At 36.2% G+C, this 288,358-nt stretch overlaps 2 long non-coding RNA genes across 2 annotated transcripts; one reads left to right on the top strand and one right to left on the bottom strand.

The window, feature by feature from the left end:
• Nucleotides 1-74,171: 74,171 nt before the first annotated feature.
• On the bottom strand, nt 74,172-271,030 carry LOC112422982 (uncharacterized). Its single transcript, XR_011612449.1, has 3 exons — nt 269,686-271,030; nt 115,585-115,851; nt 74,172-75,364 (listed from the first exon to the last, which is right to left on the bottom strand). It is a non-coding gene; the product is annotated as an uncharacterized lncRNA (long non-coding RNA).
• Nucleotides 171,423-183,636, top strand: LOC105498681 (uncharacterized). Its single transcript, XR_011613037.1, has 3 exons — nt 171,423-171,641; nt 172,042-172,357; nt 183,516-183,636. It is a non-coding gene; the product is annotated as an uncharacterized lncRNA (long non-coding RNA).
• Nucleotides 271,031-288,358: the final 17,328 nt, after the last annotated feature.

Genomic DNA, 288,358 nt, shown 5'->3' with positions numbered 1-288,358 from the left:
ATCATGAAATAGGTGCCTGAAAGTCGTGCTTCCAAGCATTCAGTGAGTGCGATACATCCAGCATCATGCTGAAAGTCATAGTTATGTGGCATGTCTTCATGTGGTTTCTCTTTTCACCATTAGAATAAGAACATTTTTAGAAGAAAGGATGGTTCCGTATTCATCTTTATATTCCCAGTGCCTGGTATTAGATGCACCGTGTTTTTTTGGTTTTTTTTTTTTTTTTTTTTTTTTTTTGGTGGAATAAATGAATGATTACACAAATGAATGCAAGATTTAGGGCAAACATTGTCAGTTTATAGTTTGGCATTTCTATTGATTGCGGTTAATTCCAAAATGTCACAAGATATGATAGTATTTCAACTATCATATATTTAAAAAAGCAGAGAGTGAAGTAGTAGTTAAATGTTTGGGTTCTATAGTCATATTGCCTGCATTCAGATTTTCATTTCACCCTTTATTGGTTGGGAAATTGATTTTATCTTTTAAGACCTCATTTTCTTTATCTGTAAAATAGGAATTTTTTTATGAGTTAATTAAGTTAATTAATACATAAAAACACATTGAAGAAATAGTGAGCTCTCAATAACTATTAATTATCACCTCATTGTTAGATAGATTGGTAAACATAAAACAGATTTAGTTGATTAAAGCATGATTTGCATTAATGGCCAGGGAAGTTGTTAATTATTTTGCTTAACAAGAGATTCTCATTTATAATAATAAAAAAATTGCCACTACTAATTTCTCCACAAAGGCATATTTAACACCAAAACCAACTTTACACTATCTTATATATTTTCTCTAAGAAAGCTAACAAACACAATTTAAGCTAATCACATATTGAGTTTGTCCTCTTAACTGTCTACCTTTTTTAGGCATAGAAGATCTACGAGGATTGTCATTTCTTTCTCAGCCTTGAGTTATGCCGTACTACCAGTGCCTGAAAGCCATGGTCTATATATCAAAACCAGTCTGGGATGAAAGAAGGGAATGTTTTAATGCAGAAAAATTGGCGACTTCTTATGTCCCACTGTATCTGACCTCTTGATTAAATAATTGGGCTAATAGCCATTGTTTGCAAATATGATCTTTTCTAAAAGCTCTTTATTTCTATAACCGTTTTATTCAGTTCCAAGTAAACTTAAATATATGTCACTCTAACACTTTCAAGTACGTTCCATTCTCTAGTTCTATAATCATTTTCCTTATTTTCACAGATAAAAATTATTTTTAGCCAATTTGGTTTGGTTTCTACATTTTTTTATCAGCTAGAATATAGTTTTGGCTCAGACTTTTTTTCTTTTATTGTTCTGTTTTATTTTCCTGAATGAAATTTTACGTTTTCTTGTGAATCACGGCTCCAAATTACAGCATTTGTACTTTATGTTCACAATGTTTAAGATTGTACACCGTGGACAAAGCTTTCTGTAAACAAATTTTGTGTAATACTTAGTAAAATTGGCTAAACCACGAGGGCTGGTAATTTGTTGATGGCCTTTAAAGATAATTCTGGCAATTGTCATCACAAATTCTATATTACTTTAATCTTTGTGAGGATATGTTTCTATCTGAACAACTGAGATAATTAACCCAACTCTGTACACAAAAGAACGTTTGGTTGATGTAACATAAAGTTTTTACGTTTATAAACATAGCTCAAACATATTTGAGGCTTACCTATTTCTCTAGATCTGCAGTTCTCAAGACCAGGTTTGACGATGATGTATTACAAAATATATCAAAAGTCAGAAACACACACGAGAAATTTAAAAAGCTCTGGGCTTTCACTTAAATATGGCCTTTTTCCTTCGTGGTTCTTCTCATACTCCTTTTATAAAAACATCTAAATAAAACATTAGATTGCTTCCTGCCTAACCTGTAGGCCCCAGGCCGATTAATCCCATTCGTATTCTATTCCTTTTACATTATGTAGTGTCAGCTCCTTTGTTAATGGCCAGCTGAAAAGCAGTGATGAGAAGAAGAACAGGGGAAGATTTGCTTTCATTCATCTCTGGAAAAGGAGAGTTGTTTATGCAGAAAAAAATGGTAAGCTCTGCAATTCTCCAGTTTCTTTGGATTCTACCATCATGTCCGACTAAAGCAAACACTATTTAATAACATTTACCTTTATTGAGACCCATTTTTAAATGGGCAAACTTGTCCAGAGGGACATTTTTAGCACATGGCCCCAAAGAATGCCTCTGTCCTCTCTACTACTCCCTTCACTGCAGCTTTGCACTGGATGTGTGCTGTCACATTAATAGAGGACATCAAATCTAATAGAGACGTGCTGGGGTTCTGCAGAGTGTGAATTATTAACTTGGATATATGGGAGAGTATTAAATGAACCTGGGAGGCAGAAGGCATTGTTTAATGCTCTGTTTGTATCTGATTCTTTTCTGTTTTCATACACGGATGGAAACCAGGTAGGAATGCTAACAAGAAATTTCAAGTAGATAAGAGAGAATTTTAAACTGTTGCCATCAGTCTCGGCTTCTGTCAGCGTGTGAAGTAAACGACTTCAAATGAATTAGACAACAATGAGAGAGACAAAGGACATGGCAGAGAGAGAAGTCAATTTCAATGTTATTCCTCCACAGTCATTACCAAGGCTCAATTAACTAAGTCCTAAATTCAAGTGAGACAGAGGTCCAAAGCTCCCTTTTATTTCTGTACCACTTGATAAGAAATCTGAGGGCATATTAGAGAAACCACCTGAAAAATACTAACCAATTTTTTATCACATCACTTTTCTCCTGAAATACAGACTTCTTTATAAATATCTTATTCTTATGATAAAAATAGAGACTAAACTAGAACAACACGGAAAAGAGCATTCTTACTAAGAAAATTAGGGCCAGTCTGGGTATTTTAATTGAAAATTTGCATAAACCAAGGATTCAGGAAAGCAGTTCACATATATCTTAAGTATCTTAAACATTTTATCTTACAACATAAAAAAATGTGCATGTGTTTGCCAGGCTTTTGATACAGAGCCAAGACTTTTTTTTCTTTTTCTTTTATATTATGGATCTACCCATAATATATCGTCCATGATTTTCAGAATCCTAGATCAGCTTCTTTGAAGTGAATAAAGACTCAAAGGCACTTAGAGAAGGGTAGTTCACAGTCATTGTAATGAGTAAGGCAACTATTCTAATTGGTACTACTCATGTCCTGCTAGTAGTTAAATATTTTTAACAGCACCTTTGTTTCTAAAGCAATGTGAAGAAACAGTTTCTTTAGATTTGTAGAATTTTTTTCTCAAATATTCCATAAATGACTTATCTACCTCTGATTTAACTGAAGTGTTGGCAAATTAGCTTTATTGAGTCTTCAAAATAGTTAACCTGTTTTTATAGAAGCAGCTTTCTCTCTACACTTCCACTTAATCCATTTATGAAATAGTTAATTTAGTAATATGAGTACAATAATAAGTGTAATCATCAGAAAAAGCTTGAGAATAAACCACTGACTCTTAATAAATATGTAATTAAATTTTAGAAGTATATTACCGTCCTAGAAAGTACCTGTAAGATGCAAGCACTCAGTGAGTCATAGACTATAGTCAACAGATGTCATAGAAGGATTGGAAAACATCAATTAGTCCAGTAGACCAGTTATATGGAAGCTAATTAAGACAGCATATACTTTATTGTCATATTCATAATTACAAAGACAAAAGTATATGCATACCATCATATCCTGGCACACAGTAAAAGTATGTGTAATATAAGTCACTTGCAATAGAAAAATTGAAGAATGTGCTTATCTTGCCCCCTTTACTGAATGATTTGCTGCATACATGTGAAGAAACTAAATTACCATTTGATTACTACTTAAGACCAAACAGTAAAGCCCTATAGAAAAACAGAGACCATGTATTTTATACTCATTGGAACAAAGCTGGTGAGACAGGAGAGTTTCCTTGACCGCTTCACAATGTTCACAAAGTGGGTGGCTAGTTTACTCAGCTGCTGTGCTCTATCCCTTATGGCAGCGAGCATATGAGCAGATGGGTGCAGGAACCAGAGCAAACGAACAGTGGAACTGGCCAGTCGCTCCTCCCTGGCAGGAGCTGGCTCTGTGCAGGCCCCATGAAAGTGTCCAAGAGTGTTACGGTGCTCTTTTAGCTCTGACATCTGGGAGGGGGTGTCTGCGACCCCCAGATCAACAGAGGGCATGTCCCCTATCAGTGCTCTTTAAGCATTTGCCATCCATGGACAGCTCAGTGGAGGGTCAGGATGACAGCGTTTTACATCCTGCCCTTTTGGTACCTGAGTTCTGGCCCAGTGCCTGGGAAGAATTAGGTCACATGAACAAATTGAAGAGTGGTGAATGTGGAGGACTTTACTGAGCAGTGAAAGTGACTCTCAGCAGGAAGGGGAGCTGGAAAGGGGCTGGAGTGGGAAAATAATTTTCCCCCAGAGTCCAAGCATCCCCAGCCCAGCTCCTCTCTGACCGTAATCTCTGACATCCAGTTGCTTCTTCTCCTCTTGATGTTCAGATGCTTCTCTCTTCTGTGTGTGTGTGTGTGTCCGCTGAGTCTGGGGTGTGGGATTCTTATGGGCACAGGATAGGTGGCAAGGAGGGCCAAAAGGCAACATTTGGGTGGGCAAATGGCGATAGTTCTCACTTTGGGCTGCAGGCCCAGGGTGTGTGGGAGCCCTCGCCAGGGGCCTTGCCCTCTTATACCCAATATTTCCCTGCCTCCTGTCCGTATAATTAGGGTCGTTCTTATGTTAAATGGGCTAAATATGTTGACATTAGAAACAATATCATCTGTGGTTATAGAGAACTAAAATAAAATGGTTATTTGAGTAATTCCTAGTGATTTCTTTCAGAATCTATCAGAAATTCTAAAAAATCAAGATATACTTGTAGTGGGAAGAATTCGAAAACACCCTCCTCCCAAATTCTCAGCCCCTGAGATACTTATGTTTTCCCCCAGTTATTCACTCAAGTACTAATCTAGCTATTGCTCTTAAGGCATTTTGTATCCATAATTAAGGTCCAAATCAGTTGCCATTAAAACAGAATTTATCCGATTCACCTGGGCCTTACCTTTTGAAGGAAATGAGTCATTCAAAAGCAGAGCTTTCTCTGCTTGAGAGCGAGAGAAAGTCAAAGAGATATGATCTGGCAGGGCTAAAAGAAAGCTAACATCTATGTTGTCAACTGTTTATGAAGACCATATTTCAGGGAACTGTGAGAGGCATCTATGGACTGATAGCAATCCCCAGCCAAGAGTCAGCAAGACCATGGAGACCTCAGTCCCTATGGTTTCAAGGAACTGAACTGTGCCAGCATCCAGTGATTTTGGAAGAGGACTCTGAGCTTTAGATGAGAAGCACAGGTCCACCAACACCTTGATTTTAGCCTGCTGAATTAATTTCCTGGAGCTGCTGTTAAAAAGTACCCAAAACTAGGAAACTTCAAAAATCAGTAATTTATTTTCTCACAATTCCAGAGACTAGGAGGCTAAAACCCAAGTGTCGTGATCCTTCTGAGAGTCTGGGCAGAATCCTGCCTTGCTTCTTTCTAGCTTCTAGTGGTGATTACCAATCCTTGTCACTCTTTGTCTTGCAGCTGAATCACTCCTATCTCTGCCTCTGTCATTACATGGTATTCTTCCTATGTGTTCCCATCTTTACATGGCTTTTTCTTATAAGGATACTAGGCATACGGGATTAGGGTGCATCCTAGTGACCTTTTCTTAACTTGATTACATCTAAAGACTCTATTTCCAAATCAGATCACATTCATAGTTACAAGTGGTTATGATTTCAATAAATATTTTTGGAGAACACAATTCTACCCATAAGACCTGCAGAGATCCTGGGCAGATAATCCAGCCATGTCTTGCCCAGATTTGACCTACAGAATCTGTGAGATAATATAATTGTGCAATGCAGTCAGTTAATGTTTCTGTAATACGTTATGGAGCAATAGAAGTAATACAACACCCTAACTTTTCAAGGTTGTGGATTTTCACTATATACCCAGGTAGATGGTATATGGCTAAAAAAAAAAAATGTAATTTGCAACAGAAATAAAAGTATTTATTTTTAACCCCCACAACTTCTGAGAAGAGCAGATCCTTGCAACTGGAGAGTTCTTTTCAGCAAGAGGTCATGGTTGGAAGAATGCAGAACTTGAAGGCCAGGGGCAGAGAAAAAAATTGCTTCTCATAAAAAAAAAAGAGGAAAATATATATAGAGAGAGGAGAGCTTCTTGAGTGGTGCTGGGTGGAGGACAGTTTTAGAGACCAATAGAAGAAGAGTTAAAAGAAGGGAAATCAATAGCTAGCGGCCAAATGGGAAATGATTGCTGGAGTCAAGATCTATTGCCAAATAGGGATTGTATTAAGTTGTTGCAAGGTGTTAAGCAAGTTAAATCCTTATCTTTCTCTTCCCCATAAAGTATTCAGTAGAACCTACATTCATTACCTCAACACATTGTCTATTATTATCTCTAGGTGTTGGTAATATGCCACATTTTTATTCTTTCCTGCTCATATTTTCTGTAGAAAATTGGTATTATGTTTATAATCAGAAATTATTTTTTAAATATTGTTTTGTGAAAATCTATATTGTTTAATTAGGATGGCCTAGCATGGCTTTACTGGTGGAAAAATGCAGCAGTGAGTGTTGCTTTAGGGTAGCCCAGGAACAAACCACAGGCTGTTCATGAAAAGTTTGGTGCATATGGATTATAGGTATACCCAAATGTAACATTAGCCTCTAAATTCCAGGTTTGGTAACTGAGTTTTTTCAATGATTGGTTTTCCTATATACTCAACTGAAATAGCATAAAATAAAATAGGATGTAATAGCTGCTAATATATCCTACATGCCTTATAGGGAGATGGTTATCGAAGTGTAATTCCTTAGACTGGCAGCATCAGTATCACCTGAGAAATTGTTAGAAATAAAAACAATAAGGCTCTGACTCAGACCTATTGAATCAGAAACTTTGAGGGTGAAACACACCCAGAGATGCAGGTTTTGACAAATCCTCCAGGTGATAGTTTGACAACCACTGCTATAGAGGACCCTATTACTGCTATAATCTCAATGCCTGCTGCTACTCACATCTCACTAGGGTCATGATAAACAGTGTCTACTGCAATCAACATCTTTGTATGTCCATTTTATGTTACAGACATTTCATTCTTTACAATCGTCTGTTTCCCTGCAGGTTTTCTGTCTTCTGGAATGTGGATATGATGTTGTTTATAGAAAGAACCTACTTAAAATACTATGGTTAAAGCAGTATTTTTGCAAACATCAATAATAACAAAATTTAATAATTTGAAGATCCAGAATTTCTGATCACATGAATGTCTTATTCTGTTCTCTTAAGAGAACGCGTGCAAGCAAATGCTTTTCAAAAGAATAATGGAAATACTTTCCATAAGTAAATCCATGCATAAATAGCACAGGATTTCTAAAGTGATTTCACTTGTGCACTGGCACAGATTTGTTGCTATACTTTTACAAAGATGGAGACTATTGCAATAAAATATATTCTACCAGAACCTAAAGCAGCTCATATCACCATAATGTCTTATGGACCCATTAATTATAAGGGAAAAAAAAGGGTAGAAGATAAAATGTGTATGGGACATAAATGTTTAACCACCACATAGAGTCTGAATAATTAATGGAATGATACCCTTTAGTGCAGAGCCTCATATCTTTAAAATATAGAGGAATATAAGTGCACTATTTCAATATTTAAGCCAAAGTAAGTGATGCAGCTTCTGCATATGAAATATATGTCTGGGCAATGGATTGAACAAATGCTTCATAATAATAAAATGACTTTTAAATGTGGATTGGTCTCATAAGGTATGAGGATTTCCCTAACCAACACAATTTATTCAGAGTAAGATTAGTAAAGACAATTTTTGAAGCTGTAATATTCATTACCTCTACATTTTATAATATTGCTAGTTCAGTGCGTCTGAAGTGGTCCAGTGTGTTTAGACTGAACTTTTATCATGTCTAAACAGCTTAACTGATAGTTACTTGATAACTCTTTTATGAAGCAGTTTTTAATAATGCTTTCATATTTCTGGTTTATGATGCCATTAAAGTCATCATTTGTCACATTAGCAATAGAGAGATTCTTAAAATATCCCCAGCAGCAATTCAGGATGGCTTTTAATGTCAGCATAAATTCCTGTATTACTAAACTAGCTATTTGAAATATTAACAGTGTTGTTTGCAATTTCAAAATATATATGACAACCTAAGTTTATAACACAGATCCCTTAAGTTTGCTGGAAACTGATTAGAAAACTAAAAATAATGATACTAAAATAGGTTGGTTTGACCTTGTGATATGACTTAACGGCAAAGAAAAAAAAAATTCCTTTGGTTGTGAAATGGATCAGTGAAGTTTCTGCTATTGAATTCTTTATTGTCCATACACTAAGCAATTTAAAATGGAGAGAGAAGGAGAAAAACGTATCTAAGTTGTTCAGAATGCTATTTAATAATGAATCCATCTGAGTTCAAACTCATGGAAATAGTCCCCGATTCTTTTTTGGAAGTTAAAACACTGCATGGCATGCTTTTTTTCCCCCCACTCACATTGCATCCTGACATGGGGAAACTTTCTAGAGGGCCATGGATGAGGCTCCAGAGCTCTAAAATTAGACCGGACCAGCTGTGCATAGTTGGTTTGCTGCCGCAGGCTTGTGTGCATATATGACACCATCCCATCTCACTGTCAGATGCTCAGTTCTTGGAAACACAAGGAGTAGCAATGTCCATGAACCCCATGCTGGGCTGCTTTGGAAACATGCGTGACACAATGTATGGCTCTGCTCTGTGTCTGCTACATCATTAGATAAGAGGAGAAGGGCTTCTTTTTGTCCTTCATGGGTGTGTGAGGACAGCATATCTCATCTTCTAAAAAGAGTTTCTCTTCACGGAGGGTTAGTTAGCTCTTATATTTCATAGTTAAATAATAAAAGCTACCTCAGAGACCAATTCATGTGCTTATGACTACAAGACAGGATTGTGTTTGTAAAATGGAGACACTAATAGAAAAGTACTTTTGTTAAGAAGATGGATTACAGTGGAACTCCACTCTCCATTCCTGGACTGTGGAGTACCTTTCTACTACTCTTGGAACTTCTCTCATTCAAGTAATATAATAAAAAGAGCACTGCCACAGAAATCAGAAAGCTCTTGTTTCCAAACCCAGTCATGCCCCTTAGTAGTTATATGCCAAACTTGTAATCTTTCAGAAGCTCATTCTCTTCATTTTTTTTTACTATGAAAATATATATTTTGTATTTTACTTTAAATTCTGGGATAAATGTGCAGAACGTGCAGGTTTGTTACATAGGTGTACATGTGCCATGGTGGTTTGCTGCACCCATCAACCCGTCATCTAGGTTTTAAGCCCCACATGCATTAGGTATTTGTCCTAATGCTCTCCCTCCCCTTCCCCCCTACCCTCCGACAGGCCCTGGTGTCTGATGTTCCCCGCCCTGTGTCCATGTGTTCTCATTGTTCAACTCCCACTTACGAGTGAGAACATGCAATGTTTGGTTTTCTGTTCCTCTGTTAGTTTGCTGAAAAAATCTTCATTTTTGTAATTATAGATAACAGATGCATTTGTGCATGAGAACCCCCTTCAGCGCCTTCCCCAGCTCCATTTGACGAGGTTATTAACACAGATGACTGGCTTATGAACACAAGTGACTCCATTTTGATTCTGACAACTTTCATGTGTCCTTCTTTTGATCAAGGTCTTTGTTTACACCTGTTTTATCTACTGAACGCAGTTGTAAAAATTATTGCAGACATAAGATAACTATAAACAGGATTATCAATTAAAATATACTTGACACTTCAAAATGTTGGTTTATTAGTACAGTTATTTTGCTTTGAAATTATCTTTGTCAATTGTAGAAAATTGTTCTATATGGAACCATTATTAAAACTTTTTTAAGTGTCTTTTTGGATATGACATGAAAGACGGAGTGTCACAGTCAAAAATTTGATGCCCAACTATACTGAGTTATTCCTTAGTCTGAACGTGCTGCTTTGTCATAAACTGTTGACTGTGTCACTGACTGTGGCACTGTTGACTGACTCCATTTTGATTTGGCAACTTTCATATTTCCCCCTTCTGATCAAGATCTTTTTTGAAAGCATCACTGATCAATCATCCTGTAGTTAGGCTTTGATTGTCTCTAGGTGCCAGGATAGATGTGTTCTAGGTTGTTCATCTAGTCCCACATTGGAGAAAGTAATTTCAGCCACATTTGAGCAACAAGGGAGGATTGAAGGGAATACATCTCAGACTAAATCTACCTAGAGTACATTTTTAAGTTTAATTTTAAGTGAATGGACTATGACATTTCTATGGAAGAAGTAATTTACCCACTGGAAATTCATCTTAATTCTCAAGGGCATAAGATGTGCCCTAGCTCCAGATGTTGACTAGGTCCACGAGGAGTAGGGCATTCATAGCTAAAAGATCAAGTAGCAACAGAGAGAGTGAGAGAGAGAAGGAGGGAGAGAAAGATTTATTATAAGAAATTGGCTCTCCTTATTACGGAGGCTGACAAATCACACCATCTGCATTTGGCAAGTTGGAGACCCAGGAGAGTTGATACGTAGTTCCAGTCTGAAAGCTAGTAGGCTCAAGATCCAAGAAGAGCTGATGCTTTGGTATTAGTCTTAAGACTGGAAAAGACTAATGTCCTAGCTCAAAACAACCTGGCAGGAGGAATTCCCTCTTATTCACAGTAGAATAAGCCTTTTTGATCTATTCAGGCCTTCAACTGTTTGGATGAGGGCCATCCACATTAGAGAGGCAATCTGTTTTTTTCAGTCTACAGATTCAATGATAATCTCATTTAAAACACCTTCATAAAACACCCAGAATAATGTTTGACAAAAAATATGAGTACTCCATGGCCCAGTCAAGTTGACTCATAAAATTAACTATCACACCATCTGAACTCATAGATGATTGAAAATCCCTTGTCAAATCCAGATACTCCTTGGTCGATCTGTGCCTAATCCTCCAAGCAGAGTGGGGCCTGTCTTAATCAATGAAGGTAATTTAAGACCTAGTGAACTGATCCCAAGGCAATAAGATTAGGAAACAAGTAGATGGATAATTTCACAGGGTTCAGGACAAAAACCTTCTGTTGGAACAACAGTTAGGTTGAAGGATTTTGGGCTGCATCTGTCTCCATTTATCCTGAATCTTGTAAGCTATAGCTTCTCTAACTTTGGAGTCTGTACCAATTCCCTTTCCTTTGCTAAATTCATTGACTAGAGGGTGAGAACATTAGCTGGATTCTGCCCAGTCCTCTTCTCCTGCCATGACTTACATTGCCTCACTTCCCCCTCCCCTTCAGCTTGCAAATTAATTCAACTCTGCTTCCCACTTGCCTACAAACTTCTGCTCAAACTCTACTGATCTAGCTTGGGTATTTTGTCTCTCTTTCATTGCCTGTCCTTTCAGTTTACCTTACATTTTCTGAGGGAATCACACTCAGAATTTTTACTTTATCACATATATCTAGCAAAATATACACTCTATTTTATCTGGAAGGCAGGAATCTGCCTAGTTTATTAGCATGAATTTTCTTTTTGATCCATGATTAAGCTGTCCATATAAGAGTATATTTGGAAGACCTGTTATATAAGTTGAATGATTCTTACTAGATATGACAATGAAAACTTTATCAAATGCCATACTAAAAGCAACAATTCAACTCGTGTCCTTATTTATTAATACATTAAAAGTCTAATTCTGAGATTTGAACAGCATTACTATTTTATGAAACATATAAAGAAAATTGCTATATACATGGTAATAGATAGATAGATAGATAGATGTGTCTGTGTACACATGCATGTGTATATTGTTTTCTACTGAGAAAAAATAACCTGATCAACATTTTCTATCTTTATAAAAAGAAACGATAATATTCTGATTATTCATATTTCAATGTAGAGTGGAAAAATTGAATAAGTAAAAACTAGTAATGTAGTGTGTGTTAGTTTTCCATAGCTGATGTATCATATTACAACAAAATTAGTAACTTAAAGCTGTCAACTTAAATGGAGATGCTATAAGGAAGTTACAATTATTTGAGAGTTGGCATTATGATGGAAATACATATTTCAAACTATGTGCATATTCAGAAACGTAAAAAAAAAAAAAAGTGGTGGGAGTTGTTTGTTTGTTTGTTTTTTGAGACAGAGTCTCGCTCTGTTGCCCAGGCTGGAGTGCAGTGGCGCGATCTCAGCTCACTGTGAGCTCCGCCTCCCGGGTTCAAGCCATTCTCCTGCCTCAGCCTCCCGAGTAGCTGGGACTACAGGCACCCGCCACCACGCCCAGCTAATTTTTCGTATTTTTAAATAGAGACAGGGTTTCACAGTATTAGCCAGGATGGTCTCAATCTCTTGACCTCGTGATCCTCCCGCTTCAACCTCCCAAGGGGCTGGGATTACAGGAGTGAGCCACTGCGCCCAGCCAAAATAAAGGTTTTTAAAGAAAAAGTGAGTAGTCTTACATAATTGTTTTAAGATAATTATCCTTGGCTACAAGCTTCAATAACAAGGTTGGTGCCAGTTCAAGGTTGGGCAGGCAGTTATTGGACAGTTGTCCTCACAAAAGTATTTTTTTGTGTGTTTGTGTAAGGATACAACAGCCTTTGTGCAAGATCATAGTTTTTGCAGTCTTTTGTGATAGTTCTTATTATCAGGCATTTGTGCATGAGATCCCGCTTCATGGCCTTTCCCAGCTCCATTTGTCAAGGTTATTAACACAGATGGCTGGATTATTAACACAAGTGACTCCATTTTGATTCTGACAACTTTCATATGTCCCTCTTTTGATCAAGGTCTTTGTTTGAAAGCATCACTGATCCGTCATCCTGTAGTTAGACTTTGATTATCCCTAGGTGCCAGGATAGACCTGCCCTAGGTTGTTGGTCTGGTCACACATTGGAGAAAGTGATTTTTGCCAAATTTGAGGAACAAGAGAACTTTGAAAAGAGTGACTCTCTGGCTAAGTCTACCTGGAGTCCATTTTTAAGTTTCATTGTATCTGTTCTGTAGGCATTGGCTGTCATCTCAAAGTGCTAGGCCAGCAATACCCTGTTAGGACTTGTACTTATGTAGAAATGTAACAAGTAACAGGTACAAAGTTCAGAAAAGGAAAATACAGAGTAAAAATAATAGTAGTATTATAATATTAGTTTTATAACAGTTTTTGGCCTTGAGACTAGGCTTAAAGGCAACTGATTAAATAAATGAAATGACAATGGGGAATTAAATGACACCTGCTGTAACCACGTGGCCTGTTTTATTTTTATTTTGCATATATTGTTCTCAGCTTTCTCAAAGGAATGTATCCAGATACAACGTGTAGCATTAGCAGTAACATAGACATTTGCAGACTTAACTAATAGCAGTTTTATAATCTAGTATCCCATGACTGAGTTGAATTAAAGCAGAAAATGAGCAACAGTTGTATTAGAGATGTTGCCAAAGTTACCCATTAGGTGTACTAAAGGATCTCCTAGGACAAGTTTTGTCAAGCTACCCACAGAACTACTGATTGTAAAATTTGAATTATGCCAATATTCTGACAAGTTAAAAAGCTAGGCTAGAGTGTAAGAGCCTCATTAGGACACCAAGTCTTGTTTTAAAGTCTTTGGGAAAGCTATCTGCAGCACGAAGCTGTCAATTTCTCATTCCGGTTTGCAGTTTGAATGCTTCTGGTTATAGCACCAGGAAGTTTGGTGGACTTTCTTGTATATCCCATACAATAGGCATGACAATCATCACTTAAAATTCATCCAGGTTCAGCCTATAAAATTCTAGAAACAAAGCAGTTTCTGTTTTTAATACTTCTATGAAAGAAAGTTGTGTTAGAGAAGCCTAGTAATCCAAGATCTAGCCTAGTTTACAGATAGACAATAAAAACTCAAAAACAATGTATAAGGTTACAATCTAATAATAACTATAGTCCAGCTTTACTTCAGAAACCTAACTTTTTTCTCCATAGTCAATCCAATTTTTACCAAAGAAAATCAGAATAATACACATTTGTTAGTGAAATAAGTTTAGTTTTCTTTTATTTTTAACTTTTGTTGGTACATTCTAAGGGTGTATATCTATGCGGTACGTGAAATGTTTTGATACAGGCATGTAATGCATAATAATGACATCAAGGAGAATAGGGTGTCTGTCTCCTCAAGTATTTAGCCATTGTGTTACAAACAATCCAATTATACTCTTTTGGTTTTTTCTTAAATGTAAAATTAAACTATTATTGACCATGGTCACTCTGTTGTGCTGTCAAATAGTAAGTCTTATTAATTCTTTCTAATTTTTGTGCCCATTAACCATCTCCACTCCCCCACCAACACCTCAAGTACTCTTTCCAGCCTCTGGTAACTCTCCTTCTGCTTTTCATGTCAATGAGTTCAATTTTTTTAACTTTTATATTCCACAAATAAGTGAGAACATACAATGTTTGTCTTTCTGTGCCTGGCTCATTTCACTTAATATAATGACCTCTCATTCCACTCAAGTTGTTGAAAATGACCGGATCTCATTCTGTTTTATGGCTGAATAGTACTCCATTGGGTATATGTACCAAATTTTCTTTATCCATTTATCTGTTGATGGACACTTAGGTTGCTACTAAATCTTGCTAATATGAACAGTATTGCAACAAACATGGGAGTGAAGATATCTCTTTGATATGCTGATTTTCTTTATTTGGGTTATACATGCAACAGTGGGAGTGTTGGATCATATGGTAGATGTATTTTTAGCTTTTAAGGAAGCTCTTAACGATTCACCATAGTGGTTGCACTAATTTACATTCCCACCAACAGTGTAGTAGGGCTTCTTTTTCTCCACATCCTTATCAGCATTTGTTATTGCTTGTCTTTGGGATAAAAGCCATTTTAACTGGGGCATGATGATATTTCATTGTAGTTTTGAACTGCATTTCTCTAATGATCAATGATGTTGAACACCTTTTCATATGCCTGTTTGCCATTTGTATGTCTTCCTTTGAAAAATGTCTATTCAATTCTTTTCCCATTTTTAATAGGATTATCAGATGTTTTTCTATGGAGTTATTTGAGCTCCTTATACATTCTGGTTATTAATGCCTTGTCAGATGGGTAATTTGCAAATATTTTCTCCCATTCTGTGGGTTGTTTCTTCATTTTGTTCATTGTTTTTTTTTGTTGTTGTTGAGACAGAGTCTCGCTTTGTCGCCCAGACTGGAGTGCGGTGGCCGGATCTCAGCTCACTGCAAGCTCCACCTCCCGGGTTCACGCCATTCTCCTGCCTCAGCCTCCCGAGTAGCTGGGACTACAGACGCCCGCCACCTCGCCCGGCTAGGTTTTTGTATTTTTTAGTAGAGACGGGGTTTCACCGTGTTAGCCAGGATGGTCTCAATCTCCTGACCTTGTGATCTGCCCGTCTCGGCCTCCCAAAGTGCTGGGATTACAGGCTTGAGCCACCGCGCCCGGCCTCATTTTGTTCATTGTTTCCTTTGCTATGCAGATACTTTTAAACTTCAAGTGATCCATTTGTCTATTTTTTCTTGGATTGCCTGTGCTTGTGGGATATTGCTGAAGACATTTTTGCCCAGACCAATGTCCAGAAGAGTTTTCCCCAATGTTTTCTTGAAGTAGTTTCCTAGTTTGAGGTAGTATAGTTAAGTCTGTAATCCATTTTTTATTTTATTTTTGTATATGGCAAGAGATATGGGTCTAGTTTCATTCTTCTACATATGGATATCCAGTTTCCCCAGCACCATTCATTGAAGGAACTGTCTTTTCCCCAGTGTATGCTCTTGGCACTTTACTCAAAAATGAGTTCATTGTAGATATGTGAGTTTGTTTCTGGGTTCTCTATTCTGTTTGATTGATCTGCATGTCATTTTTTATGCCAGTATCATGCTGTTTTGGTTACTAGAGCTCTATAGGACAATTTGAAGTCAGGTAATATGAATCCCCTAGTTACTGTGGGTTTTTTTTTTTTTCTAAAAATATTTGTGGCTTCTGTGGGTCTTTTGTGGTCCATATAAATTTTAGAATTGTTTTTTCTATGTCTGTGGAGAATGATATTGGTATTATATTTTGATTGGAATTACATTGAATTTGCAGACTGTTTTTGGTAGTATGGACATTTTAACAATATTGATTTTCCAATCCATGAACAAAAAGTATTTTTTTCTTATTTTTTGGTTTCCTTTTTAGTTTGTCTCATCAGTGTTTCATAATTTTCCTTATAGAGATTTTTTACTTATTTTATTAATTCGTAGGTATTTAATTTTATTTGTGGCTATTGTTAACAGGATTACTTTTTAAATTTATTTTTCAGAGTTGTTCATTGACACATAGAAATGCAATTGATTTTCGTATGCTGGTTTTGTATCCTGCAAGTTTTCTGAATTGATCAGTTCTCATAGTTTTTGGTGGAGCCTTTAGGTTTTTCCAAATATAAGGTCATATCATCTACAAACAGGATAATATGACTTCTTCCATTCCAATTTGGAGGTCTTTTATTTCTTTCTTTTGTCTGGTTGCTCTAGCTAGGACTTCCAGTACCATGTTGCATAACAGTGGTGAAAGTGAGCATCCTTGTCATGTTTCAGATCTTAGAGGAAAGGCTTTCAGCTTTTCCCCATTCAGTATGACACTAGCTGTGGGTCTGTCATATGTGACTTTTATTACATTGAATATGTTCCTTCTATACAGTGTTCTGAGGGTTTTTTATCATAAAGCATTGTTAAATTTTTTCAAATGCCTTTTCAGCATCAATTGAAATAATTATGTTTTTTATTCTTCATTCTGCACATATAAATGTATCACATTGACTAATTTGCATATGTTGAAATATCCTTGCATTCAAGGGGTAAATACCACTTGATCATGAAGAATGATCTTTCTAATGCATTGCTGAATTTGATTTGCTAGTACTTAGTTTAGGATTTTTGTGTTAATATTCATCAGAAACATTGACCTATAGTTTTCTTTCTTCCTTTTTTTTTTTTTTTAATGTGTCTTTGGTTTTGGTACCAGGGAAACAGTGACCATATAGAATGAGTTTGAAAGTATTACTTCCTCTTACATAATATTTTTCAGAAAAGTTTGAGTAGGATTGGTTCCTCTTTAAATGTTTAGTAGAATTCAACAGTGAAGCCATCTAGTCCTGACCTTTTCTTTACCAGGAGATTTTTTTATTACAGCTTTGATCTCATTATTATTTGTCTGTTCAGATTTTGGATTTCTTCCTTGATTCAATCTTGGTAAGTTGAATACTGTTTAATTTCCATGTGTTTTTATAATTTCCAAAATTCCTCTTGTTATTAATTTCTAGTTTTATTCCCTTGTGGTCAGAGAAGATGCTTGATATAATTTTAATTTTTTGAATGTTTTAGACTTATTTTGTGACCTAACATATGATCTATCCTTGAAAATTATCCATAAGCTGAGGAAAAGAATGTGTATTCTGCAACTGTTGGATAAAATGTCCTATAAATATCTATTATATTCATTTAGTCTGTAGCACAAATTAAGTCCAATGTTTCTTTCTTGATTTTCTGTCTAGAAGATCTATCCAATGCTGAAAGTTGGGTGTTGAAGTCTCCAGTTATTTTTCTACTGAGGCCTATCTGTTTCTTTAGCTCAAATAATATTTGCATTATATATCTGGATGCTTCATTGCTGGATGCATATTTACAATGATTATATCCTCTTGCTGAATTGATCCCTTTATCATTATATAGTGACCTTTTTTGTCTCTTCTTATATTTTTGTCTTGAAATCTATTTTTCTGATGTAAGTATAGCTATCCCTGTGCTTTTTTGGTTTTCACTGGCATGGAGTATCTTTTTCTGTTCATTTATTTTCAGACTATATATGTCTTTATAGATGAAGTGTGCTTCTTTTAGGCAACAAATCAGTGGGTCTTATTCTTTATTCATTTAACCATTCTATGTCTTTTGATTGATGAGTTTAATCCATTTACATTCACTATTATTATTGATAAGTAAGGACTTAACTCTTGCCATTTTATTATTTGTTTTCTGGTTGTTTTGTGATCTTCTCTTCCTTCTTTCTTTACTCTCGTCCTTTAGTGAAACAAGCACCTCTGTGGCCACCACAACTATGACTGCACTGAATCGGACCTGAAGCAAGCACAGCACTGGGTATCAACCAAGGCCTGCTGTAACCACTGTCTGTCTACTGCCTATGTTTGTTCAGGGTCCTGGGGCTCTATAATCAAATGGCAATGCTAGGCAGGCCTGAGTCCTTCCCTGCAGGGCAACTAGTTCCCCCAGGTGCTTGGTGAGTCCAGAGGTGCTGTCTAGGAGTCAGGGACTAGAGTCAAAAGTCCGAGAAGTCTACCTGGTATTCTTTCTATTGTATTGTGGCTAAGCTGGCACCCAAACCACAAGACACAGTCCTTCTCACTCTTTCTTTCCCTTTCCAGAGGCAGAGGAGCCTCACCCCATGGCCACTGGCACCACAGGCCCAAAGGAGTATTGGCAACACAGGAGTATTGGCAGACTGCTGTCAATGTTCCCCTAAGGCCCAAAGGCTCTTCAGTCAGCTTGTGGTAAATATTACCTGGCCTGGAACTTACCTTTCAGTGCAGTGGGGCTCCCTTCTGGCCCAGGGCAGGTCCAGAAATGCCATCCAATAGTTAAGTTCTGGAACTGGGGACCCCAAGAGCCCATTGGTGTTCTACCCTCCTGTGGCCAAACTGTTACCTGAAGCCAACAACTCTCAGGGTCTCATCCACAGCCCTTGATGTAGTACCTGGGTATTGCTCCTGATTATTCAGGGCCCACAGGCTTTTCAATTAGCAAGTGATGAATGCTGTCAGTACTGGGTCCTTCCCTTCAAGGCAGTAGGTTCCTTTCTGGCTGAGGATGTATCTAGAAATGCCATCCAGGAGCTAGAGCCTGGAACAGGGGCCTCACAACTCCAGCTATTGCCCTATCCTGCTGTGACTGAGCTGGTATTTGATATGCAAGTGCTGAGAAGGGAAGTCTGTGGTCCCCTTAAATGATATGGAAGTGGGGAAGGGAAGTGCTGGGTAAAGAAGGGCATGGTCCCTGGCTAAGGCTCCACCCCCACAGACCTAGGTGAGGCCAGCCACTCTTGTCTTCACGCTCTAATGCCCAAATGTTGCATTTCCCAAGACCATCCTGTCCTGCTATGCCCCCATCCTGTGCCTATAAAAACTCCTGAGACTGGCCGGGTACGGTGGCTCATACCTGTAATCCCAGCACTTTGGGAGGCTGATGTGGGTGGATCATGAGGTCAGGAGATCAAGACCATCCTGGCTATGGTGAAACCCCATCTCTACTAAAAACACAGAAAATTAGCCGGGCATGGTGGTAGGCACCTGTAGTCCCAGCTACTCGGGAGTCTGAGGCAGGAGAATGGTCTGAACCTGGGAGGTGGAGGTTGCGGTGAGTTGAGATCATGCCACTGCGCTCCAGTCTGGGAGACAGAGTGAGACTCCAAAAAAAAATAAAAAAACTCCCGAGACCTTAGCAGGACAGAAGTGGCTGGACATAGAGAAGAGCACATTGGCAGAGGAATGCACAGGCAGCTGGACGTCCAGAGGAACGCACAGGCACCGGTATGCCAGCAGGCCACGGATCGGCAGAACAACACAGAGTTCGGCTAGGGCAGTCATAGGAGAGCCCAGGCCACCAAGCAGCCCAACTGCAGGGAAAAATCATCTCCCTTCTGGCTCCCCTATCTGCTGAGAGCTACTTCCACTCAACAAAACCTTGCACTCATTCTCCAAGCCCACTTGTGATCTGATTCTTCTGGTACCACAAGACAAGAAACCCTGGGATATAGAACACCCTGTGTCCTTACGACAAGGTGGGAGTCTAATTGAGCTGACTAACACAAGCCTCCTACAGAAGGCAAACTAAAAGAGCACCCTGTAATGCACGCCGGCTGGGGCTTCAGGCACTCTAAATATTCACCCCTAGACACTGCCATGAGGTCAGAGTCCCACAGCCTGCCTGTCTGTATGTTCCCCTAGAGGTATGAGCAGCAGGGCGCTGAAGAAGCAAGCCACACACCCGTCGCATGCCCTGTGAGGAGAACAAGGGAGCTTTTCCCGTTTCAGTATCCAAGACACAAGACAAAGTACTTTCCACTCTTCTCTCTCCTCTCCTCAAGCAGAAGAAAGATATGTCTTTTGGAGCTATGAATTGTGCAGCCTGGGCTGAGAGTAGGGGTGATGCCAGCACTCTCTTAGCCGTCCCAGCTGGTATCTCAGTAGGTGGCATACTCCACCAGTCAACTGTCTCTGGAACCAGTTCGCCACTAGGACTCATCTAAGATGAGTTGCAGTTCTTGTGGCCTATGAGACCTTTCACTTTTTCTTGAGACCCGGAGCACTTTAGCCTACAGTGGTGAGGTTTGCGGGGACTCAAATTTTGACCACTGGGATTGGTGATTCCCCTCTGGCTAGGGCTGGTTTAAATGTTCCCTCCACGGGCAGGCTTCAGCTGTGTTTGGTCATTTTTCTTTCTGCTCTAAAAGGACAGCATCGAGTTCAATGCCTCACAGTTGCTGTGCTCTCCTTCCCCCTGTACACACAAACACTCTCTGCACCACACAGCTGTTGCCAGGGGATGGATAAGGGATGGTATTAGTGACTCAAGCCTGTTTTTTTCTATACCGTCGGTGCCTCTTTCAGCAATATGAAGTGAAAAGCAGTTACTGTGAGTCCTCACCTAATTTTTGAAGATGCTTTGCATGTTTAGATAGTTGTTAAATTGGTGTTCTTGCTAGGGATATGATCAGTGGAGCCTTCCATTCTGCCATCTTGCTCCATCTTCCTTTGGTTCTATTAATTTTTGTCTGATTATTATATAAGTGCAGCTAGAAAAGTGGTTTTCAGATTTTAAAACTTTCTGAGTCTGGGAAGCCAAACCAAGGAAGACTTTAGATATTATCTATAGTCTTGATGTTTTGGGGACTGGCAGGAGTGACAATTTTTAGTCACTCACTATAAGGCTGTTAACCCTTGAAACCAGGCATATTATGCACATTCTCTAATATGACATTCTAGTCAAACCACTGGTAATGTAACCAATGCTGTTAATTGCATCCTGTTATGAAAATAGAGCAAAATGTGTATATAACTTATGTAGATAACCGTATTATGATACAAATACTCATGAATAGTTTCCAAATTTTGGAAAAATCCACTATAAACTATACAATGTTTTATCAGCTAGTATTTTATTAAATATGGAAAATAAAATGCTTACGTAAACAACGTTTTAAATAAAAGTCAAAAAGCACTATCTTTATCAGTTATTTAAACTATGTAACTAATTTTGCTTTTGTTTGACCTTGATTGGCAAGTTTATATCTTTATCAGCTTTCATTCGAGTTCTGGAAAATTTTTATTTTGTCCACTGGTTTTAAAGTTATTAGAAATCTGTATTCAATAATACTTTTTAGAGTCTCGTACATGAATCTAATTGTAAATGCTTCTAAAGTAGAATCAAAACCATGGATAACAGAGACTTAGTACAGCCATGGTTAAAAATCTGATGGAGAGGGGAGCTTGGAGGAAGATGGCAGATGAGAGGCAGGTCTGTCTTGCAACTCCCACTCAGATGGATAGAACAGCTTGTGGAGACTCACATCATCAACTTTTGCTCCAAGAACCACCATAGGAACATACCAGGAAAACCAAAACAATCCACAAACCCTTTGAAAGAAGTACTTTGCTGTCGCAAACTCTAAGTAACAGCCAAAAATCTGTGAATGCCCAAAGTGTGAGAGGGGGAAAGTCTGCCTCCGAACACACATCCTCACCAGGGAAGCTGAAGAGCCAGAGAACAGGGAAAAGAAGTTAACTTTGCCAAGAGCTGGGGCAAATTTACAGAGCCGAGTGAAATATAAAAGCAGAAGCAGTGGGAAGTGCCCTGGAGGCACTCCCAGCCCCCAAGGAAGCCCAGGGAACCCATTTCTGATTTTATCTCTCACAGGTCCTTGGGGAGGGCTGCCAGTGGAACTGGGGAAAGACCACGGGGAGAAGAAAACTTCCAGCTAAACTTTGCAGTGATTGTGACCAAGCGCTAATTTTCCAGGGCTGAATCTTGGGGCGTGGTGAATAAAAAGAGCAGATATGAGCACAGGAGCTGACTGGGAAGGGGCAAAGCTTGAAAGCCCTGCTTGCTTTCTCAGCAGAAAGGTTTGCAGGCCAGGGCAAGTTCCCAACCCTGCAGAGCGGCTGCCTGGATGTAGACTCGATGCTCTTGGGAGAGCACAGTAGGAACGAGATTGTCCTTTCTGGCTGCATGGGAGCTGGGTAAAGCCTGTCACTGCCAGCGTTTCCCTACTTCCCTGGTGACTTGTAGGATGCAGCAGAAGCAGCCATAATCCCCCAGGAACATAACTCCATTGACCTGAGAACCACACCCCCACCCTATAGCAGCCACAGCAAGCCTTGCCCAAGGGCAGTCTGAGCTCAGACACACCTAACCCTGCCCCTACTTGATGGTCTTTACTCACCCTTTTAGACAAAGACAAAAGACATAATCTCTTGGAAACTCTATGGCCCTGCCCACCACCAGAGAAGCCCAAAAACATAAACAGGTGACCCTAGGGCAAGCTTGTGTCCTCCCTATACTACACAGCTGGTTCTCTCTTGAAAGTGCCATCTACTGGCTAAAGGCCAACAGACACAAGCCATTACAGCAACTCATAGCTGAACAACCCTGCCCCAAGAAAGAAGAAAACAGCAACTAACTCCACTACCTGTAACATACTGGCTAACCAGAGGCCCGGAATCTATCCACATGACAACTTTAATACCAGCATAACCACATTCGAGCAAATGAGTGCACTAAAAAACTATAACCAAGAACCCTCAAAGAGTCCACTTCACCACCATGCTGCCTCCTCAAAGCAGGTGCTGGTATTCATGGCTGAGAGACTTGAAGATTGATCAAATCACAGGACTCTTCACACACTCCCCAGTACAAACCTGGAGCCCAGTAACTCCACTGGGTGGCTAGACCCAGAAGAGAAATAATAATCACCAGCACAGCTCTCAGGAAGCCCCATTCCTAGGGGAAATGGAAGAGCACCACATCAAGGGAGTATTCCGTGCAACAAAAGAATCTGAACAGCAGCCCTTGAGCCCCAGATCTTTCCTCTGACATAGTCTATCCAAATGAGAAGGAACCAGAAAAAACAATATTGGCAATAGGATAAAATGAGTTTTTTTTTAACACCCCAAACAGAGAACAGCAGGCCACCAGCAATGCATCCAAACCAAGAAGAATTCTCTGAATTACCAGAAAAAAGAATTCAGAAGGTCAATTATTAAGGTACTTAAGGAGACACCAGAGAAAGGTGAATACCAACTTACAGAAAATTTAAAATCTTACAAGATATGGATGAAAACTCTAGAGAAATAGATAACATAAATAAAAAACAATCACAAATTCTGGAGATGAAGGACACACTTAGAGAAATGCATATTACACTGGAAAGTCTCAACAATAGAATCCAACAAGTAGAAAAAAGAAACTTCAGAGCTTTAAGACAAGGCTTTTGGATTAACTCAATCTGACAAAGACAAAGAAAAGATAATTTTAAAAACTGAACAGTTTCCATGTAGTTGTATGGTTTTGAGTCAGTTTCTTAAAGCAACCTGTTCCTGAATGACTATGGGGTAAATAACGAAATGAAGACAGAAATAAAGACGTTCTTGGAAACCAATGAGAACAAAGACATAACGTAACAGAATCTCTGGGACACATTTAAAGCAGTGCATACAGGGAAATTTACAGCACTAAATGCCCACAAGAGAAAGCAGGAAAGATCTAAAATCGACAACCTAACATCACAATTAAAAGAACTAGAGAAGCAAGAGCGAACAAATTCAAAAGCTAGCAGAAGACAAGAAATAACTAAGATCAGAGCAGAACTGAAGGAGATAGAGACACAAAAAAACCTTCAAAAAATCAATGAATCTAGGAGCCGGTTTTTGTAAAAATCAATAAAACAGATAGACTGCTAGCAAGACTAATGAAGAAGAAAAGAGAGAAGAATCAAATAGACACAATAAAATATAAAGGGGTTATCACCGCTAATGCCACAGAAATACAAACTACCATCAGAGAATACTATATAATACTGGCACAAAACAAGGATGCCCTCTTTCACTACTCTTATTCAATATAGTATTGGAAGTTCTGGCCAGGGCAATCAGGCAAGAGAAAGAAATAAAGGGTATTCAATTAGGAAAAGAGGAAGTCAAATGGTCTCTTTTTGCAGATGACATGATCGCATATTTAGAAAACTCCATTTTCTCAGCCCAAAATCTCTTCAAGCTGATAAGTAACTTCAGCAAAGTGTCAAGATACAAAATCAATGTGCAAAAATTACAAACGTTCCTATACACAAAGAATAGACAGAGAGCCAAATTATGAGTGAACTCCCATTCACAATTACTACAAAGAGAATAAAATACCTAGGAATCCAACTTACAAGGGATGTGAAGGACCTCTTCAAGGAGAACTACAAACCCCTGCTCAAGGAAATAAGAGAGGACACAAACAAATGGAAAAACACTCCATGCTCATGGATAGGAAGAATCAATATCATAAAAATGGCCATACTGCCCTAAGTAATTCATAGATTTAATGCTATCTCCATCAAGCTACCACTGACTTTCTTCACAGAATTGGAAAAAACTACTTTAAAGTTCATATGGAATGAGAAAAGAGCCCACATTACCAAAACAATCTTAAGCAAAAAGAAAAAGCTGGAGGCATCACACTACCTGACTTCAAACTATACTACAAGACTACAGTAATCAAAACAGCATGGTACTGGTACCAAAACAGTGATATAGACCAATGGAACAGAACAGAGGCCTCAGAAATAACACCACACACCAACAACCATCTGATCTTTGACAAAGCTGAGAAAAACAAGCAATGGGAAAAGGATCCCCTATTTAATAAATGGTGCTGGGAAAATTGGCTAGCCATATGTAGAAAGCTGAAACTGGATGCCTTTCTTACACCTTATATAAAAATTCACTCAAGATGGATTAAAGACTTAAATATAACACCTAAAACTATAAAAACTCTAGAAGAAAACCTAGGCAATACCATTCAGGACATCAGCATGGGCAAATACTTCATGACTAAAACACCAAAAGCAATGGCAACAGAAGCCAAAATAGACAAATGGGATCTAATTAAACTAAAGGGCTTCTGCACAGCAAAAGAAACTATCATCAGAGTGAACAGGCAACCTACAGAATGGTAGAAAATTTTTGCAATCTATCCATTTGTTAAAGGGCTAATATCCAGAATCTACAAAGAACTTAAACAAATTTACAACGAAAAAACAAACAACCCCATCAAAAAGTGGGCAAAGGATATGAACAGACATTTCTCAAAAGAAGACATTCATACAACCAACAGACACATGAAAAAATGCTCATCATCACTGGCCATCAGAGAAATGCAAATCAAAACCACAATGAGATACCATCTCACACCAGTTAGAATGGCAATCATTAAAAAGTCAGAAACAATAGGTGCTGGAGAGGGTGTGGTGAAATAGGAACACTTTTACACTGTTGGTGGGATTGTAAACTAGTTCAACCATTGTGGAAAACAGTATGATGATTCCTCAAGGATCTAGAACTAGAAGTACCATATGACCCAGCCATCCCATTACTGGGTGTATAGCCAAAGGATTATAAATCATGCTTCTGTAAAGACACATGCACATGTATGTTTATTGCAGCACTACACACAATAGCAAAGACTTGAAACCAACCACATGTCCATCAACAATAGACTGGATAAAGAAAATGTGACACATATATACCATGGAATACTATGCAGCCATAAAAAAGAATGAGTTCATAGGCCGGGCGCGGTGGCTCAAGCCTGTAATCCCAGCACTTTGGGAGGCCGAGACGGGCGGATCACGAGGTCAGGAGATCGAGACCATCCTGGCTAACACGGTGAAACCCCGTCTTTACTAAAAAATACAAAAAAAAAAAAAAAACTAGCCGGGCGAGGTGGCGGGCGCCTGTAGTCCCAGCTACTCGGGAGGCTGAGGCAGGAGAATGGCGGGAACCCGGGAGGCGGAGCTTGCAGTGAGCCGAGATCTGGTCACTGCGCTCCAGCCTGGGTGACAGAGCAAGACTCCGTCTCAAAAAAAAAAAAAAAAAAAAAAAAAGAATGAGTTCATGTCCTTTGTAGGGACATGGATGAAGCTGGAAACCATCATTCTCAGCAGACTATCACAAAGACAGAAAACCAGACACTGCATGTTCTTACTCATAAGTGGGAATTGATCAGTGAGAACACATGGACACAGGAAGGGGAGCATCACACACTGGGGCCTGTTGGGGGGTGGGGGTCTGGGGGAAGGATAGTGTTAAGAGAAATACCTAATGTAAATGACGAGTTGATGGGTGCAGCAAACCAACGTGGCACATGTATTCCTATGTAACAAACCTGCACGTTGTGCATATGTACCCTAGAACTTAAAGTATAATAATAAAAAAAGAAGGCAAAAAAAAAAAATGAACAAAGCCTCCAAGAAGTTTGAAATTATGTTAAACAACCAAAACTAAAAATAATTGGTGTTCCCAAGGAATAAGAGAAAACCAAAATTTTGGAAAACATATTTGAGGAAATAATCAATGAAAACTTTTCTGGCCTTGCTAGAGCTCTAGAGATCCAAGTACAAGAAGTTGAAAGAACACCCAGAAAATTCAGTGCAAGAAGATCATCGCCTAGGCACATAGTTATCAGGTTATCTAAAGTTAAGATGTAGGAAAGAATCTTAGGAGCTGTGAGGCAAAAGCATGAGGTGACCTATAAAGGAAAACCTATCAAATGAACAGAAGATTTCTTAGCCGAAACCCTACAAGCTAGAAGGGATTGGGGTTCCTTTTTTTAGCCTCCTTAAATAGAACAATGGTCATCCATGAATTTTATATCCAGGGAAACTGAGCTTCATAAATCAAGGAAACAAATGCTAAGAGAATTCATATGAACAAATGCTTTATCAGATGAGCAAATGCTGAGAGAATTCGCCATTATCAAGCCAGCTTTACAAGAACTGCTAAAAGTAACTCCAAGTCTTGAAACAAAACCTTGAAATACACCAAAATAGAAACTTCTTAGAGTATAAATCTCAGAGGACCTATAAAACAAAAACACAATGAGAAAAAAAAAAAAAGGTATTCAGGCAACAACTAGTATGATGAATAAAATAGTACATCACATCTCAGTACTAACAATGAATGTAAATGATCTAAATGCTCTGCTTAAAAGCTATAGAAAATCAGAATGGATAAGAATTCACCAACCAACTATCTACTGTCTTCAAGAGACTCACGTAACAGGTGAGGACTCACATAAACTTAAGGTAAAGAGGTGGAACAATTATTCCCAAAGTAAGAGGAAGTAGCTATTCTTATACCAGACAAAACACATGTTAAAGCAACAATGGTTAAAAAAGACAAAGAGGAACATTTAATAATGATAAAAGTTCTAGTCCAACAGAAAAATATTGCAATCCTAAATATATACACACCTAACACTGGAGTTACCAACCTTATAAAACAATCACTACTAGACCTAAAAAATGAGATAGACAGGCCAGGTATGGTGACTCACACCTGTAATCCCAGCACTTTGGGAGGCTGAGATGGGCGGATCACAAGGTCAGGAGTTCAAGACCAGCCTGGCCAATGTGGTGATACCTCATCTCTACTAAAAATACACATGGTGGTGTGTGCCTGTAGTCCCAGCTACTCAGGAGACTAAGGCAAAAGAATCACTACAACCCAGGAGGCAGAGGTTGCAGTGAGCCAAGATCATGCTACCACACTCCAGCCTTGGCGACAGAGCAAGACTGTCTCAAAAAAAAAAAAAAATTAAACAGACGGCAACATGGTAATAGTGGGTGACTTCAGTACTTCACTGACAGCACTAGAGAGGTCATCAAGAAAGAAAGCCAACAAAGAAACAATGGACTTAAACTATACCCTAGAACAAATGAACTTAGCAGATATTTACAAAACATTCTACCCAACAACTGCAGAATATACATTCTATTCATCAGTACATGGAACATTTTTCTAAGATAGACCACATGATAGGCCCCAAAACAAGTCTCACTAAATTTAAGAAAATTAACATTATATCAAGTACTCTCTCAGACCACGGTAGAATAAAATTAGAATTCAACGCCAAAAGGAACCCTCAAAACCCTGCTAATACATGGAAATTAAATAACCTGCTCTCGAATGATCATTGGTTCAACAATGAAATCAAGATGGAAATTTAAAAATTCTTTGAACTGAACGATAATAGTGACACAACCTATAGAAGCCTCTGAGATACAGCGAAAGCGATAATAAGAGGAAAGTTTATAGCATTAAATGCCTACCAAAAAAAGTCTGAAAGAGCTCAGATAGACCATCTGAGTTCACACCTAAAGGAACTAGAGAAACAAGAACAAACCAAACCAAACCCAACAGAAGAAAAAAATCACAAAGATCAGAGAAGAACTAAATGAAATTGAAAGAAACAAAAAAGGAATACAAAAAATAAATGAAACAAAAAACTGATTCTTTGAAAAGATAAACAAAACTGACAGACTGGTAGCAAGATTAACCAAGAACAGAAGAGAGAAGATCCAAATAAGCTCAATTAGAAACAAAACGGGAGATATTAAAACTGATACCACAGAAATACAAAAGATCATTCAAGGATACTATGAAAACCTTTATTCTCAAAAACTGGAAAACCTAAAGGAGATGGATAAATTTTTGGAAATATACAACCCTCCAAGATTAAACCAGGAAGTAGTAGAAACTCTGAACAGTCCCAAAACAAGCCGCAAGATTGAAATGCTAATTTCAATTTTTAAAATTGCCAACAAATAAAAGTCCAGGAACAGATGGATTCATAGCTGAATTCTATGAGACATTCAAAAAAGTATTGGCACCAATCCTGTTGACACTATTCCACAGGATAGAGAAAAAGGGAATCCTCCCTAAATCATTCTGTGAAACCAGTATCACTCTAATACCAAAACCAGGAAAGGACATAACAAAACAAAACAAAAACTACAGACCAATATTCCTAATGAACATAGATGCAAAAATCCTCAACAAAATACTAGCTAACTGAATCCAACAACATATTAAAAAGATAATTCACCATGATCAAGCAGGTTTCATACCAGCGATGCTGGGATGGTTTAACATACCAAGTCAACAAATGTGATACATCACATAAACAGAAATAAAAACAAAAATCACACGATCATCTCAATAGATGAAGAAAAAGCACTTGACAAAATCCAGCAATGTTCTAGTATTAAAGCCCTTGCAAAATTGGCATAGAAAGGATGTACCTTAAGGTAATAAGAGCCATCTATGACAAACCCACAGCCAACATTATACTGAGTAGGGAAGAGTTGAAAGTTTTTCCCCTGAGAACTGGAACAAGACAAGGATGCCTATCTTTACCACTTCGGTTCTACATAGTACCAGAAGTCCTAAACAGAGCAATCAGACAAGAGAAAGAAATAAGGGGCATCCAAACAGGCAAACAAGTAATCAAACTGTGGTTGTTCACCGATGATACAATTGTACACTTAGAAAACCCTAAAGATGGCCAGGCGCGGTGGCTCACACCTGTAATCCCAGCACTCTGGGAGGCCGAGGTGCGTTGATTGCCTGAAGTCAGGAGTTCAAGACCAGGGGGAGGGAAAATCACAAATCATTGTGAAATGATAACCTTATTTTCACCAGAGTAGCAATAAAAATATCTTAAAAGCAATACTAAAAGTTATATAGATGTAAACAAAAATTCTAACCCTTTCAAAGCTCAGTTTTCCTAAGTAATCTAAAAATCTCATTAAGTCAACATGAAACATAGGAAATTATCTTGATAAAACATAAAATCTTTGTTTCTTACACCAGTTACCTAAAGGTAAACACACAGAAACCCACCCACCCCCACAAAACACAAACAACAAAACAGCCTCTCTTAGAGTATGATTGTGTCCCTTTGTGGGAAGCCTGTTTTGACTTCAGGTTTGTATAGAAAGCATAGCAAAAAGTAGGTGTGTCTTTGGTAAAAAATACAAAAGCAAATACTTGTTATTTATTTTTTAAATTGGCTAAATTTACAAGTTATTTACAGTTGCGTAAAATGTGCAAGAGGTTTTGAAGTCAAACCTGGTGGAAAAGTACTTGAATTTAATCAGAAACAAGAAGAGTATGTGTCCAAGATTTTAATTGTACACCATATTATAAAAAACATAAACAAGAGAGCCAGTATCTTGAGCAGGAAAGTACATGGCTATTAGTAAAAACATAGGAAATTGCCTCGCTAGTTACCTGGCACAATTCAGACACATCAGTAAAAGCCAAGAGTACAGAATCAAATTATACTGGGGAGAAACATTGTTCTAAACTGGAAGCTGTTATTCTGATGGTGGTTGAAAATTATTAAAAACAGATTTCAGAATTAAATCAAACCCTCTTGCACATTTTACACAACTTTAAATAACCTCCAAATTTAGCCAGTTTTAAAAACAAAGAACATATCTTTGATATTGTTTTTATAGTTTTTACCAAAGACACATCTACTTTTTCATTATGCTTTGTATACAAAATTATATATAAATGAGAATTTTAAACTCTCAATAACATTGATTTTTAGTGAAAGCCTAGAAAGCAAGAAATTTTGAACTGTCACATATTAGTATTTTATTATGGATCATAACCTTTTAATAATTAAAATATGTTTTCCCATTATTTAATTTTTATATGTATTAACAGACCCAAATATAGTCTTTGTACAAAATTTAAGAAACCATGAATAAACTTATGTTTATTTTTACAAATTTATGTTTTAGTATTTTACCTCTCAATTCTGGGTCATCTGAAAATGACCTATAACTTCAATGGGTTTTTATTATTTAACATAAATAACTTAAAATTTCAAATTACATAAAAGGCTATTTACAAATGTTTATCCTATTTACACACATTGAATTTATTTTAACAATTATACTTTGATTACTTATGAAAACTGATAAATTAGGCAAAGCTAGTCATTATTTCAAGTTATTTCTCTGTTAATCATTTTTATAGCCTAAGAATATCAGGTGTTCACCTAAGTAACAGCCTTAAAATTAAATACATGAGTATTTTGCTAATCATTAAGAAGATACAGTTGTCATCAAAACAACAAGATTTAGTCTTAATTATCAAAGCATTACTTAAACAAAGATTATTCTGTTTTTAATGTGATTTCATAGCTTCATAACTTTAAAACATCTACCAGAAACAATAATCCTGTCTGACCAGAAGACCCAGGCAAAAATATATGTTGACAATTCTGAAGAAATTTTTATTTTTATTTTATCAACAAACTTAAAACTAGCTTATTTATCAAAGATTTACTTGTCATGTAAACTAAAAGGTATTTGAGTTAATTAGCATATATTCTAACAATTTAAATGAGTGCTCACTTATTTAAGCTAATCTGAATAGAACTCCTTAAGGAATTCTAGCCCACTATGCCAAATTTTACTATGTAAACACAACATACAGCATAGTACATGTTTATATGTGTAAACACACACTGAAATACATATATACACACAGAAACAAATAATTCATAATTTTTATTTATGGAATTTTAGTTATGACACAGTAAAACATAGTAAGACAGACTTGCAAGTTGGATTCAAATACATTTCTGACAAAATAAGACCTGTTCGCATAGCTAAATATTTTTTGCCTTGATAGGTAATCTGTTGAAGGCTGTGGACTGAAATTTTGGATAAAGCAGTTTGGTTTTTATAGAATATACTTTATACTCTTTTGCTCTTTTTTCAGTTTTAAATGAGTTTAGGGGTAAATTTTTAAATGTTTGCATTTTAGTTAGAACTAACTGAATTATAAAGAGAAACAAAAATCTACAAGCAGGCTTGAATCTTAGTAACAAATTTTTCTTTTGTTTGCTCTTCCAATTTCCTTGACTAGTTAACGTGGGCAGGGAATCATTTTAGAAACAGTTATTTGTAGTTTTTAGGGTTTTCTTTTTTGTTGTTTTTTGGCTTTTTCTGGCCATGCATGGCAGACAAAGCAATTTTTACACTGGACAAAGATACCATATTATTTCTGTGAGCTCAAGTGTTTGTTTGACCTGTTTGATCTGGAAGCCTAACTTTTTAAAACATTTATTTCATTCTTCTTTTTAGAATATCAATCCTTCAATTAACTGTTTCAACACTCTAAGCAACTGCCAGCCACGCAAACCAAAATTTACATTTTCAAAAAAGACCCAGATGTCTATTGCTGGTTACCATGAAGCTGTTGTAATCTGTAAAGCCATTAATTTGAAAGTCTTAGCTTTGTCTGAAATGTCATCAAGAGTGACTACATCTTAATACCAGCAGAGAAGTCAGCAGATACAAAGTAAGCAGGAAAAAAAAAAATAAAAAGATAGAAACATAGAGAACTTCAAAGGCTCTACATGTAATTCTATAGTTGGTTACAGTTTTTAATTCAGTTCTAGGAAAAACAGGCTTGCAGAATCTGAATGATCCCGTTTAAGGGCAATAAATTAGACTTAGTGTAATCTGTCCATTGATTAAAAATGTGTGCGAGAATGGACCATAAAATTTGAATGTATAGTTGGCTGGAGTCCCAGAGAGTTTTGTAGGCTTTGGAATTTCGAAGATTCCATTTCATGTCAAATAAAATTCTATGAATCCTGTCAGGGAATGTCAGAAATTTGGACCATTGTTTTGGATGGTGGTAACCTCTATAGTGGCTTTAATTGGCAATCTTGCACTCCCCATTTAGAATGTTTAATTTTTGTTTTTAGAAGATGTTTAGGAATAAGCAAGGGGAAAAATGTTTTAAAAAAAGCCAAATTATTTACAGATGTTCATAACCAAATCAAAATGAAACCAAAATAAGAGTGCTTGTGAAAATTTTAAGCCAAGAGCATAAACCAAATACTAAATTAGTTGCATAGAAAGTGAATTCACCAGAAAAGATATGCCTCAGAAACAGAATGTAAACTCTGTAGAAACCAGAGTACTCTCCAAAAGGATACTTACAAGAAAGGGCTTGCCAAAAATATCTTTTATAGTCGCAAGTGGGATGTGAAGTCTGTCAATTAAGGTGGACTTACAACCAAAAAAGATCCTGAATGAAATAAAACATGAGGAGTCTGAAAAGTTGAGAGACGATTAACCAGGGGAGAAGACTAACCACAGAAACAGAGCATAAAAGGCTCTGTGGATATCACACATTCAAGGGTCCACAGTCTGTCCGAAGTAAGCTTACTTCAGTTCCATTTCTGATACCATCAACTCAACCTAAATAACAAAGAGAAGGTTTCTAAAAGAAACAATATTTATTCAGAAATGAAAGTTGCAATGGCAATATGCATGCCATAGTAAACAATGTCCATATTCAGGCAGGTAAAAGAAGACAAAAGTTGCTAAAGAAAAAATGAAGGTTACATAATTATTTTGAAATAATGATTCTGGGTTATAAGGATCAGTAACAAGGGTGGCATCAGTTCGAGTTTAAACAGGTGGTTGGTGGGAAGATATCCTCATAAAAGTATTTCGTATTTTGTCTGTGTATATGTGTAAGGTTATGACGGCCTTTGTGCAAGGTTCTGGTTTTTGTAGTCTGTTGTGATAGCTTTTGTTATCAGGCGTTCATGTATGAGAACCGCCCCACTTCATGTCCTTCCCCAGCTCCCTTTGTCAAGGTTTTTAACCCAAGTGACTCCATTTTGATTCCAACAACTTTAGCAAAACAATACAAACTTACTATACTACAGTTTCTAGATCAGAAGAGTTATATGATTCTCATTGGCCTAAGGTATTGGCAGAATTGCATTCTGGAGGCTATAAAAGTCAATCTGTTTCCTTACCTTTTCTGGATTCCAGAGCCTCATTGCATTCCTTAGTTCATCACCCCTTCATCCATCTTCAAAGCCAGCAGTGTAGCATTTCTCTATTCCTTCTTCTAGCCTCACATTTTCTGTGCCCACAGTTGAGAAAATCCTCCACTTCAGGAACCCATGTGATTAGACTGATCTCACCCACATAATCCAAGATAATCTCCCCATCTCAAGTTCCTTAGCCATATTTACATCTGCAAAGCTTCTTTTGCCATGTAAGATAACATATTCACAAGTTCTTGGAGTGAGATATGAACACTTTTGATGGCCATTATTCTATGTACCAGATTGTGAAAAATAACTCTCGAAATAACTCTGGAAATATAAAAGTTCTTTCATTTTTTCTTTCATGCAGTGTAGTTTTTACAATATTAGTTTCTTCAATCAGAAAAAAATTGAAAAACTCTTTATGCTTTCATAAAAAACTTGGAACCAAGAATATATTTAAATAAAAAAAAGGTTACAGTATTAACTATATATCGTAATTAATTAATATCCCTTCATAATTGCAAATAAAGCCATATGAATTTCAATTGAGATCAATTTGTCTTCATCTTAAAAATAGTTTCTGCACTGTTGTGATAATGAAAACATTTGTGTCCAGGGACTATCTCCTTCTAAATCAGAGTCGTTATTATCTGGTGAAGTCATTAACTTGGATTAATTGGGTAAAAGTGGTATAATAATCTGTAGATGACATACAGCCTTTAGGAGAGCTCTTAGATGCAAAATAGTTTAGAAACTTTTTGTTATCTTTAGAGTAATATATAAATTTAAGCTTCATGAAGCCAGGTGTATCTCCTTTTGTTCACTCCTAGGGTAGTGTCTGTCACAAGGTAGATGTTGAATAAATATTTTTTGAAAGAACACTTTACAATTGGATGAGTCAATATATTGACCAAGAAGTATTAAAGTATAAAGAGCCTAGAGAAAGCCAACAAGAAAGATAAGATATGATTCATTTCACATTATGTTGCCTTTCATATGTCCCATACATAAAAGTATGGTGGCACGTTTAGAACACTCCGTTTGCAATAGATTTGTATCTGCTGTGCATGTAGGACTTCTATTTTAGATCAGTAATCTGCTTCCTATGTCTACTGACTGCAATCAGATACATACTAAGTAAAATATTAGGATGTCTTAAAAGGCTTCAGAAATGATAAAGCTAACAAATATAACCAGGTCAAATCAAAAGCTATTCTGGTGCTCCTGTGGTAGAAGTTGCAAGAAACACAGCTTGCCTTTTTTGAAATGAACAGTCTCCTGTAAGGAAAAGAAAGTTTTCTGAAGTTCGTTAAAGTCAAATGCTTGCTGATTTCGCACTGACTAGTAAAGTAGACTGATTATGCTCTTAAAAACAGGCTTTCCAATTCCCAAATTTGGCCTTACTCTCAACTTAGACCACCACCTATCCCTTCCTCTAAAGCGGATCTTCTGAAGAGCACAGTCTATCAAGTTCTACAAAATAATGTGAGGAAGAAATGCCTTGCGAAGTACTTTGTTTGCTCCCGGCTTATTCTGTAGCAGCAGTTGCAATGATGTGGCCTTTCTCTTACTCAATAAGATGTGTGTTTATTCTTTATTTCTTAATTACCTTCTGACTGAATAACATACTTTAGCATTGCATTGTCTACAGAATTAATATGAATATTTAACATTATATTCCAACACGATTGATTAATTTGTACCCTCATTTAAAGTGAAATCCCATTAAGATAGTAAGCACTGGATGAAATGTAGAAACATTCATTCTCCTGTTTTTTGCCACAGTTAAATGATTATTATGTCAAAAATAAGGGGATAGCTGAAAAGCAGTGAAATAAATTTTGGTCAAGAGGATGCAGAAATCAGGAACAAACTCAAGTTTTAGGCCATTTCCTTTTTAACCAAACTATAAGTGCCCAAAAAAGCGGTTGGAAAAGAAATATTACAGAGAAGGGGAATGATAGTTGTGTAAGATGAGCACAGGAATGATTTGCCCCATGTGCTTAACCCATTTGGAATCTCTAGATTCTTCATCATACTTAATGTCAATAGTAATTCATACAAAAAAGAACTGAACTCCATTCTCCACTGCATGCAGATTTCAGGCAAAGGAGACATTTTTTTTTTAACTTCGCCTTACTGAGACTCTTGTGTTTCCATATTGATTGAACCATAAGAATCCCAGAGTGCAAAGATACAAATACTTTTAAAATATCTTTGTGTGTGTGTGTTTCTACCAGACAGAAAAACTGCTATTGTCAGCCAAGTAAGTCTCTAGTATCACTCTACTCTATAAATGTATGGAGACAGATATCTAATGATGAAGAAAATATGGTGGTAATATTGAAATGGACATAAGGACACATGAAGGCATAAAAATAATTGTCAGTTTGTGACTTTTTTCTGTGTTGTTTTACCCATTTCTCTGTGATTTTCTCTCTGATATGCTACTCCTAGTAACTCACTAACACCAGAGATTAATTAATTAATCCTTTTACAAATGTATCTTCCTTTACTCTTAATGCTCCAACATAACGTATTTGGAAAACTCAAAAGTTAATTTCCATGAGAAATATTTAGAATGTTTCTGTGGCAGAATAACGCCATACTTCCAATTTTAGCATCATTATACATTTTACCTCTGATATATCAAATAGTACTTTACATATGCACTCTAAATAAAAATACATATTGAATAGATACATATTGAAGTTTTGATTTGGGCAATGCCTTGAGTATGTTATTTACACGAGTGTGTATGTAGATAACATTACTCAATAGAAAAGAAGATAAAAATATAATATTTTTAAATGTGGTTCTTTCTCCTGTTACCAACATAGCTAATCATATTTATGTCTAATTTTTTTTAATTAACAAAAATTCCCTCCAGTGTCTAGGATAATGCTTGACACATAGAAGCTGCTAAATATACTTAAGTAACTAAAATGCTATTTCTCCTCATACAGAATTGTCTTTTTGCTGTCCAACAGGTTTAGTATTTTAGAGACATAGTTTTCATCTCAGTCTCTTTGTTTCCCCTCTACCCTTCTGCAGTTAATAGCAAGCTGGATATCTTATCGTTCAAATAAAGGAGAGAACTAGGATAGACTAAAGAGTCTCGGTAATTCTACATGAAGACACTAGTTTTGCAAACAACCCAATTTAAATATGGCAAACAACTTGAACAGACATATCTCCAAAAAAAAGTCTTCTCACTGGTCAATAAGCCCATGAGAAGGTGCACAACATCATTAATCATTAGGAAACTGCAAATCAAAACCACAATGAGATATCTCTTCACACCCATTAGGATGGCTATTTAAAAACAAACAACAACAATAAGCAGAAAATAACTAGTCCCAGAAAAGATGTGGAGAAGACTGGAACCCTTGTACATTGTCAGTGGAAATGTACAATGGTGTATCCACTGTGGAAAACAGTATAGTGATTCCTCAAAAATTTAAAAATGAAATTATCTTGTGATCCAGCAATTTAACTTCCAGTTTATACTCAAAGGATTGAAAGTAAAGACTTGAACAGCTAGGTGTACACCAACATTAACAGAGAGCAGCATTATCCACAATAGCCAAATGGTGAAAATAATCCAAATGTCAATCAACAAATGCAGGAGTTGGTTTTCTGTCCCTGTGTTAATTCACTTATGATTATAGCCTCCAGCTCCATACATGTTGCTGCAAAGGACATTATTTCATTCTTTTTTTTTTTTATGGCTGTGGAGGATTCCATGGTACATATGTATGTACCACATTTTCTTCATCCAATCCACCACTGATGGTCACCAAGGTTGATTCTATAATATGTCTTTGCAAATAAATAGATTTTAAAATCTTGTCTATACATACAATAAAATATTATTTAGCAAAGACTACATGGAATTCCACCGTACTGCCCTTGAAACAGAGATACCTCTGTGAACTCACAGTTTTCAAAACAAACAGAAAAATTCAAAAATAAGTAAAAAGCAGGAGTGTGTGCATGTGTGTGTGGACACCTTTCCTGTCTTTGTCAAATGAGAGGACCTAGAAAGAGTGACATCCCAATACATGAGCAGAACTAGCATCTTGGCTTTTACACGTCACTCTCCACTGAAAGGGACTAGGATTCCTTGGAGAAATGGCTTCTTTCAGGTCTGGGGCAAGAGACTATAACAGGAGCCTTGTATATCTTACTGTGCCAGACAGTAAGGAAGTATTCAGATAACAGCCAAAAAAAAAAAAAAAAAAAGGATTTATCAACACAATGAATAAATAATAAAACCAGAAAGCAGCTTGAAACAGCTCCCAGAATTCAGGCACAACTTTAGCATGAAACTAAACCATAATAATAAGAGTTTATAACATTTTATAAGATAGAAATCCTTGAGTCTCTGCTGATAGAAATAAGTTAATTAAAAGTTTGATAAATTGTATGATATTTATATAGTCTCAAAGTGCCTTGCCACAAAAAATTATTAATTAAAAAGGGAAGAAGTGTAACTATATGGCAGTAGATAGTGTAACTATATGGCAGTAGTGTAGCCTGGCAGAAACCACTTTGAACAAGGCATCAAATTTAATATCACTAGAACAAATCAGAATCACATATAACTTGATAGAATGCAATGAGGAAATATCAGACAAATCCAACTGGAGGGTTGTCCTACAAAATAACTGACCTCTAACCTTCAAAAGTCTCAACATAAGAAAGTTATGGTAGGCTGAATAATGCCCCCAAATATACCTATGTCCTAATCCCTGGAACTTTATATGGCAAAGGGACTTTGCAGATATTACCAAGTTGAGGATATTAAAATGGGAACATTTTCCTGGATTATCCCATGGGTTCAATGCAATCACTACAGTCCTTATAAGAGGGAACCAGGAGGATGCAGAGGCAGAGGTGAAGACAATGTGGTAACAGAAGCAGAGATTGGAGCGATGCACTTGGAAGATGCAGCCAAGGAATACAGGCAGCCACCCGAAGCTGAAAAAGTGAAGGAAACAGATTTTCCCCCCAGAACCCCCAGCCCTGCCAGCACCTTGATTTGTACCCACTGAAACTGATTTCAGGATGCTGAATTCCAGAATTGTAAGAGAATAAGTTCATGTTGTTTAAGTCACACAGTTTGTGGTAGCTTGTTCCAGAAGCAGTAAGAAACTAATATGAAAAAGCAAGAAATGACTGAGCAACTGGATCCTTTTGGACATTATTGAGACAGCTATAAAATTAGAATGGTATCAAAAGAGTACTGTTAATGTGAATTTCTTGATTTTGATGATTATACATTATGGTATATGGGAGAACAGGCTTGTTTATAGGAAATAGACAAAGTTTTTGTGAGTAATGGAGCATCAGATTGGCAACATACATTGAAATGGTTCAGAAAAAGAACATTAGACTTTTAAAATAAGGAAATAGAGTTTGGTGTTTTGCCAGATAAGTTCCCACAAAAAATAACGCAAAACATTTGAGGATATATCCAAGGGAGGGATTAAAATGAATGATTATGCAAGTAAAAGTGGCTAAGAGAGTAAATGAAGATTGAACGGTGAGAGGCGTTGGTAAGAATGACAGAGTGGAAAAACAACGTAGAGAGGGAGCTGAAAAGACACTGTGTGGCAGTCAGAGAGGCATGTTTGAAGCTGAGATGAGGTGGGGGGTATTAGAGTTATCAGTAATGACATGGTCTGGAGTCAGCCATGGGAGTAATTACTAAATGAAATAAGGTAAAGCACAAATTGTAGAACAACAATTAAGAGAACTGAAAGGGAAGAGTGTGAAGAGAGTCCACATGGACGCTGAAATAAGCAAAAATCAAAACCAGAGTGGTATCAGAGATAGTGACTGTAAAACTAGTTAAATATTCAACAGTGAGAGGAAATGACTTGGGAATCAATAGATGACTACAAGACAAAACAGGGTGATATAGTCTAATGATGTAAAATTGTAAAACATGGTGGGTTTGGGGGATGTTTTTTGGAGGAAAGAGAGGTAGAGTGGTCTAAAAGTAGGAATCGAGGTTCTAGGTTCTTTCACTGATATTGATCCAGTCCAACAAAAGGAGATGAAGAGAAAATGGGCTCTACTAAAGATCATTAGAAGAGAACAATATCCTCTGTGAAATGTCAAGTTTCACTTAGAGAAAAGATAAACAAATAAAGCAATATTCAGAGGAGAGTTTGAGTCTATAAAAAGTTTTGATATTAAGAGATACCAGTTCCACAGGCACTGCAGAACAATTTTAAATACTGATAAGGGGTGAGAAGTGCCATCAGAAAAACAATGTCATGAGCCATATATGGGGGAGAGCCTGGAGTATAACAATTGCCTTCAATGACATGGGCTTCTGGTGACTGATGCAAATTGGAATTTGAATCTTGGTTTCAGGAGAAGTTAGCAAGTCAGAGAGTACTGATGGGAAGAAAAAGCTATGAGGATCATACCAGAACCTTACCAGGAGCAGGTGAATATAGGGCATCTTTTGTAACCCTGAGAATGAAGGGGTTCTTTGCAAGGAAGAGAGGCATGCAGACTTCAAGAGTGTGTGTAAGAAAACATTTTCCTTGTAGGAAGTTTGAACTTTGAATTGACTGAATACTTATCTGAAAGTGCCTTATAAAACAGAAGAAACTGAGTTCCTTCATGATTTTTAAATGACTGTATTATTTGGCCAACTAGAAAAACAAGGGCACATGAAAAGTTTATTTCAATTTTAATGTAATATAGAATGTTTCCTTCTTAGTAAACACAGGAAAAGTAATGGATGCATTTTGATCGCTAACATGTGGGAACTGTTTCAAGATTCCTTAAATTTTGTTTGCAGCAAATATTTGCATCTCACGTGGTTATAAACATGGCCAAGAACAGATACACGGGTCCTGTTAGGAGACAGTGGCATTAATCTAGTCAGAAAGATCTGACCAAAAGTTTTACATCAGAAATGACTTGATCAGATTCTGGACATATTTTGATGATAGAACCAATAAAATTTGCTGGTAGATGATAAGAAAAGGCTGGGTGATTAGAGACAGCCTGGATTCTCCAAGGATTTTGCATTAAGGAATAGAGTGGACAGATTTATTGTGTATTGAGATGAGGAAATTGCTGGAAGAGCAGGTTCACAAGGGAGTTGGAGGGTAATCAGGAGCTCAATTTTGAATACGTTAAGTTTGAAATGCTACCTAAATATCCAATCGGAGATGCTCAACCAGTAGTTGGATATACACATTTTGGAGAACGGTTGGGCTGAAGATATAAATTTCAGTGTCATTGTATATATATATAATCATATATATACAAAGTCATAAGAAAGTTGAGATAATGTAAAGGGCAAGAGAGATAGAAAAGATCAGGATCTTGCATACCATGCATCTGGTTATCTGCTCATCTTTCAGGAGTGAAAGGCCTACCCAGTGATCAGATATTCCCTAGTTCTAAGGTAAACTATGGAGTGAAAGTAGAAAGTGGAAGAGGATAATTTTTTCTTTTTTTTTTTTTTTGAGACGGAGTCTCGCTCTGTCGCCCAGGCTGGAGTGCAGTGGCCGGATCTCGGCTCACTGCAAGCTCCGCCTCTCGGGTTCACACCGTTCTCCTGCCTCAGCCTCCCGAGTAGCTGGGACTACAGGCGCCCGCCACAACGCCGGCAAATTTTTTGTACTTTTTAGTAGAGACCGGGTTTCACCGTGTTAGCCAGGATGGTCTCGATTTCCTGACCTTGTGATCTGCCCTCTCGGCCTCCCAAAGTCCTGGGATTACAGGCGTGAGCGACCGCGCCCGCCTGAGGTTAATTTTTATATTAGGTAAAAAAAGAGAAATAACCTAAACAGTACATTTATATATTACACAGATCTCAAACATAATCTTTTGAGAGGAAATCACAAGCATGAGAAAAATATTTTCTTGAGATAGAATAAATGAAAAAGCAGGGTAATGAATTATATGTATGTTATGATCCCAACTGTTTAAATATGTATATGAGTATGAATTTCAGTATGTGTATAGAAATATTATAACAAACATATCCAAATCAGATGTGTAGGAAATTGAATCTTAATTTTGCTATTAGAAATCAATTCCTGGCCGGGCGTGATGGCTCATGCCTGTAATCCCAAAACATCGGAAGACAAGGTGGGCGGATCACTTGAGGTCAGAAGTGTGGCCAACAGTCTACTAAAAATACAGAAATTAGCTGGGCATGGTGGTGCGCGCCTGTAATCCCAGCTACTCAGGAGGCTGAGGCAGGAGAATGGCTTGAACCCAGAATGCGGAGGTTGCAGTAAGCCGAGATCTTGCCTGGGCAACAGAGCAAGACTCCCCTTCAAAAAAAAAAAAAAAAAGAAATCAATTCATTTTTGAACTCTCATTCCTGAATACTAGCAGAAAGTCTTATGTTATTATTACCTGATATTTTATTCACTTCTAATTTAAAATGTCGTCTCTTTCAAAAAAGTCTTTATTATAACTCAGCTATTATTATCTCAGTTATTATTTGGCACTCCTTCTCTAACCTTCCTCCCATTGCCAAAGATATCCTTCCCCAATGTCTCTGAGACTTTTTTCCCAACATAATAACATATAATTTTAATAATCAAAACAAATGTTAAACAGATCAGAATACTTGCCCTAATTATCTTACTAAATTGTTACAGGGAATACAAAAAGTGGTAAGTGTTAAAACTTTGGAAAACTGTAATGCGTGCTATAAATTTATTTTCATATTTTCTGCTTATTGGAGGGCACTAAACAATTGTTTCAAATTTTGATTATATTTTAAAGATTGTGTTGATATAGTACATGATTGGGTCCATGTGTGGAAATCTGCTTCTGCAAAGAAAAGTACATCTCTATATATGACCAGTTGGAAAAATGTGAAATTTGCCTCATGGAATGGCTAAATCAAAAATTCTCTGGAGAAAGGAGACAGGACAGTACATATAGTTTGAAAATGATTACAAGATAATACTGATCTATGTTTCATCTCCCCTATCCACCTAGATTACAAGTCACTTCTCTCTGTTATGTACCTTTTATTATTGTATCAAATTAGGTCACCAGAAAGAAACATGATTGAACTGTATTATCTCATCCCTGTAGAAATGTCTTTACTACTTATGATTTCATCTCATATAACTGTTTGTAATAATATAGAGCCATATAGAGATATTTCTGCATCTGGGGCAAAACCACTAAATACATTGCCCATGACTTTACTCAATGCTCTTTATTATAAAAGTACCAATGGTAGTCTTTTTCACCTAGAATTTAACACCAAACAAGTGTATCTCTGCTAAAGAGCCAGTCCTCTTCCATTTATCAGACATGGTTGGCTAGGTAATCTATCATCTTTCCCTCTTTACTTTGACTTCCGGGGTCAGATTAAATTTCAGGCTCAACTATAGAAATGTCTCATAATTCCTTTTTCTCTCTCTGTGTATGTTTCCCCTTAGATCTTTTACATCGTTTTTAATTTTTAAATTTTTATTTAGCTAACTAGTGTTATGAGCATTTTACAAGAGAATTCTGCAGTACATGGGATATTAATGATAAATGAAAATTAGGAAAGATTGAGGACAAGAAAATCTTGGTCAAATAAGTGAAGTAATAGAGAAGAAAAATAGAGCCTGGGTCCTGGCAATGGTGGATGAGGGGACACTTGAGGAATGAGGTAGGGATGAGGACCGGACCCTTTTATCAATAGAGAGCAAGGAGGACAAGGAGAGAAGGTGAGCAAAGAGGATTGACAAATGAATTTATGGGATAAATTTTGACTCAATAACGTAGACAACTCCTTATTTCCCAATAAACTATAAATGAAAGCAGAGTGCAAGAGGACAGTTAATTCAGAAAAAATGTTTGAAATTTTCCTGGAGATAGAAATTATTTTTTTATCTCTAGGAATTATGGTTGTCCCCTGAAACTCAATATATTGCAGCCAGTGTTCCTTGAAGGATATGGGAGCCTGTCTATTATACAAAGAGATCTGCCCCCAAAGAACCCATATTGCTTACACCCTTAGAATAATAAAGGACACTCACATGCAAGTTACGTTTTAGTTGAGCTATGCAAACCATCGGTCTGGTAGCAAGTAACTGTGGAAGTCCATTTAAAGAATTCAGAAATGCACAGATAAGAAGTAGACTCCTTTCTGTGTAATCAGAGGTCTGTTTGCTCTTTCTTAAATCCAAGAGTAATTGTAAATTTAGGTCATTATCAAACATACTGCAAATGGGGTTTTGTTAAATAAATTTTATATGTATATTTAAGCTATCCAACATGACATCATATGATACACATATAGTTAAATGGCTACTATAGTGGAACAAATTAACCTAGCCATCATCTCACGTAGTTATTCATTCCCACCCCACCACTGTGATAAGAGTAGCTATAATCTACTCATTTAGCAAAAGTCCTGAATAAAATACACTATTATTAACTATAGTCCTCATGTAGTATATTAGATCTACAGATCCCCAGGTCTACAGATCTGACCTGTTTTATTCTCTATCTCCAGGTATTTCACTTTTTAAAATAAATGAGATCATGCAATATTTTTCTTTCTGTGCCTGCTAATTTCACTTAGTGTAATGTCCTCCAGGTCTATCCTTGTTGTGGCAAATATTAATTTTTAATTTAATTTAATTTTATTTTATTTTCAGACAGAGTCTCAGTCTCTCACCCAGGCTGGAGTGCAGTGGTGTGATCTCGGCTCACTGCAACCTCCACCTCCCCAGGTCTAGTGGTAGTGATTCTCCGGCTTTACACTCCCCAGTGGCTGGGACTACAGGCGCCCGCCACCAAGCCCAGCTAATTGTTGTATTTTTAGTAGAGGCAGGGTTTCACCATGTTGGCCAGGCTGGTCTCCAACTCCTGAGCGCGAATTATCCACCCACCTCAGCCTCCCAGAGTGCTGGGATTACAGACGTGCACCCAGCGAAATTTTTTAATTTTTAAAGGCTGAATAATAAGTCCATTGTATATATGCCAAAGCTTCTTTATCCTTTCATCTATTGACAGGCACTAAGGTTGTTTCTATATCTTAGCTATTGTGAATAATGCTGCAATGAACATGGAAGTGCAGATATCTTTACAAGGTGGAGATTTTATTTCCTTTGGGTATATACCCAGAAGAAGAATTTCTAGGTCAGATAGTAGTTCTATTTTGAGTTTCTTTAGAAACCCCCATATTGTCTTCCACAATGGTTGTAACAATCTACATTCCCATTAACAGTGTGTAAGGGTTTTTCTTCCTTCACAGTTTTGCCAACACTTGTTATCTCGTCTGTTTTATATTAGCTATCTTAGCAGATGTGAGGTGATATCTCAGAGTGTTTTTGATTTTTATTTCCATTTTCCTGATGATTAGTGTATTGAGCACCTTTTAATGTACCTGTTGGCCATTTTAATGTCATCTTTGGAGAAATATTTATTCAAGTTATTTGCTCATATTTTAATGAGGGTATATGTTTTCTTGATATTGAGTTGCATGAGTTCTTTATAAATGCTGGATATTAACTTTTACCATATATGGTTTGCAAATATTTCTTCTCAATCTATAGGCTGCCTTTCCATTTTGTGGATTGTTTCCTTTGCTGTGTATAAACTTTTAAGCTTGATGAAGTCCCCTTTATTTCTTTTTGCTTTTGTAGCCTGTGTTTTGGTGTGATAACCAAAAAATATCATTGCCAAAGCCAGTGTCCAGAAGTTTTCCCCTGTGTTTTCTTGTAGGAGTTTTACAGTTTCAGGTGTTATGTTTAGGTGTTTTATTCATTTTGATTTTATTTTCATGTATAGTGTAAGATAAGGGTCCAATTTCATTTTTTTTTTTTTAATGTGGAAATAGTTTTTCCAGCATCATTTATTGAAGAGACTGTACTTTCCCCATTGTGTCTTCTTGGTGCTCTTGTCAAAAATTAGTTAACCATACATGTTTGGATTCATTTCTCAGCTCTGTATTCTGTCCCACTGGTCTAGCTCTCTGCTTTTATGCCAGTACCATACTGTTTTGATTACTATAGCTTTGTAATATAATTTTAAATGAGGAAGTGTAATGCTTCCAGCTTTTATTCCCTCAGAATTGCTTTGGCTATTTGGAGTCCTTTGTGATTCCATATAAATTTAGAATTATTTTTTCTATTTCTGTGAAGAATGCCACTAGAGTTTTGATAGTGATTACATTGAATCTACACATTGCTTTAGGTACTATGGATATTTTAACAATATTGATTATTCTAATCCATGAGCACAAAATACTTTTCCATTTATGTGTGTCCACTTTTTAATTCAACATTCTATAGTTTTCCGTGTACATACCCTTCATCTCCTTGGTTAAATTTATTCCTAAGTATATTTTTATGCTATAGTAAATAAGATTATTTTGTTTCTTTTTCAACTAGGTCATTATTTGTGTATAGAAATCCTATGGATTTTTGTATGTTGATTTTATATTCTGTAACTTTACTAAATTCATTTATTAGATCTAACCACCATCTTTAGGTAGAGTCTTCGGAGTTTTTACAGATAGGATCATGCCATCTGCAAATAGAGAAAACTTTATTTCTTGCTTTCTGAGTTTGATAACCTTTGCTTTTTTTTTTTTTTTTTTTTTTTTTTTTTTTTTTTGTTTGTCTGATTGCTTTAGCTAATATTAGTCCTAAGTAATAAGTTCAGTACTATGTGGAATGCAAGTGGCAAAAGTGGTTATCCTTGTTTTGTATCTTAGAGGAAAAGCTTCCAGATTCTCCCCATTGCTTAAGACATTAGCTGTGGGTTTTTCATAAATGGACTTTATTATGTTGAAGAACATTCCTTCTGTTAAGAGTTTTTATCAAGAAAGAATATTAAAATTTATTGAATGCTTTTTCTTTTTCAATTAATATCATCATTTCTTTTTCCATCTGCTAATGTGACATATCACACTGATTGATTTGCATATATTAAACTAACCTTGCATGACAGGGATAAATCACACTTGATACATAATGTTCTTGATATGTTGTTGAATTGCATTTTCCAATATTTTTAAAAGATTTTTGCATCAATATTCATCAGAAATATTCACCTGTAGATTTCTTTTCTTGGGGTGTCGTTGTCTGGCTTCAGTGTCAAGGTGATATTGGGCTTGTAAAATGTATTAGGAAATATTCTCTCCAGCTCTATTTTTTGGAGGACTTTAAGAAGTGTTGATATTAATTCTTCTTTGAAAGTTTGGTAGAATTCAACTATAAAGGCATCAGGTCCTAGGCTTTTCTCTGTTGGGAGGTTTTTAATTACTACTTTAATTTCTTTGTTATTGGTCTGTTTAGACTTTCTATTTCTTTCTGATTCCACCTTGTAGGTTGTATTTTTCTAAAACTGTATGCATTCTTTAGGTTGTCAGATTTCTTGTCATTAAACTGTTCATAATAGTCCCTTATGATCCTTTTTGTTTCTGAGTCATCTGTTGTCATTTCTCCACTTTCATTTCTAATATTTTGATATAATAGTTGTTTCCTTTGGGTTGGTCTAATAGTCCTCTGAGTTTGGCAGATCTCTCTCAATATCCCTAATGATATATATATATTTTTTGTCTGCAGTACCTGTGGCCTTAATATGCAGATGGTTATTAAACTATTATTAGTTAGTTCTAATTAGCTGTGTTTCTCAAGAGGGATTGAATAACTATTAGGAGATGATAGATATGCAATGCTCACAAGTACTCATATTTTTGTGTTAGAGTTCATGATAGTGAACTCTAAAATACCATAGTAGTTTTATGTGAAACTCTGGAAATAAATACATTTACAATTAACTCTCACCATACTATCAGGTTCATTTTGGACAGAGCTCCTAGTTTCAAAAAATCTCATTGTCATTTCCTACAACTCCAGACCACCAAAAAGTCCTCTGAGCATTATACTGTAAGTTTTATTGATTTTTATTTTCATAATAAATAAAACTTTTGCATATTAATATGCACCTAAAATTATTTATATAGTATGCTTTGCCTTGAGCAAGAGAAAATTTCTTATTTTGTATCCCAGACCATTGGAAAAGAGGAAACCAAGGCAGTGATACACAATGTATATTTAGAAATTGCCTATCTCTTACTGAAAGGAAATGATGACAAGTTTTAAAGGTGGCAGGGACATTGCCTTTCTTAGCAATTTTTTGATATATCTTATTATTAGTAAACAAAAGCAAAAAAAAAAAAAAGAAAAGAAGTAACTGCGCTAGAACACAAGCAAATATTTGCTTTAAAAACACAAAACTAACACAAAAAATAGATTTTATAACCTTAGGTACAAGTGTATCTGGTTTCGTTTTAAAATTTGGTAGGACTATTGTTGCAATTACAGAATGCAGAAATAACTCAATGAAACTGCATAGGAAACCCTTATTCAACACCTTGCTTTTCTCTCCCCTTTCTTTGAGTAAATCTGACATTATAAGCATAACTGGTTCTCTGTGGACCTCTTAAATAATTTAAAGATGCTGAGCTTCATATTCTACAGCCCAAAGATGCTGACATTATTTTAAATCAGGTTTTTACACTTAAAACGTATTGAAGTACATTTGGGGGAGATGAAGATTTGCTACCTGTGCTCTTTTTCTGTAAGAGCAGCGTTCGGTAGACAGAGCTGGAATAAAATAATATCTCCATGGTTTGTTTTTAAATCTTTATCTCCAGTCAAATGACATGAGCTATGATAACACATATATGACAACTTGGTAATTTCAGAAAAAATTCTGAATGCAAAGAGACTTGTTAATATCAAGTGAAAATAGAAATTCTTAAATATTTTCTAAAAAGAGCAACAGACTGCTCTTATGATGTGTCTCCCTGTTCAATAGATTTGGGTATTGCAACAACTCAAGGGATGTTTGTGGTACTCTAAGCTGCATGTAAGAGATTTTTGAAAGACTGAAATGTGGCCATTACTTAACTCTGTGTGACCAATATTAACAGAGTTCAGCTCTACTTGAATAATATGAAAGTTAAGAGATGCACTTTTCTTTCTCGGCACCTTCATCTCTTTCTGCACATTAGGCAGAAAGTCAGTTTTATCCCATTTCCACATATAACTGCCACATGTGGTTTGTAAGTCCCACTGTTGAATGTATCTGGGTCAGAGGCAAAGCTCAAAGTTGAACTAGGGCTTAGTACACTGCTTGGCCTCAATCAGAATTTTCTTTTTGTGATCAGGCATGTTCCCAGTTGCCACGCAATGCGAGCTGGCAAGGGAGAAGGAGAGCCAAAAAAAAAAAAAAAAAAAAAAAAAAAATCAAGAATTGGGCTCCTTGCCAAGTTTTCATAGAGTAAAAAATTGGAGCCCTTGAGGGAAGCAAATGTTTGGAACTGCTAACCCTTCTGCCCTATCACATTCCAAGTCAGTCAGATGGTTCTAGCCATCTCTGCCAGAATGTGCCACGTTATTGAGCACAAAGACAGGTTTCTAGCCTCACAGGATATGGTACCGTGTGCTGGGAATTCATGAGTTTATAAGAAACATTCTTTTTTTTCTTGTACCTGATGCTTAGGTTTCTAAAACTTCCTTCTTCCTTTTTCTTGTCCTGTTTCCTTTCTAGATTTCATTTTCCACTGGAATCCTACATTCTGTACTTTCCTTATTCTAGTAATTAATTTTCCTTGCATGAGTAAAATTCGTGGTCACTTATCAGAGTTTCCCATCCAAAGTGCAAAATTGTTCAAGTGTAGAAAAGAGGGACATTCCTCTCAACAGGAGGGAAAAAAAATACGGAAAAATATCTCAGACATGCTCAATTCCAGTGTTTTCACCTTGGTGGATGCAGCTGGCAATCATTTTGGAAAAAAATCCAAGTCAGCCAGAAGTGGTGGAAGAACACTGAATTAAGATTTTTTTTTTAATTTAAATGAAATTAGCATGCCAAGGAATACACTGTCATGTTTATTAAAGCATTATTCACAATAGCCAAGATATAGACTCAAACTAAGTGTCCATCAATAGATGATTGCATTTTTAAAAGTGGTATATATATACAGTGGAATACTATTCAGCTTTAAAAAAAAGAAATTCTTTTATTTGCAATAACATGGATAAACCTGGAGGAAACTATGTTAAGTGAAATAAAGCAGGCACAAAAAAACAAATGCCACATGGTCTCATGTATATGTAGCATCTAATAAAGTAGAATTCATAAAAGCAGAGAGTAGAATGGTGATTACCAGTGACTAAGGAGAAGGGTGACATTTGAAGAGATGTTGGTCAAAAGAAGCAGAATTTCACTTAGGAGGAATAAGTTGAAGAGATCTATTGTACAATGTATAATTAATGAAAATGTACTGTATTCTTGAAAATTGCTAAAAGGGTAGATTTCGAGTATTAACGGCACCAAAAGCATGTAAGGTAATTCATATGTTAATTAGCCCCATTTAGCCATTTCACAAAGTATACATATCTCAAAAACATTATGTTGTAGAAAAGCTGGTACCTACCTACTGAAACTCTTCCAAAAAATTGAAAAGGAGGGACTCCTCCCTAACTCATTCTATGAAGCCAGCATCATTTTGATACCAAAACCTCGCAGAGATACAACAAAAAATGAAAACTTCAAGTCAATATCCTCAATGAACATTGATTTGAAAAACCCTCAACAAAATACTAGCAAACAGAATTCAGCAGCACATCAAAAAGCTTATCTGTCATTATCAAGTAGCCCTCATCCCCAGCAATTACAACAAAAGCAAAAATTGACAAATAGGATCTAATTAAACTAAAGAGTTTCTGCATAGCAAAAGAAATACCAACAGAGTAAACAGACAACCTACAGAATGGGGCAAAATATTTGCAAACCATTCATCTGATAAAAGTCTAATATCTAGCATTTTTAAGGAATTTAAACCATTTTACAGGAAAAAAGCCAAACCCCATTAAAAAGTGGGCAAAGGACATGAACAGACACTTCTCAAAAGAAGACATACATGCAGCCGACAATCATATGAAAAACAAAAGTGCAACATCACTGATCGTTGCAGAAATGCAAATGAAAACCACAATGGGATATCATCTCACACCAGTCAGAATGGCTTTAATCAAAAGGTCAAAAAAATAACAGATGCTGGCAAAGTTGTGGAGAAAAAGGAACATTCTACACTCTTTATGGGTGTAAATTAGTTGAACCATTGTGGAAGACAGCCTGGTGATTCCTCAAAGACATAAAGACAGAAATATCGTTTGACCCAGCAATCCCATATCTGGGCACATACCCAAGGGAATACAAGTCATTCTACAATTAAAACACATGCATGTGTATGTCCATTCCAGCACTATTCACAACAGCAAAGACATGTAATCAACCTAAATGCTCATTAATGAGAGCATGGATTAAAAAAATATGTGATACATATACACCATGGAATATTATACAGCTACAAAAAAGAATGTGATCATATCCTTTGCAGGAAAATGGATGGCGCTGGAGGCCATTATCCTCAGCATATTAGCACAGGAACGGAAAACATAACACTGCATGTTCTCACTTAAAAGTGGAAGCTGTATGATAAGAACCCATGGACACTTAGAGGGGAACAACACACACTGGGGCCTAGCAGAGGGTGGAAGGTTGGAGGAGGAAGAAGATCAGGAAAAATAACTAACAGGTACTAGGCTTAATACCTGGGTGACAAAATAATCTGTTCAACAAAGCCCCATGACACAAGTTTACCTATGTAACAAACCTGCACATGTACCCCTGAACTTCAAAGTTAAATTAAAAAAAAGTTGTATGCAATAAATATACACAACTTTTGTTTGTCAATTTAAAATGTTAGTTAAAAATAAAGCATGTATCCTAAAGACAGCCAAAAAAAAAATGATTTTTCCATTTGCTAGGGATATGAGTTTGGCAAAACCAGTTAACCTCTTCGAACCTCTGTTTCTTTATCTGCCATTGTGTATTTTAAGGGCCGCTGTGCTTATATTACAAGATCATTAGAAGAATCGACTGAGATGGCCTATATAAGAAAGCATATTTTGGAAATATCAAACGGTGTTTGAAGGTAAAGGACCATCATCCGCTGTTTCCAATGGGCTCTCAAAAGTTGTGGAATTGCCATTCCTTTCAGGGGCAATTATCCACAGACTAGTACATCAAGTGTTTGACTTAAAACCTACAACAGTAAGTAATTGGGGTGTTTTAAAGATTATATTTTAATAATTTTATTGACATATAATTCACATTCCTTTTAAATCACCCACTTAGAATGTATAAGTGAATTTTTTTTTACATATTCATAGAGTTGTGTAGCTATCACCACAATCCAATTTTAGAACATTTTGTCCACTGTAAAGAAAAAAAAATGTAATCACTCTTCATTATCTCCCAACAAAACCCTACCATCTGACCCTAGGCAACCACTAATTTCAATTTTATGTCTTTATTCATTTGTCTCTTCTGGACATTTCATACAGACAGACGCATACAATATATGGCCTTTTAAGACTGGCTGCTTTCACTTAACATAATGCTTTCAAGGTTCCAAGGTATAGCTTATATGAGTTCTTGATTCCTTTTTATGGCTCGATAATATTCCATTGCATGGATATACTACTTGTGCTTATCCATTCATCAGTTGATGGGCATTTGGGTTATTTTAGCATTTTGGTTATTATGAATAATGTTGCTATGAATATTGATGTACAAGTTTTTGTGTGGACATATGCTTTTATATCTCTTAAGTAGATACCTAGGTGCAGAGGTGCTGGGCCATGTAGTAGCTTTATATTTAAGGCTTTGAGGAACTTCCAGACTGTTTTCCCATCAGCTACAACCTTTTAAATTCCCACCAAAAAAGTATGAGCATCCTTATTTTTACACATCCTCTGCAACACTTGTCATTATCTGGCTTTTTTATTAGAGCCAACCTAGTAGTTGTAAAACAGTGTCATCGGGATTTCGATTTGTGTTTTTCTAGTGATGTTTGGCATCTTTTTATTTGTTTGCTGGCAATTTGTATATCTTCTTTGGAGAAATGTCTATTCAGATTCTTTGGTCAATTGTTAACTGGGTTATCTGTCATTTTAAAAAATTTTGTTGTAAGAGTTCTTCATATATTTTGGATAAAGTCCCTTATCAGATATATTGTTTGTAACTATCATCTCCTATTTCATGGATTGCTCTTTTACTTTATAATATTTGTAGCAAAACATTTGCTAATTTTGATGTAGTTCAAGTTATTTTTTCTTTTGTTTCTTGTGCTTTTGGAGTTGAATCCAAGAAACCATTACCTAAGATCAAGAAGATTTACTCTTGGGTTTTCTCCTAAGAATATTATAGTTCTAGCCTTTACATTTAGGTCTGCGATACATTTTGAGTTAATTTGTGTTTAAGATTTGAGATAGGCATCTGGTTTCATAATTTTGAATGTGGATATCCAATTCTTCCTATTTGTGGAAAATTTGTTTTCTATTTTTATTACTATTTCTTCCTTGAATTGTCTTGGCACCCTTGTGAAAAATCAATTGACCATTAACTTATGGATTCATTTCTAGACTTTCAATTTGACTATATAAATCTATATGTACATTCTTATGCCAGTACCACACTGTCTTGATTACTGTAGATTTGTAGTAAGTTTTGAAATTGGAACTGTAAGTCCTCTAAATTTGTTTTCCTTTCTTAAAATTGTTTGAACTATTCTGGCTTATTTGAATTTCTACGTGAATTTTAGGATCGGCTGTCAATTTCTGCAAGAAAACCAGCTGGGATATTTTTAGAATTTGCATTGATCTGTAGATCAATTTGGAGATATTGCCATCTTAACAATACTAAATCTTCCAATTCCTGAATGAATGCCTGTTTGTTTATTTAGATCTTTAATTATTTCAACAATGTTTTACAGTTTTTAGTCTACAACTCTTGCACTTTTTTGTTAAATTTATATCTAAGTATTTTATTATTTTAATGCTATTGTAAGTGGACTTGTTTGCTCAATTTCATTTTTGGAGTTTTCACTGATAGTATACAGAAGTACAATTGATTTTTGTATGTTCATCTTGCATCCTAAACCTGAATGAACTCCTTTATTAGTTCTAATAGTTTTAATAGATTCCTTAGGATTTTCTATACATACGATCATGTCATCTACAAATAGGATAGAATTATTTCTTCCTTTCCGATCTAGACGTTTTCTATTTCTTTGCTTCCATAATTGCCTTGGCTAGAACCTTCAACAACTGGTGTTCAATATATATCAGAGGCTTCGATTGGCTACTTTTGGAAAAGAAAACAGGCTGAAAGAAAGAACAGTAATAACAAATACACAGTAATAAGTATACTAATTTATTTTTGCATCCGTTTTGTTATTATGATTGTTTCAATGGATTACAGATTTCAGTTGTCTCATTGTTAATCTGTATTCATTTAAAATATGAAATCTTCCTGTAATTTATTTGTATGGTTTCTTGTTGTTTTAGTGAGTTAATTGGGTTTTTTTATTTGCACCTGACTTAATTTCCATATAGATTTTGGGGGACCTAATAAGCTAACTGGAGAAGACAGAAGCAATGCTGCAGCCCCTATCTGATTTTCAGCTTGTTTGAGTTGTCAAAACTGTCCAGGGCCACTCTTGTTTCATAGCTGGTTTAATTAAATGTTCCACCAAAATCTGATGCCTGGAAAAAATGAGTGTATTTTTAACACAGAAACTGAATGAAGAAAACTAGATCCCAATAATTTCACAAGTTTATAGAAATACTAATAAGCAGGAAAAATATTTAATCAAGTTTCTTACCTGAGTGATCACAATAAGTACAAATTGAAAATGCCATGTTTTCATCATTAATTAATATTTTGTAACATATTTCATGTTGTGGGTTTTCACTTGGATTTTACTAGTTCAGTTCTGTGGATAAATCACTACATATAATTGCATGTTTTTCTCAAAGAAGCCTACAATTTGTCTTAATTGTGAACTCAGTTTATTTGCAGATAACTGACCAAATACCTCTAGAGTAAGACTCTCCATTCACTTTTATTTTCTTTAATAAATGTATATTTAAAATAGAAATATATGATCATTATAATAAGTTAAATAAAATCTTTCTTTAATAAATGTGTATTTGGAATAGAAACATATGATCATTGTAATAAGTTAGATAAAATCAACATTAAGGAATAAATTTATTCTCACCCACCTCTCCCTTCCAATTACTGACCTCCTTCTCCTGCCCCATGACAAGTAATTTCTGACAGCTGCCCAGTATGTGACCTTCTGCAGTCATATAAACTCTTACCAATATATATGCACATACAGCAGTCTTTGTTTACACATTTGGTTTTTATAAACAAAACTGGAATAATCTAATGCACATTATTCAAATTTCATTTGTCTTTCAATAGTGTAACATGAACATTCTTCCAGTTCAAAACAGCTGGTTTTAACTCATTCTTTTCTTTCCTATTTTTAGAAACAGTTTTATATTTAATAGCATACCATTCCCCAATGATGAATGTTCAAGATGCTTCCAGTGTTTTAGCCACTTCAAATAATACTGCAAAAATCACCTTCAAAGAACACTGAAAAAGCATGTTTATACATACATCTCTTTTGGATTCCTTTTTTCTAAATTGTTTTGTCATATATTTTGTTCATTATTTTTCTTTCCTCTCCAATTATTACTTTGCGGTAATTATTTGTATAATGAAGATATTTACAATGTGTCTGTCACATGCATTTCATTTCTCCTCAGTATATTTACTGGTTAGCTTTTGGCATTTTAAAATTACATCTTCATCCAGACAATCTTTAAAAATTGTTTACATATTTGAATGTGTCTCCTCTTTTATGCTTTCTGTGTTTCTTGCTTAATATGAAAATCTAGATAAATAGACGGATGGATAGAGGTAGATAGATGGATGAATACACATTTAGGCTGCTGAAGCACAGAATCTTTTTGGAAGGTACTATGCATCGAATGTGTGTGTCTCCTTCTAATTCATGTGTTGATCTCCTCATCCCCAACATAATCATATTAGGAGGTAGAACCTTTGGGAACTAATCAGGGTTAGATTAGGTCATGAGGGTGAGGCCCTCATGATGGGATTAATATCCTTTTTTATATTTTTTTTTTAAAGAAGAGATACAAAATCTCTCTTCCTTGGGATAAAACCAAGTAGAAGGCCCTCACCAGACACTGAACCTGCTGACACTGAACCTTGATCTTGGACTTCTCAGCCTCCAACTGTGAGAAATAAAAATCTGTTTTCAACATATCACCTGGTCTGTGATATTTTTTTATAGCAGCCCAAACTGAAAAAGACAAAAAAAACATACTGGAATTTGGAATCAGTGGTTGTTCCAAGGAGAGAAACTAGAAGGAAGCTAATTTTCCCTGTATGCCTCCTTTTGCCATGTGAATTCCTAGCGTACTTAGACTGTGTTATATAATGGCAAAGGGCATAATCTCCGAAGCCAGAGTTCAAATCTCTGGCTCTGGATTCAAATCTCTGTTCTGATACTTACTAGCTATGGGACATTGATCACCACCCGTTTATCTTCCTATCTTTGTAAAATGGATTAAATAATAGCATGAACATTAGAATGTCGTTATTAGTACTGAAATAAATATATGTAAAGCACTTAAAATTTCAACAGCCGTATTAGAAGCACTAGCATATTAGCTATTTTTGTGTTTTCAACTCAATACATTTTTAAATGACTATTAAAATGAGAATAAAGACATAGCTACAGATGTGAAAAAGATGTTTTTAATTGTGTTTTTATATATTAATTATATGGATTATGTGTAGGTGTATGAGAAATTCTAGAGCACATTGAATTCTAACCAAACATAAGCCACCCAAAAAGAGGTGTAACACTTATCAGAAAAGCAACGGAGCTAGCAAGGCTCACAACAAACAACAACACAAATTTTAGAGGCAGGTTCACATCTATGCATTTAAACATAAAAACATCTCCAAGATGTATTGTTTTAATGAAAAGAAAGATGTTGAAAAGTGTGTATAAAGTGCTACAATTTGTATAAAATTTGTATTCTTTTGTTTATTATCTATAAAAATTACAAATATCTCTTTTTTGTCTTGCCTTTATTTCTCTTAATAACAACTGTGGACCAAGAGAGTAGTTAATTTTCATATAGTTCCATTTATTAATATTTTCTTTTATTATTAATCCTTTTTGGTGTCCTGTTTGAGAAATCCTGCTTTAATCTTCAAATAATGGAGATGTTGTCTTGTATCATCTTCTAACAGGTATAGTTTAACTTTTCACATCCACTTGAAATTGATTTTTATGAATGGTGTGAAGCAGATGCCCAGTTAGCATTTTACCCTGAAGATACAAAATTTTCCTGACATCACTTATTAAAACATTTTTCTTGCTCCACTGCTCTGCAATATCAGGTTGTTACAATCAAGTGTCCATAATGTTTTCATGTTTTTGGATTCTCTATTCTGCGGCAAAGATTTATTTATCTATCCATATGCTAATACCACACTCTTAATTTTATATCATTATAATAATTCTTAATATTCAATAAAGGAAACCTCACACCTCATTCTTCTTTTGGAGATCTGCAATATTATTGCTATTTTGTGTTTCCAATAAATCATGAAATTAGTTTGTAAATTTATTTATAAAAATAAAACTGTAAAGATGTTGATTGTGATTATAGTGACTATATACTTTAATTATGGGAACATCTTTATAAAACTGAGGTATTTATTTAGCTGTTATTTCTCTCAATAAAACTTATAAATTTATCCTAAAACATCAGTGCTTATGTTTGCTATATTTGTTATTGGTAATTTTTTAAACTATTGTAAATTGTATCTTTTGAATTGTACTGTCTAGTTTTTAATAATATATGTAATATAATTGACTTTTATGTGTTTTTTAGATATTAATTCGAATAATTTACCAGTACATTTTATGTTTTTTTTTTACTTACACAATTATAGCATTTTGCTCAGTATATTTTCATTTTTTTTCCTTTTCTTTTCCACTCTGTAAATCCTTTATTTCTTTTTTATGTCTTAGTAGACTGGTTATGTTCAATGCTCAACAAAAGTTTTTTTGTGTGTTTTTGTTTTAATAGTGGATATCTTTTTCTCTGAAGAAAAGCTTTAAACACTGCACTATTAAGTTAATCATTATTCTAACTTTACAGAGATAACCTTTATCAGGTTAAGGCTTTCTTTCCCTTTTATGATCAGTTCCCTAAGACTTTTAACAATGAATGTTGAGTTTTATCAAATGCTGTACAGCATAGACTCATGTGGTCATATGATTATGTTTCTCTTGCAATCTGTTAATGGGGCGAACTACAATAACTAAGTTTCTAATGTTAAATTCACTTTGCTGTCTTGGAATATATCCAACTAAGTGATGATAAATAGGGATAAAAATGGAGATAGAGATTGTTAAGCAATACAATTTCAACAAATTTGGTTTAAAGATCTAATTGGCTTCTATTTGAGGAGCGTGAATCTGGGCAGCAACTCATCTAAAGATTTAGACAAGGTACTCTGATGGGCATGACAGAGCAGTCGGTGTTTATAAGGTAGCTTGAGCGGAAATGAGGAAATAGCAGAATACTAAAAGTGAATAGGTTAACATTTAATTACTTAAAGTTTATTTCCTTGTAAGGGTTAAAACAGCGTGAACTTCCTTATCATGCCAGCTAAAACCAGCCAATTTGGAAACATGGCAATCAGCTCTAACCTGATTTCTTAGAAGGTTGGATAAACAACTTAGTTTCAGTTTGGAGACGTGAAACTTTAGCATGAGTCACTCCATTTTGTTTTGGCCTATTGGGGCCTACTGCCTGAGCTCAGTTCAAATTATGGTGTACCATAAATTTTACTTGAAAAAATAGAAAGGTGTATAATCACTGGATTCAATTTGCTAATATTTTATTTCAGATTTTTATATCCATGTCAGTAAATAAAGTTGTCCTGTAATATTTCTTCACAATTTGTCTTATGCTTTGGTATCCCAATTATGCTATACTCCATACTATTAGTAGGATAAGATAGCTTGTTTTTTGTTGTTGTTTGTTGTTTTTAAAATCTTCTTTTAATTTTTTAATGTCTCTAGATTCTGTAGTGATAGCACTTTTTCTTGACACTGATTATTTATGTCTCGTTTCTTTTTTATTAATCTATCTTACCAGATGTTTTTCAACATTTGCATCATTTTCACATTGTGTTTCTTTTACTGTATTTTTCTTTTTTCTTTAAGAAGTGTATCTTCTTGTCTTTATTATATTCTTTTTTCCACTCTTGGGGCTTTATTCTGCTATTTTTCTCTAATTTCCTAAAATAGATATTGAATTATTAATTTTTCTGTCAGTTTTGCCTTTTACTATACACAGTTGAATATGTTTTCCTTAGAACATATTTCAGCTACATTCCACCAATTTTGATATGTAGTATTTTCATCACCTATTACTTAGAAGTATTTTCCAATTCATCTTATATTATCTTTCCTATTTCTGTGATTTTGAACAGATGTAAGTTAGTCCTTCTATCAATTTTGAAAGTTTTGTATCTCTATTATATTTAGTCATTTCTTGGTATCCTGAAGGAATTGGTTCCAGAACCACCACCTCATGAATACGAAAATCTGAGGATGCTCATGTTCTTTAAATAAAATGACACACTATTTGCATATAACCTATGCGTAGCTTCCCATGTATTTTAAATCATGTCTAGAATATTTATAATACCTAATACAGTGTAAATGCTATGTAAATAGTTTTTATAGCATGTTTTTTAGGGAATAATAACAAGAAACGAAAAATCTGTACATGTTCACTACAGACTCAACAAATTTAAAATTTTTCATCCACAGTTGCTGAAACCATGAGTGTGGAACCCACATGTATGAAGTACCAATTATACATATATTTTTAAATTTCTCTGTACTGTATGTCTTATGTTCGAATTTCAATTTTATTTATTCTCTCTTCTGTTGGGCTAGGCAGCAAGGTGCCTATCATATCCATTGAATTTTAAGTTTCAGATATGATCATCTTCATTTCTAGAAGTTTTACTGAAATTTTTATCAAAAAATCTGTGTCCCTTTTTATAGATTCCTGTTCTGTATAGATACTTTCACATTTTTAGATCATTTCTTTAAACATATTAACCAATATTCTTATAATCTAGATTAGATAATTCTAATACCTGAAGTCTGAGACGGCCTATCAGTCTGCTTACTGTTTTTACTGGTTCTTGTTCATGGAATGTGTTTCCCTAACATGTCTGGTTACCTTTATGAGCAGATTTATGCCATTAAAAATTATTTTTAGACTCCTTATTCCCCCACCCTGCCCAAAAAGGAGCACGGACATTTGCTCCTCTCAGGAAACTAAAGCCAGGTTGGTGACTTGAGATCACCTAGACCACCATGGCTTATGTACCAAACCTGCAAATTTGCAAAGAACCTATCTGTAGCCACAGCGTCTCAGTGATTTTTTGTTGTACTTTTTCCTACCCACATCCTTTGTTCTGACCAGGACCAAGGTGATCTTTCCCACAACCCAGAGGTGACAGGAGAAAAAAAAAGACACATAGATTTTGGCATTCTCTTACCCTGACACTGTGTCCTTTTGTAACCACAGTGTAAAATGTAAAGACAGTCTTCAGAAAGACTATCCACTGGACAGGCTCTGGTGCTTGGCTCCTATCCCCTTTAATATGGCTGGAATTTTTTTTTTAAGTTGGACAATTCATTTAGGTAACAGCAACTTTTGTGCTTAGATATTTGCTTACCTCTCCAGCATTCAGGCTTTCAGGGTTCACACTTTCCTCCAGAATGTTTTTCTGGAAATTCATCACTTTCTTGGAATACTTTTAACGTTTTTAAGGTGATGTTTTAAGTATTTAATCTTTAAGTATTTAATCTATAATATTATCATATCAGCTGGAAATTTTATCCAAATAACCAATCTCACCATTATCTAGAATGTCTTGTTCCTGACTTGAATAGGAATGATCCAGTGCTTTGAGAGTGAGCTTCATGCTGGATACACACACACACACACACACACACACACAGAGTCATTAAGCATCTACTCATTTACATTTTGTTAAAGTTTTTATAAAGAATAAATATCAGGCTGGGCTTACACCTATAATCCCAGTACTTTGGGAAGCTGAGGCAGGCAGATCACTTGAGGTCAGGAGTTCGAGACCAGCCTGGCCATAATGGTCTAAAGCTAAAAACACAAAAATTAGCCGGGCATGGTGGCACATGCCTCTAGTCCCAGCTAGTCAGGAGACAGAGGCAGGACAATCACTTGAACCTGGGAAGCGGAGGTTACAGTGAGCCGAGATCACACCACTGCACTCCAGCCTGGGTGACAGTGAGACTCCATCTCAAAATAAATAAATAAATAAATAAATATCAAATTAATTGAAATCTTTTCAGTATTTATGAAAATAGCATAGAATCCAACTTCTTTAATTTATTCTTCTGCTTAATCATAATAATGGATTTCATTTTACAGTCATGCATCACTTAATGATGACCATACATGCTGACAAATTCATCCTCAAGTGACTTTGTCATTGTGCAAACATCAAGAGCGTGTGTACACAAACCGAGATGATATGGTCTACTACACACATAGGCAACAAGGTGTAGCTATTGCTCCTAGTCTACAAAGCTACTGAACTGAATACTGCAGGCAATTGTAACAGGATGGTAAATATTTGTGTTTTTAAACATATCCAAACATGAAAAAGGTATAGTAAAAATATAATAGAAAAGACATAAAATGGTATACCTGCATAGGGCTCTGACCATAAATGGAGCTTATAGAACTGGAAGTTTCTCTGTGTGCCTCAGTAAGGGAGTGGTGAGTGAATGTGAAGGCTTAGGGCATTACCGTAGTACTGTAGACTTTATGAATCACTGTACACCTAGGACACACTAAATTTATTTTAAAATCTTATTTTTCTTCAATAATAAGTTAACCTTAGTTTACTGTAACTTTTTATCTTTAAAAGCTTTTTAATTTTTAAATGTTTTGACTCTTGTAATAATGCTTAGCTTAAAAACATAAAGACATTGTGCGGCTGTATGAAACTATTTTCTTTCTTTATATCCTTATTCTACAAGCTTTTTGTTATTCTTAAATTTGGGGTTTTTTTTAACTTTTTAAACTGTTTTTGAAGAAAATTAAGACAAGAACACACACATTAGCCTAGGCCTACTCAGGATTAGGATCATCAGTGTCACTGTCTTCTACCTCCACACCTTGTCCCACTGAAAGGTCTTCAGGGGCAGTAGCATGCATGAAGCTGTCAGCTCCTATGATAACAATGCCTTCTTCTGAAAAACTTCCTGAAGGATCTGCTTGTGGCCATTTCATAGTTAACTTTTTTTAATAAGTAGAAGTATACTCAAAAATAATAAAAAGTATAGTAAATACTAGGCAATAGGAATTTTTTTTTTTTTTTTTTTTTTTTTTTTGAGACGGAGTCTTGCTCTGTCACCCAGGCTGGAGTGCAGTGGCCGGATCTCAGCTCACTGCAAGCTCCGCCTCCCGGGTTTACGCCATTCTCCTGCCTCAGCCTCCCGAGTAGCTGGGACTACAGGCGCCCGCCACCTCGCCCGGCTAGTTTTTTGTATTTTTTAGTAGAGACGGGGTTTCACCGTGTTAGCCGGGATCGTCTCTCGATCTCCTGACCTCGTGATCCGCCCATCTCGGCCTCCCAAAGTGCTGGGATTACAGGCTTGAGCCACCGCGCCCGGCCACCGGCAATAGGAATTTTTTAGCCCCATTAGAATCTTATGGGATCACCATCATATATGTGGTCCATCACTGACCGAAACATAGTGATTGTATTTATCCATCTTTGAATCACTGCAATGAACCTCATATGTTCATGTGCTAACATTTCATTCCCATTCCTGAATTAACTGTCATAAGTGGGATTGACCTGGAGTTTTATTATCCTGTTGCAGTTTTAAGATTGACCTCATAAAAAGGTGTAAAAAGAAAAAATAAATATTTTCAGTCTTTTACTTATTCTCTACGTACTGGGAAACCTGAAGTAACATTAGAGTTTTCTATTTGTTAACGATCTTCTAGAATTCACCTGTATAACTCTGTGATCCAATGCTTTTTTGGAAGAGGTAGCCCTTTGAAAACTCTATCAATTTGTTCTATGTTAGTGTGATTTGCTTTGATTTTATGTTTCAAGATTAGCTTGGATAAATTAACCTATCATTTTCAGTTTCTTTATTATTAATTTTGTTAAGATTTTTTATAAAACAATTTGCATAGAATTAACCAAAATGTTATCTTATCCTATGTTTATCATTTCTTAAAACTTTTTCTATCTTTATGCCATAAAGTTGGTACTCCTGCGTTGGGTAAGTATTCGTCTGTGATTTTGAGAAGAACTTCTCCCTTGTCAAGGCCACCCATACTTAGAAAATCTGGCTCCTTTTCTGACTGCTCACCAGGTGCAAGAAACTGGTACAAAACAACCTCATCTCATTCCCTAGTGTGTAGGGAGAGGTAAGCAGAGAGCACATCAGTTTCTCAGGTACATCATCCCTTAACCAAATCTAACCTGAGGCCTGCCTGAAATCTACTTTCAAAGTCCTCTTTAATAATTTTAACCTTGAATTCTGCTTTATCTGAATTCTTTCCTTCTTTCTTTTCTTGCTTCCTTTTTACTTTTAAATTTGCCTGTTACAAATGTATCAGTCTTTAAATATTTTGACTTTTCTTTGCCATGTTATTTTACATCTTTCTTAAAAACAATTAAATATTAAATTTCTTTGTTTTCTACACTTCTGTTTATTTGATATAGAAATATATTCAAATTTGTTGAGATAATTAACATGCCAGTTATTATTCAATGTATCTTCTTTACTATTTTATACATTTATTTACTATTTAACACATTTCATTATTTTCTTTTCTTTACCTGTTATTAATTTTGCCAGCTTAGTCAACTTTCTCTTCATTTCCTCTCCATCCTTTTTCTTCCTGTTAATTTATAATACTTCTATGCATTTTAGTTTTACTAACAGCCATAATTAAGCCTGTATTACTCCATTATTTTATCAAAATTAAATAACGACTATAGTCTCTCTAATATCTTTTGCATGCATTTCCTATCTCTCACCATTTTACTGAGCTAAGCCCTTTATAATCTAGATTTCCCATTAGCAAAGCAGTCTGATATAGCAAGAAAGGATACTCCCTCACTTTCCAAGACATGTAAATGCTACAGAATAAAATAACTAATTTTTAAAAATACTTAGAAAATGTTGATGTAAAGAAAGGTACCAGAAATGAAGTGAGAACACAAAATCAGATTCTTTGGTTTGGCAAAACCCAGGAGCTCATGACAATATAGAAACAGCTGGTAGCCCCTGGGGCCAGGGTTTCCACACCTAGCTGGGGAGGCACAGCCAGGACACAGGCTCCTTGTGCATGAGGAGCTGCAATCATAGAGCTAGCCCTGCCTCTGAAACAGGCAATTGAAAACTCTACCTACCTGCTTGAAGAAGGGAGCTGAATGCTTCTTTCTCCTCAGGGACGTGAATAAAAGCAGATTTATCTGTTAGAAATTAGAAACCCAAGAAGATCCCTCTACTGCAGAGCTTCACAAACTGGCCTCAGATGACCTGGGGATCTCCCTAGAACTAAGGCCTTGATTCAGTCTAGCTCAAGACTCTGAATTTCCTCAGGGTTCCCTCACTTGAAGTAGCAAGTGTGGGTCTGAGTGAACACTACTCTTAGGAAATGGGGCCTCCAAGCCAAGGAACTATGATCAAAGCTAACCTGCAACTGGTGACACCTTCAGAAGCCAATGTCAAACCATCCCATAGGGGAACGGTTTTCATCCTCTTTGACACCAGGGAATGGCTTCATGGAAGATAATTTTTCCAGGGACCAGAGGAGGGGGATGGCTTCAGGATGAAACTGTTCCACCTCAGATCAACAGGCATTAGATTCTCCTAAGGAGTGCACAACCTAGATCCCTCACGTGCATAGTTCACAAGGTTCGGAGGTTCCTACAAGAATCTAATGCCGCTGCTGATCTGGCAGGACGTGGAGTTCAGGCAGTAATGCTGACTCACCTGCGCTCACCTCTTGCTATGCGGCCCAGTTCCTAACAGGCCACAGATACAGCCCAGGGGTGGGGAACCCCTGCCGTAGGACACAAAGGATATCCATTGCAAACATCCTCCTCCTCCAAGTTGGATTCAGAGACAAAAATAACAAATCACAATAAGAAACCAGTCAGCCAGCCTAACAAATGAAGAATGGATATTTCAAGAACTTGGATAACAGAACAAACTGAAGGTATTTTATAAAAAGTATTTTAAAATTTAGAGAGCTGAAGGAAGAAATAGAAATTTAAGGCAAGTAAAAAGATATGTCATAAAAAATAACAAGACACACTTTGGGAGGTCAAGGTGGGCTGATCACCTGAGGTTGAGAGTTCGAGACCAGCCTGACAACAGGGAGAAATCCCATCTCTACTAAAAACACAAAATTAGCCAGGCTTGGTGGTGCATGCCTGTAATCCCAGCTACTTGGGAGGCTGAGGCAGGAGAACCTGGGAGGTGGAGGTTGTGATGAGCCGAGATCATGCCATTTCACTCCAGCCTGGGCAACAAGAGCAAAACTCTATCTCAAAAAAATTTAAAAAAAACAAAGTGTTTTGAAAAACACCAAGAACAAGTATCAGTAATGTCCAATGTAATCATTAAGAATATGCAGGCTTCATGTGTGAACTTTACATCCTGATTCAAACAAATCAAATATAAAATTACATTGATGAAACAATCAAGGAATTTTAACAGACTGATTAAGGAATTGTTCATTTTAAGTATGAGAATGGTATTGTGGTGGAATGTCGTTTTTAAAGAGAGGTCTTAGAAAATTCAAAATATGTTTTGAAATATTTACAAACAAAATTCTATGATTCTTGGGTTTGCTTTAAAATACCCCAGTGAGGGGGAAAAGGAAGAATCCCACCTAAGGTCTTGAATCCAAGCTGAGCTATGTTTAGAAATAAACCTGGAACAGAGCTCATGAAAGATAGAGTGGAGGTGGGAAGGATGGATGTTCATTTCTCTGGTTGGCAGGTAGTACTTCACAAAGGTGAACTGGGGGCTGCGTAGATGAGAAAAACATGGAAACCATCAGAAAAGTAAATCCAGCATGGCAAGGAGTAAGTCAATGAATTCAGTAAGAGATATTGTCTGTAACTGATGACCGTGTGGCACAAGGACAGCATGGTGACAAATTAAGTGTTAAGACCAAGGCATGGATAATAAGAAACAAACCCGGAATCTTGCTTCTCAAAGTATTTTTCTCTGTGAAATAGCTTGGGCAAGTAATACGTATAGTGAAGAATGTGTTTTTTCAATGTATGTCACAAGATATAGTTGTCATTATTACGGTGAAAAGGCCTGCTAAGTCTTCAAAGAAGTCAACTAATGGATATGTAAGTCCCCATATGCCACACAGTCTTCTGTTCCACCATTTCGGACAGGCCAACTGGTGAACCAAAGAAAGCTTGTAAGTCAATAAGCATAGTTTTGGCTGGAAGTGACAGAATAGAAAACAAAACAAAACAATGACTAGTAGCTTGAATAATGGGTGCAATGATTATTTTATATAACAAAGTATAAGGTAGGTTGGTGCAGATTAGCTCAGCAGCATGGCACCACTAGGAATCTAGTGGTTTTCATTGTCTATGCTGCCATCCTCAGCAAGTGGATTTTACCCTCCATGTTTTCCTCTCATGGTCATCAAACAACTACTGCCATTCCAAGCAACACATCCTCACTTCACAATATCAAAAAAATGAAAAAGTAGGGGAGGGATCAATTCTTCTCACATGTCTCTCCCTTTTCATTAGAGAGAAAAATGTTTCCCAGAAACCTCTCAAACTACCCAGTAAGTATCTCAGATGGCTCTACAGAACTCCTCATACATCCATCTCTGTACAAGTCCCTGGCAAAAGGGACTAAGATTAATTTGCTTGGCCCAGATCAGTTATGGTTATTCTCCAGGGCTGGAGAGGTATACTGTCTTGGAATACATTTCTCTCTCTCTCTCTCTTTTTTTTTTTTTAACTTTAAGTTCTGGGATACAAGTGCAGAACGTATAGGTTTGTTACGTAGGTGTACATGTGCCATGGTGGTTTGCCGCACCTGTCAACCCATCATCTAGGTTTTAAGCCCTGCATGCATTAGCTACTTGTCCTAATGCTCACCTTCGCCTTGCCCCTCACCCCAAGACTGGCCCCAGTGTGTGTTGTTCTCCTCCTTGTGTCCATGTCTGGGAACAAATTTCTAATTCCAAGATCCCTTGACATAATTGGCATTCTGTTAAACAAGAAGAGGGGACATAGCTATTGGTTAGGAAACCAACATTGTCTGCCCCTATCTCATGCTTGTTCAAACATTTGCAATTTCTCATTTTCTCTGACAAGTCCGTTTACCTGTCTAGGGTGAGGGTGAGATTGTTCTAGGGTGACAATGAGAATAAAACCTTGGATCTCTACGACAGGGACATTTCTATCTGAGCCCCAACGTGCCTTAAGCCACCTCTTAAGTGAGATTTGCATATAATCAACTTATAGCATATAAATGAAAAGAATGTCTCCAGGGGGATAGTGTCAGAAAAAATCTTTTTAAACAATAGAAAAGAATGTGCAAATTTTATAGTGGTGAAGTGACACAGACAAAATAGATTTAAATGTATTATGTTAGAATATTCTGGGGACAGATGCCAAAGTACAAATGTGATATTGCTTAAATTTTGAAGAATTGTATAGTATATCCATATTATACAACTTCTTGTATCCCTCCAATGAGATCAATTTTTTAAAAAATGAATTTAGTAGAAGTATTTCAAGTTTTGACAGCAACCCGATAACCGTCCAAATTATAATGCTTGAGAGTTAATCTAACAAGAAATGAAATTCTGGTGACAAATCATGAGCACAATAAAGATAATCACTTTATTAAAGTAATGTGTCACAGTAGGTTTCCTGTCTTCTGCTCTCCACATGTAATCACAGGAAAGCATAATATTCAGAAACTTTCCAAAGTTGATTTAACAAGTCAAAGTTAGAGAGGTTTCAGTGTTTTTTCTTTTTGCTTTTGTTTGTGTGTGTGTGTGTGTGTGTTTGTTTTTCAGAGAAAACTCATTTGAGAACTAGAATCTACTATTAAGAAAAAACAAAATGCTTTACGCTAACTGCAGTGTCTACCTCCTTAAGAGGTGTGTGTGTGTGTGTGTGTGACAGTGTGTGTGTATGTGTTTTCATTTTGCTGTGGTCTGAATCAGATGTTTCTTCTCAAAGGTCATGGAGCCTCAAAGATAGAACAAGATTAAAATATCCTCAACATTGTCTATCCACTACTTCAATAAGAACGCCAGAGAGTCCCTACTCCTTCTCAATTTGATAATCCTTATCCACAGAGAGATGATTAAGAACAATCATACAGTAAATGATTGAGAACAACCACTTGTTCTATCCCTCATGAACACTGTATGAATAAATAAAGGTAAAAATCCAAATTCCGGGGCCTGACTTTGCTATACTGTCTTTTTTGAGTCTCATCGCAAATTTAGAGTTGGCTAAATTTTCTTGCTTCGTTGAAGTATGTGAAAGTTCAAGAGTACAGCCATCTTAAGGAGATTCCACCATCTTAAAGTATCAAGCTTTTATTTCTCAGAACTGTCCATTGCTACCTGACCAAACCTCAGATGTCAGCCCCACCCATATCTTCAACAGAAAATAATGACTCTAATCTCAACATAGCTTATCCAAGCCTAGCCAGCACTTTCCTAACCCCTCCCCAATAGGAACCCCTCTTAGAACACACTTCCCCCACTGGGCCTTTTTAAAAAGCCTTAGGCTGTAAGAGAAGTTTGCTCCTGACCCTGATGGCCAGAAGCTCTTCTCAGGTTTACTCTCAATAAACCTGTCTCAACTGTTGAGCCCCCTCCTTGTCTCTCCCTTCCTTTCATCTCTCTACCCTAACAGTGTGTAATAAAGAAATAGATTTTCAGATGTAGGGGAAAATGGAACAGGTGGCCAATGTTTCTAAAGCTAGAATACATGTAGGCTGTAGATGGAGTTCAAGCAGAGGATGTCACTTGGAATGTGAGGTACTATTTGGGGAAAACTACAGGGGTACCTATGCATATGGCAGGTAGTCAAGAGCATGTGTGGAAACCCTACAGGGCATCCACAATTCTACTTCGTCAAGGTTTCATGGGTTCAGCTCTATAAAAATATAAGATGAGGAACTATGCTTTTTTTTGTTTCTCTGAAAGATTCAAATTTGGCTGTTTTCAATTATCTCTGTAGTCAAACAGCAATTAATTGTAAATTCATTCTGAATGCGTTCCCATGTGAGCACATCCATCATTTGAAACAGAAAGCTCCCTGACCATGCACAAATATTTGGAGAAATGGAAGAATGCCTTAGATGTAAAGGGTACTTTATAGTTTTGGAAAGAGTTAAAATATAAACAAAAAAATAGGAGTTGCATGTCCATCGTCTTTGATCTTCACAACATTCTTTTGTAAAAGAGGAAAGTGGGGTTGAGAATGATTCATCAGCTTTTTTCCAAGGTCATAACTAAGAAGTTTTCAAGTCAGAGACTAGACCTTCAGGCTACTCTTTAGTTTAAAGGTCTTTCAACCTCAGGTTCAATGCACTTTCTATTTTACATAATTCTGGGAGGTTGATGTTTTAACACACACATTTTGGAAAAGTGCACAGATTAAACATACAGAGCTAGAAAAATGACACCATGTGTTTTCTAAGTTGAATTGCCCAACTCCCAGGTAAGGGGACCAAGTGGGCAAGAGCCCTTCTGTCTCTCTCTTTATCTCTCTGTAATTTAATATCTTATCTCCCTTTTGCTGTTAATTTTTCAAAGAAAAACAGTAACATTTAACTGAATTTCTGCATGTGCATATTAATATTCAGGAAGACAATGACCTGTGTTCACTTTAAAGTGGTGAGTGTTACCATTTGTTTTGTTTGGAATGTCTATACCTTACCTCATCTCATCAGAGTGAGACCCAGACTGAAGTCCTATGTCTTTGGAGACTTTTCTATTTAAAAAAAATAAACATAGAAAACCTGTAATTAAAAGTTTATGTTTTCATTAAAGAAATACTTAAAGAAGTAAACCTCCAAAACTCCAAAAGAGGTGACAATCAGTAATTTTTAAATGATGTTGATGTTAAGACTCTATTTTAGGCATAAACTGGTTGCTAAATGGTAAAACATTTAGAAAAGTTACAATCCCACTTTGGTCTTCTTATTTCACATTTTTTTCGAGGATTAGGTTCATTAATTAAGTGTTTCATACACTGTTACAGATTTTGTGCTCAAACAAAAGAGAGTTTCAATGAAAACTGCTTTACAATCATGCAAATTTCCTTCATTTCATATTCATAAACCTTACACCCAACAGAGCCTATTTCACAGTGTCAGGGACACGTCCCAAGGGTGACTAGTTAAAAAAAAAAAGGAATGACAGATTCGCCAAGCCTTCAAATGGAAATTTTAACATAAAATAAAGACACATCTTGAAATTATTTAGGAAGGCAAATTAGTCCTTCAAAAGGCACAAGCAAATATTGGGATATCTTCTCCGAGAGTAGAGAGCACACCACACCTCACCTTGGTAAAGACAATGATGTAAACTGACCTCAGGACCCAAAAACAAATTGTTAAAAGGTGAGCCTAGACTCTTCTTGAAAGGTTCCTTTACCTTTTATAAGGGGACAACGTGCTCCATCTGTGCAGAGAACAGCAGGGTAACTACATGCTCCTTGATGTGCAGCCAGACAGGTACCTGTGCTTTGTTAAGGATGCTGAAATCTCGGGAAAGCTGGAGGATTGAGGACAAGTTTCAGGAATGCCGAGAAGCAGAGGTGGTTCATTGTGGGTTAGGGCACAACAGACTGTGTTAAGGACTACTGTGAGCTATGCCACAAGTCATTGATAACTAGACAAAAATCATTTACCTGCTTACAATAAATTATATGCATTCAAGGTTATCCCTACAAAAAGTTATCTCACTCTTGTTCATTCAGTTTGCTTTCTAAATAGGCACAGAAATGGGTGGAACAACAGCTAGCTCCCTGGATATTTCTGTATTTGGGAAACTACTATCCCTGCTGCTGGAACTATGTGCATGCACACAAGTACACACACAGGCAAACACGCACAGAACATTCTACAGCCCAGGCCAAGCTCCTTTGAGACAATGAAGTGCAAGGTAGCCACCTGCACAGAATAAAGCCTTAATTAAAGGAGGAGGAAGAGAAAGAAGAGAAAAAGTCTCAATGGTGTAATTTAATAAAGCCAAGGGACCCACTGCCTTCATTGCCCCTCTCAGGTGGAAGTACACAGACTCATTTCTAAACTTCGAATAAGCAGTAAGTAGTCTTAGCGAACCCTAGGACTTGAAGATGGATGGGAAGAGAGTAAAGGTAAAACATTCCAAAGACAACACAGGGCTGAGGGAAGAGAGGAGAGGAGAGAGATAAAGGCTTTTCATAGGGCTGACTCTACAGGAGGAAGAGGCTGGAGGAGCAAGGTATTAGAGCAGGGTGCTAGAGAAACAGAGTGTGACCCAGGGAATAACGGGCACGTTGTGCAGAACTTATAGTAGAATCTTCCATATCCCATTAAGAGAACAAGGAGAGGGGTGGTCATCTTTATTGGAATAAAAATATGCAGACAAGAGGCCCTTCAAATTATAAAAGAAAAATTTGGACAAACAGAATCTTAAGGAGGCCAATAATTGAGAAAAAGGAAAAGGAAATGAGCAATCTAAAACATCAAAAGATGTAGGAAAAGATGAAACAAAAACACTAAGAAACCAGATCCATGCATGCATTTTTAGCTGAAATACAGACAGGATAAAAGGCACGAACCAGCTGCACACCACTTACAAGAAACACTTAAAACAACATGAAAAAAGGCAATGAGCAAAGAGATAGTAGACAAATGTAAGCCAAAAGGAAGTAATCCGTTTAGGATTTTTAAATGAGTTTCTCATTCTTTTGTATAATACAACAATGTTTGTTTTTGTCGTATTTTGTTATAAATATAATTGATTAAAACGAGGACTCTAGGATACTGACACAAAGATATGACAAAGTGTGATTCTCCGATCTGGGAACTTGTGAAAAATGGAATTTCTAAGACCCTACTCCAAACCTTACAATCATAGACTTCAACATGAGGCCAGTAACCTGTTTTTAATAAGCCCTCCTGGCAATTCTGTTCATTTTAGGGTTTACATAAGCCTATCGATGTACTAGTGGCTTTGGTAGCCTAAGCTCAGCCCTCTGCCAAAGCAGGATGCTGTGTTGGCTCCAGTGAGGGAAAACGTGGCAGGGTCTGATGGACAGGAAGGAAATGGTAAAGAAACGTGATGGCATGTGGATAAGCCACATCTGCGATAGCTCCAGAACAAACTTTAAGAGTTTTAGCAAGAGAGAGAAACAGAAGAACACACGACACACACACACACACACACAGAAATTTCACCGGCTTAAGAAAGTTGCATAATACTTTGGTTCAAACAGTCTTGGATTTGAATCCAAGCTCTGTCATTTCTAAGTTGGAATGGCATAAAGTGAGTGAATGAAATTCTTTAAACTTCAGTTCCTTCATCTGTAAAATGGAGAAAATAAGCTTATCTCAGGAAGTTTTTGCGAGAATCAGATGAACTAAAGTAATAAAGTCTTTAGCATATCATTAGTACTTACAGCCTCAACAAGTGGTAGTTGTTATTTTAATAATAAACCTGATGGCAGCTACTCTAAACTTAGCTTCTCTATGTGCTTCGTAGGTTTTGATTTTATAATCTTCAAAATAATCTTACGAGGCGTATACCATTACCATTGCCTTTTTACATGTGAGAGAACTGAGGCATAGAAACACTGACTGAAAGTTAACAGCTGGTAAGTAGCAGAGCCTAGATCTAATTCAAGCAGGCTGGCCCTGAAGCCTGTGCTGTATGCCTCTCTAGGATGATGTTAATGAAAATATATGACTCCTCTTATTATTAGGACCACTCAAGATGTTTAAACTCTACATTTCCACTGTGCTTTCTACCTGTATATCATTGGAGCTCCGTGCAGAAATAGAGGACATGCCCAGCTAGTGGGGAAATAAACCAGTAATATGAGAGTCAGATTTCTTCCAGTAATACGAAAGATTTGGCCCCACGAATTGTCCTTTTACTTATGGTTTATTCTGCCAATGCTGTGGCACACATTTGTCCTTATTTCTGCATAAAATACTCAACAGTGCATGTTGTTCTATACCCTCTACCACCTATATGAGAAGGATGATCCCACCCTTCAAATCTCTCATGCCGAGGTTCTTAATTGCCTCTTAGCATTGCTCTTCCATGGTACTAACCTTGCAAAAACTCATACTTGAGTAAATTCTTCACCCTGCCTATACTAGTGCCATTGAGAATTGGTGGAAAATGACACAACTATTATGGGACTATTCATAAAAAGCACTCAGCACACTTGCAATCACATGGTGAGTGCACAAGAGAAAATTCAAGCTATTATGATTATTAGTCTATTTTCTTTCACTCTTAATAATGACTGTTGTAGATATTCTCTGTTCTCCTCCAGGCAAATGAACCCTGGAACTCCCTCAGCTTCTTGCCACTAAACCAACAGGCTAACTTGCATCCATATCTACAATTGTGATTTCCCTCACTTTGAGGGGCAGATGTTCCTTTTCCTACTATTAACTTTCTATGGGCATTCAGCAATTCTGGACCCCTCCTGCCTTTTCAGGACCTCCTTCATTTAGTCATTCTTTCCTGTTCCTATAGCTTCAATCTTTTTCTCGAAAATATTTTCTACAGTCAGCAGAAAAATGTTCTAGGATGTCACCCCCACTCACCCTTCAACCCATTGAAAACTGGCTTTTAGTCTCTAACACCCTCCTGTAATTGGTCTTACCAAAGTCACCAATTTTTAGACAATGTCATTATGTAGTCCAGGAATTATCTTAAAGAAATTCTCCCCAAAATGGAAAACACAATGAACACGAGACATTCATTGGAAACTCTTTTATGCAAAAAGTTAAAAGTAAACGAGATGTCCACAGTCAAGAGAATGTTAAATTATAGTGCATCTACCCGATTGAAAACTATGCAATTTTAAAATTGATAATTATAGGTCCATATGGCAATACATAAAAATCCTTCTTCAGCTAACTTTAATAAGAAGGAACAAAGTTTTTATAAGTACATTATGATTGCAATAATGCAAGATGGTTTGAATGAAAAACAAAAGGAAGAGAACCCACGAATATCAAAAATACTGCATTTGGTTTAATGTTTGAGTGTTTAAATTATGATTGATATTTTTCCTAGTATTTGCCAAACTTTTTGTAATGTTGTGACATTGTTTTCATAATTTAAAAAAAAAAAACACCTTTTTTCATGAACCAAAGTTATGCCATATCAGTAAACCTGCGAAGTTTTGCAGCCTTTCTCACATTCAATGAATATATTGAGGGACTATGTATCTTTAGCCTGAAGATGGCTGAGGGGTAAATAATTTTTTCATTTTCAGCTGATCTCTTAAGCTTCTTCTGTTTGCAGAACACTCTATTAAACTTGGAACTAGTCAAAAAGTGAATTGAAGTTGACTTTGATTGACATAAATACCAATTTATCTTCTCAGATATGTAATCAGGAGGCAGCTATCTGGCCACACTTGATTACTAACATATCTAAGGCTAATGTAATATCAACTTTATCATCTTGAGTATTAGAGATAAAATCTGAAGCCCTCAGAGAGAGGATGCCTTACTTACCTTTCCCTCATCTTTTACAAAAAGGCTGTAATGCATTTTTTCATTAATTAATATCAGAGCAAATTTGAAGAATAAATGAATTACATTCATCACTTTAATTGAAGAAGTCTTTTTTAAAAAGTATGTGCCTCATGCGGAATTAGCAGTATTCTGATCAATAAGCAGTTAAGAGGGGTCAAAAGGATTGACTACTCTAAATATCACACCAATTGAAAATAAATACACAGAAATAAATAAAGTGGTCCTCTGTAACTCGTAGCCTTGCTTCCCAGAACATAATTTTTATACCGGCTTACTATTGCATTCAGCCTTTCTTTGTCTCCAAGTCTTATTTCATGCATGTTCCCCAGACGGATGAATTATAGGACAAAGTCCCTCTCAGAAGGTCACATTCCTGGGATGTTGTCCTTCCTTTTCCACATAAACCTATAAAAAGGAGAATACAAATATTATTTACTACTATCTAAGGTCTGTCATTATGATCTGACTTTATAAAACAAATACCAAGTCTAGATTAATACTGTCGGGGTGTGGTAGACAGTGTGAGGGGTAAACATTGGTAAATCAGCTTTTGCTCTGCAGTTTTTCAAATTACATTCATCCAGTAAATGTTCTTATTTTTTCCAGCTTCTCCAGTTTGCAGTGTCTCCAGTTCACCTCTACTCCCATAGCACCCCACTGCTACAACAGGTATGATTTCATATTCATCCACTATGTTGACAGCAGATAAAAGTTTGAGAACTTCCAAATTAAAAGACCAGAAGAATATAGCTTCCTTACACAAAGCCTGGAGATTTGCAGGAACCAATGAGATAGCACTATGTGTGTAAGGTGTGGCATCATAAAAGGAGAGTCTAAAATAGTCTGAGGAAGATCCAAATCAGATTAGGCTGTGACTAATATGAGACCATAGATACCTGTTTCTTTCAAAACTTGCCCTGTTAAAATCACCTATTGTATATTTGTTTCATTCTGGGAAGTAGTAGACTGGTGAAGCCGATAAAGAAGTTTGTTGAAAGGATATTAGAGAATTACAGAAGATCTGAGAAGGCTGAGATTCCAAAATAGGTGCCATGCATTCTGCAAAGATACATAAATTGTCCAAAAGTAGTTGTATGGGTTATCTCCTACTTCTGCCACCACGAACTAGGTGCTAAAGTTGGCACAGCCACCAGGGACATGACTCTCCTCCCATCACTATGGTCACCAGCACTAGGACCACTTCTGTGCCAGAGACTTGAAAGTGTCCAAGAACATTTCATGGCTCTACTGAACCCTCACCTGGAGAGTAGATTCACATTCCTCACCTCCCAACCCAAGGCTTGGGTAAATGCATCTGATTTATAGAGCCATAGTGCATCCTACCTGTACACACTACCTTAGGGCACACAAATAAAGCAATACTCCAGTGATAGAAAAGGTGTTTAAAGGCTGCTGGAAAGCAGAGTGCACAACAAAAACAATTTCAACATTTTACTGTCATTTACCTGTGTTAGTCATTTACTTAATGAAACACTTGTTTTGCTTAAAAGAGAAAAGGTAAGCAGAAAACTGATAAAGGTCTTTAAATTCACCCACTTGGGAAGGTGCCAGTTGCCCTGAGAACAACTACTGTTTGTTCTATACTGTATATAAAGACTATACACAACTCTTAATAGTTAAAAAGAACTATGTCCATCAATGATGGACTGGATTAAGAAAATGTGGCACATATACACCACGGAGTACTATGCAGCCATAAAAAAGGATGAGTTTGTGTCCTTTGTAAGGACATGGATGCAGCTAGAAACCATCATTCTCAGCAAACTATTTCAAGAACAGAAAACCAAACACTGCATGTTCTCACTCATAGGTGGGGATTGAACAATGAGATCACTTGGACACAGGAAGGGGAACATCACACACCGGGGCCTATTGTGGGGTGGAGGGAGGGGGGAGGGATAGCATTAGGAGATATACCTAATGTAAATGAAGAGTTAATGGGTGCAGCACACCAACATGGCACATGTATACATATGTAACAAACCTGCACATTGTGCCCATGTACCCTAGAACATAAAGTATAATTAAAAAAAAAAAAGAACTATACTGAGTTGTTATGTTATGCTAAATGGTGCAAAGTAATGTGTAGACATGATTTTACTTAACGCTTATATAACCACATCAGTTGTTTACAGATAGGACTCAAAGAAGTTGGGTGACTTGCCCAAGGTCACACACCAAGGATGAAACAAAGCCAGGATTTCCACCCAGCATGAGGCCTGGCAGGTGTTCAGTATTTCACCCAAACCACCACCCCCATCTAGGGACCTTGTGGGGGTTAGCAATACTGCATCAAGGGAAACCACCAGCTACAAACTCCATGCTGCAGCCACACTGAGTTGTCCAAGCAAAGTGAAGAGGAACAAGAAGAAACACAAATTCAGAAAAGCAGCATCCAAAGAGGCGATTCCAGTCTAGTTGCAAGATGAACCTCCCAATTTCCAAATTACATATGTTGGAGCAGTGCTCTTCAAATTTATTTTGCTCAAGTATCTCCTAAAATAATTTGAATAACAACATATCCCCTTTGACATTTCCTAAATTGATATTTACAATTTTTTATTGTAAGTTTAAATAGCTGAAAAGCATGCAATTTCTCCTACATTGTAAATACTGATATTTCAAAATAGAAATCGCATCAATTTTAAATGTATCCAATGGAAACTACATACATACAATGTGATACATCCCATCATCTATTTTAAAAAGACATTAAGAAGCTACTCTTTCCCAGTTTACCTTTTCCTTTTCTCCTTGAATTTGTATTTTACTTCCCTTATACAATTTAATTGTAATAAAATATATTTAATTCTTCAAAGTCTTTTGTTAATCTCTTATCATGTTTCTCTATGCTAAAAAAGTATTGTGTTTATTAATTGAAACTTGTTTATTTTAATCCCCAAATCTCTAATATTTAACAAAAAAATCTGAATTAAGTTATATTTTAGTAGTAACAAGTGATTAAAACTACATAAATATATAAATAGATTTAAAATATTGATACATCATTACTAAGTACATCTAAGATTTTACTGGAAGTCCATGCATCCTTAATGCAATAAATGGAAATTTTGAAAAAAAGTTCATGCTTCTTGACATCAGGTTGCTAGAATGGAACTTGGCTATCTGAAATTTAATGGTTTAAAGTGGAACATATGGGCTTTTACTTTCAAATTTGCTCCTCTGGTCCTTACATTTTCTATTTCCTTTAGTGGACCTTTCAGTTACCTGCCTTAGAGTTACCCAGAGTGTGTGTTCCTCTCTCATCATTATCCACCAACTTCCAATCAGCTTTCAAGTTCCATCCTTTCCGAGTCTATGCTGTATTTTTTTCTCTTCTGTTACCTTATATCTACCACTACGCTGGATTGCATTGGTAGCTATTAATTGGGCTTCTGCTTTCCTTTCTTCTTCCCCAGCTAATCCATGTGAAATATTGCTACCAAGTCAGTCCTGCTGGCTCAAGCAAGTTTGGGTTTTGTGCCTATCCTGCTTTAAAACCTTCTATCATCCCTCATTTCCTAAAAAATTCCTACTGAGTGCATTAGCTTAGAACTACTCACTCAAGGCTGGGCGTGGTGGCTCATGCCTGTAATCCCAACACTTTGGGAGGCCGAGGCGGGTGGATCACCTGAAGTCAGGAGCTCGAGACCAGCCTGGCCAAATGGCAAAACCCTGTCTCTACTAAAAATACAAAAATTAGCTGGACATGGTGGCAGATGCCTGTAGTCCCAGCGACTCGGGAAACTGAGTGGGGAGAATCAATGGAACCTGGGCAGTGGAGGTTAGAGACCAAGATCGCACCACTGCACTCCAGCCTGGGTGATAAAGCGAAACTCTGTATCAAACAAAAAAAATAAAAAAATGAGAAGAAGAAGAACTACTCACTCAAGGCCAACCACAATCTGACATTAATCTTCCTTTCTGTACTTATTTTCTGCTATTAGTATGTGAGCAAATGTATGTCCATGCTTCTCAAACTCAGGTCACGTACATCCAGGGATGGGGGCCACTCCCATGATACAAAACTGTGGCATTTTCCTGAAAATAATTTAAGACTTTTTATCTGAAAACAAATGTACTTGTATTATGGAATAAAATGCAAACTTTGTAAAAATGTTTTAAAGGTCCAGATTTAAAGAAATGTAAACCTCACAGCAGTTCTCTGGTTACACTACCAAGTTCCTGTTGACTATTAGTACACACCAGAGGGGGTTTTAAGAAGCACTATTGTGTGAAAGTTCCTTGCTCAGCTCATATCAACTATGGTGAATATTATTGTTTAACTGCCTTTCATTTCTTGTGCAGCTCTCACCCTCCCGGCGTACACTCTGTCCCTTCCTGCCTCCTCCGAATGTGCCTCTGCTGTTGCTTCCCAAAAAAGACCTGTCCCCCTGAAGACACATTCTGAAATCCCATCTATCTTTCAAAGCTGGCTCAGATTTAAGGCTTTTCTATCGGGGTTCTGTTAATCACGTATACTCCCCTCTCACCCTTCCTAAGAAATAATCCTTGATTTCTTCCTCTTGGGGGACACATATTATTTCATCCTGTTAAAGGAATCTTAAGCATTAACATGCTTGAAAGCAAGATCTGTATCTAAATAAAGTCCCTTTCCCTGCTCCTCCAATCATGCCTAGTATAATAGGTGCTCAATAAATAAGTAGTTGAATGACAGAATGATGGAGTAAAGCATCCCTTTGTGTCCAGGTATTATCACCAAATTACTATTTCTTTGTTTTACAAACCTATGATTGTTTTGAGACCATATAAAATGTATGTTCACCTCGGCTGGGCGCGGTGGCTCACACCTGTAATCCCAGTACTTTGGGAGGCCAGGGCGGGCAGATCACGAGGTCAGGAGATCGAGACCATCCTGGCTAAGATGGTGAAATCCCATCTCTACTAAAAATACAAAAAAAAATAGCCGGGCATGGTGGCAGGTGCCTGCAGTCCCAGCTACTCAGGAGGCTGAGGCAGGAGAATGGTGTGACCCCCGGTAGGCGGAGCTTGCAGTGAGCAGAGATCGGGCTACTGCACTCCAGCCTGGGCGACAAAGCGAGACTCCGTGTCAAAAAAAAAAAAAAAAAAAAATATATATATATATATATATATATATATATATATATATATATATATATATGTTCGCCTCTACTCATAGAAGCAGACCATGGTCCATTCTGAATCACTGAAAAGTGACTCTCATGGTACGATTTGAAATTTAGTTATAAACAAGAAGACTCTTCCAAATGTTCTCATAGGTCAACAATTATAGAGCTAGATGTCCCATTTCAATTGCCAATATTTTACCCATCAAAGAAAAACATTAAGCTTTCAATGGCATTTTTAAAAGGTGGCTATACCTAATATAAACAAAATATTAAAATATTTACTAAAGCTTGAGTCTTATACATGGATAAAGGAGAACATTAATGTAGAGCGTCTTTGCAGCACAGCTGCTAGGTCATTTCAGAAAATATGGGTCTGACAGATGGAGAGAAACTAGAATTAAACCTGCAGGTATTTCATGTTCTTTCTCAAGTCATGTTTATTTTAATTAAATTAGGGAAAAGAGAGTCTCATTTCTTAAAAGGAGAAGTCTTAAAGGACTTTCATCTCCCTACCATTTCTTTCCCTAGAGAATTCTGAATGGGGCAGGGTGAGGTGGGGGAGGAGAAAGCCTGTGGCATTTTATGATTGGAATGAATAACTTTCAAAGGGAATGATACATTTCTTTTTCCAGAAATGTTTAACAGATTATGCTGTATAAGCTGTTAAAAGATTATGCTGTATAAGCTGTTAAGGTAAAGAGTCTTCAATTTGGAGGTAAAACGCAAAGAGAGAAACATAAAACCAAATTAGGTATCAAACTAATTAGAATCAATTAGTTCTTGCCAATAAATCCTGTATTTGTGTCTGGTTCACTATAACCACATGTTATTTTTAAAAGGGAATTATCTAATTATCCAGCAAGATATGAATTTATAGACACTTTGACCCACTTGTGAAAAATGGATTTATAGACATCCATTTCGTCTGCTGTCCGGAAACTTAATCTTACCAATCCAAAGTACATTCAGTTTCTTCTAGTTTTAATTCCATTCCATCTAGGTAAACATGCTGTCAATTCAATATTTCTCCTCCACATTATTCTTTCTGTCCTGGCAGGATATATAGGATTATATATCCTGTAGAATATATAATCTACATTTCCCATGTCCTGGTGCTCTCATAAATAATCATTGTCATCAATAATCACTTTTGTAATACTTCAGGAACTGTTTAAATTATTTTTTAAATTGTCTGTCCATTTTAAAGATTAGGAAACTAAAGGACAGAGAGATTAAGTGGCACATCAGATCTCATAGCTGGTAAGAATGTAAACTTCGGCACTAGGCTAGATGCCTTTGATTCCCCATCACTGGGCATCCCTGTACCTGATTACTGCTGTCAGGAGCCATCTTGACTTTTTGGGACCCATACTGGCCACACTTGCACTGAAGCTTGAGACACAACCTTTGCTGTCTGGTGACAAGTTCTTCGCAGGGCACTCTGCATCTTCCTTTCTTTACTCAGGGCCTGTTCTATCTGTCTAAAACAAGAAAGCTTTTCAATAAATGGCTAATAAGATTTGTGGTTGAATAGTAGGTTCAGATATTAAAATCTCAATCTGTGTGGTCCTTTCCCCCCCACACACACAATGTATTTTTATTATTATTACATATTAAAGCAAGTAATCTGCTCTTGAGGAGATTATAAGATTTCTGTATCTTGAGGAATGGTAATTATAGAAATCTCAAGTCTGTCTGTATTTTCCCCCTCAAATGGCTACACCATTAAGAAATGTAGGCCAGACGCGGTGGCTCACGCCTGTAATCCCAGCACTTTGGGAGGCTGAGGTGGGCGGATCACAAGGTCAGGAGTTTGAGACCAGCCTGACCAACATGGTGAAACCCTGTCTCTACTAAAAATACAAAAATTAGCCGGGCATGGTGGTGGGCACCTGTAATCCCAGGTACTCAGGAGGCTGAGGCAGGAGAATCACTTGAATCCGGATGCAAGGTTGCAGTGAGCTGAGATTGTGCCACTGCACTCCAGCCTGGGCAACAGAGCAAGACTCTATCTCAAAAAAAAAAAAAAAAAAGTAGAAGTACACTGAATAGAGGTAAGGAGTTCAGGAAATGCAGAATAGGCACTGGGTTACATGAGAAAGAGAATTTGTGTGCTGCTCTGAAGGAAGTGACAAGATTTGAGAGAAGTGCTTCAAACTTAGTATGGCCACAGACAGCCTTTCAGGAAGCTCCAGGTCACAAGCATGACACAGAAAGAACAGAAGAGGCCAGGACTGAAGAAGCCATGTGGGAAGGAGCAAGGAACATCTCAGAAGTTGTCAAAGCAGAGAGATGGCTGTAATGACTACAAGGGGCTCTCACTTCTAATGTGTTATCTCTGCAAAAGGCCCCAGATTCATGGCTCCCACCCCAGTGGAGAGAGGGAAACCCCAAGAAAGGGAGAAAAGAGTCAATCTTCTATCATCCCAGCAGAAAGAGCCCTCAGAAGTTGGCTTTTATTTCATTCCCTAGTCAATAAAGAGGTGCAACATCGTGTGGACACTTGAGTGCGTAGATTGAGGCACCCCTGCTGCCAATCATTATGATTTCTGAATTTGAAAGTGAGCATGTGTATGTAACTGCCAAGAAAATACAGAAAGAGCACTTAAGAAGATTGACCATTTTTAGAGATAAAAGCTCATTTTCTCCAGTACTTGCAAATCTTGGCTAACTAGGAAAGATATTTGAAGAGGTAGATTGGTTTTCTCACAGTATACATACATCACCTATTAGCTAGAGTCATGGTCAACCAAGTTCGGCACTACTGGGCTAAAGATATAATGGGAGAATCCCTTAACTGAAAGTAAGTTCTGACTTAATAATCAACAGTCACACATTCCAGGAACACTTAGAAATTATTTTGAATTTGGCAGAAATGGTCTCTTTGTGAACATACCTTCGTATTCTGAATTCCCTCCAATGTGAATGATAAGTAAATTAAATCAAACTGGATCATACATCATTTGGCCTGAAGACACAGATGCTAGAACTCTATTCTGTCTGGCAGAGATAGCTGGCTCACTTCTGTATGATGAGCTCTATGTTGTTCTTTAGACAGGTGTTTCCTGAAAATTGACATCAAGAGTGTCAAAACAGAACCACAATAGCAGGCTTAATCAGGGACACCAAAACACACACAGAGAACAATGTTAACTTACAAGTGATAGAAATTTCAAAGCAAGACAGAAAAAATAACAAATTTAGGGAAATATTTTAAATTTTGTCCTTTACACGTAACAGAAATGACTAAACACTTCCTAGTTCCTTACAAAATGATAGTCTCAATATCTGGGATTCGAAGTAACATTCTGGAAAATAGAATAAGGCATATAACATTATTGAATTGTGAATTCAGACACGTAAAGCATGGCATTTTGCCCGAAAAACCGTGATAATGTTGCTAGGCGTGGATCTTGGCTTCAGTTCAGTTGAAATCATCTCACATGCTCTGGATCTGAATAGGCAACTAATTTTGTTGGGGAGAGATTGTTCTTCAAGGTAGTTAAGAAAGGAATACATGAATGTCAGGGTGTCTTACGAATGCAGAGGTTGATTTAGGATATATGACTAGATAGAGTCAGAGGGACAATTCAGCCTTAAGGAACTAGGTGTCCTTTCTCTCAGGCTGGTTACCAGACCTGGGATAGCCTGGGACATAAAAGCTGCCCAGATCAGCCCTTTCATTAGTACACACGGAGGAAGTTGTAGGTTGAAATTAGTGTGCAGGAGGCTCTTGGGGAATCAACACCTATGGTGGCAGAAGGAAAGATACAAGGAGAGGAAGAAGCTGAGCTGTGATGTGATCTCAATGAGAGCCTCAGCCAAATTCAAATGAAGTTCTGAAGGTGAAATTAATTTTGATAACCCAGAAACACAAAGTCAAATGCCACATGTTCTCGCTTATAAGTGGTAGCAAAGCAATGGGTACACACAGACATACAGAATAGAATAATAGATATTGGAGGCTACAGTGGGCAGGAGGGTAAGAGAGGGGTGAGGGGTGAAATGCTATTGATTGGGTACAATGTCCACTGCTCAGGTGATGATTACACTAAAAGTCCAGACTTCACCACTGCACACTATATCCATGGAACACAACTGTACTCACCCTCCTAAATCTATGAAGATAAAAACTAAAAAAGAAATTAATGTTGAAGCTGACCCAAGTCAGGGTGTGATGCAAGGCTTTTATAAGTTCCCACTTCCTGCTCCCACCCCCATCTACCCCTGAAAGGAACAGAGCCGTGGGCATATCAACTTTCTTTGGGTGGCTCAGGGGGTTCTTTGAAGGGGATCACAGCAGAGGGCTACTGCTCTGCCCTGCCAGCCCACCACAGAGACATAATTCTGTCGGTGGTCATGAATGGCTTTCTCGGTTTCTTCTCTCTTTTATATTTTACATATTTTCAAGGACTTATCATTGAGTGATTCTTTGATAGTGCAGTGGTAGCAAAAGCCCCACTTTATTAAGTTAATCAACTAATCAGCAATGCTGCTTCAGCAAACTGGCCGATTGCAGGCTTTGAAGGTGCCTACGTGACGTTATCAATACAGAGAAAGCATCATTCCTGATCACAAGCAGTTCCACTCCATTCACTGGAAGTTATCTGATACATACATTTTATTGGCGGTATTATTAAAAACATATCTGTATATTGTATGTCAGAAGATTCACTGAAAGCAAATTCAAACAACCCTCACAAACGCTAACCTAGACTCTGGGAGAATAAATTAAATATCTATAGACAGAGAGACCAAGGATCAAGAGATCAAATATTATCTCAAGTGGAATGTATTATAGATTAGAAGAAATGAGCATTCCCTACTTCCTATTCTAAGTCCAATGTCATTATGTTTCTTTTGTGTCCCTATTTAGGGACATGAAAACATGTAGACAAAAATGAATATGATTATCAGAAGTTGTATCTTTGGAGCCCAGGTATTTTATTATCAAAGTTTTGTTTTTCGTTACTTTCCTCTATGGACAATGAAACCCTGAATTATTACAATTACATTATTATTACTTACAGCTATGGTCAATAAGCCAGGGTGATACAATTATAGCAAACAAGAACAAATACTATTTAATTAGCATCACAGCTCTCTCATGCTAGTAAATGTATGACTTCTGTTAGGCTTTTGACATCTTAAGGGAAGAAAAAAAAGAGCAACTCTAGGTTTATCCTAGCTACTTTCAAGAGACTTAGAATGAAAATCACTGGATCAGACACATCTAAGAAGGAAATATATTTTATGGCAAAATCATGTCAGACTTGCCTATTCCCTTTTAGTTTATTTCAGTAGCCCTCACAAATCCTTCACAAATAAATTAACCTATTTAGCTGTTATTAGAAAAAAATCTTTGAACATACATTAATCCAAAAATTTCTCAGCCAATTCAATTCTGAATTGAGTATTAAAGAAAACTCATTAAAATAATGGTAAATTTTTAAATAAAAAAACCCTCAAGTTTCATTTTACTCCTTGGTCTCCAGGTTCTAAATATTGCAACAAGCTCTGTCCATGTGCAAAGGTTTAGGATGGAGAGTTCACGCACCAGACTGTAGATGAAATGAACAATGGGAACAAGCAGAGATGACATGTTTTGCTCGAATTGCTTCAATTAAAGTTAGACCCTATGCCCAGAGGTTCAGTGGCTTTGCTCCCCGTTATAAAAAAACGTCCTTCTTTTGACATCAGCATTTTGTTTCCTAGCAGAAGCATTCCACTGAGATTTTATGCATCTCATCAACACTATTCCATCTCCTATGCTAAACGTGCTATTACGAAAGGTTTGCAGTGTCTGGAAGCTGGAAGGGGCTGTGCCCAGGCTATTCCAGCAGCTTAGCTATTGCATTGGCACATCTCCAGCTTCTCTGCTAAATACATAATTAAATCTCACGGTCGACATGGTGTGATTCATTCCCATAAAGTGTGAAAACAAACAACTGTGCATGCGCTGTCCCCAATTTCAAATTCAAAACAAAAATATCCTGGAATCTTCTATTTCCCTTAAGTTCCAAATGTAATTAGACCGTTTTTAAAGGCAAGTAGTCTTCCAGTTTCCATGTGTTAAATCCAATCTGTCAGTTACAAATGGGGTGGGGGGGACAAACGACTGCAAAATGTAACATCTTGGTTTCCTCTCTTTATAATCAAGTGCTCAAATTGACTTATTTTCTCCTAGAATTACCAAAATGTCATTGCTCTCTCATGCAGAGCCTTTGTTTATTTACCAGTTTACAGCCAAGAGCAAATGTTCACAAGTAAGTAATCAGACCCTCCAAGTGCTGTTGACTAATGCAAACTTACAAACTGCAGCAATGTGACTAGGGGCAGCCGTGATGCTGGTTTTGGCTCAGTTCCATAGCCCTAAGTCACAAGGAATTTAAACAAGATGCCCAGCACCTCTCTGCAGACGTCACTACCAAGTTCTTCTGTAGGGCAACAATTCTTTTCATTTTTCCAAATAAACTTCACATATAATGAACTAGATTCTTCCAGCTGCCTCCTAGGAAAAATTCAATATATGAGGAGCTAGAGTAAAATTTTCTATCCATAAATAGATATCTCCAGTATATTTGTATTGGTGAAATGCAAAATAAATTAGAAAATATTTCCAGAAAGGAGTCATAAGATTACATTTTTCTTTTCAATAAATATTAATTTTGTGACACAAGTCTACAATTAAAAATTTAAGTAACTGAAGAGAGATTTTAGCTAATCTGTGAATATAAGTCTACAGAGGTTAAATATATTTTATGCAAATGTGTCTCATATACAAACATAGCACAAATATACTGCTCTTTAATGACCAAGAATATTCTTACATTGTCTTCCATTTTTCTTGTTTGATTCTCTTGTAATATACTTACATACTTCTTGAATCTATACTATACATATATATACACACACACACACATGATTATACTTCCTTGTACTATACTTATATGTATTTCCTCTACACTTTAGCTGTACTAGATAACATGTTCTGCAACATGGCTTATGCATCCCTGACTCTATAATTCTGCTAATTCTGTTTCCTCCACTGAGAATTCTATTCCACAAACTGTCAAAACACTTCCCTGATATTTCTCAGCCCAATTCAAATGCCATTGAGCTAAAATATTTGTCTCCTCTTAACCCCTTATAATATTTTATTTGTGCTTCTCTAACTTTTTAATAGTATTAGTATATACACCATTATATTACTCTACATCTACAAAATTATAGAGACTGATGAAAAGAATTACGTCTCATTCATTTTTAATATTTGTTAAAGCCAAGAGCAAAATTTTAAAGATAATCCATGCTCAAAAAAAAAAAATGCATTGATGGAACAAAGAAATAAATGAGCTAATGTATTTAGCATGCATGCTGATTGTATAGAAAACTTTTTGAAGAGCAGAGGAGCAAAAAATAAGAATCTTTTAAAGCATTCATAATCCATGCATATGTCTTTTGTACACCGTGTAAGTGCAAATAAAATATGTGCACAACTTGTATTTGCAAAAATATCGTTAGTCTATTTCGGAATATACCACATTGACTTAGTATTACCGTATATCATGATTGAATGTGTGTCATTATAATATTTTTCTACATACGTTTTAGATAGAAATTCATTACGTGGTCACAATATACTTTTAGATAATCTTCTGCTACATATTTTGATTGCTTCTCATTTTTCTGGCTTTGTCTCTCCTACTGTGTTCTAATTGTTTTAGTAATATAAATAATTCTCTACCTCTACTGCTAGTTGCATGCTAAAAAAAATGCGTATTTTACCATTGTCTCTCACCTGAAACATTGCATCAGCCTGCTAACTGTTCTGCTTGTTTTCACTCTCAGCCTTCTCTAAGACATTCTCAACCAAGCACACAGAGTGATTATATCATCTGTCAGATCATGCCTCCTATTTACTCAGAATATTCCAATGTCTTTCTGTTTTTTGCAGAGTAAAAGCCAAAGTCCAATTAACAGAGACTAGAAGACTGTATTTGAAACTCTACTCCCATCCTCCCCCTCATTATTTTTCTGGTCAAATTTATTGTTTTCTCCTCTCCCACCCTACTCCAGCCACATTGGTCTCTTTGCTCTCCCTCAAAGATACTGACTATTCTGCCTCAGGGCCTTTGCACTCGCTGCTCCTTTAGGTGGTAAACCAATCTCCACACCTAGCTAAATCTAAACTGTCTGCTTTGAACCCCATTGCATTTTGTTCGTATTAAAGCCATTCAAGTATGTTCACACTCTCCTCTCCTTTGCATCCTTACAGAAATGTCAACTCAGTAAGGCCTTCAAATCATAGACCGTATCTCAAACACCACTTCACCTTTGCCATAGACTTTTCACCATATTTCATATTTAATTTGTTTCATGTACTTCTACTTTATAGACTCTACATTTCGTAAGATAAGAGATTTATATTTGCTCTATTCATATTGTATCCCCAGCTGCTAGAACTATGTATCTGACACATAGCAGGTACCTAATAAATATTGGTTGAATAAGTAGATGTTATGATTAATTGACTTTAGCTACATCTGTGCTTCTATTCAAGATACTGAGAAAAAAAGTGCTCTTGTCTCAACTATTTACAGTCAAAATAGAAGTCCCCGTAACTGATAAATCCAAGCTTGTCCTTCTATCTCTAAAACCTCCGTATGCTTTGGCACATTGTATGCTCACAGTTAGCAGACTACTCACAAGCACATCCACACGTCTGCTCCCACTCGCTGTGTTGTATGTTTAATAGAATCAGTTGTGTTTGTTCCCAAAACTGTCCCTGTCAGTTGCACTTGTTATGTTGTAATTGTACAATTTGATTAAACATTAGTAAACCAATAGACTATGAATCTGCAAATAGAATTATAGTACTATGAAAATGCCATTGAATGTTTTAGTAAGACTCAGTAAAGGCAAGTGACTAACAAATGTCAAGTATGAATATAAAATATTTGAAAAATAATAAAAATATAGAAAATGGACATACCCATTGCTTTAAAAATTTAAGTACTTACTCTCTCCCTGCCAAATAAAACCCTAAATATTATAGATGATTCAATATGGGTATGATTTAAATTAAAAAAATTATAGGGAACTTCAATCATCAAAAATACATGCAAACAAAAAGCTTTAGCCCATGTCAGAATGTATACTTATATGTTTAAAGTTAAAACAAAACGTTGAGGCACACACACATGTATATGTACACACACAAACACATTTTTTGTTTAATCTATTTTGTTGTTTAACTTACCACAAATTTTAAGAGTAATAACAGATTTATGTAATCTTTCTGCCCCTCGGTTATTTTATCAACAAAATGAAGAAAATACAAATCGTGCTGCCTACAACAAAGATCTATTAAGAATAAAATAAAGTTATATATCACAAAGTGCCCTGAAAAGCTATTACAGATGTGTAAGCTGGTGTCATAATTAAATGGATTTAAGGAAAAGCTGAAAGTAATAAAAGACACCTTTACTTCTTCATTCCCCTTAGACGTATTCTTTTCTGGAATTATCGAGGCATTTTCACATAATACTGTTCTAAACTTGAAATTCAAATGCATCAGGCATTCTAAGCATAACTGGAACAAATTCAAATGAACATCAGATTTCCATTTAAATCCAATTTTACTCACTTTCTCCTTCCTCTGTTTCAAGTCTCAGAGCACTCTCTTATAACTGAGCTCATTTCTCAAGAGTCAAGGAACTCACTTGGGTCAACTTCCTACCTGGGGCACCAACCATCTTCAAGAGCTTCATCTGTGCCTGCATACCAAAGAGATGCTTACACAAGAGCCTTGGCAATGAGTCCTGAAGTGCTCTGTGAATGTAAATAACCTGAAATAAGGGGACTGCAGATAAGTAGGGAGGTCAGGTTTCCATGAGTCCAACCATTCCAACCTTTCTATGCATCGCTTGAAACCTACACAGGTGGCAACCAGACCCCATCTCACTGTGTAGCCGCTCTGCTGTCCTTCCTGACAGCCACTTCATCAGCAGTATGACAACGCCGTACATCTATCTATATTCTGCTTTGAGAAAATGAAAAGGGTTTCACAATTTGCAAAGTTTCCAACAGGAAGGGCAATAGCACTGGTGTTCAGGGCATGTGCTTTGGGTTTAAATCTTTACTACTTAGCATGTTGTGATTTTGTGCAAGTTATTTAAACTCTCTTAGCCTCAGTTTCCATGTTGTTAAAAATAGGCATAAAATGCCTACTCTAGATTGAATAATTTAGGGTTTTTAAAATAATTTAAAATGATATATTTAAAGCACCAGGACATGAAAGGTGGGAAGTTATTACTATTATGTTTTAAAAACATATAATTTAAAGCTAAGACAGAATGTTGTCATATTTCAGTATGTCAGGTAAGCAGAATCCAGCTGTTACAGAAATATTTTTAATAATACAATAGCAACAAAAATGAGTGATAGGCATACATATTTCATTTTCATGACCTTACTTCTGTCCTCAGCATTCCACAAGTCTCAAATGTTCGATTTCGTCTCAGAGGGATTTGTTTTCTAGTTCTTTCTTTGGACTAACGACATTTACATAAATAAAGGTTTTAATAAAACAACCCCCAGAAGTATTTCACCATATTTCAAGAAACCTGATTTATTTTGTGTATTATAAATAAAATGTTTTTTAAAATTGAAATGGAACATTTTCTAAACGTCTGTTTCTAAACTACCTCGAAATATATATCAATGAAATTTTCTTTAAAACAATAACAAGTCATTGTAACACTACATAGTAAGCATATACAATACCATAATTGTACACACAATCCTGATAGATACATTTTCTAAGTTGCTTTAAATAGATTTCTGTTTTTTTTAAAAAGGCGTTTACCTGCTATTTTTAGATGACTGATTGAATAAAAAAAAACTTATCACATTACCTCTCCCCCAAGAGACAAAAACTGTTACCAGAAATGTGCTCCAACTTTTCTTGGAGTAGAAGTTTAATTAAAAAAAAAAAAAAAAAAAAAAAAAAAAACCTCAAGCAAATCATATGCCACGGAAGAAAAAAAAATGGTAGATTCAAAGGGCTTTTGTGTTTTGCATCTGATATCTAATAGACTTTTTGTACTACTGCTAAGCTGAAGATAATCATTTCTCGTCATCGTTATCAGACACCCCAGAAGTCTCAGCCACATGCAGACGTGGTAATTAAGCTGTTAAATTGGGAAGTGGTCATCCCTTCAGGTGAATTCATCTGTTGTCAGATCCTCCAATCCTTCCCTCCACTCTAGGTTCCTAAATTTCCTCTGACATGTTCCTTTTTTGTATCTCGTGTGTTGAGAATCTTAAGAGTAGCTCTGGTTTTCAACTAGCTAAAAACTGCATTATACCCTTGGATCGACACAAGAGGACATTCTATAAATATTCCATAAATATAAATGATATATAAAAAGAAACTAAGGAGTTTAGGGAAGTAAACTTGTAGACATACTATCAAAGCCTTCTTGTATTTTGCATGAGGAAGAATTCAAACACCAAGTAAAGTTAACTAGAAAGCTAATGAGAAAGGCCGGGCATGATGGCTCATGCCTGTAATCCCAGCACTTTGAAAGGCCGAGGCAGGCGGATTACGAGGTCAGGAGTTTGAGACCAGCCCGGCCAGCATGGTGAAACCCCATCTCTACTAAAAATACAAAAATTAGCTGAGTGTGGTGGCATGTGCCTATAATCCCAGCTACTCGAGATGCTGAGACAGGAGAATCACTTGAACCCCAGGGGCAGAGGTTGCAGTGAGATCATGCCACTGCACTCCAGCCTGGGCAGCAGAGCAAGATTTTGTCAAGATTTTTGCCTCAGACCACACACACACACACACACACACAGACACACACACACACACAAAGCTAATGAGAAGAACATTAATCCTATCAATCAAATTTATAGCTACCTTCCAGTTCTAACAATTAGAATTCTTTTCAATTATTTTGCATAATTCTTTACACAAATTTTGAATCTTTCTTTTATAAAGTTAAAAGTTATAAGAATTTCTTCAGAGAAAAGGTACAATCAGCCTCAAATCTTCTAAAGGGGAAAGCTAAATTCTCATGGTTTGAACTGCTGTTTTCTGGGAAACACTGCATAAAAAACTGGCTGGCATGAGTAACTACAGGCTGGACCTTAAAGCCCATTGCACCATCTCTGAGAAGTAAGATACTTCGTACAATGGGTTTAGAGAAAATTGTTGTTTTCCTTCAGGATCGTCAGATCAAAGACAGAGAACTCAACCTGGCTGAATGTATTATTATCTCATAGCCTCAGAAGCCAGCGTGGCAGATTTTCAGGGTGCCGTTTACAGGTAAAACAAGTGAAAGTATGAAGAATGCCACTTGATTTTTTTGTTTTTACTACATGAAGCCCTTTATTTTGAGGACATGATAGGTGCTAAATTTTTTCAATTGGGTATAATCTGAGCGATGCTTAAAAAATTATTTTAAGTATTATTTTAAATATTATTATTTACTCTTTCGAGGTCCAGCTCAAATGCCAGTTCCTCCAAAAAGCCTTTCCTGATAGAAATCATCTTATCCCCATTCTATATCAGATATATATATATATATATGTATCTTTGTTTTTCATGCTATTACTTATTGATCACTTGCTAAGCAAGTACCTGCTACTCATCAAAAATCAAGCCTACATGAAGATAAAGCATGAATGAAATTATACTGAAAATATATTTCAGTTTGCATACACATTTTTAGAAACACACAGAGAAAACATTACCCAACTAACAATAGGTGCTTTCATTTACCTTAAAGTAGAGATATATTACTGTTTTTTAACTGTCCAAGGGAAAAGTTCATAACTTTGCAATGAAAGCATTCAATTTCATAGCAAATCTCTCTGGTGTTCAAAAACCCACAAGACTACACTTCATGAAGGCTGACATAATTTGCGTAAGCGCTGTTGGATCCCCAGTATCTTCTAGAGCCAAGTAGCAGGTGTTCAACTTATTTTTATTAGAAGATTAAAGTATTATATTATCTCATTTAAACTTCAAAGCCACACCAATAAATCATTTTCATCATTTTATAGATGAAACAATAGAAATCAAGAGGGTAAGGGTAAATAATTTCTTCAGAAAAATACAGTTTTGAGGAAAATACAGGAATCAAAGAGATTCAGCATGAGTCTTCCTAGCTCCAAACCTTGCTTGTAACTACTCCATTACGTCTCCTATTACAACACTTGGAGCATTTTCTTCTTTCCGTTTTTGTAGTGGAGTTACATGACAGCAAGGGAGTAGGGGTCATGTCTTTATAACCGTAACCTATGAGGCTTTGTACCTTATAAGCATTCTTAAATATTTACTAAATTAGTGCTGGAATTAATGAATCAAACTATACTAATGCATTAAATTATAATGTATTAGTACTATAGAGCAAATAACATTAAAAATAACTAATATTTGGCCGGGTGCGGTGACTCATGCCTGTAATCCCAGCACTTTGGAAGGTTGAGGCCAGTGGATAACCTGAGGTCAGGAGTTCGAGACCAGCCTGGAAAACATGGTGAAACACTGTCTCTACTAAAAATACAAAAATTAGCCAGGTGTGGTGGCACACACCTGTCATCCCAGCTACTCAGGAGGCAGAGGCTGGAAAATCACTTGAACTCGGGAGGTGGAGGTTGCGGTGAGCCAAGATCGCATGATTGTACTCCAGCCTGGGCAACAAGTGTGAAACTCCATCTCAAAAAAAAAAAAATGATAAGCTCCAACTATGTGCCAGGTTTCTTTTTTTGTAATTATATTTCTTATTTTGAGATCATTGTAAATCTATATGCAGTTATAGGAATTAATTCAGAGAGACCTCATATAGCCATTACCCATTTTCCCAGGAGGGTAACATCTTGTAAAACTTTAGTACAATATTACAACGAGGATATTGACATTGACACAGGCAAGGGGGTTCCTCCATTGCCCTTTTACAGCCACACACTCCATCTCAACCACTACCACCATCCCCCATCCCATGTGCTAAGATTCATTCAAATTGTTGCATGTATCAATAGTTCATTCTTTTTTTATTAGTGAATAGTATTCCATGGTATAGATGTATCACTGTTTAACCAAGTTTGTATTGAGCATGTCTTTTTATCATGATGTTTTGACATCTGAGGCTTTACTCATCCTGGAGAAAATGACCCCTGTCCTCCAAGGATAGCCAATTTCTAGAGAAAGTAAATTACTCACCTGCAGGTGCTCTTTTCATATGCAAAATATCAATCTACAGCAGTATTTTTCCTCTGCTCTCACGCCACAACAATCAACACAGAAGACTCCTGTGACAAAATGTTTGGGGGTTCCCCCATACATATACAGTTGAGGGCTCAGTCCCCAAGACTGCCCCTGCCTTCAGACAGCAGTTGCAAGTCCAGGCCTTTGGGGTTTCCACTTGGGGTTCCCACTACTCCCTCTTTGGGTTTGATGAATTTGAAGTGCCTCACAGAACTCAGGGAAACACATATTTTGCCAGTTTGTTATAAAGTATATTACAAAAGATATAGATAAAGAGATGCATAGGAGAGGCCTGGGAGAAAGAGCTCAGAGATTCCACGCTCTCCTTGAGCACACTACCCTCCAGCAACCTCCACATGCTTAGCCATGTGGAAGCTCTCTGAACCCTGTCCTTTGGGGTTTTAATGGAGGATTCATTACACAGTGATGAGTGGCAACTGTGTGGCAATGTAATTGGACAAAAGGTATGATCTCATGCTAATGGACTGAGTGGGGAACCCTGGCAAGACCTGTGTGTTTAAATTCTTCTCGGCTTCTCTGGGCAGCATTCCTTCCTGCAGAATATGGGGCAGGAATCTCTCTGGAATGAGGGTCCTTTGACCTACAATCAGATGAGAGCCCTGCCTTGTGCAGATAAAAGGAGGACAGGAGAAAATCAGAGAAAGAGATTCTGTTTCCTGAGGCCTAAAGTACCCCCAACATTATAACAAAAGACTACAATAAGGGCTCTGGGAGTTATGAGCCAGGAACCATGGATAAAAACAAATATGCATATGTAATCATAACATCAAAGCTCTTATATTCCAAGCCAATATTCCCCTACCCTAATCACCCAGGGTCAGGTACCAGACAGTACTTACACCCCACAACCTGCTAAAATTATTAAAACTAGCCAATCCTAAGCCTGCTGGCTCTGCTTCACATATTCCCTCTTGTGGAAACTACAATAAGGGTTCATGTTCTTATTTTTCTCCCCTCTCTCTGCTTGCTGATTAACCCTGATGCTTCCTCATGTGGCCCTGCATGGCGTGGCATGCCCCTCCTTTTACAAACTGTAACAAACCACCATTTCAATGGCAGTCACCTCCTGATCTGTTGGTCTCATCACACTTAAACAATAATAAAATCTATGCTTTGAAACAACACTATTTAAATTTGTGGCCATTATGGATAAAGGTGCTATGAATATTTGTGTACAGATTTTCATGTGAACACAGCTTTTCATTTCTCCGGGGTAAATGTGTAGGATTGCAATTGCCAGATCACACAGTAGTTGCCTGTCCAGGCTCTCTTTCCAGTGCTTACATAATCCTCACAGCAACTCTGTGATGTTAATGCTATTATCATTCCCTTTTTAAAATGATGGAATTGAAGCACAGGGTTCAGTAATTTGCTAAAGATCTATAGTATGTAACTATTCCAATGCTACCAATAAGGATAAATATTTTACTTTGTGATATCATGTATCAGTTGTGACCACCATAAGTGCACTATGTATTTTCCAGCATCTCTGGGTTAACATGGCAAAATAATAATAATAATAATAATAATAATAATAATAATAATAATAATTTACCTGCTTTTTAAAGAAAAACCTAAGGCTCTCATTTAGCCCATTTGTGTCTTGGGATATATAACAGATAGTTTAAAGAATAAATTTTGACAAAGTTTAGTCAGATGTTATACTCTTTTCTCCACATTGCAAACATTTTCAAATTCCCCTGCTATCATTGTAACAATATACATCTTATACCAAATGGAAAGGCATTATTCTGAAAGAAGAGAGGAGTGAATGTGCAGCATTTGCTGCCCAATTGGAGATGTTCGTCCTTGAGCTCTCGAGGAGTGGCCTCATCAGGGTCTTCTGACTTCTTGTCTTATGCGCACTGAAAACGTTCCCAGCTGGATCTAAGTAAGAAATTGACAGGAGGGCCGTCACTTAAATCCATACTTGTCCTTGCCAGTGTCCACAACAAATAGCTAAAAGATGAAGGATTTCCACTCTAACCAAAACTGCACAAATGTTACAAAAGGATATGTTAGATAACACCAGATGGCATAATCCTTTGGTAATTAAGAAGTATTTTAGAAGGTTGGAATAACAATTTCTATGGGGACAAATACGGACAAAGCAACTCAAGGCCAATTTGAAACTCTGGACAGAGGCCATGCTCCTTTTCTTGTTGTTGTTGTTGTTGTTGTTGTTTTTCTTGTAGGTTGGTCAATACTTCTGCCCTTTAAAAATGTTTTTAAATTATCAACTACTTCAGGCAAGTAAAATATTTTAAGTAATAATACAGTGAACACTCTTGCATCCTCTACCATCTAAAAAAATAAAACATTAGACTTTCAACTCCTGTGTGGATTCCTACACAACCTCATTCTTCTTCGTCCCTAGAGATAACCACTTTCCTGAATTTTGAATTATCCTTCTCAAATGTGATTTTATTCTTTATATATATATTTATACACACACACACAATAAAGGTCATATATGGGTATTAATTTGTATATCCATGGCTTCCTGCTGTCCATATCCTTCTGTAACTTACTTTTTTCCACTAGAAATTATACTTTTGAGTTTTATCCATGGTGGTACATTGGCTCTACTTTTTTCATGTTCACTGCTGAATAATGTTGCATACTTCAATGTATTAATCTATCATATGTTTTTGGATGCTTAGATTGTTTTAAACTTTTGCAATTACAAATAATGTTGCCATAAACATTTATGTATAACTGATTGAACAAATCTATCTTAAGGAAATATGCCTAATAATTGCTATTGCTGGGTCATAGCCATGCACTCATTTAACTTTATCAGGGATATCCTTTTCCATCCTAGCAAGAATCAGATGGCACATTCAAACTGGAAAATTTAAGGAGAATTTAATAAAGACTACTCAGTAGGTATTGTCAATGTTTAGAGACCTAAAAAATAGTGCAATACTCTGGCATTAGCAAGAACAGAGAGTCATCACCATTTTAAAGCCTCATGTAGCAAGGAGAGAAAACAGAAGGATCTGGAGCACATAACTTTATGGAGAGAACTGTCTGACGGGATCTGTGGTTTAAGGGATAGGACAAGCAAACACATGTGAGAGTGGCAAGAAGATAATTACCATGACCTTACTTCCCTTACATCCTCCAGTCTACAACTGAACCCAGCTGTAAGCCAGAGAACCAGGGAGCTTTCTTGAAGTAAGGTCAACCCCCTAGAGCAAAAAGCTATGCAAAGAAAGATGGGAAGTGGATGTGGAGGAGTAAATAGAAAGTATCCAGCATAAAGTTGTGGCAAAATTGCTTTGCAACATGATTGTATCATTTTACCCTCCCACCAGTTGTATATGGGAGTTCCACATTCTCATTAATGCATTACTTTCATGCATTTCACTTTTGGCTAATCTGATGGATGTGAAGTGGCACACCATTTAAATATGCATTGACCTAATGTCCAATGTAGGAAAACATCTTTTCTTCTTTATTAGCTATTTCTTCCTCTGTAAATCCCTTCCTCAAATATTTTACCCATTTTTTTCTTAAATTACCTGTCATTTCTTTTACACATACCTCCAATGACTTTGACTTCTAAGTTTTTCTCCACTTCAATTTTTTATTTTTTATTATTTATTATTTTTTTTTTTTTGAGACAAGGTCTCATTCTTTCACCCAGGCTTGAGTGCAGTGGTGCGATCTCGGCTCACTACAACCTCCCCTTCCCGGGTTCAAATGATTCTCCTGCCTCAGCCTCCAGAGTAGCTGGGATTATTAGCCACACCCAGCTAATTTTTGTATTTTTAGTAGAGACAGAGTTTCACCTGTTGACTAGGCTGGTATCGAACTCCCAACCTCAGGTGATCTGCCCGCCTCGGCCTCCCAAAGTGCTAAGATTACAGGCATAAGCCACTGCGCCCGGCCTCTACTTCAGTTTGAACAGTAGCCCATTCTTTATTCTCCTATATGCACATTTAATCTCTGGTGTTTCCCAGTGGTAACTATATTACTTCCACATATTATCCATTTTTCCTGACCCTCATGGCAAGATATGAGCACTTTCTGTTAGCTAAAGTGCCACTATTGATGTCAGCAACACATTCTATTCAATGCCCAAACTCACTTATATAATACAAAAATGAGAACCAATGTGTGATTGTTTTCACATGTATACTTTCTCCAGGAAACTCCACTCTTTTCCTTTACAACTGGCTTAAATGCTATTGCTACAAAGGACCCATTTCTGTAGAGTCTAACATTAAACTACCAAATATATAAACGTTAATGTACAGAGACATGGAAAGAAACAGATAATGTATTATGTGAGGAATCCTTAAATAGCAATACAATAAATTACTCTGGTGACATTAAACATGTTCCTGTTTGTTCAATAAGTAAGCAGTAATTTTCAGGATGTTGAATGATAACCGTGAAATAATTGGGAAAAAAGTTTGAAAACAAAAACTATCTTATATTTCAGTTTGGAGTAATTGAAATAAATATACATTGATGTTTTTAAGAAGAAATTGATCATAAGAGAGTTTGGTCAAAGATTTGACTAACATTAAAAGATGATAGCCTCTAAAATTATTTTTGACTCAGGTTTTTGTTCTCCCTCTTTGAATGTTGAAACCGATGTTAACAGAGAGCTACCAACTCATCAAGAAAAATTATAATAATTCATACAATTTACATGCAAGTTGGTGGCTTGCTATTTTCAAATAAGGATTTTTTTTTAAATTAGTCTAAAAAGTATGATAGTTTTCTCAAACTGAAAGCTTCTTTTCCAGAAAAATATGCTATGTGATTCAAATTCTTTTAGAAGAGCTATTGACCAATGCCCTGAAAGCACTGCTATGTTATGTATTTTAAATATCAACACTACAATTAAAGCCATAAAGTGAAATATTTTTTTCTGGAAATCCAGCAATATAGCTATGAAAAGAACAAAAGCTATGAAATAATACAACAGATGCAGCTGAAGCATTCTTAGAGGGACATTAATAGCTTATTCCCTATAGGAGAAAAGAAGAAAGATATAAAGCTAATAAACTACACTTATATCTTAAGAAGTGAAGGGGAAAAAAGCAAATTAAATACAAAGTAAACAGAATAAAATGGGAGGAAACAAAAAATACAGAAATTAGTGAAATAATGAACACACATTATAAAAAAAATAGTCATTTGTTTCTTTGAAAAGATTACTAAAATTGATGAAAATTATCACAAGAATCATCAAGAAAAAAGAGCAAAGCACAAACTTTCAATATCAACATTGAATAAAGGGCTGTACCCATAGATTTTACAGGCCTTGCGATTGTAAAAGGTTATCATGAGTACTTTATGCTGATAAATGCAGCAATATAGATGAGATGCACAAATCCCTTGATACATACCATTTACCAAAACTGACACAAAAAAAACTAGATTACGATAACATATCTAGGTGGATTAAATAAACTAGATTTGTTTATATAAAAAGTCGAAGCAAGCCCAGATGTCATCACTGGTGCATTTACAGAAGAAATCACATCCATTCTATACAGATTGGTTCAGAAAGTAGAAGAGGAGAGAACATTTACCAACCGTTTTATGAGGTCAGAATAATTCTGATACAAAAGTCAGACAAGAACATCATCAGAAAAGAAAACTACAGACCAATATCCTACAATCATAGACACAAAACTCCTTAATTAAATATTGGCAAATCAAATCCAGAAATATATTTTAAAATACTAAAATATAATATATAATGGAACAATATATGTAATATATTATATAATGGATAATATATAATGGAAAAATAGCATTTAACCTAAAAAATGCAAGGTTGGTTTAATTTTTGAAAATCAGCAAATATAATTTATAATTTATGACATCCACATATTAAAAGGGGAAAATATTATATAATACAGATGCTGAAAAAGCATTTAACATAATTCAATTTCCATTTAGAACTAAAAAAAAAAAAAAAACTTCACAACGAACTGGGTATAGAAGAAAATCTTCTTCAGCCTGATAAAAGTCATCTATATAGAACCTACATTCCCTGTCATATTTAATGAGTAAATTTTGAAAGCGTTCTCTCTACGATCTGGAATAAGACAGGAATGCTTTCTCTCACAACTTTTATTCAATGTTGTACTGGAAGCCCTAGTGAGTACAATATGGTAGTAAATTAAATTCATGGTTTAAAATTGGAAAGAACGAAAGAAAACTGTCTTTATTTAAAGATAGCATGATTATGTAGGATGCTATGAAGAATTTGTAAAAAATTGTCACAGCTATTAAGTAAATTTAACAAAGTCACAAGATTAACGAAAAAAATCAATCGCATTTCTTTATACTAACAAAGAATTGGATAAGGAAATTTAAATTGCTGTATAATAATGTTTATAATTGCTCACCAAAATATAAAATATTCAGTATAAGTTTAACAAAGGATATGTAGTATCTGTGAATGAAAACTATGAAATATTGCTGAGAGAAATCTTAAAAGGCTTAGAAATGTAATTATACATAAATTAAAATTAATGTATAATAATATTTACAGTTGCTCACCAAAATATGGAATACTCAGGATAAGTTTAACAAAAGACATATAGTATCTCTGAATGAAAACTATAAAATATTGCTTAGAGAAATTTTAAAGGGCTTAGAAATGTAGAGATACACCATATTTAAGGATTTGGAAAACTCAATATGCTAGAATGTCAATTGTCACCAAATTCATTGATAGATTCAATGCACTTCTAAGCAAAATTCCAGCAAAAAAACTTCCTGTAGATGTGAACAATCGTATTTTTAAATTTATTTGGAAATGCAAAGAACCTAAAATAACCAAATTTATCTTAGAAAAGAAGGATGATATAGGAAGAATACCTGCCTTCAAGACTTACTTTAAAATTACAGAAATAAAGGGAGTATAATATTGGCAAAATAAGAGAAGTATATCAATAGAATAGAATAGAGACTCCAGAAATAAACCCATACATATATGGTAAAATGATATACACTAACAGACCCCAAACAATTCAACGGGGAAATGAAAGTTTTTTTAACAAATGGTTTTGAAAAATATCCACATATTCACACTGACCTCATACCATCCACAAAAATTAATTTTATATATATCTTGGATCTAAATGTAAAACTAAATCTATACAGCTTTCAGAAAATAAAGTATAGGGAATATTTTTATAATTTGGGAGTAAGCAAAGATTTCTTAGAGAAGAAACAGAAAACACTAATCATAAAAGAAAGAAATGATAAATTTGAATTCATCAAAATTTAAAACTTCTGCTCATTGAAAGAAATAAAACGTTGAGAAAATATATATACTATATGAGACAAAATATTTGTGTCCTATATATCTAATTTGTCCCTAGAATATACAAAGAACTATCTCCTACAACTCATTAATAACAAGAAAAACAACTTCTCCACCAAAGAAATGGAAAAATGACTTGAAGAGACATTTCACAATATAAGATATGTGAATTGCACATATATGCATGAAAAAGTAATCAACATCATTTGCATCATTAAAATTCTAATTAATGAGATATCTTTATAGTGTTATTAGAAGTTAAACAGAAAAGACAACATTAAATGTTGGTGAAGATGTGGAATAATCAGAGTCCTATTTCCAATGGGAAGGTAAAATAGTAAAATGTCTCTGGAAATCTAGTACTTTCTTAAAATGTTAAACATACATCTACCCTTAGAACCAACAATTCTACTCTTGGATATGTATCTAGACAAATGAAAACATATGATCACAAAAAGCTTTGTATAGGAATGTTTTTAGCAGCTTCTCTTTCTGTTATAATAACTCCAAACCGGAAAACAGCCTGGTTTCCATAAATAGAAAAACTGACAATTCTGTGGCATATTCATACAATGGAATAATACTCAACAATAAAAATGAACAAATTACAAATATGAGCAATTACATGGATAAGTTCCACAAATATTTTGCTGAGTGAATAAAATCCTCATATAAAATAGTTAATATTATGATTCTATCTACAGAAAGATCTAGAAGGCAAAACTACACTATGATGATAAGAATTAGACCACTGATTGTTTCTGGAGGCTGGAGATGAACTGGGAAGGATTATGAGAGAACTGATGGAAATATTTCAGTTCTTGATAGTAGTACAAGTTAATGAATATGTGCATTTTTCAACACTCATGAAACGGTACACTTAAGATCAACACATTTTATGATATGTAAATTGGATTTCAGTTTAAAAAATTTGTTTGCCTTGTATGGTGATCAGTTGGCATTCAAGAAAAAAATATGAGTTAAAACTAATTACAAGAGCGTATATTAGTCTAAAACTTATTGGCTAAAAGAAAATCATTTAGGCTTCCTAGCTTATTTTTCTTTTTTGCATTTGCACACCCAATTACATTCAGTGTTTTAAATTAAAAAAATATTAAATTAACCTTTAAAAATATATATATATTATATAAACATATTAAAAATAATTCTCAGAAACCGGTTCAAAAGGATTAGAACAAATGATTCCAAAAAGGGTTGAAGTTAAAATGCAGATACTCCAGTCATAGAGATATAAACAATTATTAAATTTGAGATATAAATTTGGTTTTGAAATTCTTGGTCACCCAAATAAAAAGAGAAGCACAGTAAATTATATAACCTTCAATATTTAGCTTTAAAATACCTAGTTTCACAGTGGGGTAAGAGCTTTTTCTAGCACTTAATCTTGTAAAATGGAGGAAAAAAGACAAAAAGATGAAGACTCCTGTGGCTTGTAAGAAACTTACCGCTAAGTGTTTTGTAGACTTGCTCTCAAATTGTGAGACAGGTGAACACAGTAATTTCCCAATAGGAAAAGATAAAAAGCAAATACAACTTGAGTGGAGAAAGAAAAGGGAGGTGAAACGAGTTTCAGGAATGTACTGCGAATGTGCAGCAACTCCACCACTTCCAGACTCTGCTTGCCCAAGAATGCAGCCAGTCAGGTGACTTTTTGACTCAGGCCGAGCGTGGTGGCTCATCCCTGTAATGCCAGCACTTTGGAAGAGCGAGGCAGGTGGATCAGCTGAGGTCAGGAGTTCGAGACCAGCCTGGCCAACATAGTGAAACCTCGTCTCTACTAAAAATACAAAAATCAGCCAGGCGTGGTGGTAGGCGCCTGTAATCCCAGCTACCCAGGAGGCTGAGGCAGGAGAATCACTTGAACCTGGGACATTGCAACCAGCCGAGATAGGGCCATTGCACTCCAGCCTGGGTGACAAGAGCAAGACGTCATCTCAAAAATTTCTTTTGGTTCAAATTTTATATTTATAGGAGCAACACTTTTTCCTGAGTCGTATGGAATATGCACATATACATATTCTATATAATTAAATGTATATATACATATTTATATATATACATGTATACATACATATTCTATATAATTAAAAATTATATATAATTAAACATATTAAATTTAATTTAATATTTACCACAGTTAATATTTAATGTATTTAATATTTAGTAATTTACTCTTAAATTACATACATTACATATTGCATGAATTGTATTACGTATTGCATAAACTATATTACGTGTAATTAAATATACATATAATTATAGTGCAAATAAATATGTTATATACTATTACATACATTTAAATTACATATAATTAATATAATGCATATAATTAATAACTATAAATAATCAATCACATATAGTGTATATAATATATATTACACATAAATAAATATATTGTATGTAATATAATTATATTACATATAACTAAAAAGTCAAACAATGCAGAATGTAGCAGGGGTTAGGGTGTTGGATCAGGAATCAAAGGTTTGTAGTTTAAAAACAAAATCACCAAATGATTTACATATGCACGTCCAGTAAATATCCAGTGAACTACACTAGTGGTTTGCAAAATTTAGTATATTTCATTCCTCTGGAGCTTCTTTACATTCAGATTCTGTAATGGCCCAGAAATGGGAGGCCCCCAAATCTACAAACTTAGTGAACACTCCAGCTGATTGTGATGAAAGTGGCACTGAGGCCACACATAGAACAAGAACAACTTAGAGGGTCAGAAGTTCAAGTGCTGCAAGGGAGAGGCAGGTCATGCCAATGAGTGAAACAGATCTCACGGCACAATTGACAGTTGGGGTGGGCGGCAGAGCAAATGTGACCTGGAGTCCATGTGCCTCGCCTAAAGAGGGCAGGCACTAGGCACCACTAGCTGAATGCAGGGCATGTAGGTTCAGTGTGCTGGAACTTCTGAGTTTTAAAGAGACACTTAAATCTGAACTTTTCTGCAAAATATCCTGACTTTTTTTTTAATGTGGGCCCTAATATATGTAAGGCAAAACAAAGCATGTGAGTGTGGCCAAAACACAGCCTTCTACCAAACACGGCCTATGGCTATCACTTAGCAAACTCAGCTCTTGACATTTGTAGGGTTTCCTAAAGTCTGGCTGAATCACAGTCAATAAGATTTTCCATTCTGGTAATAGGAGAGTTACCACTGTATTGTACTTAATAGAGAAGAGCCAAGCCATTTGATGCCTGATCCTTCAGTGGCATGTCTGACTTTTTAAAATATACACAAATTATGATCCTCACTAACGTCCAACCCAGAAGATCACCAACCTCTACATGGGGGTGGGTAGCATGCATGCCAATAGGCAGGGCCAATTTTTTCAAAAGAAAAGGAAAAGAAAAAAAATCTGCTTAAACATGTAAACAAGGACTTGGTTAGGACCCAAGCCGCCTATTGTGCAGGGTTTGAAAGAAAGGATTTGACTGGGACAAATTTCAGGACAATGAAGGTATTTGTATTCAGCCAACTAGTCCTTGAAGAAAGTTCGGTATGAATCCATGGAATGCCTGACTTTGGGTAAACCATTTCCTGCTGAGCCTCATTTGCATGATTAGTGGTAAAAATGTAATTTTACTACTTTCTCCAATGTTGACAGGAATATTTTGAAGTAAATTTTTAGAAAACATTAACAGCTTAGGCTTACTCTACAAATGTTAGGCGAACATGTGACAAAAAATTATATTTCGCAATAAAATAAAGCAAGATATGTAATCACCGCAAAGAAATGGTTGTATGTAAAACTCACTCTCCAAAAACAGGTTATAAATTCCATTAACAATGGCTAAAACCAAAAAATAAAGACCAATTGGATCAAAAGTTCATCTTGAAATTAAAACGTAAAATTAAAAGAGAAAGAAAGTCAAAATATTAAAGATTATTTTTATTATTTTTTCTTACTATGAACTAACAGTTTTGCAAGTATTCATTCATTAAAGTTGTCTTCCAAGCCGTCTATATGATTTGAAGAAATATAGACAAGTGGTTGATCAATTTAAAAGTTATTTTCTCCTTATAGCAAGTGCCAATAATCTATAATTACATAATTTTTTCTTCCTCTCCAGTATCTAGTGCTTAATTTTATATATATCTTGGATCTAAATTTGCTTGATGTGGCAATGGAAGTAGAAATTATACTTTTGGCTGGTGGCATCATTTAACCTGAAAGCCCAACCATATAGAACATTCATGTGGTGGTCAGTATAAATTTCAGGATCTCAGAAAAAATGTCACAATATAAGGATCTTAGACATTTGGAGAAGACTGAATCACGTAAAGGAGATTTCAAGTTGGAGATCTCAATCATTTAATAAGACAGCTGTCTTTGACTAGGTTAAAACAAAACACTTCTGCTCTTTTCTAATATCAATCTCCATGAAGATGTATTTACCCTTCACAAGAAATTACCTCATTTTTGTACCCTCATTATCTTATAAAGAGACACACAGATATGCGTATTTACAGTTTTACCTATTTACAAAGGGCTTTCAAACTGAAACGCTGCTTCTGTTCTTTGAAAAACCGTTATATAAGCCTGGACAATCAGATACAGCTTGCCTACCTCAGAATTCTATATACAGGAGACTCCCCATAACACTGAAACAATCACATAGTTTCGTTGTTTTGGTCTGTAATATACTCTTACGGGAATTTCCTTGATATATATGCTCCACTTTATAAAATTTATGGAAGACAGGGCAAGAGAAATTGAGAGGAAATGCGACACACTGGTAAAATTAGGTATTTTTTCTTTTAAATTTTTTTCCTTATGTCCTCATGGACCTAACTAAATGTCACCTTTATTGCCTGACTTTGAATCTGCTGATGCTTATTACTAATATAGCAAAATATTATTATATTTTTAGTATTAAAAAATATTCCTGTGCTCTAGGCTTTCAATGATGTAAAGCCATCTTTACTACATGTCAATAGTACAAGAGAAAATAGTTTAAGCAAGTTATAAATTCATTTTATAGGACAAAAGACTGTTTGATAATTTATACAGAAAAAATTGTTGAGGTCCTAGTATACTGTGGGAAAGAGCGGCAATGCCCACCAGATATTCTATGTGGTCCCCTATGCTTCCCTTTCACCCTCTCAGTCAACTTGTAGCAATAAACTAGTTTCAACCAGAACATATGTCACTTTGGGGTTAAGGCAGTTGAGAATCAGCATATATCCACCATACTCTTTTTCCCTTGGATACCACCTGCTCCTGGCAGCAGAGCCGAGGTGGAGGTGGGAGGCTTTATTACGTTAAGGCACTGACACTTCAGAGTATATCCATTGCCACTACATAAACAATTCAATTTTCATTAACATGTAAACGATATAAACCGAGGAAGATACAGAGAATAAAATGATATATAAGACCAGCAGCAGAAAATGAAGGGAATAACACACAAGTTGTCGTCTATGAAAGACTTAGGGTCAAAATCAAAGAAGTCAAAATTTACCACCAGTTCTACGATGTAAGCATGGTAGGAGATCAGGACCTAACTGGTAGAAAAAAGAAAGTGAAGAATATGATGGTAAATAGAAGAATCAAATAAATTTTCTGGAAATTGCCTGCAGTTATGGCACTTTTCACCAGAGCGGCTTTAGGGTTATGAAAATGAGTTGGGCTCCTTTCAAGACACAAGCTTGAAAAAATTCTATCATGAGCTGAAGAAGAGGACTAGGAGATTATTCTGCTATGGAAGCCGGAAAACATGCCCAAATACACAGGAAGTGGACCACTGGGAGGACATAAAAGACTTAGCTAAGTTTGAAGTTTGACTAAAATGAACATGCCAGAGACGTAGAGCATCCAACAAACTCTACATATAACAGAATATATAGAAGCACAGACTCTGGTGCCACATTACCCAGGTTCAAATCCCAGCTCCCTTATGAACCCTCTGTGTGAGCTTGGATACGTTTAATCTCTAGCCTTATGTTCATCACCTATAAAATGATATTTCTAACAGTACCTGCATTATGAGGCTGTTATGGGGACTAAAAGAATTATTTTGCATGAAGCACTAGCACAGTGCCTGGCACACATCAAGTGCCAAGCAAGCATTCACTATTATATTCCTATCAATCTTGACAAAATTACTTTTAAAAAGCCACAAAATTCAGCAGAATACAAATTCTGAATATCAAGCTTTATGACAGTCTACACAAATATAGCATTAAAACGTAAGAACGATTCACTCTGCTTAAGTCATGATTTAGTGTTTTCAGTTGAATGAAGTACTTTCTTAAGTACTGAGGCCCCAGAAATTTAATGTTCTTCATTAAGTTCACAAATGACCACTTATGGAAGTCTTTATTTTTTTAAAGGGAGAGAAAGAGGATTGTCTAATTCATTCTGATTTCATGAGTTAAATATCTTAAGATCAAAATTTAAATCATTGTACTATAGTAGCAATTACTTGGAATAAAATATTACTTAGGTTTGGGAGCTATCACTCAACTTTAGCTCAGTGGTATTAGATATTTTTATTCCGAATATGGAAAATGTAAGACAGTAATAGATGATTGTCTGATCTGATTTCCATGTTGAATTTATAAGATAATTTGACAACAATGAGCTCAGCATGAATAAAGCATACATCACAATAAGGAAGTCTGCAATATGTATTCCATTTTTCATGCACATCAAATTATCCTTGACATAGGAAGCTTGAGTTTGTTATTTTTCCCTTCTACTATGGTGATTATTCTATTTTGGCATTGTTCATCTTAAAAATAATAACTAGATACTTTAAAAGCTAAGGGAGGTGGGGGTAAGCATTCCCTCAATTGTGACAGATTTTATTTATCTTTCCATTAATTAATGATAAGGATGTTTAAGCTCCCAGTTAAAAACGACTAGAAACTGCAGTATCTTATTTAGAAGAGGCATCATTCAAATTACAAATTGATATAATGAATTCTAATGAATACTTTCCTCCTACATTGAAGCTTAATCCCTATTCAAAGTGGATTAGTTAGTATTTAAATTTGTCATAGCATCAAGGGTGATTAGCAGCCTATCATAAAAAAAAAAGAATCACATGAAATTTATTGATCTTTATCACATGCAACACAGAGGGTGAGCTATTGGAAAAGTTCTGGGGATGGTCCATTCTACTAAAAATCTTGCAAATGGTGCCTTTTCCTGAGGTGGTCTGCAGTAAATGCAGCCCAGAAAGAATGACGTCCGCTTGTAAAAAAAATTAGCCTCTAATAAATGAAGCAGCTGCATGCTAATGGTTTGCGCAGTTCTTATTATCTGCATTCCCATTGACTGTTCAGCCTCACAATGTGTGACTCTAAGTCTCCTTTGCTTGAAAGTTTCTCTAAGGAGCTTTTGAAAACATTAAAGCTCCTGAAAGACAGCTAAGTTAGAAGTTTGACTAAAATGAATGTACCAGAGATATGACTTAGTGAAGGAAATTGTCATTTTCCTGTGATTGTGTTTATGTCCTCTCAAGATACATGTAGGAGTGAATCAGATTTGAGGGTACATATTGCAAACTCAGAAATATCAGAACAATCACAGTAATAATAACATCCAAATGTCATACTTGTTTAGAATTACGTTGTGTTTTGGGAAACGTAAGCGATAAAAATATTGAGGCAGATCAGAAGTGGTTTTCAGTGTCTCATTATAAAAAGTCAAAGGTGCCCTGTATAACATCTTTGGTGTCCCTTAATAAACAGAGATAGAACTGTCTTGCCCTGAACTCACAGAAACTCAACGCTGTGGTATCTTTAGGTTCAAATAATTTACTAGTTTTTAAAACTAGATCCATCTTTTCTAGAAAAATGCAAAATGTGAATAAGTGTATTATTACATGGTAGAAATTATCTTTCTCATGATCTTACCCATTTTGTTTCCTTTTGATGGCTGTTTATGTCTTTTAAATTAGAAAAGCTTTACTCTTCAGGTTGTCAAAATATCTATCTTCCTCTTTGAAACTGAATTTCCTGATTTGAGCTGAAAATTATTCCTCTCTCTACACAAATAGGTCTTACATTTCTTTCTAATATACTGGTTGTTTAAAAAATTTTTACTTATAGCTTTATACATATTTTTGTTATGAGAATCCAAATATATGCTTTCTTTTTTCCAATTATTGTTACTATTATTGTACCATTTTTGTGGAAAATATGGACGGCCTAGAATTTTTATTTTGCACACATGTTTAAAAATGTGATTGCACGTATAGTGTAAGACCTACTCAGTATATACATTTTTCAACTTACTTTTTCAAAGTCAAGTGAATACATCCTTTCTTAAGATATTAATGAATTGAGACTAAACCTAACTTCCCCTTATGTATGTTCTCCATGAGTTTACAAACATTACCTCTATCTCCTGTTAGCATTTATTCTGCAACTGCTGGGCCACCCATGAATACTATGGAGTTTTTTTTTTTTTTTAACATTGGCATTATTGATATTTTAGACCACATATTTTAGAGGGGTGCCCTGTGACTTGTGGAATGTTTAGCAGCAGTCCTGGCTTCTACCCACTAGATGCCAGTAGCACCTTCCCAGTTGTGATGATCAAAAACATCTTCAGACACTGCCAAATGTCACTTAGGGGGTGACTTAGTCTATATTGCACTGCTATAGCAGAATACCTGAGGCTGGTTAATTTATGAAGGACAGAAATTGTTTGTCTATAATTCTTGAGGCTAAAGAGTTCAAGATCAAAAAGTCAAATATGACGAGGGTCTTCTTGCTCTATCATAACATGGAGGAAGGCATCACATGTCAAGAGAGAGAAGAAAGGGAGCCAAGCTCATCCATTAGAAGAACTCCAGTTTCTCAACACTGAACCCACTCCCACAATAACAGCATTAATTCATTCATGGTGGCAGAGTTCTCATGAGATATTCACCTCTTAAAAGTCCCACTTCTCCACACTGTTGTATTAGGGATTAAGCTTCCAACACAGATACTGTAGGAGAGACATTCAAACCATAGCTGGAAACAAAAATAACCCCAGTTGAAAGTCACTAGTATAGCAGTCCAATCACAAAATTGTTTCATATGTATTATCAAGTGTGATTCAAACATTATCCACTTAATACAAGCAATTCAAAGATTAGTATTCCATTTTGAAGATAGACAACTGAAGCTAATAGAAAGCAATAGCATACTCCACCCAGCAATAACAGAGTGTACATCATTCTCAAGAGCACATGGAATATTCTCCAAGATAGACCATATGCTAGGCTATAAAGCAAACCTTAACGAATTTAAAAGAATAATATAAACAAAGTATGTACTCTGACCACAATGGAATGAAATTAGAAACCAATAGCAGAAAAAACATTGGAAAATTAACAAATGTGTGGAAATTAAACAATGCACATAAATATCCAAAGGGTCAAGAAAAAAATCAAGAGGAAAATAAAAATTTTGAATCAATGAAAATAAAAACACAGCATATCAAAAATTATGTGATGCAGGTAAAGTAGTGTTTAAAGGAAAACGTCAGCTAGAAATGCCTATTTTAAGAAAGAAGAATGATCTCCAACAAAAAAAAATTACACCAAGACAAGAAAAAGAAGAGTAAATTATACCTAAAGCAAGAAATTTTAAAGGGGCATAATAACGATGAAAATAGAAGAATGAAATAAAGAAGAAACAAAAAAAAAATGAGAAAGCCAATAAAACCAAAGTGTGGTTCTTCAAAAAGATCAGCAAAATTGAATGACTTAGCTAGATTTACACACACACACACACACACACACACAGAGAGAGAGAGAGAGAGAGAGAGAAAGAGAGAGAGAGAGAGAGACAGAGAGAGAGAACAGGCTCAAAAAGGAGACATTACTACTGACCTTATAGAAATAAAAAGGACCATAAAGTAATATATGAACAATTGCATGTCAACTAATTAGATAACTTACATGAAATGGACAAATTCTTAAAAAGATGAAAATCACTCAAACGAACTCAAGAAGAATTAGACAATGAGAATCAACCTATAACAAGTGAAGAGCCTAAACTGGTAATCAAAAACGACTCACAAAGAAAAGCCCAGGCTCAGATGGCTTCAATGATAAATTCCAAAAGAAAAAAATTATTGAAAAACAGGTAATGCTAATTGTTTACCAACTCTTCCAAAAAATAGAAGAGGGGGAAACACTCCTTAATTCATTCTATAAGCCCAGTATAACCCTGAAACCAAAACCAAACAAAGATATTACAAGAAAGGAAAACTATAGATCAATAATTCTTAGAATAGGAATGCAAAAATCCTAATAAAATACTAGCAAACTAGATCCAGCAACACATAAAGAGAATTATAACTATGACCAAGTGGAATTTATTCCCTCAATGCAAGATTGATTTAATATCAAAAAATAAATTAATGCAATGTATAGCATACCAGGTAGAACAGAAAAGAAAAATAAAATGATTACCTTATAGATGCAGAAAAAGCACTTGATTAAAAACTCCAGCACCCTTTCTTGATAAAAACACTCAGCAGACTAAGAATAGAAGAGAACTTCCTCAGCATGATAAAGGGCATCTACCAAAAGTCTCACAGGAGAAACATATTTAATGGTGAAAGATTGGCAGTTTACCCTAAGATCAAGAATAAAATACAGATGTTCACTGTCATCACTTCTATCAATATTGTTTTGGAGGTTTTAGCCAAAGTAATTAAGCAAGAAAATGAAATGAAAATGAAGTGTTCATTCACTCGTCATTATGGAATCCAATGTTCCATAAACATTGGAAAGGAAGAAGTAAAACTCTCTCTATTCTCAGAAGATACAATCTTATAGATAAAAAAACCTTAAGGAATCCACTAAAAGAAAGAAGAACCAAAAAAGAATTTAGAGTGTTTGCGGGATACAAGATGAAAATGCAAAAATCAATTATATTTCTATTGCAATTTTTACTTACAGTAAAAATTTCTGAACATGAAAAGAAAGTTTCACTGACAATAGCATCAAAATGGATGAAATACTTAAAAATAAAGTTAACAAAATACACACAGAACTTATACTCTGAAAACTACAAAATATTGTTAAAATAAAATAAATTAAAGAAGATATAAATAAATGGAAAATCATTCCATAGTCATGCATGGGAAGAGCTGACAGTGTTAGGATGTCAATACTCCCCAGATTGATCTATAAATTAGATATAATCATATCTGAATTTCAGTTGACTCACAGAAATTGGCAAGCTTATTCAAAAATTCACATGGAATTGTGAGGGACCCCAAATCCAAAAACAATCTTGAAAAGGAGAACAAAGTAAGAACACTCACACTTTCCAGTTTCAAAATTTAGTATAAAGCAATGATAATCAAGATAGTGTGATATTGGCAAAAGAATAGACATACAGACCAATGGAATAGAGTTGAGTCCAGAAATCAACCCTTCCATCTATTAATTTCAACAAATGGTTCTGAAATAATTAGACAACCACATGCAAAAGACTGAAGTTGGATTTTTAACTCACACCATTACTAAAATTATCTCAAAATGTATCAAACACCTAACCAAAAGAGCTAAAGCTATAGAATTCTTAAAGGAAAATACAAGAGTAAATCTTCATGACTTTGAATTTGGCAAAGAGTTCTCAGATATCGCACCAACAGGCAAAACCAATCCAAATACCCATTATCTGATGAAAGGATAAATGAAATGTTCATAGGATAGAATATTAATTGGCCATAATAAAGACTGAAGTACTGTTACATGCTAGAACTTTAATCAACCTTAAAAATATATATATATATATAAGTGAAAGAAGATAGTCACAAAAGACCACTTATTATATGATTTATTCATATGAAAGTCCAAAATAGGGAAATCTATAGATACAGAAAGTAGATTAGAAAGTCCTTAGAAAGTCCAAATAGGGAAATCTATAGATACATAAAGTAGATTAGTGGTTGCTTAAGGCTGGCAGGGATGGGAGATGAGGAGTGATAGATACGGTTTCTTTTCAAAGTGATAAAAAATCTAAAATTGGCTGTGGTGATTGGTGAATATATCTGTGAATATACTAAAAGCAACACCTTAAATGAGTCACTAGAATAGTAAATGAACTATATCTCAATAAAGTTGTTAAGATAATGGAGTGTTTTCTCTTTTTTTCTTGAATGTCTTCGGTTTTGGATTTTTAAAAATAGGGTGTCTCCTGTTTTTCTTCTAATGACATTACTGAATATGCTCAATAATCTGCTTATCCTTAAAACCAAAAGAAATTCATAGAATTGTTTATAATGTTTTTATGCTGTTCTTTACCTGAAATGGTTAGCTATAAGCTCATAATTTTTTCTTTCTTTTTCTTTTTTTTTCTTTGAGACAGATTCTTACTCTGTCACCCAGGCTGGAGTGCAGTGGCACCATCTCAGCTCATTGTAACATCTGCCTCCTGGGTTAAAGCTATTCTCCTGACTCAGCCTCCCAAGTAGCTGAGATTACAGGTGTGTGCCACCACGCCTGGCTAATTTTTGTATTTTAGTATAGACGGGGTTTCACCATGTTGGCCAGGCTGGTCTCGAACGCTTGACCTCAAGTGAGCAACCTGCCTCTGCCTCCCAAAGTGCTGGGATTACAGGTGTGAACCACCGTGCCCAGACTAACTAAGCTCATTAATTTTTATTCTACTTTTCCCCAGAGTAAAATATGTTTACTGGTTTTCTCCCATTTGTTTAACAACTTTGCATCAGTGACTGTGCTAGGTGTTGGGAATATAATTATAAGACCCAAGATAATTCCCCTCAAGGAGATTTCATTTTAGCAAAATGAAGGATGGGTGAGATTTATACAGGTAAAAAGATCACTGAACAGGGATTGGGGCTGCAGAGAAAGCTTCAAGCACAGCAAGCAGTAGATGCAAAGTTTCTGGGACAAGAGAAAGAAAACATATAACAAAGACATAAAGTAGGTTTATATGCTGGGATATAGTGTTTAGGATGGGAATTATACTTATCAATGAGATTAGAGAAGCTTATCAAGAGCAAGCATGTTATATGCTAATGATGAGTCAGGTAGGATAAGGACTGAAAAGTGTCCACAGGGTTTGGCCACAAAATAAACGTGGGTGGGTGGCCTTGATGAGACAAATTCTAGTTGATTTTTGTGATGGTTAATTTTATGTGTCAACTTGGCTGGGCCACAGGGTGCCCAGATATTTGTTCAGACTTTATGGGTGTGTCTGTGAGGGTGTTTCTGATGAGACTAACATTTGAATTGGTAGACTGATTAAATCAGATTGACTTTCCTAATGCGGACGGGCCCCATCTAATCTGCTAGAAGCTTAAATAAAACAAAAAGGCTGAATAAAAGAAAATTTATTTTTCCTGACTGCCTTGAGCTGGGATGTCAGTGGTCATTTTCCCCCTTCCTTCAGATGTGAACTGAGATGTTGGCTCTTCCAGGGTCTGGAGCCTCCTGGCTTTCGGAATGGAACCACAACATTGGCTCTCCTGATTCTCAGACTTTTGAACTGGAAGTGGAACTACACCATTGGATTTTCTGGCTTATCAGATTGCAGATCTTAGGACTTATCAACCTCCACAATTATGTGATCCAATTCCTTGTAATAAATCTCTTTATATATGTAGATACATATATTAGAGAGATAGATGATTGATTGATAGATAGATAGATAGATAGATAGATAGATAGATAGATAGATAGATAGATAGATAGATCCTACTGGTTCTGTTTCTCTGGAGAAGCTTGACTAATAAAACTGTTAAAAGTAAAAGTTTTATTTCACAGATTGTGGAATTAATAGGAAGTAAAACAGTAAATTCAATGCTTATATTGCTGCTCTAACAAATTGCCACAAACAGTGACTTAATACAACACATATTTATCATCTTACAGTTCTGGAGGTCAGAAGTTGATGAGGAGTCTACCAGGGCTAAAGTCAGGGTGTTCGTAAAGCTGTGTTTCTTTCTGGATGCTCTAAGGGAGAATCATTTTCTTGCCTTCTCCAGCTTCTTGAAGTTGCCTGCGTTCCTTAGCTCACAGTGCTCTTCCGTCATCAAAACCAGAGTAGTTGTGGAGTCTTGGTCACGTCACCTCACTCTGACTCTGACTTTTCTTCCTCTTCTGAGTTTAAGGAACCCTGGTGATTACAATGGACCACCTGGATAACACAGGATAATCACCTTATCTTAAAGTCAGCTGATTTGCAATCTCATTTCATCTACAACCTTAATGTAAAATAACATATTACCCATTTTAGGGATTAGGACACAGATATCTTTAGGGGACAATTATCCTGCCTACCATAGTCAGCAAGTGTAAAACAAGTCTTTCAAGGAGACTGTTTCTGAGGAGGAAAGAAAATAAAGTAGCAGATAAAACAGCAATGGGCTCAATGGAGTGACTTATTTTCAAAGACAAGGGAGACTTAGGTGCATTTTATGGGAGAGAAAGAAATAATCAAAAGCAATGAGTTTTCTAAGGAAGAGTCACAAGAGGTAGGGAGGAGCAGAAGATATCCTGAACGGAGGTGGAAATAATATCTTCAGAGGAGAGAGAAGGGGAAATGAGGAAGCATGAGTGTACAGATTACTATGGGCATGGTGGTAAGAAACTAGAGTTCACTTCTTGTGGCTTCTCCTTGATAGGAGAGAAAATCATCATCTGCTAAAAAAGAGGGGCAGGTGATAAGATTGGATATTTTAGGAGAATGAAGACTATGGGCATATGGGAGTCTGTACTAACTGTGGACACAGGGAGGATGATCTAATAATGTGTAGATCCCACTTGACAATGAAATCCAGGGATGTCCTGTAGCACTAACTTAGGTAATTTTATTACTTTCACAGGCAATACAAGGCATCTCTGAGGAATAAAAAATATATATCCATTTGGATTAATTGAGAGGTTCACTTACATACACCTGGGAGATGCTCCTAGCGTTTAAATCTGTAAAATATTGCAGTTGCTTAATGAATTCAAAACTTCATTCTAATGCACGCTCTGCCTGGGAACACAAGCAATCTCTTACCAGGTATATCAAAAGACTAAAGGGACATAAAGCTCATAGCCATTATGTTTCCTAAATGCAGGAACTATGGAAAAACATTTGATGTAAGTTGAACCTATGATCGAAAGAGAATTGTGAGTACCTTTAAACCAATTTACCTCCACTAAGAAAATGCAACAACATAGTTCTACTCACAAACAATAGTAGATACTTTTAGGAAAGTAGGAATCTAAAAAAAAAAAAAAAGCATTTTTAAATAAGGTTAACAAACTTGTCTCATTCTACATATTATTAGGTTTGCTGCAATATATATTGAAAGAAACCTCAAGCACACCATAAGAAAACTCTTGCAGCAGATTCTGTAGGTAATGCATCTATATCCACACAGTCCCACCAGTTCAGTGGATACCAGTCTTCCAACTCCCCAATACCAGTTCCTGAATTCCTCCTGAATTTCTTTTCCAGAAGAGCTTTCTCCAGATGCTGAAGCCCTCTTTGCTACATGCTCAGGAGGCAAGAAGGATACCCACCTCCAGCAGCCTTCAAACAATGACTGATGTGGGTTGGTGTTCAAACATCCCACAAACTCTATTCACTTTCTTTCCTTCGTGTCTTCCCTCTTCTCTACCTGCGTTTCTTACACTTTCTGGGTAAGCTACTTGCACTTGATCTAGAGGTTTGCTTTTGAAGGAAGACAGTTATGCTTTACAAGACAACTTAAAACATTGCTTAGCTAAATACAAAGCAAAACATGCAAACAAACCAAAACAATTTTCTAAGGCTAATAAAATGCTATAAATTATAAAATCATCTTTGGCAGTTTTGCCAATGTAGTATTCTGGGAGTCATGTGGGATGTCCAGGTAAGTCATGCTAAAGAAGGAGCACGGGAATGGTCTAGATCGCTGTCTGAGATCCCTGCCACACTGTAGAGTGGAAAGAACCACAAGCAGCAAATGAGAAACCAGGAAACAGGGCATCACTATGGTTTCTTCCTAAGATTCATTTTTCTGCATTGAAATAAAAACAGTCCAAAGAGCTCTAATGTTGACGGGCTTCAGGGGTTGCACATGCCCCTAGAATTGTATGCAAAAATTGTGGGCTAGTAAATGTGTATATTTTAATGGGACTAACATTCACAGTTTCTAGAAAACATCTAGATTGTCTTGTGGCATAAAAAAAGAAAAAGAAAAAAATATGAACCTTTGATCCCATGAGCTAGGAGTTGGAGGAGATGCTTTTATCCTGGATAAAAATGGTAAAAATATTTAATATGTCCTTCTGTTCCTAGACTTGCAGAGATAAAATGCCATTCTATGTTAATGGCAGCCACAGCTGTGGCCCCCAGAAAGGTGTACTTAAGAAAATAAACATATGCCAGAAATACGAATAATGGACTAAAATGTTAATGTAGATCATTAAACTACCTTCTGCAGAGTGAGAGCTTCATTCTGGCATCCTCTCTTAAATCACAGAACCCTAAATCACGGAGTTGAAAGAGCCCTTGGAAAGTCTCCACTGTCCCCCACACACACCCTCATTTCACCATCATTCAGACAGAAGCTCACCTTCACTATCTCTTCCACCCCTCCCATTCCCCCCACAAAGACTTCAAAGAATCAAGAAGTCATTGCCTTCTGTTTGTGCTTATTTCTTAAAAATATAATTAATAGAAATATTTCTTTTTTAACATTTTTACCTTCATTTTTAATATAATTTGTTTACTTGTGTATTTACATCATTTAATTTTTTGTAATTTAATTTTTTTTTTTTTTTTTTTTTTTTTTTTGAGATGGAATCTTGCTCTGTCACCCAGACTGGAGTGCAGTGGCAAGATCTCAGCTCACTGCAAGCTTTGCCTCCCGGGTTCACGCCATTCTCCTGCCTCAGCCTACCAAAAAATTTTATTATTAATTGATAAATAATCTTTGTATTATTTACGGGGTATGATGTGATGTTTCTATATGTGTTTACATTGTGAAATGATTAAGCTAAAATATGCCTTTCTTTTTTTTTTTAGTGGTTCTGCCCTCTAGAACAATAGAAAATACATTGCAACTCATTTAAGACTGTTAATTCTGATTCTTAAATGTTACTTTCATGGTCTTCTTTCTTCCAAGATAAATACCCCAGTTCCCTCAACCAAAGTTTCCATGGCACAGTTTCTAGGTTCATTGTACCCCCTTCCTCCATAGGCTTTCATCTATCATTTTTATGCAGTATCAACAGATATCCAAAAGATAGGCAATTACAAATGTTGGTGAGGATATGGAGAAGAGAAAACACTTGTACGCTGTTGGTGGGAATGTAATTTAATACAACTGCTATGAAAAACAGTTTTCAGCTTCCTCAAAAAACTAAAAATGGAGCTACCATATGATCCAGCAATCCCACTGCTGGGCATATACCTAAATTCAACGTATCAAATAGATATCTACATTCCCATGTTTGTTGCAGCACTGCTCACAATAGCTAAGATTTGGAAGCAACCTCAGTATCCATCATCAGATGAATGGATAAAGAAAATGTGGTACATATACACAATGGAGTACTATTCAGTCATAAAAAAGAATGAGATCGTATTATTTGTAACACGGATGGAACTGGAGGTCATTATGTTAAGCTAAATAATCCAGGCACAGAAAGACAAACATTACATGTTCTCACTTATTTGTGGGATCTAAAAATCAAAACAATTGAACTCATGGACATAAAGAGTAGAAGGGTGGTTACCTTCTACTACCTTCCCAGAATCTGATAACCAGTGGGGGTCTTGGCAGGGAGGAGATGGGGATAGTTAATGGACACAAAAAGATAGAAAGAATGAATAAGATGTACTGTTTGATAGCACAAGAGGGGACTATAGTCAATAATAACTTAATTGTACATTTTAAAATAACTGAAATGTGTAACTGGATTGTTTGTAATACAAAGGATAAACACTTGAGAGGATAGGTACCCCATTCTCTAGGATGTACTTATTTCACCTTGCATGCTTATATCAAAATAGCTCATGTATCCCATAAATATATGTACCTACTATGAACCCACAGAAATCTCAAATTAAACTTTTTTGAAAAGATTGACAGATAAGCTGGAGTGTAATATGACATTTATACTATGGATTTGTTCACTGCATCTAAGTAACAGAAGAAGTCACCCGATTGCAAAGTGTATGACAAACTGTTCTTGATCACAGGTTCTATCACCTAAGCCATGTTAGTCATAAACTCAATGTAATCAACTAGCTTGTGCATTCTGCTCAGTAAGATTTTGTAAGACTTAGAGAAACTTGCAGAATATGTTTAAGGAAGCAAATTTTGATTCATCCAGGAAGGTGAGAAGTCTGCTCTCTTGCAAGTTAACAAACTGACTCGTATATTATCTGGCAACCAAATATGACATGGAGCCAGATCACTTCAGGGTGCTAGACTTTGGTTTGTTGCTGTATCCTAGTTAGAAGGAATCATCACAAAAATGTGAATGAGACTGGTGGCCTGCGCTGCATTAACAGGTTTCTATCGCATTCCCAAAATACAAAAACATGGTGATATGGTTTAGCTGTGTCCCTACCCAAATCTCTTCTTGCAGTTCCCATAATCCCCATGTGTCCTGGAAGGGACCAGGTGGAGATAATTGAATCATGGAGGTGCTTTCCCCCATACTGTTCTCGTGGTAGTAAATAAGTCCCACAAGTTCTAATGGTTTTATAAGGGGAAACCCCTTTTGCTTGGCTATCATTTGGTCATCTGCTGCCACGTAAGACATGCTTTTCACCTTCCACCATGATTGTGAGGTTTCCCCAGCCACATGGAACTGTGAGTCCATTAAACCTCTTTTTCTTTATAAATTACCTAGTCTCAGGTATGTCTTTATCAGCAGCATAAAAACAGATTCATACACATGGTATTGTAACTCTATTTGTCTGCCAAACAGAAGTCAGAGCAAAAGGCAAAGTACTATGTTAAATTCTCATGAAACTTCTAGTTAGCCTAATTAATGTGAGAAACTGGTTCTTCTCATTTGTTCAGATTCCTTTATGGGGGTTGGAGATGGGCCATTCATGGGAGATAGAGCCATGATAGAAGTCCTGAGGCCATCGAATGTCGACATACAGGGAAGTCAGAAGATCAAGAGGAGATTCTTTCATTTGTTTGGTGCTTTTCATTTGTTTGTTTGTTTTAAGCAAAGAGAACACTACAGAGTAGGACAATAGTCATACATTCACTGTAGAAAGAGTAAAGAAATGCACTTCAGGTGGATGCGGAACAAGTCAGCATAGAGTGAGAATCAAGACTTCAAAGGCAGAGAAAGCATCAGAGCTCTGCTTCAATATGCATTTCTGGTTATAAAATTGTGGGTTGATTTAATAGTTGAAAAAATCCTCTGCATTATCTTGTTACGTGAAACTTAACCAATACCAAATCTTGACTGCACTCCAACAACTCACAAAAATAAAACACTTGCAGAGGTTCTTAATCTGAGAATGCAGAGGGGCCAAATTCTTAGATGGGGAAAAATTTTCATTTTTATTTTTACTAACCTCTAACACGTATCATTTTCTTCAATTATCCCTGTGACAAGCAATAAATCACAGTTGTGTTAGGGGATCCCTTCCCTTCACCAAGCTGCCACACAAGTCTATGACACACCAAAGGTTAAGCACAGCACATACAGTAAATTTCGGTGGGAAACCATGCCCCAGACCTTAGGCTAGATGCAGGTTTTAAAACAAATTTACTATAGCACAGCTTTAAAAAGAGGAACTACAGAATTACTAATAATTCCAGCCAATGTTTACCGGAGTTATTTCTTCCGACATCCTAACCAAGTGATAATCATATTTAAATGTTATTAAAGAATTAAATAATACCTTAAAAGTATATAGTCCTGGAACCTGCTCTATCATCTGGCATCTAGCTACTTGACTGCTATAATCTAATTGTCAACAAAAACAAAACTGAACAAAAAATGTCCCTAAAGTCTTTAAATATCAGGCTTCGCAAACCTTCTTCTGAAGAGTAAGGCTTAATACTTTTGAGTCTCTTTACTAAATACCTCAGTTACCATTCCTTTAATAATAGCATAAAGCATCATCTGTCCAACTTTCCGAAATGATGCTCTTTGTTGCTAGAGCTATATCTTGGGTTCCTCAGGGAGCGTGAAGCCTGGGCCACCTTACTTAAAAGTTACCATCTATTCTGAAAACCAAGTAATGGGGATCCCTAACCTATTTTAAGTATCTCAGAAAGTGCTAGTGTGTGTCTTCTATTTCCCCCTGAAAAGTAGTAAAGTGTCAGAGTCCTTCGCTTTTGGCTAGGATTACATCAACTCCGTCATCAAATAATCACTTTAGCAGTTACGTTATGGCTGTGATTTTTTAATGATAAAATATATTAGTTAACAGTCAACATATGCAGATTTTTGTGAGGTTCATGAAAAGTTTGAGTGATAAAATAGTTGAAAAGCAGCAGCCTATATAGAATTCCAGGAGTGTCAAGTAACACTAACAGAATTTCACCTTCAAATTGCTACATTTTAACTAAAAATTTAGTCATAGTAAAAAAAAAAATGTGGAAGGGGCGATGCGTTTTTTTAGAAAATAATGTCTGGATCAGAAATCTGAGAGCAGTTAGTGAGATAGAGGCAAGGTAGAGCAGAGTTCTGGAAGGATCCTGGGACACTGGAGTGTGGAATGAGGTAGGAAGGAGAGAAGATACAGAGCAGAAATGTCAGGAGAGTAAAAGCCAGTTTTGATCACATGACGATGCTGCAGGGGGCCAATCCTGCAGGTGGGGGTTAAAGCAATCATCTCGCTCCTGGTTGAGCAAGCAGGTTTCCTTTGCAGATGTATCATGTTAGTTTGCATAAATTACTTCAGCCTGATTACATAGTAACACCTTGGCCCCACAGCTGGCTGTGCTGCTGCTAGAAGATGTTATGGATTATGCTGTCTTTTGACCAGGCAATAATAGAGCTCTCCTCAGCAACCCACAAGTGATTAATGAGATGAGAAGATAAAATGCCCCACCTGCTCCAGCCGCCTGAAAATGGAATTAATGAGACAGAGAGAGAGAGAGAGAGAGAAGTCCTGAAGCAGCTTTGGTGTACTGTTCCAGGTAGATTTGGCTTGGCTTCTAATGATCCTGTTTGTGAATGAGTTAGTGCCTTCTGAATTAGTGCAGTAGCAGCAGCCAATTTACAAGAAATTATATACTCCTCAGATAATTACCATGTATACCAAGAAATTTTTACCCGACTGTAGTACTATAATCTTACAGGGGGGAAGGAAACGTTATCCTCATTACTCCATATTTAAGCAAAATAAATTAACTATAAAAATTAAAAAGAAGCATCACAGCTGTGAGAGTGCATTGAAAGGGGATTCTCTTGATGCAGATCATAGCCAAGCTATGTATCCTGGGCTACAGGCATCCATATTTAGGTTTTGTGACATTTCCAGAAAATGAAGCCAATGAACACCACCGGAGTATACTTACTGGTTCTGTGTCAATGGAGGAGTGCAGTCCAAATCGGAAGAATTTGTTTGTATTACATGGGTAGTAAGTATTTTCCTGGCAATGGTAACGCATGATTTCTTGTGCAGCAGGTGATGGACAGGGGGAAGTTTCCTTTTTCCACATTACTTCTAACTCTGAGAGTGTCTCCACCACTCCAACACACTGGCTCTATCTCAAGAAGAAGTTACAAATGTTGAGTTATGGCATTATATGATCATGTTTAGTAGTGGGCAAAATCACTGCCATAAGACTTCTCTCTACTTTTTCTCTCACCTGTGTTGTGGGTAGGGCACACTCACCACTGGCACCACTGTGGCCAACTGGGGTACAGTAAAGATAAGGATAACATTAACAGTTAACTGGATGAAAAACATATACAGTGGAATACTATATATTTTATATAGTATTACTTTCTATAGTACTTTATAAAGTAATACTTTATATGGTATTATACATATTTACTTTATATATACTATAGTGGAATACTATATATACTATATACATCAAAAAAAAGTCTTCTAGTAAAATAGGAGAGAATTACCATAGAATACTATGCAGCTGTACAAAAGAACGAAATCATATCCTTTGCAGAAACATGGGTGGAGCTAAGATCATTATCCTAGTGAAATGACTCAGAAACAGAAAATCAAATGCCACATGTTCTTACTTGTAAGTGGGAACAAAGCAATAGGTACACATGGACATAAAGATGGAAACAATAGACACCAGGAGTTTCAAAAGCAGGGAGGGTAAAGGAGGAGCAAGGGTTGCAAAATTGCCTGTGGGGTGCAATGTTCACTATCTGGGTAATGAGTATACTAGGAGCCAGATCCCCACCAGTATGCGATATACCCATGTAGTAAACAAACACATGTGCCTACAAATCTAAAACTTAGAAATAAATACATAAGTAAATAAATTAAAAGATAAAAGGAGAGCTTCTTCATGTGAGTTGAGCCTACGTCAGATGCTCTAGGCCAGCTCTGACACATATGTCTGCTTTGAGACATTAAGAAGTACTCTGGATTATTTTTTAAATGAATCTAACCTGTTCCACATTTTATTTATTTGCTTACTAGAATGTAAGCTCGACAAGAAAGCATTTCTGTCTCTTTTGTTCACTGCAATATCCCTAGCACCTTAGGACAGTGCCTGGCATGCTTGTTGATACTTGATGAAAAATTTTGAATGAATTATACTTTGATTTCTATTCGTATTATACCTTAGATGTACAGTTGTCTTAGAAACATCACAGAAAACAGGCTGAAGTTCAGAAGAGAATTTAGATATATCTGGGTTACCTGACTATGTGATTACTTTGAGAGAACCAAAATCTAAGCTTCTCCACTAATATTTGTTTTGCCAAAATTGGCAAGATCGAAAATCAGTGATATGTTATGATGTTTAAGGGATATAGAAAATGTGTAATATGAACTAAATGTGAACATTTTATTTTTGGTTCAATGTACTTTGACTCCGCCAATAAAAACTTAATAATACCTTAAATGGTGTGTCACAATCCAAGTTAAGATAGAGTATAAATACCTCCTTCCAGTCTAGTACCTTCTGGCAGAGATTCCACAAAGACCGTTACCTAACTGACTTCTATAAACTTAATATGGCCATCTCGTTTTCACGATTTTTAAGGGATATGTAGGATTTATGGGGACTAAATCCCATGTTTCCATTATAAAAGAGAAAACGGATGGATCTTCAGCTGTGTTTTATTCCTAATGAGAATTCTGTCCTTTACCAAAACTACTCAGGGGAAAAATTCTTTCCTTTTATGAACTGTCTCTTGTTTAAGTTGTAAGTCAAATTCTTTTGATTGTAATCTAAAAATAAAATATTCAGCACCATCAATTAGTAATTCTTTGTGGCCATGTGTGTTGTGTTTTGGAATGCATTGCCTTTGAAATAAGAAAATAGTCCTTCTAGTGATGTTTCTATTTGTTTGCTTAATTAAGCCAATTATAAACTAATTGTACAATACAAAACACTTATATTTTAATTAGTTTCTCAGACAAGGAGGAGTCAATATTGCCCAATTTCACCAACAAAAAAAGTCTAAAAATGTAGTCCAAGTTTCTATCTAAACATCTTCTAGGCCGGGCGTGATGGCTCACGCTTGTAATCCCAACACTTTGTGAGGCCGAGGCAGGCGGATCACGAGGTCAAGAGATTAAGACCATTCTGGCCAACATGGTGAAACTCCATCTCTACTAAAAATACAAAAATTAGCTAGGTGTAGTGGCGTGCACCTGTAGTCCCAGCTACTTGGGGACTGAAGCAGCAGAATCACTTGAACCTCGGAGGCAGAGGTTGTGATGAGCCAAGATTGCGCCACTGCATTCCAGCCTGGCAACAGAGCAAGACCCCATAAAACAAAATAATAATAATTTTTAAAGTCTCCTGGTAAAATAGGAGAGAATTACCTTTTCTTTCTAGTACTAGTTCATAATATTTCTGAGATATGACATACTTCCCCAGGTATTCTACATTTTTGTTGTTCAATCAATGTAAAGTATTCTTTCTTTCCACTTTCCTTGTTCCTTCATGTATTTACCAATATTCAATCATACTTTAGCTTGAGGTAGTCAAACTTTTTTATTGAAGGATTATATAAGATTTAGCATACAAAATTCACTGCTGGGTGTATTGTAGAGAAGGTATTGCAGGTATATATCTCTCTGTTATAGAATGTCTTCTTTGTGTAAAAACCCATAGCAGACACTACTCCAGGTCCCGAAGACGGTTATACTTCCTTGAAGCAACTCACTTTAATATTTAGAACTAGGCGTCTTTTAATACCAATAACATCATTGTCCTGAATGCTGAGGAACTTAGAACTAAATTTTGGCTACATGAGTATAGGATCATATAGTCTGCATTTAGTATTGACCCTAACTTTGCCTTCCACACAGTATTGTGGAGAAAAGGAGAGTCAAAATTAGTAACTGGAATGAAAAATGCTGTTGAAAACAAGATAGTCCTCTAATCATTCCTAGTTGGTTATAATTTAGTAATTATAAAAGTCTCACCAACTAGAGAAAAATACAATGATCCTCAACTCCTGGTGTTCATAATAAACCTTAATTAGGACAACAGAAATATATGAAAAAATGAGAACTAGATAAAATGTATTCTGATCATTTGAAAAACAGGACTAGCGATTGTCCAGTTTTCTTATTGCCATTATCTCCTATTTCCTATGAATTGGTACCTTTTAGAATCTTCAGGCTCTCATTTTGCAGAAGCTCTCAAGAGAAAACACAAAAGCTATGATGTTCAATAGCTTCAGTTTGGTTTAATGAACCAAAGAGAAGGTTCAATAAACAATAGAGCTCAATGGGCCAAAGTGTGTCTATACCTCCAGAGTCACTTCTCCATCCATTCTCTGCTCATTCTTTCTTCCTGTAACACCACTGAGTTTTCCAAAATTTGACCCTTTTTCATCATCCAAACTGCCATTGGATTGGAAGACCGGTTTTCACCACCCTAAAACTTACTACAAAGTATGAATCAGTCTTCCAAATATTTCACCCTTTCCTCACAGCCACCAAAAGCAAGCACGCAGGCAAGCCCTTTTGGTTAAGCAATATAGTGTAGATACACAGACCCAGATAAGGTTACACAAATTATAATCATGGAGAGATCTTGTACAAGTTTTGTTTTTCATCTTTTATTTTCTTTCTTTTTTAAATAGTACTGTGAAAACTGCACCATTAAAAAATAAAACTTGGGCAAAATACTAAAAGTTAAATCTTCCTAAATTGGTAGCTGACTCTACCTACAAGCTCTTAACTGTAAATAGGAAAAGTGTGCCAGGGAGAGTTGACTCTCTATGGTTGTATGTGAATGGCCTTACTGCTCTTATTCCCATGAGATTAAATAAGGAGCTTTAATCAACTAAGGCAAGAGGAGGTTTTCACAAAGTCTTTCTCTCCTCCTGTTAACAGAAGAACAGTACCCAACTTCTTCCCACCCGTAAAAGTTGTCAGGCCAAAGAAAATAATATACTTTTTCACTTTTCAGGGATCCTTTCTTCTATTCAATTTCTACTGCACGAGAAAGAGAAGACAATTCAAAATGGAATTTATCTTGGTTTCTTCCCAAGGCTTTCAACAATATCAAAAGTTCTAGCCTGCTGTTACACAATAAAGTGATGCAAAGCCCAGAATCCTGTGTTACTGAATAAACCACAGGCAAAACCAAGGCATTTTAAAAGAAACTAGTAATCCTAGTAGACATCTGCCAACAGCTTAATGATGGTGTTCTCTTGGGAGCTGTCTTAATCCACTTCTTGCTGCTAATAAAAGAATACTCGAGATCAGATAATTTACAAAGAAAAGAAATCTATTTGGCTCTTAGGTCTGGAAGTTAGGAAGTCCAAGATCAAGAGTCTTCATCTAGTGAGGGTGTCTTTGCTCTGTCATTTCATGGAAGAAATTAAGAGGTCAATAGAACATGAAAGAGCAGGAGATTGAAGTCCATTCATGAGGGTGGAGCCTTTGTAACCTAACACTTCCCATTAGGTTTCACCTTCCAATACCGTTGCACTGGGGATTAGGTTTCCAGCACATGCTTTCTTGGGAGACACATTCAAACCATCGCAGGAGTTTTGATCTGCAGTTATTTTCAGAGCCTCTTCAGTATTTGGCTGACAAAGAGCTTCTTCTATGAGGACAGGCTCGATATTAGTCACAGATGTTTAATGTCCAAATTAAAGTGGAAAATTCTTACTTCCCTGTATTTAATCCTTCAAACCAAACAATTCTCTATCTAGGCTTCTTGTTAGAGCTCAATAGATGAGATTCAAACAATCACACTTCTCTGTGGAGTTCTTCCTACAATTCCATTTAGATATTATTCTTCATGCTTTCATTCCGTCAGCAAATACTATTGCATATCTACTATGCATCAGGCAATGGACCTATTACTAAATGAAATCAACAAATTTCCTGTCTTATAGAGCTTATAACTCAGAAAGGAATCCAAACCATCAATCCATAAATCCAAAATCATATACAGGTAATCATACATTGAAATCAGTGCTAGGATGAAAGTAAAATAAATGCTAGGAGAAAATGAGAGGACCTAAGTAAGACAATAAAGGTAAATGTAAGAAGTAATAAATGTAATAAATGTAAGAAGAAAATGAGAGGACCTAAGTAAGACAATAAAGGTAAACATTTTTTGATCAGTTATGAAGGATGAGAAAATGACAGAATTTCCTGGAGGGAGGGAGCTCCCAAAAGAGAAGACAGGGTGAGAAAAGATCCTAAAGCAAGGAACAAGTTGATGTATTTGGAAAACCAAAAGGAGTCCAAGGGTGCTTGAAGAGTAAATGAGGAGACGAATAAGACTGGAGATGAAGTTAAAGATGTAGACCAAGGTCAGGGTCATGCACTGCATTAGAAAACATTGGCCAGAGGATGGATTTTTAGTGTAACCGGAAGAAGATGGAGCCTTGCACAAGCTGGGCAGCAGTGAAGATGAAGAGATATAATTTCCTATGAAATCCACAGGTCATACTGTTTAAATGAATGAGGAAGATTCATTGCATAGAGGACAAAAGAAAGAATAAATGAGGATGATTCTCAAATAATCTGGTTTTGTTAAGTGGATAGGACCATTTTCTAAGATGAGGAATGCACTCAATAAAAAATAGATTTGAAAAAGAAAACCACAGGCTAAATTTTAGAGGTTTGGGGTTTGAGGTGCCTGAGAGATATTTAAGTGATGTTGTGATGAATTTAGTCATGTATTCAAGACTGAAGCTCAAAGGCATTCTCTTAGCTGGAGATGGGGATTTTAGAGTCATCAAGAATTCTGGCAATTAATGAAAACTTTTAGGAAGACTATAGAGAAAGAGAACATCCCCCTAAAATATGGGCCTGAAGATTGTCAACAAGTAGAAGTACTTTTTCCAAAAGGAGCTATATTAAGAAACAACAAGAAAATAAGAGTAAATTTTCGGAAGAAAGTATCAGCTGTGCCAAGGAAAATGAGCAGGGAAGTGTCTGTCCATTTGATTTCCTTAAATGGAGTTTATTGGTTACTTGACATAAGCAGTCTCAGTGGAGAGTTGGTGGAAGAAGCCAAACTGGGGCACAGGAAAGAATAAGTGGGAAATGAGGAAGCAGAGGCAACCTCTGAAATGGACCAGAGAAATAAAGTGGCTAAAAGATAATGACAAAACATCGAGAGTTGTTTTGCTTTTTTTGTTATTTAAAATTTGTGATCATGTTCATCTGGTGACAGGAGTAGTGCAGAGGCAGAGATTGTCAGTGATGGTGTGAATTTTTTCTTGAAACAAAAGCAGAAATCTTGAGAAAGTGAGAGATGTTGCACTCCAGTGTAAGTGTATTACTAGTAATAGAAACTTTATATGAAGGAACCAGTGCAATACACCAGAAGGCATTAGCCTTTAAGAGAATGAAGAACAGCGGCACAAGGATGGAAGGGAGGTCAGGTGCAGATGTGGATTCGTATAAGACCCTCTCTTGGGAAGATGGTAGATCTCAGAGCTGTTGGTTTCTTTTTTCCCAGTACTATTGAATGAATGTGAGGAAGCAAGCAGGGATTTTGAAATAACCATTGCACAGAGTAGAGTACAAACTTAGTAGAGAAGGGCTGGGTAATACAGAATGCTCACTTGAGGCTAATAATTTTAACTTACTCTGTTACAAGTCTGCTGGTTTACGTAGTTTTCTCCGGTAACACTTACCTGCAAAGGGACCAGATACAGAAGAAATTAGCTGATTGAGGTTAATCTGGGACTGAGGTTTGTCAGGGAAAATAGAGAAAGACTAGGAAGTGGAGAAAATTTGTAAGGAAATGACTCTAACTACGAACCTTAGGATATAAGCTACGTAAAGAAGTGCAGGTCAGCAGAGGCTTTTACACAGAGGATCCATACAGTGGACAGTTTTATAAAGTCAATAAATTTTACCGGTGGTTTTATCACCTGTCTCTATTTATAAAAAGTGATAGTACACCTTGTTAAGGAGAGGTCCATGCCTCTTATTCTTCCGTCAAAGCTTAAGTATGAATACAAAGGTGTTTATGGATGCCGAGTACCTTAAAAAGTGGACTGCATTCAAGGGCGTCTGCTGCTTTAATCTCTATACTTGCCTTTCTATAATCTCCTGTGTACACCAGGGCTGGAGGCTTGCATGCCACATTTGTAAAACCCCCTTGCCAATTGACCTCCTAATGAGTTCTTTCAATGGGAGACAATAGCAGAAGGTTTGAAATAAGGGAGAAGGGAGATGACATTTATTTTTCCTTTTGGCCAACTCATTGACAGTACCAGCCACAGGCAACTAAAGGCAACCACGGGTAACTGAGCTCTAGCTGTGTGGGTGGTCATTTCAGCAGCATCAGTGAGACTCCAACCTCCTGGATGAGTCCAACTCAGTGGCATCAGTGTGGCTCCAATTACAGCAGAGGCAGCAGCAGCACCTCTAGCAACTCAGTATGAAGAGCAAGGTGGCTCTAGCCTAGAAGCTTTAAGAACATGAATTTAGAAAACAAAACCAAAAATGTCCTTTGGTTTGTTCCAGTCCCTCTCTACCTTCTCCTATTTGCTTTCCGACTTTCCAATGCCTTTTACACAATTCCCTGAATCAAATCTCTGCTTAAAATATCTTGAGATGTTTCCGATTGCCTAATTGAACACTGCCTGAAAAAAGGAAGGAAACCAAGAGGATGAGTGGGAAACATTACTACTGTGGCCAGAAGCCAGATGTCAAATAACATCCAGAAAAATTAGAAACACATGTAGATCAGACCTCAGGACAAGCAGAGATCTCAGATATACACCATACCCACAGAAACCAATGAATTCACAAAGTGTGGCCCAATCAGGACTGCACAATTCAATTACCATTTAATAATCCAGCAATTTCCTATGGTCTTATAAGACCAACAGTCCGTGGGGATGCTTTACAAATTAGAAGTTTTCTAGAAAATAAATTGGAGAAATGATCAAATTGATTTCTGTTTCTTATTCCTTTTCAAAGTATGTTGGTGAATTAAAGGTTCTGAAGGATGATCTTGAAGGAATAAATCTGTTTACCTTCATTTAATTCAAATGTTTCTCATATATGTATATGATATGAGTATGTAAATCTCATGCTCTGCTTTTATCTCTATCTCTGTTTCTTTTCTCATAACACCTAGTAACATCCCATTTAACACCCCTCGAAACAAGTATTCTGCTGAATGCACTTTGGGAAACTCTACTGTGAGGGAAGCTGCCCATCTGGTCCGTCTATTCTGGACTCTCAAATCTCAACTGCAGTTGGCAGTGCAGCACACTTTGACCAGATATCTATATATAAAAATGTTCCAAAAACTTTGAAGGCAACAAAAAGATTAGTGGAAATGATTAAACCAACATTGTAAAACAAATAATTTTCCGTTTAATAGCTGTTCTCATTCTATATATACATGTGCAGATTTACATGCACGCATACATACACAAACGACAAACTCCACAGGGCAAGCAATCACTTCCGGTGTTATCAACCTCTTCTGTGAAATCATTAATGAAACAGTTGCCTAATGAATGACTGAATAAATAAATGACCTAGAAATCAAGGAAGTTCTTGACCTAACCAGATAGACTGTTTGTTAATTCATACTTTACTGAACTTTTTTACTCAGTTCATCGTTTTGACTCAATAAACACTTAACTGTGTCCTTCCTATGTACGAGATCCAGCAACATTTTAGGAATATAAATATAAATAGGACAGAGCCCCTGTCCTCAAGGAGTACAGGCTCAGGAAGTAGGAAAGACAAACACATAAAGAAATGACTCTGAAAGTAGTGTGCTTAGGGAACAGCATTTTGTACAGTGGCAGGTAACAATGGTAACAGCAAAACCAGATGCCTAACATATCTTTACGTGTAAGTTTGTGTGTGTGCGTGTGTATAGAAGTGTGAAAGAAGAGAGAGCGAGAGGCGGAGGGTGTAAGTGCAAGTAGGAGCATGGGAGTAAGGGAAGGCTCTCTTGCCATGTTTTTTGTGGTGGCAAAAGGAAAACCAGGTAGGAGCAGGAAAATCATCTCAGGGAGTTGCTATGTTCACTTACCATATTGAAATAGAAACTAGGAAGTTACAATAAGAATAAAGCCTGAGGGTTATACAAAGGTGACTCTGAGTTATGAAAAAGGGCACACTTCCTGTGCAATCCTCACCTTTAATAAAGACACAGTTTAATTCAAAGATATGAATACTTTATGAAAGAATTTCAGATCCCTACTACCTGCCTCCACCCCACTCAAGACACACCAGGTAAGCCCTGACTTACATCTCGTGCTTCTGGCTGAACACGAGTGTCACACTCAGGACTCCCAGATAAGAGCAGAGCACTAAAAGGATGAGGATCCCATGAGAAGGAAAGAAGAGCAGCACATAAATTATTCTCTGAGAGCCATAGCCTTCCTTTGCATTTTTCTTGTAAAGTTTCCCCCTTTCTTTAACCCTAGACCTCAGCCAGATAGTTCAGATATTTCTGGCGTCATCTGACAATTCCCTCGCATTTCTTGCTCATGCAGCAGGAGGCGTTTCCTATTCTACTTAATGAATCCAAAAGGAAAGTAAGATGTTCATAAAAACTCATTTTAACAGACAATTTAATATGAATATGAATATGAATATTAAATAGTGCAGTAAGTAAACACTGGCAAAAGTTCTCATCAGTGGATAAAGGTTTCTTAAATCCTTATCACTAGAAACTAGCAATCCTGATCTGTAGAATCATGTCTCCACAAACTGATTTGTCTCCAGGGGAGCAGAGGCAGGTGCTCAAAAGTTTCGCTTGTATGTCTATTACCAGTGTAACGTCTCAGATATCAAACCTCTTGAAGACAAAGATCACAGGCATATGATGAATAAATAAACAGATTTCATAAAAGTAACCCAACAAGACATTTGTTGACCATGGCGACCTTCACTAATAGCAACTGAACGAGTCTTGTCAAGTGAAGAATTGCTCAAAAAGGAAACAATTATGTATAATATGGCACCTATAAAAATGTCAGTAATTAACCATAAGCAGCCAGGAGTATGGGTTGTGATTTGTAGTATGTAAAGTACAAATGTAAATTCTATGTAAATTTGGGAAGAGGTTTTAGGGATTACCTAATTCAACTTCTTTTTTATTTGACATATGTACTGCTGAAGGCCAGAGAGATGAGTCCTCTGCTGAAGGTCATTGGCAGTATACAAATTAGAACTCATGTTTAGTCTCTTTATGGATTATAATGGGCTGCCTTATATATTCTTCAGAGGTGTCTTACTGTTGATATGACATATCACTTCTCAGTACAAAGCAACAATCAGACACTCTAATCCCACTTCTCTTTTACACAGATATTACCATTTCAATGTGTGGCTTCTCATTTTGCTGAGAGGTTTTTCTTCCTCACCCACCCCCTCCTTAAATCAGGCAAAGAGACAAGTAACTGACTTCGGTTTCAAAAATGTAACCCGCAAGTGCATAATTCTTCCTGTCAGATTTCCTTTTCTGTAAGTTGGTGAGTTTATTGTGGTAGCACTCAAAAGGCTGAGCCTGAAAAGTTCTATAACATATGGCATACATTTAACATGGCTTGTGAATTAAAAATAACAGCCTGCCATCTGCCTCTGCAAGTTGATTTTATCAAAGTCTAAATGAGAAGCTCAGAGACGTGAATGTTGTCAATTAAAATAAGAAATACTCAAGTTCAATACAGAGTGACCAGTCCATGCTTTTTTTTCTTCCGCACTGGACTAAAGTTACCCATCCCCTTCACTCCTGCCAATTGAAAGAGCTGCCTAATTTTCAATCTACAGAACTATTTGTAACCATACATCTAATTTCTTTCCTATCTTCCCCAAAAAAACTTTGTCACAAATTTAGCTTCCAAAGTTACCTTCCTCTAGGAATATGTTATGTGTATTTCTTTTTGAGGTTAGTAGACTCCTAAACAATTGATTACAGTTTATAGAATCTTTTCTCTGTATAATATTAAAGTTATTTTCTTCTAAACTTGACAGCCAATTAAATAATAGATGTCAGAGGGAGGGGTTTGATGATTTTTTCATCATCATACATTCTCACATCCTGTAGAAATTTCTGGAAATGATCTAAAATGCTGAAGTGTGACTCGGAAGCCCACACATCAATTTAGTCGGATTAGCATTTATCAAGCAACTATATCAGAGACATCCCTGGAGAGGCGATGGTCATGTGAAGGGTTTAAGGCAATCGCTGCTTTCAGAAAGCTGGTGCCAATAGTTGAGGAGATAAGATTTATGCCTAAGAAATGATTTGAGATGAAGCCCATCTTTGTATAGCCAAGTGCTTACCTGAGTATACTGACAATAAATACAATAATAGTTCTGAGAAAGGAGAGTTCCCTTTCCGAGTCCCTGTCATTTTTAGTCTAATGGCAGGAGGCTTAACCTGTTTATTTTCCAGTTTTATTACTGCATAAATATTTTGTGTGCAGAACAATAAAAAAATATGATCATATAAAGTGCTAAATTTGTAAGCATTTTACAAAAGCCGGAGGGATAACCATAGAGAATATAAAGCATGCTTATTAAGTAATCTACGTAAAGTGTCCAAGTCCACAAGAGTATCTTGATTGAAATTTGCCTAGGAAAGCTTAATAGGAACACAAAATTTCTTGACTAAGATTAAAAAACAAGTAATTCAAAGTACAGTACAGAAATTTCATGAATATCAACACTGGGGAGTAAATTTTGCAAAGGACAACTGGATGTGTTCTAAACATGAAGATCTGGGCTATCTGATCATGCAGGCGTCATGTGGCACAAATCTAGGGGGAGCACTTCATGTAGACGACAGTATGTACATTGTATTAATTTCCCAAGGCTGCTACAACAAATTACCAAAACTGTGGTGGCTTATCACACAGAAATTTATTCTCTCTCAGTTACGGAAGTCAGAAGTCCAAAATCAAGGTATAAGTAGAGTAATGCTTCCTGGGAAGGCTCTAGGGAAAAATTCTTCCTTGCCTCTTCCAGCTTCTGGTAGCGGGCATTTTGGCTCCTCACTCCAAGCCTCCTGGCTGTGGCAGTGTAACTCAATCTCTGCCTCCATCGACACATTGCCTTTGTCCCAATGTGTGTCAAATCTCTGTCTCCTCTCTTATAAGGAAAACAACCACTGGATTCTGGTCCATTCCTAAATCCAGAATGAAATCAACTCTGGATCCTTAATTTAATTATATCTGCAACAGCCCTATGTCCCAAATAAAGTCATAGTCAAAGGTACTTAAATAAGACATGGACCTATCTTTTGAGGGATACAATACAAGCTACTGTAAGTGTGTAAGTGTCATTTGTTTCCAAATTACGGATTCTAGAAATTTGTACTAGGCAGTGGGAAAATTATTTACCAAAACTTTTTCTCTAGAACTCTCAGTAAGTGTATCTGGTTGACTATATTCCTCTCTCTCTCTCTGTACCAAATCACCCACATTATATATGTAATATATTATATATACAAATTTATAAATTTATATATATATATACACATATATTTTATATATAATATATACATATTTATATACAAAATATACTTATATACATACACAAAATATATTATATACATATATACAAAATATATACATATACAAACTATATTATATACATATATGTATATATTTTATATAAAATATATGTATATATTTAAACTATATTTTAATATAAAACATATATAGTATATAACCTGTATATATTCATATGTGTGGATGCATACTTGTTTCCTGAGTCAGATTTTCTAATAAGCAGCAATGCACTCAGTACAGTGTCTCCACAGAATCATAGTTCAAAAGGAGTTTTAAAATGTAATCCAGCACTTAAGAACAACTAGTGTGAGTTGTTTCTACTCCTTTTAGTGTTTAAAGTTGAACATCCCTTTGATTATAAATCTGCTTCCAACTCTCGTTATAGGGGTCTGAAGAAACTGGCAATCACTGATATCAAGTAGAAGAAACATCTAAATGTTAAGAATAATAATGCTCATTAAGTACCCCCACAAAATCCGGAAAAACATTCAATGATTCCTATCTTATTCCTTCAAGGATAATAAATGTTTACCTAATCAAGGGAAGGATTTTGGAAGAATGCATGTTTAAAATCGCATTAATGGCAATCCAAGAGAAGAGTCCAAATGATGAACTGTGTACATTTTAAAGTGAAAATTCACACCACAGGAATGCCCACATATCAAATAAATCAATGTAAGCAATCAATCATCTTAATGAAAGCCTATGGTTAGCAGGTATAAATGCCACTGTGATCTCTCACACTTACAAGAAGAAAACTCTGATTGTGGATATAAATAATTCACTGTGGTTACATATAAATCAACCTCAATAGCAAGAACTAAAAGGAAACATAATTGAACTTCGTTAAACATCTACAGTCTCCTCATTTATCTTTCAAAAATAGAGCACCCAGGGTTGTGGCTCATGCCTGTAATCCCAGCACTTCGGGAGGGAGGCCGAGGTGAGCAGGTTACCTGAGGTCAGGAGTTCAAGACCAGCCTGGCCAACATTGCAAAACCTGATCTCTACTAAAAGTACAAAAATTAGCCAGACATGGTGGTGCACACCTGTAATCCTAGCTACTCGGGAGGCTGAAGCAGGAGAATTGCTTGAATCTGGGAGGTAGAGACTGCAGTGAGCCAAGACTATGGCACTGAGCTCTAGCTTGGGCAACAGAGCAAGACTCTGTCTCAAAAAAAAAAAAAAAAAAATAGAGGAGGGCTAGAAGGATTTTATGGCCAGTAATTAGATACTTTTCCTCTAAAAACCCATCGATGGCTGTTTCAAACAAAACACTGCTCTCCATTTGAATCACTGAAGTTGAAGGGAAAGGGAAATTAGAATGTAAGTGTGGCAAAATGGTTCTTGAGATAGCCAAGTGTCCAAGTTTGAGCCCAATTTCTAAATCTTTCACATCTAATAGGACAATAATGTACTGAGTGGTTAAGAAGGAATTATCAGTTGCATGAATTGCATGACTTCTACTAACTCTGATGAGTCATATCTAATGCTTCTATTGATGTAGACATTGGGTTGTGGCTAGGGCTACACTGGACTAACAGTGTGATCTTCATTACATAAGTGTTCACCTCTTTACTTGGGATAAGTGTGAAATATCATTATCAAACTTAGTTGGGATAAATTGTGATCATCAATAAACTCTTTCAGTTACCCTAAATCTGCCGTTTTGGAAAACTTACTACAAATACCAGGGCAATATCATCAATTAAAATTTCAGCTGGTGAATGATACCTGAGGTTTTCTAGTTTTTCAGCAATGCTACCTGGTGAGTTCACCCACACACACACAAAAAAAATCAGGAGATTTACCCATAAGCCCCTACATATGTGGAAGATTCACATGGAATTGACAAAATCATTTTAGCAGCGCATTATAATTTAAGCAATCAACCTGGCTAAAGAGTAGGGGGATCTATCACACTCTAGTTTGATGCTATGCTGATGAAACAAATCATAGAAAATAACTTTTATTTTTATCCAGTTACCTCAGATGTGTTATCTCACTCACCTGACAAGAACTTCTACTTTAAAAATGAATTTTTTACCTTTAGTTTCTAGTGCTCCATCCATTCATATATTTTTATGTCATTTGAATAACTTTAGGTAAGGTAAAAAACACGGATTGAAACATGAAAGGAATTTGTGCTGCATCTATTTAAGTGTGGCATTAACACTTAAATACAGAAATATATTCTATAAATCTACCCTCTGCATTTCCAAGACTATTTTTTGCCTCTTCAATCTCAGTCCACAGACTTTCCATTTATTCCAAGAATAATGAAACTGTCAACCAATTATCTTCTGTTAATAGATATTCAATTACTTACATAAAGAGCCAAAATAAGCACCAGTTACTACAAAACACTTGTGTGTAATTCAAATCAGAGACAGAGGGACTCTAAAAGTCTCTTAATACGGCAGGGGCAGGAAGTGCTACACAGACTGAAGGCGCCCCATAAAAATCAGAGGGGAGGCAAAGAAGATGCAACCCGAAAGGAAAGAGTAAGATTTCAAAAAGCAGTTTTCATTGAGAAAGCTAAGCTGACAAATACATGAAGATTACAGTTGGCTGCTCTGAGCCCTCCATTTCTCTTGGGAATACTTCACTTGGCCCAATACTCCCTAAGGGTTGGTCCTTGAGAAGTAAAATGCCTCAAGGGATGTCTCGAGGCATGAAAGTGATTGTTCTTCCCCATTGAGCCTTCTGGCTCCAAAATTGGCAACAGTTCAAAATGCTTTTTTACGCAGTCATAATCTCAGCTAGATAAATTTTGTCCAGATAAGAAAAGACACAACAAATGACACAAAAACTTTGCATAGGAGTTAGAAGGCCATGTCAGTTGCAAACAAAAAATTAAGGTTGTAGGTTCAGCTTAAGCAAGAGTAACTGAAGATGGCAATCACAGAAATGAAGTCATCAGACCTGAACCTGCTAGCAGTGGAAGAGATCCGAGTTACCCTGAGTTATAGGCAGCGAATCTGTTCACGACTGCAGCATCTTCAGCCCTTGCCTACTCAGAAGAAAGAATTTGACTGAGGGGCGTAAAGAGGAAAAAGAGACCCAGGCAAGTTCCAGAGCAGGAGTGGGAAGTTCATTATAAAGGCCTTAGAACAGGAAAGAAAGGAAAGATCTCTTGGAAGAGACCCAAGTGGGCACCTGAATGTCAGAGAGAAAAAGACGTCTTCTTACCTTGGACTTTATAGGCTCACCTCTTTCCCATGATTCTTTCCTTAGGGTGGGATTTCCTCAAGCACGGTGCCCTCCTTACCCTGGGAAACTGAGCACAGGCAGTGTGTTTACAGAGTTATACACACGCCCATCTGAGGCTCTTTTCTTTTCTGGAAGATCATACTTCACCATTTTTGTCTCTTAACCTGCATGCCCAGGAAGTTGCTTCTGCCAGGGGCCTACATTCAATTAACATTTTGATGTGGACCATCAGGAAATGGCCTCTCCCTGGCAACAGCTGCCGATGTATCACTTGTAGAGAGGCAAATGTGATCATTGCCAAACCATCACTGAACATTTCTAGTGAGTAGGGGGAAGACCCCTCCCCTGCCCCGCTCATGCCTAACTACCTATAACAACCCCAGTGAGGACAAACAGTTTTTAAAGAGCCACAAAAGTAAGAAGTGGTTTAAGTCTTACGGATCTTTTGAAATTAACCATCAACCAAAAAAATAAAATAAAATAAAATGATGGCCCAAAACAATGCTAAAACTAGAAAAGGTGTTTGCAAGTAATTCCTGATATATAATACTTCAATAAATACAAATTTGGCTTTGCGGGCCATACAATCTCTGTTGCAACAACTTTGTTTTTATAGCAATATATACAGGAATAATTATGGTCATGTTCCAGTAAAAAAAAAAAAAAAAAAAAAAAAAAACCTTTATTCACCAAAATAGAATGTGGACCAGATTTACCACATTTTAGTTTACCACAGCTATAGTTTTACCACAGCTATAGTTTACCAACACTTGAACTAGAATGTAAACTTACTTTTTTGTGTATATCTGTTCTCTAATAATTAAGTACATTGGGTTTTTGTTTTCTTAAAATTATAAGCTTTATCAAATAAAAGACTATATTTTGCCTTTTATTATCAGTATTATAAGTAATTATTATAATTACTGTATCTAAAGCATAGTTCAACTCTTTATTCATTAAAAGCACTCTAGAAATATTTTATTTTACTTTAATTTCCCATCAGTAAAATATTACCATTTTTAACTTCTAGTGACTTTCTTCATTAATTGAGTCTTGCAGCCAAAGATTTAATATGATATTAATTTTGAAGTGGGGAGAGGGACTTTATTCCCAGATGAAATACAGTAGCTTTTGGCAAACCAATATGTACATTAAAAATATTTTTTAAATCTGTATTAAAAATAAAAACAAAACCTGTTTTTAAGCATCAGATAGCTGTCCAGGATGCCAGTACTGAAGGGGCAGACATTTCAAAGAGAAGGAAATAACAGAGAGGTGAGCTGATATGTCCTATGAGCTACTTTTCTGCTCAAGGCATTTTTGTATTTTTGGTGCAGATGAGAGGCTGAAAATCTAGGAAGGAAGACATTGCTAAGAGGCAGAAAAGCCAGAAGAGCTTTTGAAATTCTCAGGGGCTGAGGAGATAAAGTTCAGGTCTTTCAGGCAGATAGGATGTAAGGAGCAAAAAAATTTTTAAAAGAGGGTGGTGCAGTGAATTGAGCCTAGCATTCAGTAGTGTTTCACTTGAGTATTTCTTGAACTTTTCAACTGCGTAAGGAAAGAAGCTAAGAAGCCAAATGGAAACGCTCTGAAAAGCAGATACTTTTCAGCAGCCTCATCGTGATGAGAAAAAGAAAACTAGAGTTGAAAATAGAAACAATATTAAACATGCCAGTCCCAAAGTTTAGAATTCAAGAAGAAGAGACAATGCAGAAGGAGAGACAATGCAGAGGTAGATCAAAGCGTATAAGGACTATAACTTGGTCTCTACTCAGCTCAATTTCTGAATGAAATACGTTGATGTGGCCTCATTCAAGCTCTCTATGATAGGACAGGGTGAATGCTCTGCAGTAGAAAAATCATCATCTAGAACTTCTATAATTTTATTTAAGATATCTAGTAATAAATTAAAAGCAACTAGGCATGTCACAACAAAGGCCCAAGAGAAAAACTAGACAATAGAAACAGACCCATATACAATTCAAATGTTAGAGTTAACAAACATGGACCTTAAATGTGATTAATATGTCTAAGAACATAAACAACAAAATGCAAAAATTAGAAACAACTATAAATTATACAAAGCAATCAAAGATAAATCCAGTGACTGAATTTAACAAATAAACAGTGGGATTAATACAGAAGGGATACATCAGGAAACAATGTTTTTAATACAGAAGATGGAATAATAGAAAATAATCTGAGTAAAGCATAGAGAACAAAAGATATAGAAAATATCTAAAAAGAATATAAATTACATAAGGAATAGGGTGAAATAGTCTAAGATACATTTAATTGCAAATACAGAATATGAGGAGAGAAAATAAGAGACAGAAGCAATACTTGAAGAAATAATGAACAAGAATAATACGGATTTATAGGAGAATCAGAGCACAGATTTGAAAAACAAAATTCTAAGCAGGATAAAGGAAAAGAAAATCACAACTCTGAACGACATAATAAAACTCCTAAAGATAAGAAAAAATGTTGCCAAAGTAAAAAGACACATTACATCAAAGAAAAAAATAGTAATAAAAGTGACAGCTGACCTCTCAACAAAAACAGTGGAAACAGAACATAAGTGAATGGTGCACTTCAAATGTTGAGAGAAAATAACTGCAAGCCTAGAGTTCTGCACTCTGCAAAAATACCATTTGGATGTGGAGTGAGTTAAAAAAATTGTGTGATGTACAACAAGGAAGCAAATAGTAAGATATTTGATATAATCATATCTAAATTGTATTTGTATAATTATTCTTATAAATTAGACACTCCAATTAGAAGATTTAGGTTGTAAGACAGAGGTAGAAAGCAAAACTTAATTATTTGCAGTTTAAAATAGACAAACCTTAAATATATGACCACAGAAAAATTGAAACACTGGAAAAATATGCCACGTAAACACTTCACAAGAGAAAGTTGGTATAACTGTACTAACACGGGTTAAAGTTGACTTTAATGCAAGAACCATTACTAGAGAAAGAGAAATTTTTTTCATAATAAAAAGGTCAACTTTGAAGAAGATTTAAAAATGCTAAATTTCTTGAGGAATATAATTAATAATAATGTACACTGAAAATTTGATAAGAGAAATTTTAGATGCTCTTAACACACACGCACGCACACACATAAAAGTCAACCAAAGAAAGTGTTGGATTTATAAATTTGTTTGACTATAGTAATTGTTTTACTGTGTATATGTATATAGCAAAACATCATGTTCTACAGTGTAAATATATACAATGAAATAAATTTTAAAATGCTAAATTTATATGCATGAAAAATATAGCTACAAACATAAAGCAAAAAACTGACAGAACTAAAAGGAGAAATAGACAAACAGAGTCATAGTAAAAAGCTTCAATTCATCTTTCTTGGTAACCGATAAACCAAGTTGACATGAAATCAGTCAGTATATAAACTCAGCTAATTGACATCTGTGGACACACATGAAGCACTTCACACAACTGCAGATTTCTTTTCATGAAGCAAATTGAACAACATGTTGGGCCATAAAACAAGTCTAATCAAATTACAAAAGATTCAAATCATGTATATTATATTCTCTGACCACATTGAAATTAAGCTTGAAATAAATAAAAAGATGACGAGAAAACCCACATATTTAAAAATAAAGCAATACACTTCTAAATAATCTACAGGTCAAAGAAAAACTTGCAACAAAAGTTAGAAAACATTTTTAACTGAATGAAAATGAAAAGTATAACATATGAAAATCTGTTGAATACAGCAAAAGAAAGTCCCAGAAGGGAGTTTATAATGTTAAATCCATATATAGAAAAGCTAAAAATAAATTATATAAATAGCAGTCTCCAACACTAGGATAATAACTAAATTAAACCCAAATAAAGTTGAAGGAATACATTAATGATAAGAGTAAAAATTAATGAAATAGAAAACGAAGTTGTAATTAAGAAAAATGAATGAAGCCAAAAATTAGCTCTCTAAAAAGACTAACAAAATTGATAAATCTCTAGCAGACTGGTAAGAAAAAAAGGCAAAAGTTACCGATATCATAAATGAATGAACCTACAGATGTTTGCAGCAATAAATTCTTCTAAATAGAGAAAATAGAAAAAACTTTCAATCTTATAGAATTCTTCTAGCAAAGAAAAAAATAGTGGTCACTTCCCAGCTCAGTCTACTCATTCTATGAAGCTAATCTTTAAAATAAATAAATAAATAAATAAATAAATAAATAAATAAATAAAATAAAACCTGATAAGGACATAGTAACAATAGATAATTATAGGCACCTTTTAAAAATAAATACAAGTGGCTGGGCCCAGTGGCTCACACCCGTAATTCCAGCACTTTGGGAGGCTGAGGCAGGTGGATCACCTGAGGTCAGGAGTACCAGACCAGCCTGACCAATATGGTGAAACTCGTCTCTACTAAAAATAGAAAAATTAGCCGAAAGTGGTGGCAGGCACCTGTAATCCCAGCTCCTGGGGAGGCTGAGACAGGAGAATCGCTTGAACCCCGTAGGTGGAGGTTGCAGTGAGCAAAGATAGCACCATTGCACTCCAGCCTGGGCAACAAGTGTGAAACTCTGTCACAAAAAAAAAAAGAAGAAGAAGAAGAAGAAGAAGAAGAAACCAATGTATTTCATAAATCAATATGCAAAATGAATTTTGGATATCACAATAAATTCAAAAAGCAATATGTGACAAAATCAATACCCATTCATAATTTAAAACTTAGTGGAGTAAAAATAAAAAGGAGGTTCTTATTTATTTTAAAAGTTTTATGACTAATGTAAATGTTATACATAAAGGAATATTAAAATATTCCCCAAGATTAGGAAAGAGGCAAGGACAGCCTTCATTACTGCTTTTCATCAACATTTTACTGCAGAAGGTCCTTAACCTGCATTCTACTATCTGAGATTCAGATGTAATGGCTGGAGCTCTGGAAGCTATTTTAGGCAAAGGCCACACTGTAACAACAGCAGAGCTAACACACTGAGGCCACTGAGCTGCACAACTCAAGGGACTTGTTTTCCATAAGAAACATTAAATGTCTATCTCATTTAAGCCATTGGTACTTGGGGTTTCCTATTATTTGTGGCAACTCATTTTCCTAGCTGATGCATCACCTGTTTGTGAAAATACAGTTCTGAACGTCTAGGGCCAAAGCTTTAAAAGAATGTTCTCTAACCAAGGTTTGTTGGCAGCACAAGTTGCTTATTACATGTTTTTTTGTTTGTTTGTTTGTTTGTTTATAATACTAAACCCCACAGAAGAGATAGGAAATTTGTCCCATAGATTTTTTCCTAAATATTAAGCCACCAGGTTAAGATAATCAAGAGTAGAACTAAAATTTTTTCACTCACATGAATGTATCTATCTTTAAAAGTTTTCCCTCAGAAGCAATCCTCTTTTTTTTTTTTTTTTTTTTTTTTTCAGAGGCTCCAGATGGGACCCTTCCCTGGCATTCAAGTCCCATGAGAGATTAGCTCTGCCACAGGGTATGTAAAATAAATAAAGGTTAAAAGATCATAAAAATGAGACCATATGTCCAAACATACTGCATACGTGTTGGCAGGAAGAATATAAGTGTTAAGACAGATCATTTTCTGCTTGCCAGGAAATTATATAAAAATCGGAATAAAATAACTCTTATCATTTTAGTTGGGCAGCTTGACAGCAGTTCCCCCTAAACCTTAAAAAGCAAGTTTGGCCAATACATCAAAATACCTTCTTATTCCTACATGTAACCTTTTACACCCCAATGGCCAGAAACAGAAAGTCCAAAACTTTGAAAACAAAAAACTTATATTTGTTTACAAGCATAGATTCTAAAATCCCCAAAAATATGTAAAATAACTTTTTTTCTTTGATCCTGATGAGCCATTTTTCTAAAATAATACTTGGTCACTGTGGAGCGTGATCTAAGGATTCTATCAGATTTAAAAATCTGCTTCCATGGCTCTTACTGCCTCATGACTTGGGGCTGTTCTTTCCCATTGTGTGGTGTACCCCAATATTCCAGGTCAAATGGGCCAAAATAGAACTTAACCAACAAGTTCATCCTAATAGAAGATGAGTTTACCTAAACTTCTTAAGCCTTCCTAACCCAAGGCATTAGCAGTGGAACTATAAGTGAGAAAAGGTGTAATTCTCAAGGATTTTTAGTAAAAGAAAGTGGAGTCAACAAATGACTAGACCAAGATTTGGGAGATAATGTCACTTTGTGGTCTTATGTTTCAATGAGTAAAGGGCCAAAGAATAAATTACTTTTTAAAATAGGTGTGTGTACAGCCAGACTTCTCAATCGGGCAACAGTGTTTCTAAGGAAGTAATTTATTTTCAGTAATAACTGATAGAGGATCAAACAAGACGAAATTGGCATAATATCAAGAGAATTATCAATGTGGCCTTGAAGCTCAACAACTCACCCTTCTGACACTCTAGTCATCCTAAGAGTGGCACTTAGATGACAGACAAAAGACACTATGGATCAATCTTGACATTCCCATGATGTCTTTCTTGGGAGACATAAGACTGATTTGAAAGGAGAACCACCTCTTTAATAAAAACCCAGTCTTCTAAGAAAGCCGAATATTCTAAGCAAAAAATAAAACAATTTAAAATTAAGACTAGCCCCTTTAAAAACCAAAAGTTATTAGATAAATCTCTTCTTGAACCTCTAGTTCATTCTCTAGAGATAATTACTATTAACAAATTCTATTTCTAAACATTCTGATAGTTACCAATGTAACTATATCTTGACATAGCCACTTTGAATAGTATGAATTGACAGTCCTTTATTTTTATTTTTTTTTCCTTAGGTTTTTGGGGAACATGTGCTATTTGGTTACATGAGTAAGTTCTTTAGTGGCGATTTCTGAGATTTTGGTGCACCCTCACCTGAGCAGTATACACTGAACTCAATTTGTAGCCTTTTATCTCTCACCCCCCTCCCAGTCTTTCCCTCCAGTTCCCAAAGACCATTGTATCATTCTTACGCCTTTGCATCCTCATAGCCTAGCTACCACTTATGAGTGAGAACATATGATGTTTGATTTTCCATTCCTGAGTTACTTCACTTAGAATAATAGTCTCCAGTTCCATTCAGGTTGCTGTGTATGCCATTAATCCATTTCTTTTTATGGCTGAGTAGTATTCCATCATATATATACACACATATATATGTTCCATCATATATATACACACATATATATGTCCCATCATATATAGACACATATATATGTCCCATCATATATATAGACACATATATATGTACCATCATATATATATATTCCATCATATATATAAACATATATCACAATTTATTCATCCACTTGTTGATTGATGGGCATTTGGGCTGGCTCCACATATCTGCAATTGCGAATTGTGCTGCTATAAACATGCGTGTGCAAGTTGACAGTCCTTTAAAAGATAAAACACTTAGTATATATACATCACTCCTCCACTTCTTCCTCTAATCCTCCATTGTTTGTTTATAATTGTAATTGTTTGTTTATATCTTAAAGTAATACATTTAGACTTCCATTACTTGATTAAGTAAGTTTAGGAAAAATCTACTGGCCCCTTACTTAGAAAAATAAGCATTGTGTAACACCATTAAACTTCTTCCACCAGTCTTCCTTTTCTCCAAAACTGTTACTTATAATATTATTTTTAAGTTGTCAAGATTCATGTTTATACTCGCTCCTATAACAATAATTATCTTTCTATTCTGTGTATTATAAATCTTAAAATTAAAAACTGACAATTTATAATATTATGACTATATGAGTTTTTCAAATGTATACGTACACTTAAACATAAATATAATAAATCTATGATAATTATATAAAAGCTAAAATAATTGAAATAATGTGGCAATGTAATGGAACTCAAGATATAGATCAATGGAGCAGAAGTGAAAGTCAAGAAATATGCCTAATATTTTAAACATATTTGAAATATAATTAAACATATATATATGCTTAGTATAGTAGAATATAAAGTGGCACAACTTCAAAACTATAAGAAAAATGAAGATTGTATTATACACATGATTTTTGAACAACCAGCTAACCATTTTAAACAGTACAGTAAATTACATTCCTACCTCATACTGTATAGTAAACTAAAATCCAGATAGGTTAGAGACATAAACATGAAAAATAACAGTGTAAAATTACTTAAAAATACACAAACATAGATACATTTCAACCATATTATTATAGTCACTAAGAATTGCTAGTTGTATAACAATGCATATGGTGTTCTATTTACATAAATTTAAAATACTTAAAATATATAGAACCACTTTACTACATAGACAAGAAAAATACACATAAATTTCTGTGAGGTGATGTTAGGTTGGGGAGCATCAACCTATGTATAATAAAAGACGAGCATCAAAAAGTGCCAAGAGGGATTCAATTCTAACCATAGTTCTTAAAGTTAAGACATCCTAAACAAATTTGGTAGAACATTAAAGTAAGATTTGACCAAATGGAGTAGTGGCTACACAGGTCTCATCATAATTTCTAGACTTCTCTTAACATGTGTAATAGTTCAAATAAAAAATACTCTAAGAAAATAAGATAATAAAAAATTTTGTGTTAAGTTTTCCAATGTATCCATTAGTACTCTAATTACTTTGCCTGCATTTTGTCACTTTCTGTCATTAAGGTAGAAGCTGTAATCATGCACAGATTTATACACGAAGAAATTACAGAAGAGATAGATTAAGTAACTTGCTCAAGTGTAAACAATCTCTTGGTGGCCTCTGATGCCAGAAGATGCATTATAAAACACTCCCTTAAATGGCCTTTGTATGAAACGTGCAGGGAAAGCTTTTCTAGATATGACACAAAACTCGAAAGCTGTGAATGAAAGATTGATATATTTTGACTGTGTAGAAATTTGAATTTCTGTATGTCAAAATTACTGCAAACAAATGATTAAAGGAAAAGATTATCTTTTTAAAAAAAAATCAGCTTTAGTGAGGTATAAGCTACATACTTTCAAATGCTCCAATTTTAAGTGTGTGTAGTCCAGTGGGTTTTGTCAAGCTATGAATATTGCAACCACAATTATATTCTAGACTTAGTTCCATCCTCCAAATTGTTCCCTTATGCCCATTACCAGTTAATCATCTCCCCATCCTGGTGTCATTCCTCGACCCTGGTCCCAAGCAACTACTAATCTGCTTTTTGATACCATAAATCAGATGAATCTTTTTTAGATGTTCATATATGGAATCACATAGTATATACTCTCTTATGCCTGGTTTCTGAAATTTTGAGATTCATCCATGTTGCATTTATCAGTAGTTAATTTCTTTTTACTGCAGATAATATTTTACCACTATATCATATTTTGTTTATCCATTTACCTAATGATGGACATTAGGGTTGTTTGAAGTTTTCAGAAATTGTAAGTAAAACTTAGAAACATTCCCGTATAAGTCTTTGTGTGGATATATATTTTTATTTATTTTAGGTAAACATCTGGGGGAAAGAATGGCTAGGTCATATGTTAGGAATATGATCAATTTTATGAGAAATAGCCAAACTATTTAAGTTACTGTACAACTGGACATTTTCATCACCAATATATGAGAGTTCTAGTTATTATACAAACTAGCCAAAACTTGGTATTGCTAGTCTTTCTAATTTTAGTCAGGTTAATGTATAGGTACTAATATCTCATTGTCTTGTCATTTTATTTTGCATCATTTAGGTAGCTAATAATGTTGAACATAACTTCATGTACTTATTGTCGATTAGTATATTTCTTTTGCGAAGTGCCTGTTTTAAGATGTTTGATAATTTTTCTACTGAGTGATTTCTCTTCTTATTATTGAGTGGCAAGAGTTCTCTATACAGTCTGGATATAACACCTTTGTCAGTACATGTATAGTGAATATACTCTCACGATCTAGGGCTTGCGTTTGCATTTTCTTAACGATGTCTTTCAAAGGACAGAAGTTTTGTTGTTGTTTTTTTTTTGAGATGAAGTCTTGCTCTGTCATCCAGGCTAGAGTACAGTGTTGTGATCTGGCCTCACTGCAACCTCCACCTCCCAGGTTCAAGCAATTATCCTGCCTTAGACTCCCAAGTAGCTGCAATTACAGGCACCTGCCACCATGCCCGGCTAATTTTTGTATTTTTAGTAGAAACGGGGTTTCACCATGTTGGCCAGGCTGGTCTCAAACTCCTGACCTCAGGTGATCCGCCCGCCTCAGGCTCCCAAAGTTCTGCGATTACAGGCGTGAGCCACTGCACCCGGCCCAGAAGTTTTTAATTGTGATGAATTTCAATCAACTTTTGTTTTAAATTTTAGAGTTCTCATAAGATATTTGTGTACCATAAAAGTGTACCTACCACTGAGTTGCAACGTGTTCTCTCCTATGTTATTCTCTAAAATTTTTATAGTTTGGGCTTTTAAGTTTAGATCTATTTTGAGTTCGTGTTTGTGGGTGACATAAGGTAAAGTCTCCATTCTTTTTTCCCCCCACATGGATAACCAGTTTTTCCAGCACAAATTTTGAAAGACTCTTCATTCTCCCATTGAACTATCTTGGCATTTTGTTGAATATCACTTAGCCGTATATGTTTGGGTCTATTTGTGGACTATATTCTGTTCCATTGATATATATGACTATTTGTATGCCATTACCACGCTGTATTGATACTGCAGCTTTACGGTAAGTCTTGAAAGCCAAATTTGCTGTTTTTCAAAATTCAGTGGGCTTGTCTGGATCCTTTGCTTTTACACATAAATTTTACAATTCATTTTACATTTGTTTTAAAAGCCGGTTGAGATTTTATTTAAGACTGATTGAATCTATAGATCAATTACGGCATATCAGCATTTAACAGTATGGAGCTTTCTGATCCATTAGCAAAACGTATCACTCTATTTACTTAAGCCTTCTTTAATTTTACTCAGTAATAATTTGTAGTTTTCACTGTATAGATATTGAACATACTCTTAAATTTATTCTCAGGAATTTTATGTTTTACATCGTAAATTACATTTTTTGAATTTGATTTTCCACTTGTTTGTTGATATTATGCAACTTATTTTATTTTATTTTATTTTATTTTATTTATTTTTTTGAGACGGAGTTTCGCTCTTATTGCCCTGGCTGGAGAGCAATGGTGCGATCTCGGCTCTTCACAACCTCCGCCTCTGGGGTCAAGTTATTCTCCTGCCGCAGCCTGCCGAGTAGCTGGGATTACAGGCATATGTCACCACGCCCTGCTAATTCCGCATTTTTAGTAGAGACGGGGTTTCTCCATGTTGTTCAGGCTGGTCTCCAACTCCCGACCTCAGGTGATCCACCCACCTCGGCCTCCCAAAAGTGCCGGGATTACAGGCGTGAGCCACCGAGCCCGGCCTGCATTGATCCAGTGTCTATGAACCTGCATATTCACTTATTCGTTTCAGTAACTTTTGGAAGATTTCTTAGAATCATCAGGCTCTTCTAGCTCCTTTGCCTTTACACATAAATTTAAGAATTTAGAATTAGGTTAGAATTAGGTTTTTGGTAGAAAGTTTTGGAAAAGAGTGGGTATTCTCGTCTTGTTCCCAGTCTTGGGGAGAAAGTATTCAATATCTCACCCTTAAGTACAATGTTAACTGCTTTTATAGATGCCCTTAATAAAGTTGAGGACGCTCACTTCTAATATTGGTTTGCAGAGAGTTTTTATCATTATTGGGTGTTAAGTTTTGCCAGATGCTTTTCTTTCATCTCTTGGAGTAAATACATGGTTTTTATCCCTTCTTAATTATTTTAATATGATAAATTAAATTTATTCTTGAATGTTAAAACAATCCTACATTCCTGGGACAAACCCTACCTAGTTATAATGCGTTAAGCAGTAAAAACCTTAAAAATATTTTAAAATGAGAATAAAAATCTTTGTTTTATGTTTGCCCATTTATTTCTATGTATGATATTCTTCATTCCGTTATACAGACTCCAATTTCAATCTGGTGTCATTTAACATTTAATCTAGCTTGGCTACTAGCAATAAATCTGCCCAGCTCACATTTTTCTGAAAAGTCTTTTTATTGCTATGGTTTTTAATAATAATTTCCCTGGATATAGAATTCTAGATTGACAAGTTTTTCTTTAACAGCTTTAAAATTGTCATTTTATATTCTGGAATTCAGAGTTTCTGGAAAAAAAATGCAGTCAATCTTTTGTTTGTTCCTCTGTACACAGTATTTTCATTTTAGTTTTTTCCTGGACGATTTTCTTTTCATCATTGGCTCTTGGCAATTTGATTTTGATGTGCCTTAGTATGTGTTTTCTTTTTATTTATCATGCCTGGGATTTGTAGGGTTCTTAGATTTATTGTTTGTGTCAAATTTGAAATGTTTTTAAGCCATTATTTATTCAGGCATTGTTTTCTGCCTTTCTCTCTCTCTTTTCCCTAGGTCTGCATTTGCAACTGTGTGTTCCACATATTGTCCAGCAGGTTAATGAGTATTTGTCAATACTCATTAGCTGTCAAGTATTTTTAATCGTTTTCTGTATGCACTTTAGTTAGCATAGAGTCTATTGCTATTTTCCCAAATATGTTGATATATCTTGTTCTGTAGTTTCTAACCTGTTGTTATTCTCATATGGTAAAATTGTCACTTCAAATTGTTTTTGTAATTTCTACAGGTTTCATTGAGTTCTTTGTGATGTATCCATTATATTCATGTTTTCCTTTAAGTGCTTAAACATATAAGCATATTTTTAATAAGTGTTTTAGGGTCTTCACTAATTCCATCATTTTGTCATTTATAGGCCTCTTTCTATTGACTGATTTTTCTACTATCTAATAGACATATGTTTGCATATCTCATATTTCTGCTCAGCTGCTGAAATTTGCAGTCATATGCTGTTGTGGGTTTGGATTTTGTTGTCTTTCTGTAAATGTTGTTGAAATTCATTTTGGAAGGCAGATAAATCACTTATGGTTCGGTTCGCTCTTTTCAAGCCTTATTTTTAAGCTTTGTTAGCATGCTCTGAAGTAGCCTTTATTCTAGGGATAACTCAGCCCTACTACTAATGTGTCACCCTACCAGGGTCACTACTTAATTCTCTCGGTATAGAATGAGGACTCTCTACTCTGGGTGACTGGAGATTAATCCTTTCGCCACTCTGTGTGAGTTCTGGGAATTGTACAGCTTATAGTTCCTCAGTCATCCTTTGCTCAGCTTCACAAAGCTTACTACTAAGCAACGACTGAAAAAGAAATCCCTATCCAGATTATGAAAGCTTTTTCTCAGTAGCTTCTTCCTTCCTTCCAAAACAACTTCGAATGTCCCAGTCATCCTTAGTTACAAACTCTGCTTCTAAACTTCAGCAAGCCTGCCATGCTCTGTTGAGTGACTCTTCTTTAGGAGAAAAGATACAGAATGTGTCACTAGACTGAAAGAAGGGGTGATCATAGGCTTACCTCACTTGTTTCTCTTCTCCTAATGATCACAACTATTTGATATCTGAAAATAGTTGTTTCATATACTTTTTCCAATTTTCTAATTGTTTATAGGGGGAGTATATCGATACCCTGTTATTCTACCATGGCCAGAAACTGATGTCTTTTTTCTACCAATCAACAATAAAAAGATGACTGTCTCAAAAAGACAAGAAGTCAAGTAGATGAATAAGCGATAGATTTATTTTTTCTCAAAAAAAAGCAAATGGTCAATAGATGTATTTCATTAGTAATTTAGGAAATTAAATAATACACAACATAATCTGTCCGCTTATAAGTTTACCAAAGATTTTAAATGTAATACCTACTGTTGTGCAAGCATCAAAAAACTAAGTATTTAAAGTCTTCTTAGCTTGCAATAAGGAAAGCTTTTCTATTCTCTTTGAAAGTCATTTTGCCACTAGATACAAATCTTTCGAATTCCGATTCTCTACTACTTGCAAAGATTAAAATTTGATTCCAGTGAAAATAAAATATTGCAAGATATTTTATGGTTGTCTATTTCTTTTAATTTAGGATTCCCATCATTATTGAAAGTTAGCGAGTATGAAGAATTACCATTCAAACTAGGGTAGCCATACTAATCTGGATTTTGTCTTTATTCATGAAAACCACAAGTACAAACACAGTTAAGGACTGAAGGGGTAAGAAAGAATGTCTCCTTCAGCATTTAACCTCTGAAGGACGTTTTATGTTCTGCTGAATATACAGAGACCAGATTTCAAGTGTTACTTCTTTCTTTTCTTCTCCTCTATCCTTCAGACAACAAATAGGTTGAAATCACTTATATCACTGAAATATAATTTACCATGGTTTGTCCACTGTCTTACTCTCTTGAACAAGTCTATGAAGAAAAAGTGCCATAATGGAATTAAGACTGGGACTGTAAAGCAATACAATCCATAATGCAATTGTTCCAACCTGGGGCTTTGACAATAAACAGGTCTCTTTGTTCTTATCTGAGCCTTCTTTTTCTTCCCTACATCATCTGCAAGCATTTCTATTTCCCCTATAAAGAAACTCTAAGTTTCTTTAAGTCTGGAAATGGTATCTTAGGGATTTTCATACTCCTAAGGTATATAACCTCCTCTAAAAGGATATATGAGAAATAGGAATCTGTGAACAAGCTTATCCTGCCAATGATGTTTAAACAAAGTTCATAGCATTTACAGGAAGTCAAGATTATTTTTAATCTATAAATAATATATGCTGGAAAATCCAGATGCAAGTTTACTTGTAAAATTTCAAGTCACAATAAGATTTGCAAAACTAACCAACAAAATTTCAGATTAAAATAAATATAAATTTCCAAATACAAAGAGAAAGAAAGGATGGTTTAATTTGAATATCCCATAAAAGTCATATATTCACAGATATAAAATATATTCATGTCAAGTGTTTAACTACATCTAGTTTTATAGATGCTAAAGTTAATCAAATTTTGCTTCTAATTTAGTTTGTGAAAAGAATTTACAAATAACAATAATTCAATTTTTCTTTAAGTCTTATGCAGTATCACTTGATTGGATAATATATCATAACTGTTTTTGGATCAGGGATACTTGCTGAAGTGTTAGATCAGTCTAAATACCATATTCCCATGTTCATATCAATTATAGCCAAAGCATAATATTTTTCTCACAATCAACACCCTACAAACTCAAGGTGATTATAACAGATTCCTGTGTGATGAATATCAGATTGTTTCTATGTCTTCACATTCTCTCATTCCTCATAGGAGTTCCAGTGATATTCAGAATCTGAATCTGGCAGAATACACCAAAAATCATTTTCATCTTATCAAAGAGGTATTCAAACACTTACTATATGTTCCCTGATCCCACCCTGTCTTTGGAGGATACTAAGAATAAGAATTACCTACCCTTTATTTTTATAGGAAAGAGCCTGATTAAATGAACCTAAGTCTATTTCTAAGTATTTCAATGAAATCCAACTGTGCATTAAAAAGCTGAGGCAGCTTGGTTAACTGTATTGTCCTAAAATCCCATTAAACCTGTTGATATCCCATTTCAATTGAGAAGTATTCCCAGGACAATGAGCAATCACTAGCTTCAGAGGACAGAGCTTATGTTCTGTATAGCTATATAATGAGCCAGAGAAGGCTTTATGACTCCCATAATATACGGCACCGAGATGTTCTCATAAAGGAGGATGGTGGTAAGATAAGGAAGGTCCGTAAAAAGGTCCATAAAAACACTAACTTTATGCAAGTTCTTAGAAATTTTGTTTCTGATTCTGAGACTCTGTTGTATCATTGTAAAGATAATTGTGACCTCATTTCTAAAGAGTTTAAAGGATAAACGTTTCTAAAAGAGAAATTATAATATGAGGTTGAAAACAATACATATCAATACAGATCCGAACTAAGTATAAGAGCAAGAGTAGAATGTGAAGATCAACAAAGGCCTGGGAAAAAAGTCTAAGGCAACAGCTATGATGAAAGCAGAAGGTAGGGCCACAAAGACCTGATATTAATTGAATAACAGAATTACTGAACTCCTGTTTTTATTCTGCTTCCCCATCAAGAATTACCCTCAAACTGAAAAGTGTAGAGCACATTTCATTTCTTGACCAATGCTTCTGCTGAAAATGACGTTTGTTGAATAAGACATAGAAAACACACATACACACACACACACACACATCTGTGTTAAAAACTAAGAGCAAACAGGAATCCAGAGAGATGAGCAAAGCCCACAGAAGTCCACTGGCTGACTAAAATGAAGGGATTTGCTGAACTCTAATGAACTTTTCACAGTCCTGAAGGAATAGAGAAAAGGTATGTAAAGGTGGAAGTCAAATAGGAAACAGATATACACTTACATTCGAATTTCCCGAAGCTCAAAGCCCTTAGCATAATGGTAAATAAAAAGTACGACCACTGGCACTGCATTCAATAGGGGAATATATAGAAAATTGCATATCTTGATGCTGGGTAATGAGGGGACACACCTTAAGTGAGAAGCTGTAGAACAAACAGAATAATATCTTCAAGGAAGGAGGAGTGAGTATGGCAGTATTTTTCTAAGGGTCAGGGAAGGAGGTGAAATTGGCAAGGGTACCCAAAGGACTTCATGGTTAAGGAAATGTTCTCATGCTCAATGTGCACTTATGTACATGGATATTTCTATGTGATTGTCTCTATAACTAACACCTATTTTATAAGGGTTCCTTTCTATTTACTTCGTATTTAATTTTTAAAAAATTCTGTAAATGTCAGGGCATACATCAATAAAAGGAAATCAAGAATTAGTTTGTAACAGAGCACAAACAACTTTAAATACATTCAGAATTAAGTCCATTACATGTATATGCCAAGCTACTAAGCATTTGCACATATCATCTCCAAAATACTACAATATTTGAGAATTCATGAACAGGTGAGGTCCAGGAAATGTCCTGATTTTCAAAAACATTCAAAAAGAAGAATTATCAATGATTTATGAATTTTTATCAATTCTGGGCAAAATTCTAGACTAAGTTACTAAACAAAAGATTAGTGAGTTCATAGGAAATATTTATTTCCTTTACTAAGGAATTTACTAAGGATACATCATTTCACAATAATCTCCTTTTCCTTTTCTATAGAGTTACTAGATTTTAAACCATGTCTTAATTCCAGCAAGGCATCTGCAAAAGGGCCTTCATAAAATGTTTTTGGGCAAGGAGGAAAGCATAATATGTGTGAATACACAATCAAGCATAAACATGCATGATTCGACAACAGTTCCAACATATCTTGGTTAATTAATTTTCAATCTAGAACGAGATCCAGTAGAATGCAACAGGTTTGTTCTCTGGTTTTTGGCTTCATTTTGGTTTTGGTCCTGTCCTGTTGAATACTTCTAACAATAATCTGAACAAGGACATAGAAAGCATTCTGAGAATTAACAGCTGCATGAGTCAAAAAGCAATAGACAATGTATTGATGAAATGAAAGAATTAGGACTCAAAAATATCCTGAGAAGTTTGTACCCTGGCTAAACTACACAAGATAAATAAGAGAAAATATAAGACCTCGTTTAACTACAGTTTATATAAATAATATAAAACAGCCAAATAGTATGGTTGTTAATAGAGCAAAATGCATTCAATCCCCAGCTCTGGGCTGATCAGATAACATCTGAAGCATTTTATCTAGTTAATAAGCAATTCAGTCTAGAAAAAAGTGAAAAGTGCATTGTTCTGGGAGAGACGAGACTATTTGTGTGACAAAGAACAGTTTGCATTGCTTCTCTGGACCCCGTTTCTATTTTGTAAAATGTGGATGTTCCTTTCATTTCTAAAGTTCTTAGTATCTATCAGCTCTGCTATGTTCTGCTCTCCTTGTAATACACATTAAAATACACATAGATGTCCTAGGTTGTGTGCGCAGAAAGAAAGCCAGGACAGAGACGGATCTGGAAACCTTATCAAAGAAGAAATCTGTACTTTATAGTCCTGAAAAGGTGACTCGGTGTGGGAAGGATGCAATAGTTAAATGTTTTTTCTTGTTTTGTTTTGTGTTCTCCATGTATCTGAAGAGATGTTCTGTAGAACAGAGATTCACAAAAAAAAATTACTGTAGAAACTAACTAGAGGCAAATTTTTGCTTTTCACTACTGTCACTACAGAAAAGCTTATACACAATGCCTAGAAATATACAAGCAAGAATGGCGATTTTCTTTCAAGAATGTTATAAAAAGGAGACTAGGATGGACTCGATACTCTAAGGTCCCTTCAAATTCTTTGATTCTATACTAGATTTTGATAACATAAAATAACCTGAAATATTGGATCAAGAGATATAGTTCCCAAGTTAGCCATGAGTATCAACAGAAAGGTATTTTTTATGTTGTTGCTTTACCTTAAATGGCAACAGACTGAGAATAAAGCGAACCACTGTGGATCACAGCAAACAGAATAGCATAAAGTCTCCAACTATATGACATATAAGTCATATTCTATCAGCTCAATGTCCTGAGACAGAGATTTAAAGGCAAGGACCTTTGGCCTGTAAAGGATGGCTATTCCCTGCCCCTATGTCCTTCTTCCCACAGACATTATGGTCAGGGAGCTGGTGTCTACCATCCTATAATCAAAACAAACAGCTGGTACAGTCACAGTAAAGATGGACTTAGTGGAGAGAGGAAAGAGATGATTCCCTCAAATTGACAAATCTAAGCTGAAATAAAGGCATGCCAGAGCATTACTCTTCCAGAGCGGATGCCAAACAAATCAGATCGCCTTCATCTCGCTTGATTGATCTGATCCTCTTCCCTGTTCCACACGTTCCTTTTACCTTGTCTTAGCAAACTGCATTTAAAACAAAGAGGTAAAAGATAATTTTGGCATTCAGTCTGTGTGATACTGTTGAAAGGGGCTTCTCGAAGAAAACTCGTGTTGTTCCAACAGCCTGCAGTCATTTTGATGTGAATAGCTCATGATTAAGAGGTCAGTTCTTACCAACAGCAGCAGATGTTGTTGGCGTTAACTGGGTAGACTGTTCAGTGTCTGCAAACAAAGTTCCCATTAAGAGAAAAATTCTAAGTGTATCTTCCTAGAGGATTACACTCATTTAAATTTGTCTCCTGGCTTGTTTCCATGAGATTTGGGGTTGTTGCAAAGATGTGCTATGGAAATCTTCCCCTCCCAGCAGATGCCATCGTTAAGTTGGATAAGAATTTCTAGATTTAAGGAGAGATTGGTTCATGGCACACAATCGAGTCTTGTTACTTGGCTCTGTAAACAATCAGACTTCTTTATTATTTAATCAAGAGAAGTTTTTTCCTTTTGTGTAAATGAAGATGAAACTTAGAATAACACGTTGCATCTCTAATAAGATTGAAAATGTTACACTTTTATCCTTTGTAAAATTTAACTAAAATAAACCTTAACACAACCTCTTCAGCATAAACAGCAGGAACCAGAATATTAAAATATTGTGGTTTTGTAACACATGGGCCTTAATGAAAGTGTGTACTGCATACTTGATTACTTACTAGTCTCTGTCCCCTGATTATGCTCTCTGACCTCTCCTGGAAATAAATACCTCCCTCTGCTCCTTCAGTTTTCCATATGACATGAATGTCAAGATAGCTAGAAAAATTAAAAACAATTAATGTGATGTGAGGGAAAATGGAATAGTCTCATTAAGGGTCACATATTCGGAAAAACCCTTTTTTTCTCTTTCCCTCACTCTCTTTCCTAAAATGCATCAAAAGGATAAGGTAAGGATAAAATCAAATTGTCAGGCCTAGAAGTTTAAGGTCTCTCTCTCTCTCTGATGATTTCTTGGCAATGTTTTACCTCATCTAGAACCAATACAGCAGCAAAGCCACTGCAATGATTGCACTTAGGATGAGAGTGAGGATAGGAAATCAGCCTGGGGTCAAATGGAAAGAACAATAAAATTCTTAAAGGTATTATTTTGTAATATGACAGTGAGGAAATGAAAGATTACAATTCAGCCGGGGGCAGTGGCTCAAGCCTGTAATCCCAGCACTTTGGGAGACTGAGGTGGGTGGATCACCTGAGGTCAAGAGATCGAGACCAGCCTGGCCAACATGGTGAAACCCCGTCACTACTAAAAATACAAAAATTAGCCGGGCGTGCGGGCAGTAATCCCAGTTATTTGGGAGGCTGAGGCAGGAGAATCACTTGAACTCAGGGGGCAGAGTTTGCAGGGAGCCAAGATCACACCACTGCACTCCAGCCTGAGTGACGAAGCAAGACTGTCTCAAAAAAGAAAAACAAAATAAAAACAAACACAATTATCCTTTTGTGACAATTGATTAGGTAAGAACTGCACTCCAGCATGGGTGACAGACCAAGACTCTGTCTCAAAAAAAAAAAAAAAACGGAAAAATTACTATTCGGTAAGTAGGTTTGTGACAGGTTCCCTCATGCCCTCTCTTCACCTGTAAGAGATAATGAAAATAAAATCAGGTTTTACAGGAAAAGCAAATGGGTCCATTCTTTAGCCCTTGGTCAAGTTGAGTGCTAGAATTTGAATTTGGAAATAAACTGGGACAATGGCTGATTTATACGAGGAAACTGAGACACCTACAAAAGTTAAGTGGTTTCCTTGACACACACAATTGAGATAATCAATAGTCTGGAGCAAGTAATTCAAATATAATTTAAGTTATTTAGCAAGAAGACATGTTCTTAATGATCAAAACACATGTATTGGCAATTACTTACGTGTGGCATTGACCAACACAAGTTAAACTGAACCTTGTCTTCCCTATCAAAAGTATTTTCTGCTTTCTCACCCAGAACAAAAAGACTCACCCTGATAAAGACTTAGACCCTTCAAAGCTGTTTTTTAAAACAAAAATGAAACAGTGAAGTGCCTATCATTTAATTTTAGTAGATCAATATCTTTTTAGCCTCAGTTCACTATTCTGCAGTTCTGAAAGCTTATGCCACTACATTGATGCATTTTAACTTATATTTAGAGCATATGAATTATATATTGTTTTCAAAACAATAAAACAATAAAAATTCTATATCATTTTCAAAAGTTTTTACATAAGATCTTAATCAGGAAGGATAAGCTTATTCTTAAACATTTATATAATCCAGCTCTTACTGCGCTCTCTGCTGAAGTCATTAATATTTTTCACTGCCTTTGCCTAGGTTATAAATTAGGATGCTGATTTCTTATTTTAAAATTTTTGCTATTAAGGAGCCCAGTTCTGATGGTGAAGAGGCTCCGATCTGATACTAATTAGCTATATGACTTTAAGCAAATTATTTAATGGCTAGGAGCCTTGATTTCCTCATCTTTAAAATGAACCATAGTAATACCTATCTGCTTATCTGTGAGAATCAAAGATATCATTAGTATAAAACGGCTTTGTAGAGTTAATAGCACTTTTTGACTGTAAAATGGTGGTGATGATGATACTGATTAGTGTAGCATAGGCAGGTCTTGAAATTATGCCATTTCTCTAGTGAAGTAAGAGAGTGACTTGCTCTTATCATTACCTGAGTCACATTTGACTCACACCTAGGATTTATATGTTGCTTCCTGGTTGTTAAGGGCTAGAACCTTCCTTAACTATTAGATTTCTGTCATCACTGAGCATTAGCTTCCCATGCCCCCTCAAAAACATTTTTAAAACGTGTGAACCCTGTCACCTGCTTCAGCCTAAGCAAAATCTAAGAATGGTAGTCTAGAAGGTTTCCATGGATACAGTCAAATGTCTTATACTACACCAGTTACGTTTATCTGTTGGGCAAACAATCACATAAGATTTACTTGTCTTCCTAACTGTTCCTCCACAAAGGATGCTGAAGTAAGAGATGACACACAAGTGGCTTGTGTTCCACAGGACTCCCAAATATTTCTTTTGCAGAGACTGAGTCACCTATTTATATTTGCGGAAGTAATTAAAATTATAAACAAAAGTATCTGTCACATACAAGCTAGTAATATTTGTAGGAGTAAAAGCTCTAGAAGGCAGGAACGATCTGTAACATGAAACACCTCACAAACAAAAAAGAATTTTAGGTCATGAGTCGGTAGATTAAAGGCAAAAGAAAATTTATCAAACCTTGACCTTAAATGTATGTTTTCCATTTCCCTCATTCTTAACTTTACACCCACATAATGTGGCAATAACCATTTATTCAAATTCTTAATATGGTCATTAAGTATAAGACAATGACACCCTGGATGGGTCAAATGGCATTTGAATAAATATATAAGCTTCTTTCCCAAAATCGCTAGTGAGTTCCTGGTTGAATTTGCCTAAATAATTAGCCTCTTTTCCTTCATAAACAAGTTCTCCACTTCAAAGTGATTTGAAGAGCTGGTCTTTTCTCCAACAATCCCCAGATTAAGAGCATTAGCCTAGAGTGAGCTGGGGGTGCTGTCCAGCACAGATGTCAAATCAGCGTGTCCACAACTTGGTTTCATTTTCACTTTGCCCTGTAAACTTTGATGGCTGTGGAAGATAAAACTGCTCTTCCAAGGCTTCTGCCCTATCACTTGGGACTTTCAGAGGCCATATTTTCGTAGATTTTTTATTGACACAATGTAGGAAGCTCAGCAACTCTGCCTCAAGGCCACCATTCTCCTTCAGGTAATTTCTAGGATCTCAAGGCCCCTGAGTAATTTGTAAATACTGTCACAACAACTAGCTCCTTACAGATTATGGTACTACCTCTGAAGCAAGACAAGTTTTTCAGTTTGCTACTTCGCTCCTACCCACTGAAAAATGTCTTCCTCGTATATTTTCTCCCAAATGCATTGAGCATGGCTTAAATTTACATTATCCTTCTAAATTAATTTAACCAAACACAAATTATCTTCTATTTAAACAATGAGGTGTGCACTCTCATCTATTATTTTCTAATTCTATATTGAGTGTTTATTTTTTCGACTTGCTTCTCCCCATCCCATCCCTTGATTCCCAACCTCTCTATGATAGCAAATTGTTCCCCATCTCCTCTGCTTCCCTCCTGTACTTACTACTTCCTACTATCAAGGATTAAAAACTCATCAACAATTGATCAGGAAAGTAAATCCTACTTGAAGGTCTCCAAGTGGTTTTTCTTCAGAAGTACAATGAATTTCCAACATTAGTCACACTGCAGAGACTAATATAAATATTTATGCAGTGGCTTCACTTATAAATGGAGGGTCATGCTCATATTGGTCCTGAGTTTTCTTACCAATAATTAACTGTATCATTGTCTCATTAACTAAATGTACTGTATCAACTAATACTACCCACTCCAGGAACTAAATAAAATGCTTCATGGATATGAACTTTGCCATATAAGAAAAGCATGCAATACTGGGTAAATTAAAATTTTGACCAAACAGAGAAAAATTAAAATAAAAAAGAAATGTGTAAAAAGTAAAAGAATACAGCAAGCTATTATAGCCCTTGTGGTTAAAAACAGTTCATAAAAGTACTACATAAAATAGATTTAATTTTATATTAGTGAAATAGCTCAAGCCTGTGGGTGGAGAAGTAGGTGGATAATAAAGTTTTTAAAAAATCATTCTTTACATCAACAAAGGGTGAAGTCTGTTCATCATTGTGTGTGACAACTTTTGTGTGTCTATTTAATTAGATATAAATGAATCACCCTCTTGAGTTACTATTTATTATTTGCACTCAATTAAGTGAATTTTGACCAAATGGGTTATAATTACAACAGCCATGTTGAATATAATAGCAAATATTTCCCTTTACTTATTTTCAGAGAAACATAGTGATTTCCTTATGTGAGTATAAATTTGTGTTTCCTCTAGTATACAAACTGTGAAAGATACCAGTGTCACTGATAGCCAGATCCTCACTGGTCCTGTAGAATATTTTATAATTCTATCAACCAAGTCACTTGAAAGGGACTAAAAGATCTTCCCGGTTTTTTTTTTTTTTTTTTTTTTTGTCTCAATCATAAATGTACCAGGAACAAGATTTCTTAATACATTAATGTTCTCGGTCTTCCTTCATCCTGTAAACCATGTCCACTAAAGACAATGTTACTAACAAAGGGCTCTTCCCTTACTGTCACTCATGTGAATTGCGGTCTTTGTACAATGCTATAAATATACTACTTACCACCCTGGCTTGTCTGTGGAATTATTAGGAATCCTTTTGCCCAACGTTGTCCTTTCAAGCTATCTGACTCCTTCTGTATTAGATGTGTCTTCTTTAAACTGCATAGGGTTGAATTTTAAAAAAAACAATATACAATTGGAGCGCCTCATCTATTTACAGTTTGTTGTATTCTAGACTTAATCAAGTCTAACAGGCAGTTATGTGACCCTCTATGTGGGCAGTGCAAGCACTTCTGTCTTCTTTAATTCCTTTGCAGAATGAAATGTATTTGTGTGTGTGTATTTACATTTTACTTATATATATATGATACAATAAATATGACATTAATATTATTATTTATGTAGGCTATGTTCATTTAGATTAACCCATGGATGTACATTTTGCCTTGCCCTGCATTTCTACCAACATCACTTTATTTCCTTCTGGAATAATTTTTCTCCTACCTAAAAATACCCTATAGTATTTTTTTTCAGTGGAGGACTGCAGGTGATAAATCTACTCCAATCTACTCCAACAAATATAATATTTAAAATGTCCTTATTTCACCTTCATATTTTATTTTAAGTTCCAGGGTATATGTGCAGGATGTGCAGGTTTGTTACATAGGTAAACATGTGCCATGATGGTTTGCTGCACCTGTCAACCCATTGCTTGCGAATGAGACCAGCATGCATTGGCCATTTTTCCTGATGCTCTCCCTCCCCCTTCCCACCCCCGACAGGCCCCAGTGTGTATTGTTCTTCTTCCTGTGTCTATGTGTTCAGATGGTTCAGTTCCGACTTGTAAGTGAGAAGGTGCAATATTTGGTTTTCTGTTCTTGTGTTAGCTTGCTGAGAAATGACTTTCAGTTCCATCCATGTCTCTGCAAAGAACATGATCTCATTCCTTTTTATGACAGTATAGTATTCCATGCTATATACGTACCACATTTCCTTTATCCAGTCTATCACTGATGGGCATTTGGGTTGATTTCATGTCTTGGCTATTGTGAATAGTGCTGTAATGAACATACATGTGCATGTATCTTTATGGTAGAATGATTTCTATTCCTTTGGACATATACCCAGTAATGGAATTGCTGGATCAAATGGTATTCCTTGTTCAAGGTCTTTGAGGAACTGCCACACTGTCTTCCACAATGGTTATTTCACCTTCATTTTGAAGAATATTTTTAGTGAATGTAGAATTCTCTATTGGAAATTATTTTCTTTCTGTTTTATAAAAGCATCATTTAATTTTCTTCTGTGGAAAAGTCAGCTACTGTCTAAGAATTGCTCCTTTAAAGTCTGTCTCTCTGTTTCTGGTTGCTTTTAAGGTTTTTTTCTTCTTTACCTTTGATTTTTAGCAATTTTATTATTATAACAAGCCTAATCATGAACTTCTGTATCCACCTCAGTTTCATATAGTTTCTGGAATCTGTGTCTAGATATCTGTGATTAGTCCTGAAAAAAAGTCTTGGTCATTAACTCTTCCAAAAATGCATCTGGCTCATTTTTTTCTGTCTTATTCTTTGACTTCAAGTAATAAATGTTATACCTTCTCTTTATATCACCTTTTATTTTGTATCTTAATTCTTGGTGATCTCATTGCTTCCACTGGGATTTTTTTTGTCACCCGTTGTTTAGATTACTAATTCTTCTGTTCAACTGTGTCTAATTTGCTATTAAATCTATTCACTGGGGTCTAAATTTTGATCATTTTTTCCATTCAAGAATTTTCATTTGATTCTCTGCCAAAATGTTGAATCTTTACTTTTTAACTTAATAATCCCTGTTATTTTAGTGTTTATGTATAAATAACTCCTAGGAATTGTTTAGACTTTATCTTAATTTGATTTCATGGGTTATTTATTTCATCTGCTGTATATTCTGGCTTTTCTTCACGTGAATTTGTCTTCTTAAATTCCTGATTATTTTTATTTTGTACCAAATATTTCATTTATAAATCATTCGTAAAAATCGTTTGAGAGTCGGAACGTTATCTTTCTCCAGAGAGGATTTATCTTTGCTTTTGCCAAGTACTAATGGGCATTAACTCTCTGGGAAAATCTTTGCACAAGTTCACTGGCAGCATAATAGTTCGTCTTTACTCCTATGATGCAGCCCATTTGGGTTACTAGACTAAGATGAGTTTTTCTGCCTATTGGTTCTGGGCTTCAATAATTGCCCATTTAGTGCTGTTCAGCCCCTCGTCCTCTCAACCATACCTTCTGGAATTGACAAGTACCTATTTCAACTTGCTTTTCCAAGGGGAATACAAACCCAAATGCCATGGCTACTTCTTTGGATCTTTATCTTCTCCTGGCTTCTACTTTATAAGTCTTCATAGTTTTGTTAATAGTTTGATTCCTTTAAAAATGCCTTTTTTAGCACATGACCAACAAGTGTACGAAAAAAACACTCAATATCACTAATCCTTAGGGGAATGCAAATAGAAACCACAATGAGAAACCATCTCATACCAGTCAGAATGGCTATTACTAGCAAGTCAAAAAATAACAGATACTGGCAAGGTTGCAGATAATAGGGAACACTTATACACTGCTGGTAGGAATGTAAATTAGTTCAGCCACTGTGAAACGCAGTCAGAAATTTCTCAAAGAACTTAACACAGCATTACCATTCAACCCAGTAATCCCATTACTGGATATACACCCAGAAGAATATAAATTGTTCTACCATAAAGACACATGAACGCATATGTTCATTACAGCACTATTCACAACAGCAACAACATGGAATCAATCTAGATGCCCATCAATGGTAGATTTGATTAAAAAAAAAAAGTGGTACATATATGCTATGGAATACTATGCAGCCATAAAAAAGAATGAGATCATGTCCTTTGCAGCAACATGGATAAAGCTGGAGGGCATTTTTCTAAGCAAATTAATGCAGGAACAGAAAACCAAATACTGCATGTTCACACTTACACGTGGGAGTTAAATGTTGAATACACATGGATACAAGGAAAAGAATAATAGACACCAGGTCTGCTTAAGGGTGGAGAGTGTGAGGACACTGAGGATCAAAAAACTACTTATCAAGTATTGTGCTGATTACCCGAGTGACAAACTTATCTGTACACCAGACCCCTGCAACATGCAATTTTCTCATGTAACAAGCCTGCACATGTACTCCTTGAAACTAAAATAAAAGTTGGATAAAAAAGCACATAAATACACATATACCTCACACACATATATAGACACATTTGTTTGAGTATATAAGACAAAATAAGATTTTGCGGTTAGTCAGACTAAAATTTCCTGAGATGAAATAAATATCCTTGGCCATTTCTTAATCTATCTAAATAATTGGGTCTAAATATAAACATAATCACATATAATAAATTAAAAACTATGATTTCTAATAAATATATAAAATACTTTTTAAAGATTTAAGCAGTTTTTAAAGTTGTTCTTATGAGAAAGTTTGGTTCAAATTACTTAGTTCACCATCATAGATGGAAATCCTAATTCTAACCATCTTCTAAGGTCCAATTCAAATTTAATCTCCTCCACAAAGCTCCTTCTGTCACCTTTTCTTCTAGGCAGAACTAAATCCTATTTCGCCTCTGTGCCCATACCTGCCATTTTAAGCCAGAGATTAGAGAACCTCTATCTGTCATTATGGCTATCTATGTGTCCCTTTATGAGAAGGGATGATATATTTTTTGATACCCTTGTCAAGAAACCAAAACAATGAACAACGTACTTAATTTTTTAGCTATTGCAACACTTTTGCACTGACTTTGTACTATTTTAGCATTCTATCAACAAACTGCCCTGAAAATCCAAATAAAATAATTTAAAATAGAAAATTATTGAGAAAAATGTTGTTATTCTCATTTTTAGTAACAGTTTTCAAAATCAAACTTATACCATATACAAAGTATCATGTAGTATTCTATATTGGATAGAAATAATTATGCTGCTGTAATTTAGCTTCAAGACAGTCACCACTGTCTGCTAAATTCTTGGAAGTACAACTTTCATCAACAAAGTGAAAACTCATTCAGTAAATTCTGGGGAATATAAAGGTAAATCTTTCAAGATAAGGAGAAAACACAGCTTCAATTCAAATACATGAGACATAATCTGAAGGTAAACAGATACACATACACACACATATACACACATATACATATACACATATATATACAGAGAGAATATATAATGGAATATATAGATATACATATCTGAGATATCTATATATCTGAGATATTCTTTGCCTTTTTAACTTGAATCTTTTCTAATCCATTCTATCTTGGGTTCTATTGTTCTTCAATTCTTTTTTTCCCCACATATAGTATTGATGTCTTCCATTCTTGTCATCTAAAATTCAGGATGTACTTTCGCAAAAGTTCCTAAATTGTAAATGTTGATGCTTATCACCTATTGGGAAAAAAACAAATCTGATATGGGTAGAAATGAATGAGTCTTTGTTTGGTTAGTCTACGTTAGATACAAGACACTTCTAGGATGTTATGGGCAAAATACTAAAACCCAGGAAAACCTAACCATGGAACACAACTGTCCCTTGGACTACATTGCCTATAATGTGCCCGAGAGAGCATATATTGACACAGATAGGCCTGTGTCTCTGATACTCCGAATTCATGAATGACTTGACAAACTTTAGATATCTCTAGGCATTGCTATGATGGCTTTCCATGTTTCTCTTTTAATTATGTTATTCAACGTCAGAAGGCTGCAGCTCCAGGAGTACAAAGCGCCATGTTTTGTGCCCTCTTGCCTGCTCAGTTGTGTGTGACTAAGGCAAGGTATAAAAAAAAGAAAGCAGGTATATGTGAATGTGTGTGATGGTGTGGTATGCATGGTGTATGAGTGTGTGTGTGTGTGTGTGTGTGTGTGTGTGTGTGTATTCTGGGCTTGTACTATATGTGGAATGTGTATGGGTGGGGGAGGAGCAGGTACTGAAAGTTATAATGCATAAAACTAGAATTTCAGCCTTAAAAGATAGAATTAAGAATTGAGAAATATGAGAAAAAGTAAATAATCATATATGAATACACTTTAAAATTCCATGAAACAAGACTTTCCATTTAAAATTGCCTTTAATTAGTAATACTTGACATACTCTCTATCCAAGTTATCATTGGTGTGGGGAAAAGAAAGAGAGATCAGCCTGTTACTGTGTCTATATAGAAAGAAGTAGACATAAGAGACTCCATTTTGTACTGTATTTGAGATGCTGTTAATCTGTGACCCTACCCCCAACCTTGTCCTTGCAAGAGACATGTGCTGTGGTAACTCAAGGTTTAATGGATTTTGGGCTGTGCAGGATGTGTCTTTGTTAAACAAGTGCCTGAAGGCAGCTTGCTGGTTAAAGGTCATCACCATTCTCTTAATCTCAAGTACCCAGGGACACGTACACGGCCAAAGGTTCCAGGGACCTTTGCCTAGGAAAGCTAGGTATTGTCAAAGGTTTCTCCCCATGTGATAGTCTGAAATAGGGCCTCGTGGGAAGAGAAGGACCTGATCGTCCCCCAGTCCGACACCCGTGAAGGGTCTGTGCTGAGGAGGACTAGTACAAGAAGAAAGAAGGCCTTTTGGCGGATGTTGGCAGTTGGATAGAGAAAAGCATCTGTCTCCTGCCCGTCCCTGGGCAATGGAACATCTCGGTGTAAAACCCAATTGTATGCTCTGTTTACTGAGATAGGAGAAAACTGCCTAACGGCATAAGGTGGGACTTGCTGGTGGGACTTGCTGGTAGGACTTGCTGGCACAATGCTGCTAAAAGGTTTATGGAAATGTTTGCATATGCATATCAAGGCACAGCATTTTCCTTTGAACTTATTCATGTCACAGAGATCTTTATCCATATGTCTTACTGCTAATTTTCTCCCTACAATGATCCTATTGTCCTGCCACTCCCTTATCTTTAAGATGGTAAAGATAATTATCAATAAATACTAAGGGAACTCAGAGACCGGTGACGGTGTGGGTTCTCTGTGTGCTGAGCGCTGGTCCCCTGGGCCCACTTTTTCTTTCTCTATACTTTGTCTCTGTGTCTCATTTCTTTTCTCAAGTCTCTCGTTCCACCTAACGAGAAACGCCCGCAGGTGTGGAGGGGCAGGCCACCCCTTCAATTGCGGCACAGATGAAAACAGAGATGAGGGTGAAAGCTAACACCACCAGCAGCCCAACGCTAGAATATGAGTGGGATTTTCAATTACCATGAAGCAGGTGGAGATGGATTATGAAAAAAATGTGTGAAGTCTTCACCTTACGACATTGATAGGCTTTGTCTCATGAAATAAACACAGCCTGAGAAAAAGGTAAACAGATACTTTGTACTGTTGGAACCGAACTGTCGATTCCCTCCTGGGCAGGGGTCGCCGCGAAGGATCACCGACACGAGATTCACAGCAGAGAGTTGTTTATTACTAGCGCGCTAGGGTCCCAAGCTCTAAGTTGGCCCTGGGACCCCGAGTGCTTGTTACAGGTTGTTTATATAGGCAAACACAAGTTCAAACACAGCTTAGGGCGCGAAATTCAAACAAAGCTTTAGGCGCGTGGTAATTGGGTCTGTCTATGGCCTGAGCAAGGTATCTTGTTCTGATTGGTTGGAGCGGGACCTTAGGAGGTTCTTTCCTGGAATTGCTGATTCCGGGAACATCGGGGACATTGAGTCAGGGTGGGACCCCATGAGGTTATCAGGGTGGGACCTCATGAGGCTATCAGGGTGGGACCTCATGAGGCTATTTCCCGGAATTGTCTTTCTGTTTGGGTTCTGGGAACCTCGGGGGGCTATCCGTGGCCATCTGGGGTTTAAGTTTCATGATGGCCAAGCTTTCTAAATTTTATGAGGCTTAGGAATTATGAGGCCTAGTTTCAGTACTTCCCTCATATATGACCTTGAACTCAAAGATCCTGAGTCTGTGCTAAGCAGAAATTCTGGGCAGTTCTCTTTCTTGTTTCCGAATAATTCTAATCCACTTTTAGATTCACAAAATTCAGGCCTCCTCGTTATCCCAGATCTACCACTTAAAACTGCATAACTTGGACACACCCCTTAAGTTTTCTGAGTCACTTAACATTTTGAAGATAGCGTCTATGTCATTGGTATCAAGAGATTTAAGTAAGTACGGGGCTTAATAAATATTAACTTATTTTACTCTTAAGAAAAAAGACAAAACTGGCACAAAAAAGGCAAATATTTTATTATATAAAGACAGCATAGTTTTATTATGTCATACTACTAGTAGCCTGAATCATCAATTCTATTTGCTGATTATTGCCAAAAGGGAGTGCAGAGGAACTATTCTAAAACTAAAGTAGTTATTTTTGGAAGCCATTCTGTTACTTTCAATTGGTATATAAATAACAACCACATACAATAAATTACCTTGTTTACTTATTTTGGTGCATATTCACTCACGGTTTATTTTGGAGGGTACACCAGAAAATAGCACTCCTGAAAGTTTAGCATTTTGCTTTTTGTCCAGGCAAGCGTGTGATTTTACTTGCCTTAAATTCTTCAGGTATAATTATTTCTGTGATATAATATGGAGTATATCTTGGGGGCCTTTATTGCCCACTTGTGCAGGCACTGAAGCCAATTTGAAGCAATCTTCTGAACAGAATCCTGGCCCCCTGGCATGATTACATCCAAGCAGAGATAGCATGCATGCATTCATACTAGGTTATCTCCCCAAAATCAGGCAGCTTTATTTCTTACTTATCTCCTAGTAATTCTGGATCTATATAGAAATGACAAAATCAAAGAGTCATACTCAAGCATCACCATGAAGTGTAATCTGGAGCTATGTAACATATACATTAGCCTTACAAATCTGGATTCAGGGACAGGATTTTAGAACACACAGACTAAACTGTCCCATGTTCTAAAATATGCAAGTTAGGTCAATTGCCTACACACCTAGACTGCAACCATTTCTAGCCTACCTATTCCCACTATGAGGAATTATTTCTACTGCATCATATGGTGGTATAATGTCATCAGCATGTATGGAAAGCACTTATGTACAGCTATTACATATCTACTGTAACATGTTACCTAGGATATTAGTCATTATATCACTGGCAATTCTCATTATGAGAACTATTTAAAAAAAAAAAAAAAAAAAAAGACCCTACCAGTTGTGTCTCCATCTGCCTTTTCTCAACCCTCTTCTCCTTGTGAGTTTCTTACACTCAAAAAGGCCAGTGCTTAAACTCCCAGCCTCTCTTGCAGGTTTGAATAGCCATGATGACCCAGTTCTGGCCAGTGTGACATAAACAGAAGTTGAAGTAGGGGAATGCCAGGAAAGACCTTTCCCCATCCCATGAAAGACATTAGAGCAAAAATTCTCTCCTGCCCTGTACTTCCTTCCCCACTTCCTACCTTTGATAGTTGGAACACCGGCAGACATCTCACCACCAAGAGAAGACAAACTAAAGGATCAAAACAATGTACTGAAGATGGGTAGAGCAAAAGATGAAAATCACGTGGATCCTTAGTGATCCTGAAGGGAAATAAACCTTTGGATGCTTACCTCTACACTTCCTATTGAGTGAGATAATCAAATATCTTCATTACGAAGTCACTGTTGGTCGTACATTGTGTTATTTATTTCTGGTAGTATTCATAAGTGATATAAGATTCAGAAAGAAAATTTAATTGAAATTTATACAAATAATTTGAATTTTTCCTAAAGATTTGGGTTTCTGGTTTTTTTTTTTTTTTTCTACTCATTGTATCATGAACACAAAAATAAACAATATTTTCTTTTTTGTGGTAGCTTCTGTAAAAGTTAAATTGAGTTTTTTATCTACTTGGTGTAAAGAATTATGTTACACATTTTATTTTGTTTTGTCTTTTTTGGTCTCATTCCTGACTTTATTTTCTTCTTCTTTGGCAAAAATGTCTCACTATTCCCAAAATTCCATGATTTTCTCATTTGTCTTATTCAGCAAAACACTTGTCTACTTCAAGTTTTATCACGGACCAGGACTGATCAACCAAATGTGAATAGATATGTTCTATATCAGCTTCCCTAGAACACAAAGCCTGAATCAAGGATGAAAGGAAGATGCTTTTTGGCAAGGCATACATTCAGAGGATCCAGGATGAGGACAAAGGCAACTGAGCTATGCAAGATGTAAAATGATGTTTCAACAACACAAAGCTGATTGTTTGCAAGTTGCATGTATTTCATGCATAGAACTTCTCCAGATAGACTACCAAGAAACACTGTGCTTCAAAGAATTTGATAAGGACTATGAAAGGGTACATAGGATAAAGAAGAAAGAAACTAGGTTTCCTCCATTCTTCTATTTTGGCCCAAGTTACCCCATGGAGAATTACCAGCACACTTAGATTGTATTTGACCCATTGGCAGGCACTCAGAGCCCCAACGCCATGCGCTCTGGCATTCACGTAAGTTCAGATAGGATGACACAGCCAAACAATTTAGGTATGAAGCCTGGCTGATCAGTAGAGGCCAAGTAGAGAGCTTTCTGAGGGCAAAAGGCTGAATCTCCCCTAAGTGTCCAACTGCCAGAACTTACAGACAGGAAAAGTGAATCAAATAGCTGGAGGTCACAGAAGGGTCCAACACCCAGGGACTCCGAGGAGCTACAGAAGAGAGGCGTATAATGTCTCAGCCACTTCCTTAAGGGGAAGCTGCTTGCTCCCCATACGGTAATTTGATTTTCCTACAGACTAAAATTTAAACATGGTGTGGTGCTGATCAAAGCAAAAAGAAAGAACAATGCCCTCATGGAGCAGAGCTGCCCTTAGACTACCCACCTATCTCTGAACAATTGCATTAGAGATAAATAATTTTCCATCTAGTGTGAGCAATTGTATAAATCAGTCTTTTAGTTTCAATGGTGTCAGTTCTTTTTATTTCTTTTTTTTTTCTTTCATAGTATTTTAATGTATGCCATTTTCTGACATTCTATATATTCTTGTAAGAGTGCTTGGCTTCTTTTTGGAAGAGTGTACCTTGTGCCATTTGTTTGCAACTCCAAATCCTTACCTAGACCTTTCCACCTGCCTTCTTCCCCATCGGCAGATGACATTAATGGGCTCTTCCTTGCTTTCTGGCTTCCAGTTAGAATTAACAATGGGGATATCAGCAAGAAATCAGAGACGAGTAGAAAACAACATTACAGGATATTTTTTCTGCTGGGATCCCCTGTCTCAACCTGGCTGTGTCTCTCCAATGAAGGTCACTACTCCTCTCAAGACAGCCTTCTCAAGAAAATTTTCCCTTCTGGGTCCTAGTAATCACTCCCTCTCTCCTCATTCCCCTGGGCCTAGAGGTGGTACCAGCTCCGTGGTTATTAATCCAGCGTTGCTGTACTATTTCTTGTGGTTTCTATCAAGTCCACACTTCTGTAGTTGGTTCTTATGTAAATAAATTTTCTTGGAATATTCTTAATTTATGCTTGACATCTGTTTTCTGTTGAGACCCTGATTGCAACAAAACGAAACATTGTATAAGTGCATAAAATTTCCAGATATCTCTCTCCCTATTCCTTCCCTTTACCATCTCTCATCTTTATTTGCCCTTAATGTATGTCAAGCTTTGTGGTTACTAGAAAAAGCAGTATCTAACAGAGAAGACAAACTTCTGCTTTTCCGACTCTTCTCTGATTTTGTATAATTTTTCTCTTCCTCCCACATTTATTTAAAGAAGAGCCACATTCAACATCACCATAGGATCTGCAAGGGTAACGTTAGTTGGTTTCCATTACATTACTTCACAAAAGATATTTTTCAAAAAATAATGAATGCCTATATACCAGATTTTAGTCTTTTCTCTGCCTTAGCATCTGTGTAATCCTTGAAATTCTTTTAACCTCCCCAGGCCTCAGTTTACTCATTTGTAAAGTAAGGGAACTAAATAAAAAGTACTTTCAAGTTTCTTTCAACCCAAAATATCTATAAATGTATTATTATAATTAGGTCCTGAATGATAAATTGATAGATTTAAAAGACCAGTGTTTTACAGACTTTATAGACACAAGATACGTATGTGTGCAGGTGTATTGATGTATTTTTGTTTATGAAGAAATGTATAGGTGTGTAATGCAATGCCTCTCTAATCTTGAAGTCATTATCCCAACAAACTAAGCACTCTAAAATATAGTTTTTACCCAGAGAAAAGTATACAAGGGTCAAGTTGCAAAAGCCCTGAACATCTTCCCATAGGAAGGGCATTCATTCAAAGACCATCATCAGCCTTTAATTTTCACAAATTATGCTTCTATTAATCATCCACAGACTATCTGATCTAGAGTCCAACGATTGCATAAAAGACATACAAACTTGCCATGCTAATTTGTGAATTAGGAGAAAAGCAAAATCAAATAAAAAATGATCCCCCCGTTTTATTATTCATTCCATCAGTGAAAGTAGTGAGAAATGACAACTGTCTATTTTCAACTTGATATGGCGCATATTAGAAAATAACCTGAGAGTTAAGTGAAAACTGCATATTTTGAAGTTATCAAGCAAGACACTAACAAATTTCTGGTCTCTAAATGCAACTAAACATAGTGTTAACCTCCATGTCCGGAGGCAGGACTATTTGTTTATCATTGTAACTTTAGCATCCAGTGCAGCAGCTGACCCACAGTAGGCATTCAGAATATATTTGTCAAATTAACAAATGAATGGATGAAAGAATGTACTCCTCCCTCACAATTTAGACCATGTGCAATACTGATCTTTCTGTCTAAAAACATTCTGGTAGTTTAAGTTCTAAGACTTACAAAAATGAACATAAAATTAGTGATCTAATTTTCTAACGTAAACACTTAATTGTTCCACAAAATGTATAGCCAGATGCAAGCAAGTAATTGCATATGCAAAACAATAATTTGCAAGTAAAATGACTCACATGTGTGAGGACATATTTTACAGGTGCAATTTAGGTGCAAATTTCTGAAATTTTGAACCCAGGCATTCAGCCCATCTAACAGTTTTACTGTGATGTGAAGAATAAAATAGAAAAGCTATCTTGGTTCTGAAAGTGAGCACCTAGACTGCTATATCAAGCAGCTTAAGTCCTTAGGGTATTTGGGCAGAGGGAGTTAAAAATAATAACGAAGTTATTTCATTTGGGAATATAGTTCTTAACCCAAAAGTTACTGTAGGTTTAAATTTCAAATACATTTTCTCACCAGTTCATCCACTCTCACACAGAACTGCCTGCAGGCAAAATCAAGAAGGAGAGGAAATTTGTCTCAGGTCTCAGGAATTCATCTGCTGTTCTTCTGTTTTCTTCTTTTTTCCCAATATTAAGGTCATTCCTCCATATCCAAAATTTTCAGTAGTTAGATAGTGCGATGAACCAATTCAAAGCCTTAGCACCTTGTATTTCAACTATTTCTCACTCTCCTTACTAAGATCAAAATAAACTTGTCTACATACGTTAAAGAAATAATCTACTAAATTTGACATGAATAGTAATTATTAGGTGAGTTTATTAATAATACTTATTTCATTGCCCAATAGTAATAATGATTCTGTAGGGCTATAATTGGGCCTAAGAATAAATATTTTAACAATTAGTCCAGGTAATTCTGATGTAGACCACCATATTTTGAGAAACATGCCTTTAAAACTCCTGTTTTTACTTTCCAAGGTGATATTTAACTAAAAATAAGTGTGAAACTATTAAAAGTTAGTACTAAATGATAGGTTTTAGCATGAGAATTAAAAAGACCTGAGACTTTAACTGAAATCATTGAGGCAGTCCAGCATGATGGGGGAAACTAGAATCATGAATTTAGTTGGACTTTGCTCTGAAAGTGTACTCCTCCACTTGTGAAATATATGACAGTGGACAAGTCCCTGAACTACTCTGAGCCTCAGTTTCCTTGCAAAAGGATTTAATTAACCCTTTGCTTCCAGGTTTGGGAGGATTGAATGGCAGTAAAGGAAAGAGCCCAGGAAGCTGAGAAGCACATGGAAGCAGAGCTCTGTCTCTGGAGTTGTAAAGGAACAGCTGAATATGTCCTGAGAGCCTGGAAGTGTCAGGAACTTGGACTCAGACTGAGAGGTTTTGCAGGGAGTAACGAAGGCAGTCTAGGTGGTGAGCTGCCTGGACCAAACTCTCAGAATCAGACCTGTATGATAGTATTTCAGTGGACATCAGCACTGATAGATGAAGTTACCAGAAATTAGGCCCAAATCCTAGCACTTTCTAAGACTCCTGAATGAAAATGCAAAGCATGAAATTAAAAAAAAAAAAGAGAGACTCAATTTGATTAAGTGGTGTCAACTGATGAATGAAAAGGTTCATACATTTGTGAAGTGGAGCTTTATTTCTCATAAAGGATTGCAGCCTGCAGGGTGGCCATTCTGACAGGCTGGGAAACATAGCCTCCTTCCAGACTCCAGAAACAGACATTTCAAGGGTGGGAAGAATAAGACAGAGATGTATGCGGAATGAGGTGGCCGAATATACATATTCAATAAGCTATAGGAGGAGTCATGAATATTTATGAAAGGAGAAACATGCGCAGGTGTAATTGAATTCATGCCTCTCGATGGGACCCCGTGTTCAAAAATGGCGGCATTAGCATGATCTGAGAGTGAAGTTGTCAGCCCTCTGTAACAGAAGACACAAAAACCCTCACTGCTCGTTCTTCGAAGACTGGCCAGAACCACTTCCTGGTCAGTGGTTTCTTATCGGGAAGGAATGCTGATTGGTTGTGCAGAAACCGCAAAAGGGAGTGGCAGTAGTCAGGCAGTTGGGTTAAATCAGCAGTAAAATTTCTCCAAAGGGCTTGTTTCTGTTTAACCCTTAGGGAAGAAAGCCTAAGAGTGGTTAGCAAGGGAAGGGATATAATGGGACATATCCATCCTCACATCCTGTCATGGCCAGGGGCTCAGCTTCCGAGTTTTCCTTGGTGTCCCCTTGGCCAAGAAATGGTCCATTCAGTTAGTTGGGGGCTTAGAATTTTATTTTTATTTCTTTTTTTTTTTTTTTTTTGAGACGGAGTCTCGCTCTGTAGCCCAGGCTGGAGTGCAGTGGCCGGATCTCAGCTCACTGCAAGCTCCGCCTCCCGGGTTCACGCCATTCTCCTGCCTCGGCCTCCCGAGTAGCTGGGACTACAGGCACCCGCCACCGCGCCCGGCTAGTTTTTTTTTTTTTTGTATTTCTTAGTAGAGACGGGGTTTCACCGTGTTAGCCAGGATGGTCTCGATCTCCTGACCTCGTGATTCGCCCGTCTCGGCCTCCCAAAGTGCTGGGATTACAGGCTTGAGCCACCGCGCCCGGCCTTATTTTTATTTCTTCATGGGTATAGCTCAGTGAGCTATAGGGGATTCAAAGTAGAGAGAAATTTTAATTCCTGAAAACTTAAGAAAGTTTTATGTATTACCCACCTGATGAACACCTGAGGTGTTCCCCCTTCTTGTGTAATATGCTGAACAGGATGCTTTACACAGAGTAATGTGTTCAAAATGTGCTGACTTTCTCACTAGTCACCTAGGGCAAGCAGGTCAATGAATAAAAGTAAAAAAGAACTAGGGTATGAGGCTGATTTTTCAATGCCCTGGCTGACAAGCTTGCATTAAAATAAATTATGTCATTAGGAAAAACTGATTGTGTGCTGCCTACTATGAAATTTTGTAAAACATGGCCCCTGCCCTCTGAATATGAATAAGGAAGGCAGATAAGGCTAGACCTCATGAAAGCTAGCTATTGATCAACAGAGATTTCAAAGGCAAATGAAAGCTTAGAAGGAGTGACTTTTCAAAACTGGAGAAAGACTAGTAGGAGACAGGCCTTGCGCAGCAGTTTACGGGCCACTACCATACTTTACCTAAAGTCTGCCATCCACTATGAAGTCAAGTCATGATGCAAAGCTATCATTTCCTGTCCTCTCCTAAATAGAAATAAAAGGAGATGATTTTTTAATGAATTGTCCCACCTTATTAGTTGCCATCTAGTGAGCATCTGCAATAAGTCTTGTCTGGCCCTGAACTAGAAATGTCATGGATGTTTCTTATTCTTTCAGTGAGGCTGATATTATTATGCCCACTTTTTGCAAAGAATCCAGGAATCAAGTGAAGGAACTTGCCCAGTGTCACAGACTAAGCTGGGTTCCACTCAGCTCTATCTGATACCAAAGCCTGTTAGGTTCCACTGTGTCTGACCCATGGTTTTCCATGAAGTCAATGAGCCTAACTAAAGGTAAGAATCAAGCTCCAGTCCTTCTTCTGTAGTTTCTACCTCTTTTCTTCTTCATTTATCCCAAAATAATCTCACTACCATTTCTACAAAGTAATGCACCCTGGCATATCAGTTATGTGTCTGTTTTAAAAGAATAAAAAATTAATAAACAAAAAAGGAAATATTAATTTTCATGCAATAGCAAATTGTTTCATTATTGGTTGCTCTAAAATTTACTGAAAAGTAGCCTGTGGAGAATATGCCCAATTTTACTCTCTTTAGCTTCCTTCTCTTCCAGCCTAAAATCCTCAAAAAAAAGCTTATGTTGTATTTTTTTCCAAAAACATTTACTTTCTTACATGAAGAACACAATTTTGAATATTTGTCTCAAACTGTTGTAAATAGAAGTTTAAAAATAAATCAGCATCTACTATACCCATAGCCTCTATAGTGTGGCACTTTCCTATAGAAAATGTGCTGAATTTCAGTCAAACCACGTTTTTTTTTCCTTTTAGTATGTGACTTAAATTGATCTTTTCTCCTACTAGTTTTGCTGAGAGTGAGATTATAATCAAATGTTACATAACAATAGTCAAATATTACAGCACACCATGCCTTTCATCACTGTAGCCTATCCAAGTGTTTGTCCCAAGGTGAATCTGCCTTTTACTATTGAAAAATTGATGCTGGAGACAGTTATACATCTTGCCTGAGGCCATGCAAAGCCAACGGTAGAAATACAAAGTTAAGCATGGAATCAAGTATCCCTATTTCCCTTGTGTTTACTCTTAGATATCTCTACTCCAAAAACTTATATTTTTTAAGAAAAGAATTTTTATTTAGTGCACATTTGATAGTAAGTCCATTATTTGGTTGTAAACTTCTTGAGGGAAGGAGCAATTCTATTGATTCTTGGTGTTTAGCAATGTACACCCAATGGAAATTTGTTATAATTACATAATTAATTATATGTCTTCCTTTCCTTATTTCAGAAAGTATTTAGAGGACCTTTCCAGAGCATATAAACTTATGTTATAAGCATATAAATTAGGATATGCTCTTTCCAGAGCATATAAACATATACAATTCAACAAATTAAAAGGGCAAGTAAAATATAATTTAAAATATTATGTGAGATGTAGAAGCAAGATGAAAGATAAAGCCCACAGATGTGGCTAAAATGTGTTTACAATCTTGCAAAATGTTATACTGACTACAAATGGCTCCCATATTTACTTCTAAACTTACTAATAGCAAGTAAGAAAAGGGGAATTAGATCAGTTATCCCATTCACAGAAACTGACCCCTCAAAAAACCACCTACTGCCAAAGAGAAGCAATCTTCTTGATACAACAAGCAGATACATACCCTCCAATTGACTATTACATATGTGTTAAGTAACTTGTAGTGATTGATTTTGTTTTGGTTTAGTTTGGTTGGTTGGTTTTCTACACATTTCTCTGCCTTTAGGAACTTGGCAAGCTTACTAATAAATTTACAAGCTAGTAATACCTTAAGCTAAACAATGTCTCTTGTTCATAAATTTGAGTTTAACAATATCAAGTCATGTCCCTTGATGGCTTGCGAAATGCTAAAAATTGTCAGAGTGCCGTGAGTACCGTCATTCCTAGGATTTGATCAATAAGAAACATTCTGATCTCTGTATTGTCTGCCCATTTCTCTCTTGACCCATATAGGTTCTTAATCTTCTAGCCTTTCCTACAAAATCTAGGTTTCTGGAATTCCCCTGACACAGGTAGGCAGCAGCCAAGAGAGAAAGCAGTAGTGCCACCTGGTGCTCAAAGAGATCAGAGCTTGTACATACCTACTCTCCCACTTCCTGCTCCTCCCACCACTTCTAATAAGATTGCCTATAAACAGTACCCATCCCCTTCTTGGGCCTTCCACACTTAGCCCTCAGTATGCATTCTGCAATGCCTTCTCCCATTCATTCTCCCTCCCAGGCTGCCTTCGATGCTCATTTTATCAGTTTTCACTTGTAAACACATTGAATGGTGGGAGGAGAGTCACATGATGTGAGTAACCCCACAATCCTGGCTGGTACCAACTCCAGTGTTAAAATATAGATGTACCAAAGTAAAAATATTTATTGCATTTTTGGGCATTGAACATTGAAAGGATTCCAAATATCGAGGACCAGGGAGGAAATAAGCACAGATGCCGCCATTTGGTGGGTTGTTGTTGTTGTACATTTCAGAGACAAAATACAGTAAATGTTTTACAGACATAGTTGCATTACTATGCGTCCCCTGACATATTGTGCTTGTCACTTTATTATTTAGCATTTATGCGGTATTTTATCTATCCTGTATTATCTTTCACAAGCCTATCAAATAGACTATTTTTCTTCCTATGCAGAACCTTGTCACAAATGACCAGACATGTTAAACTTCCCTCTCATCATACTGAAAGTTCCTAGTGAAAGCGGAAGGAAATTTCAATGCCTTGTCCTTTGCCTTCTATTAACTGATTCATGAAATGACCACTAAAGTCCTAATAATGTATGAGGAAAGGAAATAGATATAAAAAAATATAGGTCTGTATTCATGGAGCTTTCTACTCTGATGGCCTGGGGATTCCTGAGCATCAAATGAAAATTTGTATCACAATGTGAGTGCCCTACCTAGGTTAATAGACTAGAATTAAGTTATGCACCATAGAGTATAATCATTTAATCTGTTTGTACTAAACTCCTGCATATGGCACAAGAGAGAGGGAGAGAGAAAAAAGCAGAAAGAAACAGTGTAAATGTGCAGATAATTCCCCACACTGTTCCTTTCAGTGAGCATATACCCTACCGCATGCATGTGGCAGAAGATGGCAGTCAATGGCTCTCAGCCTTAGCTCCACATGCATGTACCTCTCAGTGTGGAGCACTGAATATGTGTCTAGTTTTAAAGACAGTATGTGTCTTTATTATACATAATAAATATCTGAAGGAAGCATACTCTATATAGGATTCACAGAGCAATAGTATGTCAGTCTCAATGTGACATGAATGTAGACTTAATGTATTCTATTTGCTGGGCTATTTAAGGTATTTTCAAGGGTGATAGAACTATTTGTGATTTCTACTTTACGTCTTAATTTCAGACCCTGACACCCAAGGAGATGTAACTCAAATGTTAAAATTGATCTGGGAGAAGGAGGAAGGAGTGACTTCTTGCTTATATCTGTCAGGGAAGGTCTGACAAAGGGGATGGCCTTTAAGTTGAGTCTTAAAGAATGACTGGGATTTGTCTAGGCTAGTTGGGAAGATAGAGTACTCCAAGCAGAGGAAACAGCAGTCTGCAGAGGCAGAACTCTCTAAGTGACGGCATTTTCTAAATATTCTAAATAATTTGATATGGTCAAAGGTTAAGGTACATGTGATGCTGAAACTCTGTTTTTTATTTATTGGGACAACAAAGATGATTGTTAAACAGAAAAGTAGCATGATAACTGTGTCCCAAAAAGGGGCCGTCTGGTGCCTGTGTAAAGACGGCATTTGAAGTGACCAAAGGAGCAGAGATAAGTTTGGAAACTATTGCCTAGGTTCATGTGAGAAACAATAACAGATTAAACTGAGACATTGGCAACAGGAGGGAGTGGAATGTACAGTTTTTAAAGAATATTGGAGTCAGAAATGACAGAATTTGGTGACAGATTGGATGCAGGAGATGGCATTTTTCCAAATTCAAAGATATCTAAAAAGTTGATTTAGTCAAGCCCTGAAGAAGTAAAGCAGCTACATATTTATAAATTTGCTCCAACTCATGAGAGGGGTGTGGGAGTTAGAAATGTACCCAAAAGCAAATCACCGATTAAGGATCCTAGGAAGAATAACCTTCATTGATTTTACAGAGAACCTTTCCCAGAAACAAAATACCAAAATTGCTTCTCCATTAATTATAAAACAATAATTCTTAAAAGCCTTGCCTATGATATCGGTCAAGGTCCAAAATACAAAATTGTATATGAGAAACCATACCATATTTTGGAATTTAATGTATGGAAAAATGGTCTCTACTAAGTAAATTGTCTTACTTAATAAAAGATTGCATAAAAGATGTATCTTTCTTTTTTTTCTAAGCTTACTAGGAAGCTCAAAATTAAATTTAAAATCTGTCTTAGGGTCATGTGTTGTGGCTCACACCCATAATCCCAGCAATTTGGCAGGCCAAGGCAGGAGGATCGTTTGAGCCCAGGAGTTTGAGACCAGCCCTAGCAATGTAGTGAGACCCTGTCTCTATGAAAAATCTTAAAAAATTAGCTGGGCCTGGTGGTATGCACCTGTAGTCCGGGCTATTCAGAAGACTCGGGGGGAGTATCATGAGCCCAGGGGGTCAAGATTGCAATGAGCTATGATTGTGCCACTGCACATTCTGCCCAGGCAACAGAGCAAGACCCTGTCTCTAAATAAATAAATAGATAATAAAATCAGTCTTAATGAGATGGCTAATTATATGTGTCAACTCGACTAGGCCATGGTAGCCAGATATTGGATCAAACATTATTCTAGATGTTTCTGTGAAGATTTTGTCTAGTGGTAATGAACATTTAAAGCAGTAAACTTTGAATAAATAAAACAAATGACACAAATTATTCTCCACAGTGTGGGTGGGCTTCATCCAATCAGCTAAAGCTCTTAATAGAACAAGACTGATCTTTTTCAAGGAAAAGAGAATTCTGCCAGCAGGCTGCATTTGAATCTGAACTGTGAGTCTAGGTCCCCAGCCTCCCACCTACCTTGCAGATATGTATATTAAGAAATATACATATACATGTTTAGATATATGTATAAAGAGAGAGAGCACATATATGTACAAATATATCTATATAGCAGATATATAAATATATATATATATATATATAGCAGATATATATAAATACAAATATCTACTATTGGTTCTGTTTCTCTGGAGAACCCTGACTAATACACTCAGCAATTATACTGGTCCTGACAATTTCTTTTCCTTCTTTTGCAAAATCTTAATTTTTTGTTTGTTTTTATGCTTGTTATATATATCTTATTGTAAATACATCATGTTTGGGGGATGTCTTTCAAAATTAGAAAATGTGTTTTGAAATTTAAACACATTAAAATCAGACAGACTGTGCTACGTACTTTTATTTTTCATGTCAATTCTTAAACAACACTGTATGATAAATGATATAGTCCTTCAATAAAGATGAGAAAATTGAGCCGAAGAAAATTTACATGACATTTTTAACTTCCAAGCTCTGCAGATAACAGAACTGTGATGGAACTCAAGATCCAAGTGATTCTAAGTGACCAGCTCCCCAACCCCCCCAACACACAATGAAGCCTCTGCAAAGAAAAGCTTAAATTAAAATAGAACACAAACTCTGAAGGCCTTTACTAGACTTATTTTAAGTGAAATCTCTTCTGACTCAATTTACCTTTTTGCTTGGAAATGACAACTTCTAAATGAAGCAGAATGTCTTTGTCAGTATTCGTTCTTACAAAGGGCAGGAATCCATCACACAATAAGTTAGGCCAAAAGAGGACAGTGGCTTTTTCTTGAATCCTCAGGATTGAAATCAAAGTTTCTGGGCCTCAGAAACTACAGGAAGCAGAAACTCAAATACTTCCCAGTCTTTTTCCCACCCTACATCTTCTTTCCACTGCTCTAAAAGTGGGCTTACTTCTTCTCTCCCTCTTCAGACAAGATTGCTGGGTTTCCTGGGCCCCATGGCTGAAAATAGCCAATGACAACAGCACCTGGGTTTATATTCTGTGAGTTTCAAGAGACAGATAAAATAGTGTTTTTTTGTTGTTGTTATTGTTGTTTTTTCTGAAATCAACTTTCACGGAAAGACATTGGTTAGCCCAATTTGGATCAGTTATCTACACCTAGTAAAATTAGTAGAATCAGAGGCTTGGGTATGAAGTAGATAGCATGTGTCATGTGGTGAGCAGAATTACCAAAAGTGATCCTGAGAGCTCCTTTATAATTGCCTGAACAATGAACCAGCTAGGACCAGAGTTGGAGGAGGGCAGGACAGTGGGGGGAAAGGTGAAAGGACGATTCCCCCTTTCTTTTCTCAGTAGGGGCTGCTGCACTCCCTTCTCTCTGTAGGTGATAACTCCCATTATCTCTCAAGTTCCCAAGTGTTAGACAGTTGGGATTACTAAATTCCTGATGTAAAGGGCTGGTGCTCAAATCCACATTGTCTAGCACCAAAGTACACTGGTTATCCTTCACTGATGGTTGCCCTCATAATTTTTCTATAAGAGGAACACCCCCAGGAGCATGAAGTCCCCCTAATGGAACATGGGTAACTCCACATTGCCTGTCCAGTATAGTATCCTGGCCCTGGGAAGTCTCTCTGTGAGAAAAAGAGAGGAAAAAGACTAGACCTTCTCAGCTAATCCTGTCCTTGTAATTTTCTTTTTTAATAAAGCCTAGTCTTTAAACCAATGATTCTGATTCCTCAAGTGTGATTCCTAGACCAGAAGCATTAGCACTAGCAGGGAATTTGTCAGAATTGCAGATACATGGACGTGACTCCACACCAACTCAAATCAGAAACTCTGGGAGTGGAGCTCGGAAATCTACTTTACCAAGCACTCTGTGTAATTCTGGTGTTTGTTAAAATTTGAGAACCACTAAATTCATGCCATGTGATATTGTGGAATTAGACCTGACCCTTTGAACAAGAGCACAGTTTTCCCCATATGGGTCAGGTGCTCAACCCAAGATCAATCAATGTTCAAGTAAAAAGGTTGTATTGTATTAACACAGTGGCTCCCACTGAAACCATATAAATGTAATGTCATCCTCAATCTTACTCCTTTTCTCTACTGGAGGGAGGTGAGAGAAATGTGAACTTAAAGTGGTCTTGTGTACCAGCATCTTCTGTGGTTCTCATGATATTCTTAGCCACAGTGTTGGCATCAAAGAGCTTCAAAGTAAATTTCTGTGTCCAACATCCTAACCAGAGATACCCCTCACAAGCACACTACAATTACAAGGTATGTAATTGTGTGTAAAAATGGTGTGTATAAGACCACAGACATGAATTAAATGCTCCAAAACAAAAGTATCTATACAATTACCTGGCATTACATTTTGTAGTGCTATGTCCTATCCATGATTTCTTGCACTAGCAGCTGCTGAGTAAATCAAGATTGATCTTCTAGGACTGAACATCCTCCACTGTTTAAGTTAAAAATATCAGCTTGTTACCTTTTTTCCTTATTCTTATTACCTTTTAACATTATTCTTATCCTTATGTCCTTTATTCCCTATTCCCATTTCACAGCCAAATCTCTTCTAAGGAATTAAAACTATTAGCCAACATACCAGGTTGGAGGAGGTTTGGGATGGAAGTTGATATCCAAATCTTAACACTCTTTCGCGTCAAAATTCTGAGACTATACATAAAGAGCTGAGAAAAATGAAGCACAGTATTTATTTTATTGCTCAAAGTGCAGAACTCTCTGATAAACTGGATTGAAAAACCAGGCACAGATCTGAGGCTGAATTCTAGCTTCCCCATCAATGGAGGCTGGCCAAGTTCATAGAGCAAATCTCAAACTGAACAGCTTAATCAAAGGCATAGCAGGACTAACTGAAGGCTAGGCTTGATCTCTTAAACTTGAGCATACATTAAAATCTCCTGAAGGATTTATTAAAACACAGATTTCTGGGCCCTGCCCACACAGTGTCTGATTCATCCCTCTGGGATAGGGCCCAAGCATTGGCATTTGTTAAAAGCTCCCAAGTGATGCAGCTGTTGCTTCTAAGAACCCAACTTTGAGAGGTAATGAGCTGTATGGTTTACAGTGTACTTACAGGGAGCAAAGAAAAAAGCTCACTGTATTTGAGTGCAGAAAGTTCCAAAAACAAGTTAGAATCAAGTCAGAAAGGAACTTGCTATGATTTGGGGACACTGAGGGAAACCAGGATATATTACCCCAAAACATGCCTCTATGACATGAAAATTATTTGGGGCTGAAGCAATTAAGATGCAAAAAATTAAAGAAAACGTCTCGGCCGGGCGCGGTGGCTCAAGCCTGTAATCCCAGCACTTTGGGAGGCCGAGAGGGGCGGATCACGAGGTCAGGAGATCGAGACCATCCTGGCTGACACACTGAAACCCCGTCTCTACTAAAAAATACAAAAAACTAGCCGGGCGCGGTGGCGGGCGCCTGTAGTCCCAGCTACTCAGGAGGCTGAGGCAGGAGAATGGCGTGAACCCGGGAGGTGGAGCTTGCAGTGAGCTGAGATCCGGCCACTGCACTCCAGCCTGGGTGACAGAGCGAGACTCCGTCTCAAAAAAAAAAAAAAAAAAGAAAACGACTCTCTGCCTACCCTGTTTTCTGCCTAAAGGAGGGATATAACTTCTCCTTTAGAGGAGATGACACTGGACTCCTAACCCAGAAACAGCACCAGAGGAGTTCGAAAACAAACTTTCCTCTACACTTTCCTCCCATATATTTCCTTTCCCACAGCTTCCCACTCTTAGAAACCTAAAAACCATTTTCCTTTGTTTTGTCATTTTTCTACAAATGTGTTGCTCTTTACTGTACTTGCTACAAAAGCCAGAGCTCTGAGCCGCCACTTTGAGTCACTTTTCCCTGAGCATTATCGTGTGTGGTATCTTCTATGTGCATTAATAAACTCTTTTACTCTTGTTAATATTTTTGTTAAAGCCCCTGCTAAAACCTCTAAAACAGGTAGAGGTTACATTTGTCTTCCCTCCAAAATCTAAAAGTAATTTGGATTATGCATGAAATACAAGTGAGTCAGAGAGGAAAGGAAGTTGGAAGAGAAAAAGCATGAAAGAGTCTACTTCTTTTGGCTAAAGTTGAAACATGGGAAGAAAAAGAGGAGGGTTTCTTCAATATTTCAACAATTTTGGTCACTGTTATTTTCTTGGACCTGAAAGTCTATATTCCCTTTCCACATTTCCCTCTCCCCATGACATCTGCTTCTCAGGCTTCCCCTTTGGATCTTCTCCTACACCTCAAACACCTTCCCAGTATGCAGTCTTTTCAAGGCCTACTGGGATCTAACCACTTTCAGCAGACTTTAGGCAGCAGAGGTCCCTATTTGCTTCAAAGTATTTGTAAAATAAATTTACATGTGCTATGTGTACTTGAAGAAAAAAAATACAATTTACAGCAAAAACAGCTGACTTTTTAATATTCCAACTTTCCAGGAGGAACATTTAAATTAATAGCAGGGAGCAAGACAAAGCTATTACGGCCACTTTTCACTTACATAGCTGGTGTGGGAGGAGGTCATACCTAAGAATAGGATCTCATGAAAGAAAAGAGATAGTCATTACAAAGATCGGGCAAGTGTTACATGTGATTAAAACACCTACATTTGAAGTGTAGAACCCTTGTTTAGTCAAGTAATGTTACGAGGTTTTGAATAAGCAAACATAGAACTGGGTGAAATGTAAGGAAGGGGAAGAAGGAGTTGAACTTCATGAGGAAGCATGAAAACTTAAACGTGGAGGTTGAGGAAGAAGAGCTATGAATAGGTAAGAAGGAAGAGGAGAAAATGAGAGGAGAAGATCTTAGAAACCTAGACGACAGAGCAGTCCACTGGGGGACTGGGGACCTTTTTGGTAGAGGGAGGTCTAATATTCAATATTAAGCCACTGGTTCTTCTGGGATATAACCTCCCTGTATTTCTTCCAAGGCTCGTGAAAAAATTTGATGCAACTGCCTCACTTATGATGCAATGGAAAAAGAAAAGTTCTGCGTTATCATATGGCAACAACTGACTAGCACTTGGTAGCAACTAAACCAACCCTATCCTGCCTTTAAATGGCACCCGTCCTGATAGTTCCCACTGTTCCATCCCTATGTGGATTGACACAGGGCTAAGAGGAGCGACAGCCACTGCATGCAAGACCTGAGTCACAAAGCAAAAGAAAGTACTGAGGAAATAAGCCCTGAGGTTTGGTGGGGATTCGGGAGAAGGCACTGTATTCCCAGTGGAAAGGGAAATAGTGCCATTTTATTTAGACAGTAAAGAATTGTAAGTACTAAAGGACTCCACAAGAATGAAGAAATCAGGAAAATATGGGCAGCTGATCCTTGAGTTGTATTAATCCAAATTGGTTGCCCTTGAATCCTCAGTCTTCATTCCTGAAGCACTATGCAGATTTAGAGAATCTATTTGAACTTTTTCCTTCCCATTCTATCTTTACCTAGTTTACTTGCAAGCTTTGACTGGGGAAACACCCAAAGTCTTGTATCATTTCTCTTTACAGATGTTGTTGGGACAGGTCATTCTTCTTCCTATGTAGTTATGCATATGCAAAGGTTAGTGTACCAGGTGGCTTTGCAGCATAAGTTAATTGTAAATCCTGCTCATTCCTTAAGTTTGACCTGATCCTCCAACCTTGTAGTGTTTCCCCCCCCCCATACACCCAGTTCTGTGATTGGCCTACAGACCACATGTCTACTAAGTATCAGAAATAGAGTTCAAAGATCAAACTAGATGATTTGTCTATGCTCAAACCAGATGGATCTTGTTTAGTCAGCCCACAAAGTTTGTAAAAAATAAATAAGCCAACATGTATATATCAAAAGACTAACATAAAAATTCTGATTTCTTGTTTCTTTAGAAAAGTCAGATCTGGCAAACTTTCAATGGAACATACACTGCTCATTTGCCTCAACTGACCCACCTTGCCTCTTTAGTTTACCTGCCTGGCAAGCCATTTGAGTTTTGTGCACTGAGCCGATGTCTGTTCAAACAATTCTCATTATGGAAAATGGTGTGTCTTAAAAGGCAGCCAAAACTATTACCAGAGTGTTCAATTGCTAGAAAGTTTTTCCTTGTACTGAATAAAACTCTATTTCCATGAAACTTAAATTGAATTTACCAAATGTCCACCTTCTGGTCTTGGATTTACCTCCCAAATCTAAATGGCATTCCTTTAATTACTATCAGATAGTCATCAATTTCCCCAAGTCTTCTCCAATCCAGGCTAAACTTCCTAATTATTTTAACCTTTCCACTCATGCCAGTGATTCTCAACCTTTTCTCCTTTCTGATCACTTTCCTCTGGATATTATCTAGACATTAATAACAAAAAAGAATTGCCACCATCCTCTTTGTCATGATGAAATTAATATCCATATTCAATTATATTGAAAAGTCATCACTTCCCCTTTTTTATATTAATATCCATTTTTTATTATTTTGATACATTTGGCTATTACTTGATGCCCTGCCAGAGTAATGCAAATATGCCTCAAAAATTATGACTGTCAGGGACAGAAACTACATTATTTTCATTCTGTTCATTCTGTATCCATAATGGATTCATCATAATGTACTCTCTGAGTGTAATATATAAATAAGCAAGTAAGCACTATTTGTATACTCTTATTTAAAATGAGCTGACAGAGCTAACAATTGACATGAGTAAGGTAAGATAAAATAAGGAGGATTGTGTGCACACACATGTGTGTGTGTTTGTGTATAAGTGGAAAAGCATCTACCTACCTTCTTCTGTAATTTTTATAGACATATAGGAAAATTAAATGTTAGAGCCTTACACGAGCTTAGATAAACTAGGAAAATGACAGCTTGAAAGTATGAGTGACCTTCCCGTGGTCACAGAGATAATTACTAACAGAAGCAGACCTAGAATCCAGGTTTCTTGGCTCCTGTTGCCTCTTTCCAACCTACAAATATTTGTTTCTAATATCCTTCTAGTAGTTTCTCAAGGTAAACATACATTTAATGCACCTTTCAGTATTTTATGGGTTCAGAGACTTAAAATCTGAAAGAAATTAAATTGAACCTCTTAAGAATTAGCTTCATACAAGTAAGGATTTAAATCAAAATCTAACAAATCATCCTCATCCATCCAATGTTCAAAAGCTCAAAAGAGTAGATGTCACTTTACTGTTAAAGGGTTGAGGTATGGATGAAATTTTAAGTTTATGGTAATAATTTTTGTTGACTGGTGCCCCAATATGTGTATATTAAGCTTAATTCACTGTATCTCATGTGTCAAAAGGTCAAGATGTTGCCCACAGACTAGTGAGTTTTAAACCTCTTTTGAAATTTTCTGTTATTTTTTAAAAATCCTACATAGAATTGCCTAACTTCTACCTAACTAAGGAAGTCATTTCCTAACTGGTGCATCTGAAATGAACATAAATCTTTATTCCAAGCATCTAATGGAGATTTACAGATACCTGGATGAAGAAAACTTCAAGTGACCAATTAAAATATACTTTGAGGTATACAAGTACAAGGCAACACCAAGGAAAAGTAAACTGAATTCCTTGAAAAAACTGATCTTTCAGCTATATATCAGCACCTGAAGCCAAAATAAGATCAATCACTACTACACTAAGTTACTGCATATGGTTTAAGGGCTACAACAGAGACTACAGAAGTTTTCCGTCAACAAGTTGAAAGGCATGATGGGTAGAAGTCAGTGCAATGGCCTCTGTGAGTTACAATAAGGATACCAGCACAGCATTTGATAGACACTGAACATTTTCACTAGGAGCTGGCGCTGACTAACAAAATCCCAAAATCTGAAGAATATTTCTTTGCTCCTGAAAATATAAATTATATTAGTAAGGAATTTTACTTTGCTTACCTGATTTTCTCATCAAAACTATCCATCCTGCTAATCTTGAAATGAAGCCTGATTTAAAGTGAGAATAATTCTTGATTCAAGGTTAATTCCACTGTCATATTTACATTTTTGATGATACAGTTCCAAATCTTGATTTAGACTGAATTAATAATATATCAGGATATTTGCTTAAAAGCAACCATTGCACAATCAACAGAGTAAAAAGGCAGCCCAAAGAATGGGATAAAGTATTTGCAAATTATATATCTTATAAGGAGTTCATATCCAGAATATATAAAGAATGTCTACAATTTAACACAAAACAATCAGATTTTAAAATGGGCAAAGAACTTGAATAGCCATTTCTCCAAAGAAGATAAACAAATGGACAATAAGCACATGAAAATATGCGGAACATCACTAAGCACTAGAGACTTGCAAGTCAAAACCACAAGACACACTTCATACCCATTAGGAGGGCTACTGTTAAAAAGAAAACACAGGAAGTGGCAAATGTTGGTAAAGATGTGGCAAACCTAGAACCTTACGTACTGTTGGTGGGAAAGAAAAATATTACAGCCACTACAGAAAAAATATGTTGATTCCTCAAAAAATTAAAAACATAATCACCATATGATCCAGCAATTCCACTTCTTAATATATACCCAAAGAATTTGAAATCAGGTTGTCAAAGAGATGTTTATATACCCTTGTTCATAGCAGCATTATTGACAATACCAAAAGGTACAAGCAACACACGCATTCATTAAAGGATGAATCGGTAAACAAAATATGGCATGTAAATACAATGAAATATTATCCAGCCTTAAAAAGGAAGGAAATTCTGACACATGCTACAATGTGGATAAACCCTGAGGACATCATGCTAAGTGAAACCAGTCACCAAAAGACAAAAATTGTATCATTCCACTTATATGAGATACTTAGTGTAGCCAAATGTATAGAGACAGAAAATAGAAGTGTTATTGCCAGGGGTCAGAGGGAAGGGATAATGGCAGTTGTTGTTTAATGTCTATAAAGTTCCAGTTTTGCAAAATGAAGACAGTTCTGGAGATTGGTTGCACAACAATGTGAATATACTTAATACTATTGAACCACACACAAAAATAATGAAGATGATAAATTTTATATTGTGTGTATTTTACCACAATTTTTTAAAAAGCAATTATTAGGTTCACTAAAGGCAGAAAATGTTTTTTATTATTATTGCCTATAATGGTAATGATAGTTACCATGAACTGAATTCCTCAGGCTCAATTACATGCATTCTCTCACTGAATTCTCAAAAAAAAAAAAAAAAAAAAAAAGGCCAATAACAGAATTATCATTACTGTTCTCTGTTTACAGGTGAGGAAACTGAAAATTGGAAATTAAATAATCTCATTACATCTGACTCTGAGAGACACTGCAGTTAAAAAAAGAAAAATGCCCTAAAACTTAGTGGAGTAACATGAATCTATAGGTCAGAAAATTGAATAGGCTTTAGAGGGATGGCTTTATCTCTGCATCAAGATGTCTAGTAATTCAGCTAGAAATACTTAAATGTCTAAAGCTAGAATAATCTAGAGACTTATTCATTCACATGCTTGGTATCTGATACGGAGCAGGGACTGACAATTGGAATGACCACATGTAGCCTTTTCACATAGCTTGAGCTTCCTCAAATCATGGCTTCCTCAGGATAGTCAGACTTACAGCCTAGTAGCTAAGGACTCCAAGAGTAAGTATTCCAGCAAATAAGACAAAAGCCATCTAATCTTTTATGACCTAGCCTTTGCAGTCACATAAGGTCGTTTTTGCCATTCTTTATTTGCCAAAACTCACAAGCCTACCTAGATTCAAGGAGAGAAGACCTAGAACCTATGCCTTGATGGCATAAGTGGAATCAAAATGTTTGTGGTCATGTTGTAAAATCATCACAGACTCCAAAGCCCTTATTACAGGACAGTGTGTGATGTTTAGTCCTAGGGCTTCATAGATCATTATCAATGGAGGAAGTAAGGAAGAGTGGGTAGTTGACACATACTTTTACTCTAACAAAGCAGAGTTTAAAAGTGAAATAATATATAACTCAAAGACATTTTCACTTGAACCACAATGCCAACCTAAGAATATTTTAAAACAGTGAATTCATACTAAAGCAAAAAATGTTTACATAATTTTTGTTCTTAATGATAAATGCACTTAAAATAGAGGGAAATCCACAGCAGAGACTGGTCCTGGATTGTTGGCATCTGAGTAACAAAAAGACAAAGAGATGATGGATGGCCATATGTATATTAGCAAGCACAGAACATCATTAATAGCCACTTGCCTGCTTTGAAGGACAACACTGGACTTACACCAAAATCTTGACAAGGAGGAGAGCAGCCGTGCAGGAGCAAGCAGAATCCTCGGGGTTCAGACTGGGCTAGGAGGGTTATAAATAGAGATGCCCCAGACCCCTCAGCAGGCAAAAGTACACCCATCAATAAAACTAAAGATGAGGAGAAGAAACAGTCTGAAAATCCCAGGGGAAGAAAAAAAACAGAAGCCTAGAATAAATGAAGAAAACTCTAAGTTATTCTTCCTCATGAAGAAAGTGATCAAAAGACTTCCTTTCAGTCATAGAAAAGGGAGGTGTAGAGAACATTGTTTTCACGGTCTGCTGATATTTTCTTTAGGACATTAAAAATTGTCTATGAAGCCACATAAATAAAACGAGCCTTTTTTTCACTATCAAAGGAACAATAACACAAAATTAGAGAAGTTGTAATTAGTAATCGAACCCTCTTTAAAATAACAATATAATAATTTTTAAAGCAGGATTAGTTTTTGTCAGTGAAAATGACTAGAAAAATAATTATGGCTTATTTTAAAAATTGTTAAATTCCAGATTATTTTACGGTTTATTTTCCTAGTGGATGTGCCTTAACATTTGTGCTAAGTTGAACTTCTCATATAAAGAAATTAATTTGTTTTTAAGAACTACTCTAATTCAGCCAAGCAATAGGAAGGAGAGAAATGTGAATTGATACACAAAAAATATTGTTTTATCCAGATTTTATTATCTAAAAATCTGTACTGAGTCACTTCAGTAATCCAAGTCACAGTTAACAAAAACAGTACAGTTGTTTATTATAAGGCCTACAAAGTTCTAAAAGATACTGACTCCTGAGTCACCAAAGCAAAGGGAGAAAGGTCAGCTGGTGAAAGGTTATGCAGGGGCGGGGCATGAAATATCAGCCTAAGGCATTTAAGCTTTATTCAATGGGTAAAAGGGAGGCATTGGAAGTATTTGAACAAAATAGTGACATTACAAAAAAAGGCTTGTAGGAAAATTAATCTGGTGTTCAAAGGCAGTCTAGATTTTAATTTGGAATGACTGAAAATCAATGATAAGTCTATTGAAATAAAATCCAGAGTGAAGGGGAAAAGTAAGAAGTAAGTACCTTAACTAGGCTTCGTGATCTTGAAAAGGGAAAATGAGGGATAGGTAAGATCATCTGGGGATGTAGGGGACCAACCATCCCAGTTTGTCTGAGACTGAGAAGCCAGGGGTGTAGGATGCTCAGTGCTTAATCCAGGACAGTCCTAAGCAAATCAGGATGGTTGGTAACCCTAGCTGGATGCTACGAGAAAAGAAAGAAGAATCATTTTTTTATTACAGGGAGTCAGGACTGGGACAATCATTTGAAACTGTCTAAGAGCTAGAACCTTATATTAACCAAATCCTATTTGCAGCCATACTAAATATTTGCCCTGCACCACAAATATGGAATGAAAGGTATGGGCAATGCAAATGAACAGATAACTTCACAGAAGTCTTTGTTATATTTTAGCTACAGAGTAGGGTCCAGCAAGGTAGAAGCCAGAAACATGAATAAGATATATTACAAAAGAAGAAAGAGTAAATGTTAAGCATAGCCTGAAAGGTAAGACAGTACATCAGGGAGTGAAGGCAATGTTGGCTCAAGGCACAAGGTGGAGAGTGCAAGAGCTGAGTATGAGATGGGGAGCTGAGTTAAAGATGAGTGAAGGTGATGAAGCGTCAGGAAATGAGGCTCAGGAAGAAACACATGCAGGGGCCGTCAGGCTCCAAACCTCCACCAACTTGCTGCTGTTCAAAACAGTTTCGACTTTATTAAGGAAGCACTGGAAAGCACTCAGAAGGCTATCGAAATAATTCAGAGTGAGTGAGCATAATTATTATCCCTTATGTTACTTATTTTCACTAGTTCCTCTTTCCTGTTGGTCATTCCACCTTCAGTTAGAACACTGTCCTCCATTCACTGCCTCAATGAGGGATGACAAAACAGAAGAACCGAATGTGGGTAGGATGGAGTATCACTCCACATATTTTTGACTTTGAAATATCTACATATCTGTGGGGAAGGAAAGAGCAAGTTCAAGAGAATATACATGGGGGTGGATGGATGGAAAGGAAGGAAGGAAGGAGGGAGAAAGGGGAGGAGGAAAAGAAAGCAAAAAAAAATGAAGAGACCAATAGATTGATCTAGATCTATAGTCTATAATATACCCAGGGCCTGGGGTTGCAGTTGAGGGAGGAAAGACTGAGGAACTCAGGAGGGAGACAGGCCAATGGATGACATTAGGGGCTCCGTCTCAGATGTGGAAATATCACAATCCCAAAGTCAGTGTCACACCCAGAGACTTCCCAGCCTCCAATAACATGCACATTCTTTCAGGACATGATCTAGCACCACTATGTATGTCTTACTCTAGTCAGAAATCTGGGGCAAGTCCTTGACTACCTTTCTCCCTCCTGCTTTGTCCTAGTCCTGTTGTCCTCTGTCCTAAATAGCTCTTAAATTAGTTACCTTTCTACACTCCCTACTGCCATTACCCTGTTTTACTATTCAGTCCATGCTGGCCTGTGACTTTTGGGTTACAACAACCTACCAGCTGACTCACCAGTCTGCATAACCAATACAGTAGTCTTTCTAATAGGTGGTGCTGATGATTGGCATCAGCAATCAATCTAACCTTAGGTTAGATTGGCTTATTTCATATTTCAGTTTAGTTCACCCATCTGTAAATGACATTTGAAAATAATATCTAACTTACTAGATTGTTCAAAGAACTCTATAAGTTAATACCTGTAAAATGTGTTCACATGGCACTGTGTTAGCCCAGTAGGCGCTAAATGTGAACTATCATCACTGTTGTTATTATATTATTATTATAATTATAAAATGTAAATCTTCTCCCGCCACTCACCTGTCAAAGGCTCAAGTTTGAAATTGACTTAAAAAGACATTTGGATTGAATCTAGCAAAAGGTGGGTTAACTTAAACCAAAGGGGACTCTCTAGGGGCTCAAGGCCAAAAGTGCCCCTTGTCTCACAGGCTCCCAGGGTAAGAGTCTGAGAAGCATTATAACCAAGACAGATACCCTCCATTTTGTTTTTTGGGCTTTTGTTTCATTTTTTTTTTCCTTTTCCCTGACACCGCATTGGTTTTTGTCCCTACTTGTCACTATATCTGTGTCATGCCATCTCAGAAGACTAACTTTGCTGACTTTTCAGGTTTAGGGCAGCAAATGGCTGTCCCAAGATTCCCTACCTGTGTGCTCAATTCAAGCTCCCAGTGGAAACAGTTTTCAACATTTTTGTGCGACTGAAAGTGGTTGGTCATCTTGGTGGAACTGACAGAGAAGAGCTGTAGGAAAGGCAGCGGCCTAATGAATGCATCTATTAATTCTGACTCCAAACTATGCTTCCAACTTTGTCTCCTATCACTTCCCCGCAAAATAGATACAGCAGCCTTCCTGGATTACTCATTTTCCACAATCGCTATCCCATCTGTATGTCTCTTTGCCCTTGCATACACTGCTCCTTCCATCAGAAATCTTCTTACTAACGATTCACAGAGCCAAATTCTTCCTGTCCTTCCAACTCAACCCAAACACTACCACACTGATGATACTTTCACGTCCCATGTACTACAAATGGTTTGCATATTTTGTACATTCTCCAATTACAGCTTCTAACATGTTGTATAAAAGTATCAATTGTATTTTTTCTCTGTGCTTCTTCAGGGCAGGCATTCTCATTTTAAATTCATCTTTTTATTTTCAGTGACTAGACAATTTTTGATTGAACACTTAAATGAAAATTAATTGTAGTTTTTTTATTATAAAATTACATTAATCTAGTCTCCTTAGGAGAAACAATTCGAGCTTATAACAAGCCTAAATTAATAAATATTTTCAAACTAATGTTTTCAGGAAAACACTTCTCAGTATTCACAGTAATGAAACTAAGGCTCATAATTAATTAAAGAATGAGTACTCTGATATATCAGTTTTAATTAATAGAGTCATTAGACATAAGCACATCTGTTTTGTGTTAATAGGTATTGCCAAAACGGGTTTAACATTTTGTGAAAATAGTTTATTTCATGTAAACTAATCATTTTCTTGGCTTTCAATTTGTTATATATTTTATTACATGAACAATATATCTTTTCCAGAGATAGTGCAAGAATAACTAGTGTATGCCTGAATAAGTCTGAATATTGAACCCACATAGCCCATTTGAATAAGTGTACTCTACCTGTCTCTACTTGTCATGACAGATAAATACACATGCCATTTTTAGAACTGCTACTTTTAAAAGCATTTCCCTTTTGAGTGTCTGTCTCTTTAGCATTGTTGTATTTCAAAACTCAGAACTGCCTTGTCCTTTTCTTTCCTCTTTCTCCTTCCTTCTATTCCTCATCTCATTCAGTTTCTTCTGCAATATGACTAAAGTCTAGCAACACCCTCTTTTTGATTCTTCTATTCTGGTGACCTAAACCGCTTTCATTCTTGCCTTTACCCCCTATACTCTGAAATAATGGTGATACTTTGAGTGTGCTACAAATATCCACTTTCCTCTAAACCCATCATGAGTATACTTTCCCATTTCACTTGAGCTTATCACTTGCTTTAGAGTGAAGAATTAGCAGATGTGCTTGCATGGTTTGGCAGGCTTCTTCCACCTGCCGATTTGCACAAGAAGCGTTCATCCCAAGTAGATGCTGGTCCTTCCAACTGGGCCCCAGATCAAAGACACATTTAACAGACTTGAACCCGCTGAATGCACAGCCTGGAGCTGAGCCCAACTTACTTTGCCATCTAAAGCAGATGAACCTACTCTACATCAGATATACCCGTGGACCTGCAGACTTCAGAGCATGATAATAAATTTCCATTGTTGCCAATCACAGCATTTTGAGGTGGTTTGTTACATAGCATTATTGTGTAAAGAGCTGACTGATACAAAGTTCTTTCTAACACCACAGGTTTCTGACTCTAAAGTACTAAAAAAAAAATTATCATATTTATATTTCTCTCACATGACAAGACATATAGATGTAATTAAAGGCTAAAAGAGCTAATTGTGGTTATGATTGAGCACCTAATATACGCCAGGGATTCTTTTTATGTATTATTTTTAATCCATTCTTTTACTGGTAAGAAAATTGATTCCAAAAGTTTAGATAACTTTCTCAAGGTCATGTTACTAGGTAGTGGCAAGTACTCAAACTAGGTCTGCCTGAATCCAGAAAGTTGGATCTTCTTCCCTCTCACACCGTATATTACCATTATACTCTAAATTAAAGTGACAGTCATCATAATAATTATTTTAGTCCCTAGAATTAATGTTGTTTTCAGAGAGTTTCTGCTTATGATTGATATTTGATGGATAGCAAATGGTTAAAACTACCTTCATATAAAAGGATGAAAAGACTTAAAACATTTTAATTATGCACATAACATAATTTGACATTTTTAAATCTAAAATTTAAAGATATTATGAAAGTTGTCAGAGCAGGTTTGGAAGATGATTTTTATTTGCAGTATCACAAAGCTGAAGTATGTTTAAAAATAAAGTAAACTTATTGTTCTGGGCCTTTCCCATAACATGTCCAGTGATGGACAATTGTATTTTCCCACAGAACTATTTAGATTTGAGAAAGACTAAATAACTGTTATTTTATCATTATAAAGAAAAAATATGTTTGAAAAATATGACATACAAATGCTCCAAAGAGCAACTTACTAAAATTATAGTTGAAAGATACCAATTTGAAGTCATTTACTCTTTGATTTCTTTTAGTTCTTTTCACCATCCAAACAAAAACTTCTGTTTTCAGTGTTTGGTTTTGTTTTGTTTTTCATTCAGGCATGTTTGATAAATATCGTGGCTTTATTATTACAGAGAGTATCTGTAGAAAAACAGAAGACAGTAATTTTTCTAATTCACGCAGCAGGCTTTTGTCTGTCATGATCGGCCACAAAGTAGTCGTATACCAAAATATCAAAAATACAATGACTCCAAGCAACAATCTGAAGAAAGGCTTGACAAGAATAAGTATAGCAATAGTGTGATGGTCATGCTTCAGCCCGTCTTGATCTGCCAAAAGGAAGATCTTCAACCATCAGCATAACTAATATTCCACTAAATTTGTTCACATGTGGCATGTCAAAACTTTAGGTAATTAAGATGTCAGAATTTAGATAGTTTAGATGAAATTTGAGATAAAAGTAAAAATCAAAGTTAGCAGTGTAGTTATGAATTAGGCTTGATGTTGAAAGCAACTCAAATTTGCTGTGAGCTTAGGGAATGCTAGGGCATACAAATGAAAAATGAGCTTACTACTAGGCAACTGCTTGCCATGGTAACAAGCCCCAAATTTTTAGCATGTTAACTCAGTAAGAATTTGTTTCTCCATTACAGTTCAGTGTAAGTGCTTGCAGTGGTAAGGGACTTGTGCTACTGTCTCCACATCCCTCAGTGGAGTCCTCAGAAAAAGAGCATGAAGCAAACACACTCCCTTCTTTACCACTGTTACGCTGAAGCAGCATCATCATTTCCACTCACATTCTATCGTGAGAAGTAGTCACGTGTCCTTACCAAGTTGCAAAGGAAGATGAGAAGTGTAGTCCCCAGCAGGTAGCCATATGCCAGTGATAAAACTATATTATGAAAAAGCAACACAAAATTTGGTAGAGAGTTTGTTCTATTTCTTCAGAAAATAGTTACTAAATTTCATGATGTGTATTCCATTACACTAGGCACTATGAAGTTATAAATATCTTTTCAAGCAGCTTATAAAATAAATGGGGAAACAAAACAGGTTAATGGCATATGCTTATAAGCATTTATAGAGCCATTTCTCATTATTCAGAGGATCATTGTGGATTTATACAGCCAGGTTACTTAGAGGACCATTTTGGATTTATAGATTTATTGTTTTGTCTCTTTTCCTTTCAACCACATTTTTTAAAACATTATCTTCTGCTTGAAAAGTATACCATGGTCACACACACACAGACACACACAAAAAATCATGCAGTCAGGAAAACTGTGTAAAATTCAAATCAATCACTTGTTATTTGTCCTCAGTCTTTATAAAACATTTGGTTGATAAAAATAGATGTTGATTTATTGGACCTGCTCAAATAGTCATGTTCATGCTTCCCTTACCACAACACATATTCAAGGTTTGATGGAGTAATAGGAGACATTTTCATAGGCATAGCAGTGAAGGGAAAACATGTTGGAGATACAGATAAGAGTTAGCACAAGTCATAATAGCACCTATCATTGACTGAGTGTCCATTAGAGTCAAGGCACTGTATTTGTGCTAAACCGTATGTATATGTGTTTCATTCTAACGCAGCTTATAAAGTAGATTTTATTATTTGCATTTTGGGCAATCATTAGAAAGAATAAATAACGTGTCTATTTATATTTTGAACTAAGTGTTTAGGTGTTATTAATTGACAAAAATAATATCCCTTTTAGATTATCATCAGGCATTTAGATCAAGATTTTTTGATGTCCTATTTGTTTGTTTGCTTTTTTTATAAATGGTTCATTGATACTGTACTGAAAGGAATGTATGAGTGCTGTCTTAATTATGAAAGATTATGGAGTCTAAGGAAATTGTAAAGAACGTATGCAAAGGAGGAAGACAAAGACTTTTACTCAAGAATTAGGGTCAGGTGCGGTGGCTCACACTTGTAATCTAAGTGTTTCAGGAGACTGAGATGGGAAGATCCCTTGACCCCAGGAGTTTGAAACTAGCCTGGGAGACATAGGGAGGCTCATCTATACAAATAACAACAACAATAATAATAAATTAGTGGGGCATGGTGGTGCAGACCTGTGATCCCAGCTACTCAGGAGGCTGAGGAGCAATTACCACCATGAGCCCAGTAGGTCAAGGCTTCAGTGAGCTATGACTGTGCCACTATACTCCAGTCTAGGCAACAGAGCGAGACACTGTATCAAAAAAATAAATAAATAAATAGAAAAGGCATTTTTAAAATGTTCCTATGAAGGTTAACATATTATCTTAAAAGCATTGCATCATATTATAGCAGACCTTTTCCTGAAAGCAGGTTTTGGTATTATGGAAAGGGCCATGCAGAGGAAGAAAATAAATTGTAGAGATAAGCTTCAGATCACAGAGAACATGCTTAGCCTAATTAGTCCAGGGTCAAACATGAGCATAGAAACAACAAAAGTAAAGTGACTAGATTACATATATTATTAACTCAAATACATAGGAAACAAGTAGCACTCAAAGACAAATACGTAACTTTGGTGAGAAGTAAATTATGTAGATTGACATTTTGAAAGTTTAGTTTGGGTGAGGTCCGGGAACCATTGATTTTATCTGACAAAACCAGGGAGCAGTTTTTGCACTGAGTGACAGGGAAACTTTCAAGGTTAGGACTAAAAGGAACTTCTGAGTTTTCTTGCTGCATAAAATGGTTGTCCAAATAAAACTGAAGTTCATTCATCTATATACCAAACATTTATAAAGTCCCAATCTCTTCCAGACACCTGCTTAAGACCAGGTACAGGAATAACAAATACATTGTTTTAGAGCTATTCTTTCTTCCTATGCCCATGGCAGACATTGCTAATCAAACACAGTTATCTTTTCCACTTATGTCCTACAGCCTCAGATTGCTTTTCAATACATCACTGCAGGCATTTACTAGCAATCTAGTTGCAGTTGACACAGAGATGTAACTTATTTGCTACTCCAGCATCAGGCAAACAAAAATGGCATAGACATTATCTTATCCCTCAACAAGCACACATTTTAGTATTAATGGGGGAAGAGATTAGGATGGCTTTGGAGATAGTTGGCTCAATAGCTGTAGCTCAAAACTGCAGAATCAAGTGTACTTTGAAAACACTGAAACCAAAGGAAAAAGAAACTATGAGAAGGCTAAGTTTCATGTGAATAGTTCCGCATGTGCACCCAAGATTGAACTATAGACCTGTTAGATACGGCCAGAGTTTACTTTAAATCTAACAAAAACAACTAAAAATTGTAACTGTAACTAAATTATTATTTTTTTTTTTGAGACAGTTTTGCTCTTGTTGCCTAGTGCAATGGCACAATCTCGGCTCACCGAAACCTCCGTCTCCTGGGTTCAAGCGGTTCTCCTGCCTCAGCCTCCGAAGTAGCTGGGATTATAGGCATGCGCCACCATGTCCGGCTAATTTTTTGTATTTTTAGTAGACATGGGAGTTCTCCATGTTTGTCAGGCTGGTCTCAAACTCCCGACCTCAGGAGATCTGCCTGCCTCGGCCTCCCAAAGTGCTGGGATTATAGGCATGAGCCACCACACCTGGCCAACTACACTAAATTTTAAATAGTGACTGTTTTAGTTTAGAGATTATTAAGGAACAAACACTCTAACATATAAGTGTACTGTTGTTCTCAGCTGAAATGTAAAGGTTAATGAAACAGGTCTTGCTGGTTGAGGATTTGGTCTCAGTTACTTTGGATCAAAGGAGGAAAAATGTTTTTTCTTTTCTTTTTGGAGTATGAAAAGAAAATCTTTAGTAATTTTGGAAACTTCACTATTGACATCAGAGAGCAAAATATTTCTAAGGCAGCCAGCAATAGGGAATACAAAAACCAAAAATCATGAAAGTGGGTTTTAAAAATAATATCTTATCAACAGATAATTATTTTTCTTCTGCTCTCTTTTCTTTCCAAAATAACATCTCTGTGAAAACCCAACACAACCTTTACCTACATCTCTCAGACTTTACCTTGCTCAATACTCCCTCTAAGTCTTTTCTTTCATGTATTTGCATTCTCTTAAATGTGAATAATAATGAAAGTTTTCACATACTTTGTGGTTTTTGAGATAAGTTGATTATTAAATCAGTTTTTTAGTTTTTAATTTACTAAAATCTATTCATTCATCATCTATCTTATGAAATAGTGTAGGAGAATATTCCTTGAAATCAGAGAGATTAACATTTAAGAAAAAGAAAATTGTATTAATATTTTGATATCTCTTTTCCAAGGCCTAGACTTAACATTTGAATGAAAATTTTAAATACTTACTCTGTTGTGCTCCCAGCATAACCAATAATATCCGTGAGTAAAATATTAAAATATTACTTCCATTTAATTACTGTTGAAATAAAACAATGGCAAATAAAAACATCATCCTTGGGTACTAATGTTGTTGGCTTTTATGTTCATCATTTGAAAAAGTAAACACTCATTTGAAACTTAGAACTGAAAGTAATATAATAGAGAAGGAAGGAAATACTGACATTTAATTATTTTAACAAGCTGGGCTGCTGATTACTGAAATAATATCTACAAATTGGCTGAAGCATGAGCAGAAGTTTACAACTTAAAACATAGTAGTTTTAAAATAGACAACTATTTAATTGATTTTTTCAACAGTTTCCCTAATACTTTAGGCTTCATAATTCTTGTTATCAACCAAAATTTAGCTACAGCCTGATTATAGCCAACAACTGAGAAATGTTTGTTAACAGGCACAAATGATAAACATCAGTCCACTATCACTTGCTTCTTGAGAGATCAACATTTTCAGTAGGAAAATTCTACAAATTGATTGCTGCCAAAAGAGGACTGCATAAGCAAACCTAACCCAGAGCTGAAATCTCGACTTATTTAATGTAATTGTTAGCATAGAAAGGGAAGAAAATGCTACTATCTGCCCACTCAGTTCAGGTCATTGCTTCCAATCTGACCCATTCCCTAGTGGAAATTCTGGGACAGTGGGAACCCAGCATGATATAAGAAGAATGTTCTGCTGGGAAAAAGGGTAACTTAATGATTTACCAGAATTTTCAGATCAACTGAGAGATTCAGATACAAAGAATGGAAGTTCAAATCATAAAAGACCTGATTTTTGCAATTCAGCTTGATTTCCTACTCTAGTTCCAAAAATGGAAATGAACTTACAGATCTCAGGGTTTTTGCAGCTATCTATTAGCCAGATTATATTTCCTACAGTGACAGACCAATTAGCCAAATATTTCAGTTGAGTTAATTTTATTATGTGCAAGTCAATCAATTTTTAAGAATTAAAATAAACTGAACTCTGCATAAGAAAAAATGTCCATGGGTGACTTTGGCAGGAAATGGTCTAGAAAAAAGAAGGCCAGAAAAATTCATCTAGTTAGTCAATCATCAACAAAGATTTATTAAGCACCTACTCTACACTGTTTTAGAAGACCAGAATACAATAGCTAACAAGATTGATTTCCTTTGATGAAGTTGCAACCCAAGGAAAGATCCAAATAATAAGTAAGCAAATAATGACACAAGAAAATGTTTAAGAATGATGAGTGTTATGCAGACCATTCCTTTCTAACATGCAATAAGGTAGACGGTAGTGAGAGAATAGGAAGGACTGGTTTGGAAAGGCCTTTCTGAAGAGGCTACTTTTGAACAGAGACCTGAAGCATGAAAAGGCACAAGCCAAGCAAAGATCTGGAAAAGAAAATTTCAGGAAGTGGGAACAGTATGTGCAAAGGTCCTAAGCAGGCATAAACTCACTATGTGTCAAGAACAGACACAGAAAGATGGGAAGCAGCTGGAGTACAGATCATAATGGGGAGCTCTGAGAAGAGGTTAACATGGTAGCGAGGAGCCTTCTAGGTCATTGTAAGGAGTTTGTAGTCTATTCTAACACAAAGGAAAGCAATTGGAAGGTTTTTCAAAATAAGGTAAATCAGAGGTCTTAATATTTTCCCCAAGATCTTTCTGACTTCCAGGGACCACAAATTATAAAATACTCTACTGGAAACCAAAAGACTATAAGCATGAGACTTCCACAGTGTATTAAAATCTGTGGATAACTTTCTTCAGGTCATTGTCTAATGTAGGCAAAGCCTAAATGGCTCTAGTACTGGCCAAATTCTATAATACAAGCACATTCAATTAACTTTTTAAAACATTTACAAGGCATCCTCATTGACCAGTGAAAATCGTTTAATAAGTTTATGGGTTTCTGCCGATCAAGAAAGTTTCTAGCATAGAAGTATCTCTGTTCTTTTTCTACTATAAGCAGCGTGGCATTTCTTCTGTGAGGTTTTGAAAGAGCTTATTTTGGAGATTTTATCAATTTCTTTTTTAAAACTACCTTTCCTTTCCACATTAACCTCAGCATTTCTTATTTGATATACTTTTCATTATTAAAGCTTTAATTTAAGGTAAAATAACTCAATAAACATCTTCTTGTAATTGACTTGTGGGAACCAACTCACTAAACTAAACTAAACAGTACAGGAAAGAGCATTAAATTGCATAGAAGGTATGATGGGAAAGAACATGAAATTACACAGAAGGTTTCCTGGATAACCTCTAACTATGGTTTCTCTGTTCTTTATTTTCTTTGCTAAATGTTCTTTCTCTTAAAACTTTGTATTAGAACAGCAATAAAATTTCACTTATAAATACCAATAAAGATAGCATCGAAGAAGTTAATTATATTAAAACACATTCAATTCTTTATCTTCTCTGCTTCTCAGTCACTGAGTTTAGCCTGGAAGGCAAATCTCCTGAATCTTTGTCTAATGTTCTTTCCAATAAACCAGAAGTCTGAATAGTGCCTGTGACCATGTAGGTACACAAAGTCTTTCCAAGGGACTCACCTCCTCTTTCACAATTACCTATTTCTGTCTATACAAATGAAAGATGTAATTCTCAGTCATATCTAGTTTTACTTTGGTATGTTGTTATTGGGGGAAAATATCACAGAGACAATTGGAAACATTGACTTTAGGTTGAGAAAAGATGGCCCAGATAACTTCCATTCACTTTTTTCAGCAGCAACATCAATCAAGGGATTGCGTGACATAGCTGTTGCAAAACTCCCTCCATTCTCATTTTTTATTTATGCCAACAAATTTTGTCAGAACACAGCTCATGATAAAAGGTAAAGCAAAAATTGATTCTGAATTTTATCTCATTCTAGCAATAAATAAGCTTTATCCATGGATGCACGATTTTCTTTTTCAGAAGAATAAATTTTCATACATTTCATTAAAAGATACACTCCCAATTAAGTATACTTTTTATATTTAATCACTATTATCAAAATGTATAATATATGCAGGTATGTGTGTGTGTGTATATATATATATATAGAGAGAGAGTAATCAACTATATACTAATAATAGCTGTAATGATAACTCAATGCAGAAGAATAATGTTTTGTAAATTTATTTTATTGTTGTAAAATACATACAAATTTGCCATTTTAACTATTGTTAAGTGTACTATACAGTGACATTAATTACATTCACAATGTTGTGCAAACATTATCTCTATTTCCAAAACTTTTTCATCACCCAAACAGAAACTGTATAACCACTGAGGAGTAATTCCATATTTCCCCTACCCCAGTGCCTGATAACCTCTCTCTATGAATTTGCATAGTCTAGATAAGTTATGTAAGTGGAATCATATAATATTTGTTCTTTTGTGTCTGGCTTATTTTACTTAGCATAATGTTTTAAGGTTCATCCGTGTTTTTCATGTATCAGAACTTTATTTCTTTTTATAGCTGAACACTATTCCATTGTATGTATATACATTTTTATTTTTTAATCTTTTGATAATTTGATTATAATGTGTCTTGGTGTGGGTTTCTTTGGTTTTACCTTATTACAGTTATTTGAATTTCTTGGATATATAGATTCATGTATGTCATCAAATTTGGGAAGGTGTCATGCATTATTTCTTCAAACATTCTTTTTTTTGGTCATTTCTTTCCATTCTTCTTCTGGGACACCCATAATGCATATGTTAGATTGTTTGACGATATCACACAGGTTCCTTAGACTCTGATGAACTTTACCTTATTAGTTTTTCAGTCTGCAACTCTGACAAGAACTTTAAGGTACTATTGTCAAGTTCACTGATTCTTCCCCCTGCTTGAATATGCTTTTACAACCCTTTAGTGAACTTTTTATTTCAGTTACTCTACTTTTCAGCTCCAGAATTTCTATTTGGCTCCTTTTAATTTCTCTCTTTATTGATATTTTCATTGTGTTCATTCATCATTATCCTGATTTTTTTTACTTCTTTGTCCATGATTTTCTTTAGCTTGTTGAACATATTTAAGACAGCTGTTTTAGAGTCTTTGCTAGTAAGTCTGATTTCTAGGCTTCTTCAGAGATTATTTCTTCCCAAATGGATTATTTCTTCCTGAATGGATTATTTTTCTTATTTCTTTATATGCCTTATTTTCTTTTGGTAACAGACATTTAAACATTATAATATGGTAACTCTGGAAATCAGATTTTTCCCCTTCCCCAGTGTTTTCTTTTCCTCCCTTCCCTCCCTCCTTCCTTCCTTTCTATTCTTTCTTTCTTTCTTTTCTTTCTTTCTTCTTTCTTTCTCTTTCTTTTTTCATTCTTTCTCTTTCTTTGTTCTTTCTTTTTTCTTTCCTTTATTTTTTTTTCTTTCTGGTATTAAAGCAGTCCATTGACTTAGTGACTTTCTCAAACTATTTATGCAAAGACACTGTTATTTATCATGTGTAGTCACTGAAATCACTGTTCTTCAGCTTGTGTTCAGCTAGAGTTCTGACAGAAATTTCCCTGAAGACCAGAAACTAAAAACAAACAAACAAATAAAAAAAATAAAACTCTCTAGTCTTTGTATAATGGCTGTGTACCAGAGCAATCTTTCAAAATTTAGCCAGGCTTTCCCTGAGCCTAAGGCTCAGCCTAAGGTGTAAGTTTAGGGTCTTCTCTGTCCTTTTCTGAGCATGCACCTTGCCCTGGTCATGTACCTGAGTTTCTAAATTTCCCCATATTCAGAATGCATTGAATAACCCAATTTTCAAAAGAAATTCTTCCCAGCTTTTGCTCCCAGGTATTAGGTGGTCTATTGTGCCTTTTAACCGTAATCTTTTATGTGAAGTGTCTGCAGTTGTTACTTCACCTTGCAGGATTTTTGAGTAATGCCTACCACCTTTCTAGTCCAAGGTGTGAGTTAGGTGAAAGAGACAAGTACCATAAGCCAGTCCTTCAGGCAGCCCCCAAATAAGTCAGAACCAGACCATAAGCCAGTCCTTCAGGCAGCCCCCAAATAAGTCAGAACCAACATACACAACAATTTCAAATCAGGTCAGCTCTGCTCCCTTCAGGGACCAGAGTCCTACACTGAGAACATAGGCTTTCTTCTTCAAGATTGCAGCCACACCAGGAAGAGTGAAACAAGTTCAAGTAAAAACACCACAAAGTTTTCCTACTGCTTTGAAATTCAGCATTTGCTTGGTTGCTGAAAAACTTGAACATTTTTCAGAGTTCTTACAAAGTTAGTAATAACAGTACTTGCTTTTTATTTTTCTGGAAGATAGGGGACAGGGGAAGGAGACCTTGGACCTTCCCTTCTCTTTTACTGACATCACTCCAGAAGAAGAACAATAATCTTAACAATTAAAAGCACTGGGATGTTTTAATTTAGACTTAATTTTTATATATTCTTATTGCATTATATATGAAACAGTGGTCAGTAAAACACTTTCACACATAAAAATATATTAAGAGAGGCCAGGAGTGGTGGCTCACGCCTGTAATCCCAGCACTTCGGGAGGCCAAGGCGGGCGGATCACAAAGTCACGAGATCAAGACCATCCTGGTTAACATGGTGAAACCCTGTCTCTACGAAAAAATACAAAAAATTTGCCAGGCAAGGTGGCAGGCGCCTGTAGTCCCAGCTACTCGGGAGGCTGAGACAGGAGAATAGCGTGAACCCAGGAGGCGGAGCTTGCAGTGAGCCAAGATCGAGCCACTGCACTCCAGCCTGGGCGACAAAGCAAGACTATGTGTCAAAAAAATAGATAGATAGATAGATAGATAGATAGATAGATAGATAGATAGATAGTTAGATAGATAGACAGACAGACAGACAGATAGATACACAGATAGATAGATACAATTGAATAGAGGAAGTAGAATTAAAACATAAATTTGAAGATAATTTTTCAACTGGTAAAGAAGAACTTGTTCATGCATATTTTCAATAAATGAAAGACTATGGTATTTATATGCCACTGGGTACATTTAAAAAGAGAAGTAATTTTATCTTAAACATAAGTATTTACAAAGTTTTGAAAATTACATTATTTGCAACTACTACTTGAATTTATAATAAAAGTATTTTAGAGGTCAACTTACAAATTTGCAAAGGGTGTTTAGTTTTTCAAAAGTCATTTAAGAAGTATTTGTGCCAATATTTGAAGAGCACTGCACTATTCTATGCCATTTCCTTAAATGTATACCAATTGAATTATCAGGTATAATACAAAAGAGAATTAGATTTGGGTGCTATTAATGTCCTCCTTTTACTCCATGTTGCAGCAGCAGTTAACAAGTTGATTACTGCTTCATTAAATCACTCTTCTTGGCAATAGTATGAGTCCTTATGCTTCTGACTTTCGTTCTACCTTGCTGACTATTTCTTCTCAGTGTTTTCTGATTTGTCCATATATTTGCAGCCTCTAAACATTGGAGCACACAAAGATGTAATTCTTTGCTCTCTTCTATTACTACATGAATATCCTGGCTTTAAAAATTATTTGCTAATAACCACCAAATTTATATCTTCCTTTCTCATCTTTCCTCTGTTCTCCAAATTCTCATATCTGTCTACTTTATGCCTCTACAGAATGTTTACTAGTTGCAACGTTAATATAACAAATCCTACAAACAATTCTTGGTTCTCTCCACTTTGCAAACCAATTACTGTTCTAATCTTACCCATTTAAGCTAGAGGCTTTCCTTTTAACTCAGTTTTTCACCCAAAAATCTACGTGTCAGCATTTTTTTCTCACTTTGTTCATCATGCCAACCACCACCATAAGTGTATCCAATCCATCAGCAAGTTAATTTAGCACTAGTTTCAGAATATATCCTGAATCCAACAATGTTTCTCTATCATCACTGTTCATACCTTGTCCCATCTACATCATTTGTGATATAGCCTTTTCAGTAATCTTTCTAATTCACCCATAATACATTTTCCACATTGCAGTCAGAGTGATTTAATAAAACAAAAGTTAGGTCATGTCACCCCTCTCCCAAAAAATTTTCAACAACTCAGAGTAAAATTCTAGTCATCAAGAATTAACCATAATCTAAAAAGACTCTACATCAGGTATTTTTACCCAACTTACATATTAGAATCATCTAGGGAACTAAAAAAAATACTGAGGCCTCTTATAATTCTAGAATATCCGAGACTGGGGCTAGTAATGGTATTTTGTTAAGTACTGCAGGAGAATCTAATGTGCCCCCGGGGTTGAGAAAGTTCATTGCCCATGTTTTCGACCTTATACTCTACAACTCACATACAATATCTGGGCTCCAGTCACCTTTCTCTAAACATACTAAGCTTGTTCCATTTGAGGACCTTTGGGCTTGCTGTTTCTCTGTCTGAAATGCTTTTTCCAAAGATCTTCTGATGATTGACTTATTTTTGTCAATTTTCCTCAATTTAAATATCTATAGCAAGCCCTTCAATGACCACCCATCCTAAGTCTCTAACTGAAATGACCCTGTTGATTGGTTCCTACTTATATTTCTATTATCTCCCAATGGACTGTAAGCACCATGAGAACAGTAGGTTGTCTGTCTTGCTCCCCATTCTGTTAGTCCAGGATAGGCTAAGTTTGGCTTTAGTCACACACAAGCCTATAACCTCACTAGCTTTAACAATTAAAGTTTACTTCTCACTTATGCTATATGTTCACTGCAGTCGGCTGGAGTTTCACTTCAGGACTCAGGCTGATGGAACAGCTACTATCTGGAACACTGATAAAAGAACACTTGAGGGTCTCAAACCGGACATTTAATTGCTGTGACCCAGAAACTGACCTATGGGGTTTCACTGACAACCACATTGACCAGAGGAAGTTACACAGCCCTATCCAGCTGCAAAGAGGCCAGGAAGTGCAATCCTTCTATATTCTAATATGGTGCGGAGAGGCAGAAAGATTTGATTAGTAGTTCAAATGACCACAGCCATCACATTCCCATCTCCTATAATAGCATTTCAACATAGTAGGTACTTACCAAATAGCAAATTACTTAAGATATTCTGATACTGGACAGCTCTACCAGTAGCCAAGCTACTACATATTTTTGTCACTCAAACTAGGGATAATTTTACTGCAAAGTAGATGACTTTGATTTGCATAATTTTACAACTAAAAGAGGTTTTTATCTAATTTCTTCAGTTTTATAGAAAGTAAGGCCCAGAAGCTTAAATAATTTTTCCAAATGTATACTATTTATTCTTCAGTAATGAAAATCTGACCAACATATGGAGTATTTACATCACATTGATGACCCTTTAACCGTAGTATATTATTTTGATTCACCTTACAATGTCTTTAAATCTTGACAACTCTATAGAAGTTTTCAAAAGTCAGTATCACTTTAACCATGATGTAATGCTTTTGAGAATTGTCGGCCTATCCGTTATGCAACTGCCAGAACTCCTTGCTGCTCAATCAAAATCAAAGGCATTCTGGAAAACTCACACCATTAAAGTAAGGCCGTCGCCAAACACCCACCATGCTATAGGGGAAGCCAGAATGCGGTATGGGTGTGAGTTTAATCCACTTTAGTCTGAACTGTTTTATGTCAGAGTCAAACTGCACCTAAGCACCAATATATTACAAAGTATAATTTGCTGAACATTCTTTTTCCAGTCCATTGCAAATTTATCAGATTTTCTTTTTCAACGATTATTAAGGTAGTAAAGAGCTTAAATTTATTATCACTGAATTAGTAAGCAGCTGAGTTTCAGCATGAATATTAAGATATAGTATAAGCTCTTGACTTAGTAGCTTCCTAAAACAGGCTACAAGATCTTCCACAACCTGGTCTTTGTCTGTTTCTCCCAGCTGACCTTCTGTCTCCACCATGCCCATCGCCAAAATGTGCTTCAGTATTTCTCCAACACACAATGCTTTTCTGTTTCTGGGTATGGAATGTTCACATCTTTGCTGATCACAGTTTTCTTTGCCTGTGCAATGTCAATCTTCTTTCCTTCACGTCCTGGATCTTGTATTATCTCTCAGAACGCATGTCCTGATCTCCTTTTACTAAGGAGAGATTTGGTAACTAATCCTGTGCCCTTTTGCATGTCCCTTCTTAAAGATAGGTTGTAGTCCTAGGACAATACTTGGCCCAGAGGAGAATTTCTAAAACTTAAGAATTCACTGGTTGATTAATTAATTGACTATCATTTGTTACATTGTATTAGATTTATTGCTTGATTTTTTTTCTCTCTCTCCCATTAGATCATGTTTCTTAAAAGTGGGGGCTGTATAATACTTACCACTGAATCAGTCAGTACCTGGCATTACAGTCAGCCCAAAGAAGATGCTCCACAAATATCTGCCAAACTGAATCTACATTGTGCAAATATTCTAAGAAATAAGAACTCTTAATTTATAAAATACAGTAATATTTAAGAAGGAATAGAGTTGAACCAAAGCAAATCTAAAAACTATTTGTGAAGCAAAACATTTGGTTCAGCAAGGGAATTTTACAGTTCAAATGTGTTTTTGGTTGAAATGTTTGCTCTACGAACAGGCATTTCTAAAATGTGTTTTTGCTGTTGAGGCTGAAAAAATTTGTTTTAAAGGCATTAGGACATCGAATGTTAAAAACATCTCTAGTCCTTACTTAAACTAGAAAAGTGATTGTCAGTAGAAATGCTTGCAGGCAAGGTTTCAGCTTCGCATGGTTTCAAAATGTTTCCTTGGGTGAAATGTACTTAGAGACACTTTAAATTGAAGGAATTTTGTTTGCCAGCTGAGCTACTAACATCATTTCATTAACATGGAAGCCAGCACATTGTTGGAAAGTAAAAATGATATTGATTACACATGACAACAGAACAAAAAAAGATCAACTTAATATAAACATAAAAATAACAAAAAATCAAAGAAACTTATCATTCCTCATTCCTAAAACTTAATCATCAGTCATAAAACACTGCAGAAGAAGATGTTAAAATTATATTCTCAAATGCCAATTGATAAAGCAACTTGTTGAATGATATATAAAACATAATGGAATTTACAGTGTCTACGGGTACATACACGTATTTATAGGAATTAAAGACCTTGAAAATATACAAAAGATATACAATACCACATAGTAATACCCAAAACAATAGTTGTGGTTCCCTCTGGGAGAGAGAAAAGGAACCAGAATAGGGAACTTCAATGTTATCTTCAGTGTTTACATCTTTACAACAAATATGTATTTGTACTATTTGTAAAATTGGAAATTATTGTTTACAATATCTTTCAATGCCAAAGTTTTAAAGGGAGTTAACACACGAAATGAGTGATTACACTAGGTAATTTTTAACATCTGTTCTGATTTATTGTTAAACGATTTTATTAATTTTTATACTTCTGAAGGGAATTTAAAGAGAATTCATATAGTTTAAAAAGTCAACAAAATATTTATTTTAATTGTTTTTAAAGATGTTTTCCCCAGAACAAACAAAATATAACTCTGTCTTAATGGTATTTTGCTCTAAAATTATTGTCATAATTTTCATCTAAAGTTTTTTATAGAATATGAAAATGTGGCTTCCTTAGTATTTCTTGTATGTGTGTATTTTTCCCAGTTTCTAAATCAACATCTCAAATATAGAAAGCAAGACTGAAAATCAGCTACTAATTGTAATTTTAAAATATGTACTTAGTTTAGAGCTTTTTTGCCACTAGAAATGTAGTGGCAAATTAATGACTATCCTTGTATTAGTTTGTTCTCATGCTGCTAATAAAGATAAATCCGAGGCTGGGCAATTTATAAAGAAAAGAAGCTTAATTGACTCACAGTGCCTTAGGGCTGGGGAGGCCTCAGGAAACTTACAATCATGGCAGAAGGGGAAGCAAACACAGCCTTCTTTACATGGCAGCCTTCTTCACATGAAGTGCCAAGCAAAAGGGGGAAAAAGGCCCTTATAAAACCATCAGATCTCGTGAGAACTCACTCACTATTATGAGAACAGCAGCATGGGGGTAACTGCCCCCATGATTCAATTACCTCCCACTACACATGAGGCTTATGGGAACTACAGTTCAAGATGAGATTTGGTTGGGGACACAGCCAAACCATATCAATCCATAAAGAAATATTTGAATAAATTAAGGCAAATCCCCACCAGGTAATATGGTGCTGTAACAAAGAATGAATCAAACTTATATCAACTAATTTGGACAGATTTCCATACTGTATTGTTAAATGAGAAAAGGGAAATTTAGTAAAATGTGTTATATTTTCTATTGCTGAAAAACAAATTATGTTAAATTCATAACTTAGTGATTTAACAATAGCAGTTATTACTGCAGAGTTTCCATGGGCCCAGAATCTAGATATGGCTTAACAGGGTCCTCTGTTCAGGGTCTCAGCAAGGGAGATATTGGCTAAGTCCAAGTCATCTGCAGGGTCAAGGAGGACAAGATCTGCTTCTAAACTCACTCAATAGGTTAATGCATGATTCAGTGTCTCACGGAATGTTGGACTGAGGGCCTCAATTCTTCACTGTTACCCAAGGCCACTCTCAGTTCCTTACCCCTTGAACCTCTTCAAAAGGCAGCTTACAACATGGCACCTGGCTTATTCAAAACAAGCAAGCAAAGAAAGTGTCAATAAGATAGAAATCAGTCTTGTACTGAGGCAGATTAGGTAAGATTAGGAGGCCATACTGACTTGTCCCCTTGTGTGAAGCCCTGTGAGCTTCTTTCACAGTGGGCTTCCTTTGCTAGCACCCTCATGAGTCAGCACCTAACTCTTCTGCAAGGTAAGCAGTCCTGCAGGATACCAGCAGACTGCCAGATGGTTACATGTTTCTGACACCTCGTACAGTCCAGGAAAGAGAAAAAAAGCCCCTTATTCCTGACATAACTTCCCCAGTCCCCAACCAATCAGCACTGAAAGCCCAAGAAGCTATTAACTACAAATTCCTGTGTTGAGGGAGAGGGCAAGGACTTCACCAGGGTCCTTCATGTGCAGCTAGGCTCAAATTTTACCTTATAGTAACCTTTTCCTCATTTTAATAGTAAAAAAAAAAAAAAAAAAACCCTAGGTGGAGATTTTATATGCTAATGATACATGCGACGCATGTTGGAGCATGTAGATACTGAGCACATGTGCCAGCTCCTCTTTTGCATACTTGACCTCACCAGTGTTTTGCAACTATGTATATACAGCTCCCATAAAAAGAATGACTCTTAAGGTTCCAGCTGCTGTCTCTCCCTCTTAGCAGTCCACTCTGCCTCTTAGAGTGTACTTTGCTTCGCAATAAACTTCTTTGCCTACTCTTACTTTGGACTCGCTCTCCAATTCTTTTGTGCAGTGAAGTCAAGAACCTGAACCAGCCCACCACCAACAGCATGACCTAAGCTTGGAATTACAAGCCATCACATTTTCCATATTCATTAGAAACAAATGACTAGGGCCGGGCGCGGTGGCTCAAGCCTGTAATCCCAGCACTTTGGGAGGCCGAGGCGGGTGGATCACGAGGTCAGGAGATCGAGACCATCCTGGCTAACATGGTGAAACCCCGTCTCTACTAAAAATACAAAAAACTAGCCGGGCGTGGTGGCGGGCGCCTGTAGTCCCAGCTACTCGGAGGCTGAGGCGGGAGAATGGCGTGAACCCGGGAGGCGGAGCTTGCAGTGAGCCGAGATCGCGCCACTGCACTCCAGCCTGGGCGACACAGCGAGACTCCGTCTCAAAAAAAAAAAAAAAAAAAAAAGAAACAAATGACTAGATTCCATTCACATCCAAGGTCTAAAGACTAGTCAAGGATGTGCATACCACAAAGTGAGGTTATTGGGAGTCATTTTTGAAAGTTTCCCATGTGTTTTAATGTGATACAATTTGTTTTCGTTGTTGTTGTTGTTTTTATTTGTGTATATTATTTTATCTATTATATATTGGATGAGTATAAAGTCAGTTGTTACTTTCAGATAGGTCTTAGGCTCTGGGCAATTATTTTTAGTTCAATTGCTTTACAATTTTATAAGTGTTCAACATCGTTAAGGAAAAATTTGCTAATACATTAAAAGTAAAAACTAAAAACCACTCAAACTCTCAGCATCCATACATAATTAGCATAGCAATTTAAAGCATTTACCTTTAAACCTTTTTTTCTAGGCACTGATCTATTTTTACACAGTTGGAATTACAATGTTTATGGGTTTATGTTTTCATTTACCTTTTATAATAGCATTACATATCACCAATAGTTAATATTACTATATATCATAACTATTTTAATCGTATTAATATTTGTTTTTTTATTGTGATACAATTTGTATTAAGCGAACAAGACCAAAATCCACCTTTTATTATGCATGATTATACAAGTCTCATATACATCTTATGAATTTGCGGAAAATTAGGGAAAAATATTAAACAGGTGAACAGAGGGAATTTGAATAACAACCTGTTAGGAAAAAACAAGAAGTTAAAAAAAATAAAGATGTCTCTAAAACAACAACAACAAAAACACATGTATAATGATTTATGTATATAAAATCGTGTGTGTGTGTGTGTGTGTGTGTGTGTGTGTGTGTGTGTGTGTGTGTGTATCCACTATATACTGTTCGGTATAAATTTTTAAAACAGACTATCTTTAAAAAAAAGCTGAAGTTATCTTGTCAGCCAACAGAACACTCACCAGTGAATAAAATTTACTGAGTGGTTCACTGAAAAGGAAAATTCAAAACTTTCTAAGTATTAGAAATGTGTAGTTCAGGGTGGTTATGCCAATCAAGATTGAAAACTAAATTCTAAATAAAATCGAATGAATCCTTAGAATTATAGACAGTTGATGAAACAATTCCTATTGTTCCTTATTCAGGGAAGAGTCTTCACTTAGGTCAACCAAGGGTCTAGTATCCTGGGATCACTCAAAGTTCATGGTTATTTATCAACTTCAGCTGGTTACATCCAGTTTTGTTGAAACACAACATTCAGTTTCCCATTTCCAGTGCCCTGTAAAGGGATTTCTTTAATCAAGAAAAAAGAAAACAACTTGCAGAGAAATGTGTATAGCAGGATTCTATTTTAGCAAAAACAATAGAAAACACACTCTGTAAATTTGTTGTATGTATGCTTCTATGTGTTGGTATAAGCATAAGCGTATAAAAGAATAGGAAGGTAGCCAGGTGAGATCACTATTTTTTTTTCATCTTTGCCATGTCTGCCTGTACAGTGTGTTGTTTCCTGGCAAGGTGATAAACCAACCCAGTTTGCCTATGACTGAGAGGTTTCTTGGGATATAGGACTTTGAATGCACAGGCCTGGAAAGTCCCAGGGACTTAATTGCTTGTAGTGACAAGCATGTATGACTTTTGAACTTTGAAAACATCAAATAAAGAAATAAGCTAGCTTTGACTGGACTTCATGATTTTGGAATGCTGTAAGAAAAGAGTTTTAGTTCCTTACAAAGTTGTAAGTGAGGTGGCCTGTGAAAGTTCTTTTCTTTTCTTTTTCTTTTCTTTTATTATTATTATTATTATTATAACAGAGTCTCATTCTGTCACCCAGGCTGGAGTGCAGTGGTGCAAACGTGGCTCCCTGCCCTTGACCTCCAGGACTCAAGCCATCCCCCTAACCTTAGCCTCTCCAGTAGCTGGGACCACAGAAACCCATGCCACCTTGCCTGGTTGAAACTTCTTTTCTGACTCAAAAAGAAAACGAGGCCACTGACTTAAGTGTGAGAATAGTAAAGCCATGAAGGTAGTTTGAGAAGAGAAAGGAAATGGAATGGTCAATGGAAAAAAATGAGTTGAAGAGGGAAATAGGGTAGGCTTGCCAAGCTGCATAAGACCCAATTTTGTTTTGAAGTCATGAATTTAAAGTGGGACCAGCCTGCACAGGTGTGTGCTTCTTCCAGCTATGTACGGCTGTACAAAATCCAAGCAGAGCATCTGGGAAATCTCAGGAGAGTTTATCTAGGGCTACGATTTTGCTAGGAGAGTGATAAAGAAAGAGAGGGGCGAGGTGGGCGAGAAGATAAGCAAAAAAAAAAAAAAAAGAAAAAAGAAACATGATGATAATCCATTGGGCATAAACTTGATACAGAAGGAAATGAAAATACAAATGGGGGTGAGAGGCAGTGAAAAGGTGGTGGAATATAAAAGAGTGGAGTGGCAGAATTGGGGAGGTAGGACTTAAATTGGGTGACTGAGTGCTTAGAAAGATAAGTAGTTGTGATCAGAGAACAAGAGTGAGAGTTACAGCATCTTAAAACAGAACATTTGGTTGGCTTTCTTTTCCGGAGAATCCAATGGCTCTAAGCTGTAGCCATTCTGATAATATGTACGAATAATAAGAAAACAGCTCCTTTTCCTGTTCAGAACACCAGTACTCATTGAGCATGAGATTAATGTAGTGGATGCAGTAGGTGATGGCAAAGAATCAAAGCATGTGGAGAAAAGGTGAAGGATACGAAGGCCAGTTCCTTATGTCAGTATAAAAATCACCAAGAATTATAAAAAGAGTGGAAGGAAACAACTAAAACAAAAAAGAATAAACTCTGACTGAAGTTGTTCAAAATACAAATACAGTAGAAATCACAAATAACAGAAGGGGTGAGATAAAGTGACTGAGTGATTTAGGAATGCCCAAGGTGCCATTTGAAAAGGGCAGTTTCAAACCCATGGAAAAGTAGAGCCAAACTCAGAGATATTAGTGCTCACCCAGGAAAAAGAAGCACTGTACAGGTTATTTGTACCTTTCTTCTAAATAGTTTTTGAAAAACAAATCTGGATCAGATGAGACCAGAAAATAAATATTTTTTAAAGTGACTGCCTATAGATGAAAGTAGCCAAAGTTGCAGAAAAGTGACATGAATACCATCTAGGTAAGCAAGGTCATCAAATGTATCCTTAGATGTTGACCTTTTAAATCTACTGGTTACAGAGTTATATAGTTTGGCTCTGTGTCCCCACCCAAATCCCATATTGAATTGTAATCCCCCATGTTGGGGAAGGGACCTAGTGAGAGGTGATTGGATCATGGGAGTGGATTTCCACATGGCTGTGCTCATGATAGTTAGTTCTCACGAGATCTGGTTGTTTGAAAGTTTCTAGCACCTTGCCCTTTGCTTTCTCTCTCTCCTGCTGCCATGTGAAGATGTGCTTGTTTTCCCTCCACCTTCCGCCATGATTATGTTTCCTGAGGACTCCCACTTATGCTTCCTGTACAGCCTGTGAAATTGTGTGTCAATTAAACCTCTTTTCTTTATAAATTACCCAATCTCAGGTAGTTCTTTATAGAAGTGTGAGAATGGACTAACATACAGAGTAATGAGTAATATGTAACATCTATAATGAATGTTGGTTGGTGTGCTGATTTCTCAGTGAAGTGCAGTTTTGTAGGGAAAACACACTTGGGTTCTTCTTGCTTGTTGGATGACATATTTCTCTCCACTTACTCATTTCTAAAGGAAACCTTCTTAGTAATTCTAAAAGAGGAATCTGCCCAACTGAAACTACCTACCCAAAGTGCATCTTTAAATTAATTATGTCACTTACAGCTGGCCCATTGCACATTTTTACCTTTTCTTTGACGCAACAGCACAGAACTATTGAGCAACTTTACTAAGTTTCTTGAAAAATTATTGAAAATTATGGTGTCTTGAAACAGAGCACTTGGTTGGACTTCTTTTCTGGAAAATCCAGCCAGGACTGTAGGTTATAGCCATTCTAATAACATGTATGAATAATAGCAGAGTAGCTCCCTACCTTGTCAAATCACCAGTGCTAATTTTAGAAACTCAGATTTCCTACAGTGAACATTTAAAGACCCCATAACATTTGGAGGCCTTCTTTAACATTTTATTTTTCTTGAAAGAAAAGGTACAAAGATGAAAGATACATTAACCAAGAAAAATAACAATGTGCCTGAAAGAATACAAATTGTGATTTAACCAGGGGGTGAAAATTTCCAAGAAAGATCCTTAAAGAAAATGTTTACGTTCTTTTTTTATATACAAAAGGATTCATCTAACAATGTATTACAAACAAAACTCACAACCCTGTTGCTGATCTCAGCTGGAGTGAAAGGATAGAATGCAGACCAATTTATTACCAACTGGTTTAAAGAAGTTATAGGCCTAGATCCAGGGGAAAAAAGGAAGAGAAACTGTTCGGGGCATAGAAGGTAGGAAACTCACATTTTATGATCATCAAACATGAACAAGCTTTGTGCCTGGCAGTTTACAGAAATTTTCTTATTAATCCAAAAAGTAACTTCATGATAAACAAACCTGATATGCTGTTAAGGAAAGTGAGGCTCAATGAACTTAGCAAATTGTCCAAGGTCAAACAGCCCACAAAAGGTAAACCTAGTTTATCTGATTTTGAAGCCAGTGAAAGACACATAAAGAATTTCATCGGGTATTTTTAAAACCTTTTGAAAAACAAAAAAATGCAAAAATGGAAATAATTTTCAGGCTCTGTCCCTTGTCCCTACATATTTACTTAAACAGTAATTCACAAAGTGTAATTATAGCAGCTCTGTGATGTAACTTAAAGACAATTTAAGATTGTTAGGCTGTGTGCCTTTTGTGGCTCTTTTGGACGCTGCAACTAAATGATGGCATGTCTATACCCCAAAAAAGTGATAAGTGCAGGATTAAATGCACCAATAGTTGAAATTAAAGGATTAACTTCAGCGTTTATAAACAGGTAGCTGGTGGACCAAATACAGCCCTGAAACCTGTTTTCTATGATTGGAATTGGGTTTGAATTTGACAGGTTATTCAGTCTCTAGTTTGCTACAGGCTTTGCTTCCCTCCTCCCTATGATCTTAAACCCAGCCAGATTCACATATTTATGTTACCTGCCTGACCCTTGGAGGCATTTGAGTTTGTAATCCCTGGACACAGTGCTGCAGAAAGCTTCTTCCAGCTCTCATACTCCATGATTATTTGATCTAGAATTACTGAAATATGTACCCAGAGCCATCAAAACTTTAAAGAAAAAATTTCTAACTCACAATTTGATATGAAGAAAAGGAATTCTTTTAAAAGGCAAAGCCTTTCTGATCTTCAGAAGACATCAGTATTTATAGGAAAATAAAATGAGAATGTGACATTTCCTTAGCATTTAACTGAAGTAAAATCTTTATATTGTAATCACATGTCAAACAATCAACAAAAGTCTATTAGACATCAACAGTGTACATACCTTAAGCTAGACATTTACAATAATGCAAAGAAGCCAAACATATGTCTCTCATAATCCAAAAGGAATCTTCTCATTTAATTTATAAATTAATAATAATTACCCTCTAAATTTACTGTGTCTGAATTTCTGAAAAGGGATGGATAAATTTTAAAATGCTAAATCAAAAGTATTTTTCCCTAGGAAAGAAATAAAATCAAAGAGATATATTTTTGTAAATTAAAAAATATTGCCAGTCATGGCCCTTTGGGCCATACTGAACTAAATGAACAGAAAAATACAGGCTTATGTGAAAAGGGGATTTTTAAAATCTCATTCATGAAATTAAGTAATTTGTTATGCCCCAGAAGCCCCGATAAGTTGAGATATAATCTTTCATCTTGTCTTCTTCATTACAGAAATCCTTGCCCAGAGAGTCAGATAGCCTATAAGTTCCAAATATAGTACTCTTTTAATTTGGGTGATTTCAGGCAAAATTTGTTTATCCTGTCACAAAGGTGAAGCTTGTGGTCAACACCTCAAATCTTTTGTTCATATGCCTGATAACCGCTGTTGAATGAATAGATGTCAGCTTTTAGAACAATGACCAGCACATAGTAAGTACCCAATAAATATTAGATCTTTATAATTGTTATTGTCATCATTGTCATTATTTTGGCTCCAATTGTAAGGGCGAACTTCTTTATCAGGAAGCTCCCAGTGTTTTTAACTGACATTGTCTAATAGACTTTAATTTTACAGTTAAAATAAATACTTGGGAAATCAAATTCATAGGAAAAAAATTCAGAATATTGAGCACTAGACCCATGACAAAAGAAATGGATACTACCCAAGAGGATGGTTTGCATTACTTGTTTAGAAGCACTCTACCCATTGCACTTGTCTCTGGATTTCTAAACTATGCAGGTGACATGCCGCCTGACATGATACAGTGGCCAGTTTAAACTCTATTATTGTAATATCAGAAAATAGATTTCCCCAAAACATTAGAAGGTCTTCCTTCCTTCCCATAAGGGGAATATGTACATCTTAAACAAATTGGAAACCAGGTGCGAAAGATAGAAAGCGATAGCTACAAACATGAAGATGGGTAGAAGAAAGAGTTTAGAAATGGAACTTTCATTGAATGCACGTGGACACAAAGATGGGATCAGTGGACACAAAGATGGGTTCAATGGACACTGGGACTACTTGAGTTTGGAGGGTGAGGGTGAGGGGCATCGGTAGAAAAGCTACCTATTGGGCATTATGCTTGCTACTTAGGTGACAGGATCATTTGTACATCAAACCTCAGCAACATGCAATTTACCCATGTAACAAACCTGCACATATACCCTCAAACCTAAAAGTTTAGAGGGTAAAAAAGAAATGGAGGTTCCCCATGAACTACAGTTGACAGTTGCTCATTGTGTATTTACCCACGTGCTCCCATGGCCCCACGTGCTTATGTACGCTGTTACCACCATTGTTTTTTAAGTATCTTATATGCTTTTCCCACTGTACAAGGAGTAATGTTACTGTAATTTTACTCACTATTGGTCCCCTAGGCCTAGCAGAAATCCTGAACATAATGGGCTTTTGGTACCTCCTTGTTGAGAAAATAAATGTATGAAATTGCAAGTGAGGTACTCACGATTTAACTGTTTTACAGTTGTGAAAATTCATCAAGATCAAAATTAAGTTTCATGTTCTGAAGTTCATGGTCTAACAAGAAAATCCTTGATAATTTTGAGATGTCTCCTTTTCTTCAAATCATCATTTACGTATCCTGACTCTGAAAATTTAACTACACGAATTTTTTGGAAGACATTTGCTTCAAGAATTTCAGCTGAATATGTCAACATGGATTCTCATAGGCAATAAAACCTATTGTAGATGCAGAATCAGAAGGGAATGTCTGCAAGATCCTGAGCCAGCTGCTTCATATGTTACTTTTATTCATTCTCACTGCAGCCCCGTGAGAAAACCAACGTGATCACCACGCTGCATATGAGTAAACTGAGGCTGAGTGATAAAGTTAGCCAGACATTAAAGAGCTAGTATGTGGAAGGGCTGGAATTCAAACTAGACCATTCTGGATTCCAAAGTCCATTCATTTTTCATAACTTGATAAATAAGCAAATAACATTTAAGTGGAAATGTAGTAGTGCAGGTTTGTAAGTTTTTTAAAAATTAAAATTCTAACAAATGTGTATTCCAATGATTTAAACTTAAGGCCCAGACTTAAAGTACAAAATCCTTTGTCTTTGGTTCAAATTATTACTGCTAAATAACCACATTGCAGATATGAAAGTATTTGACCACTGCCTAAAAAGTCCAATTCTGTAACAGACAACAGTATCATGCATTGGTTTTTTGCTATAAGAACCTGAAAATTATTTTCCCCACATTTGTATTTGGAAAATAATCTCTTTATGAGGGTAGAAAAGTATATGACCTTGCAATATATTTGCAGGTATAACAAATCAAATGGCATAATTTTGACCACCAACATTTTCTTCAAAATATGAGAAAAAAAGCTACTTCCCAGGACATACTTCCCCTAGAACTGTTTCCCTTTCCAAATTGGGAGGTAATAAGAGTTTTTAAAAGGATGGGAGGAAGAGTTTGACGAATTACTAGGCATTCAGTGTTAACCACATGCTAGTGCTTGACTGGATAAAGATGTAGAAAGACGAAAGTTGCAACTACAATAATTACTGAGAAATGTCTATCATCTTTCTATATCCCAGAATTCTCAATTGAAATCTTGTTCAGAGAATTGTCTGTGTTCAACTCCCCTACCCGCGGGAATTCCTCCAGCTGTATCTCTACGGAAGGCAATATTCTGCTTATCCACGGAGAGGAGGAAGTTAATCTGCTGAGCTGTTGTCCTGTTCTTTAGAAATACCAAATCACTGACAGTATTGATTTTTGGCTGTTTATACAACTTTAACTCTTCAGAATTTAATATGAAGAAACTAATGTTTTTCTTTTTGTGTTAAGACCTTTTTTTGTGGGGGACAAGCTGAGTGCTTTGAGGGTAAACAAGTATTTTGTAAATTGGTCCAGTGAATGACAAGGCAACAGATTTGAAGCCAGCTGTCACCTTTTATTAGTCACACCCATAAATCCAGCCTGGTACTGGGATTGTTCCCAGTGTCAAGCATCATGGACAAGGTACTGAGAGAGGATGTTATTTCTCCCTTTAGAGCATTTTATTTGGAAGTGTGAGGGATTGGCTGTGTTCTGTGGATTAATTTCTTTGCAAATTTTCATAAGGAGAAAATGGAAGACCTATGTTATTTTTCTTTCTCTCTTTCAAATTGTCCTCCCTTCAGTCATGCATTTGGACACGAGTCCTGACTAACACTTTAAATGTAAAATTGATCACTCTCCATCAGTACCAGATTCCTGTTTTTGTCTGTCCTCTCTAAAAAGAAGAAGTAATTCTACCTTTTTGTTACTAGATCTCACAGGCTTGCAACATTACTAAATAAAGTCTAATAGCGGTAGCTGAGCCTTTGTTTTACCATCAATATGAATTTTAAAAGAGTGTCATCAAGAAAATCATCTTCAAAGATTTTTTTTTTTTTTTTTTGCATGCTTAAGTCCTGCTACTGAGATGAAACCAGAGTGACTGCAGTCGTTCTGATACTCTTGGCTTTTTGGTGTTCTGATTCTTTCCTCACTAGCAGAGGCAGTGAATTTAACACTCAGATTTGCTCTGACAGGCTGACAACTGATATCACAAGACCACAGCTAAGAGTGGTTTATTACTTTTAGTGGGATTTATTTAATTCAGTCTCACAGCCTGAGGGTGGGGTAAAGATTTAACTTGAAATTAAATTCCAGCAGGAGACCTTTTAATATAAGAAAAATGGGCAGAGGGATCAATGACATGCTCAATTGCAATGAATTTTTTTTTAAAAAGCTTATATTTAACATGGAAAAAAATCTCACAAAATCATTTCAGTTATTTGACAGATATAGAGAGAAAAAGTGCAGAGGAACAAGTAAGAATGATAGAACTTAAAAGAGAATGATCTAAAAGAAAGTTTTTGACAAACTAGAATTTCTTCAATCCGTCGTCAAAAAAAAAAAAAAAATCTCAGTTTATGAATGCTTTCCATCAATGTCTGGATAAGTTGATAAGAAATCCCAAGTGTTCGTCTGTTGTTTAACTTCAAACTATACAGTAATTCTGGATGAAATAGTAGAGTTTAAGCAAAGCCATTGGTAGAAATTACTCAGGTTTTTAACCAGAACACAGTGAATGCTTATACCCAAAACTTTAGAACGTGAAAGTGGTTTTCATGTATATTATAAAGCTAAGAAAAAATGGAGTTTTATCCTAACAGGTACCCCAAATAGAGTCTTGTCAGTTAGGATACTTAAGGGGTATTGGGTGGTTAAAATCATGGTCTTCTAGCATTTGCTTATGAGAAATAAATATCACTTACAGAGAGAAAACAAGATAACACACGGTTAATAGATATTTGAGTATCAGTGATATATTCTGCTTTCTATGGTAATATTTTGGTGTTTTGGACTTTTTTCAAAAGCAAAAAGATTATTTCATAAAAGCCTATTAAATTGGAATGCTTTCTAATAAAGGCATATCTAATTTTGAGGCTTCTGGAAACTTAATGCCAAAGAAAGAGTAGAATATAGTAAGCAGAATGGCTATTTGTCTTCACTCTGTATTTAAAGACAGTTCAGTTCAGTCCAAGCTTCAGAAATGTGAGACCAGATCATATGAGACCTGGGGTCCATTGACTCAATAGTAAGCTTGGCCCTAGACTCAATCATAAAGGTCATGACCATTTTGTTCCCTAACTATGCCACATCTTTACTGCATCTGTCCTTCTTCAGGAACACAAAGTTCTAATGACTCTTGAAGAAACCCTTCTTTGAAACTCCACACCCACTTGCTAAGGAGCTTTCTGATTCCCTCTTCCCCACAGAAACATGTGCTGTGTTCATTGAATGTAAATGATTAAAATACTGCCATATGATTAGTAAGTGGTAATAACTGAATGCCGGGCTTTCCGTGTCATCTGGGTTCATGACATCCTTAATTGCCTCAATAATTGTTTCACGTTATCCCTAGGTGAAAGAAATACCTAACCATCCCATTTATTAAATTCTTACATCCAAGCACCTTAACAAGCATTTAAGTTTTAAACACTTAGTGCCTACTGGACACCACAAACTGTGGAATCAGATTGGACTGCACCACCTTCACTGAAAGAAATGTAGTGATCAACCTTAAAAATGTTAACTATCTTGAGCTAGTAGTTTACAAAATATCCAAGAGACTTTACTGTGTTTTTCTTAAGATTTTTAAATATATTGCAGTGTCTTTTTGAGTTTGTATTGGAGCCCTAGGTGACCTCAGTACTCAGTTTGGGAATCATTCGTTTAATGGGTTGTCTCTATTTATAACTTTGCATTTTTAACAGAGATGCTAATTGTTTATTCCAATGAACTATTTGTGCCAATTTCTCACAATTGGTAGACTCAGCTAGGAGAGATATCTGGAGACAGTGATTCTTTTGGTGCCTCTGTTCTCATACCACTCACAAGTTGCCTGTGGAGTGATAAAGCCCTAGTTAGAATCTAGCACTTTCTTATGGGTTTATTCAAAGTCCTAAGACTCCAGAGACAAGTCTACTCATCCCAACTGACTTTTTTATATTATTATTGATATTTTTCATACCATACCATCTCACTGTAATTTATCAATGAATCATTTTCTCTAGAAACAGTCTGATCAGGGACATGTAAAATCTCTGGCCCAGTGTAGGAACGCCCTCCTAAGTAGGTAAACCACAAACTATGACCATGGCCACTTGAAAGACAAATATTTACCTTTCTCCAGTTCCCAGCATCCCTCTTCCTCCATTTGCCTACCCACCTACCTGGACATACAGCATATAATGCAGCCAGCATCTTCCCTTGCTTGCATCTGTATTTCCATGGGGCTGTTTGTTTCTTAAACTTGCCCCAATATATTTCCTCTACCAGCATCCTTGTCTAGGATCTTGCTTGTACAAGTTTGAATGTGTTCAGCTTGACATAACTTGATACACCATTGCCTTAATCCAGTGGCCCTCATCCTTGCATGAGCTTTAGTCTTTTCTTCCTAGGTGAGCTTCTCCCTCAAACTGGGATCTGAAATGGCTATTTTGCCTTAGGGCTCATGGCCCAAGATCGATAATTTCCACAAGAGGAGAGAGAGAATCACTTCCAAAAGCACTTTTAGAAGAATGAAAAAGAACTTTCTTAAAAGCCCCTAACGAACTTCTTCTCACATCCAAGTCTTTTGTTTTTGAACTTTTCTACCCAAAACATACTAAATAAATATAAGTATACTTTAAGAAGGGATAGTTCAGATAGAAAGTGTTTTCCTGTTCACTAATATTACTTTTAAGTTCAGGCTGAGTGCCGGTTAGTCATTAGCCTCCAAACAGATGGGAAAATGAGAGAATAAAATTGTACAGAAAGGAATATGCCCTCTCAAAGATATGTCTCTCTTACCTCTTCTCACCTACCACCAACTTCTTGGAAGTTTCTTTTTTTTCGTGAGTTTTTACATTGCATTTTACATACAAATTATATTTATTTACTTTTAAATCATTAGAATGTTTACAACATTATAACATTGTTTTCATTATTCAAAGATGTTTGTCAGTTTGGTGTTTTATCTATGGTTTGGAATAGAACTCTCAAATTTTCCTATAAAAGTTAATAGAATTTTTTTTCATTTACCAGCTTTGTATTCAGTGGCAGATTTTTCAGAGAAGAGTTAAAGTCGTTAAGCAAGAGATAGGTGTATACGCAAAGCAATTTACTTCTTAGGTGATTTGATAATTGAGACATCACCATATTTTTTTCTACAGTGAAGTTAAACTGAAGGTCCATCTGCTGATGAGTAGCATAACCAGATTTTAGGTTAATTAGCTCCCCTGTGTCCTGTATGTATTTATATCATCAAAAGATCAAAAGGTATGCATTGGAGTGTGTCTGAAACCAGAGCGCCCCTCTACTGAAATCTAGAGTATGCATTTTACAGAGCCCCTTCTCTGTGAAGAAAATAGCAGTGCTTTTACAGATATATTCACATGAAAATTTTTATGCTGAAAGTTATTGGTAAGGAATTATTAAACGTTGTACTTTCTTACCTTCCTAATGATGACATATATACTATGTATGTTGAATTTCTTCTAAAAATCTTTATGTTGAAACGCCCTAGCACATAAACTCCTTGAATGAAAGCAATATTTGTTTACAGAGAATATGAATCTTAGACCAAAGAGTATAATATGCAAAAAATAATTTTCTGCATTGTAATTTAATTTCTATTCTATTTCAAGGCCCCTTTCAAACCAGCTGGCAGGAAATTTTAATCTCATCTCTGTCCTCAGGACTGTGTCAAGGTTCTAGGAGACTCATGCAGTACCAAGACACTGGATTTGTGTCTTTGAGTCATCTTACCACACATTTCCTCCAACAAACTCATTATCCCAATCCAGAGGCTCTGTACTGATAAGTCACACTGTGGAGCACAAAAATCTTTCTGCGAGGATGTGATGTCCCTGATCCGCTTACCCAAAAAGATATCTTCCACCTGCTGGCTGATGCTTGAAAATGTCTCTGCAGAAGGTTCATTTAGAATAAACCCTCATATAATGCAAATATCCTTGAGGAAGAAAACGGTAAAGAGGCAGCCATTTTTGCTGTGGTATGAATTGGTGCTGAAGTTTTTCTTAAGAGCATGTTGACACATGGAAAGACCACAATGCAGGGTTCTCAAAGAGAAAAGGAAACTACCCCAAAATTCTAGGCACTCCATACATCATACTTGTCAGCTCCCTATTTTTTCATGTACAAGTTATGATCTTTACTAAAAGCCTAATAAACTGGCAGATGGTGATTGTTTCCATTTCCTATTGTCTTGATACACATTTTTAAAGAGAAAGTTCTGAACTTAAGAAATTTTTAAACTCAATTCATATCAGTACTTGGATGTAATAAATCCTAAAGAACACCAAGTCATTTAAATAAGAAATAAGTTCAGTAGAATATTGTTTATAGATTTTTTCAATGTCTTATCCTCCTATGAAAAAGCTTAATTCCCAAAATACACACACATACACATGTGTGCTCACTCTCTCTCTCTCTTTCTCTTTATCTCACCATAAACAAAAAAACTTAGAAGTAACCATGTGTAGATAAATGTGAACACTTTCACTTTTATAAAGGAACTGAAGCAAAGAAGGTAAATAAGTTATGCATTTCAGTTGGTTTCACTAATAGATTTTTGACTGAAAATTGAAAGCAAGTTGTCTAGGGTTGCAATTGGAATCGAATTGGAATTCTAATTGCAATTGTAATAGAATAAAATCCATTTCAGATAGGTTATGGAAAAAGTAGAAAAATATACAAATATACTTTGTCCGTTTTAATCTAATATTTGCATGTATCTACCTTTTATACTCTTACCAGCTCTACCCATTTTTAATAAGCTCTAAAAAGACTAACTGGGTCACATGATTCCCTCTGTAGGTTAGCTACATTCAAAGCAGGACTTGGCAGGGGCATTTGGGCAGAAGGTGGGCAACCTTAGAGTCAGTGGCAAGGGAAGCCATGGCAGAGCTTTAAGTATTCCTTTTTATTTCAACTTTTTTTTTTTGCCCCACTTTGGCAGCCCAAAGATTTTTTGTGCTTTCTATGCCACTTGCCCATGGGCTGTAAATTAAAGTTAAGCCAATAATTATTTTATATATTTCCCTTATACATTCTCACTTGGACCTTGTCTCAGGTTTCTCTGTTTTATCTAAGATTGGGAAAAATTGTTGGAGATCGTGAAGCTATGTTAGAAAGTAACCTTTAAATTAGCTGCTCTATGATTTGGGTTCTATTGTTATGTTGGGCAAGGCGAGCCCTTGGCTGAACTAAAATTATAGGCAATGCTCCCTAGTGAGGGAGACATGGGTTGAGAATCAGCTCCAGACTCTCCTGGGGTGGGGCATCATACATCATAGCCTTCTTATTACATGAGGGTGTGTTTACCTCAGTGTGCTAGGGCTACAGTTAAAAAAGATTATTACTTCACTAGTCAATTAAAATTCCAATACTCCAGGAACCTAAAAGCAATAATAAAGATCAGCAAAATTTATTTTGAACAAGACAGCTAGGTAAAAACAGGACTCTCTCTACATAAATGTTGATGAACAAAAAAGGGTGCTACAACTTGAGAATCTGTCAAAGAAAGGCATTTTCAGATGAAACGCTAGAATGGAGGACTGTGTAAACACCAGTACACAGATTACCAAAGTTAGGGATGAAGAAGCAGAAGAGATGATGTTGAGGGGTGAGCTTGACTGAGTGGCATGTGGTATCAGAAGATAGAAGTGCTCTTAATTGGAACATTTGTTCTTTCTGAGCCTGCCTAGTGCATTGATGGTCTTCATCAGAACTTCTCCTATTAGCTGACCTTGGATCCCCGAGCCAGCCCTGGTCTTCCCCAGCCCGCCAACTTGCCAGGACAAATACAAATCAACGTCTCTCCCAGTTTCCTTCCCAATGTGTAACAATAGCTAAGTAGTTGCCACTTTAACCTGAGCATACCACTATAATAAAATCAATGCTAAGTTGAAACTCACACTAAGAGAGGCAGCATTTGAATGCTGGGAGAAAGTTTAGGTATAATTTTTCCCCTCGATGCAACTGCTACTCAAAACTTTCCTAGCTATGACATTTTTCCAGTCACCTAGGAAGGAAAATTTATAGTTCTTATTCTGCTATTTCATCTTCCATATCAGTTATTAATTCTCAAGTCTTTATGAATCTGACTTCCCAGTATTCCTTACTTTTGTTATCACTCTGGTTTAATTAACTAATTCATTTCTTAGACACATGCCTAGCCTCACAGAAGAGCACCGTCTTTGGAATTAGGTAAATTGGGGTTAAATCTTGTTTTTTCCACTTGCCAGATGTGTGATGTTGGGTAAGCTTGTTTACTAATCCAAAGTTAAATTTTCTCATCTATAAAATGAAACAAATATTTATTTATAGTGTTATTTAAGTAAATAATGTATAAAAACTATTTGGCATATTTAGTCAGTGCTCAACATATGTTAAATATCTTCTAGATTTGAACTTAAAATGCTACATTAATTTTATTATTTTCTTGCTCAAATATATTTTATTATTCCCAAATACCTTGAAATAGTATCCAGATTTCTTCCCCTGGCATCCTAGGTCCTATGCAGATGGTTCTCCGCCTTGTCATTCAATTAGGGGAAACTCCGTCGATTCTACACCAGCCTCCAGCTGCAGCCAAGGTGGAGTCCTTGCTAGCTCCTGTGCACAACAGCCACAACTTGTGCAAGACCAACCATATCTTTTTAATCTCCCAAAAAAGAAAACTTTATTTTTCCCCCATTGCCCATCTCAAGCACAACTTACGACTAACTCTTTCTAGACAGAAAAGGTCTCCAGTTGCTTCAGACTTAAGAACAGTCTTTCACTGATAAGTGAATGTCCACTCCAGTGTCATAATCCTATAACAATATTCACTTTGCTTATCTATTTGAAAAATTCTCCCCACCTACCTCCAGTTCAACCTGAGTTAAAATAAAAGTCAAATGATACAAAAGGGGGAAATCTGGTCATTGTATCTGAACTCTGATAAAGACTGAATGGCTAGTTCCCAATTACTTCTCTACATCTGAGAGTACTGGTATGTTCAACTGCAGCCCTGGGAAGAGATGTAAGATGTACTTCATATACCGTCATTAGAAATTCAAATCCACTGGTTTTGGGAGGTGAAAGAGAATCTACATTGAAGACTAATGCAGTCCATAAAGATCTGCAGTTCAAGGAGGTGTTCACTGCTTCCCAGAGGCAGCAGCATTAATTCTCCATTGGCAGTTGAATATGAGGAACTCCAAAGTTGTTAAATGGCATAAAATTGTGGCCTAAGAACTCACAGTACTCACAGTAGCACAAGAAAGAATTGTGGGAGTTGTAGACTCCTATAAATTTAGAAATGGGAGATACTTCATAAATCACGGTTTAAAATGCTAGGTCACTGTTTACAGTAGAAGAAACAAGTCTACCACCTCCAAATTTAATTTGTGATCTATCTGTAGTATTTCAGCATCACTGATTCAGAAATTTTCAACTCTTCCCCAGACACAAATGATACCTCTCTATACTGACAAACTCTGAATATCTTGTCTGAAGGTGAACCATGAACTTTTGATGTAAACAACCTTGCAAAAGGGCTAAACAATGTACCAGACATTGCCCAAAAATATTGCTCCTCAACTACTGCAAAAAAAAAAAATACCATTATTCCACCTAGATTTCCACGATACCAAATACTGAGGATAACCCATGCTTTGCCTCTTTCTCAGCAGTTGGGTTAATTCCACATAATCAACCACTGTGTCTCAGGACTTGTGACCTTATTTTGGACAGTTAGTCTCCAATATCCCCCAGAATAGCTCTGAGGGATCAGATTCTTATTATTTTAGTGAAAAAAGGTAATTATCATTTATTGCATTCATTAACAAAAATGTGATCTAAATCAGAAAAGAGAAACTGTCATGTGACCTGTCACATTTTCATTCATTTCTCCCTCAAAAGAGGTGCATTATCTTGGACCTCATTTCTTTCAAGGAATAAATATTCTGACTCCTAAGTTGAGTTGATTATCTCTTTCAGGCTTTCACATAGCCCCCTATGCAAAACTCTGATTTAGAAAATAATACTTTGGATTATAAATATCTGTATATTCACTGGCATCACTGAGATTCTTTTTACCTTTCCTCATATCCACCAAAACTGTAATCCTTTAGCAGCTGTTTCAGTTATTTATTGCTGTGTAATAAACAACTCCAATATTTAGCTACTTAAAATAACAACATTATATTGTCCCACAATTTTGTGTGTCAATAATTTGGACAGCACTCATCTGGGCAATTTTCTTGCTCCATGTACTGTCAGCTTAGATCTTGCAGGTATCAGCTGGTGGATGGGTTGGCCAGAAGATTCCAAGCCAGCCTCATTCATTTGTTTAGTGTATGGGAGGGAATGGCTGGAAGGTTTGGCTCAGCTGGTATTATCCACTGGAATGCCTACAAATGGCCAATCTGCACGGTGGTCTCAGGGTAGTAGAATTTCTTCAGGGTTGTTCCAGGGCTCCCACAGTGATTATTTAAACAAGCACAGAGATAAATTGCATAGCTTCTAAAGACCCAGCTTTGGAAGCCTCAGAACACTAGTTTATTCATGTTATATTGTTCAAACAATTCACTAAGGCTAACCCAAATCAAAGAAAAAGGAAATCAGACTCATCTCTTAGTGAGGAAAACCAAAGAATTTATTAGCATATTTAGTCTACTTTAGAAACCTTCCTTCATTTATTCAACACATACGTATTGATCCTGTTTTAATGCATACCACACAATGTACTAAGGACTGGGGATAGAGAAGTGAACAACTTAAAAAAAAAAAAAAAGCCTGCTTTCCTATTACTCATCTTTGCATACTCTGTACTCCAGCACCAAGTGCAATGCATGGAATATATAAATGTTGATATAGTTTAGATATTTGTCTCCTCCAAATCTCATGTTGAAATTTGATTCCCAGTGTTGGAGGTGGGGCCTGGTGGAAGGTGTTTGGATCACGGGGATGAACCCTTCAAAAATGGCTTGGTGCTATCCTTTCAGTAATGAGTGAGTTCTTGCTCTATTTTGTTCCCAAGAGAACTGGTTGTTTTAAAGAATATGGCACCCCTTTCCTCTCTCTCTCTCTCTTTTTCCTACTCTCTTGCTATGTGATGCTGGCTCTCCTTCCCTTTCTGCAAGGAATGGAAGCTCCCTGAAGCCCTTACCAGAAATGAACGGTGGCACCATGCTTCTTGTATAACCCTGCAGATTATATAACCGCAAGCCAAACAAATCTCTTTTCTTTACAAATTGCTCAGTCTCAGGAATACCTTTAAAGCATCACAAATGGACCAAGACAGATGCCCAATAAATTTTTAAGGAATCTAACAGGTGGGGTTGGAGAGTCACAGGAATGGACAGCTCTTTCCTTTAGGAGTGTTGAGACCAAAGCAATGGAGAGGGAAAGAGGAGCACTCCTTACCACTTTGACTCCTTCTGGGCAGCTGTCATCTTCTGGTGTGTCAAATGAGGATGTCTGACATTGCCAAGTCAACCACATCTAAGCTTCGAGTTTTCCAGTGTCAATTGTTCACTCATTTTAGTGGAATGTATACCTGGTGAAACAACGTTATGCTTTACATTGAAGAAAGAATATCTGGTTTCCAATTCTACTTTAATTCTTCCAAGACTTAGGTGTCTTCGTTTTACTATTAAATTCAGAATGTTGTTGGAACGTCTCTCTTTAGTACAAATATCTACTTGGGTATTAAATTATAATGATAGCATTCTTATATATATCTGAGAATACCTCTGAGGTGTGTACATCTAGATTATTGTGGGTATTTGGGATGTTTTCTTTCTATGAGACTTGCCCAAATAACTTGAGAAAATTCCATGCAGTATGCAGAATAGCCTATCAGTTCAGTTTCCTTCCAGATGTTTCTGATGACATTATGTATTTCAGTGTCGGTGCACTCCCCAAAAGAAAATCAATTGCTGAACAACAAGGACTCAAGATGCAATTTTAATGATACGTTTCACAAAGCATGATGCAATGTCTAATATAATGTAAAGGTGGTAAACTTATGACTTTTCATAAAAAGCACATCATCTTTATAAAACATTATGTTAAGCAGAACCCTTTCAAATGAATTTACAGAAAGCAATCTTTTTTTTATTACAGTTGGGTTTTATCATATTTAGAGAGGCAGTTTTTAACTATCACCACAAAAGCAATCCTCAGTATAAGGGGAAATCCAGCTCCCCTCTTTATGAAATTTAAGAAAACCTTACAAATAATAATGCATTTTGACAAGGTTCAATATATATACATTTATATCTATCAACTTAAATTATATATACGTGTGTGTGTACATATGTGTGTGTGTGTGTGTGTGTGTGTGTGTGTGTATATATATATTTTTTTTTTTTTTTTTTGAGACGGAGTCTCACTCTGTCGCCCAGGCTGGAGTGCAGTGGCCGGATCTCAGCTCACTGCAAGCTCCGCCTCCCGGGTTTAGGCCATTCTCCTGCCTCAGCCTCCCTAGTAGCTGGGACTACAGGTGCCCGCCACTACGCCTGGCTAGTTTTTTGTATTTTTTTAGTAGAGACGGGGTTTCACCGGGTTAGCCAGGATGGTCTCGATCTCCTGACCTCGTGATCCGCCCGTCTCGGCCTCCGAAAGTGCTGGGATTACAGGCTTGAGCCACCGCGCCCGGCTATATTTTATATATATATGTGTGTATATATAGAGAGAGAGTAGTTGCCAGTATGTGTTGTCTAGTATGATGGACCCTTTGGTATGTTTTCTTAGCTTCCTTTTTCCTCACAAAAATATATGAATCTAGCAAAACAAGACCTTCTAAGAACAACTTTTGGACATTTGAACAATACGCTACTGAGTAATGTTGTACCTTTCCAAGAGGAAATAATATTCTATTTTTTAAAAATTCTCCTCAGAAAATACAAAGAGAAAGATCTAATGCTGAAAGCAAGCTTGCAAAAATGCATGTTGAAAGAGCTTTGATTTATAAAAGAGTAAGAACAAGATTGCTCCAGAGCCATTCATACTTGTACTTAATGAAACTGCATATATATTTTTCTACTTAACAACTGCATTTCACTTCTTATCATCTTTATAGAAATATTTTTACAGATGGTTAATAGAGAATTTCAAAGAAGAAAAAAGTGATCATTTTCAGAAGTTAATCATAACTAGAACCAAATGTAACGAAACAAAATAATATTAATATAAAATTATAATTTTCATTTAAAAAATTTTTGCCTTTACAAAATAACTTCTATTTTCTTATCTCGGAAAATAATAAAAATAACATGAAGGTCTATTTAGTTCACTTCAGTTTTATTTCATAAGTGTTCTGCAATCTGGAAGTCTCACGTAAATTTTGTGAGTTATTAGCTTAATTATCCCTGGACATTTGATGTGAATATTATAGATGATAATAGGATGGAAATGAATTTGGACTTTTATCTAAGAAAAATTAAAATGTCTGTTCATATTTACAGAAATACAAAGATTAAGATCTTGTCATCTATAGACACTTTCTGAAAGAATCTGTAAAGGATGTTCATCAGCAGAATGTACAATGAACACAAAGGAGTCAAATGACAGAAACAAGTTATAACTGCCGAAACTGATAAAAATGTGTTGGTAAATTTATTTAATCAAATATTAACTATAAGGAGTAAATATAATCATATTAAAAATGTGTTCTTATGACAGATGTGGAAAAAAGTCTAAACAATGAGAGGTTGAATATTGTTCAGTTGCCAGTTAAAACATGAAACATTTCTTATACTATCCAGAGAAAAAAGGAAGATATTGATTGAGTCTGGATCTTGTTAGAAAATTTTGTGGCTAATTGTGTATGTTTAAGAATTTGAACAAACACTAAAAGATATAATATGACTTCCAAAGTAGCAGAAAAATGAAAAAGAAAAAAGTTCCTTATATGTAAAAAAGGAAAAAATATTTTTTAAAGTTTAATTAATAATAGAAATAACTGCAAATGTGCACCAGTAATCTCAATGTACTTGAATGTATTAAACTCACTAATTAAAAATGATAGAGATGATCAGATTCATTTTTCTAAATCCTGTTAAAAATTTTTATAATAGAACATTACTGGATAATACTGAATATTTGAAATAGGACAATACTGAATATTTTAAATAGGATAGGATAAGTTATAAAACACAAATACTGTATCAACCAAAAGAAGACATGTAATAATGAGAATTTTAGAGAAAACAAATTAAGAATAAAAGCAATAACGATAAGAAGTTACGATATCTAGAGATAAAGACTACAATCTATCAAAAATTATACAATTATCGTAAGTTAGTGTGTACCTAACAAATTGATTTGAAATACAGTTTCATAATGTTAAAAAGAAAGAGACAAATATGCAATAATATACCTCTACCAGGAACTGATAGATAAAGCAAAGAAAAAAATTGTAAGATTATAGAAAACACAGTTAACGGATTTCATTTAGTAAGTGTATGTCCACATTGCAGCCTGCAAGCAAAAAATATATTGTTCTTTTAAACATATATGATCAGGCCCAGTGTGGTGACTCACGCCTGTAATCCCAGCACTTTGGGAAGCTGGGAGGGAGGATTGCTTGAGGCTGAGTTCAAGACCAACATCACCAACATTGCAAGACTCAGCCTCTATTTAAAAACAAAACAAAACAAAACAAAAACACATACGAACAATTACAAAACACAAACATGAAGAAAGTCTTAACAAAATTCAAAGAACAAATACCATACAGGTCACATTTTCTTTTCTTTATTCTTTCTTTTCTTTTTATTTACTGATTTTTTTAATAATTTCAACTTTTATTTTAGATTCAGGGCGTACATGTACAGGTTTGTTACCTGGGTATATTGTTTGATGCTGAGGTTTGGGATACAACTGATCCCATCAACCAGGTACTGGGCATTGTACCCAATAGTTTCAATGTTTTTCACTTCCCGTGTAAGTCCCCAGTGTCTATTGTTGTCATCTTAATGTCCATGAGTACCCATTGTTTAGTTCCCACTTATAAGTGAGAACATGTGGTTTTTGGTTTTCTGTTCTTGCATTAATTTACTTAGGATACTGGCCTCAGGCTGCATCCATGTTGCTACAAAGAACATGATTTCACTCTTTTTATAGCTGCATAATATTCCATGGAGTATATGTACCACATTTTCTTTATCCAGTCTGCCTTGATGGGCAGTAAAGTTGATTTCATGTCTTTGCTATCAAATGACATTTTCTTAATTTCCATTTCAAGACAATTGGAGGCTGAGGCAGGAGAATGGCGTAAACCCGGGAGGCGGAGCTTGCAGTGAGCTGAGATCCGGCCACTGCACTCCAGCCCGGGCTACAGAGCAAGACTCCGTCTCAAAAAAAAAAAAAAAAAAAAAAAAAAAAAAAAAAAAAAAGAATTTTCAGATAAAATATAGGACATCTATTAAATATGAATTCCAGATAAATAAATAAATTTTGAGTAAAAGCATGTTCCCTACAATATTTGATACATGCTTAAATTTAAAAATTATTTGTTGTTTATCTGAAATTCAAATTTCATTGGGCATCCTGTATTTTTATTTTCTAAATCTGGCAATCCTAGAAATATAAATCATCAATAAAAATACAGAAAACCAAAGCAAAACAAAACCTAGACTATGCTTGTCTAAAAAATGTACTCTCTGCACATTAGATCAAAAGCAAATTAAGAACAAAAGTATCTGAATGAAAAGAGAATGGCAAGGAGAAGAAGGAAAGACCCACCCTTCCAGATATTCAAACCATTCTAAGGCTTTGTTTTTTGTTTTTTGGGTTTTTTTTTAAATTATTATTATACTTTAAGTTCTAGGGTACATGTGCATAACGTGCAGGTTTGTTACATATGTATACTTGTGCCATGTTGGTGTGCTGCACCCATCAAATCGTCAGCACCCATCAACTCGTCATTTATATCAGGTATAACTCCCAGTGCAATCCCTCCCCCCTTCCCTCCCATAATAGGCCCCGGTGTGTGATGTTCCCTTTCCCAAGTCCAAGTGATCTCATTGTTCAGTTCCCACCTATGAGTGAGAACATGCGGTGTTTGGTTTTCTGTTCTTGCGATAGTTTGCTAAGAATGATGGTTTCCAGCTGCATCCATGTTCCCACAAAGGACACAAACTCACCCTTTTTTATGGCTGCATAGTATTCCATGGTGTATATGTGCCACATTTTCTTAATCCAGTCTGTCACTGATGATTGATTGTCACTGTTGATTCCAAGTCTTTGCTATTGTGAATAGTACCGCAATGAACATGTGTGTGCATGTGTCTTTATAGCAATATGATTTATAATCCTTTGGGTATATACCCAGTAATGGGATGGCTGGGTCATATGGTACTTCTAGTTCTAGATCCTTGAGGAATTGCCATACTGTTTTCCATAATGGTTGAACTAGTTTACAATCCCACCAACAGTGTAAAAGTGTTCCTATTTCTCCACATCCTCTCCAGCACCTGTTGTTTCCTGACTTTTTAATGATTGCCATTCTAACTGGTGTGAGATGGTATCACATTGTGGTTTTGATTGGCATTTCTCTGATGGCCAGTGATGATGAGCATTTTTTCATGTGTCTGTTGGCTGTATACATGTCTTCTTTTGAGAAATGTCTGTTCATATCCCTTGCCCACTTTTTGATGGGGTTGTTTGTTTTTTTCTTGTAAATTTGGTTGAGTTCTTTGTAGGTTCTGGATATAAGCCCTTTGTCAGATGAGTAGATTGCAAAAATTTTCTCCCATTCTGTAGGTTGCCTGTTCACTCTGATGGTAGTTTCTTTTGCTGTGCAGAAGCTCTTTAGTTTAATTAGATCCCATTTGTCAATTTTGGCTTTTGTTGCCGTTGCTTTTGGTGTTTTAGACATGAAGTCCTTGCCCATGCCTATGTCCTGAATGGTATTCCCTAGGTTTTCTTCTAGGGTTTTTATGGTATTAGGTCTAACATTTAAGCCTCTAATCCATCTTGAATTAATTTTCATATAAGGAGTAAGGAAAGGATCCAGTTTCAGCTTTCTACTTATGGCTAGCCAATTTTCCCAGCACCGTTTATTAAATAGGGAATCCTTTCCCCATTTCTTGTTTTTGTCAGGTTTGTCAAAGATCAGATGGCTGTAGATGTGTAGTATTATTTCTGAGGACTCTGTTCTGTTCCATTGGTCTATATCTCTGTTTTGGTACCAGTGCCATGCTGTTTTGGTTACTGTAGCCTTGTCCCTGTTTGCAGATGACATGATTGTATATTTAGAAAACCCCATCATCTCAGCCCAAAATCTCCTTAAGCTGATAAGCAACTTCAGCAAAGTCTCAGGATACAAAATTAATGTGCAAAAATCACAAGCATTCTTATACACCAGTAACAGACAAACAGAGCCAAATCATGAATGAACTTCCATTCACAATTGCTTCAAAGAGAATCAAATACCTAGGAATCCAACTTGTAAGGGATGTAAAGGACCTCTTCAAGGAGAACTACAAACCACTGCTCAGTGAAATCAAAGAGGACACAAACAAATGGAAGAATATACCATGCTCATGGATAGGAAGAATCAATATCATGAAAATGGCCATACTGCCCAAGGTAAGTTATAGATTCAATGCCATTCCCATCAAGTTTCCAATAAGTTTCTTCACAGAATTGAAAAAAACTGCTTAAAAGTTCATATGGAACCAAAAAAGAGCCCGCATTGCCAAGACAATCCTAAGTCAAAAGAACAAAGCTGGAGGCATCATGCTACCTGACTTCAAACTATACTACAAGGCTTTGGTTTTTAAACATGGCAGTATTGCTGCAGAAATAGATACAGAGGGCAGTGAAGCAGAATTGACAGACATGTATCCTTATATGAAAATTGGGCATTTGACAGAGGTGATATTTACAAGCCCAAGGCTGACAAATGAGTTGTTAATAAAACTCATTGTAACAGTTTATTTTCTAAATAGGAAATGAAGTTACATTACCTCTCAACATGAAATTTCTTTTCATAAATATTGAAAACAAATTAAAAACTTAAAGCTGTAGAAGAATATATAGAATATCTATTTGAGGTCAAGTTAGGAAAGGATTGTCTTATAGAGAGCACAAAAGAGTACATGAAGAACTATTGATAGCAATGTCTCTACATCTTCGAAAAAATGTCTATGGAAAACAAAAAGACTAACTACAAACTGAGCAAAGGTACTTTCATTACATATGATCAACAAGGGATAATTAGTAGCAAGTGTATGTAAAGAACTCATACAAATAAACAAGAGAAAAGCAAATAACTCAATAGAAAAATGGGCATATGATATCAAGAAATAATTTATAGGAAAGGGACAATTTGAACTTCCAGTAACTGAAAAGATGTTCAACCACAGTAATAATTGGATAGATGAATGATCACCTACAAGATAGGCAAAATAAATAAAAATAAAAATATGTAAATGACAAGTATTGTCTGAGTTCAAAAGTAACTCTAACCCTTATTAGTTATATGACTATGGCAAGTTATTTAATCTGTCTATGTCAGTTACTCATCAAAATTAGAACATTAAAGCACCTTTGTCACAGAATTGTAATGAGAATTAAAAGAGTTTGTGTTTTCAAAATTCTGAGAGTGGAACCTGCCCATTTTTAAGCATTATATAACTTTTTGCCAGATGAAAGAAAAATTGGCAAGGATGTGGGAAAGTGGGAACTCTCCATTCCTGTGAGTAGAGGTGTATTTTGGAACCCCTACATTGGAAAGCATCTTGATAATGTCTAGTTGAGGTTGAAATGTGTGTAATTCTAACTTTAACAAGCAGACTACAATCCTAAAACAGCTATGATTTTCCTTGAAAACAGTGTTGAGTCAATAAAGCAAGTTGCAGAATTACACATATTGTCTAGTATCAATTATATTGTTTAAAACAAAATAGTGCAATATAGTATTATGAGCACACAAATACACAGCAAAATGTAAAGCACTATCAAGAAGGACACATGCCGACTTCATGATGAGTGGTTACTTGATGGGGAAAGCAGTTTGGATTGGGGATAAGTTGAACAAAATCTAAAGATAATATGGCAAAAGATGACATTTGCTAGTTCTGGGTACAAAGGATTTTGTTACATTTCTTTTTTCTGGTGTTCTCTATTTTGAAATACGTGTCACTGAAGATACATGAATTTTTCAACAGGGATTTAAGGAAACTGATGCATCAAAATCTGTATTTTGTATATTAACAATAAATACTATTATATTTTATAAAACAAATAATTATAGAGCATGTAGAATTTTAAGCATTTTGAACATAAAAATGAATAAAATAGTCCTATTGACAGTTTCTTGATTATTGAAATATTTACAACCAGATAATGATAATATTACTATTAGAAATAGTAATAATATGTATTCTAACTAGTTATCCTTTTGAAGCAATTCCACCAAGGTGGGTGAGGAAAACAGCAAGTATCATAGGTGGAATGTCTAAGTTTCAGATTATATTATTAATACAGAGATAAGTTTAAACAGTCTTTAAAATATGGAGTTCTTTGTAGGTTCTTTAAATTATTCATCTTAATGGCCAATTGACTGAGTAGAAACTCTGACAGCAGATAATTCAAACTTGCAGTCACTGATACACACTTAAAACATACCTATTTTGTCCAGTAATTGGAAGAAGATCCGCGTGCTGTAGATCTCAGGTATGTCAATGGTAAATAGACTTTGTTTTGTTTTAAAAGCTTCGTTATATTTTTGCTTTCATGTTGTGGATGGTCAGTAGGAAGGGAATAAACCTCTGAAGAGATGAGTAAATTTGCAAATTTTATTAATGATACTAAAGTTCTTAATATTTCCTTAGAAGAGGTTAAACATGAAAACTTTTTCTGACTATATAGCCTGTGTCTTAGGAAACTAATTTAGACCAGACCAATCCAATGACCACTATGACTCATTGCTATGACACTACAATTATGTTCTGTTATTCATAGTCCTAAAAATATGAATAAGAGCTTACTAATTTCCTCAGTTACAGTTGTATCTATTCCTACATGTCAATCTAGTTTGAGAATATAATTTAGTAAACTGGCAAGATCAATGGTTCACCGTGATTTGTTTAGTCATTTCTATTAAACACTTTGTTTACTATCATCTAGGAGACCTGGCCAATTAGAGATTTTTCCATTGTAGGGATTTATTTTTTCCCATAGAAAAGAAAACAAAAGTCTAATTAGAAATGGCATTTTAATTAAAATATATTAAGCACCAGTTGCATCTAAAACTATAATTGTTATTTCAAAAAATCTTTATTAAGTGATATTTTTACTTAGTTTGACATGGAGCCAAGTTTAGTTACTAATAACAAAAAATCACTGTTGACTTTATTAATGACCATTTATCTCCATATTATATTCTAAATCAATAGTACTAATTTGTTTAAAATAGCTATAATGCTGCTGGCAACTGAATTTTTTTTTCAGTGTTTTTCACTATTAATCATTGCCTCCCTTTTTTCCCCATCCAGAAATTAGTAGGACTTTTCTGTTGCTTTTTACATTTCATACCAACCCTCAAACTCAGCTGAAAGCAAGGCAGATACACAATGGACTATTTAATTCAAACTGGGAATGGAGATAGTAGGGGAATTTGGATTGAAGTAAAAACGTGAAATGCTTCAATTGATTGTATGTCTAACAACTACATTAATTAAGATCAGACTATTTCTCTGAATTCATTTCCTCATTGCAAGTGGCAGAGATTCTATCAAACAGAAACTGGTGTAAATCCCATGCAAATGATTTTTATTGAACATGTACTGCTCACATTTTAGGGACTGTATGCTACCTAAATAATGCAGGAGCATGTGATGCCTGCCAAATCCCACACAATGTTGAAACCCCAGTTAGTGTTTTATCTTTAAAGAGAGAGCTCTGCATCCTTTTGGCAGCTGATGAGTTCAGATAGAAAACATGCCAGGAGTGTGGACCAATGCATTATCACACGCACCCCCCGCCGCATAACTGTGCCTCGTCATATGCCATAACATTGGCAAGCAGAGCCCAGAGCTCTTTAAGAACAAGAAGAATCTCATAAATAATGGTTGAATCACACAAGGGATAATTAAATGAGACAACTGAATGCCAATGGACTCCCCAGCAGAAAATGCTCCTCAGTGAGGATCATTCCTGCGCGTCTTTATTTTATTTTTCTTTCTCAGTTTTAGTTCTGACTAGCAGTTCATTACTGCAGATACTTTTCAAATGGGAGTGTTTTAAAAATTGTCAAACTCTGGAAAACACTTTGAGACATTTTCATATTTAGGAACATTTTTTCAACATATATAAACATATCAATATATTCTTATTTTAACATTTTTTTAGCTCTAGCCTCACCATTTAATGGCATATACCTGTTTGGCAAACCAACCACAGACCACACTCCTGAGAAGCAAAAGGGGAAATTTTCATAATGTGCAAAATCTCAGTGAGTTGTGTGTCCTACAATGTGAGTGGAATTCATTCATTCTTTTCATTTAGGATAAATGCACATCAATGTTATAGCTGCCTCCTCATTCTTAAAAAATGAAATTCACAATGAATTTCAATGTTTCTCCACCAACCTCCTCCGAATTCTTTTTCAGAAATGCTTAATGTTTCTGGCTTGACAGCTTTGTGCTCAAGGTTGACAGGATATTTTTAGTATCCCAAGTATTTTAAAGGCTCAGAAAAATCTAGCTCTGGTTTGCTTGTTTATGAAATACATTTAGCAGACAATTACAGTTCATTTAATATGCATTCATTGCTGCCTGAGAAAAAAAATGCCTTCAGCTTTTTTGGCAAAATGAAGAGAAATATGTATTTTCTCACACTGAGGCCACTCAGAACAGGGCATACTCACTAATCACTGAGGACTGGGCACCTCGGACAGTAAAAGGGAAGAGGCATAGAAGGGGGTAAACCTAGTTCAGCTCTACTTCTTAATCAAGAAGGAGAGGACAAAGTCTGGGGTCACCGGCCTAACACGTTTACATTTCGTAACGACAAGACAATCCTGCATAGCAGTGCAAAACTGCACCTCAATTTCAAGCAGGCTTCTGAAAAGTTAAGTGAAATTTTACATTATCACCTCTGCCAGTCATCAAATATTTATTTAGCACCTATCATGTGCCAGGTCTTGTGGTCAGTTTTGGAGCTAAAAAGTATAAATAGAATAAGGTTGCTCACTGCTCTCTTGGTGATTTCTATCCAACAAAAAGGGCAGGACAAAGAAATAATTAATTTAAACAGCAATCATATCTCCGACACAACACAGTATCACTTATGCATTATTTCAGCCTGAAATGCAGAGTATAAATCTAACCGTAATAAAATAGCATACAAAACCAAAATTGAAAATGTTCTCCTGAAAAGGAAAAAGGGAAGTTTTAAAAAAAAAAAAAAAAAGTTAATTTCTTGAAAAAGAAAACAGAAGCTGTGGAAATTGTATGAGATTAAATGTCTTTACATTAAAGAGATAAGATCATCAAATGAGCCTACACTGTATCCTGTATTATTAAAAATGCTTTAAAAAGACATTAGTGGATGAATTAACAAAAAAATAGTATATAGATGGTAATTAGACGAAAGTAATGTGCCAATGTGAAGCTTACTAAAGGTGGATAACTCTACTGTGGTTATGAAAGACAATATCTCTATTCTTGGAAAATACACACAGATATATTTAGGGATAAATATGTCATCCTTATTTGCATAGTGTATGCAACCTACACTCAAATGGTTTAAAAAAATAATATCCTATTCTGGCCAGGCGCGGTGGCTCACGCCTGTAATCCCAGCACTTTGGGAGGCCTAAGCAGGCGGATCACGAGGTCAGGAGATCGAGACCATCCCGGCTAACACGGTGAAACCCCGTCTCTACCAAAAATACAAAAAAATTAGCTGGGCGTGGTGGCAGGGGCCTGTAGTCCCAGCTACTCAGGAGGCAGAGGCAAGAGAATGGTGTGAACCCAGGAAGCGGAGCTTGCAGTGAGCTGAGATCGCGCCACTGCACTCCAACCTGAGAGACACAGCGAGATTCCGTCTCAAAAATAATAATAATAATAATAGTAATAATAATATCCTATGTATGTGGCGTGTGTGAGAGAGAGAGAAAGAGGAAGAGAGTGAGAGAGAGAAGAGAGAATGCCAACAATAAGGCTAGTAAGACAAAATATTGACAACAGGTGAATCTGGCCAAAGGATTCTATTTACTATTCTTGAAACTTCTTAGTAAATATGAAATTATAAACTTACAATAAGGGAAGTTTTTGCTGAAAAGGAGTTGCACACTGTGCTATGAGCCACGTAGAAAGTAATTTAACTGAGTCTCTAAGGGAGCTTGCTTTAGAAAGTAGCACTTACAATGATGACTGAAAGATAAAGAGGAGGGTAGGGGTGAAGTGAAGAGTGTGATGTGTTAGGAAATCATTCCAGGCACCAACATTTTTGAAGACTTTGAGATAGTTGAGTGCTCAGACCAGAGAAGTCCTAGACAGCCAGAGCACGGAAGTGTCAGAGAAAATGGGCTGAGAGGAAAATAGAAGGGGAGGCAGGGGCCTGATCATGTGGAGTCTCATACACCAAGTCACAAGATCGGATAAGTCTGGGAATGGCTTGACAACTAGTGTAATGTAATTCAAGGCAAAGGAAAGAAGCAGAACAATTCTTTTGGCATGATTAAAAATAAATTTTAAAAGATCTTTGAAGGGTAAAGGATCTGTCTTGTCAACTAGAATCCAACCTGAGACCCCAAATGGTGAGGGCTTGCACACATTCCCTTGTCCTTTCTCAGGATCCAGAGGACTCAACTTTATTTCCACCTCATCCATTGATGAAACGTAAAGTAAGAAGAGGCCCCATACCAGAGATGGTAGGAGGGCGTCATTCAAAGAGGACTTGTCAATGAATGGGTCATGGAAGCCAATGGGCTAAGGAAGAGAGAGAGGTAGGAAGAAGTTACAGGAAGGATGTTCTCAGCAAAACTCCACAGGCTATCCTCAGGAATAGAGGTTAAAGTTTAAGGTCTCAGGCCCAGGGATTTGTCTTAGGGAAAGTCAAAGAGAATAATGAAGCCCTCTCTTAAATTACTATTTTTCTATTTGCATTTGACTTTATCACTTGAGGTTCAAGCGAACGGCTAACCAGGACTTCCTTTACTGTTTCTGTGTGTTTCGCCACCTAAGAGGTTAAGACTTCTTTATGTTACCTTTTTCTTCCATGACAATAGGTTTAGTTTGAGATGACAGAATTTTACAAAGATATCTTATCCCAATGCACTGCAACGAGAGCACTGTATTGTGGCAGAGACTAGGGAATGAAAGGGAAAGAAAGATGTCTGGGAAACAAGTTATAAGGCTGCTAAATTATCCAGACGGCATCCACCCATGGATACCTCAGTTACACCCATGTTGGTGACGACATATCTTTATGACTTATTTATAAGTCTTATCCATTTATATATTTTGGAGAGAAATCTGTTTTCATATTTTGAACTTGCTTAAAATAAGATACACTTATTAACAACCTAACCCCTTGGAATTTAATACCCTGCAACAAATTTATCATGTACACTGTTATATGGGTAATCTAGATCCCAAAAGCATTTGCTAACTAGGGTTTTACCCCTAATCGTGGTAAAAATGAATAGCCTGAACTATCCAAGAAATTGTGTCATCAACCATAGAGCCTCTAAGAACCTACCTAGAGCATAGGCTGCGTTCCCTTAAGAATCCAGAAGGGCCCTCAAGGTGAAGAGGTTGGCATGGAACTGCTAGGAATTGAGATAACCCTGACACCTTTTAAATTTGCAATGGATTCCACTAGGCGCTGACTCTAGATGAAGCTCATTAAAGTCAAAATATGTGTTAGATTGGCAGTCTTTTAAATATTTAATAGGCTTAAAATGCTTTGTTTATTTATTTGCCTATGATAAAAATCAATTGTTTTTAAAATAGTAAGTTTTGATTCATACAGCCAAAGAAATTATGCTTGAGGTCAAAATAAATGTGTAAGCCATAATGTGTAAGCCATAAATGAATAAAAGTCCCCTATGTTATCAGAAGTTGAATGTAAGAATATTATTAGACTTCCTACAGTTTTTCTCATGAAAACTATAAAATATGAGAATAATTTGAAAAAAATATGATTCTCTAGGACTCATACACTTATTGCTAATTAGCATGGGGAGCAGAAACAAACATATAAATAATCAATTAATCTTTATATTATGTGCTTTATTTTCCCAACAGTTGCTTACCCCGAAAGTACAATCACAGATGCATTAAATGGGAAAAATGCAGATCAAAACCAGTATTTAGAGGTCAATAATTTTTCTCTAAGGAACTTGAAATGAGCTGCAAATTGTTCATTTCATCCTCACAACTTGCCTTTGAGGCAGAGAATACTCATAACTTTGATTGAGAGGACATATGTCACAATAGGATAGAGAAATTGGGAACAGGGTAGCAGAGCAGTCATTGTCTGAACAAAGGTTAAAGCCCAGTTCTGTACCTTTCCCTCTGTCATTTCTATTCATTGAACTTTGATAGCACTCACATGAAGTATCACTCTCTCAACCAAAATCTCTGCCCTTGTCTCACACCACACTCACACAGGAAGGCTCAGACCTCCCTCCTCTGCCTCACCCCCAGTCACCATGCTAACTCATCCCTTCCATTGGAAGCTCTTGAGCTCCTCCATCAGAAGTCTCTTGAGAGCTTGCCGCTATTCTGAGATGTAGCTGTATCCTGGGTAACCAAGATCATCTGAAGCTGGCCAGTAACTCTACATGGACATGAAGGGGCTAGACTGGTGGTGCTATGCTCCATGCATCTGTGAGGGTCTGCATTTTGAGAAAAAAAAAATCCAGTTTAAACAATAGAATTTACTGGTTTATGTAACTCAGTATTTTGCAGGAAGGTTGACTTCAGTTAGTAGTAGACCAAGAGTTGTTTCTCTGTACCTCTCTGCTTTGTGTTCTATGGCTTGGCCTCCACCCTCAGATTCCACAGGCCACTTTCATAGCTCAAGTATCTCACCATCAGGTCCAGGCTTTACGCCAAATGGTTGCATTCCCTTGCTAGGGCTGCCATAGCAAAGCATCACAGACTAGGAGACTTAAATGCAGTTACTTATTTCTTTACAGTTCTGGAAGCTAGAAGTCCAAGATCAAGGTGTTAGCAGGGTTGATTTCATTCTGAAGCCTCTGTCCTTTGGTTCATAGATGTCCATCTTCTCCCTGTGTCTTCCTGTGGGCTTTCAGTGTTGCATACCTGTGTACTAATCTCTTTTTTTTTTTTTTTTTTCCTTTCTACAATTTAGGATTTTATTTTCCTTTAAGTAGAAAAATTTTTATTTTCTCAAAGAAAAAGAAGTGGCACACAGAGTGGTGTGTCCTGACATTTTTATTTGTTTGCAAGTTTTATTCCATTTTTTAATTGACATAAAAAGCTGTACATATTTCAGGGGTACATGTGATATTTTGATACAAGTATACAATATGTATTAATCAAATCAAGGCAATTGGCATATCACTTCAAACATTTATCTGTTTTGTGTTGGGAACACTTTGTTTTCTTCTAGCTATTTTGAAATACACAATAAATTATTGTTAACTCTAGTCACTCTACAGTACTATTGAGTACTAAAGCTTATTCTTCCTATTTAACTGTATTTTTGTACCCATTAGTCAACTTCTTTTCATCCCACCTCTCCTCCTCCCTACCCTTTGCAGCCTCTCGTAACCATGTTCCTACTCTCTATCTTCATAATTTCAATTGTTTTGATTTTTAGATCCCACAAATAGCTGAGAACATGTGATGTTTGTCTTTCTGTGCCTGGCTTACTTTACTTAATATAATGACCTCCCAGTAAGTTCTATCCATATTGCTTCCAATGACAGAATTCCATTCTATTTTATGGCCAAGTAGTATTCCATTGTGTATATTTACCACATTTTCTTTATTCATTCATCCACTAATGAACGAAGGCTCATTCCACATCCTGGCTATTAGGAATAGTGCTGCAATAAATACAGGAGGATAGATATATCTTCAGTATACTAATTTCCATTATTTTGGAGGTATACCCATCAGTGGCATTGTTGGATCATATAGTAGTTCATACTGGTATTTTACGGAAATTAGTATTTTAAGGAAACTTCATACTGTTTTCCATAGTGATTGTACTAATTTACATTCCCACCAATAGTGTACAAGAGTTCTGTTTCATCTATATCCTTGCCAGCATGTATTATTTTTTGTCTTTCTGATAATAGCCATTTAAACTGGGCTGAATGATATCTCATTGTGATTTTGATTGGCATTTTTTTATGATTAATGATGTTGAGCTTTTTTTATATGCCTCTTAGCCACTTGTATGTCTTTTTTGAGAAATGACTATCCAGATCTTTTGTTCATTTTTAAATTAGATTATTTGTTGTTGTGAGTTTGCGGGAAATTTCGTTGGTTGGTTGGTTTTTGCAATTGAGCTGTTAGAATTCCTAATATACTCTGGTTATTAATCTCGTGTCAGATGAATAGTTTGCAAATATTTTCTTCTATTCTGTGGGTTGTCTCTTCACTTTGTTGATTGTTTTCTTTGCTGTACAGAAGCTTTTTAGCTTCATGTAATCCCATTTGTCTATTTTTGCTTTTATTGCTTATGCTGTTGATGTCTTACCCAAAAATCATTGTCCAGACCAATGTCTATAGCATTTTATCAATGATTTCTCTTAGGATTTTTTTATTTTTTGTAGTTTCAAGTTTTATATTTAATTGTTCAATCCATTTTGCGTTGAGTTCTGTGTATGGTGAAAGACAGGGTCCTAGTTTCACTCTTCTGCATATGGATATTCAGTTTTCCAAGCACCACTTTTTAATGACACTGTTCTTACCCCAATGTGTGCTGTATTAGTCCATTCTCATGCTGCTATGGAGAAATACCCGAGACCGGGTGATTTATAAAGAAAACAGGTTTAATTAACTCACCATTCCACATGACTGAGGAGGCCTCAAGAAACTTAAAGTCATGGCAGAAGGCACCTCTTCAAAGAGAAGCAGGAGAGAGAATCATTGCCAGCAGACGAAATGCCAGACGCTAATAAACAATCATATCTGGTGCGATTCACTCATTATCAAGAGAACATCATGGGGAACCACCCCCATAATTCAGTTATCTCCACCTGGTCCCTCTCTGGACACGTGGGGGTTATGGAGATTACAATTCAAGGTGAGATTTGGGTGGGGACACAGAGCCAAACTCTATCATATGCACTTGGTACCTTTGACAAAAAGGAGTCGGCTGTAAGTGCATGGATTTATTTATGTATTATCTATTTTATTCCATTGGTCTATGTGTCCATTTATATGCCAGTAGCATGCTGTTTTGGTTACTATAGCTTTGTAGTATAATTTGAGGTCAGGTAGTCTGACGCCTCCAGTTGCATTCTTTTTGCTTAAGATGTTTTTTAGTTATTTGAGGTTTTTCCTTTTTGGTTCCATATGAGTTTTAAGATTGTTTATTCTATTTCTATGAAGAATGTCATTGGTATTTTGATAGGGATTGCACTGAATCTGTAGATTGCTTTAGGTAGTATGGACACTTTAACAATATTGATTCTTCTAATCGTTGAGCATAGAATATCTTGCCATTTTTTCATGTCCTTTGCAATTTCCGTCATTGGTGTTTTATAATATTCCTTGTCAAGATCTTTCACTTCTTTGGTCAAATGTATTCCTACTTTTTTGTTGGTTATTGCAAATGGGATTGCTTTCTTGATTTTTTTAAATTAACTATTGTTACCATATAGAAATACTACTAATTTTTGTATGTTGATTCTCTATCCCGCAACTTTCCTGGATTTGTTAATCAGTTTTAAGAGTGTTTTAGTGGAGTAAAGGATGTTGCAAATATAAGATCATTTCTCTGCAAACAAGAATAATTTGAATTCTTCCTTTCTAATTTGACTGTCCTTTATTTTTCTCATCTAATTGCTCTGACTAGGACTTCCAGAACTATGTTGAACAGCAGTGGTGAGGGTGGGCATCCTTATCTTGCTTCATATCTTACTGGAAAGGCTTTCCATTTTTCCCTGTTCATATGATATTAGCTGTGGGTTTGTCATATCTGGTCTTTATCGTTTGAGGTATATTTCTTCTATACCCAACTTGTTGAGAGAGACTAACCTCTTTTTATTAAAGCACCAGTCACATTGGATGAGGGCCCATTCTTGTAACCTTAATTATGTCTTTAAACGTCCTCTCTCCAAATACAGTCAAACTCTGAAGTACTAGGTGTTTCGACTTCAACATACGAATTTTGCAGAGGCACAATTCAGCTCGTTACAGTGGTCAACTAGACAATTAAGATGCATAGTGTGAGGTATCTGAGAAAGAATGATGGTTATCCCCAGTAATTCCTGTGAAAGAGAGAGCTTGCTTCACTTTTGCAGGAGTCTCAGAAAATCTATTGTTGCTGATATTATCAGTGTTAGGGCGTCAGGCGCCATTCTTGAAACATTTGTTATGGCCAGAGAGGTGAGATTAGATTGTCATTTTGGCCCATCCTTAAAAGTGGAGGGGAACTCCAAATCACATAGAGGAGAATAGGAAAGTAGTGGTTTTCCAAAACAAATTTGGGATATTACTAGTAAGTGGCAGGAATATTAAACAATTCTAAATAAAACACATGTACTGCATTAACTCAACCTAAAAGGTGGCAAAATCCATCAAGCTATAAAAATAGAAAATCACTGTATTGTATTAACCATAATAATTATTGATTCAGACAAGAAAACCAAAGAGTGTAGAAATGTTGGGGAACAAGATATTCATTGTGTCAATGTGTCACTTTGCAGGTTGCATATTAATTTCAATGGAACAATGGAAAAGTCTGGAAGATACCAATTAACCAAAAACATGTAATTTAGCAATCAGTGAGACACAGAAATCACAAGATCACCTAGATAATATTTCTACAAAAAAAGTTTCAGTTGAATGTAATCATGAGGAAAAAAATCCAAAATGAGGGACATTTTTCAACATGACTACTCAAATGCTTTAAAAAATGCCAGTATCATAAAAATCATAAAAAGGGTGGTGAATTATGCTAGATTAAGGAGACTAATGAAACATGACAAATGAAATGTAATGTATGATTTTGGTTGGATCCCGAATCAAATAAGACAACAACAAAATGTTATAAAAGACACCGTTGAGACAATTGGAGAAATTTGCATATGAACTATACATAAGATAATAGAATTGTCAGTGTTAAATTTACATAGTATAATAATTGTATTTTGTTTATGGATGAGAATGTCCTTGTTGTTAGGCAACACATGCTGAAATATATCAGCGAGCATTTGAATGCTAAAAATCACATGTGTCCTAGTATTGGCTTACTTGTAGGAAGTGAAATAGATCTCATCAAAAATAATAAAGGCTTTGATGTTTATTTTCTTGAAATTTTCAGTCTTTTATGATGTCAAATAACTATTGATATTCCTTTGGTTCCTTGAACTTTTCTTCGTCTTTAAAATGAGAAGAATATAAAGTATGAAGAGTGTCACTGTTAAAACTGCACTGCTTTTACAATACAGAGAAAGGAAAATTGGAAGAACCTGTTTGTAACCTTATCAAAAAAAACTCAGGCCGGGCGCGGTGGCTCAAGCCTGTAATCCCAGCACTTTGGGAGGCCGAGACGGGTGGATCACGAGGTCAGGAGATCGAGACCATCCTGGCTAACACACTGAAACCCCGTCTCTACTAAAAAATACAAAAAACTAGCCGGGCGAGGTGGCGGGCGCCTGTAGTCCCAGCTACTTAGGAGGCTGAGGCAGGAGAATGGCGTAAACCTGGGAGGCGGAGCTTGCAGTGAGCCGAGATCGCGCCACTGCACTCCAGCCTGGGCGACAGAGCGAGACTCCGTCTCAAAAAAAAAAAAAAAAAAAAAAAAAAACAACTCATTATTTCTTTATGCAAAAGGCAACTGTGGCAGTGAAGAAAATTGGGGCATACCATGAATATTTACCTAGAATATTGTTTAAATGCTAAAGACCCAGCATTATTTTTCCCTGTCTGTCTCCTTTTTTAAATTTTTTCCCTCCCTACTAAAAAATGAAAACTATCTGGTTTCTTATGTCAATTTTTTTCTTTAAGCAATGATTATTGAGTGTCTTCTTTGTGATTTTATAAAAGAACAAAAAAACTCTTCCTGTAGGTAATTTGGGAAGATTATTAATGGAAGGTGCGACAGACACCTTTAACTGAATAGTTTCCTCCTTTACAATGAAAATCTATACATTTATGATAATTTATAAGTACAAAGACTTGACATGTGTCTTGAAGGTGAAGAGGTTTTGGTTTTGAGCAATTTAATTAAAATAGAGACTCAAAACTATAGCTAAACTCCAGAATACACAGTGCCCACCCATGCTCACTTCTGGTTTTGTATTATGTGCCAGATAGGTAGCCTAAGTCACTAATGATGCTTACTTCTCATAGAATATTAGGAAATAACAAATGCATTGGTGACAAGTCTGTATTTACATGACAGCTTCATATTCAAGGAAGTTATGTAATTGACTTAGCTCTAAATGTTTCCAAGAGTTTCTAGTTCTTTTGCAGTCGCTCAACCAATTTGTATTCACTATTCCTTTCATGAATCTACATTTGCTTTTTTTCTTCCTAATATATAAAGAATTGACAGAAACTTATCCAGGCAATCACCATACACCCATCACTATTTATAAAGTCATATATTTGTTAATTCATTCAATGCTTAATGACAGTTGTTGTTTTGGTAATCTATAAAATATCACAAACCATATCACAACTTTGTGGCTTAAAACAAACACGACATTTCAGAGTTAATCTGGAAAATTCCTTTAAGGTTAACTGTAAAAGGTTGCATTTGTTTTAAGCCACAAAGCACTGAATCTGCCAGTGCTTTGATCTTGGACTTCCCAGCCTCCAGAACTGTGAGAATTAAATGCTTGTTGTTTATAATCCACTGATTTTATGACATTTCATTATAGCAGCCTGAATGAATAGACTAAGACAGATACCCAAGTTAAGAAGATAATCTTTGTCCTTAAGGAGGTCCCAGCCTGCCAGAGAATAGAAAGGTGTAAACAAATATTGCAATTACAAACTAAAATAAAAAAGGTCCTATATTAGAGCTCCATAAAAGGTATATTGGGAGTACAAAGGAAAAAGTGGCTTGTTTATCCCAGCTCCCCCTTCCTAGCCTAATTCCAGGGCTGGGAATGGGCCTCATGAGGGACGTGACTTCAGGGGACTTCGCAGACAGTAGCAGATGGAAAGAGTAAAGAACATTCCAGAAAAAGGAGGTGTGTGTGCACTTTGCTAATATTTCTATTATTGTGCTAGTTATTTTGGAAAGAACTTGTGTTGTTTATTCCTGAAAGACCCTAACCCATCTCAGTTATAAGAGTGAGTAGATGGAAACCCTCTGAGCATTTATTTATAATCTGCCATAATACCTGTAAAGAGCATTGAAAAAATATGCAATAATATTACCGAAATGTGTATTAAATAAATGTATAGTTATAAAAAAAACACAACTTTTCATGATCTCTCACAATTCTGCAATATGAGCCCAGCTAAGCTAAGTAGTTCCTCTGTTCTATGTGGTATCAGCTGAGGATGTAGTCATTGTTCTCAACGGGGCTGAAAAGTCCAAGATGACCTATTCACAAGGCTGGCAGACAGGGCTAGTTATGGACTGAAATATCAGGTAGGGCTCTTGACTGAAGTGACTCCACTTAGTCTCCCACCTCCACTTAGTCTCTCCACACGGCTTGGGTTCACAGCATGATGGCTGCCTACAGTTTTTTAAGTCTTGATTTGGATGTTGCACAACGTCATTCTGTCACATTCTGTTAGTCAAAGCAAGTCACAAGGCTAGCCCAGATTCTAGGGAAATACAGAAACAAAAAGCATAGTATTTACTATTATTGTAATAGTATTTATTTACAATAGAATATGCAACAACAATAGCATACAGAGGAGAGAAGAGAGATACATGCAGTTAAAGCATCGTATGGTGCCTTCATTATTGCTAGCTCAAGAAGGCTGAAGAATCAAAGGCCTAAGCATCCATGTCATGAAGTTCCTAAAACCAGTAAATTATACCCAAAGTAAATAGAAAAAAAATAAATAAAAGATAATAAAGAAATAAAAAACAAACTTAAAGTATATGATCAACAAAATAGAAGTTGGTTCATTGAAAAAATACAAAGTTAATAAATTTCTGAAGAGAATTATAGAAAAGATAGCATAAATAAACAAGAGTCAAAGTGGAAAATAGGGCAAGGCCATAGCTCTTAAAACCTTTACAAATATAATATTATAATATATTTCTGTCGATATATTTTAAAATTGAGATGTAGGGACAAATCTCTAGGAAAACATGACATACCATAATTGACCCCCAAGAAACAGAAAATCTGAATTGTCCTATCTATTGTAGGGTTTGAATATATTTTTTTAACATCTCCCACACTCACACAAATGCACGAGGCCTTTAGGTCCAGAAAGCTTATAAAACATATAAAGTATATAATAAAATAATGGCATCAATTGGTAAAAAGACCATTAGAGAATTTAAAAGTCCTTAATAGCTCCAATTTCATTTTACAAGACCATGATAACCTTGGCACAAAATCTGATAAGAACTCTATAATTAATTAGTTGGGCGTGGTGGCAGGCACCTGTAGTCCCAGGTACTTGGGAAGCTGAGGCAGGAGAATGGCATGAACCTGGGAGGCAGAGCTTGTAGTGAGCCCAGATCACACCACTGCACTCCAGCCTGGGCGACAGAGTGAGACTCCGTTTCAAAAAAAAAAAAAGAACTCTATAATTTTTTTTAAAAAAAGGTTAATCTCATTTATTAATATAGATTCAAAAATACCACACAAAAGTATTAACACACTGAATTTACATATATATCTTACATGACTCAATGTGTTAACGTGTGCATGTTAACACTAAAGATGTGTGTGTTGTTTATGTGTGTTTATATCATATTGCAAAAAAAAAAAAAAGTCTAATTCATGCCACCAATACAAGAATATAAGGTCAGTTTAACATCAAAAATCATCAGTGCATTTTACCATATTAGCAAAATAAAGCAAAAAACCGTATTTTCACCACATTAACAGAATAAACAGAAAATTATGCTTGAGTATTTTATAAATTTTAATATCAGTTCATGGGGGAAAAACCCTTAGAAAACTAGAGAAGGAAGGAAATTTACTTAATCTGATAAAAGATATCTGTTTTTCTAAAAGAAAGTACAGCAAACACTAATGGTGAAATGGCGAGAGCTTCCTTTCTGAGACTGAGTATAACACAAAGATGCCCACTATCAGCACTTTTATTTAACATTGTGCTGAAGTTTTCAAGTAGTGAAATTAGACTAAATGAATAAACGGTAAAGCGACTGGGAATGAAGATTTGCAATATTTGCAAATAATATGATGGTTTAAGTGGAATATCTAAAGGAATCCACAGAAAACCTGTTAGAATTAATGCATGAGTGTAGCAAGGCTCCAGGATAAAAGGCCATTATCAAAAATCAATTGTATTCCAATATAACAACCAAAGAATTTGTAATAATATGTTGTAATTAAACCAGTTGCAGTAGCATCAAAAATATTAAATATCAGGCAATAAATCTAACAAATGTGGATACTTCTCACAAACCATAAAGTACCATTAAGAAAATCTAAAGACAAATTGAACAGAGCAATACATCATGTTCATGATTAGAAAATAATATTATAAATATATCAATTCTCACCAAATTGGACTATGAATTCAATTCAATCACAATCAAAATCTCAGCAGGGTTTGTGCATGTGTGTGGAAATTGACAAATGAATCCTAAGATATCTTTGTAAATATAAGAAGCTAAAACCAGGTAAGTCAAAATTGAAAAAGAAGAAAAAAGAGTAAGTATTTTTGTACCAGACTCTGACTTATTTTTGAAGATACAGCGATAGAAACCATGTGGAATTTGTGCAAGGTTAGCTAAATTAATAATGCAATAGAAAATATAGTCCAGAAACAGATCCATACATCCATGAACTCTTGAATTATGATAAAAGTGGTAGCAGAGAGTGATAGAAAAATACAGTCTTTTCTCTTTTTCGGTGTGTGGGGGGAGATGGAATCTTGTTTTGTCATGCAGGCTGGAGTGCAGTGGCGCAGTGTTGGCTCCCTGCAACCACTGCCTCCTGGGTTCAAGCGATTCTCTTGCCTCAGCCTCCTGAGTAGCTGGGATTACAGACGCGCCGCCACCATGCTCAGCTAATTTTTGTATTTTTAGTAGAGACGGGATTTCACCACGTTGGCCAAGCTGGTCTTGAACTCCTGACCTCTTGATCCACCCGCCTCAGCCTCCCAATGCGCTGGGATTACAGGCGTGAACCACTGCGCCTGGCTGAAAAGTACAGCCTTTTCAGTAAGTGGTGCTGAGTCAGTGAGATATATATATGGGGAAAAAAGAAACTTGACCCCAACTTCTGACTATATGCAAAAATCAATTTCAAGTGAATAGTAGAATTAAAAGTAAAAGATAAACAATAAAGCATCTAGAAGATAATAGCTTCATGATCTTGAGATGAGCAAAGATTCTTTTAAAATGACACAATAATCCCTATATTTAAAGAAAAACATTATAAATTGAACCCTATTAAGACAATGAACTTCTGGTTATCAAAAGTAACAAAACAGTAAATAGGCAATAAGAGAAGATATTTGCAGCACACATACCCATGAAGACATTTGAGTCCACAATATGTGAAGAACTATAAATCATCCAGTAATAGACAAAGAGCCAAAAGGAAGGAAAAAAAGACATGAAGAAGCACTTTACAAAAAAAGAAAAAAGAAAAAAAAAAAAACTATATAAAAATGGCCTGTAAACATTTGTAAGGGTGCTTAACTGCATTAGTTATAGGGAAATGCAAATTAAAGCCACAAAAAGATGAAGTTCATAGCCACCAAAGAACTAAAGTTAAGAAGACTGACAACGCCACGTGCTATTGAGGAGCAGTGCTGGGAATTATCATAAAAGGATGATAGTGATTAAATTGATACAGTCACTCAGAAAAATTGTTTGGCAATATATGTAAAGGTTAAACTTAACATACCATGAGTAACAATGACACTCCTAAATATACGCCAACGTTAAACAAAACAAGCAGGAGGCCATTAGCCTGATGCTGTCTCTTTAATTTGAGTTCCTACATTTAAAAAACACAACCTAACCTAGTAGCATTCCCCCCCCCCCCCCGTAAGAAATAGCCAGGTTTCAGCCAATCACAAACAGCTGAGCCTCAGCCAATCACAGACAGCCAACGAATCAGACTGTGCCTAAATAAGACAAATGCCTCATCACAGCGTGCCTAAGAAGCAAATGCTTAGCTAGTTCATCAGGTGATTTTTCTACTTTGCTTCCCTGCTCAGCCTATAAAAGCTTACTGCTCATGCTGCTGGGCAGAACTCTGATCCTCTTTCGGTTCTGAGTGCCATTCAATCACGAATCATTCTTTGCCCAAATAAACTCTATTAAATTTAATTTGTCTAAAGTTTTTCTTTTAACAGTTTGGCATTATAGCACGAAGTGACTGAGCAAAGCACCCACTGAAACCACTGGGCGTACTGCTCTCTGGCCTAAACTGGAAGGCAAAGATGAGTTTCCTCTTCGATCAAACGTCTGCAAATTTGCATTTTGAGCTCCGGACTTTATTTGAGCAATTCTTTTACCAACAGAATTTGCAATCGGATTGAATCTAACAAATAACTAGGTTCCTCCTCCTTGAATGTAGCTTTCTCCAAATCTGAAGAGGCTGGTGCTTCAGAAGTCTGGGACTCTTCTTTCTGGGCCACTGACTACTTTTATGTACTTTTATGTACAATAATGATGATTTCAGAAACCATGTATTTTAGGGAAAATGGTTAGCCTTACTATGGAAAACTTAGAATTATAGTGGCCACAATGGCCACAAGCTTTAACTTGAGAGGCGTTTTAAAAAAGAAAGGACGCAAGACACCTCAAATACAGTGTAATGTATTTTTTACTGTCATACAGGAGCTTCTAAAAGACTAAACGAATCAAGAAACTGCCTCTCTATAAGAATCCTAATAAAAATCAAATGAAAAATCTTAAAACTCTTTTTCAAATATATTAGTAAAAAACTTTAGCTATATAGATGGGAACCCTGTTCTATCAACCAGAAAAACAAAAATGGATTCAGAGGTTTTTTTGATGAATTAGTGAGTTTTGTGTTATTGTACCTAACACATGGCTAAAATTTTTGAATGAAAGCCTGTATGTTTATATTTATGTATGTATGTACATATGCATCTGCGAGTGGTATTTTTCTGATTCTGCATAGTGTTGATAATTTATTTTAAAAAAAAAAAAAAAAAAAAAAAAGCTCTGTTTGACCAGGCGCGGTGGCTCACACCTGTAATCCCAGCACTTTGGAAGGCTGAGGCAGGTGGATCACTTAAGGTCAGGAGTTCGAGAGCAGCCTGGCCAACATGGTGAAACCCTGTCTCTACTAAAAATGCAAAAATTAGCCCAGCATGGTGGTGCACGCCTGTAATCCCAACTACTCAGGAAGCTGAGGCAGAAGAATCTCTTGATCCCGTGAGGTGAAGGTTGCAGTGAGCCAAGATTGTGCCACTGTACTCCAGCCTGGGCTACCGAGTGAGACCCCATCTCAAAAAAAAAAAAAAAAAAAAAAGCTCTGTTTAACTGGCTTAAAGGAAAATAAGCCCTTATATAAATTAAGTATTCCTTAAACTCTTAGAAAGATAGAAACCAAACCAAAATGTTTTTCCAGTTCACATGATCTTAGATAAGTCTTTTAACTATTAATCTAGTAAATAATATTCAGTTAATCAGTTTGAATTAAACAGATGTGTCTTCAGAGTTCAGTATTAAGTATAATGCAGACAACTTTTTCTACTGAGGGTTACTGGTAAAATGCATGTATATTATTTCTATATTACAAACTTGTCAGCAAGAAAAATAACTTAAAATGATGGCTACCTGTTTAATGCTTCATTTTTATGAGCAATCCAAACACAATTGTTAGAAACAAATGAGCTGAATGCATATAAGATAAAATTCTCATGTGAAAAATGTTCTTTCTATACCAGAAGATTTTAACATTCTTATCCAGAATGCAATGTTGAGGCTGAGAGAAATTGGTACAAACAATTTAGTTATTAGGCCTAGCAAAAAAAATAAGACAATAGAGAAAAAATGTTGCCTTCCTTACGGCTTCTTATTACAGAGACACTAAAGATAGCTGGGTCTATTAGTAAGCATGTCCTGTGGCACATTGAAAAGTATACTATGATAAAGAAGATGCTTCTAGAATTATGAAATGGTGGTGTTAAATTACACAATCTTGGTATATGCCAGGCAGTTTACAATTGCTTGCTTCTTAGCTTTCACTGCAAATTAAGGTTATTAAGGGTTAATAATTGACATAAGTAACTAAAATTCCTAGAAATAATATGGGAAACAACATTTTATGCAAGTTCACAAGGAAGGCAAAATGTGTTTTTGGTAAGGAAAACTGTAAGTCATGAGGATGTGCTTTGTTTTGTGAAGGAAAAAAGTAATTTTTGTTAAAATAGAATGGCTGTTGCACAATAAGAAAAGAGAAAAATATAGGACAAAAATTGAATGTATGTAAGAAAATTATAGAAAGTTGATATGACAAATCTTGGGAAAGGAACTTTATGTGTGATCAAGCTGGCTCAGATTTGAAGGAAATTGTTTATATGTTTTTGAAATTGAGCATTACTATCAAAGCAAACCAATATAAAACTAAAATTTGGTCCTCTCTGTTAAAACAAAAAGGTTTTCCTGGACTTCGGCCCTGCTTTCAATATAAATTGTATAAGGTTTTCCTTTACCTTTCAAGTAGTTGGCTTAGGGAACAAAAATTCTGGTTATGTATTGTTTTTTAAGATTATATATTTATGAAGATAATTTCCTGTGGTTTATGTTGTCCTTATTAAGTCTTTGATTACTTAATAAGATCTAAGGTTTTTCCTACAACTATGTGGCTTTCTGTATTTGCTTTTGAAGTCTTTTAATTATTACTCTAATTAAATGAGTAAGTATTGATTCATAGTGACCTGTAATCCTATTTTAATCAAATGTTTTAAACTTTTTGACATTTTTGACAATTTCCATTTTTGATAAATCATAAATTAAAATATTTTGTCCTTGTACTAACTTTGGAAGCTTTCGTAAGGGTTCCTGGAATCTCTCAAATAAATTTATTTTCTGGCCAGGCGCGGTGGCTCAAGCCTGTAATCCCAGCACTTTGGGAGGCCGAGACAGGCGGATCACGAGGTCAGGAGATCGAGACCATCCTGGCTAACACGGTGAAACCCCGTCTCTACTAAAAAATTCAAAAAGCTAGCTGGGCGAGGTGACGGGCACCTGTAGTCCCAGCTACTCGGGAGGCTGAGGCAGGAGAATGGCATAAACCCGGGAAGTGGAGCTTGCAGTGAGCTGAGATCCGGCCACTGCACTCCAGCCTGGGCAACAGGGCAAGACTCCATCTCAAAACAAAACAAAACAAAATTTATTTTCTGTTCTTATAAAAGCAGGGATTTTTAACCAATTAGGCTTATTTGATAATATGTTAAATTTCATGGGCAGCATCGTCAAATAAGTGATTCTGAACCTCCTTTAAGTCATACTGCATGTGTCATTAATGCATGTTTCAGAAATTGTATGAAACACCTAGATATCTGATAGTCCTCATATAATGCTACCAGTCATAATTCTAGTTATCTGAAAGTATTATATGTCACAGAAATAACAAAATTTCCTTGTCAGTTGCATTATAATGAGCTCTAGTCAGATCTTTAACTATGGCTGTTTTAACTCTTGTCATCCACGAATAGTTAATTGTTTTACTCTGATACTTTCCTGAAAGCTATTGCTAGTATCTATAAACCCAAAGTGTTTTATCTTTGATAAAATTCATTGAAAGGACCTTGATAACGGTACAGATTTCTGATAACTTTCAGATCATACCGTTAGACTGTTCCCCAAACTCTGGGAATTCTTAACTGATTCACAAAACTGCTAACCTAACGTCAAGCAGAATAAGAAATAATTGAATACCAAGAAAATGCCTTGATAGATTTTCATTCTGTCGGAGCATGCAATTTGAATGAACTTCATAAGATTAATCCAAGTCAAAGCATCTATGATGATCTATTTGATAAACAGTGCTATGCACCTGATTGTTAAAAAACAAAGTTGTTATGTGAAACGATGTAAATTTCATGTTAACAAAAGACCCAGAGAGGGCCCAGATAGCCACTTTATGGTTCCTGAGTCCTTAAAGACTTCATTATAAAAAAGTCTGTACTCTGCATAGAGTAGATAAAATCATACAAATTATGAGAAAAATCAGTATATTGACTGTTCTAAAATTTTTTAAATGATGTATAAACAATACGTAGTTTGCCAAGCCCATAATCCTGGTAAAACAGTAAAACCTCAAGTGTTACATTTCCACCAGCTGCTAAATTATTTGATACTTACAGATGACTTTCATTCCATTTTCAACCCTCAATGGAATATCAAAATGCTCTTGAAATAGCCTGTATATTCTCTGATTGGATAGAAGTTTTCCTCTGCAAGAAGGTCTATGCTATTACAATAACGAAGATTATTGGAAAATGTGTTTCTTTGTGTACTGTATTCCTAAAAATTACTGAAAGTAGATTTTAAGCATTCTCACCACACACACAAAAAATGGTAAGTACAGTAGTCCCCACTTATTCATGAAATACATTCCAAGACCCCTAGTGGATGTCCAAAATTAGAAATAATATCAAAACCTAAATACACTATGTTTTTTCTATACACATATATCTATGGTAAAGTTTGATTTAAAAATTAGGCACAGCAAGAGGTTAACAACAATAACTAACAATAAAATAGAACAATTATGACAATATACTGTAATAAAAGTTATATAAATATGGTAGCTTTTTCTCTATCTCAAAATATCTTACTGTATTGTACTCATCCTTCTTCATCTTATGATTATATGAGATGATAATATGCCTGTGTGATGAGATGAAGTGAGGCGAATGACCTAGGCATTGTAACACAAATGGAAATCTTCAGAAATACACAATTCATAAGTTTTAAATTGCATGCCATATGAGTAGCATGATGAAATCCTGTACCACTTCCCTTCATCCTGCCCAGTTGCCATTAGTCACTTAGTAGCTGTATTGGCTACCAGATCAACAGTCACAGTAACCAAGTGTTTGTGTTAAAGTAGCCCTTGTTTTACTTAACAAGAGCCCAAAGTGCAAAATTAGTTATGAAATGTCTTTGGGCCATGGTTGACCACAGATAACTGAAACCACAGAAAGGGAAGCTGTAGGTAATAAGGGATTACCATATGTGAGGCAATTCATACATTAATTAGCTCTATTAAGTCATTCCATGATCTATACATTTTTCAAAACATGTCATACACAGCATCTGTACAACTTTCATTTGTCAGTTAGAAATAAATTGATTAATTAATTAGGGGGAAAAGTAAATGTGTTTATGGCAACTGCGGGCATTCTGGAGAAATCTTCAGCAATAGAAGTACTAATTTCACTGAAAAAGTTATAAAACAGTTAAACAAGTTATTACAAACATTACCATTATCCCTATCATATTCAGTCTTCTCGGAAAGTTGAAAGGACAAGTGGTATTTAAAAATTGAAATTGACAAAGTTAACTGAATCAACTAGATTGTTTTACTAAAGACATTATCATTGACCTTGATGGAAATCATATCCATTCCTACTGGAAAACACAAATTAACCCCGTATGAAATAGTTACTGGGAGACCTCTGTCCCTAATATTAAAACCTTCTGTACCTCCTGCTCTTATAAACTCTCACATGATTCACTGTTGCGAGTCTTTAATGCATTATGCGTATATTTTCATCAGGTAAAAGGAGCCTTCTGTGACCCACAAACGATAACCAGACATTTCACAAACTAAGACTTACAGACTGCATCTCTGGGGAGTGACACCAGAGAATTATTGCCCTTTAACTCTGTTGGAAGTGATCATACTGTATTCTCTCCACCCACACATCAGCAAAACTTCAAAGCCTCAAGCCTTGGGTCCATATCTCTCAACTCAAGAGGGCCCCTCCAGACTCAGAAGTGTACACCTGTTGGAGACCTCAACTGATCAGAGAGCTTCCTCCCAGAAGCAAGTGACATCCCAGATGTGGACAGCTTTCCCAAGATCACAGATCAAGACTTCTTTCCTCTGTCATCGTGAAATGTTTACCCTTTTCCTTCTTTTTCCTGCGCCACTATTCTGTTTATACATGGAAAGATAATGCTGTGGTTATAATTTCACAATTGATAGCTTCCACAGGAAATTTAACTGAATGATGAATATGTCATATTAAACCTAAATCCCTACATGGTCTTAGAGATTCTCTAGCTTATCCTATAACAGATTTCATTCATATTCCAAGTGCAACTGCTGTTCAAATTGCACATCTGATTCTTTCCATAGTGTTAGGCTTTTAGATTCATATATTCACAGTGTTTGTTTAAATCTGACAGCAGGCAAAAACTGTAGTGAGGGTTTTGCAGTTTTATGCCAGAAACCGCATAAGAAAATTAAAGGGAAAGATAATTCAACAATTTGTAAACAAATTCCTAACCCTAATTTTCATTATCCTCCTGATAGTCATCACAGCAGTCTCCCTGGTACACTGTATCAAGAGTCTTAAATGCTTGTATGCAGCCATCCACTATGCATCAAATGGTCTCAATCTGGTTAGAATAACAAAAACACAAAGAAAACATAAAGCATCAATCAATTGACCTGACACCCTGACTTGTGAATTCCATACTAAGACTAAACAAGTCCATGAGGATGGTAACAGAGAGTGGTGTCAATGTTGAAGGTTTTGAGAGGCTGCCCAAAAGGGGGGGAATTATCAAAGCAAAATTAGCAGGAGTTCATTAGCCTGAGGCTATCTTCATACTTTGAGTTTCTATAACAAACCACAATAAAACATAGTATGTAAACAAACTGAAGCCTAACTTGGTAGGAACAAACAGCCAGGTTTCAACCAATCACAGACAGACAACTGAACAGCTTCTGCCAATCACAGTCAGTCATTTGATTGAACTATAATCAAATAAGGCAAATGCCTAGCTGTAGCCAATCAGATGATTTATCTCCTTTGTTTCTATGCTTGGCCTAAAAAAGCTCACTGCTCATGCTGCTGGGCAAAGCTCTCTCTACTTGTTCTGATTACTGCCTGGTTCATGAATCGTTCTTTACACAAATATACTCTGTTAAAAGTATCTAAAGTATTTATTTTAATACCTATATGAATGCATACATATATATATATATATATATCCACCAACAGACATATGCAATAATTTTATAGCCATATAATTTATAAAAGTCCAAATAGGAAATAACCCTAATGTCTATCAACATTTGACAATGTAGAATTGTCAAATAAATTGTGTAATATTCATTTAGTGGAATAACAAAAAGCATATAAAATGAACCACCACATATAAAAGGAATCACCACAACAGTCAGTGTTGTGGTGAACAGTTAAACAATAAGGCTACTGTGAAGATTAATGAGATTATTGCTATGAATGGCCTGTTGCTTCAACTCTTCAAAGTTCTTCCATTTACCAATTGCACTTAACTACACAGGTATATCTTGGTAACATTTATTTTACTTCTTTAGTGGAAGGATCCTTTCTGATGCTCAGTCTGTAACGTTACTTTGCATCTACCTGATGCCCTTCTGAGCTGCTGGCCTTAAGCAAAGGTGGTGTCAAGAAGGAGCAAAGGACAGCATGAGCACTGACTATGGGGAAGTTCTGAGTGAGGTTCTGCTGAGCTATTAATGTTTGTGGTTCAAGAGTAAAAGGAAGATAAATTTTACTGTGATCTATAGATTTATCAGCAAGAGAAAAGTTCTCCCTACTGAGCAGCCAAAGGACATAAGATACGGAGTGTGGGTGACAGAGCTGCAGCCCACACTGCAACACAGTTCAGAACCCTGAGTGGGGAACATACTGTGCACACATGACAAACTTTCCTATCCTACGGTCTTGGAAAGGAAAGCACAGATAAGCTCTTGAGAAATGGACAGACAGCTGGGAAATCATGAAAGAACTTTCACACTTAAAAAGTTTGTATAGAATATAAACAGCCTCTTAAATATGATCCAGACTATGAGTGACAACTTTAAATGTTCTTTGATCCACATCTATGGAAGTAAGTTCTGTGTACAATTAACCTCAAATACTAGTCAACCTGTAAAAAACAAACAACAACAACAACAAAATCAAGAGTTCAGTAGTGGAGGCTTTTACACTTTGGAGTCAGAGTTATACATGCTGTAATCTCAGGATTTTGTCAGTTGCTAGCTGTAATGTGTCTAAATTAATTAATCTTTCTGAGGTCAAGTTTTATCATGTCTAAAGGTGGTATAATAATATCTACCAAACAGAAGTATTATAAAAATAAATAATATATGTAAAGTGCATATCATACTGGTTAATGAAAAATAACTACTGAATAATGGCAGCCATTATCCAAAAGACAAATACATTCTCTTTGTGTGTATATATATGTGTGTGTGTATATATAGTGTGTGTGTGTATATATATGTGTGTGTATATATGTGTGTATATATATGTGTGTGTGTATATACATATACACACACACACACATTCATGCTCTCAAGTAACTCAAAGTCTCAAGAGGGAAGTTAGTACTAAATCATATGAGAAATATATGCAGAGATTTAGATTTGTCATCAAACCAAATCTAGGGACTGACAATCAAAGAAAAAATTGTTCTCCTGAAGAGAATGGACATTTATGGTTCCATATATGCTATATGCTACATGGCAGTGCATGCTATATACTATTATAATGTTTTCTAACTGGGTTACGCCAATCCACAATGCCCCTGGCAATGTGTAAGTATTACAAATTTCACAAAAACCATGCTTACATAAGGTGCTGTTTTGTTGTTGTGTGGACTAATTTTTAGACTTTTAGGAGATGTTAATTTTTAGAACTTCATGAAATGTTTAACTATTTTTCATGATTTTTAGGAGACAGTTAACTACCAAGCATTATAGAGCTGTTCAACTGAGCAAATTGGGTTTCACCGCTAGCATAGGTTGATGAGGCCTGTCAAACAAAGAGTGTGAGAAAGCATGAAAAAGACTTGTTGTGCTCTAAAATGTTACATCCTTAATCCGGAAGCTCATGCAGTTCTGAAGCTCTTTCACAAAGCATTTGCAATTATCCATCAAATGTGCTTCCCAAGAGCATTTTGAAAACTCAAAATTGGGGGTTATTTTCACACATCCCAGTGTTTTCAGGCTTTCACTGGTTTTTAAATTAATGGAAAAAGTATGACAAAACAAACGGAATTTTTTTTCTTACAAGAACCTGTTTGAATGCCCGTTGTGCTTTTTGACAGTAAACACCAGGTAGGAAATTCAAGGGTTTTTTGAAGTCAGTGCATATAATTTCCTATTTACTCTTAAAGAGTAATTTGTTAAGAAGTTTCTTTATTTGCGGTAATGTCTCATCATCTCAAAAGCAAAATAATCATTAATAGTGACAGTTATATGACAAAAAGGATTAGGTCTTATGAGAGAAGAAAGCCAAATTTAAGTAGCTTGTGATAAATTATTGTGCGAAGTAATGCCGAATATGTATTGAAATATGTGTATGTTTGTGCACATATGTGTATGTATATGTTTATGAGTGTGGGTACATATCTATTATATATATGTATGCTATTTTTACTGACTACTGTCATTGCTGACTACAACACCTGTGATTATGGTTGTGATATCACAGACATATATAATCATACTGTGATAGTATTTGTCATTCCTTCTATTATGTGGAAGGGTGGTAACAAGGACCCACTATGCAGCTAATAACATCGAAGAATCTTGAGAAACCCGCTACAACACTGAATTGCTCTCTCATATTCTGTTTTAAAAAAAAAAGGAAAAAGAAGGAATCGTACATGAAGTATATCATCATGCCTTCTACAATTTGTGTGAAACAGCTCGACACGGTTGTCACCTGAATTAGGTGTGGCCTTCTCTACCACTTTGGAAATAAAACTATTTATTATACCGTTACTTCTATTCTATGGTAACTTGCCTATCATTCTTGAGAGTGCAGCACTGAGAATAAGTCTCGTTTTTAAAATAACCCACATGACTTGTACTTTAAGGATGTTGTTAAGGATGCTGTTTGCTACATTAAACAGATCTTCCTGATGAAGATAGGTTAGAAAAATGTTGCATTAGTTCATTTTTCAAGCTGCTCTGAAGAAATAACCATGACTGGGTAATTTATAAAGGAAAGAGATTTAATTGACTCACAGTTTTGCAGGACTGGGGAGGCCTCAGGAAACTTAGAATCATGGCAGAAGAGGAAGCAAACACATCCTTCTTCACATGGCAACAGGAAGGAGAAGTGCCAAGCAAAGCGAGAAAAAAAAAAAAAAACCCCTATAAAACCATCAGATCTCGTGAGAACTCACTCATTATCATGAGAACAGCAGCATGGGTGTAGCCACCTCCATGATTCAGTTACCTCCCACTGGGTTCCTCCCGCAATATGTGGGGATTATGGGAACTATAATTCAAGATAAGATTTAGGTGAGGATACAACCAAACTATATCAAACATCTTTCAAGCCCTATGTCAGGAATAATTGAGCTTCTCATCAGTAACTTACCTATTTTCATCTCATGAACATTGGGCCTACTGTAAATGAATTGTATTTCTCCTTTTGCCTTGGCTTACCATCAACTTTGTGAACCACCTCTGGCAAATAATACTAGACCACACTACATAGTTGCTATGAACCAATCTTGTATATGAATTCGCTTTACCTTTTCCTTTCTTTACACTATTTCATTTTTGAAATTGCATTATAAAAATTGTAAGCCACTTAAATTATTTTGAGCAATGCAAAATAGGCATCAATATATTTTCTTGGTGTATTTATACTAATCAATCATCTACCTTTCTCAAAGAACCATGAGAGACACCAACACAAATCAAATATGGCTTCTGCTCCAGTTTTGGAAGAGACCTAAACATAAGTAAGTATAATAAAACAGAGGTAGGTAAAAGCACAGAAAAAATTACATGGAAATTGGGAAAAGAGAGACATTAATTGCCCTTAGTGGAAAAAAATGATAAGGGACATGTAGTAAAGTAAAATGAGCAATGCTGTTGCTTACTAGCTGTATGATCTTGAACAAATCAGTCACTTTCTTGGTGCCTCAATCTCCTAATCTGCAAAATGGGAATAGTAATATCTTGTATATAATTAAATGAGATAATGTACTTAGCACAGAATCTAGCACAAAGTAAATGCTTAATATATTTTAGCTGATAGAGATAAATTTTAGGTACTACAACAGAGATTATATCAGAGCTGAATTTTTATGGAAAAGTATAATTTGAATATTTTGATATGGGAAGAAAAAACATCCAGTACTACAAAAATATACAAAGAGAAAAGGAACAGAGATAGGAAATCACTGTAGATGCGCAAGGAAGAGTATGTAGAAGAGTTTAACTAGATCTATAGCACTCAAAGAAAATCAGTTAGACATAGGCTTAGAATGGTACATCTTCATAAAAAAGTTAAAATGGAGATAATGAATTTGGGATTTATTCAGGAGACATGGGAAGCATTTTGAAGTTTTGTTTTTTTTTTTTTTTTTTTTTTTTTGAGGCGGAGTCTCGCTCTGTCGCCCAGGCTGGAGTGCAGTGGCGCGATCTCGGCTCACTGCAAGCTCCGCCTCCCGGGTTCCCGCCATTCTCCTGCCTCAGCCTCCCGAGTAGCTGGGACTACAGGCGCCGCCACCACGCCCGGCTAATTTTTTTATATTTTTAGTGGAGACGGGGTTTCATTGTGTTAGCCAGGATGGTCTCGATCTCCTGACCTCGTGATCCACCCGTCTCGGCCTCCCAAAGTGCTGGGATTACAGGCTTGAGCCACCGCGCCCGGCCGCATTTTGAAGTTTTAAATGAGTACATATTACAATCAAATTAATTGGAGGACAAATGAATTAAAATGTGAATAAAAATAATTACCAGTGAAAGGATTAGTCCAGTGGCCCAAGTAAGAGGTATTGATATCTGAATTAGTGTACGTGCAGAAAGAATAGAAAGGAAAGAACAGCTGCAAGATATTCATAGTCTACAGATGCTTCAGAATTTAGCAACCTTTCGATTTTAGTGTAAAAAAAAAAGAGGAGAGAAATCAAAGTCTATGGTTTTAACTGTAGCTAATAATCAATATTCAATTTCATCAAAAGAGGGGAAGTTAAGGAAAAAGAGGAGTGGTGAAGGTGAGTTGATCAATTCACGTTAGGATGGTTGGCAATTGCAATGCTGATGGGCTACAAGAGCTATGGTGCCAATGAAGTTGGAAATGAAAGCACTCGGATGAGGAACAGAAGTGGAGGTAAAGAATTGGGAGTCATCTTCATTGCTGGGCTATCAAATTAGATGAGCTTTATCAGACAGAAAAAAAGGGAAGAGATAAAAGAGGTAAGGCTCGGCCTTTGGAAACCATTATATTTAGGGCTGAGAGGAAGAAGAGCACCAAAAAGAAGTAATTGATGAAGTAGAAATAAAATCAAGGAAACTTGGTACAACCCCAAAATCACAGAGTTCCATTCAAATGATGCAGTTTTCCTTCATCTTTTGCAATTTTTTTTAAATTAGAACTTGATGTAATTGGAGTAAACACTTCTCCCAGGATAATGCCATTTAAATTTTTTTCTAAATATAAGAATTATATGCTGACGTAGCTAAAGCCTGGAAAATTCAACAGAAGGAATTTGACTCCATAAAGTACGCTTCAGTCTCAGTAGTCATAAACATTTTTTCAAAAGAAACAATTAAATCACAGTATATTTAGTGTAACTTTTGAAAAATGCAGCACTTCTGGGTAATATGATACTAGTGTTTCTCTGCTAATTTATTTTCTATATCATTTGGACAGAGAGTACACTTTCCTTGCAATCTGACTATTTTGCTTCTGTTTGTACATTTTGCCTTCAGATTTTCTTCACTTCTAAAATTCTATTATAATTTGGCATTAGGGGAATCATTTCTATTAATATTTTTCCCTTAACAGTCTATTTTTTCATGTTTAGTTTCTAACATACATTTTTAAAACCTTAAAGTAAAAAGAACCATTGGTAGTAAATGATTGGTTATTACAGTGACTTGAAAGCTTCAAAATTCATGAGCAAATGAGAACCAATAAGCTCATATGAATATTAAAAGATTTTTCTATTTACTTCTCCCAGCCAAGTCCCTCACAGTGACTTTTTGTCACTTTTTGTGACACACTTGGGCTCTCTTGTTCTTTCCTTCTACTCTCCTCCATTGCCTGTAACTCTGTTTTTGAGTCACACCCTTCTACTGCCACTGAGCTGATGCCTTCAATTAAAGCAAGGCATCCTGGTGCATGAACTTTAAGTTATCAAAACCAGAAATGTATTAGGGCTCTCCACAAAGACAAAACCAGTAGAATATATATATATATATATACACACACACACACACACACACACACACACACACACACAATATATAATATTATATATATATATTATATTATATATATTATATATGTATATATATTGTATATATGTATATATATGTATATATATTATATATTATATATTATATTATATATATTATATATGTATAATATTAATATTATACATATATAATAGTATATATATATATATAAACAGATGAGAGAGGATTAATTAGGAAAACTGGCTCACACAATTATGGAGACTGAGAAATCCCACAATAAGATGTCTGCAAGCTGGAGAACCAGTGACTCTGCAGTGTGGCTCAGTTCAAGCCCAAAGGCCTCAGAAGCAGGGAAGCTGATGGTGTAACTCTTTGTCCAAGGTCAAAAGCCTAAGAATCCAGAGTTGTGGGAGGTGGGTAGTGGTAAAAGTCCCAGAGTCCAAAGGCTAGAGAACCTGGAATTCTGATGCCCAAGGTCAGGAGAAGGATGTCCCAGCTCCAGGAGAGAGAGGGAAAATACACCTTTCATCTCCCTTTGTGTTCTATCCGGCTCCAGACAATTGAATGGTGCTCATTCAATTCACCAAATCACACGCCAATTTCCTTGAAAACTACCCTCACAGACACACCCAGAAATAATGGTTTACCTGCTGTCTAGATATTTCATAATCCAGTTAAGTTGACACTAAAAAAATTAACCATCACAAGTGGCATGTTCCTTTCAATCATGCATGCACCAAAACCAAACTACATTCCACAGAAATAGGGAGAATGCCTATGCAGCTCACACATTGGCTGGAGAATAGATAATGTTTTCCTCAACTCTCTCCTAAGGTGTCCATTTCAAAATGCCCTCCATATAGCCCCTCTTTATTCTGATGAAAATTAAATCATTTAAATGTGTGCTTATGATAACACACAGTTCAGCTATTTATTCGATTCATTAGACCCTGATTTCCAGTTTAGACCAAGCTAGTCCTCTTAGTATGGAAAGAGATCTAAACAAACATAGTTACATAAAAATGATAATATAGATATAGATGACACAGATATAGATCTAGAGATACAGATACATATTAAGTAAAAATAAAAATAGTAAAGCAAAATGTCAATAATCATTTTTATTGTGATACCAATTACCTAAGTCTTGATGTAGATCCTATATATACAATAAAAGTATCAATTTAGCTTCAATGTTGTAGTAGTTACTTTTTTCTGCATAAAAAATACCCACCTCAGAACTTAATGGCTTGCAGTCATTTATTTAGCTTACAATTCTGCAAGTTGGTGATTTCGGCTAGGTTTAGCTGGATGTTTCTTGTAGGCTCAGCTGAAATGGCTTATCTGTACTCCAGTGGGCCTGTACAGACCAATTCACAGAGTAGCCGCAGAGATCTGAGAAAGAAAGAGGAAGCATTCAAGATGTCCAACGATCTAAGCTCAAAACAGGCACATCATCACTTCTGCCATATACCTTGTCCAATGCAAGTGACGAGGCCAGTCCAGATTCAAAGGATAGAGAGACAGACTCCACCTTTCTATGGGAGGAGATACAACATCATATTTTAAAGGTTTTGGACCTGGGACTAGAAGACATTTTTTAAGCTGCTAAATAAAAACTGATTGAAACAAACAATAGAACACGCAAGTTCACATGACAGCCCTCTCCCCAGGAGTGTCTATGCTACATAATAAGCAGTGAAGATTCTGAAAGACATTTCAGTACAGTATCTGGCAAAAAGAAAGCATTCAAACCTATTCGTCAAATAAATGATTTGATAAAATGAGTTTTCATGGCAACTAAAAAATGGTTAACTCCTAGCATATTCTGAAAAACTATTACATCCTCCAGATGGCCTATCATTAACTTAAACAAAAATATATTAATTTTTCTAAGTTATGAGTTTAGAAATATAAATAGTTTTACAAAAGGCAAATGATACATAATAAGTTCTCACTTAACATCATAGATAGGTTCTTGAAACTGTGACTTTAAGCAGAATGATGTATAACAAAACCAATACTTTTCTCATCAATGTTATAACAAAATAATGTTAATTGAGCACAGCAGTACCTTATTTCACTTAAAGTCTTAGTTTCTAAATACCTATTCTGACATTAAGTGAAGATTTACGGTACCAAAATAGATAGAGCATCTTGCACTTGCTAAAGAGAAATGGACTTACAGTAGACTCAGACCCTCTCTTGAGTCTAGCCCATCAAAAGATAAATCAGGCTGAGCACAGTGGCTCACACCTGCAATCCCAGTACTTTGGAAGGCCAAGGCAGGAGGATTGATTGAGCCCAGGAGTTTGAGACCAGCCTGGGCAACATACTGAGACTCCATGTCTACAAAAAATTTCTTTAAAAAATTAGCCAGGCATACTGATATGCACCTGTAGTCCCTGCTCAAAAGGCTGAGGTGAAAGGATTGCAAGGTTTCAGTGAGCCATGACCACGCCACTGCACTCCAGCCTAGACAACAGAGCAAGGCCCTGTCTCAAAAATAAATAAACAAAATAGAAATAGAAATTGGTATGGTTTGCCTGTGTCCTCACCCAGATTTCATCTTGAATTCCCATGTGTTGTGGAAGGGACCTGGTGGGGGGTAACTGAATCATGGGTGTGGTCCTTTCCCATACTGTTCTTATGATAGTGAATAAGTCTCACAAGAACTGATGGTTTTAAAAAGAGACATGCCCCTGTACAAGCTCTCACTCTTTTCTCCTGCCACCATCCATGTAAGATATGACTTTCTCCTCCTTGCCTTCTGCCATGATTGTGAGGCTTCCCCAGATACATGGAACTGTGAGTCTAGTTAAACCTCTTTCTTTTGCAAATTGCTTAGTCTGGGTATGTCTTTATCAGCAATGTGAAAACAGACTAATGCACTAAATTGGTACCAATAGAGTGGCACATTGCTGAAAAGATACCCAAAGATGTGAAAGCAACTTTGGAACTAGGTAACAGGCAGAGATGGGAAGTTTGGAGGGCTCAGAAGACAGGAAAATGTGGGAAAGTTTGGAACTCCTTAGAGACCTGTTTAATGGCTTTGAGCAAAATCTGAAAATGATATGGACAATGAAATCCAGGCTAAGGTGGCCTCAGATGGAGATGAGGAACTTGTTGGGAACTGGATCAAAGATGACTCTTGTTATGTTTTAGCAAAGACATTGGCCGCATTTTGCCCCTACTGTAGAGATCTGTGGAACTTTGAACTTGAGAGGGATGATTTACGGTATCTGCAGAAGAAATTTCTAAGCAGCAAAGCACTGAAGACTTGACTTGGGTGCTGCTAAAGGCATTCAGTTTTATAAGGGAAGCAGAGCATAAAAGTTTGGAAAATTTGCAACCTGACAATGTGATAGAAAAGAAAATCCCATTTTCTAAGGAGAAATTCAAGCCAGCTGCAGAAATGTGCATAAGTAATGAGGAGCCGAATGTTAATCACCAAGACAATGAGGAAAATGTCTCCAGGGCATGTCAGAGGTCTTTACAGCAGTCCCTCTTATCACAGGCCTGGAGGTCTAGGAGGAAAAAGTGGTTTCATGGGCTGGGTCCAGGGTCCCCATGCTGTATGCAGCCTAGGGACTTGGTGCCCTGTGTCCTAGCTGCTCCAGCCATGGCTGAAAGGGCCAATGTAGAACTCAGGCCATGGCTTCAGAGGGTACAAGCCCAAAGCCTTGGCAGCTTTCACATGGTGTTGAGCCTGTGAGTGCACAGAAGTCAAGAATTGGGGTTTGGGAACTTCTGCCTAGGTTTTGGAATACGTATGGAAATGCCTGGATGCCCAGGCAGAAGTTTGCTGCAGGGGTGGGGCCCTCATGGAGAACCTCTGCTAGGGCAGTACAGTAGGGAAATGTGGAGTCAGAACCCCCACACAGAGTTCCTACTGGGGCACCACTCAGTGGAGCTATGAGAAGAGGGCCACCATCCTCCAGACCCTAGAATGGTAGATCCTCTGACAGGTTGCATCATGTGCCTGGAAAAACCATAGACAGGCAATGCCAGCCAGTGAAGGCAGCCAGGAGGAAGGCTGTATGCTGCAAAGCCACAGGGGTGGCACTTCCCAAAACCATGGTAACCTATCTCCTGCATCAGCATGACCTGGATGGGAGACATGGAGTCAAAGGAGATCATTCTGGAACTTTAAGATTCAACAGCCCTGATGAATTTCAGACTTGCTTGGGGCCAATAGCCCCTTTGTTTTGACCAATTTTTCCCATTTGGAATGACTATATTTACCCAATACCTGTACCCCCATTGTATCTAATAAGTAACTAACTTGCTTTTGATTTACAGGCTCATAGGCGGAAGGGACTTGCTTTGTCTCAGATGAGACTTTGGACTGTGGACTTTTGAGTTAATGCTGAAATGAGTTAAGACTTTGGGGGACTGTTGGGAAGGCATGATTGGTTTCAAAATGTGAGGACATGAGATTTGGGAGGGGGCGGGGTGAAATGACATGGTTTGGCTGTGTACTCACCCAAATCTCATCTTGAATTCCCATGTATTGTGGGAGGGACCTGGTGGGGGAGTAATTGAATCATGGGGCAGGTCTTTCCCATGCTGTTCTTGTGATAGTGAATAAGTCTCACAAGATCTGATGGTTTTAAAAAGAGGCATTCCCCTGCACAAGCTCTCTCTCTCTCTTTTTGCCTACTGCCAATCATGTAAAGTGTTACTTGCTCCTCCTTGTCTTCCACCATGATTGTGAGGCTTCCCCAGCCACATGGAGCTATAAGTCCAATTAAACCTTTCTTTTGTAAATTGTTCAGTCTTGGGTATGTCTTTATCAGCAGCGTGAAAGCAGACTAATACAGAAATAAATAAAAAATTAAAGATAAATCAGAGGTAATTCTCAGAAGACAGTGGCCTAAATACTTGCTTCTTTCCTTAGCCAAGGTACAGCTGAGGTGACTCAAGCAGTAGGAGGTCTGTAGGACAATTGGGGAGGAGGTGGAGGAAGTGCAGGATACTTTTTAAGCCTGAAGAAAACCCTGCAAACATCTAAGGAGATGCTCTCAATTACAATGACATAGACTTACAGGAGTCTCCACAACACAATGTGAACCAGACTCAGAGGAAGGATAGTGTTCTCTGGAAAAGCATGGGGCAGATCTCTTCAATCTTGAGGCCAATTAAGGGTTTCAAAAGATTGGTAATAGGATACACTCAGTTCATAGAAAAACTATCCCAGCCCTCTTGTTCCTCAGTCCTAGAAAAAGACTACTGAAAAAATTTCAGCTATTTAGAAAATTAACTGCTTTCGCTATCCCCACTGCTTGCCAGGATAGCACTTCCCAAGATGCTGAGTATAATAACCTCAAATTACATAGACTTACATAGAAAAATAAAACACAAATTACTTAAGGAGGCTTGGTTGTTTCAAGGAAGCAGACTGTCGTAGTCCATTTTTTGCTGCCACAACAGAATACCTGAGACTAGGTAATTTATAAAGAAGAGAGATGTATTTCTCACAGTTCTGGAGTCTGGGAAGTCCAAAATCAAGAGGTGCATATCTGGTAGGGCCTGCATGCTGTGTCATCCCATGGTGGAAGGTGAAAGGGCAAGAGAGATCCAAAGAAAGAGATATGAAAGAAAATCAGGTAGGCATCAAATTTCTCATTTACTACACAAAAATAAATGAAGACAATGGACTATTTTAAACATTTTATTATTTTGTGAATAAGGAAACAAGAGACACTCTCAGACATACAAGGACTCAGAAAGCATGCAATGTAGAAATCCTTCCCAAGGAAAATCCTTAGTAAGAAATAAATTAATAAAAATAAAATCAGGCCAAATGTCAATATAAGACAAAAGTATACCCCAAAATTGCAATAATTGACATTTCCACTTATTCTACCTTCTTAGGTAATTTCCCTATTGCCCAGGAGTTAAAGGTGGGGTCCATTAATTAAATTCAAAGCAGTTGTGGATACATACCTTCTTCTAGTCACAGGAATTAATTCAGAGATGGGAGCTTGACCAAGTCAAAATTGCTAAGATACAACTAGACTCTCCCATTGTCCCTGTGTCTGACTAACAGTAACAGCATCAGGAGTTCTTCAGCCACTTTACAATTAGAAGCAAGATGTGAAGAAAATGCTAACATTTTGTTGAAGAACATAAAACAAGATAAATTTTTGGAGTAATGTATATGACATGTGAACTCATCTTCCAGGAAAATTCAATATTGTAAATATATTAATTCACCCTAAAGTAACTCATACATGTAATTAAAATCCTAAATAAATTCCTGTGGAACCTAACACTTTTTATTGAAGTCAACAAGATGTTTCTTATAGAACTTAAAAAGAAAATTCTAAAATTCATCTGTAGAAAAAAACATGCTGGAGGATAATTTAAAAAATAAATAAATAAATAAAAAAGAACAATGTATTAGTCTGTTCTCACACTGCTATGAAGAAATACCCAAGACTGGGTAATTTATAAAGGAAAGAGATTTGTTAACTCACATTTTTTCATTGCTGGGGTGGCCTCAGGAAACTTACAATCATGGCAGAAGGCAAAGGAGAAGCAGGCACCTTCTCCACAGGGTGGCAGGACAGAGTGAGTGCAAGGAGGGGAAATGACAGATGCTTATAAAACCATCCGATCTCATGAGACTCACTCATTATCACAAGAACAGCATGGGGGAAACAGCCTCCATGATCCAATTACCTCCACCTGGTCTTGCCCAGGGGATTATGGGATGCACATGGGCCTTATGTGGATTATGGGGATTAAAATTCAAGATTAGATTTTGGGTGGGGTCACAGCCAAACTATATCAAACAATGAGAGGCATATGCCCTTCCTGACGGCAAATATATCTTAAAATTATAGTAAATAAAGAAAAGTGGCACAATGAGATCAATAAAACTGAGTAGAATCCAAAAACAGACCCATTTGTGTATACATATTACAGTAAATATGATGTATCAATTCACTAGAGGAGAGTTTGGATTTGTTTTGTTGCTGTTGTTGTTTTGTTTGGGGAGTTTAGGGGATTTTTGTTGTGGTTAGCATACATTAAGAAGAGTTTACAATATGCCAGACACTATTCTAAGTGTTTTTCATGTAATAATTCATTTTATCAGTCCCACAATCCTATGAGGTAGATAAAAGTGTTATTCGTGTTTTAGTGATAATAAAACTGAGGCACAGACGACGCTAGTCATTCTGAACTACCAGCAAACAGTAGAGCTGGAAAACGGACCCGAGAATTTTGATTCCATTACATCATGTAGGAAAAGACACGTTTGATTCCTACCTATATTATATCAAATGAGAAAGCTCAGATTCCTGGCTAAACCTAAAGCCAAACTATAAAATATTTGAACAAAATATAGGAGAAAATTCTTACAAGAATGGAATAAGGAAAAGTTTCATTGTAAAACACAAAACCCAGAAGCTAAAAGGAAAACATTTTTCAGATCATTCTATATTAAATTATTTAACAAGAAAAAGACATTATAGTAAGCTAAAAGGCAAACTGCAGAGGGAGAGAAAATGTTTTTAACTCATATGATTGCAACAAAGAATTAATATCTGTACTACATAAACACTCCAAACAAATCAGCAAGGGAAGAATAAAGATAAACAATTCATAGAACAAGAATTCCTAACGGCCCATAAACATATGGAAGGGTCCTCAACATTATTAGTAATCAGGGAAATGTAAATTAAACCAACAATGGAGTAGCAAGTGCTTAACTGAAGAGTGAGTGACTCTGGGTTGGTGAAGGTAAGAGGAAATGACGACTTTCATACACTGTTTGTGGCCATGGCAATTGGAAAAGGACATTTTGGAGTCTGGTCACATCCAGCAAAAGGTTAAAGTTAAACCTTAGACTCAGCAGTTCTACTTGTTATGGTAAGAGATTAACTTGTATGTATAAGGAAAACAATGATACACACACACACACATGCGCACACACACACACACACACAAGAAACTAAAATTACAAGTGTGAATGTAAAGTGAACAGTTCTCTAATAAATGCACGAATATTTTAGCAGTAGTTCCTGCTAGTGAGGGAAGATTGTGGAGGAAGGGAAAGGAAATTGTGATGTTCACTCTATATTCTCATATTATTTAATACTTGAATGTTTCTTAATGCATAAGTGTTTATATATCACTTGTGTTATTTAATTTTTTAAGGAATAAATCTTGGTTGTTTAACAAAATGTCAAAACTAGGTCCTCCTGTGTGCAAATAAAACTGTATTTCACAGTTTTGCCATTTGCTGTCTCAGTTTGCCTTCTCTGAGACTAGTTATATAAATCCAGACAGAATTAATGTAACTTTTTGAAATGTATTTACAGTGGTCCACTTGGGCCGTGTACTGTTAAGTCAAATCTAGTCCAGCTTGTGAATAGTCAAAGGTTTATTCCACCCCTTTTCTCCAAAACCCTCACTATAATTCTGGTATCTCTAGCACTGTCTTTTTAGTTGCTAAGGCCTAGCCATGAGTGCCAGGTCAGCTCCTAGCAACAAGGCCCATTGATAGCGCCAGGCCAGTTCCTAGCTGCCAGGGGCCCCTTTCTCTCTCTCTCTCTCTCTCTCTCTCTCTCTCTCTCTCTCTCTAAGAGAGGACAGTTAGCTGGCATGCACCTTCTGCCCTCTGCCTTCTGCTTCCTCCTGAGGTAATGCAGGAAGTGGAGAAAATATCTTGAGATCTTCAGGGAAAAATGCAGAGGACAAAATCCATATCCTACGAGTATCTAAGGAACAGAGAGAAGGCCCTGTGTCCCTGATGGAATCATGAAGATACTGTACGAGCCTGCTTACCTGTGGCCTTCACATAGTGTAAAATAACAATAATAACTCTCCATGTGGTTCTCCACAGATAAACTTGGTTTTCTGTGATTTACAAACACTATCCTCACTTGTATAGAACGCTCAGTGACAAATCAGGGAAACAAGGTGGAATTGGACCAGGTAGAAGGTGTAAAGAGAAGATGGTGGCAGCTCGTCATGTTCCACAAGGCTGGCTGTCCTGTAACTCCTGTGGCATGAGCAGTTGATTCAGGAGTTCTTTTTTCCCATGGGGTAGAACAAATGAGAATAGATGTGATTTTTTTCACTGCCTTTCCCTCCTGCAATGTTCCTTAGAAAGGGTCACAAAAGAAATCCCTATACAAACGTGTAAAATGCACACATGTGGGCCAGGCGCAATGGCTCACACCTATAATCCCAGTACTTTGGGAGGCCGAGGTGGGCAGATCACAAGGTCAGGAGTTTGAGACCAGCCTGACCAACATGCTGAAACTCTGTCCCTACTAAAAATACAAAAATTAGCAGGGCGTGGTGGCACGTGACTGTAATCCCAGCTACTCGGGAGGCTGAGGCAGAATTGCTTGAACCCAGGAGGCAGAGGTTGCAGTAAGCCAACATCACACCACTGCCCTCCAGCTTGGACAACAGAGCAAGACTCCGTCTCAAGAAAAAAAAAGAAAAGAAAGAAAGCACACATGCAATTTTGACTGTCAACTTATTTTCTTTTGGGGGTATTTTCCTCCCACATAATTCCAGTAGGGCTGACCCCTTCAGAGGTCACCAAGGACCCCTTCCAGGCCTGCCAATCAGACCTACAACCACTGGGTCAAGGATGTGAATATGATCCAGACCAAGACAATTGATATCAGATCTGGGGCTTTTGCTGAAACTGTTAGAAGAGATATGCCATTTGCACAGAGTTTACTCAGATGGTAGAATATAAGCTAGAACATCTGGTAACTAGCTTCGCCATCTCCTAGGGACATGAGAAGAAAGACAACACAAAGTAAGACACACTCAGAAGATGGAAAGCGACAAGCCTGATGATACTGTGTGAAGTCCCATATCCCACTGTGCTCCTTCTGGCCATAAGCCAATAATTGCCTGTTTTTCTCAAGCTAGTGTTATTTTTTAAGTGCTTGATTGTTTTTCTTGTCACTTCTAACCTATAGAATCCTGACCATGTAGATATGCTACAGAATTGCCTTTCCTTGACAATTAGAATTTCAACAAACCATGAACAAGAGGAGTTATTCCAAGGAGGAGACTAACATTTATATAATAATAATTAGATGCTGGGTGCTTTTGTATATGGTACTTCCTTTAATTCTCAAAAATCCCTGTTGGATTGGTATGAAAAGTGAGAAACAAGGAAGAGATGGAGTAAATGACCAGTCTCTGACTCTGAATCCTTACCCTTTTCCTGGGCTAATCCTTCTAGCTCAGAGACCTCCATCCTGACCTCATTCTTCTAGCATAGTAAACTGGTTACAGAGCTCCCTGCCAATGCAGGATTCTGATAAGTCACAAGAAATGTCAAGGTTCTAATTAGAAATGCTAGGATCACAGAGAACATGTTAAAACTTCCAAAGATCAAAACTGTGCCACCTTTGAGAAGTTCTTCAAAGAATTGACTAGGCGTGGAGCTTTTATGATAGGGTTATATCCCTAGAAGACACTTTTCTACGTTCTGGGTTTTCACAGTCACCAAATTAACTATCATATGTTGGGGGCTCCACCAGGGCAAAACCTTATCAGCAGTTTATTACACGTAAAAATGATCCATATCTACCTATAATCTCCTGTTTGTATTATTATTATTATTATTATTTTTGAAACAGAGTCGCTTTCTGTTGCCCAGGCTGGAGTACAGTGGCGCGATCTCAGCTCACTGCAAGCTCCGCCTCCCGGGTTCACGCCATTCTCCTGCCTCAGCCTCCCCCAGTAGCTGGGACCACAGGTGCCCGCCACCACGCCCAACTAATTCTGTGTTAGCTAGGATGGTCTCGATCTTCTGACCTTGTGATCCACCTGCCTCGGCCTCCCAAAGTGCTGGGATTACAGGCGTGAGCCACCGCGCCCACAAGTCCATTAGAACATGTTTTCTATTAAGCTTATCTACAAAATAATTCTGCATTTCCAACATAGGTCACTTTAATCTACAGAAAAAAAAAAAAAAGATTAAGCAGAATTTGCAGTTTTCAACTCAAAAAGAAATCTACAGGGTTCAGGTTCAGTGGCTTACACCTGTAATCCCAGCACTTTGGGTGGCCAAGGCGGGAGGATTACTTGAGCCCAAGAGTTCTATTGAGATCAGCTAGGGAAACATAGTAAGACTCTGTCTGTACAAAAATAGAAGAAGAAAAAGAGGAAGGAGAAGGAGAAGGAGAAGGAGAAGGAGAAGGAGAAGGAGAAGGTGAAGGAGAGGAAGAGGAAGAGGAAGAAGAATTACTACCTGGGTGTGGTGGCACACACCTGTAGTCCCAGCTACTCAGGAGGTTTATTTAGGAGGATCACTTGATCCTGGGAGTCTGAGGCTACTACGAGTAGTGATTACACCATTGCACTCCAGCCTGAATGGCAGAGTCTCAAAAAAAAGAAAGATTTATAAATTTGCTTTGTTAAGAAAAAGAAAGCTTTTAAAAACGTTGCCTGACAAATGGAAGTAACCTAAATATCCAATATAAGGAAATGATTAAGTTAATTATAATATACCTGCTTATTTATAATAAATTGTATTAATAATTACAAGATATGTTATAATATTTCTAAAGGACCATATAAAATAGTATGTACATAATGATAAGTAAAATCCTTTTGCATTTGAACAAAACAGTGGAAAAAGAGAATATAAAAACAACAATAGTGTGGTTAAATGTGATTTTAAATAACATTTTTGTTTTTCCAGACTTTCTCTGTTGACTATTGTATATATTTTATAAATTTAAAATGATCATTTTTAAACAAAAGATCTGAACAAACACCTCACTAATGAAGACATGCAAATGCAAATAAGCATATGGAAAGATGCCCAACATGATATGTTATTAGAAAATTACAAATTAAAATAGCAATGAGATACCACTACACACCTATTAAAAGGGTGAAAAGCCAGAGCAGTGACACCACCAAAGGCTGGCAAGGGTGTTGAGCAACAGAAACTCTGATTTACTGCTGCTAGGAATGCAAAATGCTATAGCCACTTTGAAAGATTGTGTGGTGGTTTCTTGTTAAAACTAGGCATGCTCTTACTATGTGATCCAGCAATCACACATTCCGTGGTATTTACATAAATAAATTGAAAATTTATGTCCATTCAAAATCTGCACACGAGTATTTATGGCAGCTTTATTCATAATTGCCAAAACTTGAAAGCAACCAAGATGTCCTTCAGTAGGTGGATAAACAAACTGGATATCCAGACATTGGAATAATATTATTTGGTGCCAAAAAAAAAAAAAAAATGAGTTAGCCCATGAAAAGATATGAAGGAAAAGTCAATGCATACTAGTAAGTATAAGAAACTAATCTGAAAGGGCTCTATAGTGTATGATTGTAAATATATGACATTCTGGAAAAGGCAAAACTATGGAGACAGTAAAATGATCAGCAGTTATCAGGGATTGTTGGGGGGGAAGGGATATCTAGGTGGAGCACAGAGGATTTTTAGGGCAGTGAAACTACTCTGTATGGTACTACAATGGTGTACCCATGTCATTATAGACTTGTCAAAACCCATAGAATATACAACACAAATTATGAACTTTAATGTAAACTATGAACAATCGTTAATAATAATATATCAACATTAGTTCATTAACTGTAAAAAAACTTACCACATGAATGCAAGATATTATTAATAGAGAAAACGGTTGTGGAAGTGGGAGGGTGCATATGGGAACTCTCTGTACTTTCTGCTCAATTTTTCTATAAACCTAAAACTGCTCTAAAAAAATAAGTCTATTAAAAACTCTCAATCATTTTGATGTGATTTATAAGACCATCTTATTAGTACATTTGAGTTTATCTATTTATTTAGTTTACTTAATAGTTTGGCTTTAGGGTATTTCTTTTTGTTTGTAAAATTCCTACAAATTTCCTACTTCAATTATAAAGCAAAATTATATAGGACAATAATTTTTCAGGCTTATCTGTATCTTAGAACATTTTATGGAAGACCTTCTGTTTAAATAAATTTCAATGATTTTTAACAATTTTTACTGTCTTTGCAACTGAATTTACTCAAGGTTTGCCCTTTGTTGAAATGTATAGGAAATTGAAGTGGCAGATTTTACTTAAATCTATATTTGTTGAATCTTTAAATGAATGACAAATCCACCTGTAAATATAGTGATGGCTTTATAAAGTCTGCTTTTTAAACTATGATTTTCAAAAATAATTCCCTTTTTCCTCCCTAGAGCTGAAGTCATCTCAATCATGTGTAACTACATCCTCCACATTTTTCTCAAGTCCAGGATGCTTGCACAGACACCGAGCTGGTCCCCACTCATCACAGTCCACAGGGATCAAAACCTGTTTCCTTTTCCTTAGGCATTTTAATGTTTCCATTTTCTGTTCTTTTGTCACTGTCAAGTTCATTAGTCCTTTAGAAAAAACAATTCTTGGCCAGGCGCGGTGGCTCACGCCTCTAATCCCAGCACTTTGGGAGGCCAAGGCAGGCAGATCACGAGTTCAGCAGTTCAAGACCAGCCTGGCCAACTTGGTGAAACCCTGTCTCTACTAAAAATACAAAAATTAGCCAGCTGTTGTGGCAGGAGCCTGTAATCCTAGCTACTCAAGAAGCTGAGCCAGCAGACTCACTTGAACCCAGGAGGTGGGGATTGCAGTGAGCCAAAACTGCATGATTGCACTCCAGCCTGGGCACAGAGTAAGAATTTGTCAGAAAAAAGAAGAAGAAAGAGAGAGAGAAAAAAAGAAAGAAGGAAGGAAGGAAGGAAGGAAGGAAGGAAGGAAGGAAGGAAGGAAGGAAGGAAGGAAGGAAGGAAGGAAGGAAGGAAGGAAGGAAGGAAGGAAGGAAGGAAGGAAGGAAGGATTCTTTCTGGAGAAAGAAAGAGAGAGAGAGAGAAGGAAGGAAGGAGGGAAAGAAAGATCCTTTTTGGAGATTGTAGGGCTTTCTGAGAGCTAGTTTAAGGATCTATTATTAACCAGAAAAAGTAGACTTCCAAGGTTAGAAGGCCAATCTGCACCCAGGTTAATAAAGACTTAGCTATTTCAACATTCAAATGAAACATAGATTTGCCAGGAAAAAAATAATTGACTCTATGGACGGGTAGTAACATACGAGAAATGAATACAAGACATACTATAATAAACTACCCTTGATTAAAGACAACTTTGAAAAAATTAATATCTTCACTTCCCTGATACCTCAGTCATACATCTGCTACTTTAGTAAAAATAAAGTGAAATAACAACCATTAAGGCAGATGAGTATGGTTTGTTCTACTTAATTTTGAGCTCAATGGACTTGAGGTTAAAATAGTGATTTTGGGCCGGGTGCAGTGGCTCACGCCTGTAATCCCAACACTTTAGGAGGCCGAAGCGGGTGGATCACGAGGTCAGGAGTTCGAGACCAGCCTGACCAACATGGTGAAACCCCGTCTATGCCAAATACAAAAATTAGCCGGGCGTGGTGGTGCGCACCTATAATCCTAGCTACTCAGCAGGCTGAAGCAGGAGAACTGCTTGAACCCAGGAGGCAGAGGTTATAGTGAGCCGAGATCATGCCATTGCACGCCTAGGTGACAGAGCAAGACTCCATCTCAAAAAAAAAAAAAAAAAAGATAGTGATTTTGTAGCCTGCCATTAGCTTCCCACAAATGGGAAGATGCTGGTCCCTGTTATTTGCCATCATTGCTGTGTTCAAGTTCTCTGGCTCCTTCTAAACCAATAAAGTTTAGGTGTTTGCTAAATCAGGTCCTGGCACCAGCACTACTCCCTCTGCTGGTCACTGTTCTTCCAATTCCAAATCTCTTGGGGCAGGAAGTTTATGCAAGGGACCCCTTGGAAGTGGCAGAGAACACAAACTTATTTGCTGCCACGAACTCTTCCATTTACCCATTTCATTTATATCCTGCCCTTATCTCCAGAAGCAAAGATAGTGGAAACAAGGGATCTAAGCAAATCTCTACAACTCTTTTTCAACTTATCCCCATTTAAATACATGAAATAACTTCACTAGTCTTCTCTGGGGACACACTGCACGTGTGTTAAGTGTGACATGACATGACCAATTATTTTCAAAGCCATGCTTTTCTGCTTCCACTTTGATTACATAATGCTTTGGGACTCAGACCACAAAAAATTAATTCTTTTATAAAATACTTTTGTTCCTGTTCCTGGTACATTTTGAGTATAACAAACCTATTGAAGAAAAAAAGAAAAAAGAAGACTCACTTAAACGCATTGTACCTTCACTGTATTGTAGAGTCACTGATATTTGGAAGGAACTCTTTCCCGTTTTAACATATAGTTGTCTCATAGCACTAATTTCATTAATTGTACATAATCCCCAAATGAACAATACCAGCTTTACCAAAGTATTTTTTACAACTTCATAAAGCAATTTAGTTAATGGATATGTGCTTGCTTTGCAGTAAAGAAAAACAAGCCTTTCTGAAACTTTTACTGGGGGACTGTGAACATTGCCTTGTATTATTGGTTTCATGTT

The sequence above is a fragment of the Macaca nemestrina genome, chromosome 14 (genome assembly GCF_043159975.1).
Source record: "Macaca nemestrina isolate mMacNem1 chromosome 14, mMacNem.hap1, whole genome shotgun sequence".
In the NCBI taxonomy this organism is placed as follows: Eukaryota; Metazoa; Chordata; class Mammalia; order Primates; family Cercopithecidae; genus Macaca; species Macaca nemestrina.
Note: the sequence above shows the minus strand (reverse complement) of the source record. Positions and strands in the feature narration are given on the sequence as shown.